The 288358-nt window shown below is 42.4% G+C and overlaps 2 protein-coding genes and 1 long non-coding RNA gene across 10 annotated transcripts; 1 reads left to right on the top strand and 2 right to left on the bottom strand.

Moving 5' to 3' along the window:
- Nucleotides 1–11652: 11652 nt before the first annotated feature.
- Nucleotides 11653–28946, bottom strand: POLR2M (RNA polymerase II subunit M). 2 transcript variants are annotated; one of them, XM_056572417.1, is made up of 5 exons: nucleotides 28623–28946; nucleotides 23363–23905; nucleotides 20752–20962; nucleotides 16276–16420; nucleotides 11653–12015 (listed from the first exon to the last, which is right to left on the bottom strand). In XM_056572417.1, the coding sequence occupies exons 1-4, from the start codon at nucleotides 28733–28735 to the stop codon at nucleotides 16283–16285; spliced, it is 1005 nt and encodes a 334-aa protein (XP_056428392.1). In that variant the 5' UTR covers nucleotides 28736–28946; the 3' UTR covers nucleotides 11653–12015; nucleotides 16276–16282. The 2 variants fall into 2 exon arrangements, with proteins under 2 accessions (XP_056428392.1, XP_056428391.1); XM_056572416.1 differs by lacking the exon at nucleotides 11653–12015 and having other exon boundaries at nucleotides 15910–16420.
- A 25265-nt stretch (nucleotides 28947–54211) lies between these two features.
- On the top strand, nucleotides 54212–232796 carry LOC130368573 (uncharacterized). 4 transcript variants are annotated; one of them, XR_008892507.1, is made up of 6 exons: nucleotides 107280–107388; nucleotides 112994–113079; nucleotides 150338–150438; nucleotides 156508–156686; nucleotides 215437–215471; nucleotides 232250–232796. It is a non-coding gene; the product is annotated as an uncharacterized LOC130368573 (long non-coding RNA). The 4 variants fall into 4 exon arrangements; XR_008892509.1 differs by lacking the exon at nucleotides 150338–150438; XR_008892508.1 differs by lacking the exons at nucleotides 150338–150438; nucleotides 156508–156686; nucleotides 215437–215471; nucleotides 232250–232796 and adding exons at nucleotides 54212–54325; nucleotides 122193–122394 and having other exon boundaries at nucleotides 107291–107388.
- On the bottom strand, nucleotides 107379–254442 carry MYZAP (myocardial zonula adherens protein). 4 transcript variants are annotated; one of them, XM_056572413.1, is made up of 17 exons: nucleotides 254366–254442; nucleotides 252732–252876; nucleotides 215413–215502; nucleotides 150273–150356; nucleotides 141870–142031; nucleotides 140916–141008; nucleotides 138544–138657; nucleotides 134107–134259; nucleotides 130146–130271; nucleotides 125374–125502; nucleotides 125140–125234; nucleotides 123960–124065; nucleotides 122413–122496; nucleotides 113009–113109; nucleotides 110647–110736; nucleotides 110030–110068; nucleotides 107379–107581 (listed from the first exon to the last, which is right to left on the bottom strand). In XM_056572413.1, the coding sequence occupies exons 2-17, from the start codon at nucleotides 252789–252791 to the stop codon at nucleotides 107476–107478; spliced, it is 1632 nt and encodes a 543-aa protein (XP_056428388.1). In that variant the 5' UTR covers nucleotides 252792–252876; nucleotides 254366–254442; the 3' UTR covers nucleotides 107379–107475. The 4 variants fall into 4 exon arrangements, with proteins under 4 accessions (XP_056428388.1, XP_056428387.1, XP_056428389.1 ...); XM_056572412.1 differs by lacking the exon at nucleotides 254366–254442 and having other exon boundaries at nucleotides 252732–253640; XM_056572414.1 differs by lacking the exons at nucleotides 110647–110736; nucleotides 254366–254442 and having other exon boundaries at nucleotides 252732–253642.
- Between the last annotated feature and the right edge of the window lie 33916 nt (nucleotides 254443–288358).

Here is a 288358-nt window from a genome sequence, read left to right as displayed (position 1 = left end):
GACTAATGTCACTACAAAGTAGAATTGGTGGCGCAAAAAATAAGCCATCATATGGAATTTTATGTGCAAAATTTAAAGCGTTATGATTTTTAGAAGGTGATGAAGAAAACATGAAAATGCAAAAACGGAAAAACGCTGAGTCCTTAACCTGTTCAGGACCAAAGACGTATGCATACATCTTGGGAACCTGGTACTTAAGGACCCAGGAAGTATGCATACGTCCTGAGTCATTCCGGTCTCCGCCACTCGCCGGGCAGAGATCGGAACCGGATGCCTACTGAAATCGTTCTGCAGGCATCCAGGGCAAACGCAGAGGGGGGCCATGTAGGCCCCCATGTCGGCAATCGCCGCAAATCGCTGCTGGAATCACAACAGCGATCTGCGCCGATACCGGGCTGATCGGGTCTCTGGGACCCGACCGCCCAGGAATTTTGCATGATCCCAGTTGTCACAGACAGCCAGGACCATGCTGAAGTATAGGGGCGAGGTGGCAAGCCTGCCACCTCCTCCTATCCCCTACGATTCTTCGTTTAGCTAACCGACCAATCGCAGGGGGGGGGGGGCGGTTACTTCCTCCCGCCCTGCCCTGCCCGGCCCCTGAAAGTCCGGGGAGAACGGGAGGATGCAGCGGGGGACAGGGGAGTGCTGGGTACTTACCTCGTGCTGGGTACTTAACTCGTCCCGGTACTTACCTCGTCCCTGAAGACCCAGATCCCGGCGGCGGAGACGGCGGCGGTGGCGACAGGTGAGTTGATCTTCGGCGGCGTCGCGGGACCTTTGCAGCAGTCCAGACCAACGTAAAGCGATCTGGACTGCTCCATCTGGTCCCCTTACACTACAACTCCCAGCATGCCCAGACAGTCCTTGGCATCTAGGCATGCTGGGAGTTGCAGTTTTGCAACATCTGGAGGTCCACAGTTTGGAGACCACTGTGCCCTTCCAGATGTTGCAAAACTACACATCCTCAGCATGCCCTTACAGTCCAGGCATGCTGGGAGTTGTAGTTCTGTAACATATGGCCCTTCAGATGTTGCAGAACTACAACTCCCAGCATGCCTGGACAGTTTTGGCATACTGGGAGTTGTAGTTTTGCAACATCTGGAAGGGCACAGATTGGGAACCACTGTATTAGTGGTCTGCAAACTGTAGTCCTCCAGATGTTGCAAAACTACAACTCCAAGCATGCTGGGAGTTGTAGTTCGGCAACATCTGGCTCTAAAGATGTTGCCGAACTACTACTTCCAGCATACCTGAGAATGTTTGGGAGTAGTGGTTTTGCAACAAGTGGAGGCACACTGGTTGGGAAACATTGTCTGTTTCCTAACTCAGTGTTTCCCAACCCGTGTGCCTCCAGCTGTTGCAAAACTATAACTACCAGGATGCACTTATAGACTGTGCATGCTGGGAGTTGTAGTTTTGCAACAGCTGGAGGTTCCCTCCCCCTGTGAATGTACAGGGTACATTCACATGGGCAGGGGGGTTACAGTGAGTATCAGGCTGCAAGTTTGCGATGCAGCAAATTTTGCGCGGCAGCTCAAACTCGCAGCGGGAAACTCGCTGTAATCCCCCACCCATGTGACTGTACCCTAGAAACACTGCACTACACTAACACAAAATAAAAAGTAAAAAACACTACATATACACATACCCCTACACAGCCCCCCTCCCCTTCCCCAAACTGCCAGCGTGAAACTACTGTGAACCCCCGCCCGTGTGACTGTACCCTAAAAACACTACACTGCACTAACACACAATAAAATAAAAAGTAAAAATCACTACATATACACATACCCCTACACAGCCCCCCTCCCCAATAAAAATGAAAAACGTCTGGTACGCCACTGTTTCCAAAAAGGAGCCTCCAGCTGTTGCAAAACAACTACTCCCAGTATTGCCAGATAGCCACTGACTGTCCAGGCATGCTGGGAGTTTTACAACAGCTGGAGGCACCCTGTTTGGGAATCACTGGCGTAGAATACCCCTATGTCCACCCCTATGCAAATCCCTAATTCAGGCCTCATATGCACATGGTGCTCTCACTTCGGAAGCCCTGTCCTATTTCAAGGCAACAGTTTAGGGCCACATATGGGGTATCGCCGTACTCGGGAGAAATTGCCTAACAAATTTTGAGGGGCTTTTTCTCCTTTCACCCCTTATGAAAAGGTGAAGTTGGGGTCTACACCAGCATGTTCGTGTAAAAAAAATTTTTTTTTACACTAACATGCTGGTGTTGCCCTATACTTTTCATTTTGACAAGAGGTAAAAGGGAAAAAAGCCCCCCAAAATTTGTAATGCAGTTTCTCCTGACTACGGAGATACCCCATATGTGGGCGCAAACTGCTCTGGTGGCGCAAAACAAGGCCCAGAATGCACCATGTACATTTGAGGTGATTTGCACAGGGGTGGCTGATTGTTACAGCGGTTTTGACAAACGCAAAAAAAAAAAAAATCCCCACATGTGACCCCATTTCGGAAACTACACCCCTCACGGAATGTAATGAGGGTGCAGTGAGAATTTACACCCCACTGGTGTCTGACAGATCTTAGAAAAAGTGGGCTGTGCAAATTAAAAATTTTGTACAGCCCACTGTTCCAAAGATCTGACAGACACCAGTGGGGGGTAAATGCTCACTGTACCCCTTGTTACGTTCCTCAAGGGGTCTAATTTCCAAAATGGTATGCCATATGGGGGTTATTTTGCTGTCCTGGCACCATAGGGGCTTCCTAAATGTGACATGCCACCCGAGCAAAATTTGCTCTCAAAAAGCCAAATATGACTCCTTCTCTTCTGAGCATTGTAGTTCGCCCGTAGTGCACTTCAGGTCAACTTATGGGGTACCTCCATACTCAGAAGAGATGGGGTTACAAATTTTGGGGGTATTGTCTGCTATTAACACTTGCATAAATGTGAAATTTTGGGGGGGAAACACACATTTTAGTGACATTTTTTTTTTTTACACAAGCAAAAGTCGTGAAACCCCTGTGGTGTATTAAGGCTCACTTAATTCCTTGTTACGTTCCTCAAGGGGTCTAGTTTCCAAAATGGTATGGCATGTTGTTTTTTTTTTGCTGTTCTGGCACCATAGGGGCTTCCTAAATGCAACATGCCCCCCAAAAACCATTTCAGAAAAACGTACTCTCCAAAATCCCTTGTCGCTCCTTCGCTTCTGAGCCCTCTACTGCGCCCGCCGAACAATTTACATAGACATATGAGGTATGTGCTTACTCGAGAGAAATTGGGCTACAAATATAAGTATACATTTTCTCCTTTTACCCCTTGTAAAAATTCAAAAATTGGGTCTACAAGAAAATGCTAGTGTAAAAAATGAAGATTGTGAATTTTCTCCTTCACTTTGCTGCTATTCCTGTGAAACACCTAAAGGGTTAGAATGCTGACTGAATGTCATTTTGAATACTTTGGGGGTGCAATTTTTATAATGGGGTCATTTGTGGGGTATTTCTAAGATGAAGACCCTTCAAATCCACTTCAAACCTGAACTGGTCCCTGAAAAATAGTGAGTTTGAAAATTTTGTGAAAAATTGGAAAATTGCTACTGAACTTTGAAGCCCTCTGGTGTCTTCCAAAAGTAAAAACGTCAACTTTATGATGCAAACATAAAGTAGACATATTGTATATGTGAATAAAAAAATTTTTTTTATTTGGAATATCCATTTTCCTTACAAGCAGAGAGCTTCAAAGTTAGAAAAATGCAAAATTTTCAAATTTTTCATAAAATTTTGGGATTTTTCACCAAGAAAGGATGCAAGTTACCACAAAAATTTACCACTATGTTAAAGTAGAATATGTCACACAAAAAACTCTCTCGGAATCAGAATGATAACTAAAAGCAGAGTTATTAATGTTTAAAGTGACAGTGGTCAGATGTTCAAAAAACGCTCTGGTCCTAAGGTGTAAAATGGCCTGGTCCTTAAGGGGTTAAGGCCCAAATGGGCTGAGTCCTTAAGGGGTTAAGCATGCATTGGATAGGCATAAGGCTATTCTTCATATAAGATCGGGCCAGGGACCATTCATAGTATTCAAAATATTGGGCAGACTAGATGGGCTGAATGGTTCTTATCTGCCGACACATTCTATGGTTTTTTTCATAACTGAAAACTCTAATTTGGGTGAAATAGCCCATGAGATCTTAGACAATGCAAACCTTAGATCAATACAGTAATTTAACGAGTCAATTTTTCTCATAATATGTTAACTACTTTAACATGTTTAAGAACAATTTGATAAGTAATCTCGTAAAATCATTCACTATCCAGGTAGAACAGTTTAGAATGACTTTTTAAAGAAATGAAAAAGAATGAAGTCTCTTATCTACATTTACATCCAACATTTGATAGCAAACACGTTGTTGCAGTTAAGCAATTGACGGCAACTTTATTATTATATGTCAACTAAACAACTGAAAAGGTATCTCAAGGGACACAAAAGGAATTTCTGCTGTAGCTTTTGGGGTTTTTCAAGTGACACTGCAATCTGAAAGGTATTTTCTCATTAGAATATTGTTAAAAAGGAAATATGAAGATTGACAGTTAAACAATATAATCTAACCAAGTATGTTTAATACATTTTATATAATTTCTAAGGTTACAACTCAGTTCTATATATTCTATCTAAAGAATATTGGATGAGACAATAGCCCTCATTTACAATTGCAAACCCGACATGTTTTGTCGGGTTGTGCGCCAGAAATTCTGTCTGCGCCAGAATTTACACCAGAGAGAATTGAAAAAAAAAAAAATCGACTCTCGATTTTACTTAGAAAACCTGGAAAGGGGTGTGGCTGTTGAGGGAAAGGGGCGTGGTCACCGAAAAGGGGCGTGTTACCGACATTTTCACAAAAAAACAACATATTTACTAAGGTTTCCACAGAAAATGTGGTGGATTTCAGCTGAGGAAAACCCGACAGATCAGAGCATGTGTAAAAAAGGCAAAATGTAGGGACAGTGGAAAATGTAGGGAAACCTTAGTAAATATTAAAAAACACAAAGAAACCTACACACCACTTTTAGTAAATCAGGGCCAATTTCTTGTCAAAATCTTACTGGTACAGGCACAACAGATGCAGCAGTATACTTTATAGATTATCGTTTAATGGGGCACCTAGATAAAATTACAGAGTGAAGGAACTCCCTTATAAACCCAGTCAACACCCCAGGAACAAGACTGCAGGGTGCCAGTGGTTGGATGGAGTTGGAGAGCCTTAAGGCCATGTGCACATAGGCATAATCTGTACCCATAAGCAGTACTGCGCTGTGACTTTCTGAGGGGCAGTCCTGAAGCTCCTATTGATGTAAATAGGAGAAGAGTTTTCAAAGCAAACACCACATGGTTTTTGACATAGAAATCTACAGGGATTATGCTTGTATGAAGATGCCGTAAGGCTACCAGACCTGCCATGTCCATTAGCCATATAGGGCCTGATAGGCTGACCACTTACTAAGATCCATCCCCACCTGAGTCAGAAAATACTCTTTGCCGCTGGAAGTAGCAGCAAGTTTTTCTCTGCCACTGCCAGGCCTTCACTGTAACTAAGAGGTGTGGTTGTGGTGAGCAATTATTCATGCTATATTTGCACCAGCAGGATGGGACAGAACTATGGTCAGTGATTGGATGAGCAGGCAGGTCCTGCAGAAAAAGGCAGGAGACAGGAGCATTAGATGACCAGAAGCAGACAAAATGGGAGCTGTGGCGAAAGACTGCTATAGTTTTCCGCTGCCTTAGTACTATATGAAATATTTTCAATGGTCGAAATTCCTCTTTAAAGTTTGTGCTAACCCGTAAAAATTCACAAAGCTTGGCAAATTGTCTGATTAAGTTTGCAGAAAATGAGCCACATGCACTCATTAACAACAAAAAATGCACACAGATAGTAATGTCAGATTGTGCCAAAACTCGGTATGCCGTTGTCAGGCAAATGTGTCAGGCAAATGTGTAAATTATTACAGGTGTGGTCTGATTAGACACTGGGTCTTGGTACAAGAGGGCGCAAAAGTGCTTCCCATAGTTCCATATATTCCCTGGATGGCCTAGAAAGACCAATAGTAGAGATGATCATTTGATCCACTGACAAACATGGGCAGCTCCCACAGTTTCCTTGTCCACCATCCAGACACAGGTGGAACCTTCATTACACCGCTTTCATTGCTATGTCTCTGCCCACACTATTTACAGACACCGAAGAAAATTTGGGGTCACGTGCCCACTACACTTCCTGCCACTGACAGCCAGCCACTGTTGCCTTAGCTTGCGGTGTTGTTGTGAATGAGAAACCTTTTATACTACCGACTGGAACCATTTTATCTTTAGTAATAAATCCAGGATCTGTTTGAGATCCAACACCCATTAATCCAGCCTTTGTTGTCAAGGGACACACTGCCCCAAATGCAAATATACAGATCTGGGCAGCTACCTAGTCATAGAGGGACACAAACAGCTCAGTGATATATGCAGGAGATAGTCACGTGTTGCCTTTCATGGTTCTTGGTGCATTACTATTATTTTTTGTATACCAATTCACACCATATTGACAGAAGGTTATGAAGTGGCTATCCAGTCCACTTTGCAGTTCTGTCCCACATTACGGTACTTTTTGGAATCCAATTTTTAACTATGACTTTTTTATTTCTCAGTATACCGAGCTGTATAAGAGAGCATTATTTATCTGTAGTCTTTATCGGTACCACTTTCGTATTAACCAGACTTTTTGCTCAGTTTTTATTCAATCCTGTTCCATCCCAGCCGTCGATTGGCTAAGCAGATAATCACTCCCACTCGTCTATGAGGATGGGGGCTGCTGCTCTGCAAGGACAGGTGAGTTGCTGGGCCTTGTACAGGAGATCATTGACAAGGGATAAGTTGACTTGTCTAAAGTACCCCTTTAGGAATGAATAATAATTAATAAAATGAGCCCTGACATAGCTCCACAGACCAAAACATTTTGTTACTAGAATAGACAATAATTTGTAATACCTCCTATTCTCTTAGTTGTTTCCTTCTACCATTTTTGCCTCCGGGCCCCGAGCATCCTCTGTTGCTGCTTTTCTGATGGATGCTTGTTTATTTACATAATGAACTTCCTGTTGAAGTCATATCTGGGTCGCAGAGATCGGCAGTGCTGACATCAGTCACCTTTACAAGCCTCCTGCTCGACAGCCTCCTTTCTAAATTTATCTCCACCTACTCTACCCTTAGACTGGGAAACATAGGACCCTTGTGTAACTACAAACGTAGATCTGTAGGGCAGCACAGTGGCTCATCATTAGCACTGTTCCTTTGCTGTGTTGGGGTTTAAATCTCACACAGTTATAAATAGTATGAAATACCTTGCAGACCATAGCTGCTAAAGAACTGGTAAGTTTCTGGGGCAGACTTTTATAGAATTAAAGGCAGGAGGGTATACTGGAGCCCTTCATTTCCCTTTCTGACCAGCTAAGATTTTTAGTGTGGCCATAAACCAGCACTGGTAGTGAATATTAGGTAATGATCAGGATTATACAGTTAGGGGGATGTGTACTAGGCATATACACCCCTCTATGTAAAACATTCATACCCCCTGAAGGTATAATCCCACTCATGACCTGCAATTCACTCCCATTATTAAAAGATCACACCCATCTGACTAATTTCTCAGAAATGGAAGAGCGTATCAAGAAACTGTAAAAAGGTGTTTGATCAGGGAACATAGATTGCCATAGGTTCTTTTCAAAGCAAGGTGAGACTAAGTCTGCAGGCTAGGACTGAACCTCTGATAGGAGTTGGAGTCTACAGCCTCAAAGGGGACATTTGACTTGTGCAAGTAGCACATTTGAGGACTACTTTGTTGGGAGGTTGGAAGTATGCCACCTGTAAAGATAGGGTAGAAAAGCATTGTTTAAACTTTACTTCCTTGTCACTTTCCCTGACTACTGTTTACAAGGTGTTTGTACAAATATTGACAAAATTGGTGGTACTCTTCAATTAACAGAATAACCCACGATGCTCTCTGAAATGACTTGAAATTGACAAAATCTATAATTAAAAAAGGAGTAATCCAATTGAAAAAAAATTATTTTAAAATCTACTGGTGCCAGAAAGTTAGATTTGTAAATTACTTCTATCTAAAAATCCTTCCAGTACTTAGCTGCTGTATGCTCCACAGAAAGATCTTTTCTTTTTTAATTACCTTTCTGTCTGAAAAATCAGAAGAAAATCCCCATAGAAAACCTCTCCTGCTCTTGTCAGTTCCTGACATGTACAGAGGTGTCACCAGAGAGCACTGTGGCCAGACAGAAAAGAACTTCCTGTGGAGTATACAGAGGCTGATAAATACTGGAAGCATTAAGATTTTTAAATAGAAGTAATTTAGAAATCTGTTTAAACTTTCTGCCACCAGTTGATTTAAAAAAAAGAAATGTTTTCCAGAGTACCCTTATATGAGATTGATTATATACACACACACACACACACACACACACACACACACATGCGCACACTGCTCAGAAAAATAAAAAGGAACACTAAGATAACACGTCCTAGATCTGAATGAATAAACTAAATAATCGTATGAAATACTTTTGTCTTTACATAGTTGAATGTGCTGACAACAAAATGACACAAAAATTATCAATGGAAATAAAATTTATCAACCCATGGAGGTCTGGATATGGAGTCACACTCAATATCAAAGTGGAAAACTACACTACAGGCTGATCCAATTTTGATGTAATGTCCTTAAAACAAGTCAAAATAAGGCTTAGTAGTGTGTGTGGCCTCCACGTGCCTGTATGACCTCCCTACAACGCCTGGGAATGCTCCTGATGAGGTGGAGGGTGGTCTCCTGAGGGATGTCCTCCCAGACCTGGACTAAAGCATCAGCCAACTCCTGGACAGTCTGTGGTGCAACGCGGCATTGGTGGATGGAGCGAGACATTGTGTCCCAGATGTGCTCAAATCGGATTCAGGTCTGGGGAATGGGTGGGCCAGTCCATAGCATCAATGCCTTCCTCTTGCAGGGACTGCTGACAAACTCCAGCCACATGAGGTCTAGCATTGTCTTGCATTAGGAGGAACCCAGGGCCAACCGCACCAGCATATGGTTGCACAAGGCGTCTGAGGATCTCATCTCTTTACCAAATGAGGCTACCTCTGGCAAGCACATGGAGGGCTGTGTGGCCCCCTAAAGAAATGCAACCCCACACCACTACTGACCCACCACCAAACCGGTCATGCTGGAGGATGTTGCAGGCAGCAGAAGGTTCTCCATGGCGTCTCCAGACTCTGTCACGCCTGTCACATGTGCTCAGTGTGAACCTGCTTTCATCTTTGAAGAGCACAGGACGCCAGTGGTGAATTTGCCAATCTTGGTGTTCTCTGGCAAATGGGTTTGTAAGCACAACCCCCACCTGTGGACGTCGGGGCCTCATACAGCCTGTTTCTGACTGTTTGAGTGGACACAAGCACATTCATAGCCTGCTGGAGGTCATTTTGCAGGGCTCTGGCAGTGCTCCTGCTCCTCCTCGCACAAAGGCGGAGGTAGCAGTCCTGCTGCTGGATTGTTGCCTTCCTACGGCCTCCTCCACGTCTCCTGATGTACTGGCCTGTCTCCTGGTAGCGCCTCCATGCTCTGGACACTACACTGAAAGACACAGCAAACCTACTTGCCACAGCTCGCATTGATGTGCTATGCTGGATGAGCTGAACTGCCTGAGCAACTTGTGTGGGTTGTAGACTCAGACTCATGCTACCACTAGAGTGAAAGCACTGCCAGCATTCAGAAGTGACCAAAACATCAGCCAGGAAGCATAGGAAATGAGAAGTAGTCTGTGGTCACCACCTGCAGAACCACTCCTTTATGTGTGAGGGGGCGTGTCTTGCTAATTGCCTATAATTTCCACCTGCTGTCTGTTCCATTTGCACAACAGCATGTGAAATTGATTGTAAATCAGTGTTGCTTCCTGAGTGGACAGTGTGATTTCACAGAAGTGTGATTGACCAGGAGTTACATTGTGTTGTTTAAGTGTTCTTTCTTTTTTTGAGCAGTGTATATTTAACTTTACTGGAAATTTTACATCAGACATTGCTTTTGCATTGTGGCTCAACGGAATTAATTTTAAACAATATAATGAAATTGACCTGGACAAAAATGACAGCACCCGGTACAGAATACTGTGTTGTACAATCTTTTAAGGCAGGCACAGCAATCCAGCGATTTCTTTAACTCTCAATGAGATTTATGTACTTGTCTTTAGGTATCTTGGCCCACTCCTCATGATATACTGCTCCAGCTGTCTGAAGTTTTAAGTGTTCCTTCTCCAGACTGCAGGTTTCAGCTCCACAGATGTTCAATGGGATTCAGATCAAGGCTCATAAAGTACCACTTCAGAAAAGTCCAATGTTTGGCTCTGAGCCATTCTTGGGTGTTTTTAGTTATGTGTTTTGGGTCATTATCCATACAATTCGCTCCAGAATGCCTTGGTAGTCTTTAAGGGGTTAATAATAAGTGTGTGTATGGGTATTTAAGAGCAAAGGTCTTACCGGGCACTTCAGTTTCCTGCCATGATTTTAATCACTTTAACAGTTTGAGGTAATAACCATGATTAAGATTGCAGGATAGCAATCAAAACGAGTGGTCTAGTGTGCAAGTATTAAAAGCGCTTTGTTAGTATGGAATTGTTGTATGTTGTGAGCTTAACAGTGTTGGAAGCCTTCTACCTCACTGGATCTAAGTTTTTATTTCTGTTGTATTAAGCAGGTTTCATCCGGGCTGTGTCCCCGTGCTGCAGGTGAAGGTAATGGATTCACTGGTAACTGGATTTGGCATGCGATGGTAACTGGATGACCGACAGAACTCTCCTGGCCACCTCGCCCGGCAATCCAGCATGCCAGAACTAGAAGCCATTTTTATAGCAGCAAAAACAGTTTACACATTTCATAGAAAAATATTTTTATTGACATATACAGCCTGTAAATATTATTTTCCAGAAGTCATATAACCCTTATTTAAAATTAGAAAAAACAACAAATACTAGAGATATTTAAAGAGAACATTTTCAAGCATGTTGCAAGAATTTCTGTTATATATCATTTTTAATAAATAGAAAAAAAAATGTAAAAACGCAGATAATTAAATTGTCAGTCATTCAGTAAACAACAAGAATTGCTTGGGAACCCTTGTGTTATTTGTGACACTATACATAGTGTTTTTTTTTCCAAATGAACAGAGCAATAACTGCTAAGGCTTAGCAAATATGGACAATTTACCCCAAGATGAAAAAAAACGCTATAAGTGTTATACGAAACATATGTTATAGAGGCAGTAAATGTATTACTGAAATGTCCCTTTATACTAGAGTTTAAAAATTATAGAATAAGCTTGTGTATTTTTCTCAAGGATCAATTACTGAGCCATATTTGTCACATACAAGACAATAAAGTCTAAAATATGGACCTGTCTTCCAGAATTTCTGCCTCCATTCTCTTATAGGTGGTAAATAGAGATGATTGAAGTTACAGTGATTCGATTCATCACGAACTTCTCGGCTCGGCAGTTGGTGACTTTAACCTGCATAAATGAGTTCAGCTTTCAGGTGCTCCGGTGGGCTGGAGACTCTCTCCTAGGACTGTATCCACCTTTTCCAGCCCACCGGAGCACCTGAAAGCTGAACTCATTTATGCAGGATAAAGTCATCAACTGCTGAGCCGAGAAGTTTGTGACGAATCGAATCACTAACTTCGCTCAGCTCTATTGGTAAATATAGCTCTGTAATTGTTTGTGTAAAATGCAGACAAGGTAAATATTTAATGATTCACTCTGTCTGGAAATCTTGCCTTTAATACAAAGTTGAGGACTTTTAGGAAGCTTACCTTGTCCAAACTTTTCTCTTCTACCTATATGTTTCACTAGAAAGTCCTCTAATGTACACCTGTGCCTTCCTTAGCTTTTTCCACCAGGATTCCCCACCATTCTAATGGTCACTGTAAACTGGTGGCTGTATCTTTATCCAGTGCTCGGGAGACGCCTGAAACCATGAAAGGGGTCATCCATGACTTAGGTTTTTTTTTATTTTTTATTTTAAGTGTCTCAAATGCTTTCAAATTTATAGGCAATTATTCAAATTTCCGATCGTGCCCTGATCCCCCTACAGTCTCCTGTCAGCACCATGTTCATCCTTTTAGAGCAGTTGTCACATGATCGCAGCCAATCAAAAACCTTGGCGGACAAAAGCTGTAGTGTAGGCATCACAGCTCAGTTATAGGAGCCATGATGCCCGAAGTATGGTCTTTGAACACAAAGGCCCCTATCTGGCTGCGGCTGTCAAATGACGGCTGCTCTAAAAGTGATCAGAAAGGGGAGTAACTGCCGATTATTTTAAAGCATTTGTGGTGCTTTTAAATATTAAAAACACAAAGTCTGTACAAGAGGTAGAATCCCACAGGACTTCTAGAATTAAGCCAAATACTGTTGTGCTACAAAAAATGTATTCACATACTTATACTTTTTCAAATATACTTCTCTAGTATAACAGTCCAGCAAAATATACTGAATAAGTTAAATAAAATGCTAACAATTAAACGTAAAATTAAAGTTTCACTCCACCAAAAACCTCTAATACCAAGCGTGACTATAGTACAGTAATGCCAAACTTGACATTTACAGGGATTTAGGAAGCAACAAGGTGTTGTATGGTTGTATCATCTCACTACAGTGTTATTTTACCTCTCCCAGCCTGTGAAATGGAGAGAGTCCTGGGGTAACAAGGGATTTTGTTTCATTGGCTGACATACTTGTAATACGTCTGGATAAAACAACAAATATATTGTTATGGCTATGTCCACACCACCCCCATAGATTTCCCTGGAAGGATCAGGACAATAAAAAAAGGATATGCTGTATCTGCTGCATGCTGGGCACCAATGGCACCTGTTGGACTTTGAGGCTATGTTCACACATCAGAATTTCTGCATGGAATTCCGCATGAATTTATAGCTAATACACTTCAATGGGATTCCACAGTCCCATTGACACAGCCGTATTTCTGCTGCAGGAATTCCATTGAAGTAAATAGAAATTATTGCACTATTTTCATACAGAATTCTGAGAAGAATTTCTGCCGTGTGAACATAGCCTAATGGATTCCATAAAGTTTCCATTAAGTGGTCTGGGGTTTTATAGACAAAAGTAGCACACATTTTTTTATATTTCTGACAGTAGCTCCTAATAGAACAGCCAGAGATAAGGCAGCACCACGTGATACGTCCTCTTTATTATACCATTGTCTATGCATATACCTCTGATGCATGTGTGAATCTAGCCTAACTCTTGTAGAGCTGGACAAGTTTTAAATCAACTGGTGCCAGAAAGTTAAACAGATTTGTAAATTACTTCTATTAAAAAATCTTAATCCTTCCTGTACTTATTAGCTGCTGAATACTACAGCGGAAATTCTTTTCCGTTTGAAACACAGAGCTGTCTGCTGACATCATGAGCTCAGTGCTCTCTGCTGACATCTCTGTCCATTTTAGGAACTGTCCAGAACAGCATATGTTTGCTATGGGGATTTCCTTTTACTCTGGACAGTTCCTAAAATGGACAGAGATGTCAGCAGAGAGCACTGTGCTCATGATGTCAGCAGACAGCTCTGTGCTTCAAACGGAAAAGAATTTCCTCTGTAGTATTCGGCAGCTAATAAGTACAGGATTAAGATTTTTTAATAGAAGTAATTTACAAATCTGTTTAACTTTCTGGCACCAGTTGTTTTAAAAAAAAAAAAAAAAAAAAAAAAAAAAAAAGAAGTTTTTCACCGGAGTACCCCTTTAAGTTTTTTCTTGAGCACTGGCAAGCCGAGAGATGGATAAACTGGCTTAGGGCCAGTTCACACTACGTTTGTAGTGTACGGGTACCGGATCCGGTTGGGAGGAGCAAAACCGGCTGCTCCCGTACCCCAGCCAGATCCGGCTGGAACCCTATTCATTTCAATGAGCAGACCGGAGTCAAACGATGACTCCGGTCGGCTCATTTTTGCCCCATATACGGTTCTCTTACCGGACATAAAACAGTGGTATACAACGATTTTAGGATAGGTGGAAAAAACCGTATACCGGACAAAAATAGTTTGACTCTGGTCTGCTCATTGAAATGAATGGGGTTCCAGATAGATTCGGCTGAGGTACGAGGTAGTGTGAACCCAGTTTTACCAGCATGAACAGATCCCTATATCTCAGTGCCATGCACCACATGACTGTAAAATGACTTAGATTGACAACAAATACTTAAAATATTTAGTTTTCAATTTTTTAAACTTTTATGCAATAATGTCAACAGTAGCAAGGTTATCCTGGAAATGACAGATACTTTCATGGCCATAAATGTTGGCACTCCTGAAATTTTTCTAGAAAATGAAGTATTTCTCACAGAAAAGGATTGCAGTTACACATGTTTTGCTATACACATGTTTATTCCCTTTGTGTGTATTGAAACTAAACCAAAAAAAAGGGAGGAAAAAATAAGCAAATTGAACATAATGTCACACCAAACTCCAAAAATGGTCTGGACAAAATTATTGGCACCCTTTCAAAATTATGGGAAAAAAAGAAGATTGTTTTAAGCATGGGATGCTCCTTTAAACTCCCCTGGGACAAGTAACAGGTGTGGGCAATATAAAAATCACACCTGAAAGGAAATAAAAAGGAGAGAAGTTCACTTAGTCTTTGCATTGTGTGTCTGTGTGTGCCACACTAAGCATGGACAACAGAAAGAGGAGAAGAGAACTGTCTGAGGACTTGAGAACCAGAATTGTGGAAAAATATAAACAATCTCAAGGTTACAAGTCCACCTCCAGAGATCTAGATTTGCCTTTGTCCACAGTGCGCAACATTATCAAGAAGTTTGCAGCCCATGGCACTGTAGTTAATCTCCGTGGGCGTGGATGGAAGAAAAAAAAAATTTGATGAAATGTGTCAACGCAGGATAGTCAGGATGGTGGATAAGCAGCCCCAAACACGTTTCAAAGATATTCAAGCTGTTCTGTAGGCTCAGGGAGCATCAGTGTCAGCATGAACTATCCGGCGACATTTAAATGAAATAAAACGCTATGGCAGGAGACCCAGGAGGACCCCACTACTGACATAGAAATAAAAGAGCAAGACTAAATTTTGCCAAAATGAAATTGAGCAAGCCAAAATCCTTCTGGGAAAACATCTTATGGACAGAAGAGACCAAGATAGAGCTTTTTGGTAAAGTACATCATTCTACTGTTTATCGAAAACGGAATGAGGCCTACAAAGAAAAGAACACAGTACCTACAGTGAAATATGGTGGAGGTTCAATGATGTTTTGGGGTTGTTTTGCTACCTCTGGCACTGGGTGCCTTGAATGTGTGCAAGGCATCATGAATCTGAGGATTACCAACGGATTTAGGGTCGCATTGTACAGCCCAGTGTCAGAAAGCTGGGTTTGCATCCGAGATCTTGGGTCTTCCAGCAGGACAATGACCCCAAACATGTGTCAATAGCACCCAGAAATGGATGGCAACAAAGCGCTGGAGAGTTCTGAAGTGGCCAGCAATGAGTCCAGATCTAAATGCCATTGAACAAATGTGGAGAGCTCTTAAAATTGCTATTGGGAAAAGGCCTGGAGCAGTTTGCAAAGGAAGAGTGGTCCAACATTCCGGCTGAGAGGTGTAAGAAGCTTATTGATGGTTATAGAAAGCGACTGATTTCAGTTATTTGTTCCAAAGGGTGTGCAACCAAATATTAAGTTAAGGGTGCCAATAATGTTGTCCAGCCCATTTTTTGGAATTTGGTGTGACATTATGTCCAATTTGCTTTTTTTCCTCCCTTTTTTGGTTTAGTTCCAATACACACAAAAGGGAATAAACATGTGTATAACAAAACATGTGATGCCGCATTCCTTTTCTGTAAGAAATACTTAATTTTCTTGAAAAAGTTCAGGGGTGCCAACATTTACGGCTATTACTGTATGTTTAGATACCTTAAAGTAATAACTCTAGCCAAAAGGGCAATGTTTCACTAAATTGCATGTATAATAGTGGTGCCTCCATGAATGTGCTTATTAAGGAACTAGGTTGCACCCAAAGTAAACATATTTGTAAGCATAAAATGCACAGTGAACTTCCATTTGCCTAGTCATACTGCATACAGTACAGTTTATACATTTCCCATAGCAACAATGTGTCATCTTCATGTATATAAGGCCGGGGTGATACATTGATAGGTAGACAGTCCAAGTCTTCATGGTGGTTTTCACACCACAAATCTACCTGCAGTTTATTCTCCAGCTCCAAACTGGTCATCATCTCTGTGATCTCGGTATTTCATGTATGAATCCCCTTCAGGATTAAAAGGCCCTATTTTTACATTCAGCTTCTCAAAAAGTTTCTGTGCTGCATGCTTAGCTTGTTTTTCCTATGGATTGAACAGCGAAAAGTGTTAGTAGAATAAACAGCAAATTGCAAATTTGCAATATTTGTAACAAGTGTGTGTCTAGCTCTGTGCTTCCCAACCAGGGTGCCTCCAGCTGTTGCAAAACTACAACTCCCAGCGTGCCCGGACAGCCAACGGCTGTCCGGGCATGCCGGGAGTTGTAGTTTTGCAACAGCTGGAGGCACCCTGGTTGGGAAGCACTGGTCTAGCTACTAGTGATGTTGTTTCTTGTAATAACATTCTATATGATGATTATTATGTAGGAATATCACTCATATAATCAGTTGACTTCTTTCAATTTTACACCTGGCCTGCAGCATTCACAGACATGTGTCATGCGTACAACAGAATATTTTCTGAAACCGGTGGGCCAGCTGACAAGTGCTCAGAGATCTCATACAGGATAGAATGTCTTGTGGCATACAAGGATGCGACATTCCATTCCACTTCTTATGCTAAATGCTGGTCGATAAGTTGATTACTAGGTACTTGCAAAGTATACAGACGATAATACATACTGGAAGGATTAAGATTTTTTTTTAATAGAAGTAATTTACAAAATCTGTTTAACTTTCTGGCACCAGTTGATATAAAAAAAAAAAAAATAAATAAATTCCACCCGAGTACCCCTTTAAATGGACATCAGTTGCACCCAGTGGACTCCATTCCTTCTAACAAATAAGTTTGCTAGGGTATGCACCCACTGCTGAGACCATCACAGACCCTGAGAATAAAGGGGACAAAGATCCACTGAAACTGTCTAATTCTTAGCCCACGTTCACATGACAGAATATCCAAGCTGAATCCAGCAGTAAAATGCACCGTGCACAAAGCGGAATTTCTGCGGCGGAAATTCCAATTGCGGCCTTCGTCAAAAGTACCAACATGTCAATTCCTTTGATGGAATCCTCTCGGAAATGCATTGCAGCCTATGGAGATGGCACATTAGTTTGTCTTAGTACTGGCATGTTCTGCTGACACCTGCTAGTTGCAGAATGTCTGCCCGGACGGTCTGTAAATATTCCACCGTGTGAACATAGCCTAAAGGTATGTTCCAAATGTGGAAATTTCCTCACAGATAATCATCTTTCTGCTCAATGGCAAAATAAAAACAGAAATGAGGCGGAACTGTAGCTAATTTGGCATGAAGTCCCATTTCCTTCATGGGATTTAACTCATAGATGACTGACATGGGGGGGGGGGGGGGGGCATCAGTAGAACTGCTGGAGAGGAAGAGGAGTCTGGCTGTGACATTTGGGATGAACTGAAGAGGGGTGAGTTTAAAGAAGGGAAGGCCTATTAGTAAAGAGTTACAACAGTCAAGTAGGGCAAAAACCACTATTAATCGGTTGTCAACTATTTTCATAATGGATTAATCGGTTGGTCGATTATTAGTTGGTCAGCCAATTTGTAAAGTTCACATACACACAGCGATTTTCACTATGTATATATGCAACTGTGGTCCTCGGCAGCCCTTGCAAGGAAAAAAAAAATATTCTATTGAGAAGAATTATATGTATTTTAAATACAATCATGGCTGTAAATGTTGGCACCCCTGAAATTTTTCAAGAAAAATAAGTACTTCTCACAGAAAAGGATTGCAGTAACACACGTTTTGCTATACACATGTTTATTCCCTTTGTGTGTATTGGGATTAAACCAAAAAAGGGAGGAAAAAAAAAAAAGAAAATTGGACATAATGTCACACCAAACTCCAAAAATGGTCTGGACAAAATTATTGGCACCCTTTCAAAATTGTGGAAAAATAAGATTGTTTCAAGCATGTGATGCTCTATTAAACTAACCTGGGGCAAGTAACAGGTGTGGGCAATATAAAAATCACACCTGAAAGCAGATAAAGAGGAGAGAAGTTCACTTAGTCTTTGCATTGTGTGTCCGTGTGTGCCGCACTAAACATGGACAACAGAAAGAGGACAGAAGAGAACTGAGTCTGAGGACTTGAGAACCAAAATTGGGGAAAAATATCAACAATCTCAAGGTTACAAGTGCATCTCCAGAGATCTATATTTGCTTTTGTCCACAGTGCGCAACATTATCAAGACGTTTGCAACCCATGGCACTGTAGCTAATCTCCCTGGGCATGGACGGAAGAGAAAAATTGATGAAAGGTGTCAACGCAGGATAGTCCGGATGGTGGATAAGCAGCCCCAAACAAGTTCCAAAAGATATTCAAGCTGTCCTGCAGGCTCAGGGAGCATCAGTGTCAGCGCAAACTATCCGTCGACATTTAAGTGAAATGAAACACTATGGCCGGAGACCCAGGAGGACCCCACTACTGACACAGAGACATAAAAAAGCAAGACTACATTTTGCCTAAATGAACCTGAGTAAGCCAAAATCCTTCTGGGGAAACGTCTTGTGGACAGAGGAGACCAAGATAGAGCTTTTTGGTAAAGCACATCATTCTACTATTTACCTAAAGCGGAATGAGGCCTAAAAAGAAAAGAACACAGTACCTACAGTAAAATATGGTGGAGGTTCAATGATGTTTTGGGGTTGTTTTGCCGCCTCTGGCACTGGGTGCCTTGAATGTGTGCACAAGGCATCATGAAATCTGAGGATTACCAACGGATTTTGGGTCGCACTGTACAGCCCAGTGTTAGAAAGCTGGGTTTGCGTCTGAGATCTTGGGTCTTCCAGCAAGACAATGACCCCAAACATATGTCAAAAAGCAGCCAGAAATGGATAGCAACAAAGTGCTGGAGAGTTCTGAAGTGGCCAGCAATGAGTCCAGATCTTAATCCCATTGAACACCTGTGTAGAGATCTTAAAATTGTTTTTGGGAAAAGGCGCCCTTCCAATAAAGAGACCTGGAGCAGTTTGCAAAGGAAGAGTGGTCCAACATTTAGGCTGAGAGGTGTAAGAAGCTTATTGATTGTTATAGGAAGTGACTGATTTCAGTTATTTTTTCCAAAGGGTGTGCAACCAAATATTAAGTTAAGGGTTCCAATAATTTTGTCCAGTGGATTTTTGGAGTTTGGTGTGACATTATGTTCAATTAGCTTTTTTTCCCTTCCTTTTTTTGGTTTAGTTCCAATACACATAAAAGGAATTAACATGTGTATAGCAAAACATGTGTTACTGAAATCCTTTTCTGTGTGAAAGATTTCAGAGGTGCCAACATTTGCAGCCATGACTGTATAATAATAAATACTTCTCTCAGCCTCCACAAAGCTCAGCATCTATCCAACCCCACAAATTCACTCTTTCCTAAAACACACAGAAGACCTTCAGTCCGATCCCTTTCCCTCATGAACTCCCTCCCTAATCTAACTCACAAATTTTCTTCTCCACTCCGGTAATTTTTATCCGATTAGTCGATCAATCAAAAGAATAAATCAGCCACCTAATCGATTATAAAAAATAATAGTCTCAGCCCTATAGTCAAGGAAATAATAAATCAGAACAATCAATGTTTTAGCAGTTTCAGATATAGGGAGGACATGATGTTTGGAGACAGCAGAAAGACAGTTACAGGTATTGGGTAGGAGTGCAGGGGTGATATCACAGGAAGAGGTATAGAGATGTGTGTCATCAGTGTAGAGATGGTACAGGAAACCAAATCTATGGAAACCAGACTGTAAAGGGTCAAGGAGGGAGTTCTCAGAGAGATAGTGGATTAGGCCGCAATAGACCAAGTGTTCAAGTAGTTTGGAGATAAAGGGGAGATTATAGACGGGTCGATAGTTAGCTGCGTAGGAGCGGTCCAGAGATGTGGTTTTTTTCTCCATTAATAGGGTTATGACAGAATGCTTAGAGGAAAAGGAGGGAGGGAAAGATACTAGAGGAGAGGTCATAACATTTTAGTCAAGTGACTGGTGACAGCAGGGGATAGAGACTGGACGAGGTGTGAGGGGATAGGGTCACTAGTGCAGGTAGTGGAGCGAGAAGAAGAAGAGGAAAAAAATAAAATAAAAAGAGCCTGGAGATTTCATCCTCCAGCTTAATCCATCTTAATTGATTACTTAAGAATTAGACCAGAAGTAATTAACCCAGTCACATACTAAACAGGGGGAAACAGATTTCTGACTATAGTTAAAGTCAGAAACAGCAAGTAACAACCCAAGTTGTTAGTAGTGATGTGTATTTATAGTTTGCCACAATTATAAATAAGTTTTATTCAATGACAATACACCTACTATTCTAACAAGCTCATTTATGAAGAGTACAATTTCAAGGGTATTACCATAGCGATTGGGTTACTGTAGGGGATAGTACATTGGAAAATGTCAGCCAGATACAATGATCATCACCTCTACTTATGATCATCATAAAAAGAAAACAACCATTACCTCATAAGTTTTCTTCTGCACTATCTGAAGTGTTAGAGATTCATCCAGAGGTAGTAACTGGGCTGGAGAGTAATGAAGTGGTGGAAGTCTAGCAGCAGTGATGTCATCCAGATGTTTTCTGTCATATAATTTTCTCTGTTCCGGAGACATTCTAAGAGCTTTATCTCCTGGTGACTGATTCGGAGTTGAGCTGTTTGAGTCTGATGGCAATCTTAAAAATAAATAAATCAAATGAACAGCTTTCTTATCAAAGGAGCATGCACACACAACTAGAATCCGCAAAGATTTAGATGCAGAATATACGCATGTGAATCTGCACATTTCCACAAGGAAATCAAGCTCCCACTGACCTAAATAGAAAATGGATTTCATTGCCCAAATGCCACTGGAAAATACATACTTTTTGCTCTCAAAAAACCACACACATTTCTTCTGTTGTGAATCCACATAAATATCTATGTCAAAAACCATACTGATACCAGACCTGGATTCCACATGGATTTGAGCAGAGCGCTTCCTAGTCTGCGAAGGCCCCTTTCACACTAATGTTGTGCCCTGCACTTTTTTTGTGCCTTAGTGGACGTTCTTTTTGGACGAGCTCAACGGGTCCCGACAGATCCCATTTACTATTATGGGGTCCGTTGAGCGCTGTTTTTTTTCTGACAGGAGTAGCGGGAGGAAAAAATGTTGCATGATGTATTTTTCCTCCCGCTATTCTCCCTGGGCTCCCCGACGGACGTCACATTGTCACAGCGGCAGTGCCAAAGAAACTTTACAGCTGTCAGGTGGTCCGGAAGCCAGAAACGCCCATTGATTTAATGCAAATTGCCTAAAACAGCCGGGTTGGCTTCTTTCAGCTTCTTGACTTACTCCAAGAGCCACAAGCAGACCACGGGCCAAAAAGTCTTCTAAGGGAGATGGAAATATCCCTTTAAATTTGCTGTGGGGTGGGAAGCTCTAACGGTTTAAAAAGGTATACCAAACACTGCTTTATATGTACAATAAAATCCTTTAATTTAACATTTTAGGATTTAGAAATTAAAATCTGGCAGCTGTCAAGACAGTCCCAGTACAGTGTTTCATTATTTCATCAGTTCTACTTACATAGAGTACCCATGCTCAAGTAATAATTTAAACAAGGGACATGGGACCCCCTTATTGAGAGGTGTGGGTTCAAGGAGTGGGACCCAAAGCAATCAGACACTGATCAGCTATCCTGTGCATAGGTAGTAAGTGTGGACTGTGGCAGGACCTCTTCAACCCTTTCAAGACCAAGGGCTAATGGTGTTCACAGAAAAAAATATAATCTAAGACCACATGCAAATGCAAAAATAAAATAAAATGGCAATAAGCATATTCTGTTTCCCACTGACTTTGATTATAAGGAAATATGGACCATAACATATTTTTTTTTGGGCAAACTCCAAAGCGTTATTGACCACTTTTTTTTTGCATACAGCAAAACCAGATGAACTGTAATGGAAACAGTGAAACAGAGACAAAAACGCAGTGGGAACCCACCCTCACTTACCCCCATCTAAAATGCAAGGGTATCTGCGTGGAAATGCATCAATAAGAAGCACAGCACTTCTTTTTCCCCTGCATGTAGATATTCCTTTTAGAAGGCTGAGCTAACAAAATATCTGCCTGCTACCTCTGGACAAAGCCACCGGCTGTGGTGAAACATGTCGAGGGGTGCAGAGATCTAAGTTTTTAAAACAATGTATATGCTCTTTGGGATTCAGGATTAAACTACAGTTAAAAGGGTACTCCGCTGCTCAGCGTTTGGAACAAACTGTTCCGAATGCTGGAGCTCGTGACGTCATAGCCTCGCCCCCTCAATGCAAGTCTATGGGAGGGAGGGGGCGTGACATCCAACACGCCCCCTCCCATTAACTTGCATTGAGGGGGCGTGGCTATGAAGTCACAAGCTCCCGACTCCAGCGTTCGGAACAGTTTGTACTCCTTTAATCCTCACAACTGTTATGTGCAAGCTTGGCTAGTTGGAATATATACAGTGAGCAGATAATGAACCAGAGGGTATATACATAATTTTAATTCTGTGTGTTTAAGTTCATTATTTTCACTCAATTAAGCTTGTGGGAATTTCATATCTCAATAGTGAATGGCAAGAAGGGGCATTAATAACTGGCTATGGTAGTGAATAGAGATGAGCGAACTTACAGTAAATTCGATTCGTCACGAACTTCTCGGCTCGGCAATTGATGTCTTTTCTTGCATAAATTAGTTCACCTTTCAGGTGCTCCCGTGGGCTGGAAAAGGTGGATACAGTCCTAGGAGACTCTTTCCTAGGACTGTATCCACCTTTTCCAGCCCACAGGAGCACCTGAAAGCTGAACTCATTTACGCAGGATAAGTCATCAACTGCCGAGCCAAGAAGTTCGTGACCAATTGAATTTACTGTAAGTTCGCTCATCTCTAGTAGTGAATAGTAACAATTGTGCATGAAGTAAACTTTTGAAGTGTCAGAAATTTGACACGTCAGAAGTTTTTATAAATGACACTTTGGTGGCCCCAAGCAACCAGAATATGATGGTAACGCCAAATTGTGATAATGTCGGACAATACTACATTTCCCTATTACTTATACCTGTTAGTTCGGAATTTTTCCTTCCTTTGGACTGGGCTCAGTGACCTTCTTTCTATAACTTCAATAGAATGAGATTTCTTTGCTCCTCCACTACCAGGCCAGGTGTCCGTCTTTTCATATACAGAAGTCTCTGAGGAGTCTTTGTTGGTGTTGTCGCCACTTTCTTTAATACTAATCATCTTTAGGTTCTTTGCTAGATCATCTACCAAGTTCTCATCTGTGTGAGAGTCATTACTGCAAGTCTCTTCATTGATTTTCACAGAGGCAGGAGAGTTCAGGTCATCTGTGATCTTTGTGTCCATGGCATTAGTATGACTGGATGAGCTCTTATTACCTTGTGCCACAGTTGGGGACACGTCCCTTTCTTCTGAGGATTCGGCATTCTCTCTTAAATTACATTGCTGTTCCTGAAATTGTAACCTGAATGATGAAAGAAGATCCGTTGCCTCTTTCTGTCTATTATGTTTGGCAATAGCTGCTCGTATTTTTTCAGAGTAATCCAAAATCTTTTTGCCTCGGTCTGGAAGCTTAGCAATAAAATTTCTGCCAAAAAAAAAAAATTAAATAAAATCCAAACAAATGTTACAATAGTTAAAAGCAGCATCATTGAATTTTTACAGTAAACACAGATTTCTATGAAAGTCCCAAAAATTGGGGGTGTTTAAGCAATTCTATAGCATTAAGGCTATTTAATAAAAAAAAAATAAAAAAAATGTAATGGAGCCATCATATACAGTGGTCCCTCAAGTTACAATATTAATCGGTTCCAGGACGATCATTGTATGTTGAAACCATTGTATGTTGAGACCATAACTCTATGGAAACCTTGTGATTGGTTCTGAAGCCCCCAAAATGTCATCCAAAAAATAGGAAAAAGTGAGGATTAAAGAAAAATAAGCAGATAACTAATATAGATAAAGCAAATCCTAACATATAAAAGTAAGAAAGATCTGCTGGGAGCTGTAAATCACTGTCTATGTCAGTGTTTCCCAACCAGGGAGCCTCCAGCTGTTGCAAAACTACAACTTCCAGCATGCCCGGACAGCCGTTGGCTGTCCGGGCATGCTGGGAGTTGTAGTTTTGCAAAAAATGGAAGCACCCTGGTTGAGAAACAATGGTTTATGTAGAGGACAGGAGCTTCTTCAGGGTCCTATACAGTACACACAGTGTCCCAAATGGAGCCGCCCTTACTTGGTGTCCAAAAGAGCAGCAAACCCTGGCACAGGTAAGGAGTAGTACAGAACTTGTAGTTCCTCCATGTACTGTAGGGGGCGCTACCAGACAGCCAGTCAGTGCAGGCACTTCAGTAATAGAGGTGATTTACCGGTAAAATGCCCATTCTGATTGGTCAGTTCCTCCAGTTGTGACAGGTTTCACAGATCTGGACTGTCCGTACATTGTATGTTGAGTCTGGTTTCAAGTTACGACGGTCCAGAAAAAAACATTGTATGTTGAAACTATTGTATGTTGAGGCCAGTGTAAGTTGAGGGATCACTGTATATCTCTTGGCTTGATACTGATCAGGGGAACACTGCGGGATACAGCGCTGGTGTAGTTTTGCAACCCCTTCTAAACTCTTTCAATATAGCTTTGCAGGAAACTGTAACTAGCCCCATTCATAGGAGGTCAGAGAGCCTTCCTATCGTAAAGAGATAAATAGCAATGCCATCACTGTATGGAATGTTGTGAATAGACAGTGCACTTTACTGTAAAAACGGTGTAAGAGTACATTCACATGGCAGATTTTCCACAATGTAAAATTCCACTGCAGACCCCATTGAAGTCAATAGGGTCTGCAGTGGATTTTCCACAGCAGGAATTCCACTGCCAAAAATCTGCTGCAAACAGCCTGATCCCATTGAAACTCTCAGCAGGAAACAGTGAGAGCAATTAAATCTACCCATGCTTAAAATTGTCCTCTTCTGACCCCTATAAGTTTTTTAGCTCTCTGTATACAGGGATGTATGAGGATTAATATTTTTGCACCATGATCTATATTTTTTCAATGGTAACATTTTTGTATTGATGGGAAAAAAAAAATTCTGGACTTAAAAAAAAAATAAAAATAAAAAATAAAATAGGGCTGCACAATTTGGGAAATCTGCGATTTCGATTATGGAGGTAAATATTGTAATTTCAATATTCAAATGCGATAAGATATAGCCAACCCCCTCCCAATTTCATGTTCAGTGACTGAACATAAAATTGAGGGGATTGGAAATGAAATGGGGAGAAATGAGCTTAAATGGGCACTCTCAAAACACATTTTGCTATTGCTACTCCTTATGGTAAATAAAAAAATCTTTCTAATGTACTTTGTTTAAAAAAAAATTTCTGTTTTATTTGTATTTAAAAAATCTACCACTAGGTGTCTCCCTACTTGTCCAGAGCACATTTGCCCCTATCTCTTGCACAGACTTTGGACTCCTGTTGGTCTGGCATAAGTCCAAAATCAGGAAATGCAGTCTGAAGTGATGTGGGGGTCGTGTGCAGCCTTAGCCAATCATAGCTCATCTCACACTGAACTGCTCTGGGCTGTGTGTAGCAGAGTGAGGGAGGAAGTTCTCCCCTGTATGGCTTCAGATGATGTCACATCTGCTGAGTAATGCCCCTTCCCATTCTGTGAATCTGACTGAGCAGAAAATACAGAGCAATATCAAGGTAGAAAACTAAAAAAATAAAAATGAAGGCAGGGGGTGGTTTATCATGATGGGGGTAGTGAACTGGGAGGATTATAAAATTTAACAAGGTCATGATAGGTATTCTTTAATTAAATATGCCTGACCTGGTATAGTATAGTCCACACACTCTCAGGCATTGTTGTATTGCTCTATGGTGCAGCGCAGCCCAATGGGAGGGAGCAAAAGGAGTAAGTCATTTCTCTTTAGGACCAGAAAAGGGGGGGGGGGGGGGGGTGTTCATCTTTTCCTCCTCACCTTCTTATAGCCATAACTCTTAATTTTTCACCTACAGGCCCATATGAGGCTTGCTTTATGCACCAGCAATTGTACTTTGTAGGGACATCATTCATTTTACCACAGAGTCTATAGCAAAACATAAAAATATATATTTCAGGGGAGAAATAAAAAAATAAAACAATTTATCAACTTTTGGGGGGGGGGGGGGGGTGTTTAATTTCCATGAAGTGCACTTTTCGGTAACAATGACACATTATTTTTATTCTGTAGTTCCATAAGATTACAATGATACCCAATTGCGGGGCCGCCGAGTATAGAGTGGGCTCGAGTCAGGAGCCCAATCCATACACCCTGAGCACCAATGTGAGGTGCAGACTTGCGTCCGCTCCTGCACCTCACACCGTCATTATAAAAATAAAAAAAAAGGGGGGGGGGGAAGTCTGTCTGGCCCTGCTTGCCCAATACTGGGCTAAATCTATGAAAAATTCACCTGCCCCGTGCCCGGAACTACATGTCCTGGGCGTCGGGCGATAGGATTTCCACATCCCTGTGATCCAACTCTTATGCCATAGTCCAGTGTTTCCCAACTAGTGTTTCTCCAGTGGCTGTCCTGGCATGCTGGGAGCTGTAGTTTTGCTACAGCTGGAGGCACACTGGTTGAGGAACCCTGCTATAGACTAACGGCAGTGAAGGAGTCAGATTTGACTGACAGCCAGGGAGAGAAAGGTGCGCTGCCATGCCTTTAGGACTGATATGTCAAAAGTTTATATTATTGAAACTAACACTAACACCAGGAAAAAAAAAGGAGCTACTCAGATTAAAGTGCAAAAATGACGGAAACCTTTATTGTATACAAATCACAAGATAAAATCGTGCATGATTAAAATTGGGAGGAAAATGACACAGAAGGCGGCAAACCTAGGACATATTGTGTCAGAGAATAAGTGGCGAACATTAAAGTGCTGGTATGCGAATAGATGGTGATGATAACTGCTGGAATCACTCAATAGTAGTAAACACCATTAAAATATGAGGCTGAGAAGCACAATAAAGTGCAAGTGTGGAACATACCCCGGACGAAGGTCAGCGGACCGAAACACGTGGGGGGGGGCATCCTGGGACCTGTAGCAGCTATTATATCCTTGTGGTATGTATTAAGCGGTGTGCCTTGTCTATCACTGCATTTGCACACCTACCGTATACACTCGAGTATAAGCAGAGGTTTTTCAGCACGATTTTTCGTGCTGAAAACACCCCCCAAGGCTTATACTCGAGTGAACTCTCCGCCCTCAGTGGTCTTCAACCTGCGGACCTCCAGATGTTTCAAAACTACAACTCCCATCAAGCCCAGACAGCCATCGGCTGTCCGGGCATGCTGGAAGTTGTAGTTTTGAAACATCTGGAGGTCCGCAGGTTGAAGACCACTGCGGCCTTCGTCATCATCCAGACCACCCACCAATTGGGAATATTATTTGAGTTAGATTAGAAAATGTGGTTTGATGAGATATACTCTTTAGCAAAAAAATAAAAAAATAAGTTTTGACAGGTCATACTGACAGTGCTGAGACCTCCACCCACCGAGCAGGGAGAAGCATGCAGCGATCTCCATATAAGTCTATGGGGCCATCCAGAGAAGCTGGATGGAGATCGCTGCGATCCATGAAATGAAAGTGACGGCCCTGTTGGACTAGTGATGGCGAGTGGGTATAATAGGAGCAAAAAATAAAAACTAAGACCTGGCATGCTTCTCTAACACTGTGAAACGCAGCCCATACTTTTTCCCCACCGTGAACCTGAAATCCACGTGGCGGATTACAAGAGACACGTTCAGTATGAACATCTTTTTTCAAGAAGAAAATAAATAAACCAGGATGCTTAACCCTTGCGATCGGAGCAAATACACATCCAAAGAGAATGATACATCAGACCTCTGGGGTTTGTGCTGCACATTACTCTGATGATGTGTGAACATGGCCCGAAACGTAACAAGCATGGCTGCACTTTTTCTTTGGTCACCTCCCTGTGTAGCACCAGAGATAACAGAGCTGAGAAAGGCTGTGTCAGGGCTGTGCTTCCAAATAGTAGCAAAAAATAAATAATATAAAAAAATTGTCTCCGTGACTACAGAGCCTATGTACCTTCTGGCAATGTTTTCCAAACAGCGTGTCTCCAGCTGTTGCAAAACTACAACTCCCATCATGCCCGGACAGCCTTTGGCTGTCCGGGCATGCTGGGAGTTGTAGTTTTGCAACAGCTGGAGAAACACTGTCTTCTAGTAGCCTTCCCTACTATCTTATGTCTCAGTAAATACATGAAGCCCTGACAACACGTGATCTCCATACCTATTACTCAGCAGCTTCTCCTGACGCTCCAACATCTCCGTGAGCTCCTCCAGCCTCTTCCCGTGAAGGTCCCCAGCACGGTCCAGCTTCCCTCTGTCCACCGGGGCAGACATGCCGTCCGCCGGGAGCACGGATGTGTAATTGTCACCGCTTCTAGATACTTCCCATCCGGTAGTAGGACCTTGATGACATCACGGTCACATGACTCTGTAATGTGTCATGTGACATGTGGTTTGAGAGACTTCCCGCCCTGGTAGAGGAGACTGATTGAGGTAGAAGCGCTGAGGAAGAATGGCGGGAGACTCACAGCTCGTGTCTGCGTCACCTTGTCGCTTCTACGTGCGTCTGTGTTATTGAGTTTTCTTAGAGGTATACAATAAGGACGAGTTCGCCACCCACTGGCATGCAGCCAAGAACGGGATGCTGACGTATTCCATGGTGGACAGCAGCAGGCGCCATTCATTTTAATTGGGCTTCAGTATGATGTCTGCTGCGGTATTGTGGCAGTTAACCTCTTAAATGGGTGGAAAACTTTTTTTTTAATCAACTGGTGTCAGAGAGTTAAACATATTTGTAAATGACTTCTATTAAAAAATCTTAATACTTCTAGTACTTATTAGCTGCTGAATACTACAGAGGAAATTATTTTCTTTTTGGAACACAGATCTCTCTGCTGACATCATGACCACACTGCTCTCTGCTGACATCTCTGTTCATTTTAGGAACTGTCCAGAACAGCATATGTTTTCTATGGGGATTTTCTCCTACTCTGGACAGTTCTTAAATGGGCACGGTCATGAAATAAAAAAAATTGACATGTTGTAGTACTTAAGTACTACAACATATCTCTAATATACTTTAAAGGGGTATTCCAGGCAAACACTTTTTTATATATATCAACTGGCTCCGGAAAGTTAAACAGATTTGTGAATTACTTCTATTAAAAAATCTTAATCCTTCCAATAGTTATTAGCTTCTGAAGTTTTCTGTCTAACTGCTCAATGATGTTGTCAGGTCCTGGGAGCTGTGCATGATGGGAGAATATCCCCATAGGAGCTGCACAGCTCCCGGGATGTGAGTTATCAGAGAGCAGTTAGACAGAAAACAGCAACTCCACTTCAGAAGCTAATAACTATTGGAAGGATTAAGATTTTTTAATAGAAGTAATTTACAAATCTGTTTAACTTTCCGGAGCCAGTTGATATATAAAAAAAAAGTTTTTGCCTGGAATACCCCTTTAAGTAAAAAAAAGTGATTTTAAAACAGTTTAAAATCACTTTTAAATTCGGCCACTAGGGGGTCGCCCTCCTAGTGGCCGAATGCATTGGGCAGTGACGTCACTAATGAATTTCGACTTGTTGAAGCCTGGCAATGAGTCGGAATTCATTCATTGCGGTGCTCGCTCCTGCCTGTCAATCAGACAGGCGGGAGCGAGAGCTTTGAATGAAGAGGATGCGCGCAGGCTCCCTGGCAGGCCCCGGCAACAGGTAAGATTATCTAGTGGGTTGTGCGGGGCCAGGGGGGTTGCGGGCTGCCCGGCGAGATGAGCCATCACGGTGTGCATCCAGTTGTTTCCCCACTACGACTCCCAGCATGCCCTGACAGCCAATAGATGTCAGGGCTAGCTGGGAGTTGTAGTGGGGAAACAGCTGGAGGGACACTGAGTAGGTGAACTAAGGGGGTGGGGGGTGGGAGTTGAGTGGCGCGACGGGGCCGGGGGGGGGGTTGCGGGCTGCGCGGCGGGGAGCGGGATGTGCGGCCATTGCGGTGTGCCTCCAGTTGTTTCCCCACTACAACTCCCAGCATGCCCTGACAGCCAATAGATGTGAGGGCAAGCTGGGAGTTGTAGTGGGGAAACAGCTGGAGGGACACTGAATAGGTGAACTAAGGGGGGGTGGGGAGGGAGTTGAGCGACGGGGCCAGGGGGGGGTTGCGGGCCGCGCGGCGGGGAGCGGGATGTGCGGCCATCACGGTGTGCCTCCAGTTGTTTCCCCACTACAACTCCCAGCATGCCCTGACAGCCAGTAGATGTCAGGGCATGCTGGGAGTTGTAGTGGTGAAACAGCTGGAGGCACCCTGTTAGGAAAACTAAGGGCGGAGGTTGTCCCCCAGCAGGCATCAGTGACGTGGTGCCTGCTGGGGAAGTCTGCCTGGTAGTGAGCTCACTACCAGGCAGACTAAATGCCATTTTTAAAATAGTAAAAAAAAAAAAAAAAATAAAGGCAGGGAGGGTGTTAGGGATAGAAGGGCAATAGGCAGGGACAGAAAAAAAAAACATGATGGTGGGAGCTACCCTTTAAAATAGACAGAGATGTCAGCAGAGAGCACTGTGCTCATGATGTCAGCAGAGAGCTCTGTGTTCCAAAAAGAAAATAATTTCCTCTGTAGTATTAATATTAATAACTCTGAGATACTTGTTCTTATGAATTTGATTCAGATTTTTTTTGTGACATTCTGCTTTATGTTAGTGGTAAATTTTCATCAATATGTGCCATCATTTCTTGGGGAAAAATTCCAAAATTTCATGAAAAATTTGAAAATGTTGCATTTTTATAGCTTTGAAGCTCTCTGCTTATAAGGAAAATAGACATTCCAAATAAATGATATTTTGATTCACATATACAATATGTCTACTTTATATTTTCATCATAAAGTTTACATATTTTTACTTTAAGAAAACATCAGAGAGCTTCAAAGTATAGCAGCAATTTTTCAAGTAAATTTCAAAATCTGAATTTTTTAGGGGCCAGTTCAGTTTTGAAGTGAATTTGAGGGTCTTTATGTTAGAAATGCCCCATATTGGAAACTGCACCCCTCAATGTATTCAAAATGACATTCAGAAAGTTTTTTTTAACCCTTTAGGTGTTTCAGAGGTATAGCAGCAAAGTGGAGGCGAAAATCCTAAATCTTAATTTTTTTACACTACAATGTTCTTGTAGGCCCATATTTTTTATTTTTACAAGGGGTAAAAGGAGAACCCCCCCCCCCCCAAATATGTAACCCAATTTCTCTTGAGTAAGGAAATACCTCATATGTGTATGTGAAGTGTTCTGTGGGCGCACTAGAGGGCTCAGAAGGGAAGGAGCTAATTTTGCTGAAATGGTTTTTGGGGGGCCCCTATGGTGCCAGAACAGCGAAAAACACCTGACATGGTATGCTATTTGGGAAACTACACCCCTCAAGGAACATAACAAGGGGTATAGTGAGCCTTAACACCCCACAGTTGTTTGACAAATTTTCAATAAAGTTGGACGTGAAAATGAAAAATGTAATTTTTTTCACTAACATGCTGATTTTACCCCAAATTTTTCATTTTCACAAGGGGTAATAGGTGAAAATGTCCCCCAAAATTTGAAAAACCATTTCTATCGAGTAAGAAAATACCTCATATGTGGATGAAAAGTGCTCTGTGTGTGCACTAGAGGGCTCAGAAGGGATGGAGGGACATTGGGCTTTTGGAAAGCGAATTTAGCTGAAATGATTTTTGCAGGGCATGTCGCATTTAGGAACAGCCAAAAACACCCCACATGGTTTATTATTTGGGAAACTCCACACCTCAAGGAACGTAACAAGGGGTACAGTGAGCCTTAACACCTGACAGGTGTTTGACGACTTTGTGTTGAAGTTGGATGTGAAAGTGAAAATGAAAATTTTTCTTTTACTAAAATGCTGATGTTACCAAAATTTTTCATTTTCACAAAGAGTAATAGGTGAAAATGTCCCCCAAAATTTTGAAACCCCATTTCTCTCGAGTAAGGAAATACCTCATATGAGGATGTAAAGTGCTCTGCGGGTGCATTAGAGGGCTCAGAAGAGAAGGAGCGACATTGGGCTTTTGGAAAGCGAATTTTGGTGAAATGGTTTTTGGGGGGCATGTCACATTTAGGAAGCCCCTATGGTGCCAGAACAGTGAAAAACACCCCACATGGCATACTATTTGGGAAACTACACCCCTCAAGGAAAGTAACAAGCAGTGCAGTGAGCATTTACACCCCACTGGCGTTTGACAGATCTTTGTAACAGTGGGCTGTACAAATGAAAAATTAGATTCTTCATTTTCACGGACCACTTTCAAAAATCTGTCAATCACCTGTGGGGTGGTAAGGCTCACTATACCCCTTGTTACGTTCCGTGAAGGGTGTTGTTTCCAAAATGTGGTCACATGTGGCTGTTTATTTTTTTTGCGTTTATGTCAGAACCGCTGTAACCAGCAGCCACCCCTGCGCAAATCACCAGTTTAGGCCGCAAATGTACATGGCACTCTCTTACTCATGAGCCTTGTTGTGCGCCCGCAGAGCATTTTACGTCCACATACAGGGTATTTCCGTACTTGGGAGAAATTGTGTTACAAATTTTGGGGGTCTTTATTTCCTTTCACCTCTTATGAAAATGAAAAGAATGGGGCAACACCAGCATGTTAGAGTAAAAAAAATTTTTTTTTTTACACTAACATGCTGGTGTAGACCCCAACTTTACCTTTTCATAAGGGGTAAAAGGAGAAAAAGCCCCCCAAAATTTGTAGCGTGATTTCTCCCGGGTACGGAAATAACCCAACACCCTAAACTGTTGCCTTGAAACACGACAGGGCTCCGACGTGAGAGAGCGCCAAGCGCATTTGAGGCCTAAATTAGAGATTTTCATCGGGGTGTACCCGGATGCAAGCTTTACACTTGCCTCCTCCACAAAAAATAGTGTACGCCAGTGTTCCCCAAACAGGGTGCCTCCAGCTGTTGCAAAACTCCCAACATGCCTGGACAGTCAATAGTTGTCCCGCAATACTGGGAGTTAGCTTGCAACAGCTGGAGCCTTCGTTTTGGAAAAACTGACGTACAAGACGTTTTTTATATTTATTGGGGAGGGGGGGGGGGCAACAGTGTAAGGGTGTAGTGTGTATGCAGTGTTTTACTCTTTATTTAGGGTTAGTATAGTGTAGTATTTTTAGGGTACATTCACACGGGCGGAGATTAACAGTGAGTTTCATGCTGCAGCGGAAAATTTGCCACATCTCAAACTTGAAGCAGGAAACTTGCTGTAAACCCCCGCCCGTGTGAATGTACCCTGTACATTTACGTGGGGGAGGGGGTGGGCAAAACTACAAATCCCAGCATGCCCAGACAGCCGAAATGCATGTTGGGAGTTGTAGTTATGCAACAACTGGAGGAGAACAGTTTGGAGACCACTGTGTAGTGGTCTCGAAACTGTAGCCCTCCAGATGTTGCAAGACTTCAACTCCAAGCATACCCAAACTGGCCAGGCATGCTGGGATTTGTAGTTCGGCAACATATGAATGCCCCCCGCACATCGCCGCCATCTTCCCCCACTTGACATCCAGGAGCGGGCATAGTATTTTCTGGGCTATCAGGTCATCAGAGACCCGATCAGCCCGGAATAGCCACAAGTCAACGATCTGGATTGATCGGCGATTTGCGGCGATCGCCGACATGGGGGGGGGGGGGGGGGTTATTTGCATGGGATGCCTGCTGAATGATTTCAGCAGGCATCCCGTTCCGATCCCCGTCCGGCTAGCGGCTGGAATCGTACAGGTACGCCCTTGGTCCTTAAGTACCAGGACGCAAGGGCGTATCCATACGCCTGTGGTCCTCAACAGGTTAAGGACCAAGCCCATTTTGACCTTAAAGGGGTACTCCACCCCTAGACCACTTATCACCTATCCAAAGGATAGGGGATAAGATGTCTGATCTTGGGGGTCTCCAGTGACAGGGATCTCCCTGCAGCACCCGACATTCCGCACCCCCTCAATGCAAGTCTATGTCAGTCATGCCCTCTCCCCGTGCACAGCATGTCTGGGGTGCTGCAACCGAGATTGAGGGGTCACGCCTTTGGATAGTGGATAAGATGTCTAGGGGCAGAGTACCCCTTTAACCCCTTAAGGACGCAGGACGTAAATGTACGTCCTGGTGAGGTGGTACTTAACGCACCAGGACGTACATTTACGTCCTAAGCATAACCGCGGGCATCGGAGCGATGCCCGTGTCATGCGCGGCTGATCCCGGCTGCTGATCGCAGCCAGGGACCCGCCGGCAATGGCCGACGCCCGCGATCTCGCGGGCGTCCGCCATTAACCCATCAGGTGCCGGGATCAATACAGATCCCGGCATCTGCGGCAGTTCGCCATTTAAATGAACGATCGGATCGCCCACAGCGCTGCTGCGGGGATCCGATCATTCATAACGCCGCACGGAGGTCCCCTCACCTTCCTCCGTGCGGCTCCCGGCGTCTCCTGCTCTGGTCTGTGATCGAGCAGACCAGAGCAGGAGATGACCGATAATACTGATCTGTTCTATGTCCTATACATAGAACAGATCAGTATTAGCAATCATGGTATTGCTATGAATAGTCCCCTATGGGGACTATTCAAGTGTAAAAAAAAATGTAAAAGTAAAAAAAAAGTGAAAAATCCCCTCCCCCAATAAAAAAGTAAAACGTCCGTTTTTTCCTATTTTACCCCCAAAAAGCGTAAAAAACATTTTTTATAGACATATTTGGTATCGCCGCGTGCGTAAATGTCCGAACTATTAAAATGAAATGTTAATGATCCCGTACGGTGAACGGCGTGAACGAAAAAAAATTTAAAAAGTCCAAAATTCCTACTTTTTTAATACATTTTATTTAAAAAAAAATTATAAAAAATGTATTAAAAGTTTTTTATATGCAAATGTGGTATCAAAAAAAAGTACAGATCATGGCGCAAAAAATGAGCCCCCATACCGCCACTTATACGGAAAAATAAAAAAGTTAGAGGTCATCAAAATAAAGGGATTATAAACGTACTAATTTGGTTAAAAAGTTTGTGATTTTTTTTAAGCGCAACAATAATATAAAAGTATATAATAATGGGTATCATTTTAATCGTATTGACCCTCAGAATAAAGAACACATGTCATTTTTACCATAAATTGTACGGCGTGAAAACAAAACCTTCCAAAATTAGCAAAATTGCGTTTTTCGTTTTAATTTCCCCACAAAAATAGTGTTTTTTGGTTGCGCCATACATTTTATGATATAATGAGTGATGTCAATACAAAGGACAACTGGTCGCGCAAAAAACAAGCCCTCATACTAGTCTGTGGATGAAAATATAAAAGAGTTATGATTTTTAGAAGGCGAGGAGGAAAAAATGAAAACGTAAAAATTAAATTGTCTGAGTCCTTAAGGCCAAAATGGGCTGAGTCCTTAAGGGGTTAAGGACCAGAGCATTTTTTGCAAATCTGACCGCTATCACTTAAAGCGTACTCTTCAGATCCAACAAAGAAACATTTTTTTTTACTATATCACTCAGTATCTAATCCTGACCATGTACATCTAATTTTTATGTGTCTAGCACCTTTATTTATTTATTTATTACACTTTTAATTCAGCTCACTAGTCTGAATTCCTCTCAAAGGGAGGGGGCGTGGCCTCACTGTGCAGGTCTCCACCCCCTCCCTCAGTATGCTGTCTGCTCACATCCCCCCTAGCATTAGCAAAACTACAACTTCCAGCTTGTCCTCACTGACAATAGCGGAACACAAGCTGACAGTGGGAGGATTTTTCCTCCAGCTATGAGCCCTGTGCTCACAGCTGTCAATCAAGGAAGTGTGTCCATGACATAGGTGATGATGCATGGATACAGCAGGACTAGTATGTGTACAAGCAGGCAGGGGGGGGGGCAGTTGTTTGACTGGCTTTTTCAGTCTGAAATACAGAAAATTTTCTAATGAAAGCAAATGCAAAATCTATTGTTTTTGCATGCTTTACAACATATCAAAAGTTTTTGTATCTGACAGTGCCCAGTTAAGCATTAAAGGAAAACTGTCAGCCAGGTTCACCCACACTAAACCCAATACACTGGGATATAGTGTGGGTGAACAGGATTCTAACAAGGGGTTACTTAATTATTTTGGTCCACTGGCTGCTGAGATATTTTCCTGTAAATTTCCAGTATTTCATCCATGGCTAGTGCTTTGAAGGCGTTGCCCCCGCCAGCTGGCTGCCTCTGCCTCCTGCAGTGAAGGTCCTAAGCCCACCTAGCCATTATCTTCAACTCCACGTTCTAGTGACGTGGAGTCACAGGTCATGTGAGCACAGCGCTCTGTCTGCTGAGCGCATGCGCCGGAATATTTCAGACAGCAGAGCGCTCTACTTATGCAGAGCTGTCACGTCATCGGGACGTGAGAGCTGTTTGAAATCTTCTGCAGACAGAGTGCTGCGCTCATGTGACCTGTGACTCCACATCACTAGAACCTGGAGTTGAAGATAATGGATGGGTGGGCTTAAGACCTTCACTGCGGGAGGAAGAGGCGGCAAGCTGGTTGGGGCAATGCCTTCAAAGCGCTAGCCATGGAAGAAATACCAGAACTTTACAGGAAAATATCTCAGCAGCCAGTGGACCAAAATAAGTTAGTGACCCCCCCCCTGTTAGAATCCTGTTCTCACACACTATAACCCAGTGTATTGGTTTTAGTGTGGGTGAACCTGGCTGAGAGTTTTCCTTTAAAAACTCTGGGATGCTTTTATTTATAAAAATGCAGGATTGGGAGCTCTACATAAAGCAGAAAACCCAGGCCGAGGATACTGCATTGCACCCACCCAATGTGCCAAAAATGCTAAAAATACATATATAAATGGAGCAGTCCTGCCAGGCTAGGGGTATAGGATGAAAGATGAAGAATAGAAAATTAAAGAGATAGTAGATGAAGAGTTGTGTTAAATATTAAACATTTATTAGATTACATTAATTACAATAGTTTCATAGTGAGGACCTCGGCAGGGCCCTTGCTTCGGACGACACACAAATAATGTTAACCATATATAAAAAAATGAGTAAAATACAATTGGGGCTAATATTGCACTAGAGGGATATATGGGACAGAAGGTGTCAAGCAATAGTCCAGGGGATGACGGTGACCTATCTCTGTGGATGATAGGTAATGAAAGTAATAGTCTTGTAATAGTCACATAGCATACATAGCGCTGATAGGGTTAATCCACAGTAGTTTTGGTGCTCGGCTGCGCTGTAGGCTTTCAGAAATTAGACCACTTTCCCTGTCTGCGCAGGGTTTGCTTTAAATAGATGCGCGTAATAGCGCTGCAGGCGTATCAGGTTATATACAGTTGTGCAAGATGCGCTCTTCTATACCCCGGCGGCACAGGGACAAAATACAAGAAGAGGTCAATGAAGAACGGGCACTATGTGCCTCTTACCTGCTCCTCTGAATTTGAATGCGTGTGTCAGCGCTGAAGGTCCTCCAATGCCTGCCCTCTGTGACCAGGAAGCATGGGGAAACAGGAGCAGGAGGGTGATGGAGGTCCGGTGTGAGATGCCATTGCTGGCTGTAGCACTGGGAGCCGGTGCTGTCTGCGGCTGACCAGCGGTGACTGTTCCGGACTCTGCTGTGGTAATAGAATGCTCTGATGTGTCCTGGTCTCTGTGCAAGTAAGCAGTTGGCACCAGACTCGTTTCAGGGAGCCACTCTCCCCTTTTTCAATGGTAGGGATAAAAGACTGAATGCCTATAGTTAAAAAAACAGCCTTATATAACCGGTTTTAAAAAAGTCATGCAGGTAATATTCAGAACCGGAGTTTACATATTACCTGCATGATTTAAAAAAAAAAAACGGTTATATAAGGCCGTTTTTTTAACTATAGGCATTCAGTCTTTTATCCCTTCCATTGAAAAAGGGGACGTGGCTCCCCGAAACGCATCTGGTGCAGACTGCTTACTTGCACAGAGACCGGGACACATCAGAGCATTCTATTACCACAGCAGAGTCCGGAACAGTCACCGCTGGTCAGCCGCAGACAGCACCGGCTCCCAATGCTACAGCCAGCAATGGCATCTCACATCGGACCTCCATCACCCTCCTGCTCCTGTTTCCCCATGCTTCCTGGTCACAGAGGGCAGGCATTGGAGGACCTTCAGCGCTGACACGCGCATTCAAATTCAGAGGAGCAGGTAAGAGGCACATAGTGCCCGTTCTTCATTGACCTCTTCTTGTATTTTGTCCCCGTGCCGCCGGGGTATAGAAGAGCGCATCTTGCACAACTGTATATAACCTGATACGCCTGCAGCGCTATTACGCGCATCTATTTAAAGCAAACCCTGTGCAGACAGGGAGAGTGGTCTAATTTCTGAAAGCCTACAGCGCCGCCGAGCACCAAAACTACTGTGGATTAACCCCATCAGCGCTATGTATGCTATGTGACTATTACAAGACTATTACTTTCATGACCTATCATCCACAGAGATAGGTCACCGTCATCCCCTGGACTATTGCTTGACACCTTCTGTCCCATATATCCCTCTAGTGCAATATTAGCCCCAATTGTATTTTACTCATTTTTTTAATATATGGTTAACATTATTTGTGTGTTGTCCGAAGCAAGGGCCCTGCCGAGGTCCTCACTATGAAACTATTGTAATTAATGTAATCTAATAAATGTTTAATATTTGACACAACTCTCCATCTACTATCTCTTTAATTTTCTATTCTTCATCTTTCATCCTATACCCCTAGCCTGGCAGGACTGCTCCATTTATATATGTATTTTTATGCTTTTTACTTATGAATTAGATTCCGAGATAGTTTTTTCTGACATTCAAATTTATTTTAGTGGTAAATTTTCGTCGATGCATCATTTGTTGGTAAAAAATTCCAAACTTTCATGAAAAATGTAAAAATTTAGCATTTTTCTAACTTTGAAGCTTGTAAGGAAAATGGACATACCATATAAATTATATATTGATTCACATATACAATATCGGGTGTGGAAATTTAAAATAAAACTACTTGTTCAAGGGACTAAAACAGAACACAATCTACTTTTCCCTCATGACGATCCACTTGTCCTGGTACACAAAATAATTTAAACCAAAACAGAACGTAAATAAGGTCTTTATTAGTTGATTTAGTTTTTGTGCTTTAGTTTTTTCCTCCTCGCCCTATAATAGCCAGAACTCTTATTTTTCCATCTACAGACCCATATGAGGTGTTTTTTGAGGCACTGATTGCACTTTGTAATGACACCTTTCATTTTTCCATAACATATACTCCAAAACAAAAAATTTTTTTGTGATGTGAAATAATTTTGCTATTTAAAAAAAAAAATTTTTTTTTTATCGCCATTCACCTTGTTGCCAAACTTGCATGTTTTTTGATACTTTAGGTCGGCCTGATGACAGCAATACAAGATTTGTTTGGTTTCCATCATGGTTTACTAATTAAAAAAAAATTCTAAACTTTTTAGAATTTTTATTTACATTACCATTTTCTGATGCCTATAGCAGTTAAATTATTCTGTATACTGGGTCGTATGAAGGCTCTTTTTTTGTGACGTAATCTGCTGTTTGTATCGGTACGATTGGTATTGATGGAACTTTTTGATCACCTTTTTTTTCTGTTATGAAAAAAGGAAATTCTAAGTTTGGTATTTTTGGTATTTTTGCGTTAACGCCATTGACTATATGGTATATTTAATGTTATATTTTAATAGTTCGGACAACTACGCACGCTTCAATACCAAATATGTTTATTTTTATCGTGTTTACATGTTTTTTATATGAAAAATAGGGAAAAGGGAGGGTGATGTGATTTTTTATTATGGAAGGGGTTAATGTGTGTGTGTGTGTGTGTGTGTGTGTTTAAACTTTTTTTTCATTTATTTATTTCTATGTAAGGGGTTACTCTATGTGTGTTTAAACTTTTATTTAATTAAATTTTTTTTTTACACTTTATTGGTCCCTTAGGGGACTTTAAGAAAGCATCATTAGATTCCTCATGCAGATCAATGGAGGTCCATAGAACTTAATTGATCTGTGTGATCTGTGCTCATTTGGTTGAGCCTGCTCAATACAGATCCACGGAGCCATAGGATGAGAGATAAGCCCTCTGGCTACCTCCAAAGTGGATCGTCCCCCTGCGTTTGCTCTGCGGGGAAGGGGGGGGGGCATCCAACCCACTAGACCACCAGGGATTGTGATGAGATCCCTTTAGATTGCCGCTGACAGCGGCGATCTAAAGGGTTAATAGCCAGCCGCGGCGATAGCCAGCAGCAGCCTGGCTATTAGCGGCACCCCCAATTACAGCAATCAGCTGAGGGCCCCGGTTATGGAGTGGGCACGAGTTAGGAGCCCACTCCATACAACATGAGCATCGCGGTCTTAAAATTAGAGGTCCGGTGTGAGGTGCAAACCACGTCCATTCTACACCTCACCGGCCCTGCCAGCAGCAGCCTGGCTATTAGCGGCACCCCCAATTACAGCAATCAGCTGAGGGCCCCGGTTATGGAGTGGGCACGAGTTAGGAGCCCACTCCATACAACATGAGCATCGCGGTCTTAAAATTAGAGGTCCGGTGTGAGGTGCAAACCACGTCCATTCTACACCTCACCGGCCCTGCTTGCCCTGCATGTCCCGGGCATCGGGCTATAGGATTTCCACATCCTTGAATATGTCTACTTTATGTTGGCATCATAAAGTTGACATGTTTTAACTTTTTAAAGACATTAGAGGGCTTTAAAGTTTAGCAGAAATTTTAAACATTTTCACGAAAATTTCAAAATCAGAATTTTTCAGGCACTATTTCAGTTCTGAAGTGAATTTTGAGGGTATTTATGTTAGAAATACCCCATAATGGACATAGTGTAAAACATGAAGATTTTGAATTAACATGTTCTTGTTTCATTTTTACAAGGGGTAAAAGGAGAAAAAGCCCACCAAAATTTGTAACCCAATTTCTCTCTAGTAAGGAAATACCATATGTGGATGTAAAATGCTCTGTGGGTGCACTAGAGGGCTCAGAAGGGAGGAAGTGACAATGGGATTTTGGAGAGCGAATTTTGCTGAAATGGTTTTTGGGGGGCATGTCGCATTTAGAAAGCCAGCCAGAACAGCAAAAAAAAAACAAAAAACACATGGCACACTATTTGGGAAACTACACCCCTCAAGGAACGTAACAAGGGGTACAGTAAACCTTTTCACCCCACAGGTGATTTTTTTTTCACTAAAATGCTGGTGTTACCCCAATTTTCACAATGGGTAATAGAAGAAAAAGCCCCCCAAAATTTGTATCCCCATTTCTTCTGAGTATGGAAAAACCCCATGTGTGGATGTAAAGTGCTCTGCGGGCGAACTACAATGCGCCATCAAGCTTTTGAAGAGACAATTTGGTTGGAATAGAAGTCGGGGGTCATGTGCGTTTACAAAGCCCCCATGGTGCCAGAACAGTGGACCCCCCCCCCCCACATGTGACCCCATTTCGGAAACTACACCGCTCACGGATGTAATAAAGGGTGCAGTGAGCATTTACACCCCACTGGTTTTTGACAGATCTTTGGAACAGTGGGCTGTGCTAATAAGAAATACAATTTTTCATTTGCTCAGCCCACTGTTCAAAGATCGGTCAAACGCCAGTGGGGGGGTAAATGCTCACTGCACCCCTTATTACATTCTGTTAGGGATGTAGTTTCCGAAAAGGGGTCACATGTGGGGGGGGGTCCACTGTTCTGGCACCATGGGGACTTTGTAAACGCACATGGCCCCCGACTTCTATTCCAACCAAATTCTCTCTCCAAAAGCCTTCTTCTCTTCGGAGCCCTGTAGTGCGCCCGCAGAGCACTTTACATCCACAAATGGGATATTTCCTTACTCAGAAGAAATGGTGTTACACATTTTGGGGGCTTTTTCATCTATTACCCCTTTTGAAAATGAAAAGTTTGGGGTAACACCAGCATTTTAGTGGAAAAAAAAAACAAATTTTTCATTTTTACGTCCAACTTGTTGGTGTTAGAGCTCACTGTAGCCCTTATTATGTTCCTTGAGGGGTGTATTTTCCAAAATGGGGTCACATGTGGGTGTTTGTGTTTTTTTGATCATGTCAGAACCGCTGCAACCATCAGCTACCCCTGTGGAAATCCCCAATTTAGACCTCAAATGTACATAATGCGCTCTCACTTCTGAGCCCTGTTGTGCGCCTGCAGAGCACTCTACATCCACATATTGGGTATTTCCTAATCAGGAGAGATTGCTTTCACATTTTGTCTTTTTCTCCTTTCACCTCTTGTGAAAATGAAAAGTATGGGGCAACACCAGCATGTTAGTGTAAAAATATATATATTTTTTTTACACTAACACAAATTTTGGGGGTCTTATTTTACTTTTACTCCTTATGAAAAGGAGTAAAAGGAAAATAAGACCCCCAAATTTTGTAATGCAATTTCTCCTGAGTACGGAACTTTCCTATATGTGGCAGTTGCAAACATCCAGCTGTTGCAAAACTACAACTCCCAGCATGCACGGTCTGTGAATACATGCTGGGAGTAGTAGTTTTGGAGTAGCTGGAGGCACATGGGTTGGTAAACACTGAGTTAGGTAACAGACCCTAATTCAGTGTTTCCCCACCAGTGTGCTTCCAGCTGTGGCAAAACTACAACTCCCAGCATGCCCAGACAGTCGAATGGCATGCTGGGAGTTGTAGTTATACAAAAGCTGGAGGGGCACAGTTTGGAGACCACTGTGTAGTGGTCTCCAAACTGTGGCCCTCCAGATGTTTCAAAACTACAAATCCCAGCATGTCCAGACATGCTGCGAGTTGTAGTTTGGCAACATCTGAAGGGCCAGATGTTGCAGAACTACAATACCCAGCATGCCTGACTGTCTGGGCATGCTGTGAAGTGTAGTATTGTAGCATCTGGAGGGCCACAGTTTGGAGACCATTGTATAGTGGTATCCAAACTGTGTCCTTTCAGATGTTGCAAAACTATAACTCCCAGCATGCCCAGACTGTATGGGCATGCTGAGAGTTGTAGTTTTGCAACATCTGTAGGCTCACAGTTTGCAGACCACTGCGCAGTAGTCTCCAAACTCTGGCCCTCCAGATGTTGCTAAATTGCAACTCCCAGCATGCTAGCTGTCTGGGTATGCTCGGAGTTGTAGTTTTGCAACTTTTAGGAAGCTACAGTTAAAGATAACTCACCAACTGTGACCCGGGCATAGGAGGAGGTGGCAGCATTGCCACCTCACTCTTATCCGTCATGGTGGCCAGAGTGACTTTTTAATTGCAGCCTTACCAGCTAGCTCCCTGTTATCAATAACTACTTTAGCCCTATGAGTGGCCATCAAGTGCACATCTTTTATGAATTACTAATACTCTCAGGGTAGTAATACTGAGCTAGATTAGAGTTGTAATTTTAACATTGGTGTGGTATTGACACCTAGTGGTGTTATTTTGTATTACAATTTATTTGATTTTCCATATTTTTAAAGTATATAATAAAAGTTACATTTAGAGGGTTGTTAGTTTAGGGTACCTTTGTGGGGTCTCCCCTAAAGTTTTTTTTTAACTTTTATTGTTACCCTGGCACCCTCTGTGGTTTTGTTGTATAGTGATTAGCATTGATCATGACATCTAAAGCGTTAAATGCTAGACAGTGGCAGAATCATTAGCAGTAAGTGTCTGGCTACTGATAGCTCCTGCGCTCACTTCAAAGCCGATTAAAGGGGTTATCCAGGAATAGAAAAACAGCTGCTTTCTTTCAAAATCCGCTCCCCCTCTCTCCAGGTTGGGTGTGGTTCTGGAGCTCAGTTCCATTGAATTGAATTGAGCCAAGTTTTAAAACCACACCCAACCTGGAGACAGATCTGGAGCTGTTTTGGAAAGAAATTAGCTGTGTTTTTCTATTCCTGGATAACCCCTTTAAAGGGGTACTCCCGCCCTGAGACATCTTTGGATAGGGGATAAGATGTCTCACCGCGGGGGTCCAGTCGCTGGGGACCCTGGCAATCTTGTATTCACCACCCACCTGTTTGAGCTGCACGCCGCGGTGCCAGCTCGCAAACAGCCAGGTGGCGGCCACGGGACCGGAGTATCGTGACCCTCCTTTGGATAGGGGATAAGATGTCTCAGGGCCAGAGTACCCCTTTAAGGCATCAAGGGCAAACAGTTACACCCTTGGTCCTTAAAGGGGTACTTTTTTTTTTTTTTTTTTTTAAATCAACTGGTGCCAGAAAGTTAAACAGATTTGTAAATTAATTCTATGAAAAAATCTTAATCCTTCCAATACATTTTATGGACTGTATACTACAGAGGAAATGATTTTCTTTTTGGATTTCTCTGATGTCATGACCACAGTGCTCTCTGCTGACCTCTGCTGTCCATTTTAGGAACTGTCCAGAGCAGCATATGTTTGCTATGGGGATTTTCTCCTTCTCTGGACAGTTCTAAAAATGGACAGCAGAGGTCAGCAGAGAGCACTGTGGGGTACGCAAGGGGTAATAGGAGAAAATGGACCCCAAAATTTAAAGCCCAATTTCTCGCAATTAAGAACATGCCCCATATGTGGACGTTAAGTGCTCTGCTGGCGCACTACAGGTCTCAGAACATAAGGGGCGCCATTGGACTTTTGGAAAGAGAATTTTGCAGAAATTGAAGTCGGGGGCTATGTGCATTTACAAACCTCCCATGTTGCCAGAACAGCAGAAACCCCCCACACGTGACAACATTTTGGAAATTAGACCCTCCAGGAACGTAACGGGGTTACAGTGAGTACTCACAGATTTTTTGAACAGTGGGCCGTAAAAGTGAAAAATTTGATTTTTTTGCACTATATTGATAGTGTTACCCCAAATGTTTCATTTCCACATGGGGTAATAGGGCAAAAGGCCCCCAAAATTTGTAGTGCAATTTCTCCTGAGAAAGAAGATACCCCATATGTGGATGTGAAGTGCTCTGCGGGTGCACTGCAATGCTCAGAATAGAAGGAGCGCCATTGGGCTTTTGGAGTGAAAAGTTTGTTGGAATTAAAGTCGGGGACCATGTGCGTTTACAAAGCCACCATTGTGCAAGAACAGCAGTAACTCCACACATGTGACACATTTTTGGAAACTACACCCCTCAAGGAACGTAACAAGGGTTATAGTGAGTACTTACACCTCACATGTTTTTTAAACAGTGGGCCGTAAAAGAAAGAATTGATTTTTAAGACTGAATTGTTGGTATTAACCAACATTTTTTTAGTTTTACATGTAGTAAGATGAAAAAAATCTCCACAAAATTTGTAGCCCAATTTCTCCAGAATAAGAAAAAAAAACATATAAGCTGGAAAAGCACTCTGCGGGTGCAAAACAGGGCTTAGGAGTAAGACAGCACCAATGAGATTTGAGGCCTAAAGTGGTGATTTGCCCTTCAATGGTTGAGGTTCTGACATAAAATCTAAAAAAAAAAAAAACGGGAAGTGACCACATTTTTGAAACTACACTTCTCAAGCAAGTTAACAAGGGTTACAGTGAGTACTTACACCTCACAGGTTTTTTAAACAGTGGGACGTAAATTTAAAAATTTAATTATTTTTACACTAAAATGCTGGGGTTACCCAATTTTTAACATTTTCATAAGGGGTAAAGGGAGGAATTGGGTTACAAATTTTGGAGGGGTATTTCTCCAGACTATGGAAATACATCCACTTATGGGGCGCACAACAAGGCTCAGAAGTCATAGAGGTTTGTTTGCATTTGAGGCCTATGGCATATCAGTAGCTGACGGTTACATACATTCAGAGGAAAATCAAAAAATGAAACACCCACATGTGACACCATTACAGAAAGTACCCACCCTGCGGAATGGGTATCGGGGTAAAGAGGACATTTGAATGCACGGATGTTTCCTAAATTTATTTTCCAGGAATGGATGAAGGGTATATTTTGAAAATTGCAATTTTCAACCTATGCTCTGCTTCATCTTTCTGGGAACAACTAATATGTGACTCCGAATTGTCGCCTGGAAATACGACAGAGCTCATGAGCGAGAACTCTTCGCATTTGAGGCCGATGTTTCTTACGGACCTAACAGTTACGTACATTCAGAGGAAAATACAAGAAAGGAATACCCACATGTGAGCCTATTACAAACAGTACACCCCCTAGGGAAGGTGTATAGAGGTGAAGTGGAGATTTGGAACAGACGGGTGTTCCCTAAATTTATTTTCCAGGAATGGATAAAGTGTACTATTGGGGAATGAAAATTGCAATTTTAGTACTGATATGCCAATTCTCAGAATTATTACCCAGAGTATAGCCGAAAGTAAAAATGATGCCTGCCCCAAACCCTATGCTCTGAATCATCATTCTGGGAATGTGATGTATGTCGCTGTCCCTATTCTGTTACCTCAAATGTTCACCCCGCTCAGGTGGGGAGAGAGCGACGCGCATTTGAGGCAACTGCAGACCCCCAGTGCTGTTGACTTTCTGTCCTGTGACCCATTTTTTTTTTGGGGGGGGGGGAATTATAAGGGGAATTAGAAAATAGTGTTTTTGTATTTTTTTTTTGGGGGGGGGGTTGTTTGGCTTTAAATGGACTGGTACATTGGAGTCAAATTCTGGGGAATTAAAATCAGGGAAAAGGATTAAAATTTAGTGCTCTGTGGAAGTGTGATACTCCCTAAAGCAATCCTTAATGCAGAGGCCCAGATGATCGGGGCAAGTGTCGCATTGAGTGGGGGTGTCCTTCCGAATCCCCCTCTTGCGACACACTCTGCATTTTTTCTGGGGTCGCCCTTTCTTTCCAATGTGGGGGACGACCCGGGACACTGAAGTTCCAGAGGTGCTCTGACCCGCTCCTTGGCGGTCTTCAAAGATGAGAGCCTTTAGAACTACCTCTTGGAACTCCAGGAATGTCTCCTTGTTGCCAGCTTACTGGGACAGTACAAAAGAGTTGTACATGGCAACCTGTACCATGTAGACTGCAACCTTTTTGTACCATGCCCGTGTTTTCCACATGGCATTATATGGCTTGAGGACTTGCTCAGAAAGATCAACTCCCGCCATATACCGATTGTAGTCCAGAAAACAATCGGGCTTGAGGACCGGTCACGCGGTACCTCACACAGAGACAGGGGTGCTGCCATTCCCATTAGTTGTGGACAGCATAAGGACATCCCTCTTATACCTGACCCGCAACAGGTTTTCATGGGAAAAGGCACGGGACTCACCCCAGGGGATAGGAATTTGAAGGGGATAGGAAGGAAGGCCTCTTTGATTCTTCCGTAATGTCCCACAAGCGACCTTGGATCTGTCGGCGAGAGATGTGAAGAGAGGGATACTAGTATAAAAGTTATCCACGTAAAGGTGGTAACCTTTATCTAGCAATAGGTGTAAAAGGCCCCAAACAATTTTCCCGCTAACACCCAGAGTGGGGGGACATTCTGGGGGTTCAATACGGGAATCTCCTCCCTCATACACCATAAACTTGCAAGTGTACCCTGAGGTACTTTCGCAAAGTTTATACATCTTCACATCATACCATGCTCACTTGGTAGGGATGTATTGCCGGAAGCTGAGTCTCCCCTTAACCTCTTGAGGACCAAGGACGTACACGTACGTCCTAGCTCCCTGGTACTTAAGGACCAAGGACGTACGCGTACGTCTGTGGGAATTTTGGTCCGGGGTGACTGCTGATATCGAACAGCAGGCACCCCGTGCAAATGCCCAGGGGGGTCATCAGCCCCCCCCCCCCCCCCCCCATGTCGGCAAATTGCAGGTGAATTTACACTTGCGATTTGCGCCGAATCCGGGTCATACGGGTCTATTGTGACCCGGAACATAAGGGGGTTCGCGGTTGTCTAAAACACCCACGATCCCCCTGAAGGGAAGGGATAGGAGTGAGATGGCAGGGGTGCCACCCCTCCTATGCCTGCTATTGGTCGTCAAGACGCGACGACCAATAGCAGATTGGGGGCGGGGGGGTTAACTTTCGCTTGCCCCGTCCTGCCCATCCACAATAGGCGGGGCAGAACGGGGAAACCGAAGGGGACCGGGGACTAAGTCCACGTACCCATCGGCGATGGCAGCAGGCGGCAGAAGGGACGGCTATGCAGCTTCCTGGATCCTACGGAAGCTGGTGAGTTGCCTAGCAACATCTGGAGGGCTACAGTCTGAGACCACTATACAGTGGTCTCTATACTGTAGCCCTCCAGATGTTGCAAAACTACAACTCCCAGCATGCCCAGACAGCTGTTTGGGCATGCTGGGAGTTGTAGTTTTACAACAGTTGGAGGGCTACAGTTTGGAGATCACTTTGCACTTTGCAAAACTACAACTCCTAGCATGCCCACACAGCTGTTTGCTGTCTGTGCATGCTGGGATTTGTAGTTTTACAACATCTGGAGGGCCACAGTTTGGAGATCATTGTGCAGTGGTCTCTATACTATAGCCCTCCGGATGTTGCAAAACTGCAAATCCCAGCATGCCTACACAGCAAACAGCTGTCTCGGCATGCTGGGAGCTGTAGTTGCGTACCTCCAGCTGTTCCATAACTACATCTCCCAGCATGCCCTTCGGCGATCAGTACATGCTGGGAGTTGTAGTTTTGCAACAGTTGGAGACACACGGGTTGGAAAATACTGAGTTAGGTAACAGAACCTAACTGAAGGTTTTCCAACCAGTGTGCCTCCAGCTGTTGCAATAGTACAACTCCCAGCCTGCATGGTCTGTCAGTACATGCTGGGAGTTGTAGTTTTTAGACAGCTGGAGGTTTACCCCCCCCCCCCCCATGTTAATGTACAGGGTACATTCACACGGGTGGGTTTACAGTATGTTTCCTGCTTCAGGTTTGGGCAAGTTTTTTGCCGCAGCGCAAACTCCTAGCGGGATACTCACCGTAACCTGCCAGTGCAAATGTACCCTAAAAACACTACACTACACTAACACAAAATAAAGGGTAAAACACAACATATACACCCCTTACACTGTCCCCCCCCCCCCCCCAATAAAAATGAAAAACGTATTGTACAGCAGTGTTTCCAAAACGGAGCCTCCAGCTGTTGCAAAACAACAACTCCCAGCATTTCCGGACAGCCACTGACTGTCCAGGCATGCTGGGAGTTCAGCAACAGCTGGAGGCACCCTGTTTGGGAATCACTGGTGTAGAATACCCCTATGTCCACCCCTATGCAATCCCTAATTTAGTCCTCAAATGCGCCTGGCGCTCTCTCAGTTCATAGCCCTGTCGCATTTCAAGGAAACAGTTTAGGGCCACATATGGGGTATTTCCGTACTCGGGAGAAATTGCACTACAAATGTTGAGGGGCTCTTTCTCCTTTTACCCCTTATGAAAAGGAAATGTTGGGGTCTACACCAGCCTGTTAGTGTAAAAAAATTTACATTTTTACAATAACATGCTGATGTTGCCCCATACTTTTTATTTTCACAAGCAGTAAAATCAAAAAAGACCCCCAAAATTTGTAACGCAGTTTCTGCTGAGTACGGAAATACCCCATATGTGGGCGTAAAATGCTCTGCGGACGCACAACAAGGCTCAGGAGTGAGAGCGCACTATGTACATTTGAGGCCTAAATAGGTGATTTGCACAGGGGTGGCTGATTTTACAGCGGTTCTGACAAACGCAAAAAAAAAAATACCCACATGTGACCCCATTTTGTAAACTACACCCCTCACGGAACGTAACAAGGGGTATAGTGAGCCTTCACACCCCACAGGTGTTTGAAGAATTTTCATTAAAGTTGGATGGGAAAATGAGAAAAAAAAACGTTTTCACTAAAATGCTGTTGTTACCCTAAATTTTTCATTTTCACAAGGGAAAATAGTAAAAAAGCCCTCCAAAATTTCTAACCCCATTTCTTCTGAGTAAGAAAATACCCCATATGTGGATGTAAAGTGCTCTGCGGGCAAACTACAATGCTCAGAAGAGAGGGAGCGCCATTGGGATTTTGGAGAGAATGTGTCTGAAATTGAATGCCATGTGTGTATACAAAGCCCCTATAGTGCCAGAACAATGGACCCCCCACAAGCGACCCCATTTTGGAAACTGCACCCCTCACGGAATGTAATAAGGGGTACAGTGGGCATTTACGCCCCACAGGTGTCTGACAGATTTTTGGAACAGTCGTCCGTGAAAATGAAAAATTTTATTTTTCATTTGCACAGCCCACTATTTCAAAGATCTGTCAAACGCCAGTGGGGTGTAAATACTCACTGCACCCCTTATTAAATTCTGTGAGGGGTGTTGTTTCCAAAATGGGGTCACATGTGGGGGGGGTCCACTGTTCTGGCACCACGGGGGGATTTGTAGATGCACATGGCCCCTGACTTCCATTCGAAACAAATTCACTCTCCTAAAACTCAATGGCGCTCCTTCTCTACTGAGCATTGTAGTGCGCCAGCAGAGCACTTGATGTCCGCACATGGGGTATTTCCATACTCAGAAGAAATGGGGTTACAAATTTTGGGGGTCATTTTCTCCTATTACCCCTTTTAAAAATCGAAACTTTGGGGGAAAAGCAGCATTTTAGTGAAATGTTTTTTTATTTACACATCCTACTTTAACGAAAAGTCATCAAACATCTGTGGGGTGTCAATGCTCACTGTACCCCTTGTTACGTTTCTTGAGGGGTGTAGTTTCCAAAATAGTATGCCATGTGGGTTATTTTTTTTTTTGCTTTGCTGGCACCATAGGGGCTTCCTAAATGGGACATGCCCCCCAAAAACCATTTCAGCAAAATTTTCTTTCCAAAAGCCAAATGTGACTCCTTCTCTTCTGAGCATTGTAGTGCGCCTGCAGTGCACTTGACGTCCACACATGGGGTATTTCCATACTCAGAAGAGATGATTACACATTTTGGGGGTCATTTTCTACTATTACCCCTTTTAAAAATGTAAAATTTGGGGGAAAAGCAGCATTTTTGTGAATTTTTTAATTTTTTATTTACACATCCAACTTTAACGAAAAATCATCAAACACCTGTGGGGTCTTAAGGCTCACTGTACCCCTTGTTACGTTCCTTGAGGGGTGTCGTTTCCAAAATAGTAGCCATGTGTGTGGGGGGCGGTTCTCTCCTGGCACCATAGGGGCTTCCTAAATGTGACATGCCCCCCAAAAACCATTTCAGAAAAACAAATTCTCCAAAATCCCAGTGTCGCTCCTTCCCTTCTGAGCCCTCTAATGCATCCGCCGAACACTTTACATACACATATGAGGTATTCCTTACTCGAGAGAAATTGGGTTACAAATTTTTGGAAGATTTCTCTCCTTTTACCCCTTGTAAAAATTCAAAAACTGGGTTTACAAGAACAAGCGAGTGTAAAAAAATGAAGATTTTGAATTTTCTCCTTCACTTGCTGCTATTCCTGTGAAACACCTAAAGGGTTAACACACTTACTGAATGTCATTTTGAATACTTTGAGGGGTGCAGTTTTTATAATGGGGTAATTTATGTGGTATTTCTAATATGAAGCCCTTCAAATCCACTTCAAAACTGAACTGGTCCCTGAAAAATTCTGATTTTGAAAATTTTGTGAAAAATTGGAAAATTACTGCTATACTTTGAAGCCCTCTGATGTCTTCCAAAAGTAAAAACATGTCAACTTTATGATGTAATCATAAAGTAGACATATTGTATATGTGAATCAATATATAATTTATTTGGAATGTCTATTTTCCTGATAAGCAGAGAGCTTCAAAGTTATAAAAATGCAAAATTTTCAATTTTTTTCATAAAATTTTGGAATTTTTCACCAAGAAATGATTCAAGTATCGATGAAATTTTACCACTAACATAAAGTAGAATTTGTCACGAAAAAACTTTCTCGGTATCAGAATGAAAGGTAAAAGCATCCCATAGTTATTAATGCTTTAAATGACAATGGTCAGATGTGCAGAAAACGCTCTGTTCCTTAAGGTCAAAATGGGCCTGGTCCTTAAGGGGTTAAAGCTGATGAGACACTCATCAATAGCGACCTCCCTTTCAGGCACATAGGCCTCCCAAAATTTGGCCCTGAAGTGATTGATGACCGGCCTGATTTTATACAGGCGGTCATATGCGGGATCATTTCGGGGGGGCATGCATTATCAGCAAACATTTCCAAATGACCTCGAACCGGGGAAGGGTCATGGCCATACTGTAGAGCGGGGTCTGGTAGAGGATGTCCCCACTTCAGTATTACCTGACCTTTGGCTTTTCAACTAGGCCCATATGCAGCACGAGGCCCCAAAAGGTCCTCATTTCGGCTGCACTGACTGGGAACCAGCTACCGGGCCTAGCTAAAAAGGAGCCCAGATTTGCGGTGACAAACTGTTGGGCGTACAGATTCGTCTGGTCAACCTTTAGATTGACAAAGTAGTCACTGAAAAAAAACCTGAAATAGTCCATTTCAGTGAACCCGGCGATGTCAATCTTGATTCCTGAGTCGCCAACAAACTCAGAAATCACGGGCTCGTGGTCCAGACAAGTTTGTCGGTACCGGGAACCAGTAAACTTGGCTGGGGGGGGCTTGACTAGTATGAGCGCCAGGGGGACTCATACTAGCATGAGGCACAGAGTCAGGAGCAGAGGAGGTTTGCGGCCTCGCTTGGCGGCATTTCTGCCGCCTTGGTGGCTCATCATCAGAACTAGATGAGGAGGAGGACGAGGAAATTAGGAAGGTGGGGTCTTCATCGTTCTCTCGGGCGCTTTCAGTTTCGGAGGCAAGTATGGCATATGCCTCCTCCGCTGAAAACGCCCTGCGGGCGATTTCCCTACTCTAATGGTGTGCACACTGATTATCGCAGCAGGGAGGGAGCGCAGAAGTCAGTGTGGGTTCCGGCCACTCAGCCCAGAACAGTGGCTGGTGGCACGTACAGACCCTCACACAAAATACCCGAAAAAAAAAAAAAATGCTTAACCCCGAAAAAATGCACCCGCCTGAACCCAAAAAAAATGCTGATCAGTGATAAGTCACTGACAGCGGTGGGGCAGGCCGCACATAGAGGTACAGTCCGTCCGCACAGTACACAGTACAGGCCTGCTACTGGTGGCACGGACTGCCTATTGGTGCAAAAAAATAAAATAAAAAAAGGCGCTATAACCCAGAAAAAGCCTTCACCACAAAAAGAAAACGCTGATCAGCGGTGGGTGGGCTTTAGCTAACGGTGGCGGACCGCTCTTTTAATGCTAAGAGGGCCCGGCCACATGTTTAGCAAAAAAAAAAAGGTCTCCGCCCCCCCCCCCCCCCCAAAAAAAAAAGAAAACACTGCCGCAGACCGCAGTGACCCTGTAGGGCCCGGGTCACGCAGCTGAAGGTGCTGCGGACCCGTGGACACCTACAGATGTGCACTGAAAAAAAAAATCTTTTTTTTACCTCCCAAACTTTCCCTGCCTAATCTAAAACTGTCCCTAAACACTGCTGTGCCAATGGGGCACAGAACAATGCCAGATGGCACTTTTTGGACTGTGAGGGGTAGGGATCGACCGATTATCGGATTGGCCGATATTCACGATTTTGAAAGTTATTGGTATCGGCATCTAACCTGCCGATAATGCGTCCAGCGCTGCTCCGCACGGCAAAACAAGCTGTGCGCACTAGGCGCATGAATCACGGGACTCCGGTCCCGGCCCTGAGTCCTTAAGGATTTGGGGACGGGGACGTACGCCCTGTGTCCCCAAGGTGTTCATTTATTGATTCAAATTTTTTTGTGTTGTTTGTTCACAAGGATTTTTCCAGGTGTAATATGTCACTGAGGGCAGGGAAACATGTGTGAACATGGTGGACTTTTTTTCATTGGGATGATTGATGCAAAACATAATAAATAAAAAACATTTTGTCATTACAGAAGGGTGTTACTGCTGTTGCTGCTTAGAGGTGCTTTGGCATACTGTGGCATTTTATGTGTGGAGTGGAAAGAGAAGTTCTTATACCCTGTATAAGCTCAGGTGCCCAAGTAAGTGCCTTGACAAGTCACTTGGCAATTTTCATTATACAGTAGACAATAAGGACACATTGGCTCTGATTTACTAAGAATGGAGTGTCGTATTCTTTGTGGGGTTTTTTCCTGACAAGTATTTTTCCATGGTATTTACAAATTTTTCCCTACAATTTTTTTCCCTACGTTTTGCTGGTTGGCAACCACCAACGTACCATGTGTCCTGGTTTTTACCAGCATCAGGGGACATCCTCTGTGCCAGGTATCTGTCAGACTTCCTGGTCTTGCTGCTCTGGTGTGTTTCCTGTATAGTTCCTGATCTTTCCCCTAGGGTCCGTGCGTGAGCACTGGCTAAAACTTATATGCTCTCACTATTGGATCCTACTTCAGTCCACCAAACACCTTCTGTTCTCGGCCTCTGCAAGGTTGCATTTTGGATTGCATCCTGCACCGCTCAGGTCTCTGTTACCTGACCTGAAGCCTATTTGCTGATCCTGTGTTCCTGATCCCTGTCTGTATACTGGACTTTGCCTTATCCCTTGGAATCCGACCTGTCTGTCCTGTTAATGAACTTGGACTGTCTGTTCCAACCAGCCTGCACCTGTAGCCTTCTTGGCTAGCTGTTCCCACATCTTCTGCTATAAATACCTGATCAGCTCTTCTGTGAGGCTATTTATAGTGTCAGTTTGCTCCACTCAGCCTTCCTGGCCGGCTGCTACTTGTGGCATAGTGGGTCCACGCTTGTGGGGTGTTACAATATGTCTGGATTTTTTGAAAAGGTGAGGGACAAGCCCCTTTTTGGGTTTTCTGAGTGAAATGGAGAGTTGGTGGGGTTGTTTGGATTTGTTGGTTGCAAATTCTGGCCCACAAAGCAAGCGGTACAATTTGGACACAATACCTGAGAAAAAACTGTCGAGATCACTTTAGTAAATGACCCCCATTAAGTCAGATTTGCCATTTGTTACTTTTTTTTCCATTATGTCATTAATAAATGTAAATTTTCAGAAATTTTGCAACGATTGGTAACTGAGGTGACTTTTTTTTGCCTATTGGCCAATAGGGTTATAAGCATTACACACGACTGTCCAATAGTTAGCATTAGGTCTCTCATGTTGATTTTGATTATTGTCACTTCTTTTCTCAGCACTGATAAAATATGATGGTGCTTGAAAGTTTGTGAACCCTTTTGAATTTTTTTTATATTTCTGCATACATTTGATCTAAAACTACATCAGATTGTCAGTCCTAAAAGAAAACCATTTCAAACAAATAAGGAAAATGATCCAATATCACATATCTATGAGAGGTAAAAGTATGTGAACTTCTGGGATTAGCAGATAATTTGAAGATGAAAGTGTCAGGTGTGAGTTTGTGACTGATCTTCACAACACATGTTTGTGTAATGGCATGAACAAATGAGATTCCAAGGACCTCAGAAGTTGTTGATTCTCAGTAGAACGGTAAAGATTACAAAACCATTTCTAAAGAGTTTGGACTCCACCAATCATCTGTCATACAGATGGACAGACAGATGCACAAATGGAGAAATTCAAGCACATTATTTCCCTCCCAGGAGTGGCCATCGAACAAAGAATATTGCATGGCCTAATACATAATAGTCCAAGAGGTCACAAAAGAACCATTGGTAACCTCTAAGCAACTAAAGGCCTTTCTTATATTGGCTAAATAGTTCATAAACAACAATAATTTGGGCACTGAACAACAATAAATTGCAAGAAAAGTTTTATTAATTTTCCAATACAAATAACATACAAGTAGGAATGAAAACCGCACAAGTGCATACCCAAGGATACAATCATAGGTGTCAACAAAATTAGCCAGATACCCAAAAGGGCATAGATCATCTGAACGCAAGAGAGAGTATATCTCCCCTGGTAGCGGGACTTAATATGGCATAGCAATGCAAACAGAAAGAGCTGGATCAGACTAGATACAATCAGAGATTAACCCCTTAAAGACCCAGCCCTTTTTCACGTTAAGGACCCAGCCATTTTTTTGGCACATCTCACCACTGTCATTTTAAGCATTAACAACTCTTAGATGCTTTTACTTTTCATTCTGATTCCGAGATTGTTTTTTCGTGACCTATTCTACTTTATGTTAGCGGTAAAAGTTTGGCGATACTTGCATCATTTCCTGGTGAAAAGTTCCAAAATTTGATGAAAATTTTTTTTACTTTGAAACTCTTTGCTTATAAGGAAAATGGGCATATCAAATATACTACATATTGATTCACATATACATGATGTCTACTTTATGTATGCATCATAAAGTTGACATGTTTTTACTTTTGGAAGACATAAGAGAGCTTCAAAGTTCAGCAGCAATTTTCCAATTTTTCACAAAAGTGGATTTGAGGGGCCTTCATATTGGAAATACCCCCTAAATGACCACATTATCAAAACTGCACCCCTCAAAGTATTCAAAATGACATTCAGTAAGTGTGTTAACCCTTCAAGTGTTTCACAGGAATAGCAGCAAAGTGAAGGAAAAAATTCTAAATCTTCATGTTCTTGTAGACCCAGTTTTTGAATTTTTACAAGGGGTAAAAGGAGAGAAATCACCCTAAAATTTGTAACTCAATTTCTCTCGAGTAAGGAAATATCTCATGTGTATGTCAAGTGCTCTGTGGGTGCACTAGAGGGCTCAGAAGGGAAGGAGCGACAATGGGATTTTGAAGAGTGAGTTTTTCTGAAATGGTTTTTGGGGGGCATGTCACATTTAGGAAGCCCACATGGCATACTATTTTGGAAACTACACCCCTCAAAGAACGTAACAAGGCGTACAGTGAGCCTTAACACCCCACAGGTGTTTGACGACTTTTCGTTAAAGATGGATGTGTAAATTATTTTTCTCTATCGGCTCCATTGGGAGACACAGACCGTGGGTGTATCTTGCTGTCTCTAGGAGGTGTGACACTATGGTAATAAAAAAAGTCAGCTCCTCCCAGCAGGATATACCCGCCTTGTGGAAATTTATAAAAAACTACTTGTCCACGGGACTAAAATGGAGCAAAATCTACTTGTCCCTCATGACGATCCACTTGTCCGGGCCAATTTTCGCTTTTACGCTCTCGTTTTTTTCCTCCTCGCCCTATAATAGCATAACTACCTACTATAATGATACCTTTTAATTTTTCAAGAACATATTCTCCGAACCAAATATATATATATATATATATATATATATATATTTGGGGAAGTGAAATTGAAATAGTAAAAGATAATTTAGCAGATTTGGTGGTTTTCTTTTCTACGCCATTTACCTTGTGGTTGAGGTAACATGTTAGTTTTATACTTTAGGCCGCCTGATTACAGAGATACCAGATTTGTATTGTTTACGTCATGTTTTACTAATTCTGGACTTTTTAAAAAAAATTTAATTGCCATTTTTTAACCCCCTGTAGCTTTATTTTTTTTCCCGCATACCAGGCTGTATGAGGGCTAATTTTTTGCGCCATAATCAGTTTTTTGTATCGGTACCATCTTGGTATTGATCTGACTTTTTAATCGCTTTTTAACTTTTTTTTCTGGGATATTATAAAAATTGCAAATCTGTGGTTTGGTATTTTTTTTACATTTACCGTAAGGGATACATAATGTTATATTTTAATAGGTTGTACAATTACGCACGAAGCGATACCAAATATGTTTATTTTTATTATGTTTACATGTTTTTATATAGGAAAAGGGGGTGATTTGAACTTTTAACATGGAAGGGGTTAATGCAGCGGTCTTCAAACTGTGGCCCTCCAGATGTTGCAAAACTACAACTCCCAGCATGCCCGGACAGCCAACGGCTGTCCTGGCATGCTGGGAATTGTAGTTTTGTAACATCTGGAGGGGCACAGTTTGAAGACCACTAGGTTAATGTGTGTCTTTCAAATTTTTATTAAAACTTTATTTTATTTATTTTTTTTTTTTTACATTTTATTACACTTATAGGAGGAATCATTAGATTCCTCATATAGATTAATAGAGTTCTATTGAACTCTATAAATCTGTGTGCTCTGTGATCCATTGATAGAGCCTGGTCCAGCCAGGATCTATCAATGACAGAGCCGGGACAGGAGGAAGCAGAGGTAAGTCCTCCGTCTACCCCCACAGTGGATCGCCCCCCCTGCGATCGCGCTGCGGGGGGGCGATCCACCCCACTAGCCCACCAGGGAGCATTCTCATCTCCCTTTAGATGGCGCTGTCAGCTTTGACAGCGGCGATCTAAAGGGTTAATAGCCAGCCGCGGCGATCGCCGCATGCTGGCTATTAGCGGCGGCCCCCGGCTACTGAGAACAGCCGGGGGCTGCAGAGTATGGAGCGGGCAGGAGTCCGGAGCCCGCTCCATACATACTGCAGAGCACCGCATACAGTCTCCCCGTGCAGATGCGTCTCCTCCCCTCAGCTCTCCGAAGCTACAGCTGGGGGAGTGAAGGCAGAGGACGCAGGTCTGCACGGGGAGCAAGAAGCCACGCCCCCTCACCTCCCCCCCGCACGTCTGCAGAGCAGGGGAGAGAAGACCAATACACAGCTTCTCATCTCCCCTGCTCTGCTTCCGAGGACATAGGCTGCAGAGTATGGAGCGGGCAGGAGTCGGCAGCCCGCTCCATACAGACTGCAGATCGCCGCACTTGTCAGGTCCGGCCCTGCTTGCCCGAAGCCGGGCTAAGGGCCGCACAATTTCACCTGCCCGGCGCCCAAAACTGCTAGTCCCGGGCGTCGGGCGATAGAAATTCCACATCCCTGACATGGGCTGGATTCTCCAGTCCAGGTCTTCTGTTTTTTATTTTCCTAGTATAGGGATGTGTTAGTTTATTATTCCCTTTCCTTTCCTTTTTCAGGTGGGGACTCAGGAACTGCAGTTCACTGTTTCCCCATTGCGAGTAAGGGGGCACAGACATTGCGTATATGCGCTGTTAAGCCCCCCCCCCCCTCGCCAACGGTCAGCGCCTGGGTGGTACCTCATGGGTCCGGGTCCCCCTATGTCTCTAGCATAGCAGCTAGGCGTGATGCAGGGACCATAAGCTGGCTGAAGACTTCACTGAAGACTCCATTAGGTAAGTTCTTCTGACTGAGGTAAGTACTTTCCCCCCTTTTTTCTCCATAGGTACGGACTCGCAACCTCTGGAGACCACCTGTTTTTGGCCCATCTTCAGTTTTATGGGTCCGTCTCGGACGGTCTTAGCTCCACCCCCAGGGCTGGGAGCTTCCAGGGGCGCGAAGCAGCCTCCAATCAGCGCCGTGGGCGCGATTTTCACAATGTTGGGGCCTGTTACTGGGTGCCTTACTTCGGGCACGCCCCTCCTTTTCTATTGGCTGGTCTTTTTTAGTCTCCTTAGCTGCACGGAGTGGGTTCTCCTCACTGCAGCTGACAGGGAACACAGACCAGGGGGAGAAGGCTAGTCTCTCTCTATCTCTTTTTTCACCATTATGTCCGTTCCCAGAGCTGTTCCTCCCTCTAGTCAGAAACCTGGAACTTCAGTGACTTATTATTTTTGTACGCACTGTAATACCAAGATGTCTTGCTCTGCTGAGCCCACTTGCCCTGCCTGCTCCACTTCTCCCCCAGACACCCTGGTACCCCCTGATGCCCTTTCGGTTCCGGTTGGTTCAGCCGCTCCACGACCCTGGGTTTCTCCCTGACCCAGTATATGGCTGACTTGACCCAAGTCTCCCGTTCGGTGGTAGTGGTGTCCGCCCTGAAGGGGTCTCCCCTGCGCAGGACCTCTGAGAGGGCCCGCTCCTCATCTCCTCATGCTTCATGCTCTCACAAGCGTACTAGGGGTGCCTCGTCTGACTCTTCCATTTGAGTCTTCAGATAGATGTGGGCGTTCCCCTCGTGGGTCCCGCCCCCCTGTCATCTGGGCACGAACGTCGCTCCTCCAGAGGACGTTCTCGGAATTGCCGCTCTGCCATGCCAGAGCTGTGTACCCGGTCAGGGTCGCCCCCCTCCAGGACTGCCTCTACTCATTCACTTCCCCTGGTGGACGAGGCTTCCGAGCCGGCATCTGACTCAGAGGACCGCTCGGACTCAATTGCAATGGTGAACTCATTGGTGACAGCCATAAGAGACACCTTTCACCTAGAGGACCCAGGATCTTCGGATGTCTATCCAGAAGTATCCTTTCATCGTGCTAAGCCAGCACCTCAAATGTTCAGCTCTCACGCTGACTTTGACGACATTCTGGAATCTGCATGGAAACATCCAGACAAGAGGTTCCTGGGAATCAAGACAATCCAAGAACGTTATCCATTTGTCAAGGACTTTGTCGCTAAGGTGGTTTCCCCTCCCTCAGTGGATCCACCAATCTCCCGGATCTCTAGGGCGACTACACTGCCTCTGGCAGTTGCCGCTGCCTTCAAGGATCCCACGGACGAGAAGGTAGAATCCTTAGCGAAGTTTGCTTCTGAATCTGCTGGCTCTTCTCTTCTTCCCATCTTCGCCTTGACATGGGTGTCCAAGGCCCTTTCAGAGTGGTGCCAAAAGCTCCATCAGGATATCTTAGCAGGATCCCTCTCCCCCCCCCCCCCCCCCCCCCCCCAGAGGATCTATCTGCTCTGGCTCTCCAATGCTCTAAAGCTGGGGACTTTCTGTGCACAGCTTCCACATAGTCAGCCCATTGTTCTGCCTTTGCGGTGGGTCACCTAGAGGCTCTCCTCCGCTTAATGTGGCTTAAAGCTTGGAATGCGGATGCCGCTTCCAAAAGGTCTCTCACTGAGCTTCCCTTTACGGGTGGCCGTCCTTTTGCCGAACGCCTCGATGAGATTATCTCCGCGGCAACGGGAGGTAAGAGTTCCTTCTTACCTCAAAATACCTTTTTCCCAATGGAAGTCCTTTTTCCTTTCGGTCATTTCGGACCTCTGGTTCCAGCTAAGGGTCTGGGCAAGCGCCCTCGCGGGACAAGAAGGCTCCCTCGTCCCGGGCACGCCCGGCTTGGAAGTCGGACTCAAACCGGTCCGGCCGTTTTGGGCCCAAATCGGGCAACCGCAAGCCCACTTCTGCATGAAGTGAGGCCGCCACCCGCGGTTTCTTTCGGGTGGGAGGTCGTCTCCTGTTTTCCGAGACATCTGGACTTCACACATTCAGGACTCTGGGGGTCAGAGATGTGGTGTCCAACGGTTTCTGGATCGAATTCGCCTCCCTTCCGAGTGATCGCGTTTTTCGATCGCGGGCCCCCCGCTCTCCTCCTCTGGCGAAGCAATTTCGAGCGGCTCTCCAGTCTCTGCTTCTCCAGAGGGTTATCGTCCCCGTTCCTCCAGGGGAACGTTTTTTGGGGTTTCTATTCAAATTTTTTTGTGGTCCCCAAGATGGACGGTTCTGTGCGACCAATCCAACCGTCACCTTCTCATCCACTACTTCAGAATGGAATCGCTTCGTTCGATGGTGGCGTCCCTGGAACAAGGGGAGTTCCCTTCATCGGTGGACATCAAGGATGCCTACCTCCATGTGCCAATATTTCTGGGCCATCATCGGTACCTACGCTTGCGGTTCCGGAGGGGCACTTTTAATTTGTAGCCCTCCCCTTTGGTTTGGTCACGACTCCTCGGGTCCTCACAAAGATCCTTGCGCCAGTTTTGGGCCTGTTTGGTCGAGGGGAATCTCGCTGATATCCTATCTGGACGACCCTCTCATCAAGGCTCCGACCAGAGCCCAGATTCTGGAGAATCTGGACGTCACTCTCCACTCTCTGACTCGCTTCGGGTGGATTGTCAACCGGGACAAGTCAGTTTTCTGTCCTACCCAGTCTCTATCCTTCCTGGGACTTCAATTTGACGGCCTCTGCCGCATTTGTCTTCCGCCTGACAAACGTCTGGCGCTCGGGTCGGGGGTCCGCTCCCTTCGGACCCATGTATCAGTCTCCATCTGCACAGTATGGACGTCCTGGGTCGGGTGGTGGCAACTATGGAGGCCGTACCCTTTGTCCAGTTTCATTACCGCCCCCTTCAACTGGCGATTCTCTCTCGATGGAACAGGTCTCCTCTGTCCCTCGATCGTCAGATTGTTCTCCCTCGCAGGGTCCGTCAGTCTCTGCTCTGGTGGCTCCTGGCTCCGCTCCCCCCTTCTTCTCCAAGGGCGGTCATTTCTTCCCATTCTCTGTCAGGTTGTTACAACGGTTGCCAGCCTGTCGGGCTGGGGTGGCGTGTTCAGGAATTGGACGGTCCAGGGACTCTGGTCTCCCCTGGAGACCCCTTTTCCGATAAACATATTGGAATTACGGGCGATTCTTCCTCGTCTTCTTCATTGGGAGTCCCGTCTTCAGTCTCGTCCTGTCTGCGTTCAGTCGGACAACGCCACGGCCGTGTCGTACATAATCTACAGGGCGGCAGCCATGGCCGAGGTGACCAAGATTCGCACCTGGGCGGAGAGTAAGGTTCCGGCCATTTCAGCGTTTCACATTCCGGGAGTGTTCAACTGGGAAGCGGACTTCCTCAGTCGGTCCTCACCCGACCCCGGCAAGTGGTCTCCTCATCCGGAGGTCTCTGGGGCTTCTGGACGTGGACCTCTTCGCGTTCCGGCACAATCAGAAGATCCTTTTGTTTGTGTCCAAGTTCCGGGACCCTGAGGAAGCTCAAGGCAGAGGACGTCCTCGCCTTTCTGGTAGCTCCAGGTTGGCCCCGAAGGTTGTGGTACGCCGACGTAGTCAGGCTCCTGGACGACTCTCCTCTGCGCCTTCCGCTCCGCCCGGTCCTACTCTCTCGGGGTCCTCTTGCCACCCCAATTTACAGTCGCTGCATTTGTTGTCGTGGCGGTTGAGACCGTGGTTTTGAGGGCCCGCAGGTTCTCTTTCCAAGTCATTCACACCATGCTCTAGGCTCGTAAGCCCTCCTCCGCACGAATTTACCACCGTACTTGGCGGTTTTATTTTCGTTGGTGTGAAGCTCAGGACTTCTCCCCGGTGACCTTCTCGGTTCCCTGTCTTCTCTCCTTTTTTTGCAGTCGGGGTTGGATCTGGGGTTGTCTCTCAGTTCCCTTAAAGGTCAGGTTTCGGCCCCTGGTTTCTATTTCTCATGTCCGGACCTTCATGCAAGGAGTGGCGCACGCTGTTCCTCCCTATCAGTCACCTTCTCCCCCTTGGGACTTGAACTTGGTTCTGAGTGCCCTCCAGGGTGAACCCATTGAGCCCCTTAGAGAGGTGTCTCTCCGCCTCCTTTCTTGGAAAGTGGCGTTTTTTATTGCTATCACCTCCATCCGGAGGGTGTCTGAACTGGCAGTTCTTTCCTGCCGTTCTCAGTTTCTGGTGATCCACCGGGACAGATCGTTTTCCGGCCACTTCCTTCCTTTTTGCCTAAGGTGGTCTCGCCCTTTCATCTCAATGAGGACATTGTCCTCCCGTCCTTTTGTCCGGCTCCTTCTCATCCTAAGGAGCGCTTACTACACAATCTGGATGTAGTTTTGGGCTTTTCGGTGTTATCTCTCCATCACTTCTTCGTTTCGTGTGATCTCTCCATCACTTCTTCGTGTGATTCCTTTGTCATCCTTACGGAAGGTCTTCGCAAAGGACAACCTGCTTCCAAGGCCACCGTTTCTCGGTGGATTCGGTCCGCCATTGCGGAAGCCTATCGCTGTAAGGGGAAGATTCCTCCTTTCAGGGTTGTGGCTCATTCCACACATTCTGTTGGGCTTCCTGGGCTCTCCTGAATAGAGCCTCGGCCTCGCAGATTGCAAGGCGGCTACCTGGTCGTCTTTGCACACTCTCTCGAGGTTTTCCGAGTTCATACTTTCGCATCGGCTGATGCTAGTCTGGGTCGTAAAGTGTTGCATGCGGCAGTGGATCGGCCGTCTACCTGATTATTTATCTGCCCACCCAAGGGACGGCTTTGGTACGTCCCACGGTCTGTGTCCCCCAATGGAGCCGATAGAGAAAAGGAGATTTTTTAACACTTACCGTAAAATCTCTTTCTCGAAGGATCCATTGGGGGACACAGCTCCCTCCTTTTTTGGGTTTTTTCCTTTGGTTCTCTGTCCGAGGGTATGTTCTGTTGTGTTTTTTCTTCTGGTTCTCGGACAGTTTTGGGTTTTTCTTTGCCCTTTTGGTCTCCTCCTATTGCTCTGGAACTTAAACTGACTAGCTCAGAGCCTGGAGGCGGGTATATCCTGCTGGGAGGAGCTGACTTTTTTTATTACCATAGTGTCACACCTCCTAGAGACAGCAAGATACACCCACGGTCTGTGTCCCCCAATGGATCCTTCGAGAAAGAGATTTTACGGTAAGTGTTAAAAAATCTCCTTTTTTTCCCCCACTAAAATGCATTTTTCCCCCCAAAGTGTACATTTTTAAAAGGGGTAATAGGAGAAAATGCCCCCCAAAATGTATAACCCCATCTCTTCTGAGTATGGAAGTACCCCATGTGTAGACGTCAAGTGCTCTGCTGGGACACTACAATGCTCAGAAGAGAAGGAGCGTTATTGAGCTTTTGGAGAGAGAATTTGGTTGGAATAGAATTTGGGGGTCTTGTGCGTTTACAAAGCCCCCGTGGTGCCAGAACAGTGGACCCCCCCCACATGTGACCCCATTTTGGAAACTACACACCTCACAGAATGTAATAAGGGGCGCAGTGAGCATTTACACCCCACTGGCATTTGACAGGTCTTTGGAACAGTGGGCTGAGCAAATGAGAAATTGTATTTTTCATTTTCACGGACCGCTGTTCCAAAAATCTGTCAGACACCCGTGGGGCATAAATGCTCACTGTACCCCTTATAACATTCCATGAGGGGTGTAGTTTCCAAAATGGGGTCACATGTGGGGGAGGTAGTGCTGGGCAGTATGACCTAATATGTATATCACGGTATTTTTTCAAGTTATGGCGGTATTACCGTGATACCATGGAGGAAACAGTGTATAAGTGCAGCGGCTGACAGTTAACCCCTTCCCCGCCATGGGGACCGTGCACACGGCCCCCATGGCAGGGAAGGGGTTAACTGTCAGCCGCAGCGCTATCATGATTTCCCCCATGGGCGCACTAACGGCTATTCACTTACATTTTCGCCGCTGCACAGTTTATAATCCCGGTCCCCAGCTGCGGCCGCTGCAGAGCTTTCTCCCCCTGCAAGCGCTGAATGTGCAGACTCAGCGCTTCTGATCTTCGTCCCCGCTCCGTTCTCTGATCCCCGAGCAGGGACGGAAATGTAAGAATCAGCAGAGCCTTCTCCCCCTGCAAATGCTGAATGTACGGGCGCGGCAGAGCTTCTGATCCCCGTCCCTGCTCGGGGCTCAGAGAACAGAGCGGGGATGAAGATAAGATGTCCTGTGCCTGCCTGTCACATTTAGTGCTTGCAGGGGGAAGGAGGTCCTGCAGAACCCGCGCCTGGGGACTGGTATGATAAACAAATAGCCTTCAGGAAGGGGAGAGGGGGGCTGAGCAGGGAGCAGGCTCGGGGCTGAGGGAAACATCAGAGCCAGGGGATGAAGTTTCTGTGCTTTCCCCTGCCTCTGATCACTGAGAACAAGCAGCAGCTGCAGGGGGAGCGGGGATGTGCACCCCACGTGAGCTCAGCGGCTCCCGCTTCTGCACATCCCGCGGCTCCGTCACAAGTAATTCATTTGGGGGTGGGGCCCGACCGATATGCCAGTATGGGCAAAAATTGATATCGTGTGAGGGGGAAAAAAACGGTATCCGGTATGAACTGGTATACTGCCCAGCCCTAGGGGGAGGTTCATTGTTCTGGCACTATAGGGGCTTTGTAAACACACGTGGCCTTCAATTCCGGAAACATTTTCTCGCCAAAAGCCCAATGGCGCTCCCTCTCTTCTGAGCATTGTAGTTAGCCCGCAGAGCACTTTTCATCCACATATGGGGTTTGTTCTTAATGGGGTTACAAATTTTGGGGGGCTTTTTTCCCAGCATTTTAGTCAAAAATTTTTTTTTTATTATTTTCGTTTTCCCATCCAACTTTAAAGGGGTAGTCCAGTGGTGAAAAACTTATCCCCTATCCTAAGGATAGGGGATAACTTTGAGATCGCGGGGGGTCCGACTGCTGGGGCCCCCTGCGATCTCTCTGTACGGGGGCCAGGCTCTCCGGCCAGATAGCGGGTGTCGACCTCCGCACGAAGCGGCGGCCGACACGCCCCCTCAATACATCTTTATGGCAGAGCCGGAGATTGCCGAAGGCAGCGCTTCGGCTCTGCCATAGAGTTGTATTGAGGGGGCGTGTCGGACGCCGCTTCGTGCGTGGGTCGACACGCCCCCTTCTCGCGGGCTGTCGGGGCTCCGTACAGGAGATCGCAGGGGGCCCCAGCGGTCGGACCCCCCGTGATCTCAAACTTATCCCCTATCCTTAGGATAGGGGATAAGTTGTTCACCACTGGGTTCACCACTGGACTACTCCTTTAAGGAAAATTCGTCAAACACCATAGTGTTAATGCTCACTATACCCCTTATTACGTTCCAAGAGGGTGTAGTTTCCAAAATGAGGTCACATGTGGATATTCATTTTTTTGCGTTTCTGTCAGACCCCTGTGCAAATCACCAATTAAGGCCTCAAATGTACATAGTGCGCTCTCACTCCTGAGCCTTGTTGTGTGCCCAGCACAACAACCAGTGTACCTCCAGCTGTTGCAAAAGTACAACTCCCAGCATGTATGGTCTGTAAGTGCATGTTGGGAGTTGTAGTTTTGCAACAACTGGAGGTTTGCCTCCCCTCTCCCCCAATGTGAATGTACAGGGTACATTCACATGGGCGGGTTTACAGTGAGGTTCCTGCTTCAAGTTTGAGCTGCCGCAAATTTTCTGCGGGAAACTCACCATAAACCACCGCCCGTGTGAATGTACCCTAAAAACACTACAATACACTACACGAACATATAATAAAGGGTAAAATACTACATATACACCCCGTTACACTGTGTCCCCCCCCCCCCCCCCCAATAAAAATGAAAAACGTATCGTACGGCAGGGTTTCCAAAACGGATCCTCCAGCTGTTGCAAAAGAACAACTCCTAGCATTTCCAGCCACTGACTGTCCAGGCATGCTGGGAGTTTAGCAACAGCTGGAGGCACCCTGTATGGGAATCACTGGTGTAGAATACCCTTATGTCCACCCCTAAGCAATCCCTAATTTAGTCCTCAAATGTGCATGGTGCTCTCTCACTTTGGAGCCCTGTCGATTTTCCAGGAAACAGTTTACGCCCACATATGGGGTATTTCCGTACTCGGAAGGAATTGCACTTCAAATTTTGGGGGTCTTTTTTCCTTCTACTTCTTGTGAAAATAAAAAGTATGGGATAACATCAGCATGTTAGTGTACATTTTGTTTGCACTAACAGGCTGGTGTAGACCCCAACTTTTCCTTTTCATAAGGGGTAAAAGGAGAAAAAGACCCCCAAAATTTGTAGTGCAATTTCTCCCGAGTACGGAAATACCCTATATGTGGCCCTAAACTGTTTCCTTGAAATACAACAGGGCTCTGAAGTGCGAGAGCGCCAGGCGCATTTGAGGAATAAATTAGGGTTTGCATAGGGGTGGACATAGGGGTATTCTACACCAGTGATTCCCATACAGGGTGCCTTCAGCTGTTGCTAAACTCCCAGCATGCCTGGACAGTCAGTAGCTGTCTGGAAATGCTGGGAGTTGGTCTTTTGCAACAGCTGGAGACTGCCGTACCATACGTCTTTCATTTTTATTGGGGGGGGGGGGGCAATGTAAGGGGGTTTATATGTAGTGTTTTACCCTTTATTATGTGTTCGTGTATTGTTTTTAGGGTACATTCACACGGGCGGTGGTTTATGGTGAGTTTCCCGCTAGGAGTTTGCGCTGCGGCAGAAAATTTGCTGCAGCTCAAACTTGAAGCAGGAACCTCACTGTACCCTGTACATTCACATTGGGGGGGGGGGGGGGCTCCAGTTGTTGCAAAACTACAACTCCCAACATGCACTGACAGATCATACATGCTGGGAGTTGTACTTTTGCAACAGCTGGAGGCACACTGGTTAAGTTAAGTTCTGTTATCTGACTCCGTATTTTCTAACCAGTGTGCCTCCAGCTGTTGCAAAACTACAACTCCCAGCATGTACTGATTGCTTAACCCCTTAACGACGCAGGACGTATATTTACGTCCTACGCCGGCTCCCACGATATGAAGCGGGGTCGCAGCGCGACCCCGCATCACATCGCGTCGGTCCCGGCGCTCATCAACGGCGGGGACCCGCGGCTAATACCACACATCGCCGATCGCGGCAATGTGCGGTATTAACCCTTTAGAAGCGGCGGTCAAAGCCGCCGCTTCAAAAGTGAAAGTGAAACTATCCTGGCTAGTCAGTCGGGCTGTTCGGGACCGCCGTGGTGAAATCGCAGCATCCCGAACAGCTTACAGGACACCGGGAGGGCCCTTACCTGCCTCCTAGGTGTCCGATCGACGAATGACTGCTCCGTTCCTGAGATCCAGGCAGGAGCAGTCAAATGCCGATAACACTGATCACAGGCGTGTTAATACACGCCAGTGATCAGCATGAGAGATCAGTGTGTGCAGTGTTATAGGTCCCTATGGGACCTATCACACTGCAAAAAAAAAAGTGTTAATAAAGGTCATTTAACCCCTTCCCTAATAAAAGTTTGAATCACCCCCCTTTTCCCATAAAAAAATAAAACAGTGTAAATAAAATAAAAAAAACATATGTGCTATCGCCGCGTGCGTAAATGTCCGAACTATAAAAATATATCATTAATTAAACCGCACGATCAATGGCGTACGTGAAAAAAAATCCAAAGTCCAAAAAAGCGTATTTTTGGTCACTTTTTATACCATTAAAAAATGAATAAAAAGTGATCAAAAAGTCTGATCAAAACAAAAATAGATCACGGCGCAAAAAATGAGTCGTCATACCGCCCTGTACGTGGAAAAATAAAAAAGTTTTAGGGGTCAGAAGATGACATTTTTAAACGTATAAATTTTCCTGCATGTAGTTATGATTTTTTCCAGAAGTACGACAAAATCAAACCTATATAAGTAGGGTATCATTTTAACCGTATGGACCTACAGAATAATGATAATGTGTAATTTTTACCGAAATATGCACTGTGTAGAAACGGAAGCCACCAAAAGTTACAAAATGGCGTTTTTTCTTCGATTTTGGCGCACAATGATTTTTTTTTCCGTTTCGCCGTGAATTTTTGGGTAAAATGACTGTCACTGCAAAGTAGAATTGGTGACGCAAAAAATAATCCATAATATGGATTTTAGGTGGAAAATTGAAAGGGTTATGATTTTTAAAAGGTAAGGAGGAAAAAATGAAAGTGCAAAAACTGAAAAACCCTGAGTCCTTAAGGGGTTAAGGGCATGCTGGGAGATGTAGTTATTCAACAGTTGCAGGTACGCAACTACAACTCCAAGCATGGTGATACAGCTGTTTGGGCATGCTGGGAGTTGTAGTTTTGCAAGATTTAGAGACACAGTGATCTCCAAACTGTGACCCTCCAGATGTTGCAAAACTACAAATCCCAGCATGCCCAAACAGCAGTCTGGGCATGCTGAGAGTTGTAATTTTGCAACAGCTGGAGGGCTACGGTGTAGAGACCACTCTAGAGTGGTCTCCAAACTGTAGCCCTCCAGATGTTGCTAGGCAACTCACAGGCTGCCGATCGTCTCCTCCGATGGTAAGAGGACCTCTGGTGCCGGTCACAGGACAGTTGCCCCGTTCTGCCCGCAATACTGTGGGTGGGCAGAACGAGGGAGCCGAATTCTAACATCCCCCCCGCCCCCGATCTGCTATTGGTCGGTCGCTTCTGACCGACCAATAGCAGGGATAGGAGGGGTGGCACCCCTGCCACCTCACTCCTATGCCTTCAGGGGGATCGTGGGTGTTTTGCACACTCCCCATCCCCCTTATTTTCCGGGTCACAGGAGACTCGTATGACCCGGAATCGCTGCAGATCGCCGGTCTGAATTGACTGGCGATTTGCGGTGATCGCTGACATGGGGGGTCTCAGGACCCCCCTGGGGATTTGCACGGGATGCCTGCTGATAGATATCAGCAGTCATCCCGGTCCGGTCCCCGCGCGGTTTGGACCGAAATTCCCACGGGCTTACAGGTACGCTCTGGGTCCTTAAAGGGGTTATCCGGGAAAAAACTTTTTTATACATATCAACTGGCTCCAGAAAGTTAAAGGGGTTCTCCGGTGCTTACACATCTTTTCCCCTATCCAAAGGATAGGGGATAAGATGCCTGATCGCGGGAGTCCCGCCGCTGGGGACCACCGGGATCATGCACGCGGCACCCCGTTTGTATTCAGTCCCCGGAGCGTGTTCGCTCCGGGACTGATTACAGGTGACCACCGGGCCGGCGCCGTGTGATGTCACGCCTCCGCCCCCGTGTGACATCACGCTCCGCCCCTCAATGCAAGCCTATGGGAGGGGGCGTGATAGCTGTCACGCCCCCTCCCCGTATGCTTGCATTGAGGGGCGGAGCGTGACATCACAAGGGGGGCGGAGGCGTGACGTCACACGCAGCCGGCCCGGTGGTCGCCTGTAATCGGTCCCGGAGCGAACACGCTCCGGACTGATTACAAACGGGGTGCCGCGTGCATGATCCCGGTGGTCCCCAGCGGCGGGACTCCCGCGATCAGGCATCTTATCCCCTATCCTTTGGATAGGGGAAAAGATGTGTAAGCACCAGAGAACCCCTTTAAACAGATTTGTAAATTACTTCTATTAAAAAATCTTAATCCTTTCAGTACTTATGAGCTTCTGAAGTTAAGGTTGTTCTTTTCTGTCTAAGCCCTCTCTGATGACACCTGTCTCGGGAAACGCCCAGTTTAGAAGCAAATCCCCATAGCAAACCTCTTCTAAACTTGGCGTTTTCCGAGACAGGTGTCATCAGATAGCACTTTGACAGAAAAGTACAGCCTTAACTTCAGAAGCTCATAAGTACTGAAAGGATTAAGATTTTTTAATAGAAGTAATTTACAAATCCGTCTCACAGGGCCCCTGTGTAGGTGCAGCACCAACTATTAAGAACTATAGCATATGTATAGTACAGTATAAAAATATACTTGTAAAAAATTATAAAAGATATAAAATAAGAATATAGAGACCACCATAAACATATATACAGAGAGGGATCTGGGTGGGAGAGTCTCAGTCCATCCTCTATGGTAAATAATCTCCTCTCATAAAAAAAAAAGTCCTGCTCATATAGACCGATTCTGGTATTGTGGTAACCAATGGCAACCATAAGGTTAGTAACCCGTAGCAACCGTTCAGATGAGTCCGGCTATTTAAGCACTTCAACGTTTAAGTAGAAGATAAACTTGCTATTTGTAGACAATATTCAACATGAACAGCTAGTGTGCAGTCACTGTTAATATGCATGCATATTTGTATGATACTTTGTATCTCACCGCTCCCGGACACTGATGCGCTGAACTTCACGGGGATGCTGCGATCTCCTCCTGATGCGCTGTGTAATCCCGCAGTGTGTTAGCACTGAGTAGCTGTCTTGGTAAGCGGCAGCATCACCGGAGACTCGGCAGTCTCCCACAGTGGTGATGTTGGTAGATGGTGGGTTGCGGGTGGTGTTGTCGCAGCGGTTCTGCGGATGCGCACGTACATGTGCCGGTGGCGTCCTCGTGGCAGCGAGGTGCGGATGTCTCCTTCAACGGGTGTTGGGTGATTGACAGTTTATTGTCCGGTATCGGACTGCTATTGACTTAAGCAGGGCAAATATACTGGTGGTCTCAATAGGTATTGAGGGGACGCTGGACGCATTTCAGGACTGTCTCAGTCCTTTCTTCAGCAGCAAAGAATGAAGCTTTCAGATACTGACAGGTACCAGCAATGTAACTGCTCTGGAGTTCGGTACCAATGAGAAAGGATCTTATCTTGTGTCTTGTGATCTGATAGCTATGACAGACTTATGGGAGAGAAGGAAACATTTCTGCTACTGAGACTGAGTAAACTGAGCGTGAAGCTCCGCATCCCAAGCGGTGCAGAACGAGGGTAAGGAAGAATTGTAGCGAGAAAGCCATAGTCTATACAGAAAGCCAAAAGTATGAAAAGGCAAAGGAGGGGTAAGACAGAGTTGTTCAAAAGGAGTCAACTCTCGGTGTAAACGGCTCGAGTGAGCCACAGAGGAATAGAAATGCCCCAACTGAATGTATTCAAAGGGACCATGAGGACGGGGGTTACTATCAGGGCAGATGTCAGAGAGTGGGAGCAGGCCTTCGGCCGAAATCACATGGAAAAAAACAGCGTGGATTAGACTCATTCTACAATTTTCTAAGGATCAACTAGACAAGCCAGAAGGCTATTTGATCATCCAAAACATAGGTAGTATGTGGTGTTATCCACCATAAGGTGATTTTAGTACATACCTGGCAGGCAGTAATGGACATGCTTAGAAAGAATCTGCGCTTGTCTTGGGGCTAAATGGCTATGTTGTGAGATTACCATAACACTGAGGCCAAAATCTTTTTGTGAACTGGTATTTCTTGTTGAAGTTTGTTTCCTTAAACTACAAATTCCAGTCTGAGGTCACTTTTCTCCCTCCCACACACCAGACACCCCACCTATTGAAACACACCTGTGATCCCTTCTATGCATTAGACCACTGTTTTCTATCCAGGGTGCCTCCAGCTGTTGCAAAAACTGAAAAATCTTTCTCCCACCCAGTAGTCACTTCCCCCTATTGAAGCAAAGACAGAGGCTCCCTCTGATCATCTGACAAGTGATGTAATTTCTAAAGCCACTCTGCAACCTGGGACAACCTTCATTTTGTATGCTGTTAAAATTAAACCCTGGGGCAAAAATCACAGAAGAATTGTGACACCACCATGAAACATAGGTACAGACATCATATTATGAACTGCACTAACTATGAAGCCCCTGTAGCATAGTTAAATAAAGAAAAATCCTGGAATACTCCTTTATCATCTAAGCCTTCTTGGCTGGTTAGGTATCCATAAGAAAATATTCAGCAACTCTAGTACACTTTTTAACCAATTAAATCCTTGTTTGTATTGTGCCGTTTAACCTGTTCAGGACCCAGGGCGTAAACTTACGCCCTGACATTTTCCGGTCCCTGCCACGCGCCGGGCAGAGATCGGAAGCGGATGCCAGCTGAAATGCTTCAGCAGGCATCCAGGGCAAACGCCGAGGGGGGCCATTCGCCGCAAATCGCGAGGGAAATCGCCCCTGCGATCTGCGGCGATACCGGGTTGATCGGGTCTCTGGGACCCGACCGCCCGGTAATTTTGCATGATCCCGGTTGTCACAGACAGCCAGGACCATGCTGAAGTATAGGAGCAAGGTGGCAAGCCTGCCACCTCCTCCTATCCCCTGCGATCCGTCGGTTAGCTAACCGACCAATCGCAGGGGGGGGGGGGTTACTTCCTCCCGCCCTGCCCGGCCCCTGGATGTCCGGAGAGGATGGGAGGAAGACCAGAGGACGCGGCGGGTGATGGGGGAGTGCTGGGGCCCGGCCCCGGTACTTACCTTGTCCCTGAAGACCCGGATCCCGGCGATGAAGGCGGCGACAGGTGAGTTCCTCTTCAGCCGCGGTCGGGCCCTTTACAGCAATGCACGTCGTCGTAAAGCGACATGCATTGCTGTAATGGGACCCTGTATACTACAACTCCCAGCATGCCCAGACAGCCCTTGGCGTCTGGGCATGCAGGGAGTTGCAGTTTTTCAACATCTGGAGGTCCACAGTTTGGAGACCACTGTGCCCTTCCAGATGTTGCAAAACTACACATCCTCAGCATGCCCTTACTGTCCAGGCATGCTGGGAGTTGTAGTTCTGTAACATCTAGCCCTTAAGATGTTGCAGAACTACAACTCCCAGCATGCCTGGACAGTTTTGGCATACAGGGAGTTGTAGTTTTGCAACATCTGGAAGGGCACAGGTTGGGAACCACTGTATTAGTGGTCTGCAAACTGTAGTCCTCCAGATGTTGCAAACTACAACTCCAAGCATGCTGGGAGTTGTAGTTCGGCAACATCTGGCTCTAAAGATGTTGCCGAACTACTACTTCCAGCATGCCTGAGAATGTTTGGGAGTAGTGGTTTTGCAACAACTGGAGGCACACTGGTTGGGAAACATTGTTTGTTTCCTAACTCAGTGTTTCCAAACCCATGTGCCTCCAGCTGTTCCAAAACTATAACTACCAGCATGACTGTACATGCTGGGAGTTGTAGTTTTGCAACAGCTGGAGGTTACCCCCCCCCCCCCCCTGTACAGGGTACATTCACATGGGCAGGGGGCTTACAGTGAGTATCAGGCTGCAGGTTTGCGATGCAGCAAATTTTGCGCGGCAGCTCAAACTCGCAGCGGGAAACTCACTGTAATCCCCCGCCCGTGTGACTGTACCCTAAAAACACTACATTACACTACACTAACACACAATAAAATAAAAAGTAAAAAACACTACATATACACATACCCCTACACAGCCCCCCTCCCCTCTCCAATAAAAATGAAAATCGTCTGGTACGCCACTGTTTCCAAAATGGAGCCTCCAGCTGTTGCAAAACAACAACTCCCAGTATTGCCGGACAGCCGTTGACTGTCCAAGCATGCTGGGAGTTTTGCAACAGCTGGAGGCACCCTGTTTGGGAATCACTGGTGTAGAATACCCCAATGTCCACCCCTATGCAAATCCCTAATTCAGGCCTCAAATGCACATAGCGCTCTCACTTCGGAGCCTTTCGTATTTAAAGGCAACAGTTTAGGGCCACATATGGGGTATCGCCGTACTCGGGAGAAATTGCCTAACAAATTTTGGGGGGCTTTTTCTCCTTTCACCCCTTATGAAAAGGTGAAGTTGGGGTCTACACCAGCATGTTAGTGTAAAAAAATAAATTTTTTACACTAACATGCTGGTGTTGCCCTATACTTTTCATTTTGACAAAAGGTAAAAAGGAAAAAAAGCCCCCCAAAATTTGTAATGCAATTTCTCCCGACTACGGAGATACCCCATATGTGGGCGCTAAGTGCTCTGGGGGCGCACGACAAGGCCCAGAAGGGAGAGTGCATCATGTACATTTGAGGTGATTTGCACAGGGGTGGCTGATTGTTACAGCGGTTTTGACAAAAGCAAAAAAAAAAAAAAAAAACACGTGACCCCATTTCGGAAACTACACCCCTCACGGAATGTAATGAGGGGTGCAGTGAGAATTTACACCCCACTGGTGTTTGACAGAGCTTTGGAACAGTGGGCTGTGCACATTAAAAATGTTGTACAGCCCACTGTTCCAAAGATCTGACAGACACCAGGGGGGGGGGGGGTAAATGCTCACTGTACCCCTTGTTACGTTCCTCCAGGGGTCTAGTTTCCAAAATGGTATGCCATGTTGGGGTTATTTTGCGGTCCTGGCACCATAGGGGCTTCCTAAATGCGAGCAAAATTTGCTCTCAAAAAGCCACATATGACTCCTTCTCTTCTGAGCATTGTAGTTCGCCCGTAGTGCACTTCAGGTCAACTTATGGGGTACCTCCATACTCAGAAGAGATGGGGTTTCAAATTTTGGGGGGTATTTTCTGCTATTAACCTTTGCAAAAATGTGAAATTTGAGGGGAAACACACATTTTAGTGACATTTTTATTTTATTTAGTGAAACACCTGTGGGGTATTAAGGCTCACTTTATTCCTTTTTACGTTCCTCAAGGGGTCTAGTTTCCAAAATGGTATACCATGTGTTTTTTTTTTTTTGCTGTTCTGGCACCATAGGGGCTTCCTAAATGCAACATGCCCCCCAAAAACCATTTCAGAAAAACGTACCCTCCAAAATTCCCTTGTCGCTCCTTCGCTTCTGAGCCCTCTACTGCGCCCGCTGAACACTTTACATAGACATATGAGGTATGTGCTTACTCGAGAGAAATTGGGCTACAAATATAACTATACATTTTCTCCTTTTACCCCTTGTAAAAATTCAAAAATTTGGTCTAAAAGAACATGAGAGTGTAAAAAATGAAGATTGTGAATTTTCTTCTTCACTTTGCTGCTATTCCTGAGAAACACCTAAAGGGTTAAAATGCTGACTGAATGTAATTTTGAATACTTTGGGGGGGGGGGTGCAGTTTTTATAATGGGGTCATTTGTGGGGGTTTTCTAAGATGAAGACCCTTCAAATCCACTTCAAACCTGAACTGGTCCCTGAAAAATTGTGATTTTGGAAATTTTGTGAAAAAATTGAAAATTGCTGCTGAAATTTGAAGCCCTCTTGTGTCTTCCAAAAGTAAAAACACGTCAATTTTATGATGCAAACATAAAGTAGACATATTGTATATGTGAATAAATTTTTTTGGGGGGGGAATATCCATTTTCCTTACAAGCAGAGAGCTTCAAAGTTAGAAAAATGCTAAATTTACAAATTTTTCATAAAATTTTGGGATTTTTCACCAAGAAAGGATGCAAGTTACCACAAAATTTTACCACTATGTTAAAGTACAATATGTCACGAAAAAACTATCTCGGAATCTGAATGATAACTAAAAGCATTCCAGAGTTATTAATGTTTAAAGTGACAGTGGTCAGATGTGCAAAAAATGGCCGGGTCCTAAGGTGTAAAATGGCTGGGTTCTTAAGGGGTTAAAATTACATATGGTTTGACATATTACAGCTTTGCTGGCTCAAAAGAAAAGCATAAAAGATTCAAGACAGGGTTCATACCAGTAACTAAAAGCAAAGGATCACTGGTGTGATATCGGATTATTTTTTTCAAAAAAAAATTCAAGGACCAAGCCCATTTTCACCTTAATGACCAGAGCATTTTTTGCACATCTGACCACTGTCACTTTAAGCATTAATAACTCTGGGATGCTTTTACTTATGAATTTGATTCCGAGATAGTTTTTTCGTGACATATTCTACTTTAATATAGTGGTATGTTTTTGTCGATACTTATATAATTTCTTCGTGAAAAATTCCAAAATTTGAAAATTTAGCATTTTATTTTACTTTGAATCTCTCTGCTTGTTAGGAAAATAGACATACCATATAATACCAAATAAATTATATATTGATTCACATATACAATATGTCTACTTTATATTTTCATCATAAAGTTGACATATTTTTTACTTTTGGAAGACATCAGAGGGCTTGAAAGTTCAGCAGTAATTTTCCATTTTTTCACGAAAATTTTGAAAATCAGAATTTTTCAAGGACCAGTTCAGTTTTGAAGTGGATTTGAAGGGCCTTCATATTAGAAATATCCCCTAAATGATAATTTTGTTGGGGGGAAAAATAGTTTTTTGGGCAATTTAGTGGTTTATCGTGTTAAAATTTGGAATGTGCTCTGGACTTGGTACATTGGGGTCATATTATGGGAAATCAAAATGAAAAGGGAAAATGTAGTAATCCGTTGAAGTGTGATACTCCCTGAAGCAGTTTATAATGCTAGTCCCCGGATGATCATGGTGGTGTCCTTCCGTATCTCCCCCTTGTGACACACTCTGCATTTTTTCTGGGATCGTCCCTTTCCAGTGTGGGGGACTTTACCTGGAAAGTGTTGGCCTGGGACGATCCTGGCACCTATATCTTCAGTTCCTTGAGAACTCCGGCCTGCTCTTTCCCGGTCGCCAAAGATCAGGACCTTTAGGACTTCTTCTGGGAACTGGAGGAATGTCCCTGTGTTGCCAGAGTTGTACAGAGTTGTACATGGCAATCTGTACCAAGTAGACCGCAACTTTTTTGTACCCTACCTGTGTTTTCCGCATGGCCATGTATGGCTTGAGGACTGGATCAGACAGATCAACTCCCCCCATATACCGATTGTAGTCCGAATACAATCAGGCTTTAGGACCGTTGTTGTGGTACCTTGCACAGGGGACAGGTGATCTGCTGTTACCATGAATTGTGGACAGCATATGGACATTCCTCTTATACCTGACCAGCAACAGGTTTTCATGGGTAAGGGCACGGGACTCACCCTTGGGCATAGGTGTCTGATAAAAATTTAGAGGGAGGCTTCTCTGGTTCTTCTGCACGTCCCACAAGTGGACGTGGATCTGGCGGCAAGGGATGTGAACAGAGGGATGCTGGTATAAAAGTTGTCCACATACATGTGGTAACCCTTATCCAGCAATGGGTGCACAAGGTCCCAAATGAGTTTCCTGCTAACACACAGAGTGGGGGGACAAGCTGGGGTTCAATACGAGAATCCCGTCCCTCATATACTCTAAACTTGCAGGTATACCCGGAGGTACTCTCACAAAGTTTGCAGTTTCATGCCATACTGTGTCCGCTTCGAGGGAATATACTGGCGGAAGATGAGTCTCCCCTTAAAACTGATAATACACTCATCTAGCGAGAGCTCCCTTTGGGGTACCTAGGCCTCCCAAAATTTGGCCCCAAAGTAATCTATAACCAGCCTCACTTTGTAAAGCCAGTAATAGGCAGGATCACTTCGGGGGGAGGGGGGCACATGCCACATTCTTAGTGTAATGCAGGCATTTCCGAATGGCCTCGGACTGCCTCCGTGTCATGACCATACCGTAGAGTGGGGTCTGGTAGTCGATGTCCCCGCTCCAGTACTGCCTGACACTTGTTTATTTTTATTTTTTGCAAGACCCATATGCAGCGCGAGGCCCCAAAATGTCCTTATTTCGGCTGCATTGATGGCTAAAGCACGAATAGTCTTCCATTTTCTGCAAAAGTGGCAGTTTATATATTGTCCACTAGATGTCAGACTGATGACCTATTTCAGCATTTATGACTCCTTTTAGTGATCACATAGATTAGGGTTGTAAGGGATACAGAGAATTATGCAGTTGTGATTATACAGCTGCTCATGTCTCTATAAAGTGCAGATTGCTGGAATCATACCAGGAACAGAGACAAAATAAGCACAACATCCCACATCTCCACATCTGTGGCAGGATCACGTATTGTATGTTGCCTATACTGTCAGCCTTATACTTTTCAGGTAGCTCTGTAGGTTCTTAGTCTATAGAAGGACAACATTTATGTTGTCTATATTATTGAGGCCTGCTATATACAGTCCATTTTGTTGGCCAAGCTCATATTCAGCTGTTAGAAATCTTCCCAGGCTGCCACCAACACATGTTCGCTTTGCTGACATACATATTTATATCAAGTTGGAGAGGAGAATAAGCTGCTGTTGAAAACCTCTGGCAATATCTGATGCCATAGGAGAGAGGATCTCCTATAAAAAAGCATCAGTCAGCTTGTATCTTGTGTACTGTTACAATGAGTAGACAGTATGTATTATAAAACTAATTCACAAGCTGTTGCTTCATAATTTAATACAAACTGCATGTAGGGTCCAAGTATGTATTTTAAGTATGTGTGTATTTATATAACTATATAAAACACATCAATGGAAATTTTTCATTGACTTATTTGTAAATAATATTTCTATAAACATTGCATTCTCATGTCAGGCCTTGACAATGATACAAAGATATGTGGCACTTCACAGGCATTTCTTATCTCTTCCTGCAGAAGCAAGGAAGTTTCTCCTGCTGCTCCAGCAATTTACTGACATGTAGTGCCCCCCTCTTTAGGTAGAGGGTTTTCAGCAGCTCCAAAATGTTTATAAAATACAGTGCCCTATCTGCTACAAAACATAAAATTATAGCTGGTGCAGATCTTCATTATGAAAAGGATAAGGGTGTTTTACATCAAGCTGATATCAGAAATGGATACTGTTTTAGTATTTTAACCTTAAAAATTGCTTCTTTACTAGGCTTTATGATGAAATCTAAAAAGGAAAATTAAAACACAAATATTGCTTAGCTTTAGAAAAAGTAATAATCGAGGTACTGTTCTATGTCTATAGGGAATGTCCACACTGCAGATTTAGAAGTCGAATCCACTATCTCATCTACTGTGTCACAGGGGTTAATCTCCAATAGAAACCAGAACAGGCACTATTAAATGCTCCGATTCTACAGGTGCCCATTTTTTTGGGGCCGGCAACTTGGCAATTTCTAGGAGCTGGAAGTCTCAATCTATACTTTTGGAACTAGTTACGAATGAAGTCAATTGGATAATAGGGTCAAATATACAAACATTTGAATTGAGCAGTCTCCTTAACCCCTTAAGGACACAGGGCGTATCCATACGCCCCCGTTTCCAAGTCCTTAAGGACACAGGGCATATGGATACGCCCTGCGCATTTCCGGCCCCAGCCGCTAACCGGAGGGGAGCCGGAGCCGGGATGCCTGCTGAAATCGTTCAGCAGGCATCCCGGCATATCGCCCAGGGGGGTCATTATGACAATTCAGTCCAGCGATCTGCGGCGGATACCAGGTCAATCGGGTCTCCAGTGACCCGGAATTACAGGCATTGCCAGCAGGGGTGAGGTGGCACTGGTGCCACCTCACGATCGCCCTGATTCGTCGGTCGGTTTCCCGTCCGACCAATCAGGGCGCCTGCTGCGGGTGTCACTCCCGCAACCCGTTCCGCCCCTCTTCCGGAGGACGTGAGCGGGTGCGGGAAGAAGACCCCGGGTGCTGGGGACCCCGATCCCCGGCGTACCTGTAGTATTCGGGGGCCCCAGGAGCAACGGCGGCGGCGAGGGACTGACCTGCGCGGCGGCGTGGAGCAGCAGCAGTAGGAGGTGAGTGACAGCCTCCTGCTGTTGCTTAGCAACAGCTCCCAGCATGCAAAAAGGGCATGCTGGGGGCTGTAGTTATGCAACAGCAGGAGGCAGACCATCACAACTCCCAGCATTCCCTTATGGGCATGCTGGGACTTATAGTTTTGCAACAGCTGGAGGCACATTTTTTCTATGGAAAAGTGTACCTTCAGCTGTTGTATAACTACAACTCCCAGCTTGCACAAACAGCTAAAGTGCATGCTGGGAGTTGTAGTGGTGCATCTGCTGGTTGTATAACTACAACTCCCAGCATGCCCGTTGGCTGTCGGTGACTGCTGAGAGTTGTAGTTTTGCAACAGCTGAAGGCACACTGAGTTAAGTAGCAAACCAGTGTGTCTCCAGCTGTTGCATAACTACAATCCCCAGCATCCCCAGCCAAAGTAGTATGCCTCCAGCTGTTGCATAACTACAAGACCCAGCATGCCCTTCCGCTGTCCGTACATGCTAAGGGTTGTAGCTTTTGCAACAGCTGAAGGCACACTGGTTGCAAAACACTGAGTTTGTTACCAAACTCGGTGTTTCACAACCAGTGTGCCTCCAGCTGTTGCAAAACTACAACTCCCAGCATGCACTGATAGACCGTACATGCTGGGAGTTGTAGTTTTGCAACAGCTGGATTTCCCCCCCGCCTCAATGTGAATGTACAGGGTACACTCACATGGGCGGAGGTTTACAGTAAGTATCCGGCTGCAAGTTTGAGCTGCGGCAAATTTTCTGCCGCAGCTCAAACTGCCAGCGAGAAACTGCTGTGAACCCCCGCCCGTGCGACTTCCTAAAAACACTACACTAACACAAAATAAAATAAAAAGTAAAAAACACTACATATACACATACCCCTACACAGCCCCCTCCCCAATAAAAATGAAAAACGCCTGGTACGCCACTGTTTCCAAAACAGAGCCTCCAGCGGTTGCAAAACTACAAGTCCCAGTATGCACTGATAGACCGTACATGCTGGGAGGTGTAGTTTTGCAACAGCTGGATGTTTCTCCCCCCCCCCCCCCAATGTGAATGTACAGGGTACACTCACATGGGCGGAGGATTACAGTAAGTATCCGGCTGCAATTTTGAGCTGCGGCAAATTTTCTGCTGCAGCTCAAACTGTCAGCGAGAAACTACTGTGAACCCCCGCCAGTGTGACTGTACCCTAAAAACACTACACTACACTAACACAAAATAAAAAGTAAAAAAACACTACATATACACAGCTCCCCTCCCCAATAAAAATGAAAAACGTCTGGTACGCCACTGTTTCCAAAACGGAGCCTCCAGCGGTTGCAAAACAACTACTCCCAGTATTGCCAGATAGCCACTGACTGTCTAGGCATACTTGGAGTTTTACAACAGCTGGAGGCACCCTGTTTGGGAATCACTGGCGTAGAATACCCCTATGTCCACCCCTATGCAAGTCCCTAATTTATGCCTCAAATGCGCATGGCGCTCTCACTTTGGAGCCCTGTCGTATTTCAAGGCAACAGTTTAGGGTCACATATGGGGTATCGCCGTACTCGGGAGAAATTGTGTTACAAATTTTGGGGGGTATTTTCTGCTATTACCCCTTTTTAAAAATGTAAAATTTTTGGGAAAACAAGCATTTTAGGTAAATAATAAAAACATTTTTTTACATATACAAAAGTCGTGAAACACCTGTGGTGTATAAAGGTTCACATTACCCCTTGTTACGTTCCCCGAGGGGTCTAGTTTCCAAAATGGTATGCCATGTGTTATTTTTTTTTTGCTGTCCTGGCACCATAGGGGCTTCCTAAATGCGGCATGCCCGCAGAGCAAAATTTACTTTCAAAAAGCCAAATGTGACTCCTTCTCTTCTGAGACCTGTAGTGCGCTAGCAGAGCACTTTTCACACCCATATGGGGTGTTTTCTGAATCGGGAGGAATTGGGCTTCAAATTTTGGGGGGTATTTTCTGCTATTACCCTTCTTTTAAATGTAAAAATTTTGGGAAACCAAGCATTTTAGGTAAAAAATTATTTTTTTTTTTTACATGTGCAAAAGTCGTGAATCACCTGTGGGGTATTAAGGTTCACTTTACCCCTTGTTACGTTCCCCGAGGGGTCTAGTTTCCAAAATGGTATGCCATGTGTTTTTTTTTTTTTTTTGCTGTCCTGGCACCATAGGGGCTTCCTAAAGGGGAACTGCCCCCCAAAAACCATTTGTTGCTCCTTCCCTTCTGAGCCCTCTACTGCGCCCGCCGAACATTTAACATAGACATATGAGGTATGTGCTTACTCGAGAGAAATTGGGTTTCAAATACAAGTAAAAATTTTCTCCTTTTTAACCCTTGCAACTATTCAAAAATTGGGTCTACAAGAACATGCGAGTGTAAAAAATGAAGATTTTCAATTTTCTCCTTCACTTTGCTGCTATTCCTGTGAAACACCTAAAGGGTTAATACACTTACTTAATGTCATTTTGAATACTTTGGGGGGTTTTGTTTTTATAATGGGGTCTTTTATGGGGTATTTCTAATATGAAGACCCTTCAAATCCACTTCAAAACTGAACTGGTCCCTGAAAAATAGTGAGTTTGAAATGTTTTTGAAAAATTTCTAAATTGCTGCTGAACTTTGAAGCCCTCTGATGTCTTCCAAAAGTAAAAACTAAAAAATGTTATGATGCAAACATAAAGTAGACATATTGTATATGTGAATAAAAAATTATTTGGAATATCCATTTTCCTTACAAGCAGAGAGCTTCAATGTTAGAAAAATGCAAAATTTTCATTTTTTTCATAAAATTTGGGGATTTTTCACCAAGAAAGGATGCAAGTTACCATAAAATTTTACCTCTAAGTTAAAGTAGAATATGTCATGAAAAAACAATCTCGGAATCAGAATGATAACTAAAAGCATTCCAGAGTTATTAATGTTTAAAGTGACAGTGGTCAGATTTGCAAAAAACGCTCTGGTCCTTAAGGTGTAAAATGGCCTGGTCCTTAAGGGGTTAAAGGGGTTGAAAAAGGTCCTAGATCTCCTCGGTTCTCCACTTTTGCTCCCTGATTGTCTCAGAAGTATACTGTTAATAAAATTAAAAGTTTTGTTTTATTTATAATCAATGCAAAATACCAGTTTTTCCAAAAATAAGTACACACATTCTTAACATGCCCAAATAGAAATGTCAGATTTCTGTAAAACCTGACATGCAGGCAGATAAGTAAATAGTGCATTTATTCGGCAGCTTATGAGTGTGCAGGACCTACAGGCTCAACTGCACTATTTGTGGGGAAATGTGCTGCAGGTTTCTTGTATGTAGTATAAGCCCAACAGGATGCTAAAGTGTGCTTTCAATTGTACAGTTTCCTCAATAAGCTTATCCTTAACTTTAATATTTCAGTTGCTTACATGGGCTGGACTTAAGAAAATCAGTCATCAGTGTCACCTGCACTGCCTGCACCAACAGGTTTAGAGTGGTGACACTGATGACTGATTTTCTTAAGTCCAGCCCACCATACACCATGACAACCATACTTACATGTCCCCGATCCTTGGTCCTGTTTTCCTGTTATCTTCCTCCGTTTCTTCCATTCAGACGGCAGGCTTGGGGCAGGGGTAAAGCTTCCTGATGTCATCGCTACTGCTTCTCTGCTGGGCCCCATTGCGAGCAGGCTTGATGAAATGGCAGCGGTGACATCAGGAAGCCCGTGCCCCAAGCCTGCTGCCCGAAAGGAAGAAGAGAACAGGATTATGGATCGGGAACAGATAAGTATGGTTATCATCAGTGTCACCCGAACTATCAGCCTGTACTAACAGGTTAGTGCGGTGACACGGATGACCATTTTCCTTTAACTGGGCTCTTGTTGTGCTGGAGACTACCCGCCGGGCACCTGACCCTTATTTGCACATTAACTGAAAGGAATATATCACAGCATTGGAGAAGCATATTGAAATAGAGAAGGATGACTAGCCCTATCTAATCATCGGCATATTTATATTTATATTTTCCTGCTTTAGTTTTTCTACTGAGGTGCCTACCTATAGTAAACTATTCTAAGGATAGCCTATAAATATTGTCATTGTGATCTATAGGTTATTAAGTTGGAAAGTTCACATACTTTTCCACCTGCACTGTGGATGGTGACACAATGTGCTCAGGATACATGAACAGTACAATTGTGTGTTATTAGGTTGTAATTGTCTATAATTGTGACTAGAATGGCAATGAGATAATATTTTTTAGAAAATATGGGTACATTTATCATTGTTATCTTTGGTAAGCAAGTTCTGAAGTCATTTTTTTTTTTTTTTTTGCTTTGGTTTTGCTTGTGTGCTACATATTTATCATACTATCACAGGGGGTTGATAAATTTGGAGCACATAAGCAAAACAAAATAGTCTCAGCCAAGACTTTTTGTGAGCCTTTTTTGTGACTTCTTAAATTTGCTAACGTATGGGAGTTTTGTACTCCAGGTCGGACCTGGAGCAGACTTGCAACTTTTTGTAAGGGTTTTGCGACCTTCTCTTTTTTTTTTTTTTTTTGCTTACGTGCAACTTTCGCACAAACTGAAATTTGCTTAGGTAAGGCTGTTTGTAACTTTTAGCTTACTCACAAAAGTTGCACAAAAAAGTGCTTAGGCGCACGTGTGATGAGAAAAGTCATAATTTCTAAAAGAGTGGGGAAATTTGATCAGGGCTTTTTATTTTTTTAAGTATTTTATGATGAGATCATAACTGATGGATGTTTCATATGGTTGTGTGAATAAGGCTAAAAATCAGACTGACCGATAGCTAATCTACCATATTTCTTTATCTGGTAGGCTGACTTAATAGCTGTCTGCTCATGTAAAACTCTGCCTACTACATATTTTGTTTTAACCCCTTAAGGACTCAGGGCATTCGATAATGCGGGGCCACAGCGTGTCGGGCCGTGGCTAATAGCGCGCAGCACTGATCGCGGTGCCGCGTGCTATTAACCCTTTAGACGCGGCATTCAAAGTTGAATGCCGCATCTAAAGTGAAAGTAAAACATTGCCGGTTAGCTCAGGGGGCTGTTAGGGATCACCGCGGCTAAATCGTGGCATCCCAAACAGCTGTAGGACAGCAGGAGGGTCCCTTACCTTGCCTCCTGGTGTCCGATCGCCGAATGACTGCTCAGTACCTGAGATCCCGGCATGAGCAGTCAAGCGGCAGAATCATTGAGCAATGGTTTCCTATGAGAAACCATTGATCAATGTAAAAGATCAGTGTGTGCAGTGTTATAGTCCCCTATGGGAGCTATAACACTGCAAAAAAAAAAGTGAATAAAGATCATTTAATCCCTTCCCTAATAAAAGTTTGAATCACCCCCTTTTCCAAAAGTACACATTTTACAAAGTAAATTCCAAAGTACAAAGTAGCGTATTTTTGGTCACTGTTTATATAATGAAAAAATTAACAAAAAGCGATCAATAAGTCCGATCAATACAAAAATGGCACCACTAAAAACTTGAGATCACGGCGCAAAAAATGCGCCTTCATACCGCCACATGTGCGGAAAAATAAAAAAGTTATAGGGGTCAGAAGTTGACCATTTTTTAATTCAAAAAATAGTTTTATTATAAGAAAACAGGGAAAACAAACAAAGTTGGACCACATTGTCTCCAACGCAATGGAGCGGTAATTGACTAGAAGTAGTACGATACATTAAATGTAATACCCAAAAGGAGAGAGGCATGGTAACAAAGGAACAATGACGGTAGCATCGACGTGGTGTCGTTAAGTCCCACTGGGCAGGGCATCACAACATATCTGTACTTGTGGAGATCCAGTGGACCAGAGAGAGAGAGAAAACGAGGAAAACAGGGAATGGATCATAGGGGTAGAGGCAGAAGGGGTAAGGAGAGGGAAGGGGAAAAAAGGGGGGAGGGTGGAGAAGCGAGGGACTCAGGGAGGGGGGATGCGGGGTGGCGGAAAGAGCAAAAAAGGGGGGGGGGATCAAGGAGGTATAAGGGGCCCAACGTGGGCAGGGGGAAAAGAGGGGATGAGTGGGGGAAGATAACAAAGAGGGAACAACATAAACCACAAACCTGAACACCATCTGTCCGCTCGCCCCGCGCTATGGCCCCCGTACAGCTACATAGGAGTGAAGTCCGCAAGGTAAGAGAAGAGGTCCAATATATATGAGTATGCCTAATTAGAATGACAGAGACGAGTTTCGGTAAAAGCGAACCATGGTCGCCATACCGCGATGTGCCTGGCAGAGGCACCAGAGGAATTAGCCATGAGCTTCTCCATGCGACTAATGAAGTGGATCTCCTTATACCATTCGGAAAGTGAGGGAGGGCAGGTCTCTTCCCAATGTCTGGGTATCACCGTCCTTTCAGAAGTAGGACAAAATGAAACCTACATAAGTAGGGTATCATTTTAATCGTATGGACCTACAGAATAAAGATAAGGTGTAATTTTTACCGAAAAATTTACTGTGTAGAAACGGAAGCCCCCCAAATGTTGCAAAATGGCGTTTTTTCTTCAATTTTGTCACACAGTGATTTTTTTTTCCGTTTCGCCATAGATTTTTGGGTAAAATGTCTGATGCCATTACAAATTAGAGTTGGTTGCGCAAAAAATAAGCCATCATATAGATTTTTAGGTGCAAAATTTAAATAATTATGATTTTTTAAAGGTAAGGAGGAAAAAACTAAAGTGCAAAAATGGAAAAACCCTGAGTCCTTAAAGGGATTCTCCGGTGCTTAAACATCTTATCCCCTATCCAAAGGATAGGGGATAAGATGCCTGATCGCGGGAGTCCCGCCGCTGGGGACCCCCGGGATCATGCACGCGGCACCCCGTTTGTAATCCGTCCCCGGAGCCTCCCGCGATCAGGCATCTTATCAGGCATCTTATCCCCTATCCTTTGGATAGGGGATAAGATGTTTAAGCACCGGAGAACCCCTTTAAGTGGTTAATGTTGTGTTTACTTTTAGTCAGTATTACTGCATCATTGTTAAACATTAGACTAGTGTAGGGTCGATCCTAGGTGGGTGGACAGGGTGCTAAAGAAGAAGAAAGGGGCACCAAATGGGGATAAAATATCAGTGCATCTTGTAATGTGAAGGTACATTTAAAACAATATTTTTTCTCTTTCCATTTATGTGGCAAGGGGCTGTTTCTGTGCCGTTCTTGGAAAATCTTCCTAGACAGTTCATCTGTATTTTCCTCTCCTGTCCCTATAATTCAGCTGCCGTGCTCTGCTTTCTGTCAGCAGCATGGTGGCTAAGGAAGGGGGATTGCTTTGTGTTCTGAGGGGGGTCACTCTGCTATGCATGGGGTCTGGTCTCTGTCAGTCTCAATCCTTGGCCTGCTTGTCTAAGTAACAATAGAATGCAGCCATTATTGTCATAATTTCTTCAGCCACAGATAACTCCACAAGTGTGTCAGCAGCATATACCCCTTTATTGGTGGGTTGGCCATAGATCCCCCTGTTGTAGTGTGTTAACTGCACATGTCCCCATAACAGTGTGCCACTCACTAAGCTACTTTATAACGGTGTGTCATCCACAGATCTCCCTTAAGGGTATGTTCACATGATGGAATTTCCATGTGGAATTCCACATTAGAATTCTGCACAGAGATTCTGCAGCAATAGAGTCCCATTGATGTCAATATGATTCTGCTGCACTGTTCAAACAGCAGAATTTCCTCGCCAGATCTTTCTGCCAAGGAAATTCAAAGACATGTCTAATCTTTCTACAGAGTCTGCACGGAAATGCACTGCCGTCTATGCGACGACATATTTCTGAGCAGTCCTAGCCCCGGCATTTCCCACTGGCGCTACGCTGTCGGGGAATGCCTGCACAGCCTCACAGTGTCGTCCACAGATCCCCATAACAGTGCGTCATCCACAGATTACCTATAATAGTGCGTCATCTATATATAAACAGTATGTCACTCACAGATCAGCTCATAACAGGGTCACCTTTGTAGGCATATTCCATCTAAACAGAGGTAAATTAAATGAAAATATATTCAAATTCTTGTTGCCATGCCAAGGGGGGGTTCAAAGAAGACCCTCGCATTTTACTTGTTATGCTGTCTGTTATTTTATTGGGTTGTAACAATTCATTTTGATATTTATATATGCATATATAGTCATGGCCGCAAATGTTGGCACCCCTGAAAATTTTCTAGAAAAAGAAGTATTTCTCACAGAAAAGGATTGAAGTAACACATGTTTCGCTATACACATGTTTATTCCCTTTGTGTGTATTGGAACTACACCAAAAAAGGGAGGAAAAAAAGCAAATTGGACATACTGTCACACCAAACTCAAAAAATGGTCTGGACAAAATTATTGGCACCCTTTCAAAATTGTGGAAAAATAAGATTGTTTCAAGCATGTGATGCTCCTTTAAACTTACCTGGGGCAAGTAACACATGTGGGCAATATAAAAAATCACACTGAAAGCAGATAAAAAGGAGAGAAGTTCACTTAGTGTTTGCATTGCATGTCTGTGTGAGCCACACTAAGCATGGACAACAGAAAGAGGAGAAGAGAACTGTCTGAGGACTTGATGATCAAAATTGTGATATCAACAATCTCAAGGTTACAAGTCCATCTCCAGAGATCTAGATTTGCCTTTGTTCACAGTGCACAACATTATCAAGAAGTTTGGCACTTTAGCTAATCCTCCCTGGGCGTGGACGGAAGAGAAAAATTGAAGAAAGGTGTCAATGCAGGATAGTCCGGATGGTGGATAAGCAGCCCCAAACAAGTTCCAAAGATATTCAAGCTGTCCTGCAGGCCCAGGGAGCATCAGTGTCAGCGCAAAATATCTGTCGACATTTAAATGAAATGAAACGCTATGGCAGGAGACCCAGGAGGACCCCACTGCTGACACAGATATAAAAAAAGCAAGTCAACATTTTGCCAAAATTAACTTGAGTAAGCCAAAATCCTTCTGGGAAAATGTCTTGTGGACAGTTGAGACCAAGATAGATCTTTTTGGTAAAGCACATCATTATACTGTTTACCGAAAATGGAAGGAGGCCTACAAAGAAAAGAACACAGTACCTACAGTGAAATATGGTGGAGGTTTAATGATGTTTTTGGGGTTTGGGTGCCTTGAATGTGTGCAAGACATCATGAAATCTGAGAATTTCCAACGGATTTTAGGTCGCACTGTAGAGCCCAGTGTCAGAAAGCTGGGTTTGCGTCTGAGATCTAGGGTCTTCCAGCAAGACAATGGCCCCAAACATACGTCAAAAAGCACCCAGAAATGGATGGCAACAAAGTGCTGGAGAGTTCTGAAGTGGCCAGCAATGAGTCCAAATCGAAATCCCATTGTGGAGAGATCTTAAAATTGCTGTTGGGAAAAGGCACCCTTCCAATAAGAGAGGCCTGGAGCAGTTTGCAAAGGAAGAGTGGTTCAACATTCCGGCTGAGAGGTGTAAGAAGCTTATTGATGGTTATAGGAAGCGACTGATGTCAGTTATTCTTTCCAAAGGGTGTGCAACCAAATATTGAGTTAAAGGGGTTCGCTCTGCACGTAATGACGGGCAGTACAAGGGCCGGAGCATCGTTATGTCACGGCTCCCCCCCCCCCCCCGTGACATCACGGCCCGCCCCCCTCAATACGAGTCTATGGGAGGGGGTGTGGCATTGTCACGCCCCTGCCATAGACTTGTATTAAGGGGGCGGGCCATGATGTCGCGAGGGGAGGAGCCATGACGTCACGCTGCTCCGTCCCCTGTATCGCCCGTCATTACGCACAGAGCGAACCCGCTCTGTGCAGTAATGATAACGGGGTGCCGCAGCGGCAATCCCGGGGGTCCCCAGCAGCGGGACCCCAGCGATCTGACATCTTATCCCCTATCCTTTGGATAGGGGATAAGATGTCTAGGGGCGGAGTACCCCTTTAAGGCTGCTAATAATTTTGTCTAGACCATTTTTGGAGTTTGGTGTGACATTATGTTCAATTTGCTTTGTTTCCTCCCTTGTATAGCAAAACACGTGTTACTGCAATCCTTTTCTGTGAGAAATACTTCATTTTCTAGAAAAATGTCAGGGGTGCCAACATTTACGGCCATGACTGTAGGAGTTAGTAAAGATATAAAACATATATAAAGTAGTTAATAAGATAGCCACACCCACTGGGGAAATCATCTTGCACCAGGCAATTGTCTTCCCAGAATTGTCCCTGGGCTGGTGTCATTTACAGTGAAAATGCACAAAAAGACAAGATACTACTGTGTAGTTTCATTTTGGTAGTTTTTATTCTCTTTATTTTCACACAAAGTTGCTTTGTACACATTTATGTTATTAATATTCAATGCAAGGATTATCAAGCTAATGCTGTACAGTTTATTCTTCAGATGCTGACAGAAGTATAAGCTGGTTATACTTTGTTAGCACTCATTCAAGTGAATGGCAGCTAATGCTAGGTCACTGTAGTATTCACAGTATTGGCACTTGGGGAGTCACTTAATCTGGCCTCAGCGTCAAGTGCTGTGAAGCAGTTTCCCATTTTCATAGATACAATAAAACTTAATTCTCCGTCTTGGGGAATGCTGTGAACACCACTAGTAAGAATACCCCTGAGGGCTTCTTGCATGGTAGACAAGCTTCATAGAATATTCAATGGACCCTTAAAGATGTTTATCTCCCTAGTGGCTCAACACACTTTGTCAGTAACTAAGCCTTAGGGACAGATTGTTGCACAGAGATGTACTGCTTCTAATATCTAGATTTGTACATTTATAGAGTTTGGATGTTTCAAAGATTCTTACTCTTGAAAAGAAGCCAGGTGTTTTGCACTTAATTTATTTTTTTATGACATATGGGACTTTTCTATGCCACAACAGAGGTATAGAAGTTTAATAAATCCCACCCACCCTATCAGACATGAGATCAAGTGGTCCTACTGAAAATAAGACAAAAAAGGACCTTGTGACCTGACAAACTATGTTACTTTACTATGATTGCAGTTGTGTATTTTGAAAACTTTTATTGAAAAATAGCTCCTGGAGCTTTCTTAATATAATCGGTATTTGACAAAATTTTATATAAATGCATATGGTTTGTCAGGTCACAAGGTCCTTTTTTGTCTTATTTGTCTTAAAGACCATCATGTGTCTGTTTTCTGCAGTGTTGATCCAGAGGTAGATAGAAATCTCCATGAGGTAAAAGCCAGTTTTTTTTTATATCCGAGGGAAAAAGTTCCTTCCCAACTCCAGAATTAATCCCTGGATCAACAACCCATATCCAGAAATCTAGTAGCCATAGCTTGTTATATTATACATAGGAAAGGCATCCAGACCCCTTGTGAACTCTCGTGACTTTACCATAACAAATTTATCTGGCAGAGATTTCCATAGTCTTACTTACAGTAAAAAAAAAAATAAGCCCTTCCTTTGTTAGTTTCGAAACCCTTTTTCCTCTTGATGTACAGGATGCATCCTTGTTATAGTTAGTTACAGTACGGGGTACTAATGGATTGTGGGAGAGATCTCTGTATTGACCTTTTATATAACCCATTAGTTTCTTTTATGCAAACTCAAGCAAATGTAAGTCGTTTTTCACAATTATTTTATGCAGTTTTTAAGGCAGACTTGACTTAAACAAATTGTATTACTGCTAAAGCCCTAGTCTACATTCCTTTGTGTGATGGTGCCTACAACTGTACACATTATTTTATATGCTTTGACAGCAGCTTCCTGACACTACAGATTAGTACGCGGTATGCAACCCATGATTTTCCATCATGTACATTTCATGCGACCATAGAGTGCAGGCTCAGCGGAGTAGATACAGTGACAAGTACATACTACTCCATAGGCAACCATGTGTGGACTATTAGCCATCTGGCTGCATACAGGAATGGGGGACTAACAGGGGAAAGAGCTGCCTCTCTAAAAAGAATGGGGCCGCAGGAAAATCTGAGTATAAGAAGAAGTATATGAAGTATACTATACTCAGGAGGATAATTTATCAAAAATCTGTAGAAAGGTGGCCAACCCATAATATATTCACTTGATCTGCCGGACACTGCACGATTTCTCCCTCATTACTTTTAAAAGGGAAACTGACAGACTGTTCACCTGCACTAAACTGTTACCAAATACACTGGATTATAGTGTGAGTCAACATCATTAAAACGAGGGTTCTCTTACTTAAATCGGTCCAGTGGATTAAAAGCTCCGCCTCCCGTTATCTGCATTGCTACATCGCTTCTATGTGCAATGGAGGTGGGTAGCTCCGACTGCCTCCTCTATATGCAGCACTATGCATTTCTTCATGCTCATGTCCGAATGACGCGAGAGCCTAAATGGGAGCAGAGCTTGTGATCTGCTACAAGAAAGAGCAGCTGCCGCTCCCTGCCTCCATTGCGCACAGCAGCGCTAAAGCAAGGCAGGACTTTTAATCCGCTGGAGCAGGGGTTCTCAACCAGGGGTACGCCAAGGGTTATGCGGGGGTACGGCAGTGGCCAGTATTTGTCAGCGCAGAGTGGGCATTTGATGCCGCAGACGCCGTGGCAGCTCACTATATTGTACCGCGGCTGGAGATGAGGCCACCTGCAGCGGCTGCTGGGCCTCACGTGTGACGTCCCTGATGTTGTGTGGAGGTGCCGATACAGCACAAAAGGACGTCACCCATCAGTGCACCCCCCCCTCCCCTCCGACTCCCATGGTGAACTAGGTGTAACACTGCAGTATGGGAGGGTGTAATTGTATGTACAGTCATGGCCGTAAATGTTTGCACCCCTGAAATTTTTCACGAAAATGAAGTATTTCTCACAGAAAAGGATTGCAGTAACACATGTTTTGCTATACTTATGTTTATTCCGTTTGGGTGTATTAGTACTAAACCAAAAAAGGGAGGAAACAAAACAAATTGGACATAATGTCACACCAAACTCCAAAAATGGGCTGGACAAAATTATTGACACCCATAACTCAATATTTGGTTGCACACCCTTTGGAAAAAATAACTGAAATCAGTCGTCGCTTCCTATAAACATCAATAAGCTTCTTACACCTCTCAGCCGGAATGTTGGACCGCTCCTCCTTTGCAAACTGCTCCAGGTCTCTCTTATTGGAAGGCGCCTTTTCCCAACAGCAATTTTAAGTTCTCTCCACAGGAATTCAATGGGATTTAGATCTGGACTCATTGCTGGCCACTTCATAACTCTCCAGTGCTTTGTTGCCATCCATTTCTGGGTGCTTTTTGACGTATGTTTGGGGTCATTGTCCTGCTGGAAGACCCAAGATCTCAGACGCAAACCCAGCTTTCTGACACTGGGCTGTACAGTGCAACTCAAAATCCGTTGGTAATCCTCAGATTTCATGATGCCTTGTACACATTCACGGCACCCAGTGCCAGAGGCAGCAAAACAACCGCAAAACATCATTGAACCTCCACCATATTTCACTGCAGGTACTGTGTTCTTTTCTTTGTAGGCCTCATTCCATTTTCAGTAGAATAATGTGCTACCAAAAAGCTCTATCTTGGTCTCATCTGTCCACAAGACGTTTTCCCCAGAAGGGTTTTGGCTTACTCAAGTTCATTTTGGCAAAATGTAGTCTTGCTTTTTTATGTCTCTGTGTCAGCAGTGGGGTCCTCCTGGGTCTCCTGCCATAGTGTTTCATTTCATTTAAATGTCGACGGATAGTTTGCGCTGACACTGATGCTCCCTGAGCCTGCAGGACAGCTTGAATATCTTTGGAACTTGTTTGGGGCTGCTTATCCACCATCCGGACTATCATGCATTGACACCTTTCATCAATTTTTCTCTTCTGTCCATGCCCAGGGAGATTAGCTACAGTGCCATGGGTTGCAAACTTCTTCATAATGTTGCGCACTGTGGACAAAGGCAAATCTAGATCTCTGGAGATGGACTTGAAATTGGACCTTGAAATTGTTGACATTTTTCTACAACTTTGTTTCCCAAGTCATCAGACTCAGTTCTCTTCTCCTCTTTCTGTTGTCCATGCTTAGTGTGGCACACACAGACACACATTGCAAACACTAAGTGAACTTCTCTCCTTTTTATCTGCTTTCAGGTGTGATTTTTATATTGCCCACTCCTTTTACTTGCCCCATCTGAGTTTAAATGAGCATCACATGCTTGAACCAATCTTATTTTTCCACAATTTTGAAAGGGTGTCCAATTAGCTTCTTTTTTTCCTCCCTTTTTAGGTTTAGTTCCAGTACACACAAAGGGAATAAATATGTGTATAACAAAACATGTGTTACTCCAATCCTTTTCTGTGAGAAATTCTTCGTTTTCTTGAAAAATTTAAGGGGTGCCAACAATTACGGCTATGACTGTATCTCATATATTGGCCCAGGGGGATCGGATGGGGGAATAATGGCACAAGGGGATTAAGATGGAAGGGGGGGTGGGATAATGGCAAAAGGGGATCAGATGGAGGGGGAATAATGGCACAAGGGTATTAAGTATTGCACTAATATCGCATTAGAAAGGTAAGCACACACCATTATGAAATGTATTACTTTTGACTTATTTTGTCCATGGGTACCCCTCGCGAGAGTGGTACCTGTGGACATACTTTCACCCTTTGGGGGTAAAGTCACAAAAAAGGACCACTGCGCTGGAGTGATTTATGTGAAACATCGTTTTATTGCTGTTTAGCCAAACTATAACCCAATCTTTTGGGTTTAGTGCAGGTAACCAGGCTGTCAGTTTCCCTTTGAAGAGCAAGTACCTTCTGTTTTAAAATTGCATAGAAGAGATAAGCGGGGAGGCACTCACCAGGCTTCAATAAAATATAAACTTCTCACCAGGCTTCAAGAAAATATGAAATTCTTCAAAGGTGCAAAATGTAACAGCATGGTGAATGTGTGCATTGCAGAGCTAAAGCTATAAGAAGATTGATAGACATGCATAGGGAATGTGACTTCTGGTCCACAGCAGTAGTTGTGGGATGCAGGTAGTCATGTGGGACTAGTCCAGCATCGTATTGTGGAAATATTGGTTTTCTCTTATGTATTGTATTGGCACGTATTGTTATTTATTAAAAAATCCCCATTTACTTGTACACATTATTTGAATATTTCCTTCAATAGGTTTGTAATCCAAATTAAAATAAGCATGAATTTTAACAAATAAATGTTACAACTAAGGTTACATTTATGGTATAGAATATGTATAATCCAATATAACACTGCAAGATATCAATTTATATAATTAGACTTACATAAAAACATCAACATTTTTAATAAAGTTACAGTTAAAGGATAACTCCGGGATGTACAGCTAATCCCTTATCCTAAGGAGCCCTGGCTCCCTGTAAATTGAAACAATCTTATTTTTCCACAGTTTTGAAAGGGTGCCAATCATTTTGTCCAGTTCATTTTTGGAGTTTGGTGTGATATTATGTCCAATTAGCTTTTTTTTCCTCCCTTTTTTGGTTTAGTTCCAATACACGCAAAGGGAATAAACATGTGTATAACAAAACATGTGTTACTGCAATCCTTTTCTGTGAGAAATACTTCATTTTCTTGAAAAATTTCTGGGGAGCGTTTTGGACCACAGCACAAAGCTGCAGCCGACACGCTTCCTCCATGCAGTTCTATGGCAGAGCCGGAGATTACGGAAAGCAGCACTCCAGCTGTGCCATAGAACTGTATGGAGGAGGCGTGTTGCCCGCCGCTTCCAGCGGTAGTCGAAAATGCTCGTTCCATGCAGAAGGTGGGGCTCCGTTCTGGAGATCGCGGGAGGCACCAGAGGTTGGACCTCTTTCCTTAGGATAGGGGATAAGTTGTACATACCGGAGGTATCCTTTAAGGCACACAAGGCAGTAGTTACATGTAGGTGATCTATTTCTAACAGGAGACACACTTTTTTTTATATGATTATGAAACATTTTGTACACAGAGGGCCGGCCTTATTAAAGGGGTTATCCAGGATTTGAAATAACATAGCTTCTTTTTTTTTTTTTTAGAAACAGTGCCACTCTTGTCCTAACTTTATGGGTGTGGGATTGCAGCTCAGTTCCATTAAAGTAAATAAAGTCGAGTTGCACTACCACATTCAACCTGAGGATTACTGTGGTGCTGTTTTGGGAAAAAAGCAGCTATGTTTAAGTAATCCAGAATAACTCTTTAAATCCAATATAGTGAGTGTTGTATTTATTATCTGCAAAAGAGGCTTTCTTAAAGGGTTTTCAAGTGAAAACATATGGACATCCTGTTGTCAGGATAGGCCATCAATATCTGGCCAGTGTGATGCTGATACCCAACACCTCAGCTGTTTTTTAATTGAATGGGAGCTGTGCTGCAGTAAGCAGGCATGGCGACCACAAATAAATGGGGCTTTCTGCTTTCAGTTCTGTTCACTACAGTATGTAGTGTGGGTGGTGTGGTCTATCCTATATGTTTTTACAAGAAAACTCCTTAACCCCTTAAGGACTCAGGGTTTTTCCGTTTTTGCACTTTCGTTTTTTCCTCCTTACCTTTTAAAAATCATAACCCTTTCAATTTTCCACCTAAAAATCCATATTATGGCTTATTTTTTGCGTCGCCAATTCTACTTTACAGTGACATCAGTCATTTTGCCCAAAAATTCACGACGAAACGGAAAAAAAAATCATTGTGCGACAAAATCGAAAAAAAAACGCCATTTTGTAACTTTTGGGGGCTTTCGTTTCTACGCAGTGCATATTTCGGTAAAAATTACACCTTATCATTATTCTGTAGGTCCATACGGTTAAAATGATACCCTACTTATATAGGTTTGATTTTGTCGCACTTCTGGAAAAAATCATAACTACATGAAGGAAAATTTATACGTTTAAAAATGTCATCTTCTGACCCCTATAACTTTTTTATTTTTCCATGTATGGGGTGGTATGAGGACTCATTTTTTGCGCCGTGATCTGAAGTTTTTATCGGTATGATTTTTGTTTTGATCGGACTTTTTGATCACTTTTTATTCATTTTTTAATGATATAAAAAGTGACCAAAATACGCTTTTTTGGACTTTGGAATTTTTTTGCGCGTACGCCATTGACCGTACGGCTTAATTAATGATATATTTTTATAGTTCGGACATTTACGCACGCGGCGATACCACATATGTTTATTTTTTATTTTTTTTACACTGTTTTATTTTTTTTATGGGAAAAGGGGGGTGATTCAAACTTTTATTAGGGAAGGGGTTAAATGACCTTTATTAACACTTTTTTTTTACATTTTTTTTGCAGTGTTATAGGTCCCATAGGGACCTATAACACTGCACACACTGATCTCTAATGCTGATCACTGGCGTGCATTAACACGCCTGTGATCAGCATTATCGGCGCTTGACTGCTCCTGCCTGGATCTCAGGCACGGAGCAGTCATTCGTCGATCGGACACCGGGGAGGCAGGTAAGAGCCCTCCCGGTGTCCGATCAGCTGTTCGGGACGCCTCGATTTCACCGCGGCGGTCCCGAACAGCCCGACTGAGCAGCCGGGTCACTTTCACTTTCACTTTAGAAGCGGCGGTCAGCTTTGACCGCCGCTTCTAAAGGGTTAATACCGCACATCTCCGCGATCGGCGATGTGTGGTATTAGCCGCGGGTCCCGGCCGTTGATTAGCGCCGGGACCCACGCGATATGATGCGGGATCGCGGCGCGATCCCGCTTCATATCGCGGGAGCCGGCGCAGGATGTAAATATACGTCCTGCGTCGTTAAGGGGTTAAAGGGCTACTCCGGTGGAAAACTTTTTCTTTTAAATCAACAGATGCCAGAAAGTTAAACAGATTTGCAAATTACTTCTATAAAAAAAATCTTAAAGGGGTATTCCAGGAAAAAACTTTTTTATATATATCAACTGGCTCCAGAAAGTTAAACAGATTCAACTGGCTCCAGAAAGTTAAACAGATTTGTAAATTACTTCTATTAAAAAATCTTAATCCTTTCAGTACTTATGAGCTTCTGAAGTTAAGGTTGTTCTTTTCTGCTAAGTGCTCTCTGATGACACCTGTCTCGGGAAACGCCCAGTTTACAAGAGGTTTGCTATGGGGATTTGCTTCTAAACTGCGTGTTTCCCGAGACAGGTGTCATCAGAGAGCACTTAGACAGAAAAGAACAACATTAACTTTAGAAGCTCATAAGTACTGAAAGGATTACGATTTTTTAATAGAAGTAATTTACAAATCTGTTTAACTTTCTGGAGCCAGTTGATGTTTAAAAAAAAAAGTTTTTTCCTGGATAACCCTTTTAACCCCTTAAGGACGGAGCTCATTTTCACCTCTAGGACTAAGCCCTTTTTTGCAAATCTGACCACTGTCACTTTAAACATTAATAACTCTGGAATGTTTTTACTTATCATTCTGATTTTGAGATTGTTTGTTCGTGACATATTCTACTTTAACATAGTGGTAAATTTTTGTGGTAACTTGCATCCTTTCTTGGTGAAAAAATCCCCAAATTTGATGAAAAAATTAAAAATGTTATATTTTTCTAACTTTTAAACTCTCTGCTTGTAAGGAAAATGGATATTCCAAAATTTTTTTTTTGATTCACATATACAATATGTCTACTTTATGATTGCATCATAAAATTGACGAGTTTTTACTTTTGGAAGACACCAGAGGGCTTCAAATTTCAGCAGCAATTTTTCAATTTTTCACAAAGTTTTCAAACTCACAATTTTTCAGGGACCAATTCAGGTTTGAAGTGGATTTGAAGGGTCTTCATATTAGAAATACCCCATGAATGACCCCATTATAAAAACTGCACCCCCCAAAGTATTCAAAATGACATTCAGTTAGTGTTTTAACCCTTTAGGTGTTTCACAGGAAAAGCAGCAAAGTGAAGGAGAAAATTCAAAATCTTCATTTTTTTACACTCGCGTGTTCATGTAGACCCAATTTTTGAATTTTTACAAGGTGTAAAAGGAGAAAATGTATGCTTATATTTGTAGCCCAATTTCTCTCGAGTAAGCACATACCTCATATGTCTATGTAAAGTGTTGGGCGGGCGCAGTAGAGGGCTCAGAAGCGAAGGAGCGACAAGGGGATTTTAGAGAGTACGTTTTTCTGAAATGGTTTTTGGGGGGCATGTCGCATTTAGGAAGCCCCTATGGTGCCAGAACAGCAAAAATAAAACACATGGCATACCATTTTGGAAACTAAATTCACTAAAATGTTGGTTTGCCCCCAAATTTTACATTTTTTAAAGGGTTAATAGCAGAAAAGACCCCCCAAAATTTGTAAACCCATCTCTTCTGAGTATGGGGGTACCCCATAAGTGGACCTGAAGTGCACTACGGGCAAACTACAATGCTCAGAAGAGAAGGAGTCATATTTGGCTTTTTGAGAGCAAATTTTGCTCGGGGGGCATGCTGCATTTAGGAAGCCCCTATGGTGCCAGGACAGCAAAAAAAAAAACACATGGCATACCATTTTGGAAACTAGACCCCTTGAGGAACATAACAAGGGATAAAGTGAGCCTTAATACCCCACAGGTGTTTCACGACTTTTGCATATGTAAAAATTTTTTTATTTTTTTCACTAAAATGTGGGTTTCCCCCCCAAATTTCAAATTTTTGCAAGGGTTAATAACAGAAAAGACTCCCCCAAAATTTGTAACCCCATCTCTTCTGAGTATGGAGGTACCCAATAAGTGGACCTGAAGTGCACTGCGGGCGAACTACAATGCTCAGAAGAGAAGGCGTCATATTTGGCTTTTTGAGAGCAAATTTTGCTCGGGGGGCATGTCGCATTTAAAAAAAAAAAAAACACATGGCATACTATTTTGGAAACTAGACTCCTCACAGAATGTAATGAGAGTACAGTGAGCATTTACCCCCCACTGGTGTCTGACAGATCTTTGGAACAGTGGGCTGTGCAAAATTTTTCATTTTCACAGACCACTGTTCCAAAGATCCGTCAGACACCTGTGGGGTGTAAATACTCACTGCACCCCTATTACATTCCGTGAGGGGTATAGTTTCCAAAATGGGGTCACATGTGGGTGTGTTTTTTTTTTTTTTTTGCGTTTGTCAGAACCGCTGTAACAATCAGCCACCCCTGTGCAAATCACCTCAAATGTACATGGCGCACTCTCCCTTCTGGGCCTTGTTGTGCGCCCCCAGAGGACTTTGTGCCCACATATGGGGTATCTCCGTACTCGGGAGAAATTGCGTTACAAATTTTGGGGGGCGTTTTTCCCTTTTACCTCTTGTGAAAATGAAAAGTATAAGGCAACACCAGCATGTTAGTGTAAAAATGTTTATTTTTTTACACTAACATGCTGGTGTAGACCCCAACTGTTCCTTTTCATAAGGGGTAAAAGGAGAAAAAGCCCCCCAAAATTTGTTAGGCAATTTCTCCCGAGTATGGCGATACCCCATATGTGACCCTATTCTGTTGCCTTGAAATACGACAGGGCTCCAAAGTAAGAGCGCCATGCGCATTTGAGGCCTGAATTAGGGACTTGCATAGGGGTGGACATAGGGGTATTCTATGCCAGTGATCCCCAAACAGGGTGCCTCCAGCTGTTGTAAAACTCCCAGCATGCTTGGACAGTCAATTGCTGTCCAGAAATGCTGGGAGTTTTTGTTTTGCAACAGCTGGATGCTCCATCTTAGAAACACTGCCGTACAATACGCTTTTCATTTTTATTGGGGAAGGTGGGTGGCAGGGGGGGCAGTGTACGAGTGTATATGTAGTGTTTTACTCTTTATTTTATGGTAGTGTAGTCTAGTGTTTTTATGCTACATTCACACTGGAGGCAGATTACACAGAGTCTCCCGCTAGGAGTTTGAGCTGCGGCGGAAAATTTGCCGCAGCTCAAGCTTGAAGCGGGGAACTCACTGTAATCTGCCGCCAGTGTGAATGTAGCCTGTACATTCACATGGGAGGGGGGTCAAAACTACAACTCCCAGCATGCACTGACAGACCATGCATGCTGGGAGTTGTAGTTTTGCAACAGCTGGAGGCACACTGGTTGGAAAACCTTGAGTTAGGTTCTATGACCTAACTCAGTATTTTCCAACTAGGGCATGCAGGGAGATGTAGTTATGCAACGGCTGGAGGCACGCAAGTACAACTCCCAGCATGCCAAAACAGCCTTATGCTGTTCCTGAATGCTGGGAGTTGTAGTTTTGCAAGATTTAGAGGGGTTCAGGTTGTAAATCACTGTCCAGTGGTCTCAAAACTGTGGCCCTCCAGATGTTGCAAAACTACAACTCGCAGCATGCCCAGACAGCAAACTGCTGTCTGGGCATGCTGAGAGTTGTAGTTTTGCAATATCTGGAGGGCCACGGGTTAGAGACCACTGTAAACTGTGGCCCTCCGGATGTTGCTAGGCAACAACTCACCTAGCGGGGCCCGGATGTATTGCTGCCGCCGCACGTGGGGGATCCCCGCATGGAGCATCGCGCTTCGGGATCCAAGTAAGGGACCTTCGGCGCCGACCTTACCTGGACAGTTCCCCCATTTTGCCCGGACACTGATAGGTGGGCAAAGCGAGGGAACCGAACTTTAACCCCCCCTCCCCCGGTCTGCTATCGGTCGGTTGCTCGGCCGACCAATAGCAGGGATAGGAGGGGTGGCACCCATACTGCCCCCATACTCCTATCCCTTCAGGGGGATCGAGGGTGTCTCGGACACCCCCGATCCCTCTTATTTTCCGGGTCACCAGTGACCCGTATGACCCAGAATTGCGCAGATCGCAGGTCTGAATTGACCTGCGATTTGCGCCCATCGTGGTCATGGGGGGGTCTCAGGACCCCCCTCGGCGATGTGTCGGGATGCCTGCTGTTAGATAACAGCAGTCATCCCGTCCCGATCACCGCTACCGGTGACGTGGTGCTCCCGGAAACCCGCGACGTACATGTACGTCGCCGCGTGCAAAGTGTACGCCGCTCGTCGTGAAGGGGTTAATCCTTCCAGTACCATTTAGCGGCTGTATACTACAGAGAATATTCTTTTCTTTTTGGATTTCTTTTCTGTCACGACCACAGTGCTCTCTGCTGACACCTCTGTCCATGTCAAGAACTGTCCAGAGCAGGAGAAAATCCCCATCACAAACACATGCTGCTCTGGACTGTTCCTAAAATGGACAGAGGTGTCAGCAGAGAACACTGTGGTCGTGATAGAAAAGAAATCCCAAAAGAATTTCCTCTGTAGCATACAACGGCTAATAAGTACTGGAAGGATTGAGAATTATTAATAGAAGAAATAATTTACAAATTGGTTTAACTTTCTGGTACCAGTTGTTTAAAAAAAAAGTTTTCCACTGGAGTAATCCTTTAGAGCAGTGTTCTCAAGCGCGGTCCTCAAGTCACCCCCCAACAGGTCATGTTTTCTGGATTTTCTTAGTCTTTCACAGGTGATATAACTGGTGATGTCTGATTCACTGACCATAATTATATCCCCTGTGAAATCACCAGGAAATCCAGAAAACATGACCTGTTGGTGGTACTTGAGGACCTGCTTTAGAGGACCTGTCAGCACTTTTATTTCGTCCGCTCTATTAGATACAAGTACAGTCTATAAAGTAACAATTGTGTAGCATCTTTTCTCAGAGCTCTGCATTGTTCCATTTTTCTGTTGTTGCTCCTGAATATTTATGAATAAATTTTGTTCACATGAGCGTTGGGCAAATCTGTTCTGAAATATCAGTTATTGTCACATAACAAAGGTCATACCAAAATGAGTAAAGGAAATGAAAAACGTTGATGTGAACTTAGCCTTACACAGTCTGACGCTATCTAATCATTGCTGACAGTGCCTTAGTATGTAGAGACACACACCCACACCTACAAGATCCAGTTGTCTGTTCTTTCATTCATTTTCAGTAGAAACAGAAGAAAAACGCAATGAAGAGTTCTAAGCAAAGACGCTCCAAAATTTTGACTACACAAAGAATTCAAGTATTTACTAGGGCTAATACTTAATTTATTACAGCCAAAAGTCTTTTTTTTCAATAAGGAAAACAAAAATCACATACAGAACCATAATACAGGTCCTCACTGCTCTGTCTTTTACCTTACATATCATAGAGGTATTCTCACACTATACTTTTAGGGTAGAAGAATCTGAAATACAGCATCATACAATGGACTAGATGGCACCATACAATGGCCTATGAATCCGCAGTACAGTACAGAGCCATACAATGAACAATGGCTTTTAGGTTAATTTATACTTTATTAAGTGTTCATGGACCCACCTGTTAACACTATTTTTTTTTTTTAGGCCAAAAATTCTGTTCTAAATAATTTCTTATTATATATTTATAGTGGATGAAGCAGCTTTTTCTAAAGTTTAAAGGGCAGCATATATAAAAAAAAATATGTCCTGTCATATTAAAGGGGTTATCCAGGAAAAAAATATTTTCCTTTCAGTACTTATGAGCTTCTGAAGTTAAGGTTGTTCTTTTCTGACTAAATGCTCTCTGATGACATGTGTCTCGGGAACCGCCCAGTTTGCTATGGGGATTTGCTTCTAAACTGGGTGGTTCCCGTGACACGTGTCATCAGAGAGGACTTAGACAGAAAAGAACAACCTTAAGTTCAGGAGCTCATAAGTACTGAAAGGATTACTTTCTGGAGCCAGTTGATATATAAAAGAAACTTTTTTTTTCCTGGATAACCCCTTTAAGATAATCAACTCAAAATATTGTTTAATAACACATTACGCTGAATACAGCTATAAGTCTGCTGTATTTATGATTCTGTATTCCATCTCTGAACATCTGCTGTTTTGGGTAAAGATACATATAAACATATTTAAGGTGAGCTGTGATGCCGAGGATAGAAGTCTATTGTGGCTTATACTGCAGATCTGTCACAAAATGTAAAATCCACCTTAGCATGCATTCAGATTTGTTGTGGAAAAGCCGCCACATTTTGAAAAGCCTATTCACATGTATTATACTATAATTTGATTTAGATTTTTAGTGCACAACAAATCCGCCACCTCAGAATATGGCCTTAAAGGTGTACCCTGCTGCTCAGCGTTTGGAACAAACTGTAACGAACGCTGGAGTCGGTGCCAGGAGCTTGTGATGTCATAGCCCCCTCAATGCAAGTCTATGGGAGGGGGCGTGGCAGCTGTCACACCCCCTCCCATAGACTTGCATTGAGGGGCGGGCTATGATGTCACGAGCTCCCAGCGCCGGTTCCGGCCTTCGGAACAGTTTGTTCCAAACGCTGATCAGCGGAGTACCCCTTTATGTCCTCACTCAGCTCCTTTTTAAATGATCAATGCCACAAAGATTAAAAGTAATAATAGCTATAATACAAAGTGACCTTATTGTAGGCAGCATATTGGCAAACAGTTCTAACCGCCTTAATAAACTATGGTAAATCTTTATGTGCTTCGAATACATTAAACATGTTTAAATGATTAAACTCACCTGCGTAAAAAGCATCCCTCATTGATCTAGTGCAGGTCACTGAATGAATGGCTCCATAATGCAAATATTTGCTCAGTATACCAGTCATCCATGACCGACAAGACTATTAATGATTTTGTTTGCATCTGATATTATGACAGAATGCAGCCTATCCAATTCCTCTCCCAACCTCTGGCAAACATAACTAGATGCTAATGCATGTAAATGCCCTGAAACTTTTCTAATAAGTTTTACCAACAATGGAGTTATTATATTGAAGCTGCCACCAGTGTTATCGAGCTACCTGCTTATGTTTAAGCTCTTACATCATATATTTGTAGACACTTAATATTATACAAGGGTCTTGTCCTGCTACTTAATATCACTGTCAACTATCTGGAGTGTAATGTCTATTCAACAATAAATAGCAATCTCTAGCTTGTAGCTTTTGTTCCCTAAATTATTCCGGTATACAAATAGACCTGTAGGAACACAGAACACTGAATATCAATTAAAGGGGTATTCCGGGCGAAAACATTTTATCCCCATTTTATGCGTCTCCAGTTTCGGAAACCTCCGGGTTTCTGGGACTGGGGGCGTGGCGGCCATCACTTCCCCTCCCATAGACATGAATGGATAGGGGGGGGCGTGGCATGACGTCACGTCCCCAGTCCCGGAAACCCGGAGGTTTCCGAAACTGGAGACGCAGCTCCCGCATAGAATGCAGGTGCTGCAGGGAGATCGTGGGGGGTCCCAGCAGCGGGACTCCCGCGATCAGACATCTTATCCCCTATCCTTTGGATAGGGGATAAATGTTTTTGCCCGGAATACCCCTTTAAGTTACTATCATCGTCCATATGTCTATAATACCATAATAAATGGCAGTCAATAACTCTTAAGACAGGGGTGTGTAGAGAACACCGATAAAAAGCGATGGCTACTGTACATTTTATAGTACTTGACCGAGATTCTCTTACAGTTGTTCATTAACAAATACATCATACAGCGTAAATTCTTAATTTCATTTATATTATTACAATGCTGCTGATTATTACTCATTACTATACAACATATTTCACAATGTCTTTACAAAGAATACACTGACATTTGTCCCTGTCTCAGAGGAGCTCACAATCTAACCAACTTTACTCTCTGCCAAACCGACATAATAAGGACATACAAATACCATTCAAATAGAAAAAAGAATACCACCATTCCACATTATCTTGACATCAATCCTATAATATTATATAATGTTAATTGAGAATGTTATGTGCTGTGAGATAAGGGAGTGGATTATTTTCTCACTTTTAGTGTTTTAAGGCATATCTTTTCCTATACAGCTGTGTTTTGCTGGTTTATTTAATTTCAGGCAGTAAGTCATAAAATACATATCTCAGATAAGTAAAACAGTTGACCTAAAGTTTAAAGAATCACTTTAGCTGCATAGTCTACCGCACTGTAATGTTACACAACTAAAATACAGTGCTAATAAGGCACATCAGTTCCATGAAAATACAGTGTTCACTTATGTTCTATAAGAAATTGTTCTGGGAATATAGGTGTTGTTATTCTTCTAGGAGCCAGAGGACAACCACTAAATATCAGTGGATGACCTGGAATTTTAATGGTGCCATATACTACTGGATTCAATGACTGCAGTGGTTTCTGCAGCTGGACCCATGGCAATCTGCTCTTTCACAGGTCAGCTCCACTTATAAAAGGGATTGTGTTCACACAACAACACCTTAACTGTATTTGTACCTTCTTAAATTATTGAGATTCAGCCATGCCCCCTGCATTGTTTCTACTGCTTACATTGCACGGAAAGGAAGGCTGAGAGCTCACTATTGCTTTAAAGATTGAGCTATGGTAAGTCATTCTTGATCGTACATTGTAAAGCTTGAATAACATACAGTATGTGTGGTATAAGCGCATTCAGTGCAAAAATAGATAGTGTACAGTATACATGAATGTCATCTTACAGTGAAGTGCATTTTATTTACATATAAGATAAATATAATGGTGATAGCGGTATCATTTAGACCCTAAGTGGAGTGCAACAAGAGCCTGAAATGCCAGACAGCTTTCTTATACCATGATGATGTTTTTTTTTTTTTTTCAGATCATTTTGACACCTGATGCAAAATCTTACAGCTATCGATGCTGTATATCTGTCTTGCTGCAAAAGTCTTCATGTGCCATAGTGCTGCGTTGTTTGTGGTAAAACAACACTTAAGTCTGTATGTAGAAGTGAAAAGATTTTCTGTGGAATGTTTCTTCTGTTAAGTGATCCTGGACTAAGGAGACTTAATTTTTCGTACTTAACTCTAGGACTCTCATGTATGGGGTGTAGGATCTTTGAGGACGTCCTCTAGAGTCAGGTTCTACGGCAGGTGCTTGACAGCCATCAGTCCTATTAAAAGAGGGGAATAACTGTTGTTATATAATAATAGCTACAAAATAAAAATATTTCCCACTACACTGGGAAACTCTGTAAGGGTCTATTCCCACGTAGATCAATCTGCAACATCAATTTTGCGCAGGATACTGTATGTGTGAATACACCCTTAAAGAATGACCGAGCTCTGATTGTGATCAGTAATATAAATTAATAATTTGCATCATACTGATGAATGTAAACATCATAAATACAGTGGGGGAGATTTATCAAAACCAGTGCAGAGGCAAAGTTGCGCATAGCAACCAATCAGATTGCCTCTTTCATTTTTCATTGGCCTTGTTAAGAATGTGAGAAGCGATCTGATTGGTTGCTATAGGCAACTGGACAACTTTGCCTCTCCACAGGTTTTGATAAATCTCCCCCATTGTTCAGTCATCATATTAAGCAAAGTTTTGACTTTAGGGATCTTAAAGGGAATCTGTAAACTACATTTAGACTGCTGACACTGTTAGGGTGCATTCATACCACGTTTTTGCAATACAGTTCCCCTGTACGTTTTCAATGTGAAAACCGTAGGGAATCGTATTATAAACCGTATCCGCACGTTTTGATACAGTTTAGTCCGGTTTTGAGGAATCCGTTTTTAATCAAAAACCAGATACGGGAACTGTATTGCAAAAACGTGGTGTGAATGAAGCCTTAGATAGCAGTTAGGACAAGGAGACACATGGTACCTTTCATATATCTGTCGATACTTCCATTATGTAGAAAATGCTCTTATTCTCTGGTACCAAATGTCAAAGAGGCTTTCCCAAAACCCTGTGGTGCTGATGGTTGTTCCAAATCACATCTAACAGTTTGGAACATAAGTTGCAGGTAACAGATTTCCTTCAAGCCATGTAAACTTAGTCCTATTAGGACTGCCACAGAGTCCCATTGGTTTTAATGGCATTCTGTTGCACTGTTCATATGGCAGAATTTCTGATTCCCCCATCCGCAGAAAGAACGGTCAAGTCTGTTCCTTCTGCTGTGTTCGCCGGGAAATGCATTGCCGCCTATGAGACAGCGCATTTCCGAGTGTCCTAGTGCCCGCCAGTTAGTCAAATGTGCGGAATGTTTTCCGTGCGGACATTGGACCCTTTTTATGACTGGAATGGCTTTCAAGGAATGGCTTTCACTCTGCTGGGCCTGTAGTTCCACACATTACATGGATAGCCATTAATGTAAAGTTGGATTAGCACTGATCAGCTGAACAATGACTGCTTAGTTTTTCCTGCCACAACATTTTCCAAACAAACGTGGCAACTACATAAGAATTCATACTTATTTCTCCACAACTAGGCCTGACACTTGTCACCCATGAAGTTGTGTATTAATAAGCTGAACGAAAGAAGCCTTCAAGCCACATATGACTCAAGTCACATTTTGCCACAGAGGTCATAGACAATAGAAAATGCATAGATACTGAACCATTTTGAATTACTTTGAATTTGTAACCTCAATAGTAAAATGAGCCCCCTGGATTAATCTTAGAGTACCTGTGATCTTGATACATTTTTTTTATCCGCCCAGTTTACTCCCCCCATCGTAATAACCTCAATCTACCTTTATTTATATAATTTTTTAGTTTTCCTCCCTGATATTGTGCTGTATATTCAGCTCAGTCTAAATCATCTCCATGGACTAGGAAGGGGCGTTACCCAGTAGGCATGATGTCATCTGAAGCCCAGTAGGGGAGAACTTCTGCCCTATCTCTACTACACACAGGCTTAAGCAGTTCATTGTGTGATGTGCTGTGATTGGCTGAGACTGCACCCCCTCCTCAGCTCTGAACTCTGCAGTGCTCAGCTCTGACCAGTAGCTGCAAAAGTGAGCAGAAATATCCAGCACAATGTTTTGCACAATATTTAGCACCATGCACTGAAGTCATTATGGCTCTACATCAGTGTTTCCCAAACTTAGTGCCTCCAGCTGTTGCAAAACTACAACTCCCAGCCTTTGGCTGTCCAGGCTTGCTGGGAGTTGCAGTTTTTCAACAGAACAGCTGGAGGCACCCTGTTTGGGAAACCCTGCTTTACAGTCTAGCTCAGATCAAAGGGAAAGGGAGCTGTAATATTCAGCTCTATACACTGTGCTAAGATGAGGTCCTACCTGCATTTCCTGACTTTTGTCTCTGTCAGGCTGCTGCAGGAGACAATCTGCTAGCAAGAATGCAGACAGGACCAGAAAGAGGACCCCTAGTGGCCAAACTTTTAGGGGTTAGTTAAACACCTAAAGTTACAAAATTGTATTAAGGATTATATTAGAAAAGTAATTCAAATAGGCCAATCTATAATATATAAAATTTAATTGATGGAGACAGGTACCATTTAATGCTGAATTATGTTTATAATATTGCATTTCAGCCCTGCGTCCTGTGGTACAATTTTCTACTAATCTTTATTATACCTTAAAACTTACTCAGTAGTGTTATTACTTGCAGGTGAATCCGATGGAAAACTGTGAAAAGAAAATACACAATACTAAAATGAATCTGATTTTCCCACACATTAACTGTTTTTCCATTACCACACATGGGAACAACGGACTCAGACAATCTGAGTAAAGAAACACATGTAAAGCAGTTTTGGGTGGAACCATGTTAAGTTTTGTTAATGTTGCTTACTACAGGGAAGAGAACAGGATGTTGTTCTTACTATACAATACCCAGGGGTCCTTAAAACAAAAGGTTACCAAATGCATGGTTTAAACATAATCACACAAAGGCAGCACAAAATACCAGTGTTACGGACATGTGGAATTATACTATGGCATCTGACTTTAACTAAAACAGTACTGCTATTTACAGAAAAGATGGTGTACATGGTGATAAAGAACCCTAAAGGTTACAGAGCATTATTGCCCTTTAATACGTACAAAAAAAGCATTTTAGTTCTGTACTAATACTGAACAGGTCTTGAGTTAAAACAACATAGTAAATACATAACCTTACCGATTTGTAGATCAGATGACACCATACGTTCACTTAGTGTTACCTATGCAGCTAGTATACTATTCTTTAGGTTAGCAGTCCTTACCTGCCTACCTCTGGATTGTAGTTATATAGTTTCTTACTGGACTGAGTAATTGCCAGTACTATCCGTGGTTGTTGGGGCTGCACTGTTTCCCTGAGTAACAAGGGGAAAGAGGGTCAAATGAACAGCAATAAGGTTACATCTGGTAAAGGGGACAGGTTAAGTGGTAGAGAAGTAAATGTATTGAGATTGTGCAGAATGCCTGTAGGAAGAGTTATTTATTACCAAGTAGATTAGTAGCAGTACTGTTTCAGTTAGTGTATATAGCCAAAGTATATAGTAGGGAAGTTTCTGTTAATAATTTCTGATTTGTTATTGCTTAATACAAGTCAAGCTTTCCGTTTGTTAAAGGAAACCTGTCAGCATTTTCTACCCCTTGTTACCACTAGCAACCCATTGTACAGCCCAAGATTATACAACCCATTGTACAGCCCAAGATTATACAACCCATTGTACAGCCCAAGATTATACAACCCATTGTACAGCCCAAGATTATACAACCCATTGTACAGCCCAAGATTATACAACCCATTGTACAGCCCAAGATTATACAACCCATTGTACAGCCCAAGATCATACAACCCATTGTACAGCCCATGATTATACAATCCATTGTACAGCCCAAGATCATACAACCCATTGTACAGCCCAAGATTATACAACCCATTGTACAGCCCAAGATCATACAACCCATTGTACAGCCCAAGATTATACAACCCATTGTACAGCCCAAGATTATACAACCCATTGTACAGCCCAAGATTATACAACCCATTGTACAGCCCAAGATTATACAACCCATTGTACAGCCCAAGATTAGTTTCCCCATCATATCTTCATGTGCTGGCCTGATTATGGCAGAGTTGATAAAATATGTTTTATAAATCTCTTGCACTGTATGAAAATTATGAGCAAGTAGTCCCCTGGTGGTGCAGCATTCATAACTAGTCCCTTTGCCCCAGGCTGTACTCATGCCTCTTAAGTTTATGTGTTATTGATAGCCCGGGCAAGGGTGCATAGTGTCCCTTGGCGATCTGTGATGTCCGACGTCACTTCCAAGACTTCAAGAGAAGATAAGAAGTTGCCTGGGCTGTCTCTCACACATAATCACGGATATTCAGTAGGTGTAATAAAAAAACGAAAAGGCATAAGTACAGCCTGGCGCTGCACCACCCAGGGGACTACTTGCTAGTCATTTCCATACAGCACGAGAGATTTATAAAACAAATTTTCTCAAGTTTGCCAGCATCAAGGCCACACATGAAGGTAGGAAAGGGAAGTTAATCTTGGGCTGTACAGCTGGTTGTCAGCAGTTATAAGGGGTAAAAAATGCTTACAGGTTCCCTTTAAACCTAGAATTTAGTTATGCATGCCTTTCCAATTTTGTTCTGTTCACCAAACTGCGATAAAATAAATATATACTGCAACGTGGAGTGGCATGTAGAATTGTTTACACGCATAATATTGATTGTAATAAGCAAGACAAAAGTTTAAGGAAAGGAATGCAATAAAAAAAGAATAGAATAAACATTTCACAGCTCTATGAAAAGACAGTACATCAGGTTTATGATCTTGCTTTTCTTATTCTTCTTGTAATATGACACATCATGTTGTGAGCAAAAATGTTATTTACTCAAATACAACAACAAAAAAATGCATGTCTAAAGGTAAATGTTATGATCCGGCACTGGGATTTATGAAGTTCTACAAACCATGAGTATTGTCCTATCACTGGATTGATAACTACAAGCTCTCCAGCATACAGAGGTGTTGGGCAGTATAATTTCACAGTAGCTTTAAAGGTGTGTTAATATCCTTTGCTTTGAGTGAATGTCACTACCCAGTAGTCCCTATTTGTTATTGTTTTGGAAAGGCTTTAAAACATAAATGGGGTCAATTGTGGTTCTAAGTGAGAGCAATTCATCTGCCCGATTTATTAAAAAAAAAAAAAAAAAAAAACACATGTAGACATGTAGAATGACATAGTGTTGCTGTAATTAAAAACAACTTTTCATATGCTGCTCTGACGTGTTAAAAGTTGTAGAACCCATTGGGTCTCACTCCTGAGACCAGCTGCGAATATGAGATATAAGCCTGGAAAGTCGCCAGCCATGTTCTCCAAACTCCAGCTGGCCGATCCCACCTTTTCTATACAGAGATAACAATCATAAAGCTGAAGACAGGAAACGAAATATCACAAAATTTACAAAATATGATGAAGACTGCTTGGCTTTTCCTCTTTCATCCCCCTCCCAGCCCAATAACTGCTGCGCATGTCACACAGCATTCTCACAACAGTCTCCTATAAAAAAAAAATCATAATTTTCTGACTGAGGTTTCTTATTTCCAGAAGCATGTTACTCACATTTGTGGAGGCTCACAGGAAGTTGAAGCATCTTTGGTTTCCGGGGTTTCCTTTGGTTGATTTGCCATCAGGTATTCCATTTTGTCTTGTAATTCATTATTCTAAAATAGAATACAAATTATTTAGAATGATATCCTTATACTACATCTCATGAATCATTTTATTGAAATGTTTAGTGAAATGAGTGCAAAATGGTCTTATCAGTAGAAGCATTTCCAGATGATTGTGTAAACAACTAAATATAACTATTAAATAGAACCGAGAAGTCATCAAATTAAAGGGGTACTCCGGTAGAACACACATTTTTTCAAATCAACTGGTGCAAGAAAGTTAAACAGATTTGTAAATTAAGGCAAAGTATAGTGAGAAAGAGACTGGCACTGCTGATAGTCCGGAAAGGTGCAATCACTTGACAGGTAAATAAATTTGACTTGAAGTGGAGCTCAATCTTAAGAGTGAATAGACAATCCAAATGTTCAATGAAGAAATAATCAGATGACACTCGCTACGGTCATAACTTCTTATCCTTTATTCAGACAGAGGGAGTACAAAGGTGCGGTGTCAGACAGGTATTCTGGCAAGGACGCCGGGAGCCTCCGTGTGGAGGCTCCCGGCGTCCTTGCCAGAATACCTGTCTGACACCGCACCTTTGTTCTCACGCTGTCTGAATAAAGGATAAGAAGTTATGACCGTGGTGAGTGCCATCTGATTATTTCTTCATTGAAGATTTGTAAATTACTTCTATTTAAAAATCTTAATCCTTCAAGTACTTATCAGCTACTGTATACTACAGAGAAAGTTGTGTAGTTCTTTCCAGTCTGACCACAGTGCTCTGAGCTGACACCTCTGTTCATGTCAGGAACTGTCCAGAGTACAAGCAAATCCCCATAGCAAACCTCTCCTGCTCTGGACAGTTCCTGACACAGACAGAGTGGTCAGCAGAGAGCACTGTGTTCAGACTGAAAATAACTATACAACTTCCTCTGTGCAAAAAACCTGAGACACAAGAGACCACCCAGACGGTTCTTGTGATTGCAGTGCGAGGAGAATTAAAACTTCTTTTCTCAGTCATTTAGGTAGCATGACCATCTACCAAGGTGTGCACAAACTGCTCTATCCTTCACCTATCTAGTAGTACTGTGACAATTTCAAAAAGTAAGAGAATATTTAGTAATACATTGGACTTATTATTATAAATATGGCAGATTGTTGGCACAGTTTGCACCAAAAAACTGTCCTATGGGACTTGCACCATACTCACTATAAGTTTTAGACAATCCTTTTCTGTCATACCCAATGGAAGCATGGCTTTCATTAACCATTTAAGGATGCAGGGCATACAGATACATCCTCGTCCACTGGTACTTAAGGACACAGGGTGTACCTGTACGCCCCGATGCCTTAAGCGGCTTTAAAGCGAGCGCAGGAGCAGCGCTTGCTTCAGAGCAGTGTCGGCTACCATCAGTAGCCAGATACTCACTGCTTATGTAGGGCGATCGTGGGGGTTGGGTGAGCTAAAATGGTGGAAGAGGGTTTCCTTACCGGCCTCCTACCACCGATCTCCAACTCACTGATGTAGCCAAGCATAGCCAGAATAGATCAGTGGATAGCCGATCACACTGTGTAATGCTATGCCATAGACATAGCATTATACAGTGAATGCAATCTAATGATTGCATATAAAAGTCCTCTATGGGGACTTAAAAAGTGTAAAAGAAAAAAGGAAAAAAAAAAAGCTCTAGAATTATATAAAAGCAGACAGAAAAAGGCGGCACTTGGGTCCCTCGGTGGTGCACGTGGAATAGTATAGCAATGTGAGAAAGAAATCCCGGCACTCACTTCGTCTTCTGCTAAGTATTATGTGTTTATTGAAACACAGTGCAAGTACAAGTTGATGCGTTTCGGCCAAAGCCTTTATCAGACTGACATACAAACTCTGAGTATAGTCACAGTACATATATATACATGTGGAAGCCCCTCCCACTTCCGGCAATTAGGAGTCGGCATGGCTACCAAATGTTTACAAACAACTCATGTCACATGAAATCTATAGTGCCAAACAGAGAATATAAATGAATGAATATAAATGAATAAATGTACTGATCTCATAAGTCCTGCATGTTTCTGATACAGTTCATCCCCTCACTGTCGAATCTAAGATAGAACAAGAAAAATACAAAACGTTAAAAACATATTGTAATTTACCATAAAACCTACCAAATATCACAAAAAGGAGGACAACTCATAATCCCTATTCAAACCTATAGGTTCTAAGGTAGACAGGCGGTGGATCCAATATGCCTCTTTGTTCTTCAATAAGGTTTTAATATTACCTCCCCTCCTTGGGCATTGCACATGGTCAATGGCCTGATATCGCAGTTGTGATACACTATGACCCATTTTCTCAAAATGTGATGGTATGGGGTATAGCAAATTCTTGCATCTAATAGACGACTTGTGTCTATTAATGCGGTCCCCTACACGTAGTAACGTAATTAAGAGTGATAGTCTGTTACATCCCCACTCTGGAAAGTGTATTAAACTTAAACACTTCAGTACATGCGACTCAAGGAATGTCATTTATACCATCAAGTGTCCATGCGGTCTCCTATACGTTGGGGAAACCTCCCAGCGTGTAGGGGACCGCATTAATAGACACAAGTCGTCTATTGGATGCAAGAATTTGCTATACCCCATACCATCACATTTTGAGAAAATGGGTCATAGTGTATCACAACTGCGATATCAGGTCATTGACCATGTGCAATGCCCAAGGAGGGGAGGTAATATTAAAACCTTATTGAAGAACAAAGAGGCATATTGGATCCACCGCCTGTCTACCTTAGAACCTAGAGGTTTGGATAGGGATTATGAGTTGTCCTCCTTTTTGTGATATTTGGTAGGTTTTATGGTAAATTACAATATGTTTTTAACTTTTTGTATTTTTCTTGTTATATCTTAGATTCGACAGTGAGGGGATGAATTGTATCAGAAACATGCAGGACTTATGAGATCAGTACATTTATTCATTTATATTCATTCATTTATATTCTCTGTTTGGCACTATAGATTTCATGTGACATGAGTTGTTTGTAAACATTTGGTAGCCATGCCGACTCCTAATTGCCGGAAGTGGGAGGGGCTTCTACATGTGTATATATATGTACTGTGACTATACTCAGAGTTTGTATGTCAGTCTGATAAAGGCTTTGGCCGAAACGCGCCAACTTGTACTTGCACTGTGTTTCAATAAACACATAAAACTGACGAAGTGAGTGGCTGGATTTCTTTCTCACACTAGAATTATATAAAACCCCCTTCCCTAATAAAATAAATTTTCCCTATTTTCGGTAAACGTAAAAAATACTAAACATCAAAGATACAGATTTTTTTTCGCATCATATATCAGAAAAAAATTAAATAACAAGCGATCAAAAAGTCACATCAAAGCAAAAATAGTACTGATACAAACTACAGATCATGGTGCAAAAAATGAGCCCTCATATATCCCTGTATACAGAAAAATAAAAAAAAAGTTATAGGGGTCAGAAAAGGACAAGTTTATGGATACCAATTTTTTTTTAAGTTTGCAATTTTTTAGTAATACAATAATCCAAAAACTATAAATTGGATATCATTTTAATCGCATTGGTCTACAGAATAAAGGTAATGTATTATTGTTACCATAAAGTGCACTGTGTAAAAACCAAACCCCTCAAAAGTCGCAAATTTGCAGTTTTCTCAGACATTTCTGTCCACAAATAATAATTTGCTATACATTTTATGGTAAAATGAAAGGTGTCATTACAAAGTAAAATTGGTCACACAAAAAAAGAAAAATCCTCATATGGATCTGTAGTGGGAAATGGATTTTAAAAGGAGAGGAGGAAAAAACAAAAACGCAAAAATGAAAATTTCCTTAAAGGGGAACTCCAAAGGATAGGGGATAAGATGTCTGATCGCCCGGGTCCCACCACCGGGAACCCCCACGATCTCTGCTGCGACACAGCAGTCATTAGTTAAACGGAGCAAACTTTGCTCTGTGCCCAATGACTGGCGATGCGGTGCTGACGTCATAGATGCCACGCCCCCTTCCATAGAATTGCATTGAGGGGGCGTGGCCGTGATGTCACGAGCCTCCGGTGCCGCAGCCGGTGTTCTAAAGGAATGCCCAGTGCTGCAGGGGGATCTCGGGGGTCCTTTGAATAGGGGATAATTACCCCTTTAAGGCCAAATTAGTCTAAGTCCTTAAGGGTATAAAAGGAATGTGGCTTTGATAAAAGGGGAATCGTTTAAGAAGTGACCCTATGCTCCAAAAGAATGTTCCAAAATCCTAAGCCACTGTCATAGATCTGTCTAGTCTACGTTTACTTTAAGAATTAGACAGTATTAGTAAATCTGGGCTATTCATTTGTTGAGTTGTGGTTGTCCTAACCCTCTGATACAACTGGAAAGTTTTAGTCAGTAGGCATGACAAGTTTTTAGTGAACATCTGAAAATATGCAGCTGAAAAACTTTGGCTACTCTGTTTGAAGCCATATTTACTATCACAAGAAAAAGTTAAACATTCATGTGGCAACTCATGAGCCATAGTCATTCTAAAAGTATCCTCTCTTTAGAATTACAAACACAACAAACACAGAAGTCTGTTAGGGTTACTGAATTACCTAACCTGTCAAATGTAATTGTTTGACATTGTAGCCTATATTGTAACTCTATCCAGTATGCAGTCACATAAAGAGCAACTATTGCTGGTTCTCATTTGTATTTTATCTCATGCAAAGTGCTAAGATTCAGTGCATTAGACACTGTGCTACCAAACTACATGTCATTTACAAGCAATGTTTTAATGTTTTAGTAGTTGAACCTACGTTCTGAAAGATAAAAATCACCTGCATTGCAGTGTTGCATAAAACTTTACATGTGAGTTAATATAACTTTATCTGGAGAGAAATTGCTGTTGAGCTCATTTTAGAATGATCCTTTTGTGACAGCAACACTGCATGCAACCAAATGTCTGCAGATGAGCTGTGAGATGCACATAGGATTTTAGAATAGTTCAAGAACATTGGGTAAAACTCTATGAATTCACTATTAAAAACATTCAGAAGCCCCCAAAAAATATTTGCAAGATTATCTTAAGCGTCTGAATCTAACTGAAGACAGAACAAAATCAAGGTATTGAATATTACATAACTCTTCAGAGTCATTTAATATCCTGCTGTGCAAACCCTAATCAAGGTTAATGAATTCTAGAAAAGTTTCACAAAAACTCAATTATTGCAGCATATGCTTGTTTACAGCGCAGGCACATCTACATTAACTATGTAAATCAGGTGAACAGCCAGAAGACAGAAAGCATGTTAGTGAAATAGAAGAGAAGAACAACCATTGTGCTCTGTATTAGGGATCGACCGATATCGATTTTTTAGGGCCGATACCGATAATCTGTCACCTTTCCTGCCGATTAACTTATACCAATATTCCGGTATAACTTATCGGCTATTTCAAACCCCCCCGGTGGGGCAGAAGCCGTCGCAGATCAGTGATTTAAAGTGGGCGCTTTAAATCAATGAACTGCAGCAGCTTTTGCTGGGCCAGAGACCGCCGCCGCCACGCGCTTCTCTCCCCCTGCCTGTCCTGGGGTCCTGAGTCTAACCACCACAGTTGCCCCATCGCCTCCCCCCCCCATCCTCTGCCCACATACCGCCCCCCCCCCCCATGTTCTGCCCACAAACCGCCGCCGCCCCCCCCATCTTCTGCCCACATACCGCCGCCGCCCCCCCCCATCTTCTGCCCACATACCGCCGCCGCCCCCCCATCTTCTGCCCACACACCGCCGCTGCTGCCCCATTGCCTCCCCCCATCCTCTGGCCAGATGCCGCTGCCCCATCGCCTCCCCCCCATCCTCTGCCCACATACCACCGCCACCCCATTGCCTCCCCCCCATCCTCTGCCCACATACCGCCGCCGCCCCATCACCTCCCCCCCCATCCCCGGTGTTATAATTACCTGTTCCTGGGGTCCGCGATCCTTCTAGCTCCGTCGGTGTCCTGCACTTTCACTGTGCGCACTGACGGTGACGTCGCGTTGGGGACATCACTCGTCATTACGCAGCGCACAGCAACAGCGCAGGAGCCAGAAGGATCGCGGACCCCGGGAACAGGTAATTATAACACCGGGGATGGGGGGAGGCGATTGGGCGGCGGCGGTATGTGGGCAGAGGATGGGGGGGAGGCGATAGGGCAGCGGCATGTGACCAGAGGATGGGGGAGGCAATGGGGCAGCGGCGGCGGTATGTGGGCAGAAGATGGGGGGAGGCAATGGGGCAGCGGCGGCGACAGTCATCTCTGGCCGTGGGGCGGGACATTATCAGCAAATCGGCAAGGTAATTGCCGATACCGATAATGTCCAAAATCGTGATTATCGGACGGTAATATCCGCCAAACCGATAATTGGTCGATCCCTACTCTGTATCAACTACAAGATTTGATCAAAAAATTGTGCATGTAAAATAAAGAAGTTTATTAACTGTTAAGGTTTATGGCCGTCACCTGAGGGACTTAGAGTGCCTCTCATTAACTTGATACATTTTATAATCCTCAAAGTTCACTGCCCCCATCATGATTAACCACCCCCTGCCTTTATTTTTATTATTTGTTGGTTTTCTACCTTGATATTGCTCTGTATTTTCTGCTTAGCCTCAAGTTCAGGTTCACAGACTGGGAGCATTACCCAGCAGGTGTGACATCATCTGAAGCCATACAGGGGAGAACTTCCTCCCTTACTCTTCAACCAACAGCAAACGGCAGTTAAGTGTGAGAAGAGCTATGATTGGATAATGATGGACACACCCCTCCCTCAGCACTCCAGACTGCATTTTTTGTGTTTGGACTTCTGCCAGGCCAGCAAGAGTCCAAAGTCTGTGCAGGAGATGGGGAGAAATGTGCTCTGGACAAGTAGGGAGACACCTAGTGGCAGCTTTTTTAAATACAAATATAACATAGAAAACTATTTTTTTTAAACAAATAACATTAGGGTGTGTCCCTTTGTTATGTGAACTAGTGAAAGAGGAATGTACAGTGAGAGCTTTGCACATCTAGCTGCATCAGAAATTAAGAGAACATAAAATATCCAAATACTAAATTAGAAAAGCAGTAATTTCATATATATATTACAATACAATGCCTTTTCTTGCTAACATAGTTATTTGTTGTAGCCAGCCTAGCATAACTACAGTCCTCAGATCATATTTGTAGGACACTGCCACAGATAACTTGTCCATTAATTCAGTTTTACAACAGCATTATAGTTCAGAATATTTTTACATGTAGATGGAACAATGACAACATTCAGAAACCTTCCCCAAAATAGGAAAATAATAAACGTAAAATAATAATATATTTCTTTTACTCTCACCACATTCTAGTGTTTACATGCTGACACAATGACAGGCTTTTATAAAATAGTACAATGCCTTCCATATAAGATTACTGTATGTCACAATATTACGCCATGTCATAATGACACAGATGGATATAAACTTCATAGCTGGGGGACCAATAGAGACTGGCAGTGGGGATAAAGAGCAGAATTTGTGGACTTTACATATTATTTAGAAAACCCCTTTTAGGAATAAGGATAAAAATCTTATCTGAAAAAATTACTAAATGTTTATCAATATCTTTATAAGCAAGCAGTGGCGTAGCTATAGAGGTCGCAAGGGTCACCCGGCCCTATACTATGCTGCAGCCAGGGCCGGGCTGGATATCGGGCACACCGGGTAGTATACTACGGTTTAAGGTCCGGTCACAAAACCGCATACGGGTCAAAACTGAGACGACCGGAGTCACCGTTTGACTCCGGTAGGCTCATTAAAGTAAATGGAGTCACGGGCTGATCCGGCTGGGGTACGGGAGCGCCCCCCTCCCCCCGCCGGATCCGGCACCTGTATGAACAAAACGTGGTGTGAATGCAGCCTTATATTTAAGAGGTACAGTGTGTGGCAGTATTATATTCAGGGTGAACAGTAGGTGACAGTATTATATTCAGGGGGTACAGTGGGTGGCAGTATTATATGCAGGAGGTACAGTGGATGGTAGTTTTATATTCAGGTGGTACAGTAGGTGGCAGTATTATATTCAAGGAGTACAGTGGATGGTAGTTTTATATTCAGTGATACAGTAGGCGGCAGTATTATATTCAAGGAGTACAGTGGATGGTAGTTTTATATTCAGGGGATTAAGTAGGTGGCAGTATTATATTCAAGGAGTAGAGTGGGTGGTAGTTTTATATTCAGGGGGTACAGTAGGTGGCAATATTATATTCAGGGAGTACAGTGGGTGGCAGTATTATATGCAAGAGGTACAGTGGATGGTAGTTTTATATTGAGGGGGTGCAGTATTTAGCAGAATGATAATGATTATTGTCTTCATATAGAGGATGAGAATCTACTGACAAAGTGGAACCTATGAGGTCCGGGTGTCAAACTCTGTTGAGAAGATGGAGCTGGAAGACGTCCTGACGTCTGGACCAGATGAAGAAGAAAAGAAAAGACAACAGAGAAGATGTCACTCAGGTCACTGATATCATTGTGTTTTCTCCTGACTGTCCCATCATAGCTGGAGTCACTTGTAAATTCTGCAGTGATGATGGGTGATGTTGTACCCTAATCTGTGGCTCTCCAGCTATTGAAAAACTACAACTCCTATAATGCCTGAGGCTCTCCAGACATGATGGGAGTTATAGCTTTACAACAGATGGTGATTGGTGGGGTCCCAGCAGTTGGACCCCCTCCAGAAAAATAGGCTGCTTATCCTTAAATGCCTGTTTTGTCTGTCTGGCCCTGCCTGTTAGTCACTTATATTGTTGTGTATTCCCCTGACTGTGTCCCATCAGTGCTGCAGTCACTGATATCTTTGTGCAGCCAAGTAAGGGATCGTCCGGGATTGGGGAAGAGGGTCAATAGGTGGTATGGGGCCCAGGGCAATTTTTTGCACCGGGGCCCCGTGGTTTCTAGCTACTCTCCTGTAAGCAAGGTATATTACAGTAGTTAGTAGAATAAACATACAATACATATTTAGTTTGTAATGCTGAATATGCTTGAAATGTGATAATCTCTTTTCTGAGCCAGGCATGTGCTCATAGCAATAGTCATTTCCTTTCACCTCACCTCTCTTGGCAGGTCATTCAATGAGAATTACTGAACAGGTGGAGACAGTGAATACAGGAAAAAGCATGATTTATGATACCATATATTTTTGATTCTGTGATCCTTCCTGAAACATGAGTGGAGTTCAGAATAAACTAAATAGTTTAATGTCACAAATAAATGTGTTTGGACCAGGTCTTTATACAGCCAGTTAATGTGTCATGCAATGTATAAATAACAGCTCTCTTCTTACCTCTCCTTCCAATATGGCTATTCTTTCTAGAAGCTGTTGAATAAGTAAATCCTTGTAGTGGACCTTTTTCCTTAAGAGTTCAATCTAATATATATGAAAAGAAAAAAAGAGAGAAAACATTTTGTAAACATCTGGTAGTTAACATTTAACTCCTTATTGATAGACAAATCATTGGTTTCTGAAAAATGGACTACTGTTTATAAGTGGCCCATGTTTTGGAGATGCTTAGATGTTGTTAAGTCTGCACAATTTGGCCATTGTCAAGAGTTACCCAGATTCTTATTCCTGGTTCTAATACATTAAAGGGGTATTCTGGGCAAAAACATTTTATCCCCTATCCAAAGGATAGGGGAAAAGATGTCTGATCGCGGGGGGCCCGCTGCTGAGACCCTCCACGATCTCTCTGCAGCACCCGCATTCTATGCGGGAGCTGCGTCTCCAGTTTTGGAAACCTTCGGGTTTCCAGGACTGGGGACGTGATGTCACGACAAGCACCCTCCGTTCATGTCTATGGAAAGGGGGCGAGACGGCCATCACGCCCAATCCCATAGACATGAATGGAGGGGGCTTAGCGTGACATCACATCCCCAGTCCTGGAAACCCAGAGGTTTCCGAAACTGGAGATGCAGCTCCCACATAGAATGCGGGTGCTACAGGGATATCGTGGGGGGGGGGGGGGGGGGGGGGGTCCAGCGGTGTTTTTGCCCAGAATACCCCTTTAACTTCATGAACTGACTGTTCATTTGCTGCATAATATATTCCACTACTTAGCAGGTACCAATGTCACCTAATAATCAATCTTATTAACTAAACATGTAAGTGGTTCAGTGTTATGGCTTTTCCCTGTATGTATCTTTTTTTGGGAAGAATATGGGTGATAAAATGAATGGTACATGGCTGGCTGGGAATCAGACTTCTGGTGCTTGTTCTACAAAGTTCCACTGGATTCAAGCAAAGTGGAAATGAAAAAAACTAAAATAAGATGATGCCTATGTTATTTATATAGTGGAGTTGTGCAATGTGTCACAGTTCTGTGATACTCTGTGGATCAGAGTATCGCAGCATAAAACTGATGACAGGTTCACTTTAAGATTCAAGAGAACATCAGCTGTATAAATATGCAGCTGATGTTCTCTTAAATCCTAAAGGGAACCTGTCATCAGTTTTTATGCTGCCCAAACTGCAGCAAAGCGTAATTCATAGTGTGCTGGTATCGTTATGCCTGCACCATTTTTTTTTTTTTTTTACTGCACGCAGTTTGGGCAGCATAAAACTGATGACAGGTTTCCTTTAAACCCTGGAAAAACTTTATTAGTCTCTACTTCCTTTGCCAGGTCAATAGTTTTTTCTAGGTCATGATAGTTGAGCAAAATATGTCGGAAAAAGTAGAAAATACAGACTTTACTGTATTTTGTTTAGAAATTTAAAGGTTCACCTTTTAGTTGATATCAGTGCACTTATGCCAACTGGAAACCACAAATATATGTCATAGCTGCAAAATATTTTCTCATAAAAGTGCTAAGCCACATTTATACGTCACCCCTCACCTCTTCAATCATATGCTTTACTTTCTTCTGTTGGCAGTGAACCATGTCATCTAGGTGCTTAATTCGCTCCCGTAAACTGGTTGCAGCTTCTTCTAAATTTTGTGTCCTGAAGAAACAAAATTATTTAATAAATGGCCTTTAAATAAAATAAAGAACAATGGGCACTGGTTTGATAATACAAGAATATTGTTACTATGAAAAAAGTTACTTGTATAATCCTGGCCATGTGCAGAAATGCAGTATTAAGGAAGACAATGAGCTGTTATAGAAAACAATTTATACCTCACCAAGTAGGCTTTCCAACCCAAATTTTGTACTGTGAAATAAAGGGATTCCCATGTTCATTGCACAAAGAGACTGTTGATAAGATGTCCCACTGGCTAACTTACACTAAATATGACAGCCCTAAGAGATATGCAGATCATATTGAATATGTTATCACTAAAAGGACATTATTGCTTCAAAGAGTTATGTATACTTTGAGGACACAATGAAAAGAGCAGTGTTGCAGCATTCTGTCTGGCTATAGCCTATGACCTGTATCCTTTATTTTTGAGCATTTTACTCCTGTGCATATTCTGTCCTCTAAATGTCATTTTCCTCTAAGCATTGCTTCTGGGGAATGGGGACTAGCTATTATGATGTCTCACATACACAACTAACAGAGAGAAGAGGACATCCTTCTCCAATGTCTCTATCTTTAACACACACAAGCTGCAGCATGGAGGACAATATACAGAAATAATTAGCAGTGTAAGCTATACATTCAGCACTGGAGGGAAGCAGTTAATACACTAGATTCCCATATATCTTCAGCAGCTGTAAATCAATGCTCAGTGATCTAGTAATCGATTTTGTTTCTGCCTCTCTGAATTATACAAGTGAACTTGGTGTGAGTGATCAGTACAAGAGGTACGGGGAAGGAGGAGTGGAGTCTAATATGAGGAGGAAGATTCATCTGTATTGATATATAGGTCAAAGGTTCTTCTATCTCTCCATCTCTCTATATAATTTGGGGTTTTATTACTTTTTCTCTTCTACTAACAGGGGGCATGTGCTACTATTTTTGCACAGGGCTGATAACTAGGCATACAGTATTTCTCAGAATGAAACAGGCTAAATATAGGCATTTTACAATTTTTATGCCAATGCAAAATAATCCAGAATGACAAGTACTTACCTTGCCCGTTCTGACTCTGTTATCTCCATCTTTTGATCAAGTCTTTGAATTCGTTCCTCATGTCCTGTTAGCTGTACCTGAAGTTGTTCTCGTTCCTACAAAAAACACTTTTTGTTTATGAACCTACAGGCAATATAGACATTGGCATGGTATTTTACAATAACAAACAATACAGTCATGTATGAGACTGTAGGTTTTATGAGATAATAGGTTTAAGAATATCAATGCTGGTACCTGATGCATTCTTTGAACTAGTTTATCAAGTTCTACAATTTTTGCATCTCGTTCTTCAATTTTTGCTTCTGCAATTCTAACTTTCTCACTGGCATCTTCAATGGCTTTGAAGTACTGTTGTGTTTGAAGCTGAAAAAAAAAAAGTATATGAAAAATATTTTAGTGGACAACTAGCTGAGCAGGGGATAGCTGAATGTTTATCAGCAATTGATTAACATTTGTTTCAGAGGTTCCTTTAGGAGCTTCAGTCGCAGATTCTGCTAAAGATGGCAGGCAAAATAGCGCAGTTCGATGTGGTTTTTTTTTGTGTGGTAAAATGTCAGGCATCATAATGGAAACCCTCTGGCTCTGGACCCCATTAAAGTCAGTGGGATCCATGAGATGTTATTGGTATCTGGCACATCCATCTTTGTGTTGTTCTGCTATATGACAGAGCGGTACAATGGAAAAAAAATAATAGATATGAATGTAGCCTGACTCTTGCACTTTTACTCAGATACAGGCTAAGCCTATGAACACTTTTGGAAAAGTTGTTTTTATTCTTGCTTTGTACCTTATAGGATGCCAAATAAAAATATTTCCTCTATAGGTCTTCATTAAAATGTTTCTCTTTGGCTTCTATAGCACCTGCAGTTTGCAGAGCTCTAATTTATCTTTCATGTACACAGCCTCTCTGCAGACTGTTTTGTATCCGGTCTTCTACCTTTCTCTAGCCTGTGTGAGCTGTCCTTGAAGATTTCTCTCCCCATCCACTCTGAGCTGGTAAGTAAATCCCTCCCCCTTCCTGCTGTTATCTCTAACATTGCGAGAACAGAAAGTCTATCTGACAGGCTAATCTGAGTAGCTAAATGGTAGGTAAATTCTGAAGACTATTTAGAAAGTTCCTTCATTTTGCATTCAGAAAACAAACAGTTAAAATAAAAATCCTTGCAAAAGGGCCAATATAACCTTTAAGTCTCTATATGGTGTTATTTAAAGTGTACCTGTCATCAACAAAAACTTTTTATATAATGTAGATAATACCATTATACACTGCTCAAAAAATAAAAGGAACACTTAAACAACACAATGTAACTGCAAGTCAATCACACTTTTGTGAAATCACACTGTCCTCTCAGGAAGCAACACTGATTGATAATCAATTTCACATGCTGTTGTACAAATGGAACAGACAACAGGTGGAAATTATATGCAATTAACAAGACACCCCCAATAAAGGAGTGGTTCTGCAGGTGGTGACCACATACCACTTCTCAGTTCCTATGCTTCCTAACTGATGTTTTGGTCACTTTTGAATGATGGCAGTGCTTTCACTCTAGTGGTAGCTTGAGACAGAGTCTACACCCCACACAAGTGGCTCAGGTAGTGCAGCTCATCCAGGATGGCACATCAATGATAGCTGTGGCAAGAAGGTTTGCTGTGTCTGTCAATATAGTGTCCAGAGCATGGAGGCACTACCAGGAGACAGGCCAGTACATCAGGAGACGTGGAGGAGGTCGTAGGAGGGCAACAACCCAGCAGCAAGACTGCTACCTCCGCCTTTGTGCAAGGAGGAGCACTGCCAGAGCCCTGCAAAAGGACCTCCAGCAGGCCACAAATGTGCATGTGTCCACTCAAACGGTCAGAAACAGACTCTATGAGGGTGGTATGAGGGCCCGACGCCCAACACCGTGCTTGATGTTTGGCATTTGCCAGAGAACACCAAGATTGACAAATTCACCACTGGCCCCCTGTGCTCTTCACAGATGAAAGCAGGTTCACACTGAGCACATGTGACAGACGTGACAGAGTCTGGAGATGATGTGGAGAACATTCTGCTGCCTGCAACAGCCTCCAGCATGACCGGTTTGGCAGTGGGTCAGTAATGGTGTGGGATGGCATTTCTTTGGGGGGCCGCACATGTGCTTGACAGAGGTAACCGAGATGAGATCCTCAGACCCCTTGTGAGACCATATGCTGGTGCGGTTGGCCCTGGGTTCTTCCTAATGCAAGACAATGCTAGACCTCATGTGGCCGGAGTGTGTCAGCAGTTTCTGCAAGAGGAAGGCATTGATGCTATGGACTGGCCCGCCCGTTCCCAAGACCTGAATTCAATTGAGCACATCTGGAACATCATGTCTCGCTCCATCCACCAACACCACTTTCCACCACAGACTGTCCAGGAGTTGGTGGATGCTTTAGTCTAGGTCTGGGAGGACATCCCTCAGGAGACTATCAAGAGCATGCCCAGGCATTGTACGGAGGTCATACGGGTATGTAGAGGCCACACACACTACTGAGCCTCATTTTGACTTGTTTTAAGGACATTACATCTAAGTTGGATCAGCCTGTAGTGTGGTTTTCCACTTTGAGTTTGAGTGTGACTCCATATCGAGACCTCCATGAATTGATAAATTTGATTTCCATTGGTAATTTTTGTGCGATTTTGTTGTCAGCACATTCAACTATGTAAAGACAAATGTATTTCATACGATTAGTTCATTCATTCAGATCTAGGATGTGTTATCTTAGTGTTTTGATTTTTTTTTTTTTCTGAGCAGTGTATGTATATTTGTAAAATACATTGGTTAAAATTGTGTATATTTTTGGGTGAAAAAATGCTGTCCCTGCAGCTATTGCCTGTGTATCTCTATGAGGAGTCCAAATACAGGAAGTTAGGGTAGGAAAAGCAGGGCTCTGTGCAGGCTCCTGGCTTGTCAATCATCCTGATGTATGAGCCAGGAGCATGTTATAGAGCCTCAGTGCACACTGTCCTGCTTTTTCTTGGTGCCCAGAGCCCTGCTTGTCCTCAGTGTACAGAGCCCTGCTTGTCCTCACGGCACAGAGCCCTGCTTGTTCACCCTCACTTCCTGTATTTGGACTCCTCATAGAGACACACATGCAATAGCTGCAGGGACAAAAATATGCACATTTTTTAACCAATGTATATTACAAATATACATATAATGGTATTATCTACATTATATAAAAAGTTTTTGTTGATGACAGGTACACTTTAAATATAAAAGTCCTCTTTTCATTAAGCCTATTTTCATCAGTATTACATCAGTTTTCAGTTGTTACATCAGGTGCTATATATGAAACTAAGGTAAGCTAATGGGGCTATGAGGATATACATTTGGGCATGGAAAATATACACATATTTAAAAAAATACTGCAGGTGATGCCTTTATTTTATCAATTTTGCTAAAGAAAAACACTCAGTCTATGGAGAGTAGTCAAAATATGGATCTATATAGTATATCATGTCATATGTTTTGTATATGCACTTCAAAGGGGATATCTTAGAATTTATTATTTCCCTAGAAGACAACCCATTTTAAAACATTATGTTGCAAACCAAGGACACTAAGCACACTGAGTTTTAAAAAAAATGTACGTGTTTTCGTGAATGCATAGATTTTTTTTGACCTGCTCTTTCTACCTTTCATAGTTAGTTATTTTGGAAGGCATAAAAACCTGTCTTTGGTCATGTTTACAGAAGATTCATAGAAGTATGCAAACACAGGCACACCCCATTGCTATCTCTTTCCTGCTCCACCCTTCCATGCATGTCATACATAGTTTACCTATGTAGTCTTGCTGAAATATTTTATATCCCTGCTTAACGTTATGTACAAGAAAGCAAGGAGGGCTACATTGAGTTATGATATGATGCTTGGGAACTAGGGTTTCCAGTTGTTTACAGGGGTTTTGGCCAACACAACTTATCAACTATCTGTAGGAATACAAGAACGGAAAATGCCTGTTTAAATTGAGCAGTGGTCGAGTATGTGCTCTTCTACTCCACTCATGTACAATGTGATTGGTCTCATGATTACGAGGAGCCCAGTGGTCAGACCACAATGCTCAGTAATTGATCACTTAAGCTCCGGAAAGGTAATAAGTTATCATCTAGGAAAGACCCCTTGAATGGAACAGAGTGGCCTGATGAACCTTGTTGAGCAACTTCACTAATAGTATTTGTGCAATAAATGTATCATTATTAGAACAACAAAATCACAAAATTGAGAATACATCCATAATTACACAAATATTGCAATGGCTAAAACTTTCATTTTTTAGTCACATAAGGTAAACTAACTTTGGTTGGTAGATTGATGCCAAGACATTGACTACTGTTTACATTTTTTTGTAGTTGTTGTAAGGTTGCTCGCAACTCTTTTTTCATCCTGGGAAACACTGCACATTTTTGCAATGGTAAAATTAAGAATTTTCTGTCCTTTTCTCTGGCCACTTGCTGCCTCTATTTAGATGTAGGTTCTCTGAACCTACAATGCATCCTGGCGTAAGAGGCACACCCCTGAGAGCAATGGGGGATTTACCATGACTGGTAGTAAATTCGGTGCAAGGGTTCGGCATACCCGCTCCTCATGAAACCATGCCCCCACTGCACTAAGCCCCACCCAGTTGGCGAGCACACCACAAACCAGAGATTTGCCCAAAAATGTGCAGTTTTCTTCCAGAAACAACACCATCTGTCCACATGTTATGTATAGTATTTTAATTTAACTTCATTCAATCCAATGGTGCTGAGCTACAATACCTAAAACAACCCATCCACAGCCATAGTGAAGTTTTTTTTAAAGGAAGCTTGTTTTTCTAATTCTGTACAAACCAATAAGAAAGCATTTTTGAGCATTATTCTTAATTTTCTATAACTGACTAAAACCAGGCTATGGCGTCTCCTATAACCTGCAAGAAAATCCATTCTAAATTCTTCTTACACAAAAAAAATGTGAATACAAGAAATTAATAATTTAAACACGTACAATCATGGTTTCTTTTTCTGTGATATATATCTTCTCATCCTCCAGTAGTTTTTGCTCATACTGGCTGTATAGCTTTCGTGTCATCTCTCTGATGACATTAGCATTAGCTTCCTGAGAGGATTCTATCTGTTTTAAAAAGAAAGTAAGAAAGGGTTAAAAAAAAAAAACATACCTGAGTCACCTTAGTAAATATTTAAGGTAAGAACAAGAACCATTGATCTCATGTCTTTAAAAGACAAACATATATATTTTTTTAAAGATTAATTCTAGTATTTTCTCTTTGTACAATATGTTGCAATGTGCTCATTGTGAATAGGCAAAATGCTGAATAATATATATGGAAAGAGTACCTTGGAGAGGGAGGCAGAAGTTGTGAAAGGAGTATAAGACAGAGATAATTGAAGGTAATATTACACTAAGAAACTCCGGTTGTGTGGACATCATAATAAAAGCTTTTGTTGTGCTTTTTTTCATCAGTTGAAGGGTCAGATAAAAAAAAAAAATCTGAAATTATTATCTTTAGGCATTTTTTCATGGCAGCATTGTATTTTGTGGGTTTGTATAATGTGACACCAGTAAATGTTCATGTTTAGGGATGGGATCGGATAGTTACTGCTTTGTAAAACCTGTGCAAAATGGGATTGGAAGCTTATGATAGATATAAATGGATTGTTGTCAGTTACCTTACATTAAAGGAGTTATCCAGCTAAATATTTTATTTCTCCTATATGCCTTGCTGCCGGAATAAAAATAATGAACTTTGACTTATCTTCTGCCACTTTTCTGGTGCCCCTGGAATCGGTCTCCCATCTTCGTGCGGCATGAGTACTGACAGGCTGATTCCCACCTCTTCAACCTCTGAAGCAATGCTGTCAGCACTCATACATCTATTTTCCAAAGACAACCTCTGGATATGACACTAAGCATGTGCACTCACCTTCTTTGGTTGACCATGGCAAGGCCTGTTCTGAGTGGAACCTGTCCTATGAAACCATTGTATGGTCTTGCCCATCATGCTGCAGCTCAGTATTAGTAATCTTTTTATAGCCTAGGTCATCTTCATGTAGAGCAAAACTATTATTTTTTCAGATCCTCAGAGAGTACTTTGCCATAAGGTGCCATCTAAAACTTTTAGTGGCCAGTATCACATGACATTGGGGAGGTAAAATGGTTAAATGGGCCAAATTTTGACATTTCCACTTTAGATGCCAAGGTTTAGGTTTAACCCCTTAAGGACTCAGCCCATTTTGGCCTTAAGGACTCAGACAATTTAATTTTTAAGTTTTCATTTTTTCCTCCTCGCCTTCTAAAAATCATAACTCTTTTATATTTTCATCCACAGACTAGTATGAGGGCTTGTTTTTTGCGTGACCAGTTGTCCTTTGTAATGACATAACTCATTATATCATAAAATGTATGGCGCAACCAAAAAACACTATTTTTGTGGGGAAATTAAAACGAAAAACGCAATTTTGCTGATTTTGGAAGGTTTCGTTTTCACGCCGTACAATTTATGGTAAAAATGATGTGTGTTCTTTATTCTGAGGGTCAATACGATTAAAATGATACCCATTATTACGTACTTTTATATTATTGTTGCGCTTAAAAAAAATCACAAACTTTTTAACCAAATTAGTACGTTTATAATCCCTTTATTTTGATGACCTATAACTTTTTTATTTTTCCGTATAAGCGGCGGTATGGGGGCTCATTTTTTGCGCCATGATCTGTACTTTTTTTTGATACCACATTTGCATATAAAAAACTTTTAATACATTTTTTATAATTTTTTTAAAATAAAATGTATTCAAAAAGTAGGAATTTTGGACTTTTTTTTTTTCGTTCACGCCGTTAACCGTACGGGATCATTAACATTTTATTTTAATAGTTCGGACATTTACGCACGCGGCGATACCAAATATGTCTATAAAAAAAAATGTTTACGCTTTTTGGGGGTAAAATAGGAAAAAACGGACGTTTTACTTTTTTATTGGGAGAGGGGATTTTTCACTTTTTTTTTACTTTTACATTTTTTTACATTTTTTTTTACACTTCAATAGTCCCCATAGGGGACTATTCATAGCAATACCATGATTGCTAATACTGATCTGTTCTATGTATAGGACATAGAACAGATCAGTGTTATCGGCGATCTTCTGTTCTGGTCTGCTCGATCACAGACCAGAGCAGGAGACGCCGGGAGCCACACGGAGGAAGGAGAGGGGACCTCCGTGCGGCGTCATGAATGACCGGATCCCCGCTGCAGCGATGCGGGCGATCCGATCATTCATTCAAATCGTGCACTGCCGCAGATGCCGGGATCTGTATTGATCCCGGCACCTGAGGGGTTAATGGCGGACGCCCGCGAGATCGCGGGCGTCGGCCATTGCCGGCGGGTCCCTGGCTGCGATCAGCAGCCGGGATCAGCCGCGCATGACACGGGCATCGCTCCGATGCCCGCGGTTATGCTTAGGACATAAATGTACGTCCTGGTGCGTTAAGTACCACCGCACCAGGACGTACATTTACCTCCTGCGTCCTTAAGGGGTTAAAGGAATAACGTTCACTTGTTCACCCACACTATAACCTGATACACCGGGTTATAGTGCGGGTGAACAGGAGACCGATGCGGGGTCTTGGACTGCTATACCTACCTGCAATCCGGAACCCCAATCCTCCGAAGGTCCCCCTCTTTCAGCGCTGACTTGCGCTCTGGAGGTGGGCCTGCCTGCTGGATTTAAACATTCATAAGCATTGGTCACGTGAGTGCTCAGTAGGCACGACTGGAGGTAAGTATAGCAGTCCGAGACCCCACATCGGTCTCCTGTTCATCCGCACTATAACCCGGTGTATCGGGTTATAGTGCGGGTGAACGGGTGACTCTTTTTCCTTTAATGGCTTTGTGTCTAGTTTTTTTGAGGGGACTCAACATTCAACACTGTTATACAGTCTGTGCACTCACTAGTTTATATGGTAGCATTTCTTCAGTGTTGCCACATGAAAAAATATCAAAAAATATTTACAAAAATGAGAGAGAGATACTCATGTGAGAAACTGTAGCAGTCAGCTGAACAACTATTTCTCATCCTCTATAACTATAGCTTGGCCTAGCATTATTTTATTTTTTTTTTAAATAGGGAGATGTTCCAAAGGAAAGAAAGTTTTAGGTATATTAAAATCCAATATCTTGACCCATCCTCCCCACCCGAAATTTTCCACTGAGGAACAATCCAAAGTCAGCCTTACACTTTAGATCAACAGCTGATGCTACCAAAGTCAGCTAGTTCAGACAACTTTTATGTTATATATATATGGGCACTAAAATATTTTGGGGAAAAAACACATGTACCCTGAGTGTACTGACAAGGTCTTTAAGATCCAAATAAAATCTTCAAATATTTTAGTCATACCCTCAAAAACTGCTTCTACACAAGCCCAAAAACAGTGTGCTTATTAGGTCAGCCTTTTAACATTGCCCATAATGACAACCACATTGTATCCACTAAAAGTCATGACGTACTTTAGTTATCCATAGTGCTGTGCTCATAACATAGCACAACAAACCCTTCCACGCTCTCAGTAGTAAGATAGTGTAAGCCACTGTTACATGTAACTTCCTCTTTCAGTAGACACTGGCACAGGAGGACTTAATTATTGACTGAATCAACACAGGGCTTTGAGCAGGAGCTGATGATATCTGATTGACTAAATGCTACCCACTTGCAGTCAGTGAATGGCACCATCTAAAGTGATTACATCATAGACTGTTTAAACCTGACCCAAAAGTTACTAGGATGTATCAAGCTAAAGTACATAAAACTACATATGCAGAGAACTCCAGTCAGCAAACTAACTGGAAAATATTACAGGAATTCAGACTATGTTATGTTTAGCACTTCTAAACCCTGAATCAAACTTAGCAGCTATGCGCATCATGACATTGTTTAGAGAATGTATTTACCTTAACTTTTAACAACTGGTTTTCAGCTTGTGCCGATTCCAACAAACGCTGCTTCTCTTTCAATTTTTCTATGGACTCGTTGTATGAGTGTTTCAGATTCTTCACTTCATCTTTAATGTTGCAGTTTTCCAGAGTCATGTCTACTAGTGTTTTCTGAAACAAAGAGGAATATGAGCAGCTGGAAGGGTAATTTAGTAAAAAAAAAAAGAAAAATATTAAAACCTTACAAGCCAGTATTTTTAACTAAAACCAGAAGTTGAACTAACACAGAGAAAAACTATAAAATTCACACCCTTTTTTGGGTTTTATCTAAATGTACTGACCGAAATACTGCATGAAAACCCAGTCTTTGGGTACGTTCACACGCGCAGATTTTCGCAGCGTATTTAGCTGCGGATCCGCTGGTGAAGGCTCCGCCGTATGCTGGCTTTATATGTGCCTGCTGGTAGCGGCAATACACCGCTACGAGCAGACACAGTGCAGCGATGTGCGCGGCTTACTCGCACATCGCGGCCGCTCTCCCTGCTCTGAACTAGGCAGAGAGCTCCCGCGATGTGCGAGTATACTGCGACTCGCACATTGCAGTGTGTCTGCTGGTAGCGGAGTTTTGCCGCTACGAGCAGGCACATGTAAAGCCAGCATAGAGCGGGCCTTCACCAGTGGATCTGCAGCGTAAAATACGCTGTAAATCCGTGCATGTGAATGTACCCTTTGGTTCTATTCACATCTGCATTGACGATTTAGGTTCATCTGTAGAACCCTTAGGCTATGTTCACATTATGGAATGTCCACATGGAAAATCTCTGTGCGGAAATTCTGGAGACTGTGGGATCCAGCATAATATGCCGGTGCTAGGACTGCATGGGAATGCGCTGGCTATGCATTCCGAGTGGAGTCCGCAGAAGAATAGAAAGTTTTTAATACATAAAGGGAATCAACACGGTAAAGAAGGTGAGTGTATTTAAAAGAAGAAAAACTACCACAAGAGGACATACTTTTAAACATTTGTCCCTCTTATTTAAAGCTAATATCAGGAAGTATTTTTTTACTGAGAGAGTAGTGGATGCATGGAATAGCCTTCCTGCAGAAGTGGTCGCTGCAAATACAGTGAAGGAGTTTAAACATGCATGGGATAAGCATAAGGCTATCCTTCATATAAGTTAGGGCCAGGGACTATTGATGGGGTCCAGATTATTGGGCAGATCAGATGGGCCGAATGGTTCTTATCTGCCGACAGATTCCATGTTTCTATGACACGGAATTTGGAATTTCCGTGCTTGAAATATTCGGCACGGAGATTCCACCGTCTGCAAAGCGCAGCAGAATCCCATTGAATTCAACAAAACTCTGTTGCTCCAAAATTTCCATGCAGAATTCCAATGCGGAATTCCATTCGGAAATTCCGAGGTGTGAACATAGCCTAACAGTTACATAGTGGGCTAAAAAAAATACTTGTCAGTCAATTATAACTTTTTAAACTCATCCAGGGTAATAACCGCCCAGCATAGACCAATATGTCATAAGATTATTTCTAAGAATCTAAACTAATTCTAGTAACTGTATATTGTGTTTTCCAATTTGATGCCTAAGACTTACTGAATCGGTCCACACTTGTTGTCTGTGCGGCTTGCAAAAAGGATAAGTTATTGCATTAATTTTGCCATTAATATTTTATACAAAATATCATGTTGCCATTCACCTATCTTTTCTGCAGGACACATACATTTGACAGCCTGTTTTGTAACTTAATATTTAGAATAACCTTTATTAATGTAGTTGCCTGTTTTTAAGCTTTCTTCAGCTCACTCATGTTTAAATCACACAAGAAGAAAGAATGTAACGGAGCACTCATTGTATACAGTTTTTTTTTTTGCTTCTCACTTCTTTATTCACAGCCGTGCAGATTGAACATGGTGTGGAATGATGTTACATGCAGGGGTATTCAGACAGTGTGCAACGGTCCGTATCGCGCGTGATGCGCTTCGTCAGTCCCCTGAACCAGTGAGTGCTCCGTTACATTCTTTCTTCTTGTGTGTTTTATATTTATGTGCATATACACATAACCGCTATCTCAGCCTACACAGCTGTTCTTATTGCCTGTCAGCCCGCATGAAGGATTGTCTGAACTAAGCAGACCATATAGAGGGAGTATATCAGTGCCGAGTAATTTTGAGTGAGAGTGTCACTTTTATGTTTGTCATGCACTGTTGCACAGACATAAATTTTAAATATTTACTGCATACATATTAAATAAAAGGGTGATACAGTAAAAGACTTAATGTATTTGCACCCTCCTTATAGCGGACACTCCCAACATCGAACATGGACACACCTGTGCGGATGCGCTAACTTCCCAATAGCGGACAATCAGGCTTATCTGCCGGCCTACACTAAGATGGACTGGCCCGCATGTGGAAATGGACTACCTTGAGAGGAGAGCGGATGCAGTAAGCATGGCATGATAGGAAAGAGGGAAGATGGGGGGAAAGCAAAGGGATGTGTGCGTGCCAACGCTGTGCTTTGTTTGCAGTAGTATCCATGCCAACAATCGGGTTAGGGAGAGAAACAAAGGTTAACCATGCCCCATATCCATAAGCCCAACACTCCCCCTGCCCCCGCTGTTTTATAAGTAATTACACTCTGGAGTGAGTACAGTATTCAGTTATTTAGAAAGATTTTTGACCCTTCTTCTTCCCCAATAGCGGACACTTTTTTTTCCCTCTAAGTGTCTGCTATTGGGAGATTCTACTGTTTAATACTTTCTTCTTATAAGGTTCGTTCTGGGTATAAGTTGCATGCTTTTTTTTCTCCAAATCACATCACATGCTGCTCATAAAGACAATGTTATCTGCCCCTTTAACCCCTTCCAGACTCATGACATACATGTACCTCATGGGTCGGGTGGGCAGACATGACTAGGGTCTGCGGGTCGGGTCCGCGTCATGACCGGGATATGTCTCCCGATGTCCGTCATTTAACATTAAATGCCACTATTCCCTCGTGTCTGGCGGTCCCATGGGTTGCTAATGAAGCCCGAGGCCTTACCGTGTCCTCAGCATCTTCCCTGGATCTGTGATTGCTTTGGCAGCCCTAAGCAATCTAGCACAGATTTAATGGATCAATGTAATTGAGCCGCTCTGCCGGTGGGTCGTTCCCCCCTGTGGGCATTGGTGTCGCGGCGGTGGTGGTCGTCGCCCGGTGCTGCGCCATTTTATGCTAGGGACCCACTCTGGATAGGTGGCCTTGACGTGGCGAGTGGGCTTGTACTTTTTGATCAAAAATGTATACTAACAACCTGTTAGTTTTTGATATTATGCTGAGAAGCAATCAGATCATTATACAAGATTGTAGATGTGCACCATGTCTGTTTTTCTACCCGAATTCACACTGTGATTTCTATCCCCTCCTTTTTTCTTTTTTTTTTTGTTGTTTTAACATGTGCTGCACTCTTCCCCACCCCCTCAGCCCAACCTTATATAAGTAGTAATTAGCTGCACATGGGCCATTTCTTTCCTAGCAGCCTCCCAGTCTGACTGGGAGAGCATGGTAAGTGAGCCATTACACCTTGTTCACACTGGTGTGGCGCCGTGCGGCGTCCGTTGCTGCCGTGGCGCCGTCTCTGCGGGGGGTGCGGCCCATAGACTGGTTCGAGTGGCATTGGGGCCGCTCTGCCGGTGGGTCGTTCCCCCCTGTGGGCATTGGTGTCGCGGCGGTGGTGGTCGCCGCCCGGTGCTGCGCCATTTTATGCTAGGGACGTTAGGGACCCACTCTGGATAGGTGGCCTTGACGTGGCGAGTGGGCTTGTACTTTTTGATCAAAAATGTATACTAACAACCTGTTAGTTTTTGATATTATGCTGAGAAGCAATCAGATCATTATACAAGATTGTAGATGTGCACCATGTCTGTTTTTCTACCCAAATTCACATTGATCTGAGTAAGCCATCTGATGATCTTTTTAAAATATAAATAAAATCCCTCCCCTAATAAAGATTCAAATCACCCCCCTTTTCCCATTTTTTAAATAAAACCAAAATAAAAAAAATACACATATTTTGTATCACCGCGTATGTAATTGTCCGAACTATTACATTGTTATGTTTCTGATCCTGCACATAATATATATATATATATATATATATATATATATATATATATATATATATATATATATACCTTTCATTTTATACACCACTTTCATGTACAATGTATCTACCCATCAAGATTGTATGCATGATTATGACATTTTTAGGTTATAAAAAAATTTAGGACTAGTTTATATTACCAACTGTAAATATAATAGTTGGCTCAATTCTCCACTGAATGGTTTTAGTATATCGACATGTGGGAGTATAATAATTCACCAAAATTAATTCATAATGCCTCTTGTCAACTATGCTAGGACAGTTCATTCCATCTGTTTTAATCAGTAAAATACCTGTATTTCTATTGATGAATCATTTAGAGAACTATTGATATCTCCAAGACTGTCAATAGCAGAAGCTTGTGCCTGGGAGTGGTTCTCCAAAACTTCTTGTTGTGCTGATGAAACCTAAAACAAATAAATACACTATAAATAGGTATGTTATCTACACCTCTCATAACTGTGAATATTTATTTAACCTACAGGCATACATGATGCTCATGTAGAATTCATTGGCCCCCATAGCAAAATTCAGGATCAGGCCACCTATCTTTATTTTGTTATAGGGGCCACACTATTCTGTCATCCACCCAGCCCTCACGGTGGTGGTTGCAATCAGCAGTGCAGGGGCCCTTAGCGGCAAGACCACACATCCACAGTCAGGCCCCCTCACCCCTTCTCCCATGATCCCCATAGCAGTTGTATGGTCTGCTTATATGAGTGTTACACCACTGGGTTAATGTACATCAAACCTTTAAAGATGGCCATAGGCTTTAAAGTCTGTCGGCTGTACGAATGTTATCTCTCCCAACCTTCCCATACTCATGAACGTATGGCATTGCAAAGCCGTTCAAATGTCAAAAATCCAACACACCTAACCCTTCAGGGACATAATGTGTCTCTTGAAACCAAATCGTAACCTACAAACCATTATTAGAAGCTTAAAATTAAATTAAAAGGAGAACTGCAGGCAGAAGTATAGACTTCTAGGCCCATATATCATACATTTTAGCAGTAGATAGTTTGTTAGGGAAACTATTTTATAGTTATCCCCAGTTCTATTTACTCTTGCAGTGTATATTAGGAGGATCTAGTGGCCTCCAATTTTTTTTGTGTCCTTATAACAGTTGTATTACGCTGGTTCACATATATCTGGTGTATTAGGATCAGCTGTTTATTCAAAAACTGACCTCAACTGATACAAAAAGGCAGTTTTAAAATATCCTTTTGACCATTTTTGTAATAAAAACATATAGAAACGCACTGCAAGGCACATTCTTCTATCTGGCATCTGAGCCAGTTCACCATTACAACTGACACAGTGAATGCCAAGAATGCCACATTAACAATGATAGAATCAGTTCTGGCATCAGTATCCCTTTTTTACCATGCTGGGGGAAAACCTCACCAGATATATGTAGAATTCATGAGAGGAGCTCCGCCCCTAGACATCTTATCCCCCCAAAGGATAGGGGATAAGATGTCAGATCGCCGGGGTCCCGCTGCTGGGGACCCCCGGGATCTCAGCTGCAGCACCCCACTATCATTACAGCACAGAGCAGACTCGCTCCGTGCGTAATGACTGGCAATACAGGGGCCGGAGCATCGTTACGTCACAGCTCTGCCCCCTCTTGATGTAACAGCCCGCTCCTAAATACAAGTCTATGGGAGGGAGCGTGGTGGCCATCACGCCCCCTCCCATAGACTTGCATTAAGGGGGCGGTCCGTGATGTCACGAGGGGCGGAGCCGTGACGTCACGATGCTCCGGCCCCTGTATCGCTGGTCATTACGCACGGAGCGAATCTGCTCTGCACTGTAATGATAGCGAGGTGCTGCAGGGGAGATCCCGGGGGTCCCCAGCAGCGGGACCCCGGCGATCTGACATCATATCCCCTATCCTTAGGATAGGGGATAAGATGTCTAGGGGCAGAGTATCCCTTTAAGATATATTATAGTTAGATTCTCTTTGTTTCCCATAGCAACCAATCAGAGTTCAGCTTTCATTTTACTGGAGCAATATGAGACAGCTTGGTAAATTATGTTCTGTGCCCATGATAAATTAAAAGCCTGCAAAAAAGGGTGAGTTTTTTCATACCGTGGTTCTGCAGTGGCTTGAATCAATGAAACACATGGGCCCTAATTTATCAAAATGTGTAGGAGAAAAACTGGAGAGATTTTTTCTATAACAAACAATCACAGCTCAGCCTTTACTTCACCAGAGCTCGTTTGCATAGTAAAGCAGAGCTATAATTGGCTGTTATGGGAAAAATCTCTTTACTTTTTCTCTCGCGTAGTTCAGTAAATCAGGGCCATAGTTGTGATGTATTTATCTCGTGCAAGCCATTTAAACAAACTGATACTTGTAACATTCAAAAATAAATCATCAATTGGTGTTGCTTTAATACATTTCTATATGTAAATTGATCCCCTAAGAATAACAAGTATGGATGATTTAGATAAAAACATTTACCTAAAAAAATATTTGGATCTAGAAAGGGAATGGAAAATGGACATTTTGTTTTTTTACTTGTATAAAGTAGCACAGGAATTACAATGCAAATATAGTAAAGGTAGAATACATCTTATGTCAGTAATAGAATCTTCTAGAATACTTTATTGACAGGAAGAAAAGAAAAAAACTTAAATGTGGAGTTTTAGTATTTACCTTCATTTCCTGAGTAAGATGTTTAATTTTCTCTTTCATATCATCATATTCTCCAAACATTCTCTCTCTTATCTTTTCCAAGGTCACTCTTACCTGCGGTGCAATGAGAATTATAAATGCATTAGGTCAAAAAAAAGCAAATTGGTTTTATGCACTTCCAAGGTCCAGTTCATCTCAAGAACAAAGACTGCTTAGTATCGCTTACTCATCCCATAATTATTAAAACACTAGTCTCCAACCTGTAGCTCATCAGCTGTTGTATAACTATAACTCTTAGCATGCCCTAACAGCTGCAGGGTATGCTGGGAATTTAACTTCCTCAACAGCTGGAAAGGCACAGTTTAGAGACCTTGAAAGGGTTCTATTGGCAGCATTTTTATTTTGTTTATATTATGCCTAGCGAGTTGACAAAAAGAAGCCCCATACACTTACCTTCACCACTTCCCTGCCACCATTTTGTCATGGAGCTCCATGACATCATATGTTCAGTCAGCCAATCAGTAGGTGTAGAGTTGTCCTGCCTCAGCCACTGACTAGCTGAGTAGGCTATGACGTCACATTCCCAAACCCAGAAGCGATGCACAGCAAGGACTAAAACTCCATGACAGTGGCAGGGGAGCAAGAACAGTAAATATATATTTTTTTTATTTTTGCCTCCATGAGTATTATTACACAAAATTGCTGCATAGATAACCCCTTCAATTATATAAATTAGAAAATCAATTCCAGTATATTTTCTTAGGCATGAAGTACTTTTCCTACTTATTGATCCACTTCTGGCTTTGGCTGAAATAACTGCAATTGTTCATCACATATGGGCAATACCATGCCTGCATGCAGTGGCCAATGTTGTGGCAACTTTATGCCGATCCTTTAGCCACCACGATCAAAGTTGATTGCAGTGTCTAAAATGCCAAAAATCACATACCCGTAACTCAGCTATGTTATACTTACATCTTTAATGTAATTCATTTCTTCTTTCAATTGATGGGAAGACCATTCATAGACAACAACCTCATTTTGATGGTTGTTTTCAGTCCTCTGCACAACTCCATAAACTACTCCATGAGAACTTGTTCCAGATGGGGGATTGCCTTTGGGTACAGAATAGAGGTGCTGTAAAAGCAATTGTGAGAAATAATTAGACTGATAAAAGGCAGCCATACTTTAGAGCTCATTGTAGTCTTCCCAGATGTAACATTTTTTCTGTATGTTAACTGTACATGATTTATCATATTTAAATATTACTCCAAAAATCTATAAAATCAACCTATGGACATTCTGTAATAGAATATAAAAAAACTAGGATATAACACAGCTTTAGCACCTCTTTGATTGTGACAAAGATACCTATGACTAAATCTTGGGTCATGTATTGACAGTAATGTTGAATTGTGTTTGTATAGATGACAAACTATACAGAACATGAGTATGTTTTATCATACATTGAGTGGGTAGGCCCCAACAAAGGATTGGTGAAAAACTATGTACTCATATGTATATTCTTTACTAAATAATTTATCATAAAACCTGTTTTTCTATACACATTTGTGTATTACACAAGTAAATATCATCCAACGGGTGCTATGACTGCTTAACCCCTTAAGGACTCAGACCATTAAATTTTTACGTTTTCGTTTTTTCCTCCTCGCCTTCTAAAAATCATAACTCTTTTATATTTTCATCGCCAGACTAGTATGAGGGCTTATTTTTTGCATGACCAGTTCTCCTTTGTAATGACATCACTCATTATATCATAAAATGTATGGCGCAACCAAAAAACACTATTTTTCTTGGGAAATTAAAAAGAAAAACACAATTTTGCAATTTTGTAAGGTTTCGTTTTCACGCCGTACAATTTACGGTAAAAATGACGTGTGTTCTTTATTCTGAGGGTCAATGCGATTAAAATGATACCCATTATTACATACTTTTATATTATTGTTGTGCTTAAAAAAAATCACAAACTTTTTAACCAAATTTGTACGTGTTACGCCGAGCTCTCCGGGCCCCTGCTCCTCCCCGGAGCGCTCGCGGCGTTCCTCTCTCTGCAGCGCCCCGGTCAGACCCGCTGACAGGGAGCGCTGCACTGACACTGCCGGCGGGGATGCGATTCGCATAGCGGGACGCGCCCGCTCGTGAATCGCATCCCAAGTCTCTCACCTGTCCCGGTTCCCGGCTGTCTCGTCCTGGCGCGCGGCTCTGCTCCTTAGGGCGCGCGCGCCAGCTCTCTAAGATTTAAAGGGCCAGTGCACCAATGATTGGTGCCTGGCCCAATCTGTCTATTAGCCTCCACCTGCTCCCTGTCTATTTTACCTCACTTCCCCTTCACTTCCTTGCCGGATCTTGTTGCCTTTGTGCCAGAGAAAGCGTTACAGTGTTTGCCTTACCAGTGTACCTGACCTCTTGCTATTGCTATTGACTACGAACCTTGCCCCGACCTTCTGCTACGTCTGACCTTGCCTCTGCCTAGTCCTTCTGTCCCACGCCTTCTCAGCAGTCAGCGAGGTTGAGCCATTGCCGGTGGATACGACCTGTTTGCTACCGCCGCAGCAAGACCATCCCGCTTTGCGGCGGGCTCTGGTGAATACCAGTAGCAACCTAGAACCGGTCCACCGACACGGTCCACGCCAATCCCTCGCTGACACAGAGGATCCACATCCAGCTAGCCGAATCATAACAGTACGTTTATAATCCTTTTATTTTGATGACTTATAACTTTTTAATTTTTCCGGATAAGCGGCGTTATGAGGGCTCATTTTTTGCGCCATGATCTTTACTTTTTTTTGATACCACATTTGCATATAAAAAACTTTTAATACATTTTTTATAATTTTTTTAAAAATAAAATGTATTAAAAAGTAGCAATTTTGGACTTTTTTTTTTTTACGTTAACGCCGTTCACCGTACGGGACCATTAACATTTTATTTTAATAGTTCGGACATTTACGCATGCGGCAATACCAAATATGTCTATTAAATTTATTTTTTACGCTTTTCGAGGGTAAAATAGGAAAAAACGGACGTTTTACTTTTTTATTGGGGGAGGGGATTTTTCCCTTTTTTTACTTTTCATTTTACATTTTTTTAAATTTTTTTTTACACTTCAATAGTCCCCATGATTGCTAATACTGATCTGTTCTATGTATAGGACATAGAACAGATCAGTGTTATCGGTCATCTTCTGCTCTGGTCTGCTCGATCTCAGACCAGAGCAGAAGACGTCGGGAGCCGGACAGAGGCAGGTGAGGGGACCTCCGTGCGGCGTTCTGAATGATCGGATCCCCGCAGCAGCGCTGCAGGCGATCAGATCATTCATTGAAATCGCGTACTGCCGCAGATGCCGGGATCTGTATAGATCCCAGCATCTGAGGGGTTAATGGCGGACGCCCGCGAGATCGTGGGCGTCGGCCATTGCCGGCGGGTCCTTGGCTGCGATCAGCAGCCGGGATCAGCCGCGCCTGACACGGGCATCGCTCCAATGCCCGCGGTTATGTACAGGACGTAAATGTACGTCCTGGTGCGTTAAGTACCACCGCACCAGGACGTACATTTACGTCCTGCGTCCTTAAGGGGTTAAAGCTGTACTCCCGCGGAAAACTTTTTTTTTTAAATCAACTGGTGCCAGAAAGTTAAACAGATTTGTAAATCACTTCTGTTAAAAAATCTTAGTCCTTCCAGTACTTTTTAGGGTCTGTATACTAAAGAGAAATCCAAAAAAGAAATGCATTTCCTCTGATGTCATGACCACAGTGCTCTCTGCTGACCTCTGCTGCCCATTTTAGAAAATGTCCAGAGAAAATCACCATAGCAAACATATGCTGCTATGGACAGCAGAGGTTAGTAGAGAGCACTGTGGTCATGACATCAGAGGAAATGCATTTCTTTTTTAGATTTCTCTTTAGTATACAGCCCCTAAAAAGTACTGGAAGGATTAAGATTTTTTAATAGAAGCGATTTACAAATCTGTTTAACTTTCTGGCACCAGTTGATTTAAAAAAAAAAAAAAAAAAGTTTTCCACGGGAGTACCCCTTTAATGTCTTCAGAACTTCCTCACTGATTGTAAGTACCCTTTACCATCTACATAATCTAATTTACAAGCTGCGTATGTAATTTTATATTTTGAAGATTGCTATATAAAGTAAGATTGTTGAGATTTCTATCTATTTCTATATTTCCCAATCATATATTCAAAGTTCATAGGTGAGGGAACTATGCTGATACTTCTACTGGACCTGTAGGTATCTAAATATTTGCCCTTTAATACATTTTTGTGTATGTTTAACCCCTTAAGGACCCGGGGGTTTTCCATTTTTGCACTTTCATTTTTTCCTCCTTACCTTTAAAAAATCATAATTCTTTCAAAAATCTATGGCGAAATGGAACAAAAAAATCAATGTGCGACAAAATTGAAGAAAAAAAAGCCATTTTGTAACTTTTGGGGGCTTCTGTTTCTACGCAGTACATTTTTCAGTAAAAATGACACCTTCTCTTTATTCTGTAGGTCCATATGATTAAAATGATACCCTACTTATATACAGTCATGGCCGTAAATGTTGGCACCCCAAGAAAATGAAGTATTTCTCACAGAAAAGGATTGCAGTAACACATGTTTTGCTATACACATGTTTATTCCCTTTTTGTGTATTGGAACTAAACCAAAAAAGGAGGAAAAAAAGCTAATTGGACATAATGTCATACCAAACTCCAAAAATGGGCTGGACAAAATGATTGGCACCCTTTCAAACTTGTGGAAAAATCTGATTGTTTCAAGCATGTGATGCTCCGTTAACCCCTTAATGACAATTGACGTAAATTTATGTCATGGTGCCGTGGTACTTAACGCACAATGACGTACATTTACACTCCACCATGACCGCGAGCACCGGACCGGTGCTCACGTCATGTGCAGCAGGTCCCAGCTGCTGTTAGCAGCCAGGGACCCTCCGGTAATGGCGGACATCCGCGATCACGCGGATGTCTGCAATTAACCCCTCAGATGCCGTGATCAATACAGATCACGGCATCTGCACCAGTGCGGTACTTTAAATGGATGATTGGATCGCTCACATCGCTGCTGCGGGCATCCGATCATCCATAATGACGGACGGAGGTCCCCTCACCTGCCTCCGTCCGTCTCCATGGGTCTTCTGCTCTGGTCTGAGATCGAGCAGACCAGAGCAGAAGATGACCGATAACATTGATCATTGCTATGCTCTATGCATACCACCGAACTGTATTAGCAATCAAATGATTGCTATAAATAGTCCCCTATACACTCTTAAAGTGTAAAAAAAAAAAAGGTCAAGCATTTGAAATATCCCCTCCCCCAATAAAAATGTAAATCATCGGTTTTTCCAATTTTACCGCCCAAAAAGTTTGAACTATCAAAATATACTGTTAATTATCCCGTACGGTGAACGGCATAAACGTAAAGTCCAAAATTTCAGCTTTTTTTTCACATTTTATAAAAATAATAATAATAATAAAAAATTTATAAAAAGTAAAACTTAAGCAAATTTGGTACCGATAAAAACTACAGATCACGGCGCAAAAAATTAGCCCTCATACCTTCCCGTATATGGAAAAATTAGAAAGTTATAGGTGCGCAAATTAGGGCAATTTCAAACACACTAATTTTGTTAAAATAGTTTGAGATTTTTTTAAGGCGGTACAATTATAGAAAAGCATATAATTTTTATCTTAAAGGGGTTCTTCACTGCCCTGTCTTTCGGAGCTCTGCTCGCAGCGTCCGGAAGTTTATTACTCCGGACGCTGTGTGCGGGCTTCCGTGTTCGAGGCTGCCCCCTCGTGACTTCACACCTGCCCCCTCATGATGAGGGGGGCGGCCTCGAACACGGAAGCCCACACTCAGCGTCCGGAGTAATAAACTTCCGGACGCTGCGAGCGGAGCTCCGGAAGACGGCAGTGGAGAACCCCTTTAATGACCCATAGAATAAAGAAAACATGTAATTTTTACCGTAAAGTGTATAGCGTGAAATCAAAACCTTCTTTTCAATTTTCCCACACAAATATTTTTTTTGTAGCGCCATACATTTTATGGTAAAATAAGTGATGTCATTACAAAGTAAAATTGGTGACGCAAAAAACAAGCCCTCATATGGGTCTGGGGATGGAAATATAAAAGAGTTATGATTTTTAGAAGGGGAGGAGGAAAAAACAAAAATACTTGGCCTGGTCCTTAAGGGGTAAAACTCACCTGGGGCAAGTAACAGGTGTAGGCAATATAAAAAATCACAACTGAAAGCAGATAAAAAGGAGAGACATTCACTTAGTCTTTACATTGTGTGTCTCTGTGTGCCACACTAAGCATGGGCAACAGAAAGAGGAGAAGAGAACTGTCTGAGGACTTGAGAACCAAAATTGGGGAAAAATATCAACAATCTCAAGGTTACAAGTCCATCTCCAGAGATCTAGATTTGCCTTTGTCCACAGTGCACAACATTATCAGGAAGTGTGCAACCCATGGCACTGTAGCTAATCTCCCTGGCCGTGGACAGAAGAGAAAAATTTGAAAGGTGTCAACGCAGGATAGGCCGGATGGTGGATAAGCAGCCCCAAACAAGTTCCAAAGATATACAAGCTGTCCTGCAGGCTCAGGGACCATCAGTGTCAGCGCAAACTATCTGTCGACATTTAAATAAAATTAAACGTTGTGACAGGAGACCCAGGAGGACCCCACTGCTGACACAGAGACATAAAAAAGCAAGACTACATTTTGCCAAAATGAACTTGAGTAAGCCAAAATCCTGGACAGATGAGACCAAGATAGAGCTTTTTGGTAAAGCACATCATTCTACTGTTTACCGAAAACTGAATGAGGCCTGCAAAGAAAAGAACACAGTACCTACAGTGAAATATGGTGGAGGTTCAATGATTTTTGGGGTTGCTTTGCAGCCTCTGGCACTGGGTGCCTTGAATGTGTGCATGGCATCATGAAACCTGAGGATTACCAATGGATTTTGGGTGGCACTGTACTGCCTAGTGTCAGAAAGCTGGGTTTGCGTCCGAGATATTGGGTCTTCCAGCAGGACAATGACTCCAAGCATACGTCAAAAAGCACCAAGAAATGGATGGCAACAAAGCGCTGGAATTGAATACCTTTGGAGAGATCTTAAAATTGCTGTTGGGAAAAGGCGCCCTTCCAATAAAAGAGACCTGGAGCAGTTTGCAAACGAAAAGTGGTCCAACACTCCGGCTGAGAGTTGTAAGAAGCTTATTGATGGTTATAGGAAGTGTCTGATTTCAGTAATTTTTTCGTTATTTTTTTAAATAGGAAAAGGGTGGTGATTCAAAGGGAGGGGTCATAGGGAGCTATAACACTGCACACACTGATCTTTTACATTGATCCTTGTTATCCCATAGGATGTTTCTCAGGAACTGAGCAGTCATTCAGCGATCAGACACACAGGAGGAAGGTAGGCACCCTCCTTGTGTCCTCCAGCTGTTCAGGACGCTGAGATTTTGCTGCAGCGGTCCCGAACAACCCACTGATCTAGCCTGGGGTAGTTTACTTTCACTTCAGACACAGCAATCAACTTTAAATGCCGTGTGTAAAGGGTTAATAGCACGCAGCACCGCGATCAGTGCCACGCGCTATTAGCCACGGGTCCCGGCCATTGTTAGAGGCCAGGCCCGACCCGCTATGACGCGAGGCCACGCCGTGGCCCCCCGTTATAGAAAGGGAGCGGACTCAGGGCGTACAGGTACACCCTGGGTCCTTAAGAGGTTAAATTTTAAAGGGCAACTGACAACAGGGTCATCTGCACTAATCTGAATATACAGGTAGATAGTGCTGGTGCTTCTTACCAGGTGAAAATCTGTGCAGTCATTCAAATATTTTTCTGGTTGCTAATATGGCATTTTTTTCTTATGTGCACTGGAGGCAGACTGCTGCCAATGTACAGTGCTTTCTCCCCTCCTCTCAGACAAAACCCTTCCCCCTACAGACAATGACTCCGCTCCTTCATACATATTCATCCCCTACGCAGAAGGGGCGGGGACAGAAGAAAGTATTGCACATACAGCAGCAGCCTGCCTCCATTGTACATTAGAAAAAATTACCGTATTAGCAACAAGATGGATATCTCTGGAACAGCTGAACCAATTTTTATCTGGTAAGAAATATGCCTTAGGACCATGGTCACCCGCATGATCTACCTGTATATTCAGGTTAGTGCAGGTGACCCTGCTTTCATTTTTCCTTAAAGTCTGTTAAGGAAACCTTTGGAACAGATGGGGCCATGGATCAAGTCATGATCATAAACCAAAGAGAAGGGAACATGCTAAAAGTTGAAGACTGGCATTAAAAACTCATTCCCACAATTAAGTAAAAATAGAAACTTATTTTTACCTGTCCATTCTGTACTTTGACTAGTCATAGATAGTTGAAGACCACAGGCAGCAGATTACAGTAGTGAAAGGACAGTCTATAGGCTATTTGCTTTCTAATGTTCTCTCCTGTTGCTTTAAGCATTTTACAAGTAAACATGAGCCATGACCTTCATGAGTTAATTTCTTTACAGTCCCTTATATGCAAAGTAATAGGCTTAGAAATTGTCTATCTAGGTGAGAGTGGCCCTCATAATGTCTGAGCCCTCATGCAACTTCACATGTTGCACATATTCCATGTCTGCCCCAGCAGGTTGTATTATTAATCCATTCAAAGGACTAAAAATCCTGAACAAGCAAAGGTAAGCAGCTGTCACACACCAATGCCCTAAGTAAATCATTAACATATCATCTCTCTCATAGACCTGCTCTCTATTTTCTTTAGACAGCTGCTGTCCTAGACTTTTGATACCTTCTTGTGTTGGTTAAAATATTAAGTAAAACCGTAAGAACTTAAGTTAATTGAACTAGAATTCTTGGTTACTATCGTGCTGTGTCATAGAATACAGTGTTGTAACAGCCTTCTGATGTAACTGTATACTTCATCTCTCGCTGTCTGTTACATCCCTATGTTACCTTACTGCTAGCTAACAGATTTTGAAAATGTAACATTGCAGAGATTTGCTAGTAGACATTTAATGGATGTTTATACAAGTTTTTGGCAAATAAAGCTAATTTGTTGTGTAATATAAAGTTAGGTTACTTTCTACTATACTATATATTAAGCTATCCTCACTTTTCTTAAGATCTCATCATGCTGTCAGTGCGTACTTTTTTTTTTAACCATTGATAACCCAGAAAAAAAATTATTTCCATTGTTTTCACATGTTAAACAAGAACAAAGGAGCTTTTATACAGAAACTTCGGATGTTATGTAAAGCAATTTACACCGTAGCTTTACATATGTTGCAGTGCTAGACAATAGAGAAATTAGAATATCTTACAAGAGTTGGCGGCTCTGATGCATTGCTCTCAGAAATAAAGCCATTCTTTTTTCTTCCTCTCACAGCTGTTTGTCTGGAGTCCACCTTAACAGAGAAAAAAAGAGAAGTGTTCTTAATGTCACAGCAGAAATTATTCCTTTTTGGAAAGGCCGTCAATATCAGTTCGGTACAGTTTTGAGAATGGTTTGAGTTAGACTAACCAAGTAATGGTGCTTGTTCTCATGAATATAATAGCTATTATAATACATAGTTACATAGTTAGTAATGGTCTTTTAGTTCCTGAAAAATAATTATCAATTTTAGATCAGAGGCAACTAATGAGATTACAGCTTTTGATTTTTTATAGTGCTTGCGAAACGAGAACAGCTATGGGCAACTTTATTACTTATCACTTTATCACTCATTTTGATAAATCTTCCTAGCTGTGTTTCATAGTTTTGGCCATGTTTTTATATTTTAAAACCTGATTAACCTGCATTGTACTGTACTTTTTAGCAATTTTTTTAAAAGTAAAATCAAACAAGAAACAGCTATGCTCCAGATTAACATGGCCTAACGTTTTAAAGGAATCTGTCAGCTGTATCTACTGCTAGGAGTAGCAAACCATGTTGAATAGCTGTTGCAAAAGCAAACTGTACCTTTTCTGGAGGTGCTGATGGTAGTTGCAAAATTTATAAAATTACCTTTTTATTTCAAATTTCAAGGAGGTGGAGCCAAGCTGCTCAGGTGCCACAGCCTGGCAGGCCTCATCACTCGCCTCCTCACCTCCCAGCCTTTCCTTGACTGACCTACAGAGTTGTTTACATCCTTGACATTTGGCTGATAAATAAAAATGCATTTATATATGTTTGGCAACCACCATTAGGATGGGTTTGCTCTAATATCCTAACTGCTATTCATTGGTGTCTGCAGCCCTTAGAAGCAAATACAGCTGTTTCTTGCCAACTGTACAGTATACAATTTTTGCAATTACAGTATTTCCAATGAATTAAGAAATGAGACTTTGTAAAGAAGAAATGGGTATAAGCAAATTTCTAAAATATGACATACATGCAGACTTTCATATACAGTGGGGCAAAAACTTATTTAGTCAGCCACCAATTGTGCAAGTTCTCCCACTTATAAAGATGAGCGAGGCCTGTCATTTTCAGCTTTGTAAGAAGAAATCAACTGTGGGAGCAATTATTAGAAAATGGAAGACATGCAAGACCACTGATAATCTCCCTCGATCTGGTGTTCCATGCAAGATCTCACCCCGTGGTGTCAAAATGATCACAAGAACGGTGAGTAAAAATCCCAGAACCACACGGGGGGGGGGGGGGGGGAGACCCAGTGAATGACCTGCAGAGAGCTGGGACCAAAGTAACAAAGGCTACCATCAGTAACATACTACGCAGCCAGGGACTCAAATCATGCAGTGCCAGATGTGTCCCCCTGCTTAAGCCAGTACATGTCCGGGCCCATCTGATAGAGCATTTGGATGATCCAGAAGAGTATTGGGAGAATGTCATATGGTCAGATGAAACCAAAGTAGAAATTTTTGGTAAAAACTCAACTCGAGAAAGAATTCTGAGTTGCATCCAAAGAACACCATACCTACTTTGAAGCATGGGGGTGGAAACATCATGCTTCGGGCTGTTTTTCTGCCAAGGGACCAGGACGACTGATCCGTGTAAAGGAAAGAATGAATGGGGCCATGTATTGTGATATTTTGAGTGAAAACCTCCTTCCATCAGCAAGGGCATTGAAGAGGAAACCTGGCTGGATCTTTCAGCATGACAATGATCCCAAACACACTGCCCGGGCAACTAAGGAGTGGCTTTGTAAGAAGCATTTCAAGGTTCTGGAGTGGCCTAAGCTAGTCTCCAGATCTCAACCCCATAGAAAACCTTTGGAGGGAGTTGAAAGTCCATGTTGCCCAGCGACAGCCCCAAAACATCACTGCTCTAGAGGAGATCTACATGGAGGAATGGGCCAAAATACCAGCAACAGTGTGTGAAAACCTTGTGAAGACTTAGAGAAAACGTTTGACCTCTGTCATTGCCTACAAAGGGTATATAACAAAGTATTAAGATGAACTTTTGTTATTGATCAAATACTTAGTTTTTCACAATAATTTGCTAATAAATTCTTAAAAAATCAGACAATAAGATTTTATGTATTTTTTTTTCTCTCATAGTTGAGGTATACCTATGAGGAAAATTACCAGTCTCTCTCATCTTTTTAAGTGGGAGAACTTGCACAATTGGTGGCTAACTAAATACTTTTTTGCCCCACTGTAGTTGTATAACACTCAAGTGATATATCTTGATGATGTATAGATGCAATTTGATCAAGCTTTCCACAACATGTATCATATTGATCATTACACAATACACCCATGAGCTGGATCCTAATGCCCACATATGCTTTAGTTTTAATGAAGAATCTACATTGTTTGCAATGTTAGTAATGAAAATAATGACTTAAAATCATAGACAGAGAATACTGACTAAAATAAAGCTGAAACACTCTCAAGTTGACATAATGTAAGCTGAACAGATAACAAAGAGCTATATTAATATAAAGGATAGGCTTGATGCCACGTGAAAGGTACAATAAATTGATGTGAAATTTAAGGAGTGCCATTCATTTATCTTTAACATTTACTAAAACAGTGAATTGTATAAAAAGGTAATGCAATGGCTCTTTATTGTATAGAAGCATTGTAGTATTTTGAAAAAATACTGTCCTTAAAGTGCATGTGTCATGAAAAAAAACTTTTGATTGGTTGGGTTCTGAGTGTTTAATTCCAAGGAGATCACAAAAGCAAGTCAGGAGACATGCTCACTTAGCACATCGGTATCTTAGGCTCTGGGTCACATGCCTAGGATGGACTCACAATGTAAGTCTATGGGACCATCCTGGTCTGGCTTTTGCTGGTGATTTGCCAAGGTAATTGTCCGTCGTCCAGCGAGTCCTATTAATTAGAAACAGGTTTGTGCACAAAACTTAGTGGGCGTTGTATGGTGGCCTCAGCAACTGGGCTGCCCAGCATGAAATGTGTATCCTTACACCTGATCTTCAGATTTAAATGTGTCCCAGAGCAGGATCACCTTGTGCTTTGCAAACTCTGGTCAGGTAACTGTTGCCTCTATTGTGCCTGGCACTGAATGTGGTGCTTAGTTCTAAAATGTGTTGTCATGATGTCTTCTATATCTGTCTACATCAACTGCACTGTATGCTGTATTCTGGGCCTGCAACTACAGTAAAGTTTAAAGCTGTTATCCAACATCCAGGCTTTTGATAGGGGGCTTTTATACGGGTAGTTGCTTCCTTTGGAGCAGTGGTTAGTTAAACTGTCAAGACACTACAACCACCATCATCACATTGAGGGGAATTTATCAAACAATTTAGACAGCTTTTTTCATCTAAATTTGTTGCAGGAAAAGTTGCAGGCATGTCCTGTGCGACTTTTCCTGTGACATTTAATTTAGACTGTTTAAAGGGGTTATTCAGGAAAAAAACTTTTTTTTATATATCAACTGGCTTCAGAAAGTTAAACAGATTTGTAAATGACTTCTATTAAAAAATCTTAATCCTTTCAGTATACCCCATTAATTTTTATGACCAAGAAGTGATCTGATTTAGACCACTTTTTATGACCACAAAGTTATCTGATTTAGATCACTCTGTGCAGTGGTCATTAATTTATTACGTGCGACTTTTCTATGAAATGTTGCAGAAAAGTTGCACAGGACAGATTTAGAACATATATATCACAGGGTAATTTAACCCTGCCCTAAATGTCTCTATGCGACAATTGTATTACAGTGCGTGCGACTTTTAATACAGTTGTCACATGGCCTGTCTGAGACATTTATTCAGAGCAGTTCAGTGGGCATTCATCAAAGTCTGCTCGCCAAATGATAAATTTGGCGCACAGCGCCACTTTCCCTGCAGCTTTTTTCTTCTAAACTGAACAAAAAGCAAGTTCAGTTTCTGATAAATGCCCCTCATTATACCTTAACTACTACTATGCTCCTAGCGTCACCAACTGACACCCAACAAAGAGAAGAAGTCTCCAATCCTCTGCCTACCACATAAACTTTAGAGTTATGCTTAAAGTTAATGTATGAAAATGTCATGTGTCAAGTGTTGCTTATAGAAATAAAAATATTAAAATCATGCATTTGCCCCTGTACTTGCCATAAGCAAATGATTAAATACTTGTGCAAGTGCTGATTCTTTACTAAAGCAAGACACAAGTGTCAAAAATGCAATAGTTCAGATACAATAGTTTTCTATACCGTATATACTCGAGTATAAGCCGAGTTTTTCAGCACGAAAAATCACCCCCCTCGGCTTATAATCGAGTGAACTCCCCCACCCGCAGTGGTCTTCAACCTGCGGACCTCCAGAGGTTTCAAAACTACAACTCCCAGCAAGCCCGGGCAGCCATCGGCTGTCCGGGCTTGCTGGGAGTTGTAGTTTTGAAACCTCCGGAGGTCCGCAGGTTGAAGACCACTGCGGCCTTCGACATCATCCAGCCCCCTCTCACCCCCTTTAGTTCTGTACAGTACTCACCTCCGCTCGGCGCTGGTTCGGTGCTGCAGGACTGTCCGGAGAGGAGGTGGTCCGGTGGGATAGTGGTTCCGGCTGCTATCTTCACCGGGGAGGCCTCTTCTAAGCGCTTCGGGCCCGGCCCCAGAATAGTCACGTTGCCTTGACAACGACGCAGAGGTACGTTCATTGCCAACGTACTTCTGCGTCATTGTCAAGGCAACGCCTCTATTCCGCGCGGAGAAGAGGCGCCCCCGGTGAAGATAGCAGCCCGGAACCACTATCCCACCGGACCACCTCCTCACCGGACAGTCCTGCAGGACCGGACCAGCGCCGAGCGGAGGTGAGTACTCAGAACTAAAGGGGGGTGAGAGGGGGCTGGATGATGTTGAAGGCCGCAGTGGTCTTCAACCTGTGGACCTCCGGAGGTTTCAAAACTACAACTCCCAGCAATCCCGGACAGCCGATGGCTGCCCGGGCTTGCTGGGAGTTGTAGTTTTGAAACCTCTGGAGTTCCGCAGGTTGAAGACGACTGAGGGCGGATGATGAGAAGAGGATGATGAAGGGGGGGTGTGGGATGATGACAAGAGGATGATGAAGGGGGGGCGGTGGGATGATGAAGGGGGGTGGGGATGATGACAAGGGGATGATGAAGGGGGGTGTGTGGGATGATTACAAGGGGATGATGAAGGGGGGTGGGGATGATGACAAGGGGATGATGAAGGGGGGTGGGGATGATGACAAGGGGATGATGAAGGGGGGTGGGGATGATGACAAGGGGATGATGAAGGGGGGATGTGTGGGATGATGACAAGGGGATGATGACAGGTGATGATGATGAGGGTCTGGATGATGACAGGCGGTGATGATGATGAGGATGTTAATGACGGGTCTGGATGATGACAGGGGGGATGATGTATTTCCCACCCTAGGCTTATACTCGAGTCAATAACTTTTCCTGGGATTTTGGGTTGAAATTAGGGGTCTCGGCTTATACTCGGGTCGGCTTATACTCCAGTATATACGGTAACTTTCCCTAGCAAGGGAATTATAAATGCTCCAATGATTGTTGAATAAAAATTTATAAAAATGTTCATTATCAATCATTGCCCATTTTACATGTTTAGCAATCAGACAACAAACATAACAAATGTTCATATAATCATTGGGTAGTCATCTCCCTGTGTGTGTATTCATCAAACATGAATATTGAAATGCTACTCTGAAAATCAAAGTGAATGTGAAATAAATAACTTCCTATATTGTCAATTTGACAGAACTGTACACAAAAAACAAGCCTATGCATTATTTCTTAGTGTATATATATATATATATATATATATATATATACACAAGAATTGGCGTGAGACAGCACCGGGGACCAACCTCCGTGCATGTGAAACACCCAGGCAGCCAGCCTGGTGTTAATGTATACAAAGTCCAGGAATCACAGCACCAATAGGTCAAGGATCTTCATAAGCTGGTTTCTTTATTCACCCCAAAAGTTTCAACGTTTCGGCAACAATATGCTTGATAAAGGCTATTGTTGCCGAAACATTGTAACTTTTGGGGTGAATAAAGAAACCAGCTTATGAAGATCCTTGACCTATTGGTGCTGTGATTCCTGGACTTTGTATATATAATATATATATAAAATCAAATCTGAATTAATCTTAAACATGTATTTTCATAGCTACCTTACTGCTGCCTCCCAATCTGCAACGACAAAATAGACAAGGCAGTCCAAGAGGCTCTTGGAGAAGGAGCCTGTACCAAGAGATCTGTGGTGTTGATATGAACCTGACACCAGAAACAAGCAGAAGTGGAAGTCTTTCAAGTTGGCCCTTTGTGCAATGGTAGAACTCTAAAGAAGTAAGTATATATGGATAAGTATTTATGTGTTTATAAATCAGTCCGTAAGGAAAAGAAGATATCGGCACTCACCAATTCAGCTTGCAAGTCTTCTTTATTGAAGCATACTTACATAAAGGGTACAGAAGAAAAGGGTAGTGGGGGGATAGTGAATGGCGACCGAGCTCCTGTTTCGCACGCTTGGCGTGCTTCGGCTGGCTCGGTCGCCATTCACTATCCCCCCACTACCCTTCTCTTCTGTACCCTTTATGTAAGTATGCTTCAATAAAGAAGACTTGCAAGCTGAATTGGTGAGTGCCGATATCTTCTTTTCCTTACGGACTGATATATATACTGCTTGCCTTATCTGAGCACCACCTCCAGCAATACAGCTATACTAGCATCCATCCTTCGTCTCAAAGCCCAGGACACCACTAGCAGTGCCGCACCACTTCTACTGTGAACTATTTATGTGTTTATGTTTCTCATTCTCTAAAAATCAACATCCACTGCCTTACATTGTATTCTAAACACTAAATGTATTAAATGGGTACTCCGGTGGAATTTTTTTTTATTTTTTTAATGAACCGGTGCCAGAAAGTTAAACAGATTTTTTAATTACTTCTATTTAAAAATCTTAATCCTTTCAGTACTTATTAGCAGCTGTATGTTACAGAGGAAAATCTTTTCTTTTTTGTCTTGTCCACAGTGCTCTCTGCTGACACCTCTGTCCGTATCACGAACTGTCCAGAGCAGCATAGGTTTGCTATGGGGATTTTCTCCTGCTCTGGACAGTTTCTAATACGGGCATCAGGTGTCAGGTGGGACTTGTAGTGGGCTGAAGTGGGATCCCTGGCTCTGCTGCTGGGCCCTTTACCTCCCTCTGTTCTGGACTGTATTCCTGCTCTGCTTGTATTTTGCCACCCCTTGGGTGTCCCCATACTGCTGCTACCCTCTGTGCTGGGGGACTTTCTGCTATCTTAAAGGGAGAATTGTGCTGTCGGGGCCACAGGCTGGACTTCTCACGTTTGGTCCCCTACTTTGCTCATACTCATCTGGTGAGTGTCTGTGTCTCACCATGGGAGGCTCCCGGGGGAAAACCAAGCGCAACAAGTCAGGAGTTGGAGTGTTTCTTCCTGCTATGGACGAGGATGCTTGTTCTGTTGGAGACCACTCTGAGGCTAGTGGCTACTCCCTGGCCGCCCCTAATATGCATAATTACTTTATAGCCTTGCAGCTGGTGTACACGGCCTGGAGGATCGACTTGGACCTTTCCAATGCCGTCACGGCTCTGACTGGGGCACCACTGGGCTCTTATGAGACGCTGACTAATACATTAGTTCCCTCTCTATCCCTTCCGGACCCTATCAAGACGGTGGCTGCGGTCTTGTCGGTGGTTGCCGGACACTTCCCTCAGCCGGTTGTTTCTCCGAGAGCACCCCTGTGGGGTAACCCACATTTGGAGCACCTACGGGAGTTGGAGGCAGCCGGATATTGGAGCTCCCAGGGAATCAAATTTGCCATGCACCTGTTTGGAGGGGACTGTGTCTTTCCTTCATTTGCAGAGGTTAGAGAACGTTTTAATGTCCCTCAGAATGCCCATTTTCAGTATCTTCAGTTGCGGCATGCGGTCTCTGCGCAGTTTGGTTCACTGGAGGTTACCCCTGTCTTTAACCCCTTGGGAAAGGAGCCCATTATGACACTAAGGACGGGAGCATTTTTTGCAAATCTGACCACTGTCACGTTAAGCATTAATAACTCTGGGATGCTTTTACTTATAAATTTGATTCCGAGATTGTTTTTCGTGACATGTTCTACTTTATGGTAGTGGTAAATTTTAGTCGATACTTGCATCATTTCCCGGTGAAAAATTCTAAAAATGTTATGAAAAATGTGAACATTTAGCATTTTTCTAACTTTGAAGCTCTCTGCTTGTAAGGAAAATAGACATTCCAAATAAATTATATATTGATTCACATATACAATATGTCTACTTTATGTTTCCATCATAAAGTTGACATGTTTTTACTTTTGGAAGACATCAGAGGCCTTCAAATTTCAGCAGCAATTTTCCAATTTTTCACAAAGTTTTGAAAATCAGAATTTTTCAGGGACCAGTTCTGTTTTGAAGTGGCCTTCAAATTAGAAATACCCCACAAATGACCCAATTATAAAAACTGCACCCCTCAAAGTATCCAAAATGACATTCAGTAAGTTTGTTAACCCTTTAGGTGTTTCACAGGAATAGCAGCAAAGTGAAGGAGAAAATTCAAAATCTTAATTTTTTACACTCGTATGTTCTTGTAGACCCAGTTTTTGAATTTTTGCAAGTGGTAATACGAGAAAAAGCCTCCCAAAATTTGTAACCCAATTTCTCTCGATTAAGGAAATACCTCATATATGCATGTCAAGTGTTCGGCGGGCGCAGTAGAGGGTTCAGAAGGGAAGGAGCAACAATGGGATTTTGGAAAGTGAATTTTGCAGAAATAGTTTTTGGGGGGCATGTCACATTTAGAAAGCCCCAATGGTGCCAGAACAGCAGAAAACCCCACATGGCATACTATTTTGGAAACTACACCCCTCAAGGTATGTAACAAGGGGTCCAGTGAGCCTTAACACCTCATAGGTGTTTGACGACTTTTCGTTAAAATCGGATGTGTAAATGTTTTCACTAAAGTGCAGTTTTTTCCCCAAATTTACAATTTTTACAAAAGGTAATGGGAGAAAATGCCCCCCAAAATTTTTCATTTTCACGGACCACTGTTCCAAAAATCTGTCAGACACCTGTGGGGCGTAAATGCTCACTGTACCCCTTAATACATTACATGAGGGGTGTAGTTTCCAAAATGGGGTCACATGTGGGGGGTCCATTGTTCTGGCACTATGGGGGCTTAGTAAACACATGTGGCCTTCAATTCCGGACACATTTTCTCTTCAAAATCCCAATGGCGCTCCTTCTCTTCTGAGCATTGTAGTGCACCAGCAAAGCACTTTACATCCACATATGGGGCTACACATTTTGGGGGGCTTTTTTCCTATTTTCCCTTGTGAAAATAAAAAATTTAGGGTAACACCAGCATTTTAGTGCAAACTTTTTTTTTTTTACATTTTCCCATTCAAATTTAATGAAAATTCGTCAAACACCTGTGGGGTGTTAAGGCTCATTATACCCCTTGTCACGTTCCGTGAGGGGTGTAGTTTCCAAAATGGGGTCACATGTGGGTATTTATGTTTTTGCGTTTATGTCAGAACCGCTGTAAAATCAGCCAACCCTGTGCAAATCACCAATTTAGGCCTCAAATGTACATGGTGCGCTCTCACTCCTGAGCCTTGTTGTGCGCCTGCAGAGCATTTTACGCCCACATATGGGGTATTTCCATACTCAGGAGAAATTGCGTTAAAAACTTTGGGGGTCTTTTTTCCTTTTACTGCTTGTGAAAATAAAAAGTATGGGGCAACACCAGCATGTTAGTGTAAAAATGTTTATTTTTTTTACACTAACAGGCTGGTGTAACCCCCAACTTTTCCTTTTCATAAGGGGTAAAAGGAGAAAAAGCCCCCCAAAATTTGTAGTGCAATTTCTCCCGAGTATGGAAATAACCCATATGTGGCCCTAAACTGTTTCCTTGAAATATGACATGGCTCTGAAGTGAGAGAGCGCCATGCGCATTTGAGGACTAAATTACGGATTGCATAGGGGTGGACATAGGGATATTCTACGCCAGTGATTCCCAAACAAGGTGCCTCCAGTCAGTGGCTGTCCAGAAATGCTGGGTTGTTGTTTTGCAATAGCTGGAGGCTCCGTATTGGAAACACTGCCGTACAATACGTTTTTCATTTTTATTGGGGGGGACAGTATAAGGGGGTGTATATGTAGTGTTTTACCCTTTATTATGTGTTAGTGTAGGGTTTTTAGGGTACATTCGCACTGGCGTGTTACGGTGAGTTTCCAGCTAGGAGTTTGCGCTGCGGTGAAAAATTTGCCGCAGCCCAAACTTGAAGCAGGAAACTTACTGTAAACCTGCCCGTGTGAATGTACCCTGTACATTCACATGGGGGAGCAAACCTCCAGCTGTTTCAAAACTACAACTCCCAGCATGTACTGACTGAGGAGTTGTACTTTTGCAACAGCTGGAGGCACACTGGTTGGAAAACCTTCAGTTAGGTTCTGTTACCTAACTCAGTATTTTCCTACCAGTGTGCCTCCAGCTGTTGCAAAACTACAACTCCCAGCATGTACTGACAGACCGTGCATGCTTGGAGTTGTACTTTTGCAACAGCTGGAGGCACACTGGTTGGAAAACCTTCAGTTAGGTTCTGTTACCTAACTCAGTATTTTCCAACCAGTGTGCCTCTAGCTGTTGCAAAACTACAACTCCCAGCATGTACTGATCGCCGAAGGGCATACTGGGAGATGTAGTTATGCAACAGCTGGAGTTACGCAACTACAACTCCCAGCATGCCGAGACAGCTGTTTGCTGTTTGGGCATGCTGGGATTTGCAGTTTTGCAACATCTGGAGGGCTACAGTTTATAGACCACTGGACAGTGATCTCCAAACTTTGACCCTCCAGATGTTGCAAAACTAGAAATCCCAGCATGCCCAGACAGCAAAGAGCTGTTTGGGCATGCTAGGAGTTGTAGTTTTGCAAGATCTGGAGGGATACAGTTTAGAGACCACTTTCACTTCCCTACCTGCACCGTGATCTCCGCAGTCTCCAGCGGCGATCTGCGGTCCCCACGCATCTTCTCCTCCAGGTACCAGCCTCCATCTTCTCCCCCCGTTCTGACCGACATCTAGGGGTGGGCAGAACGGGGGGTTTCCATGGCAACCCAGTATCCTGCGCTGCCATTGGTCAGAATTAATTTCTGACCAATGGCAGGGGATAGGAGGAGATCGCAGCACTGCGACCTCGCTCCTATCCCTCAGGATGATCGGGGCTGTCACTGACAGCTCCGATCATCCCTATTTTCTGGGTGATCGGGTCACCAGAGACCCGATCAGCACGGAATAGCAGAAAATCGCATGTCTGAATTGACATGCGATTTTCTGCGATCGCCGACATGGGGGGGTCTCAGGACCCCCCTCGACGATGTGCCAGGATGACTGCTGAATGATTCCAGCAGGCACCCCGGTCCCCAACCGGCTAGTGTCGGGGACCGGAATTCCCATGGGCGTATGCATACGCCCTACGTCCTTAAGGACTCAGGATGCAGGGCGTATGCATTCGCCCCACTTCCTGAACAGATTAATTAAAAAAATAAACAATACTAAACAGCTTTAACATACTCAGCATATTTTTACGGGGTAAAGATGTGCATTCTTATGCAACAATGACACATGAATTTTCTGAGCAGAGAATGTATTTTTTTCTACTAGTATTGTGTACCTCATTTTTAAATGGATTGTATTTCATTGGCTTATTTTTCCCACAAATTGCGCCATAGGGTTTGACATTGCAGCTGAATCTAATTCTTTCATAGTTTTGTGACTTTTTATTTTTAAATCCTCCTGCATGTGGATTTTTTGCCCTCTAGGCATGCTATTTAATTTGTTACTGTCATTGAAAACTATTTTTTGACATGTTGCTCTGACATGTCAAGAATTGTTGCTCGCACTGGGTCTCACTCCTGAGGACTGACTCTCTGAAATCCTGACATATAAGCTGGGAAGTTGGCGGGAGTGTGCTCCACTCCCTCATCATCCAGCCGATCTGACCTCTTCACTAAATAGAACTCTAGACTGAAAATTCTGAGAAGTCAGGTTGCCCAGACAGGGAGTCGCTTCCCAGGCTGATGCGTCAGGACTACAGCCGGTCTCAGGAGTGAGACCCTGTGCAATTAACAATTCTTGACATGTCTGAGCAACAAAAATGCAAACAAACACCAATGAGACCACACCACTGTAGCCAGGGCCGGACTAGGACCAAAATTAGGCCTAGGCATTTTAGACTAAGCAGACCATTTTAATCATGGGTGTGGCTATGTGAAGGTGGAGCCACAAAAGGGCAGGACCAAATGTCAATCATAGTTGGGTATAATAGAGCACATAATGAAAAAAAAAATTATATATATCTTTATACTGAGACCAATATTACCAATAATACCAGTATACAAGGAGGAATATTGAGGGGAATTCATCAAGCTATTTAGAACCTTTTTTTAAGTTTAAAATTGTCGCACAAAAAGTCTCAGTCACTTCCCATGCGACTTTTGTGAGACTTTTGATCATATTTGAAAGTGTACCACCATTTGCAGTGCTTTAGACTAGTTTCATGCAGTGGGCACTGATTCACTATCTGCGAAAGTCGCAAAAAAAGGCGCAGAAACCTACACTCATTTACTTTAGCTCTGTAAAGCAGTCTAAATTTGTACCATGGGCGTAGGAGCCGGTAAATTCATCAAGTGGCGTGCTACTTTTGATGAATTGGGCGCGGGAAGGTAACATCAAATGCAACTTTTCTGCTCTAAAATAGTACATATACTAGACAACAATTAATGAATTCCCCTCATTATCACCATACATATTACCATCATACTGTTATTGACCAAATCCTTTATACTGAGACCAATATTACCAATAATTAGACATGTGCAATTAGTTTCGGCACGAATGCTAATTTATACGAATTTTACCTTTTCGGGCGTTTGGATTGATCCGAACGCACGAAAACATATTTGGAACATTTACGAATAACCATGATAATATGAACATCAGATTAAAGAAAACATTCGTAAAATAACGAATTGCATTCGTAAGATAACGAATGCATTCGTTAACCGTAAAACGAAAGTAAATAATTCGATTTTTTTCAATTGGTCCTTAGGTCACATGATCGGAGTTCATTGTTACCTGATATCTTTTAGCCAATTAGCTTATTCCAGTCGATCCCTACTGTATCACAGACATTGAGGCTGTTTAATTAGTTGTGAGGTAATACTGTGAGAGTTTGCCTGGTGTTACTGGAGTGTGGAGTCACTGGATTTGCAGAAATGGACAGTTTACCTGAGGAAAACTTTGCTTCTGGCACAGAGACAACTGCAAAACAAGTTAAGGTAACACCTGCTATTTTTTACAAGAGAGGATCAGCAAGGCCTCCATTAGCAATAAGTGTTAGAAATAAGCATTAAAACGAATAACGAAATCGTCCAAAACGAAAGTGAAACGAAGGATATATATAACGAATAGATCCGAAATAACGAATGCATCCGTCTCATGAGTGCCCGTCTGCCTCTTTACAACGCTACTGAGGTAGCGAAACATGTTGAGGGGGGCCATTTAAGTTTTAACACATACGCCCTGTCCTGAGCTCTTCATTTAGTGCAGGTATTACTGCAGGCACCTTGCATGATTTCATGAACTCATCACTCGAGACCGGATGGTCAAATCATTGTAATCAGATCAGGATGGAGTGCATGAATTTTTTTACTAAGTATATTGTGCGAAAATATCAATAAAGATTGCACTTTTAACTAGGGTGTATGGGAAAGAAAGGGTTCTTTTGGGTTACCTAAGGGCAACCTTTCAGTAAATTGCAGAATATGATGAACACACCTTTTTGGCTCCTTTCTCCAGCACCATTCCCACCATCAGTATATGCAAAAGATTGCATGTTATAGCCCCCAGAGGGGGCAAAAAAAAGTGTTGAAAAAAAGTTAATAAAAGTGAATTAACCCCTTCCTAATAAAAGTTTGAATCCCCCCTTTTCCCATTTTTTAAATAAAATAATGTAATTTAAATAATAAAAATGTGGTACTGCAGAGTGCGTAAATGTCCGAACTATATAAGGTTAGCTAAACCACATAGTCGATGGCGTACCAAAGTCCAAAATTGTGCATTTTTGGTCACTTAATATACTATAAAAAAAATTATAAAAAGCAGTCAAAAAGTCCTATCAAAATAAAAACTGTACCAATAAAAACTACAGACGATGGCACAAAAATGAGCCCACATATAGCCCTGTATGCGGAAAAATAAAAAAGTTATAGGGGTGAGAAAATGTCAATTTTAAACATACTTATTTTTGTGCATATAGTTATAATTTTTTTTTTTAAGTAGTAAAATAAAATAAAACCTATATAAATTAGGTATATTTGAGACCATATGGATGTAAAGAAAAAATTAACATTTTTGCACAAGCCTTTTTTTTTTTTTTAAACACATGGGACTTTTCCAGTGTTTCATGCAAAATTTGCAACTTTTTACGCCTAGTTTTTTTTATGTCATGCAGTATTAAATTTCACAGACTATGTCATACAAAAGGAATTCTGCAAGGTGTACTAAAAGCAGACATAATTTAATAATAGTAATTGTACAGTACAAATGACAATGATAATTATAGTATCACATTTGCTGTCTACAACACACACATCATTATGCTCTTGACTCATGATATATAAATACCAGCAACTGTATGTAGTAAGCAAATTGTCCATCCCACACAAAATCACCCTAATTCTAATGTAAAATATTATGTAATACAAAATTACAGTAATTTATTCACTATTTATAGCCATATTCCAGATTTCCCACTCAATGTAACGAAACTTAAAAAAACAAGCTGAGCGTGTGCCCTGAATACATTGCCATAAATCGGAAGGGACGAAGTGTACTGGATCAGAATATTATTCTTATGTAATCCCTTTACCTTTTGTTGTGCAGTTTTAGCCATTATTACTCAAAGAGTTTCAGACAGCAATCAGGATTATGACACACCCCACATTGTATCTAATTTAGATGAACAATACCTACTTGACTATACTTGCAGTTGTGCTTTTCTTTACCCTTTTTGTTCTCTTTCGTAGTGAATTTATATTCATTTTACCCTCATATACATGAATGTGTCTATAAATGTTGTGAAACTTTGGTAGTTTTCATTTATTTAACCTCTCTGTTAAAAGTGAAAAATCGGGCAGAAACAACACCAAAAGCAGGTTTAATTCATAAATCACTCGGCTTGTGGGAAAAAAAATTTAAACCATGCCTGCTTTCCAGAAAATTAGCAGAAACAGGGAAAAAGTCAAATGCATTTCTCTGTCCTATTTTCACCTACGTTTACACAGAACTCCAATGGAACATGAGGCCCTAAGACTGCTGCTTTATGAATAATGTTGTCTGGTTTCCATAGGTTAAACCATCACACCAATCGCAGACAATTGTCACATCAGTTAATGGTTTGTTCTGTGACCTAGGTTTCTATACAGTCATGGCGGTAAATGTTGGCACCCCTGAAATTTTTCAAGAAAATTAAGTATTTCTCACAGAAAAGGATTGTAGTAACACATGTTTTGCAATACACATGTTTATTACCTTTGTGTGTATTGGAACTAAACCAAAAAAGGGAAACTCCAAAAATGGGCTGGACAAAATTATTGGCACCCTTTCAAAATTGTGGAAAAATAAGATCGTTTCAAGCATGTGATGCTCCTTTAAACTCACCTGAGGCAAGTAACAGGTGTGGGCAATATAAAAATCACACCTGAAAGTAGATAAAAAAGAGAGAAGTTCACTTAGTCTTTGCATTGTGTGTCTCTGTGTGCCACACTAAGCATGGACAACAGAAAGAGAAGAAGAGAACTGTCTGAGGGCTTGATAACCAAAATTGTGGAAAAATATCAACAATCTCAAGGTTACAAGTCCATCTCCAGAGATCTAGATTTGCCTTTGTCCATAGTGCGCAACATTATCAAGCACTGTAGCTAATCTCCCTGGGCGTGGATAGAAGAGAAAAATTGATGAAAGGTGTCAACGCAGGATAGTCCGGATGGGGTATAAGCAGCCCCAAACAAGTTCCAAAGATATTCAAGCTGTCCTGCAGGCTCAAGGAGCATCAGTGTCAGCCCGAATCTGTCGACATTTAAATTAAATTAAACGTTATGGCAGGAGACCCAGGAGGACCCCACTGCTGACACAGAGACATAAAAAATCAAGACTACATTTTGCCAAAATGAACTTGAGTAAGCCAAAATTCTTCTTGCAAAACGTCTTGTAGACAGATGAGACCAAGATAGAACTTTTTGGTAAAGCACATAATTCTACTATTTAAAGAAAACAGAATAAAGCCTACAAAGAAAATAACACAGTACCTACAGTGAAATAGGGTGGAGGTTCAATTATGTTTTGAGTTGTTTTGCTGCCTCTGGCACTGGATGCCTTGAATGTGTGCAAGGCATCATGAAATCTGAGGATTACCAATGGATTTTGGGTTGCACTGTACAGCCCAGTGTCAGAAAGCTAGGTTTGCGTCCGAGATCTTGGGTCTTCCAGCAGGACAATGACCCCATACATACATAAAAAAAAAGCCCCCAGAAATGGATGGCAACAAAGCGCTGGAGAGTTCTGAAGTGGCCAGCAATGAGTCCAGATCTAAATCCCATTGAACACCTTTGGAGAGATCTTAAAATTGCTGTTGGGAAAAGGCCCTTCCAATAAGAGAGACATGGAGCAGTTTGCAAAGTAAGAGTGGTCCAACATTTCGGCTGAGAGGTGTAAGAAGCTTATTGATGGTTACAGGAAGCGACTGATTTCAGTTATTTGTTCCAAAGGGTGTGCAACCAAATATTATCCCCTTAACGACCATGGACGTAAATGTACGTCCTGGTTTGGCAGCACTTCGTGCACCAGGACGTACATTTTCGACCTGTGTATGACCGCGAGCATCGGAGCGGTGCTCGCGTCATACACAGCAGGTTCCGGCTGCTATGAGCAGCCGGGGACCCGCCTGTAACGGCCGCCATCCGCAATTACGTGGATACTTCATTTTCTAGAAAAATTTCAGGGGTGCCAACATTTACGACCATGACTGTATATGGAGTCATAACACCACCAGCTGGTACGTGGTGCACATCTGTTCTTTGGTGTGAACAACTTACTAATCACTACAAGTAGTTCATTGAATAGTAGACCTCAGTCCGTTTAAACACGTAATGTATGATGTAACCAGCTCAGTTTTTTATAAGTCTAATCTAAACCTATGAAAGATAACCTAGATTATGTATGGGTTCATGGTAAATATAACATATTTACCTTGTTTGTAGTTGTCTTTATTGTGTACTTATCATTATAACATTATATTTTATTTTATATACATTCAGATTAAAGTTTACAAAGTATTAATTCTCTCCTCTTCTTATATTCAAAGTTTCTTTGATAGACGTTTGAACTCCAAAGTAAAAATTAAGTCTTCTAATCTGCGCACTCTTGAACCACCACATGAGGTAGTGTTAGTCCTTGTAACTTATAGATTGTCACAACCCAAGCTAGGTTAAGCGGAAACAGGGTCCGGAATTTCTTCAGATCATCTTGCTGTGCATTTTGGGATTGCGTTTTTGTTTGAGGCCTTGTTCCCCTCACTAACTCCCAACTGTCTCTCAGCTAACTGTGGAACAAACCACAGTTACTACCTACAATAAATGACTGATCCAATTAACTGTCCCAACTGTGGACCGAACCAATGTACTACCAATGTCATTACCTACAATAATAGATCCATCCGACTAGGCAGCACAGTACTATCTAGAGAAGGGGTCTCAAACTGGTGGCTTTCCAGATGTTGCAAAACTTCAACTCCCAGCATGTCCAGATAGCCGTTGACTGCAGAAAACTGCTGTTAGCTGCAGCCAACTGCTGTACGGGCATATCTAGGCATGCTGGGAGTTAAAGTTTTGCCACCAGACCCCATATCTAGGAGCATACCAATGAGGTAGTCACCCCTTTCGGCTTTCAGACAAATTTTATAGGATTGTGTACCCACCTCTAATATTTTATTAAGTTAAATTTAAGACAAACTCTTCAAGGCGTTTTTAAATATCATAGAACATACTCACAGACAAAATCTATCCAATTCAAATAGTAGACCTCACTTTGTTCGGTCAACAGCAACTGCACCCTATAGGAACTAAAAAGTTTTACAAAAACAATTTAACATTTCTTTAGTACACATCTGCAATCCTTTTTCATATCATTAGAAAGTGCAAAGGTTAGTTCCCTAATCAGGCAGTTTTAAACCCTTAGGTTCTGGCAAGCTTAGCCTTCATTCCTCTAGAATATCTTTGGATTAAAGGAGTTGTAGGGTGGAAATTTTTATTCAACTTATGTGCCCAGCCTGCCTAAAAAAAGCTTTAATGTACCTCGCTCCTTCCAGTATCTGGTAGTGTCTACAGCCAAGGTAATTGACAGAGCCACTTCACCAACTGCTGGCTGAAGCCGGACACCACTGCAGCCAGTGAGTGGTGCCAGGAAAACCACGTTCAGCGGAGATTGACCACAGATAGGGTACGCTGATACAGGAGGCTACAAGGGAACGAGGAATATAAGTTGAAGCCTTTATTGATCTATTAGGCAGTCTGGACACACTAGTTAAAAAAAATGTTTACCAGACAACCCCTTTAAGTCTACCTGACAGTTTACATGCTCCTAAAATCATGTAAATATGATTATCATATGATAAGCCTCTGATATTGCCATCACATTAATTGTCTTTCATGTTTGCTTATATTGATGTATTTGGCTTCTTCAACACTGCCGTTAGCATACAGCAGTGTGCCGGCCATCGGGGGAGCCCTGAGAAATAGCGGGAGAAAAATTACTGCTTGCGCCATCTTTTTCTCCCACTATACCCGTAAAAAATAATGGTGCCCCGCGGCACCATAAAAGTAAATGGGAGCCGACGGGACCCATTTGGCCCGTTGCTCCCTGTCACGAGAACGGCTATTAAAGTCACAAAGAAAAAAAAAAAGAGAGACTTTACCGACCGTTCTCGATGGGGAGCAACGGCAGTGTGTAAGGGGCCTTACAGAAATTATTTTGGTCATAATCAGGCCATCTGTATGGAGAGCCTACTTGTTCTTTACGGATTTTTGTCAGTTGACAAAATAATGATCTGCTGATGTGATGTATTTTTGGTTCTATTGGATTTACGAGTGATGTCAGTCAACACATACCCCATGTACCTTTAATTTTATCACTTGTTATAAAGTGCTGTCACACCCTTTTGCACCTAGTTTTATTCTTTCTTAATTTCTATGTTTTGTGTTGTCTTTTTCTACTCTCCTCAACATTACAATTGCAACACCATAAAGGAAAAGTTGTGTAATTGTGGAAATTACAGGATCATTAGACATGTTAATGATATAAAAATAATTTTCTAAAATGAAAGCACTGAAAATATTTAACATTTATTGATTAATTGAGCATTGATTATGACCACACACTCATTTGGCGTGCTATCAGTAAGGTTGTCTGCAGAATGTACTGTCATCCTCAATGCTCGTGAGCACGTAAATCATCAAGATCTGCTGCTGACAGTTCCCTTTGCAAATGTGGACCAATGGCATCCCAGATGTGCTTGATTGGAAACATTGCAGGTCATGGTAGCAGGTTTAACCCACTCAGGCTGCCCACGGTAGCACTAGCAACATGGGGCTTGGCTTTGTCGTGTAGTTGCCAAAAATTGTCTTTTGGGACTTTTCAGATAAATGGATTTACCACTTGTTTCAAGACTAAATCAATGTTACCGTAAGCTGTTAGTGTTCTTGAAATGAAAAATAGAGGAATCTAGCTACCACACCACTCCAGTCCATAATCCTCAAAGTAGAACTAGTGTGACGGACTCATGAAGGCCTCTTAATGGCGTTGCCCATGTCATCTCCAGGCCAGTCTCTGGCTATTATTACATTCAAGACAAAAGCAGGTTGCATCGTTGAAGGGGATAGAAATCCATTCCAGCACTTATTGCTGTCATGACGTCAATTGAACAACAGTAGCTGGATGTCTGGCTTGTAACTCAATGTTGCGCAAGAGCTTTCAGGTGGTTTCTGTAGACACTGTTTGCATCCTGGGCTTGGTATATGGCATCCAATTACACCCACAGTACAAAATGGATAACTGCGCACCATTCTTCATATCTGACAATTTGTTTTTGCAGAGGATCGCCTCAGTGCTTACTGTCATTCCAGTTTGTTAGTCTCCCAACCACTGACACACGTAACTTTGAACAGTGCTGACTTCTCAGCCTAGCGATCTGCCAGAATGATAGACCAAGGTTTCTTAGTTCAGGGATTCTGTACTTCTCAGTGGTGACAAGTAGAGATAACTGTCTATGAAGGTTTCATGTGGCAAAAATATTTTTTTTCTTTTGATCTAGCTTTCATACTATTGAACCCCTCCCACGTGCCACAGATTGGAGCTTGGTGCTCAAAATGTGATCATTTGCAGATCTTGGCGACACCTGCTACTTCCTCGATTTGCATAACCTTATGGCTTGCCCCCTGGGAATTTAAAGGGGTACTCTGGTGCTTAGACATCTTATCGCCTATCCAAAGGATAGGGGATAAGATGCCTGATTGCAGGGGTCCCGTCGCTGGGGACCTCCATGATCTGGCACGCAGCACACTGTTAAAATCAGTCCACGGAGCAAGTTTGCTTCGGGGCCTGATTACTGACGATCACGGGGGCCCGAGCATTGTGACGTCACGGCTCCGCCCCTGTGTGATGTCTTGCTCCTCCCCCTCAATGCAAGCCTATGGGAGGGGGCATGACAACTGTCTGGCCCCCGTGATCACCAGTAATCAGACCCGGAGCGAACATACTCCAGGGACTGACTTTAAAGGGGTGCTGCATGCAAGATCACGGGGGTCCCCAGCGGCGGGACCCCCGCGATTAGGCATCTTATCCCCTATCCTTAAGGCTAATTTGTATATCAATTCAAGGCTTTATATATCGGTGCTTTAGGGGTCAATTATCAAAACAAAGGGAATGCTCAAATTCAGGGTTGAAGGCCCTAGACAACTATGACCTTAGTTTATACACCAAAAGTTTGCTAACAGCTCCGCTTTAAATAAAATAGATGTTGGATGGTTATGCTAGTTTGCTACTTTTACCATTTGAAAACCCATAAATATAATGTTATGTCATTTCATTTTCTTTCTTTGAGCAGTTTCTAAAACACTAAAAATAAAACGTAAGGGATATTCTGATGTATTAAAAATAAAAGTAAAAAAAAAATTGCAGACTGTGCATGGGAAATAACAAAGTATACTGTACTCACCCAGACCTGCCAAGCACTGGCGCTCCAGTTCACCTCTGTTACGTCGAGCGCTCCGGGTCCCTGCTCCTCCCCGGAGCGCTCGCGGCGTTCACCTTCGTGCAGCGCCCCGGTCAGACACGCTGACCGGGAACGCTGCACTAGTGTCACCGGCGGGGATGCGACCCGCGTAGCGGGATGCGCCCGCCCGCTGCTCGCATCCCAATCTCCTCACCTGCCCTGTCCTCCCGTCTGTTCAGTCCCAGCGCGCGCGGCCCCGCTCCCTAGGACGCGCGCCGGCTCTCTAAGATTTAAAGGGCCAGTGCGCCAATCAATGGCGCACTGGCCCAATCAGTACCTGCACCTGTGCCCTCCTTATAAAAACCCACTTCCCCTTCCTGTCATCGCCGGATCTTGTTGCCTAGTGCCCAGTGAAAGCGTTTTCTGTGTTCTCAAGCCTGTGTTCCAGACCTTCTGCTGTTGCCCCTGACTACGACCCTTGCTGCCTGCCCTGACCTTCTGCTACGTCCGACCTTGCTCTTGCCCTGTCCTTCTGTACTGCGCCTGTCTCTGCTGTCAGCTGGGGTTGAGTCGCTATCGGGTGGAACGACCTGGGGGTTACCTGCCGCTGCAAGTCCATCCCGCTTTGCGGCGGGCTCTGGTGAAAACCAGTAACCCCTTAGACTCCGTTCCCCTGGTACGGCCCACGTCATCACTCCACTGACACAGAGGATCCACCACCAGTGTCCTCGCTGCATACCTATCCGGATCCTGACAGTAGATCCGGCCATGGATCCCGCTGAGGTCCCGCTGCCTAGTGTCGCTGACCTTACCACGGTGGTCGCCCAGCAATCCCAACAGATCACGCAACAAGGACAGCAGCTGACCCAACTGACCGTCATGCTGCAACAACTTCTGCCACAGCTTCAGCAATCATCTCCTCCGCCAGCTCCTGCATCTCCTCCGCAGCGAGTGGCCACTCCCAGCCTCCGCCTTTCTCTACCGGACAAGTTTGATGGGGACTCTAAACAGTGCCGTGGTTTCCTATCCCAGTGTTCCCTACACTTAGAGATGATGTCAGACCAATTCCACACTGAACGGTCTAAGGTGGCTTTCGTGGTCAGTCTCCTGTCTGGAAAGGCCTTGTCATGGGCCACACCGCTCTGGGACTGCAATGATCCTGCCACTGCTACTATCCAGTCCTTCTTCGCTGAAGTTCGTAGTGTCTTTGAGGAGCCAGCCCGGGCCTCCTCTGCCGAGACTGCTTTGCTGAACCTAGTCCGAGGGAGTTCTTCCGTAGGCGAATACGCCATCCAGTTTCGTACCCTCGCCTCAGAACTATCCTGGAACAATGAGGCCCTCTGGACGACCTTCAAGAAAGGCTTATCCAGCAACATCAAAGATGTACTGGCCGCACGAGAAATTCCTGCTAACCTGTCTGAACCGCGTTTCTCTGAAAGACGCCAGGAGCTCCAACAGGAAAAGGATCGCGCCAGGCGATTTCTCTCCCCGACTCCTCTCTTCCCAAGTCCACTGCAATCTGTTGATGTGCCTTCTGCCGAGGAGGCTATGCAAGTGGTTCGGTCCCGCCTGACCCTACAAGAGAGGACTCCCCGCCGTAACGAGAATCTATGCCTGTACTGTGCTAGTACCGAACACTTCCTAAAAGACTGTCCTATACGTCCTCCGCGTCAGGAGAGACGCACTCCGTTACCTCACAAAGGTGAGACGACTCTAGGTGTGAATTCTGCTTCTCCACGTCTCACTGTGCCTGTGTGGATTTCTCCTTCCGCCAACTCCTCCTTCTCTGCTGTGGCCTTCTTGGACTCCGGTTCTGCAGGAAATTTTATTTTGGCCTCTTTTGTTAATAAGTTCAGCATCCCAGTGACCAGTCTCGTCAAGCCGCTCTACATTTCTTCTGTCAACTGAGAAAAATTGGACTGCACTGTGCGTTACCGCACAGAACCCCTGCTTATGAGCATTGGACTGCATCACGAAAAAATTGAATTTCTTGTCCTGCCCAACTGCACCTCTGAAATCCTCCTCGGTCTGCCATGGCTCCAACGTCATTCTCCTACCCTTGACTGGACCAACGGGGAGATCAAAAGTTGGGGTCCAGCTTGCCTCAAACGATGCCTCACGTCTGCTTCCACTTGGCAAACCCCTGTGGCTCCACCCATACCGATTCTTCCCAAGGCCTACCAGGACTTTGCTGATGTTTTCTGCAAAAAACAAGCAGAGATCTTACCACCACATAGGCCTTATGACTGCCCCATTGACCTCCGTCCTTGTACCACTCCACCCCGGTGCAGGATCTACCCTCTGTCTGCCCCAGAGACTCAAGCCATGTCTGACTATATCCAGGAGAACCTAAAGAGAGGTTTTATTTGGAAGTCCTCATCCCCTGCTGGAGCGGGGTTCTTCTTTGTCTCTAAAAAAGATGGATCTTTACGACCATGCATTGATTACCGCGGTTTAAATAAAATCACCATCAAAAACCGCTATCCCCTGCCTTTGATCTCTGAACTCTTTGACCGCCTTTGTGGCGCCAATATTTTCACTAAATTGGACAAGAGGTGCATATAATCTTATTCGCATCAGGAAAGGTGATGAGTGGAAGACCACATTCAATACCAGAGATGGACATTTCGAATATCTAGTTATGCCCTTTGGGCTCTGCAACGCCCCTGCAGTCTTCCAGGACTTCGTTAATGAGATATTTCGGGACTTATTATATACCTGTGTTGTGGTTTACCTGGACGACATCTTGATTTTCTCCTGTAACCAGCAGGAACACCGTCGTCATGTCCGTCTTGTGCTCTAGAGACTTCGTGAAAATCACCTGTATGCCAAAATGGAAAAATGTCTCTTTGAATGCAATTCTCTTCCTTTCCTAGGTTACCTAGTCTCTTGCCAAGGGCTTCAAATGGACCCAGATAAACTCTCAGCGGTTTTAGATTGGCCACGCCCTTCTGGACTCCGTGCTATCCAACGCTTTCTGAGATTTGCCAACTACTACCGACAGTTTATCCCCCATTTCTCCACCATAGTGGCCCCTATTGTGGCCCTGACCAGGAAGAATGCCAACCCCAAGTCATGGCCTCCTCAAGCTGATGAGGCCTTCAATCGTCTCAAAACTGCCTTCGCTTCTGCTCCAGTGCTGTCCAGACCTGATCCATTGAAACCTTTCTTTCTGTAAGTGGACGCCACCTCAGTCGGAGCCGGAGCCGTACTTCTCCAAAAAAAACTCTACCGAACGTAACATTACTTGTGGTTTCTTCTCTAAAACTTTCTCTCCGGCAGAAAAAAATTATTCCATTGGAGATCGTGAACTTCTGGCCATCAAGTTAGCACTCGAAGAATGGAGGCATCTATTGGAAGGTTCCAGACACCCCATTGTTATTTACACTGACCACAAGAATCTCTCGTACCTCCAGTCTGCTCAGTGTCTGAATCCTCGCCAGGTTAGATGGTCGTTGTTTTTTGCCCGCGTTAACTTCGAGATACACTTCCGTCCCGCTGACAAAAATGTCAGGGCTGACGCCCTTTCACGTTCCTCTGATGCCACCGAATCTGAAGTCCCTCTGCAGCATATCGTACCTCCTGAGTGCCTGGTCTCCTCTGCTCCAGCTTCACTGGGACAAACTCCTCCTGGAAAGACCTTTGTCCCTCCACGCCAGCGCCTCAAGATCCTCAAATGGGGACATTCCTCTCACCTTGCTGGCCATGCTGGCATTAAAAAGTGCATCCAGCTCATTTCTCGTTTGTATTGGTGGCTTACGCTACAGGGTGACGTCACTGATTTCATTCGGGCCTGTACTGTTTGCGCCCGGGATAAAACCCCTCGCCAGAAGCCTGCTGGACTCCTCCTTCCTTTACCTGTTCCCAAGCAGCCATGGTCCCAAATTGCCATGGATTTTATTACGGATCTGCCTGTATCCCATGGCAACACCGTCATCTGGGTGGTCGTTGATCGTTTCTCGAAAATGGCACACTTCATTCCACTTCCTGGTCTTCCTTCTGCGCCACAATTGTCGAAGCAATTTTTTCTGCATATTTTTCGCCTTCACGGGCTACCCACTCATATCGTCTTGGATAGAGGCGTTTAATTTGGAGAGATCTCTGTAACCAATTAAAAATCAAATTAAATTTCTCGTCCTCCTATCACCCCCAATCCAATGGACAAGTAGAGAGAGTAAACCAGATTCTTGGTGACTATTTGCGACATTTTGTCTCCTCCCGCCAAGACGATTGGGTCGACCTTCTACCCTGGGCTGAATTCTCGTACAATTTAAAAAATTCGGAATCCTCTGCCAAATCCCCTTTCTTTGTGGTGTACGGCCGTCACCCTCTTCCCCCCTCCCAATTCCCACTTCTTCTGGACTGCCTACTGTAGGTGAAGTTACCCGGGACTTCTCTGTTATCTGGAAGGAGACTCAAAAGTCGTTCCTACTGGCCTCGTCTCGTATGAAGAGACATGCTGATAAGAAGAGAAGAACTCCTCCTGTCTTCGCTCCTGGGGACAAAGTATGGCTCTCTGCCAAGTATATCCGCTTTCGCGTTCCCAGCTGCAAGCTGGGCCCACGTTACCTTGGACCATTTAAATTCAAGAGTCAAATCAATCCTGTCTCCTACAAACTTCTTCTTCCTCCTTCTCTTCGTATTCCTAACTCCTTTCATGTTTCACTTCTCAAACCTCTCGTTCTTAACCGCTTTTCCCCCAAGGTCACCGCTCCTGCTCCTGTCTCTGGCTCCTCTGATTGTCTTCACTGTAAAGGAAATCCTCGCCTCCAAGGTAGTCAGAGGTAAAAAAAAAAAAAATTCTCATAGACTGGGAGAATTGTGGCCCCAAAGAGAGGTCTTGGGAACCCGAGGATAATATCCTCGACAAGGAGCTCATCCACAGGTTCCTAGGCTCCAAAAAGAGGGGGAGACCTAAGGGGGGGGGGTACTGTCACGCCGAGCGCTCCGGGTCCCTGCTTCTCCCCGGAGCGCTCGCGGTGTTCACCTCCGTGCAGCGCCCCGGTCAGACACGCTGACCGGGAGCGCTGCACTAGTGTCACCGGCGGGGATGCGACCCGCGTAGCGGGACGCGCCCACCCACGGCTCGCATCCCAATCTCCTCACCTGCCCCGTCCTCCGTCTGTTCAGTCCCGGCGCACGCGGCCCCGCTCCCTAGGGCGCGCGCACGCCGACTCTCTGAGATTTAAAGGGCCAGTGCGCCAATCAATGGCGCACTGGCCCAATCAGTACCTGCACCTGTGCCCTACTTATAAAAACCCACTTCCCCTTCCTGTCATCGCCGGATCTTGTTGCCTAGTGCCCAGTGAAAGCGTTTTCTGTGTTCCCAAGCCTGTGTTCCAGACCTTCTGCTGTTGCCCCTGACTACGACCCTTGCTGCCTGCCCTGACCTTCTGCTACGTCTGACCTTGCTCTTGCCCTGTCCTTCTGTACTGCGCCTGTCTCAGCTGTCAGCTGGGGTTGAGTTGCTATCGGGTGGAACGACCTGGGGGTTACCTGCCGCTGCAAGTCCATCCCGCTTTGCGGCGGGCTCTGGTGAAAGCCAGTAACCCCTTAGACTCCGTTCCCCTGGTACGGCCCACGTCATCACCCAACTGACAAAGAGGATCCACCACCAGTGTCCTCGCTGCATACCTATCCGGATCCTGACAACCTCATTGTCTCTGTTTTCTTCCCTTGATGATGCTTTCTTTCTGCTCTACTGATGTCGTAAACCCACTACAACTAATTAATGAGGCTGCAGTATGCTTAGAGCATCAGAGGAACATGAGTGCATCATGAGGGGGAAGTACACAAAGGCAGCAGGGCAGAACCGTGGACCAGGCAGTGTGAGTATGATGTAGTTTCTTATTTTAAATGCACAGCAGCCTGTACTTTTGTTCCTTTAAATCCCCTCTAACAGAATTGTAAAATTACAGTAACTTTAAACATGACCAACATCTGGGCAATTTCTATTCCCTTACTGCATTGTTGTATAACAGGGAACTTATTTTGTTTGCATATTGATAAGATATGAAATGGCATACCAGCCACAGGTAAACAGAATATAACACTGGCAATTATGAGCAATGACCCTATTATGAGTTGTTTACGCTTGAGCTATTTTACTCTGGTCTGGTATACTAGATTCTATACATCCCTGAAGTATCTATTTCATAGAGTAAACACACAATACTTCTATAAAGCTGATATAGGCAGATTGTAGAAGGTCTCAGGCATCAATCCAAAACCCACAATTTTCAAATAGTCCATTTTATTGTGTACTAAAGGATACGGACTGCTCATTCTACTGTGTACTAAAGGATATGGTCAAACAAGTCCCGTTTCTATGTAACAAAAAAAACATTAGTATTTGTTTCTGGTCATAATGATTATCCCAAAGTCTATACGCAAAAATTATCAAAGACTACTGACTGACTACTTTATCGATACATATCATAAGCGATATTGGTAAAAGTTGCTCAGACATTTTCAATACAGAGTGTATGCTACTACCATCTAAAATTGAGGTATCTGAACAATGATTGTACGGATTGAAATGTCCATCAAATATTCAGTCTAAAAACTTCTATATACAAATACAGCTTTACAAAATACAATTCAAAGACATTTACCATTAAAAAAAACGAACTTCTGCTATGGCAATAGAATGAACTATACTGTACTCACCTTACCTGGTCCAGCACCAGTGCTCCAGTCCACCCTGGTCCCTCTGTGTAGTTCACTGGTGTCTTGGCTCTTCTGATGACATTCTGAACCTACTACAGTCTGTCACTGAGGCTGCAGCATGTTAATCATGTCATCAAGAGAGGTGGAACAGAACATCATAGGGGTAAGTATACAGGAGCACTGGGGCGGACTGGGCGGGGTGAGTAAAGTGTAGTTTACTATTTTATAGCCCTAGCAGGCAGCAGTTAGTTTTTAATCAAATCTGAGCACTCCTTTAATGGCTTGTATAATCTGTTTAGAAAGCTGAATTGTTATTATTGCATTAAATTGAAAAAAAAAAAAGGAAATTGAGATTGCACAAGCAAATGTGTGTGCTGCTACAACAGCATTATGGGATCTCATGCAGCAAATCTACTCGACATATTTACTATTACTGGTAAAAATCAAGCCAAGTGCCAGAATGGATGTAGAGAAAGCTTCACATACACCTTAAACAGCTGTCAGCTGGACACTCCCTCCTGACCTCCTTCCTATGGACGTCAGACACACTTGATCACAGGCTAACACCTCTGTTTCCCCTCAGAACAAATGAATTTGGCATATTATAGCTAAGCAAAATCTATGCCCGTTGCGGTGTCCCACCTCAGCTAGTGATTGGCTAAGCAGCAATGTGACGCAAAGCCCTGACACCAGGAAGGAGACCGGGTCACATTGATTCATCACATTGCGGCTCATCCAATTTCTGCCATTTCTATTCCTTTACCTGTTAAATATGTTTTTTTTATTTTTTTTTATTAAAGTAGCATGATTGTAAACCCTTTAAGATATTCCTAACAAGTGATAATGATCGATCTACCTGGGGTAAGATGCACTTTCATAGTTAAACATCTGACAGTTTTCCTTTAATTAAACAGCTGCCCGCCATCAATTCTACTGCAACCATTGTGCAATGAAAAAAGGCATTGCTTATGCTTAGCCTTAATAATTTCAGCTACTAGAAGTAATGATCTGATTTTCCAGCAATACAGTAAACAAATGGCAGCTATCATTCTTATGTTACTGCTATTTTTAATGCTTGCAGGTCTCCACATTGATTCTTATTGCACATAGAGATATAATGTGGTTGTACATCACTCTGGATCCATCTAAGAGCTAGAACACAGCCCATCTGTACCAGCAGCTCCCATTCTGGCGGATTAGAATCTACCTTCTGATTGCCTGCTATATAATACTATATTACCCCTAACTATTTGGCCATGGCTTCCCCCAGCAATCTCAATTTCTTTAGGCAGTCCCATAAAGTTTGAATGGAGCGGAATTCCACATACCAGAACGCTGCTCTATTCAAACAGAGGTCCTTGGGACCCCCATTCTCATGATTGGTGAGAGTCCCAGGTGTCAGACACCCACTGATCAGACACTTATCACCTATCCTGTGAATAGGTGATAGGTTGTCATTGTGATAAACTCCTTTAAGTGATACGTGCCTACAAGTTATTTAACTGCAACTATAGAGTCCTTATCATTTTAGAGCAAGCTGTGGTTCAGTCCTTAGAAAAAATCTCTAAGACTACATGTCACTTCGAAGAAAGATTCTTTGCCTGGCATCAGCATCACTAAACATTCCACTCATGTTTAACTTTTAACCTCCTTAACTAGAAACAAGTTGAACATTGTAATACCATTGCATGGAAAATATGTGGTTACTATGTAATTAATTCAAGTGGTTCTCTTGGATATTCAGTCCTTTTAGTGTACCTACACATGCTGATAGTGTTCTGAGGGGCCAGTAGTTGAGCCACTACTTCACAGAAAAGCTGCTATAATAAATGCATAAACTGTACATCTCACTGCCTTTTTAAATAATCTGTTAAATGGGTACTGTCACAACTTATGTACTACAACATATCTCTAATGTACTTTTATTATTATTTTTTCCCTCCTAGTGGCCGGCTGCAGCCTGGCGTGACGTCACGCTTGAATTCGGACCGATGCCGGCTGGGTATCGGTCCGAATTCAGTCAGGCTGTGCTCGCTCCCTGCCTGTCAATCAGGAAGAAGATGCACGCAGGCTCCCTGGCCTCGCATGCCGGCCCCGGCTCCCGGGGACAGGTAAAATATTATGCCGGGGGGGGGGTTGCGTGTTCACCTATACAGTATGCCTCCAGTTTCGCCACTACAACTCCCAGCATTCCCTGACAGCCAATAGATGTCAGGGCAAGCTGGGAGTTGTAGTGGGTAAACAGCTGGAGGGACACTGAATAGGTGAACTAAGGGGGGGGGGGGAGGGGATTGAGCAGAGCGGAGTGGCGCGACGGTGCCGGGGGGGTGCGGGCTGCGTTGCGGGGAGGGGGTACACTGAATGGGTGAACTAAGGGGGAGGGGGTTGCGGGCTGCGTGGCGGGGACCGGAATGTGCGGCCATCACAGATATGGTGTTCACCTATACAGTATGCCTCCAGTCAATAGATGTCAGGGCAAGTTGGGAGTAGCAGTGGGGAAACAGCTTGAGGTACACTGAAGAGGTGAACTAAGGGTGGAAGTGTTCCCCTCCAGCAGGCATCAGTGACGTTGTGCCTGCTGGGGAAGTCTGCCTGGTAGTGAGCACACTGCCAGGCAGACAAAATGCATTTTTAATATGTAGAAAAAAAATTAAAGGCAGGGAGGGGGTTAGGGATAGAAGGGCAATAGGCAGGGACAGAAAAAAAAGGATGGTGGGAGCTACCCTTTAAAGGAAATTGCCACTTGAACTGCTCATGTGAAAAACTACATTGTGAATTTGCTGTTCTGTATTTATTGTGTCAATGAGTTCTTATAAAATCCCCTTAGTACAAAATTGAAATTGCATCCAAAACACCTTTAGATTTTAGTTTTCCTCTTGACACCTAGTTAAAGCAGACCTGTCTGCTGGTTTTTATTGTAAACAAGGGGTATGGCTCTAGAGCATTCCCCTTGGCCGCACTAGAGCCCGCATAATTCAGCTGTTCATCAAATAGGCATATCTATGTAAACTCTTATATCTCTGTGCTGAAGGGGTCACTTAACTAATGAGAGGTAAGTACGGATTCAGGATTAAAAGGCCTTTAAACCCACTCCATTATTTTATGCCCTAAAAACCTACAACAGGTCCACTTAAAATAATATGCAGAAATTATCGCCTTATTCTGTCATAAAAAAAAACTGTACTCACCTACCACTAATCTTCTGCCAATGCTGTTCCAATAGTGCCAATTCCTGCTCCAAGCGCTTCCTTTTCTCTGTACCAAAACGCAGGAAATATCTGCACAGCCAGTCAATGCTCAAGAAGGGTCACTGGTTAGACCAGTACTATAGGAATGGCATTGGCACAAGATCAGGGACAAGTATGTCCAGGGTTTTTATGTTATACTGCCATCCCCGAGTACTTTGAAATGTTAAAGGGATATTCCAGTGCCCAACCAAATTTTGTAGATTGCTGAGATTGTAGAAAAAAGTTAATTTTTACTTAACACTCAGTCCCCCACAGGTTCTTCCAGAGCTCCCATTCAGCTCTTTCCAGTCCCCTGATGCTCATCTCTCATCTGCTTACTTCTAAAACAAAAGGCCAGAGCAGGACCAATGCAATCAAGGACAGCAACAGTGTTGAGACCTTGTATCTTGGAGGCATGCAGAAAAGATAAGCATCGGGGACTAGAATGAATCAAAAGGGAGCTGCAAAGGGACCTGTAGGGGGTATAGGGGTAGGTAACTAGCTTTTTCTCAACAGCCCCAGCAATATATACATTTTTGTGGGACGCTGGAATATTCCTTTAAAAGGAATCTGTCAGCTCTGTATTATACTCAGAGCTTTAGGTAGATAGCTAAGAAAAGACAAATGATACCTGTTTCTCAACGTATGGCTGTTTGCAAAGTTACAGAATTTAGTTTTTCTTTTTAGCTCAGGAGTCATAGAGGCTGGGTTGAGCTGCAGCATGCATGCTTTCTCCCTCCTCCACTCCTCACTGCCTTAAAGAAAACATGATTCCATAACTTTGCAAACAGCCATCATAAAAGAGACAGATATAATTTGTTTTATTTCAAGGCCATATATTCCATAAAAAATATAGTCCAGTATCAAAAAATGTATCCCCTATCCGCAGGATCATCCCGCGTCCCCACCTTTCGGCATCAATGCAGTGCATCGACCACAGCACGAAGCTGTGGCCGACACGCCCCCTCCATGCATCTCTATGGGAGAGCCGAAGATACCAGAACACTGTATCTCCAGCTCTTCCAAAGAGATGCATGAAGGGCCGTGTCAGTCACCGTTTCATACGTTGGTCGACGCGTCTCCATTAATGAGGAGAGTGGGGTGCCGTACAGGAGATCGCGGGGGTCCCAGAATCTGCCTAGAATTCTATGGAAACTGCACTTATTTTCCTTTGCACTACTTAAAGTAAAATTCCCTAAAGGTGTGAAAACATTTTATACCATTTCAATAAACAACCCTCTATACACCATTATGTATAGAACATATTGGTAGACAGCAATCTGCCAAGAAAATGTACCGGTATTTATAAAACTGGATGTATTTACTAGATACACAATATACCTTATATAATAATGCTAAAGATACTCTGTTTTATATACTACTATCTGTTCATCTCTAATAAAGCACAGAATTGTTGTTGTTGTTTGTTTGTTTTTTTTTTTTGTTTTTTTTTACATATTATAGACAATTGTAAATAACCTGAAGCATTTTTGAAGTATAGTACTACGGTATTTGTGTATATAGATGTAATTCTCATTACAGGTTAAGGAAGTGGCATCTGCAGAAGTCATAACATAAGTAGTTTATATGTTTTCCTTTCACACCAACCCAAGGTATGAATTACGTTCTCACACTGGAAAGATCTGGATCTGTAACTTTCTGATAAACAGTTGATAAATTATCCGTACACAGCATTTAGCCTTCATTTAGCAGTCACAGGCAGCTACACTGATAAGACCTTACTGGTGACGTGTTTGCATGCTTCCCCTGGGAAAATGTAGACAAAACAAGTAAGAAAATGTAATCTGGCTGCATCAATAGTGTGGTACTATGTCAAAGACAAAGTACTGTAAAATGGGTACTTTCGTATATACTGATACTCATTCTTGTATGGATTCAGATCCTAGCATTGCAGATCCTTGGATAAAGCATAATTTCTTGTGTCATGCTTTCTCATATTCTGTATTCCTCGCTCACATATTCTAACATGGCTGTAGTATTCTTGACGTTGATTTATCAATCTAAGGCAGTGTTTACCAACCTGGGTGCCTTCAGCTGTAGCAAAACTACAACTCACAGCATTCTGGGAGTTGTAGTTTTGCAACAGCTGGAGGCACCTTGGATGGGAAACACTGATCTTAAGATAAAGGTTGCAATGTGTATTTCAATAGAGTGTGCAATAAGGGTCTGGTAGTGGCTTACTTCTTGAACAAAGGATTGGATATGTTAAAATGCAACACGCCTGACTCATTTCACCAAACATTAGGGTGCACCTAAAAATATTATATTATTGTTTGCATCTTATTCCTACAAAGAATCCACCAGGACACCATTATATCCTAAAGATAAAAACTTAAAAGAAGAAAAAACAAAGTACAATCAAGCAGAGACATTGATAAAGCTCTATGGTTTGTATGAGTAAACAGAAAGGCGGTACAAATTATGTGCAACAAGATACGTTAATGCTTCAGATCACAGTATAAGTAAACTTCAATAGATAAAAATTTATATATAGATATATAGCAGAGCTTAAACCTATACATAAGTAATAGCGTCACATAAGGAGTCAGGGAAAAGTAAAATAAAGAGCACCCCTGGAAGAAGCTATAGTTGCAATTTGCTATTTATTTTTCATAACATTTTTGGGACTTAATATTTGACGCTATTACGTATGTAAACACATTTATATCTACGGATAGTTGCTTGTACTAGGAGCTGTAGAATTCCTACATCTATTGCACATTGTAATCTGTACCCCGTTTCTGTTCCCCCATACAGCCCCTAGAGCTTTATCCATCTGTCTGCATGAGTGTACCATTGGTTCTTTCTTTTTTAATGTTTTTATTATTTATAAATTGTAACTAATAAAGGTTGTGCTATATGATATAATGATTTGCTGGTGAATCCTTATGTAGGAGTTCATTTTGTGACCGGTAAAATCCTTAAATGTGCACTGTCAGATTCAAAAACTTTTTATATGTTGTACATCTTGGCAAAACATAAACTTTTCTAATATACTTAATAAGAAAACTTTATTTCCTTTTTGTAGAAATCATGGCTTATAAAATAATGGCTTTGTCCAAGCTGAGGCATAGGCATGGACAAAGTCCAGTAAGTGAGGGTTGTTAAGCACTCCTCTGTTATTTCTCCTGTCTGATAGGACTCCTCTGTACTCTCTACTGTCTGATAGGACTCCTCTGTACTCTCTACTGTCTGATAGGACTCCTCTGTGCTCTCTCCTGTCTGATAGGACTCCTATGTGCTCTCTCCTGTCTGATAGGACTCCTCTGAGCTCTCTCCTGTCTGATAACACTCCTCTGTGCTCTCCTGTCTGATAGGACTCATCTGTGCTCTCTCCTGTCTGATAGCACTCCTCTGTGCTCTATCCTGTCTAATAGCACTCCTCTGTGCTCTCTCCTGTCTGATAGCACTCCTCTGTGCTCTCTCCTGTCTGATAGGAGTCATCTGTGCTCTCTCCTGTCTGATAGCACTCCTCTGTGCTCTCTCCTGTCTGATAGCACTCCTCTGTGCTCTCTCCTGTCTGATAGCACTCCTCTGTGCTCTCTCCTGTCTGATAAAACTCCTCTGTGCTATGTCCTGTCTGATAGGACTCCTCTGTGCTCTCTCCTGTCTGATAGGACTCCTCTGTGCTCTCTCCTGTCTGATAATACTCCTCTGCTCTCTCCTGTCTGATAGGACTCCTCTGTGCTCTCTCCTGTCTGATAGGACTCCTCTGTGCTTTTTCCTGTACTATCAGACAGAAGGGGGCACAGAGGAGTGCTCGCCCACCCTCACTTACTGGACTTTGTCCATGCCTGTGCTTCAGCTTGGACAAAGCCATGATTTTTTAATCCATGACTTCTATAAAAAGGAAATAACATTTTCTTATGAAGTTAGAAAGGTTATTTTTTGTTTTGCCAAGAAGTACAACATACAAGAAGTTTTTGAATCTGACAGTGCCCATTTAATTTTAGTTTATTGGGCCCAGTACGTGTTAATAATTGTTGGGATCTACCAACATTGGTCTAATATGTTTGTGTAGTCTTAAGTAAGTCAATGGCCATCTTTAATCATTATGTAGGCCCAGAATTATTTCCTTCCTTAGTTTAATTGATGGAAAAAAGACCCTGATGGGAAAAAGATACTGCAGAGCATGTATAGTCTACCAGTAGACGGCACTTGCACCACTCAATTCTGTGGGAGTGCCGATAATGCCCAGGGGCTGTACTCGGGTCTCTTCAGTGCTACCATCTGCAGCACGTGCTCCTCACTGACGGCTGGGTCCTGTTCTGGACCCTAGCAGTCGGACCCCCGTGATCAGCTACTTATCACCTAGCCTGTTGAAAAGGGATAAGTAAATTTTGGCTGAAGCTCTCCTTTAAATATTTAACTAGCACAGTATTGTGAACCACTTTAAAATTATATTTAAGTATGTATGGACATTAACTTCAATCTCCGAAAGGGAGAGTCCTCTTTCCCTAAGTTGATGTTCATTAGATTTTATTATAGTATGATGCATAACAGTGTTAGGAAATTTGAGAGGTAGTAGCATGCAATAACAGATTACAATGATATATACATATTCAAAATATAATTTCTATGCCAAGCCGAGTATCATATAAAAATACATCTGTACTCTGTGTAAAGTCTACTTCTTGTTTATTTATTTTTTTCAAACAAGTTTGTATTAGTTTTTAAATAAAAGTCTACTTCTTATTTAGCAATGTTTTTTAATCCTTTTGTCTATGTAGTAATGTGTTGCACATAATAAATGCCAAAATAGCAAACAGAATGACAAGGACACATAAATATTATACAGGAAGAAAACTGTGCAGAAAAGCAAACAGTAGCAAATTGCCAATAGTTCAACAATGAGCTACTTGTATTTGTCTTGGTATATATAACAAAGGTCTAGGTTACACAATGCCATTGCTGATAATCCACATACCATGTATTATTGTATACAGGAGTTTCCTAAAAATTCTACTCATTGGTTATATTGTTAAAATAAGTGATAATAATTGATAGTAAAAGTAATAATAATTAATATACAAATAGACATAAATAAACACTGATAGCTTTGCCCTTAACTCAAAGCAATAAGCGATCTATTGATCGAAATTCAGTATTGTTAGTTTATTAGGCATGTTATATATCCCTATTGCGTTTACCTTGTGCTCTCAATGTTGTGAGATTACCATAACACTGTGGCTAGCTTTTTGTGAACTGGTTTTTCCTCTTTCAGTTTTTTCTTTTTTTTTGCCTACAAATCCCATAATTCCATTTTCCTCCTTCCCACACATCAGCCACCCCACCCATTGAAACATAAATGAGCTACATCCATTCAAAAGACCTGTGATTTTCAATCAGGGTGCCTACAGCTGTTCATTAGTTGCAGATTGATCTCTCTCCCACCAAGCAATCCCTCCACCCATTGAAGCAGACAGGCTTCCTGTCATCAGCTGACTAGTGAGTCAGGTCTCAGCCGCATTGCAACCTGGGAAATATGTGAGACAACAGTCATTTTGTATGCTGTTAAAAATAAATATTGGGGTGAAAATCACAGAAGAATTGTGAGAAAACAGTCACACACAGGTACAGACACTATATTATGAAATACACTGACTGTACAGCCCCTGTAGCATAGTCAATTAAAAAACATTCCTGGAATACCCCTTTAATATTCCTATGTTATGTGATAAGTGCTCATGGAACAGCTCACGAGGGGCCTAAAAGTTTCCAATCAAACATTTTGCACACCATTACACTAACTAGCGACACTGTTGGCAAATGTTTTTCTTTTCTGTGTAATATGCTCTGTAAACTCTAAAACCTATCGTGTATCAAAATCTAAGGAGACCAGCAGTTATTTAAATAATCAAGGCAACTTGTCTTACATAAACAATTGTTCCTTGGTCACACAGATCACATTTCTTTTGGTGTTGAATAGATGATGTATGTACATTTTAATGAAAAGCGTTTCAATTTGATCATCTGTATTGACAATTTTGTTACAGAATCCTTTTCTCTTCCCCTAGTGGAGAGCAGTCCAACTTCATTTTCCCCTGAGGAGGCCCTGCTGGATATTAACCGCTAATTGATTGGGATCCACTTAGCATGGATCATCTTTGATCCCACTAAAATGGCACCTGTGTGTGTTTTGGGTACTAATTTTACAAATAAGTCCTGTCTGTATTTTTAGATATTTCTTAAGTGTGTGTAATCCAATATCATCTTTTATAGGTTAAGATTTGTTTGATGTTCAGGCCTCAAAATATATATCCTAAGGGTGCTCTTACACAAAGTGATTCTGTATGTGGCTACTGTATATGACTCTTAACTGCAGCCGACACCTGAACTTGTCATTTTAACCCCTTAACGACCAAGGACGTATATTTACGTCCTTTGCCGGCTGCCGGTGACCCCGCATCATATCGGGTCGGTCCCGGCATGTATCTGAAGCCGGGACCTGGGGCTAATAGCGCGCAGCAGCGATCACGGTGCCGTGCGCTATTAACCCTTTAGACGCGGCGTTCAAAGTTAAACTAAAAACGAAAGTGAAAGCTGCCCAGCTGCTCAGTGGGGCTGATCGGGACCACCGCAGTGAAAATGCGGTGTCCCGATCAGCTGGGACACGAGGGGAGGTCCTCTTACCTGCCTCCGGCGTGTCCTTTCGGTGATTGATTGCTCCAAGCCTGAGATGCAGGCTTGAGCAATCGACCGTCAATAACACTGATCACTGCAAAGCTATGCCTTTGCAGTGAACAGTGCTGGCAATCAGTGTGTGCCGTGCTATAGGTCCCTATGGGAGCTATAAGACTGCAAAAAAAAGTGTAAAAAATAAAAAAGTTAATAAATGTGATTTAACCCTTTCCTTAATAAAAGTTAAAATCCCCCCCCCTTTTCCTATAAAAAAACACACCATGTAAATAAAAATAAATATAAACATATGTGGTATTGCGTAAATGTCCGAACTATAACAATAGATCATTAATTAAACCGCACGGCCAATGGCGTACGCGCAAAAAAAGTCCAAAATAACGTATTTTTGGTTGCTTTTTATATCATGAAAAAATTAATAAAAAGCGATCAAAAAGTCCAATCAATACAAAAATGTTACCGCTAAAAACGTCAGATCACGGCACAAAAAATTTTCCCTCATCCCATCCCATACGCAGAAAAAAAAAGGTATTGGGGTCAGAAGATGACAATTTTAAACTTATACATTTCCGTGCATGTAGTTATGATTTTTTCCAGAAGTACAACAAAATCAAACCTATATAAGTAGGGTACCATTTTAATCGTATGGACCTACAGAATGAAGATCAGGTGTCATTTTTACTGAAAAATGTACTGCATAGAAACGGAAGCCCCCAAAAGTTACAAAATGGCGTTTTTTCTTCAATTTTGTCGCACGATTATTATTTTTTTCCATTTCGCTGTAGATCTTTGGGTAAAATGACTGATGTCACTGCAAAGTAGAATTTGTGGCACAAAAAATAAGCCATCATATGGATTTTTAGGTGCAAAATTGAAAGGGTTATGATTTTAAAAAGGTGAGGAGGAAAAAACGAAAGTGCAAAAACCGAAAAACCCTCAGTCCTTAAGGGGTTAAGCAGTGGCAAGTCAAGGTGCAGCTCACAATTATCAAGAAATGAGTGAAACACTAGTGGCCACAGCCAGTCTGTAATGATCCAGTTATCTTCATTGCGGCACACCAGAGGTCTGGATGCTGGTGAGTGTTAGCCTAAGTCTCCTATTGCCTGGAGGAATGCTGGACCAGTTAGGTCTGGAGCTGTTGTCCCCCTGGGTGGATTATTTAAACCTGGTTTTAAGGACTTTCTCGTGATTGTGGCTTCCATCCTCACAGATTCTGTCTTCTGTTTGCATCTTGTTATCCTGACTATTTTCCTGTTTGCTGATTCTGTGCCTTGTAGTCCTACTGGTTTGACCTCTGCTTGTCCTGTTGCTGATTGTTGATTCTGATTTTGTACTTTGCTGTTCTCCTGGTTTGATCTTTGGTTTGTACCTTGTCTCTCCTGTAGATTCTGACGTTGTTCCTGACGTGTCTGTCTGTTGCCAACCTGGTTTCTCTGACCTTGCTAACACACAGTACTTAGGGTGGGGGCTACCACCTTAGTTGGGGCCATCCTATTAAGGAGGTGAGCATCCCAAAAGGCAGGGACAGAGGTTTGGACAAGCTCAGGGCTACAATTATCTCTACCCAACATGACATAACCACTATCATTTGCAATTCTTTAATGATTACTGGCTGCACCTGGACTTGCCACTGCTTATAGTGGCACGTTCAGCTGTGGCCTGCAGTTATGGATCACAGTGGTAGCAGTGTTTAGTAGTGCCACGTAGTCAGATTAATGTCTTTAAGATGTATAGCAAAAGGTTTAACCTGTTGAGGACGAAGGGCGTACTTGTACGCCCTGCTCCTGCGATATAATGCAGGGTCACTGGCTGACCCTGCAACATATCGGGTCGGTTCAGGCATCTAGTAACAGCCGGGACCCATGGGCAATACCGGACATCACTGATCGAGGTGATGTCCTGTATTAACCCCTTAGATGCGGCAATCAACTTTGAAATCAACTAAAATGTAAAAAAAATACATCCCGGCAGCTAAGTCGGGCTGAGCGGGACCACCGTGGTGAAACCGCAGTGTCCCAATCAGCTGTATGGACGTGAGGAGGGTCCCTACCTTCATCCTTGGTGTCCGATTGTCGTTTGATTGCTCCATGCCTGAGATCCAGGCTGGAGCAATCAATCGCCAAAAACACTGATCAATGCAATGCTATGGCATAGCATTGATCAGTGTATGCAATCAATGTATTGCATTTCAAGTCCCCTATGGGGACTATAACAGTGTAAAAAAAAAAGTTAATAAATGTGATTTAACCCCTTCCCTAATAAAAGTTTGAATCACCCCCCTTTTCCCGTTTAAAGAAAAAAAATATATATATAAATAAAAATAAATATAAACATTTGTGGTATCGCCGCATGCGTAAATGTCCGAACTAAAAAATATAATTAATTAAACCACGTGGTCAATGGCATACACGTAAAAAAATTCCAAAGTCCAAAATGGCGTCTTTTTGGTCACTTTATATACCATAAAAAAGAATAGAAGGCGATCAAAAAGTCCCATCAAAACAAAAATGGTACCTATAAAAACCAGATCACGGCTCAAAAAATGAGCCCTCATACATCCCTGTATACCGAAAATAAAAAAAGTTATAAGTGTCAGAGGAGGACAATTTTAAATGTATTAATTTTCATGCATGTAGTTATGATTTGTTTTTCCTGAGGTAAAACAAAGTCAAACCTATATAAGTAGTGTATCATTTTAATTGTATGGACCTACAGAATAGAGATAAGGTGTCATTTTTACAGAGAAAGCACTGCGTGGAAACAGAAGCCTCCAAAAGTTACAAAATGGTGTTTTTGTTTTACCAAAAAATCTACAGCAAAACAAAGTACAATTGGTGGCGCAAAAAATAAGCCATCATATGGGTCTGTAGGTGCAAAATTGAAAGGGTTATAATTTAAGGAGGAAAAAAACGAAAGTGCAAAAACGGAAAAACTCTGTACTTAACCACTTAGGGACCAAGGGCGTACCTGTAAGCCAGTGGGAATTCCGGTCCCCGCTGCTCATCGGGCTGGGACCGGACCAGGATGCCTGCTGAAATCATTCAGCAGACACCCTGTTCAAACCCCTGGGGGCTCCTGAGATCCCCCATGTCGGTGATCGCCGCAAATCGACGGTCAATTCAGACCGGCGATCTGCGGCGATATCGGGTCATACGGGTCTCCGGTGACCCGAAAAATAAGGGGGATCAGGGCTGTCCAAGACACCAAAGATCCCCCTGAAGGGATAGGAGTGAGGTGGCAGGGGTGTCACCCCTCCTATCCCTGCTATTGGTCTGTCAGAAGCGTCCGACCAATAGCAGATCGGGGGCTGGGGGGAGGTTAAAGTTCGGTTCCCCCGCTCTGCCCACCCATGGTAGTCCGGGCAAAATGGGGGAACTGTGCTGTGACCGGCGGTCACTTACCAGTGGCAGCAGGCAGCGATGAGGTGCAGCTCCCTGGTGCAGATTACGGAAGCCGGTGAGTTGTTGCCTAGCAACATCTGGAGGGCTACAGTTTGGAGACCACTATACAGTAGTCTCTAAACTGTAGCATTCCAGATGTTGCAAAACTACAACTCCCAGCATGCCCAGACAGCTGTTTGCTGTTTGGGCATGCTGGGATTTTTAGCTTTGCTATATTTGGAGGGCTACAGTTTGGAGATCACTGTGCAGTGGCCTCTAAACTGTGGCCCTATAGATCTTGCAAAACTACAACTCCCAGCATGTCCACACAGCAATTTGCTGTCTGGGCATGCTGGGATGTATAGTTTTGCAACATCTGGAGGGCCACAGTTTGGAGATCACTGTGCGGTGGTTTCTAAACTGACTGTGGTCCTCTAAATCTTGCAAAACTACAACTCCCAGCATGCACGGAAAGCAAACGGCTGTCTCGCCATGCTGGGAGATGTAGTTGCGTGCCTCCAGTTGTTGCATAACTACATCTCCCAGCATGCCCTTCGGAGATCAGTTAGGTAATCAGTTAAGTAACCGGTGTGCCTCCAGCTGTTGTAAAAGTACAACTCTCTGCATGCATGGTCTGTCAGTGCATGCTGGGAGTTGTAGTTTTGCAACAGTTGGAGGTTTTTTATTCCCCCCCCCCCCCCCCCCCCCATGTGAATGTACAGGGTACATTCACACGGGCGGGTTTAAAGTGAGTTTCTTGCTCCAAGTTTGATCTGCGGCAAATTATCTGCCGCAGCGCAAGCTCCCTGTGGGAAACTCACCATAAACCCCCGCCTGTGTGACTGTACCCTAAAAACACTACATATACACCCCCTTACAATGCCCCCCCCCCCCAAATAACAATGAAAAACGTATCGTCGGCAGCAGGGCCGGTTTTAGGCTTAGCGTGGCCCTAGGCAAAATCTAAAGTGGGGCCCCAAAAGTCGTAATAGTGCACTAACCAGATTTGAACATTTTTGGTCACTTCAAATACTATAAAAAAAATATCTAAAAAGCATTTGAAAAGTCCCATCAAAACAAAAATGGTACCGATAAAAACTACAAATCACAGCGCAAAAAATGACCCTCACATCCCCATATACAGAAAGATAAAAGAGATATAGGGATCAGAATAGTACAGTATTTTTGTATAGTCCCCCCACATTAGGTAGGCAGTATGATCCCCCACATTAGGTAGACAGTATAGTACCCCCCACATTAGGTAAAGAGTATAGCTCCCCCACATTAGGTTGGCAGTATAGTTCCCCCACATTAGGTGCAGTATAGCTCCCAACATTAGATGCAGTATAGTTCCCCACATTAGGTGCAGTATAGTCCCCCACATTAGGTGCAGTATAGTTCCCCACATTAGGTGCAGTATACAATAGTCCCCCACATTAGGTGCAGTATACAGTAGTCCCCCACATTAGGTGCAGTATAGTTCCCCACATTAAGGGCAGTATAGTTCCCCCACATTAGGGGCAGTATAGTTCCCCCACATTAGGGGCAGTATACAGTAGTCCCCCCACATTAGGGGCAGTATACAGTAGTTCCCCCCACATTAGGGGCAGTATACAGTAGTTCCCCCCCCATTAGGGGCAGTATACAGTAGTTCCCCCCCCCCCATTAGGTGCAATATACAGTAGTTCCCCCCACATTAGGTGCAGTATACAGTAGTCCCCCCACATTAGGTGCAGTATACAGTAGTCCCCCCACATTAGGTACAGTATACAGTAATCCCCCCACGTTAGGTGCAGGATACAGTAGTTCCCCCCACATTAGGTGCAATATACAGTAGCCCCCCACATTAGGTGCAGTATACATACAGTAGTTCCCCACATTAGGTGCAGTATAAAATAGTTCCCCACATTAGGTGCAGCATAAAGTAGTTCCCCACATTAGGTGCAGTATAAAGTAGTTCCCCACATTAGGTACAGTATACAGTAGTCCCCCCACGTTAGGTGCAGGATACAGTAGTTCCCCCCACATTCGGTGCAGTATACAGTAGCCCCCCACATTAGGGGCAGTATACATACAGTAGTTCCCCACATTAGGTGCAGTATAAAATAGTTCCCCACATTAGGTGCAGTATAAAGTAGTTCCCCACATTAGGTGCAGTATACAGTAGTCCCCCACATTAGGTGCAGTATGTTCCCCCACAGACATACAGCCTTCAGCAATATACAGTGTATGGCTGGAGGCTGTATGCCTGTTTACTGCCCCACTTCAGTGTTCCGACCACCGCTCCAGAGTCACGATCTACTGCTAGAGCGGTGGTCAGAACACTGAAGATGACGGCTGGTCACTTACCATACCTGTGCGTCCTCCTCACTGCTCCACTCCGCTGTACTGTTGCTATGGCGGCACGCACGGGATGTCAGTGACGTCCCTGCGTGCGCTTCCTCCCATCGGCCTCTGCGTTTTTAAAGTTAACGTGGGGCCGCTATGAGGTAAACGGGGCATACTTGTGTCCTGATTTTTCGGGACACAGGGATGTCCCGAATGGGACGAGGGCCCCTGCGGGCACAGGGCCTGGAGCTGGTCACTGTTTTAAAGTGTCCGCGGCCGGGCTGCTAATCTTTAACAAGCAGCCAACGCTGCGGCCACTTTAAAACAGTTGCCCCCCCCCCCCTTACTAAGCAGCCGGCAGGGAGCCCCCTGGGGGATGGGGGCCCTCGGCAATTGCCTGGTTTGCCCCGCCCTAACGCCGACCCTGGTTGGCAGTGTTTCCAAAATGGAGCCTCCAACTGTTGCAAAACAACAACTCCCAGCATTTCCGGACAGCCACTGACTGTCCAGGCATGCTGGTAGTTTAGCAACAGCTAAGCACCCTGTTGGGAATCGCTGGCGTAGAATACCCCGATGTCCACCCCTATGCAATCCCTAATTTAGTCCTCAAGTGCGCATGGCGCTCTCTCACTTCGGAGCCCTGTCGTATTTCAAGAAAACAGTTTAGTGCCACATATGGGGTATTTCCATACTTGGGAGCACTTGCATAACAAATTTTGGGGAGCTTTTTCTCCTTTTACCCCTTAGGAAAAGTTGGGGTCTACACCAGCCTGTTAGTGTAAAAAAATAAAAAAAATATTACTCTAACACGCTGGTGTTTCCCCATACTTTTTATTTTGACAAGAAAGACCCCCAAAATTTGTAACGCAATTTCTCCTGAGTACGGAAATACCCCATCTGTGGGCTTAAAATGCTCTCCGGGCACACAATAGTGAGAGCGCACTATGTACATTTGAGGCCTCAATTGATGATTTGCACAGGGGTTCTGACATAAACGCAAAAAAAAACAATATCCACATGTGACCCCATTTTGGAAACGACACCCCTCACGGAACGTTACAAGGGGTATCATGAGCCTTAACACCCCACAGGTGTTTGCCGAATTTTCGTTAAAGTTGTATGGGAAAATGAAAAAAAAAATTTCACTAAAATTCTGGTGTTACCCTAAATTTTTCATTTCCACAAGGGAAAATAGGTAAAAAAAATCCCCCCGAAATTTGTAACCCCATTTCTTCTGAGTAAGAACATACCCCATATGTGGATGTAAAGTGCTCTGAGGGCAGACTACAATGCTCAGAAGAGAAGGAGCGCCATTGGGCTTTTGGAGAGAATAATTGTCCCATTTTGGAAACTACAAGTGCTCTGCTGGTGCACTACAATGCTCAGAAGAGAAGGAGTGCCATTGAGCTTTTGGAGAGGGAATTTGTTTGGAATGGAAGTCGGGGGCTATGTGCGTTTACATGTGACCCCATTTTGGAAATACACCCCTGACAGAAATAAAAAATGGGTGCAGCGAGCATTTACACCCCACAGGTGTCTGACAAATTTTTGGAGCAGTGGTCCGGGAAAATAATTTTTTATTTCTGTCAGGGGTTTAGTTTCCAAAATGGGGTCACATGTAAACGCACATAGCCTCCGACTTCCATTCCAAACAAATTCTCTCTCCAAAAGCTCAATGGCACTCCTTCTCTTCTGAGCATTGTAGTGCACCAGCAGAGCACTTGACATCCACGCATGGGGTATTTCCATACCAAATTTTGGGTGGCATTTTCTCCCATCTCCCTTTGTAAAAATGGTAAATTTGGGGAAAAACACTGCACTTAAACGAAAAGTCGTAAAACACCTGTGGGGTGTTAACCCCTTAAGAACACATGACGTTCTCATACGTCTCCATTTCCGAGTCCTTAAGGACACATTACGTATGAGAACGTCATGTGTTTTACCGGCCCCCCGCAACCATCTGGAGCGGAGCCGGTCCCCGATGCCTGCTGAAATCGTTCAGCAGGCATCGGGGCATAACGCCCAGGGGGGTCATTATGACCCCCCATGTCGGCGATGGCCGCAGATCGCTGGACAATTCAGTCCAGCGATCTGCGGCGGATTCCGGGTCAATCGGGTCTCCAGTGACCCGGTGACCCGGAATTATTGGCTGATCGGGGCCGTCAGAGACGGCCCCGAACAGCCAGAGCCAGCAGGGGTGAGGTGGCACTGGTGCCACCTCACGATCGCCCTGATTCGTCGGCCGGATTACCGGCCGACCAATCAGGGCGCCTGCTGCGGGTGTCACTCCCGCAACCCGCTCCGCCCCTCTTCCGGAGGACGTGAGCGGGTGCGGGACGTGCACCCCGGGTGCTGGGGACCCCGATCCCCGACGCCCCTGTTGGGATCGGGGCCCCAGGAGCAGCGGCGGCGGCGGAGACGACGAGGGACTGACCTTGTGCAGCGAGGATCGTTGGAGGTGAGTGACAGCCTCCTGCTGTTGCTTAGCAACAGCTCCCAGCATGCAAAAAGGGCATGCTGGGAGCTGTAGTTATGCAACAGCAGGAGGCAGACCACCACAACTCCCAGCATGCCCTTATGGGCATGCTGGGACTTGTAGTTTTGCAACAGCTGGAGGCACATTCTTTCTATGGAAAAGTGTACCTTCAGCTGTTGTGTAACTACAACTCCCAGCTTGCACAATCAGCTAAAGTGCATGCTGGGAGTTGTAGTGGTGCATCTGGTGGTTGCATAACTACAACTCCCAGCATGCCCGTTGGCTGTCGGTGACTGCTGAGAGTTGTAGTTTTGCAACAGCTGAAGGCACACTGAGTTAAGTAGCAAACCAGTGTGTCTCCAGCTGTTGCATAACTACAATCCCCAGCCAAAGTAGTATGCCTCCAGCTGTTGCATAACTACAACACCCAGCATGCCCTTCCGCTGTCCGTACATGCTGGGGGTTGTAGCTTTTGCAACAGCTGAAGGCACACTGGTTGCAAAACACTGAGTTTGTTACCAAACTCGGTGTTTCACAACCAGTGTGCCTCCAGCTGTTGCAAAACTACAACTCCCAGCATGCACTGATAGACCGTACATGCTGGGAGTTGTAGTTTTGCAACAGCTGGATGTTCCCCCCCCCCCCCAATGTGAACGTACAGGGTACACTCACATGGGCGGAGGATTACAGTAAGTATCCGGCTGCAAGTTTGAGGTGCGGCAAAATTTCTGCCGCAGCTCAAACTGCCAGCGAGAAACTACTGTGAACCCCCCGCCCGTGTGACTGTACCCTACAAACACTACACTACACTACCACAAAATAAAATAAAAGTAAAAAAACACTACATATACACATACCCCTACACAGCCCCCCTCCCCTCCCCAATAAAAATGAAAAACGACTGGTACGCCACTGTTTCCAAAACGGAGCCTCCAGCTGTTGCAAAACAACTATTCCCAGTATTGCCAGATAGCCGTTGACTGTCCAGGCATGCTGGGAGTTTTACAACAGCTGGAGGCACCCTGTTTGGGAATCACTGGCGTAGAATACCCCTATGTCCACCCCTATGCAAGTCCCTAATTTAGGCCTCAAATGCGCATGGCGCTCTCACTTTGGAGCCCTGTCGTATTTCAAGGCAACAGTTTAGGGTCACATATGGGGTATCGCCGTACTCGGGAGAAATTGGGCTTCAAATTTTGGGGGGTATTTTCTGCTATTACCCTTTTAAAAAATGTAAAATTTTTGGGAAAACAAGCATTTTAGGTAAAAAAAATATATATTTTTTTACATATGCAAAAGTCGTGAAACACCTGTAGGGTATTAAGGTTCAAATTACCCCTTGTTACGTTCCCCGAGGGGTCTAGTTTCCAAAATGGTATGCCATGTGTTTTTTTTTTGCTGTCCTGGCACCATAGGGGCTTCCTAAATGCGGCATGCCCCCAGAGCAAAATTCGCTTTCAAAAAGCCAAATGTGACTCCTTCTCTTCTGAGACCTGTAGTGCGCCAGTAGAGCACTTTTCACACCCATATGGGGTGTTTTCTGAATCGGGAGAAATTGGGCTTCAAATTTTGGGGGGTATTTTCTGCTATTACCCTTTTTAAAATTGTAAAAATTTTGGGAAACCAAGCATTTTAGGTAAAAAATATATATATTTTTTTACATATGCAAAAGTCGTGAAACACCTGTAGGGTATTAAGGTTCACATTACACCTTGTTACGTTCCCTGAGGGGTCTAGTTTCCAAAATGGTATGCCATGTGTTTTTTTTTTGCTGTTCTGGCACCATAGGGGCTTCCTAAATGCGGCATGCCCCAGAGCAAAATTTGCTTTCAAAAAGCCAAATGTTACTCCTTCTCTTCTGAGACCTGTAGTGCGCCAGCAGAGCACTTTTCACCCCCATATGGGGTGTTTTCTGAATCGGGAGAAATTGGGCTTCAAATTTTGGGGGGGTATTTTCCGCTATTACCCTTTTTAAAAATGTAAACATTTTGGGAAAACAAGCATTTTAGGTAAAATTTTTTTTTTTTTTTTTACATATGCAAAAGTCGTGAAACACCTGTAGGGCATTAAGGTTCACGTTACCCCTTGTTACGTTCCCCGAGGGGTCTAGTTTCCAAAATGGTATGCCATGTGGTTTTTTTTTTTGCTGTTCTGGCACCATAGGGGCTTCCTAAATGCGGCATGCCCCCAGAGCAAAATTTGCTTTCAAAAAGCCAAATGTGACTCCTTCTCTTCTGAGACCTGTAGTGCGCCAGCAGAGCACTTTTCACCCCCATGCGAGGTGTTTTCTGTATCGGGAGAAATTGGGCTTCAAATTTTGGGGGGTATTTTCTGCTATTACCCTTTTTAAAAATGTAAAATTTTTGGGAAACCAAGCATTTTAGGTAAAAAAAATATATATTTTTTTTACATATGCAAAAGTCGTGAATCACCTGTAGGGTATTAAGGTTCACTTTACCCCTTGTTACGTTCCCTGAGGGGTCTAGTTTCCAAAATGGTATGCCATGTGTTTTTTTTGCTGTCCTGACACCATAGGGGCTTCCTAAATGCGGCATGCCCCCCAAAAACCATTTGTCGCTCCTTCCCTTCTGAGCCCTCTACTGCGCCCGCCAAACAATTAACATAGACATATGAGGTATGTGCTTACTCGAGAGAAATTGGGTTTCAAATACAAGTAAAAATTTTCTCCTTTTTATCCCTTGCAAAAATTCAAAAATTGGGTCTACAAGAACATGAGAGTGTAAAAAATGAAGATTTTGAATTTTCTCCTTCACTTTGCTGCTATTCCTGTGAAACACCTAAAGGGTTAATACACTTACTGAATGTTTTTTTGAATACTTTAGGGGGTGTAGTTTTTATAATGGGGTCTTTTATGGGGTATTTCTAATATGAAGACCCTTCAAATCCACTTCAAAACTGAACTGGTCCCTGAAAAATAGTGAGTTTGAAAATTTTGTGAAAAATTTCAAAATTGCTACTGAACTTTGAAGCCCTCTGGTGTCTTCCAAAAGTAAAAACTCATAAATTTTATGATGCAAACATAAAGTAGACATATTGTATATGTGAACCCCAAAAAAATATAATTTGAATATCCATTTTCCTTACAAGCAGAGAGCTTCAAAGTTAGAAAAATGCAAAATTTTCATTTTTTTCATCAAATTTTGGGATTTTTCACCAAGAAAGGATGCAAGTTACCATAAAATTTTACCACTAAATTAAAGTAGAATATGTCACGAAAAAACAATCTCGGAATCAGAATGATAACTAAAAGCATTCCAGAGTTATTAATGTTTAAAGTGACAGTGGTCAGAATTGCAAAAAACGCTCCGGTCCTTAAGGTGTAAAATGGCCTGGTCCTTAAGGGGTTAAAGGGGTATTCCAGGATTTTTTTTTATTTGACTATGCTACAGGGGCTGTACAGTTAGTGTTGTTCATAATATAGTGTCTGTACCTGTGTGTGATGGTTTTCTCACAATTCTTCTGTGATTTTCACCCCAATATTTATTTTTAGCACCTTACAAAATGACTGTTGTCTCAGATTTTTCCCAGCTTGCAATGCGGCAGAGACCTGACTCACTAGTCAGCTGATGACAGGGAGCCTGTCTGCTTCAATGGGTGGAGGGATCAATCTGCAACTAATGCAACAGCTGTAGGCACCCTGATTGAAAACCTCAGGTCTGCAGCTCATTTATGTTTCAATGGGTGGGGTGGTTGATGTGTGGGAGGGAGGACAATAGAACTGTGGGATTTGTAGTTACAAAAAGAAAAGTCAAACAGAAAAAAACAGTTCACAAAAAGCTAGCCACAGTATTATGGTATGGTATCTCATGACATAGCCATTTAGCCCCAAGACATGCACAGATCCTTCCTAATCATGTCCATTACTGTCTGCCAGGTGCGTACTAAAATCACCTTATGGTGGACAACCCCTTTAAGGCTCACTGGACACCTTGTTACTTGCCTTGAGGGGTGTCATTTTCAAAATAGTATGCCATGTGTTTTTTTTTCCCCAGTTATGGCACCATAGGGGCTTCCTAAATGTGACATGCCCCCCAAAAACCATTTCAGCAAAATTCACTCTCCAAAATCCCATTGTCGCTCCTCCCCTTCTGAGCCCTCTAGTGCACCCACAGAGCACTTTACATCCACATATGAGGTATTTCCTTACTCAGGTGAAATTGGGTTACAAATTTGGGGGGTCTTTTTCTCCTTTTACCCCTTGTAAAAATTAATAAACTGGGTCTACAAGAACATGTAAGTGTAAAAAAATGAAGATTTTGAATTTACTCCTTCACTTTGCTGCTATTCCTGTGAAACGCCTAAAGGGTTAACAAACTATCTGAATGTAATTTTGAATACTTTGAGGGGTACAGTTTCTATAATGGGGTCATATATGGGGTATTTCTAATATGAAGGCCCTTCAAATCCACTTCAAAACTGAACTGGTCCCTGAAAAATTCAGATTTTGAAAATTTCGTGAAAAAATTTAAAATTGCTGCTGAACTTTGAAGCCCTCTGATGTCTTCCAAAAGTAAAAACATGTCAACTCTATGATGCAAACATAAAGTAGACAAATTGTCTATGTGAATCAATATATAATTTATTTGAAATGTCTATTTTCCTTACAAGCAGAGACCTTCAAAGTTAGAAAAATGCTAAATTTTCTCATTTTTCACCAAGAAATGATGCAAGTATCGAAGAAAATTTACCACTATGTTAAAGTAGAATATGTCACGAAAAAACAGTCTCGGAACCAAAGTCATAAGTAAAAGCATCCGAGAGTTATTAATGCTTAAAGTGACAGTGGTCAGATGTGCAAAAAATGCTCTGGTCCTTAAGGTGAAAATGGGCTTGGTCCTTAAGGGGTTAATGGGTAAGCTGGTATATCTACATGCACAGACTGCATGAATTATAGACCTCTTTGTCTCAAAAGTCTGGGTGCCACACTTTCTTAAACTGTTGGATAATGTTTATCAATTTTCACTTACTGTATACGCGGTGCTTTAGAAAGGCAGCCAAAATATATGGAATGAGAACATAAAAGCCTAGGTGTATACCTAAGATAGATGGATACAGGGGGATTAAAGATCTCCTACATAGCATGTCATGACATTAAGTGGGAGTGGTTTAATCCTAGAGAACTTGGTATGATATCATTGAGTATTACTTCAAAAATGGGGGAGGTTTGAGCTATGCATCTTTCTACTGACCACTTGCCCAGTGTAATAAACATGTACCAGCAGAGTGCTGATAGTGTAACCTTTGATATGTTACCTGCATTGGCTGTTACTTTCCAAATACTTAAGCTGTTTGGAAGATACTTAGAATGGAAGAAGACAGCTTGTCATGTAACACATGAGAATTAAAGGAAAACGGTCACCCGTACTATAACCCGATTCACCGGTGTAATGTCCATTTGTTTTTGCATTTTTCTGTTTTAGGCCCTGTTCAGACCTTGTTTTTCATGCATTATCTGTTTTCTGTGCTTTTCTTCCAGGCATGGAAGAGTTAAGCCTTTCACCCATGTGCTAGGCGGGTGTGGCTATATAACTCCAGCTCAGTCTGTATTCTAGTTGCTGGTTATTCAGTGCAATACTATGTCTGTTAGTTTAATGCCTTCATGTCTGTGTTTAATGCACTTCCATGTTTGCTTGAGCTTGCACCTTGTTTTTATCTTGTGATATCTGAGTTTTAGCCATGGTGATATAGCATGCTCCTTGTTTTTTAGTCTGTGTTATATTAGTCGGTTTTAGTATTGTGTGTTCAGCTTTGTCGGTGTTCACACTATGTCTTGCTTGTTACCTGTGCTCTGTATTCCATATTCCTGTTTGGTATCCTGGTTCTGTGTCCCAGTGTGAACAGTGTCTTATATTTATATCCTGTTTGGTTCATCTGATCCTTTGTACTTGTACCTGCTTGTGATAGTTCTTAGTAACTTACCTGTTGAGTTTAGTGTCTTGGCTCTCAGTTCTTCCGCTAACCCCCTTCATCTCCTGGATTCTGCTGTATAACCCTATCATGCCTAGTGACCGGCGAATATTTAAATCTAGCCGGCGGGCCCGCCTCAAATCGCAAGTCAGCGCTGGAAGAGACGGACCTTCAGAGGATCGGGGCTCCGGTCTGCAGGTAGGTATAGTAGTCCCAGACCCTGCATCAGTCCCCTGCTTACCCGCACTATAACCTGGTTTATCAGGTTTTTCCTTTAAAGCTTCTGGGTTTCACATCTACCATGTGCTAATTATAATATTGGTATCTTCTTGTATAACAGTGGGGCCCTTAGAGTGTGTGTGTTTTTACATTTTTTGAACCACTTGTTTTCCCCCTAAATGTTTTTTTTTTTTTTTTTTTTTTTTTTTTTTTTTTTGCTTCTCATTTCAGATCCATGTATCCTGTGGATTACTTTACATTCAGAGGAGTATGGTGACCAGCGTTTTTTTTTTTTTTTTTTTTGTTCAATGTCAATAAAATGGTTAAAGAGGGCTTTTGGGGGAGTTTTTTTTGGAATACATTTTTTTTAAGTGTTTTTTTATTTACTTGACAGGCTTAGTAGTGGAAGCTGTCTTATAGACGGAATACATTACTAAGCCGGGCTTAGCATTAACCACAAAAACAGCTAGTGCTAACCCTCAGTGATTACCCTGGTACCCACCGCCACAGGGGTGCTGGAAGGAGCCAGTACCAACAGGCCTGGAGCGTCAAAAATGGCACGCCTAGGTGGTAACAGGCTGACATTACTTAGGCTGGGGAAGGCCAGTAACAATGATCATCGCTGCTAATGTCAGGCTGTTGCTGCTTGGTATTTGGCTGAGAATAAAAATAGGGGGAATCCTATGCTTTTTTTTTTTTTTTGCATAAAAAAATTAAATATAAAAAAACGCATAGGGTTCCCCCTATTTTTATTTTCAGCCAAATACCAACCAAGCAGCAACAGCCTGATGCTACCAGGGGGGCAAGGACCATTGTAACTGGCCCTCCCCAGCCTAAATAATGCCAGCCTGTTACCGCCTAGGCCCAGGAGCGCCATTTTTGTTGCTCTGAGCCTGTTGGTACCGGCTCCTTCCGGCACCCCTGTGGCAGTGGATACCGTGGTAATGATTGGGGGTTAGCACTAGCTGTTTTTCTTAATGCTAAGCCCCGGCTTAGTAATGGATTCCGTCTATTAGACAGCTTCCAATACTAAGCCTGTCAAGTAATTTAAAAAAAATCATGTTTAAAAAAAAAATGTATTTAAAAAAACACTCCCCCCCCCCCCCAAAAAGCCCTCATTAACCATTTTATTAACATTAACAGAAAGAAAAAAACGCTGGTCATCGACGCAGTCCACTGAATCCGAAGTAGTCCACAGGATACACGGATCTGAAATGAGAATTTTTTTTTTAGAAAAATAGGTTAATACATTTATTTTCACCCACTCGCGCATCTTCCGTGCAGCACGACTACAACTCCCAGCATGCCCTTACAGTAAGGAAATGCTGGGAGTTGTAGTTGTGCAGCAGGTGATAAGCTTGTCACCGACCCCGCCGCACAACTACAACTCCCAGCATGCCCTTACTGTAAGGGCATGCTGGGAGTTGTAGTTCAGCAAACCAGGGAAGCGGGTGGAAATGCGCTCCACTCCCTGGTCCGCAGTGATCAGAAAATCATTGTTAATTTCATATTTCCCGCTGGGCCCCGTGACACGGTGGGAAATTTCAAATTACAGTCAACTTTGTGACACCGTAGAAAGGGGAGCCCGGGCTGGCATAACCGGCAGCCGGGCCGGGAGATGTGCAGGAGCCATCTCTGCCATCCCTCAGCATGTACCATAGTAATGGCAGGGACGGCTCCTGCACATCTCCCAGCCCGTCTGCAGGAGTCCCGGGCGGCTGCAGAGTGATGCCAGCCTGGACTCCCGCAGACGGAGCCGCGGAGTTTCTATATCTACTGTAATATCAAATTTCCCGCTGGGTCCCGTGGTTGGCTGTTCAGTTCCAGACAATCACGGGACCCAGCGGGAAATGTGAAATTACATATGGATAGAAATACTTGCCGGTGCCGTGTTGGAGCCCGGGCTGGCATCACTCTGCAGCCGCAGAGGCTCCATCTGATGCTATTCCCCCCCTACTCTATCTAACTTAATGAGGGGACAGGGACACTGCTTTACATCCCCCCCCCTTGTCTCCCATCCACCTGTGCTGCATATCTCCCGCTCACTACAAGACTACAACTCCCAGCATGCCCTTACAGTGAGAGCATGCTGGGAGTTGAAGTCTTGCAACATATAGCAGACAGATGGGAGATGTGCAGCATGGGCGGGTGGGAGACAAGCAGGGGGATGTAAATCAGTGTCCCCGTTATTATGTTAGGGTAGCGGGAAGAAAATATGTCTGAGCCCAAGCGGCTGCAGAGTGAGGCTAGCCTGGGCTCCTGTGTACAGTTGTTATATCATAATTCCCGCTTGAGCTGTGATCAGTCATTTAGTATGCTGTTAAAAATAAATATTGGGGTGAAAATCGCAGAAGAATTGTGAGAAAACTGTCACACACAGGTACAGACACTATATTATGAACTACACTAACTTTACAGCCCCTGTAGCATAGTCAAATAATAAAAAAAAATCCTGGAATACCCTTTTATAATGTTGTTGTGGGTGACTTCACTCTTTGTGCTGATTTGTATGCAGAGTTTACAGCAAAGTTTGGTGCCCGGTTTGGTCCTATTGTGTGTGTTGTTTCTGTGGGTGATTTTATGTTAACCAGCTTTTGTTTTAAATTAGTCTGTTGTCTGAAGGCCAAGATGGGAGGTTCAGGAGGAATGTAATTTACTACCTCATCTTCTGCTAATATCGGGCTGCAGGTCCTTGATGATTTTGCGTATTTCTTTAAGAACAGGATTGTATGTGGCTGCCAGTGGTATGCGTGATGATGTTTGTCATTGTTTTGTAGCAGGTGTTCACATGGTGTTTGAAGAAGGGGAGTGTATTTTCTTTAATAGACCTTGGTTTGTATCCTTTTTTTGGAATTTCTCAAATAGTGTTTGTAGATGCATGTGCGATGGTACCTTGTATCCTGGCTTTATATGATGCCGTTCTTAGTGTGTGAAGGATGAAAACTTGATTTGTGTAGATAGTTATCAGTCTGTGGGTTTTCTGTAGTGTAGGGTGTCCATGTTTATTGTTACAGTAGTGTCCAGGAAGTTCACACTTCCTGTACAGAAGTCCATTTTTGGGCTTAAATCAACTGGTGCCAAAAAGTTAAACAGATTAGTAAATTCCTAAAAAATCTTTATCCTTACTGTACTTGGCAGCTGCTGTATGCTCCACAGGAAGTTGTGTAGTTGTTTCCAGTCTGACCACAGTGCTCTCTTCTGACACCTCTGTCCATGTCAGGAACTGTCCAGAGCAGGATAGGTTTGCTATGGGAACTTGCTCCTACTCTGGACATTTCCTGACACTGAAAGAGGTGTCAGCAGAGAGCACTTAGTCAGGCTGGAAAGAACTACACAACTTTCTCTGTAGTATACAGCAGCTGATAAGTACTGGAAGGATTAAGATTTTTACATTTCTATATAAATTTACTGGCACCAGCTGATTTGAGATCATGTGTTTTTCAAAGGCGTATCCCTTTAATAGATAGATTAACTAAATTTGTTAAATACATCATAAAAGTTTTTCTTTTCCTTCTGTCCAAGTAATGAAAATATCTTCAATGTAGCAGTTGTATCTGTAGGGTTTGTAAAGTTGTGTCTAGAAATTGTTGTTCTAGGTCAATCATGAATAGATTGATTTATTGTGGTGCCATCCTTGTCCCCATTGCAGTGCCTGCCATTTGCAGATATCTTGTATGTCATTGGTGAAGTAGTTGTGTGTAAGGATAAATTCTATGAGTTTAGTAATAATTTGAGGGCTGTATTTATGGTTGTGGGTTTGGGATGAGAGGAACAGGGAGCATGTGTCTATTCTCTCTTTGTGTGGGATGTTAATTCACAGGGATTCTACATCCATTGTTACCAGTATGGAGGTGACAGGCAAGTTTCTAGTCTGGCTGAGTTTGTAGGTAAAATCAGTTGCGTCCTGTATGAAACTGCTGTTCTACAAAGCCAGAAATCTGTTCAGTCAATGTATCCATACCTGTTATTACTGGCATGCCTGGGTTCACAGATTTTTGAATTAGAGGAAGTATGTATTTTGGGAAGTATGTAGAATGCACCTGTTTTGATCCTTTTTGTGAGTCATCTGGTAGCCACATATAATCTTGCCCACAAAATTATCAAGAACCTGCATCTAATATTAGCAGAAGATGAGGTAGTAAAAGAATTTTCCCTGAACCTCCCATCTTGGCCTTCAGACAACCATCTAATTTAAAACAAAAGCTGGTTAACAGAATATTACCCACAGAAAAGCAACACATAGATAATGAGACCAAACCATGCTCTAGATCTCATTGTAAACTTCTCCAACACATTTGTACAAAGAATAAAGCCATTACAACAACAGGACGTTAAGGGACTATACTCCTTCACATCTCATACATGATACAATTCATGAGGTGTGAAATAGGGTGTTATATTGGTGAAACCAGTATGAAACTCAATAAATGGATAAATCTACAAAGCTTTTTCATCTATCACCAGTTGGACACCCTTTTACCCAAACAGGTCACTCCATTCTTGACCTTAAAACAAAGATACTGAATGGAAACTTTAGAAAGAGACAAGCAAGTGACATTAGAAGTCAAAATGATTCTTATTTATATTTTATTATATTTTTTATGATTGCAAGAACAGAGGACATGTGTATTTGAGTTGCTTAGCGTATTATCATTATAGCCTGTGCTGGATCATCTTCTGAGATGTAACCTGTGTTTTCTGCTTATGAACTTAGAAATCCTTTTGACAAAAGCATGTCTCTACAAAATACTGTTAGTCCAATCAGGGGAGGATCCAGAGTCTAGTCTCAGGAGTATCGTGCAGTGGTCGACATGCCCTTTCCCTTGGACTTGCATTGAGGGGGTGTGGTGTGACGTCACAATCCCTGAAGCCCGCACCGAGGGTTTGGAACAAAATGTTCCGAACGCTGGGGCAGTGGAGTACCCCTTTAAGTATGTAGCATAGTTCCCCCACAATAGGTAGGCAGCATAGTTCCCCCACACTAGGTAGGCAGCATAGATTCCAACACTAGGTTCTCAGCATAGTTCCCTCCACATTAGGTTGACAGAATAGTTCCCCCACATTAGGTTGGCAGCATAGTTCCCCCACATTAGATTGGCAGTATAGTTATGTTGGCAGTATAGTTCCCCCCACATTAGGTTGGCAGTATAGTTCCACAACATTAGGTTGGCAGTATAGTTCCCCAACATTAGGTAGGCAGTGGCCCCCACAGACACACAGCTTTTAGCCATATATAGTGTATGGCTGGAGGCTGTATGTCTGTGTACTGCCCCACTTCAGTGCTCCAACCACCACTCCTCCAGTCAGGGGTCATGATCTACTTCTATGGCCTATAGGCCATAACAGTAGGTCTCGGGACTGTAAGAGCAGAGGTCTGAGCACTGAAGTTGACGTGCCGCTGCATCCTCCTCCTCGATTCTCCGCTCCTCTCTGCTCCTGTGGGCACACGCACGGGACATCAGTGACATCCCTGCGTGCGCTACCTCCCAGCGGCCCCTGCGTTTTTAAAGGCCCCGCAGAAAGAGAGTTATTGAAGTGGGAGTCTGTTTTATTCTTCACTAAAACTAAAGATATGTAACATGTCATTAGAGTTGATGAGGGACAATGGAGGCATGAGGCAAGCTGAGATAAAACTTATGTTTCCCCCTACTTTGCAAAGGGTGGCTGGTAGACTAAGGACCCTTTTAGATTGATGGGCCAAACTATTCCCCAGTATTAGCACAGATCTCATAGATCGGTGCTAGTATAAGAAGTCTTTACATGGCTCAATTAGTATTCAGGCAGGCCTTCATGAATAATCACTAAATTGTTTTTGTGGTCCTTAAAGGGGTTCTCCAGTGCTTACACATCTTATCCCCTATCCAAAGGATAGGGGATAAGATGACTGATCGCGGGAGTCCCACTGCTGGGGATGCCCGTGATCATGCACGCTGCACCCCGTTTGTAATCAGTCCCCGAGGCGTGTTCGCTCTGGGTCTGATTACGGGCGACCACTGGGCCGGCGGCGTGTGACGTCACGCCTCCGCCCCCGTGTGATGTCACGCTCCGCCCCTCGATGCAAGCCTACGGGAGGGGGCGTGATAGCTATGTTGTGAACTAGTCCTCGAAAGCACAGGGGAGAAAAGAAAGACTAGTGAAGATAGGATCCAATAGATGGTCTTTATTATATAAAAATGGGTATATATAACCAATCACCTAGCAGGGCCCTTGCTAAAGGTGAATGGCATATACTAGGTATAAAATGGGTAAAATAAATGATTAAATAACACAATAAAATTAAGATAAATATGATGGATAAGTAGCACCAAAAAATTGAAAATGAATCAGTATCTGCTGGATATATCAAGAAAAAACGTTCTCGGTCCATATAGTTCATAGGAATAATTCAACAGAAAATCCACAAAGAATGTCCAGAATAGAAAAGTCCCAATTAGTTCAGGTATATCCAGAGTAGCGGATATATAGTAGCAAATGTAGCTACAGTGGCTACAATAAAGGGTTCATAGACAAATCTTCAGTAATAGCGGTGATGTGCCTGTCAAAGTTATACCTTTGTTGCGACTAAGTTAATAATGCAGACAATGTAGCAAACACTGTCAGCGGTGGAAGTGTTAAGTCTCGGTGCACAGCACCACTCACCCTCCTTCTGAATCCTCAGGTCCGGGCTGGCACGGCTGAGTCTGGCACTTCGGATATCGGTGCCCGCCTGAGTGGTATGCTGGGTGAGTGGCTGGGGGTCCGAGTGTCCTGGGCTGGCACGGGAGGCATCCGGCCTTGGGAAAGATGATGTCCAGGAGTAACTCTGCCGACCGGGGCTGTGAGTAGATGCAGGGAACAGGTGGTGCAGGTTGCATGTGTGAATAAGGCGCTAACAGCGCGCATGCAGCAGTGGTCCCAGAATCGCGGGCATCCAGCTGTTGCAAATGGAATATGGCAGATACGGTCTGTTTAAAGTTATATACACTTATGGATAAGGTGCAGATATTGGGCTAGACGCGTTTCAAGGCCGCAGGCCTTTTCTTCAGTAGCTATGGGTATGGATAAAGGGTGGAAAGGCTACTTTTATATAGTCTCCATACAGTGATGTAATACTAATTGGAAAAGAAGAAAATGTGGAGACTGGAAGTTTTAAGTGTGTTGTAAAATCAGTGATGGATCCAGATAGAGGATGGGAATAGAAAAAAAGAAAACAAAAGGTTAGAGATGAAGAATTAGATATATAAGTGTGAGTGTCAGATGAGATGTGTAGAATGATGAAAAAGAAAAAATAATGGTGATTGGGTATGTATAAAAATACACTATGGATAAAGATGTGAGTTAAAATGAACCATAGTGGGAAACATGAGAAAAAATATGGATAATAAAATTCCTAAAGTTGTGTAAAAAATGTTGATAAAAAAGTGAACAACTGCAATACAAAATATGATAATGTATTAATGATGATGTAAATGATACATGAACATATAATTTATAATATGTATTGTAGAAGAATAAGTGTGTATAAAATTAAGCCGCAGTGGGAAAATTAATTAATAAAAAATATGGTTATTCATAGGAATGGGAATGGATAAAAAATTAGATGAATATGATATAAAAATATATAGTAAAGCAGGGAGGGGGCACTCAAAGGAGAGGTCCATAGACATGTTCTGTAGATAGTCTTGGGGAGGCTCACCCCCAAGGGCCGTCACTGGGTCGATAAACGGCCAGCCAGTGATGGGTCGTGAGGGAGAGCCACGCCGCAAGATAAGATCAAAGGAACCCAAAGACTTCAAGTTCTGCGTTCAATCCTCTTGGAATAATGGTATCGAAATCAAAAATCTTTCTTGATTCCGCTTTGGACATCTTTATAATGTAGTCCCCACCACGCCAACATCTTCTTACATTTTGGATGGCTAGGAAAAAGAGGTCTGATGGATTTTGACTGTGATGTTCAATGAAATGGAGGGATAGTGGATGTGTTTTTAACCCTTTTTTTATATTATAGATGTGCTCTGAAATGCGTGTTTTTAATTGTCTCTTCGTGCGGCCTATGTATTGTTTTCAGCATGTGCACTGGATTAGGTAGACTACTCCCTTGCTGTGGCAGGTAAGACATTCGGATATTTTGTGTGTATAGTTGTTAGATGTAGAAGTTATTTCAGTGATTTTTTTGGGGATTGGGGAAGTTGGTAATTTTACAGACTAAGCAAGTTCCACATCTGTGGAATCCTTTAGTTTGTAGCCATGTGGATGATGTTTTGGGATTAGTTGGTTGTCTGACAGTAGGGGTGACTTGGATGCCCAGATTTGGGGCTTTAGTGTAAACTATGGGTGGGTGTAAGGGGATATTTTGTCCGATGATTTTATCCTTCATTAAAAAATGCCAGTTTTTGATGATCCGTTAAATTTTTTTGTAATCTTTGTTAAACGGTAAAATTATTTTTGGATCGTCAATTTGTGATAATGGATAATGTGATAATGTAACCTGCAGTACGTACCATAAGCCTGTAGCCAAAAATAGCTTTATCCTTTTCAACAGTTGCCACCTACCCAGATGGCTTTCAAACGTTCCAATGGGCCAGTACCACAGGCTTAAAAGAAACTGTACTTCACAGACTAAATTTGAAGAAGCACAAACTCTTACTGATAAATTCTTGGAGAAAAACTATCCAAAAAACATTTTAGATAAATCTTTTAACCAAATTCGTATTTTAGATAGATCATCAATTTTTATTCCTAAAGAAAGAGATCAATTATCACAAATTGACGATCCAAAAAGAATTTTACCGTTTAACAAAGATTACAAAAAAATTTAAAGGATCATCAAAAACAACTGACATTTTTTAATGAAGGATAAAATCATCGGACAAAATATCCCCTTACACCCACCCATAGTTTACACTAAAGCCCCAAATCTGGGCATCCAAGTCGCCCCTACTGTCAGACAACCAACTAAACCCAAAACATCCACATGGCTACAAACTAAAGGATTCCACAGATGTGGAACTTGCTCAGCCTGTAAAATTACCAACTTCCCCCCAAAAAATCACTGAAATAACTTCTACATCTAACAACTATACACACAAAATATCCGAATGTCTTACCTGCCACAGCAAGGGAGTAATCTACCTAATCCAGTGCACATGCTGAAAACAATACATAGGCCGCACGAAGAGACAATTAAAATCACGCATTTCAGAGCACATAATATAAAAAAAGGGTTAAAAACACATCCACTATCCCTCCATTTCATTGAACATCACAATCAAAATCCATCAGACCTCTTTTTCCTAGCCATCCAAATGTAAGAAGATGTTGGCGAGGTGGGGACTACATTATGAAGATGTCCAAAGCGGAATCAAGAAAGATTTTTGATTTCGATACCATTATTGCAAGAGGATTGAACGCAGAACTTGAAGTCTTTGGGTTCCCTTGATCTTATCTTGCGGCGTGGCTCTCCCTCACGACCCATCACTGGCTGGCCGTTTATCGACACCAATGACGGCCCTTGGGGGTGAGCCTCCCCAAGACTATCTACAGAAGATGTCTATGGACCTCTCCTTTGAGTGCCCCCTCCCTGCTTTAATATCATATTCATCTAATTTTTTATCCATTCCCATTCCTATGAATAACCATATTTTTTATTAATTTTCCCACTGCGGATTAATTTTATACACACTTATTCTTCTACAATACATATTATAAATTATATGTTCATGTATCATTTACATCATCATTAATACATTATCAGATTTTAATTGCAGTTGTTCAATTTTTTATCAACATTTTTTACAAAACTTTTTAGGAATTTTATTCATATTTTTTCTCATGTTTTCCACTATGGTTCATTTTAACTCACATCTTTATCCATAGTGTATTTTTATACATACCCAATCACCATTATTTTTTCTTTTTCATCATTCTACACATCTCATCTGACACTCACACTTATATATCTAATTCTTCATCTCTAACCTTTTGTTTTCTTTTTTTCTATTCCCATCCTCTATCTGGATCCATCACTGATTTTACAACACACTTAAAACTTCCAGTCTCCACATTTTCTTCTTTTCCAATTAGTATTACATCACTGTATGGAGACTATATAAAAGTAGCCTTTCCACCCTTTATCCATACCCATAGCTACTGAAGAAAAGGCCTGCGGCCTTGAAACGCGTCTAGCCCAATATCTGCACCTTATCCATAAGTGTATATAACTTTAAACAGACCGTATCTGCCATATTCCATTTGCAACAGCTGGATGCCTGCGATTCTGGGACCACTGCTGCACGCGTGCTGTTAGGGCCTTATTCACACATGCAACCTGCACCACCTGTTCCCTGCATCTACTCACAGCCCCGGTCGGCAGAGTTACTCCTGGACATCATCTTTCCCAAGGCCGGACGCCTCCCGTGCCAACCCAGGACACTCGGACCCCCGGAGACCCAGCCACTCACCCAGCATACCACTCAGGCGGGCACCGATATCCAAAGTGCCGGACTCAGCCGTGCCAGCCCGGACCTGAGGATTCAGAAGGAGGGTGAGTGGTGCTGTGCACCGAGACTTAACACTTCCACCGCTGACAGTGTTTGCTACATTGTCTGCATTATTAACTTAGTCGCAACAAAGGTATAACTTTGACAGGCACATCACCGCTATTACTGAAGATTTGTCTATGAACCCTTTATTGTAGCCACTGTCGCTACCTTTGCTACTATATATCCGCTACTCTGGATATACCTGAACTAATTGAGACTTTTCTATTCTGGACATTCTTTGTGGATTTTCTGTTGAATTATTCCTATGAACTATATGGACCGAGAACGTTTTTTCTTGATATATCCAGCAGATACTGATTAATTTTCAATTTTTTGGTGCTACTTATCCATCATATTTATCTTAATTTTATTGTGTTATTTAATCATTTATTTTACCCATTTTATACCTAGTATATGCCATTCACCTTTAGCAAGGGCCCTGCTAGGTGATTGGTTATATATACCCATTTTTATATAATAAAGACCATCTATTGGATCCTATCTTCACTAGTCTTTTTTTTTCTCCCCTGTGCTTTCGAGGACTGGTTCACATAAATATTTTATATTTATAATTTCTACATATTACATTAGGCCTTTTGGGTGAACACCTTTAACCTCAAGCACATTATTCCTTTTATCCTAAGTAAGCTACACATATTTTACATTTTCTAAGTATTATTAGTAGTGTCCTATTACTGGATCTTTACTCATATGTAGCAATGACGATTACTATGGTTTACCTTGTTCTTCAATGAATATTATGTATGAATCATTAAACTTCTGTGTCCATCCCACTTATAGAGCAGTTAACACATCCGAGGAATGTGTTCTAGACTCGTAAACATTTTATTTACTTGGCTTACATACATATTTGACGCCTTGCTGGTCAGCTTAGCATGTCAGTGTTTTAAGACAATTCTTTGTCATGGAGTTTTTACCTTTTAAATATCAATTAACAATGCCAGAGGAGGAATTCCACTGGAAAATTGTAGTATACGGTGCATCCTTTATGATGTCCCATATGTTTTATTGTTATCTCAATACAGACAGTATAAAAATAAAGTTACTTGACACTAATCCTCTTCTCAGATGAATCCTAAACTGGAAACATCATGCACAGATTTCTTCAGCCGAGGCCTTCTCTTCTGATATTATGGATCTTAATTGTGAACTCAATCTAGGGAACCATCTTCAGACACTGAATTAAACAGTTGATGCCAGTAATTTAAAATGGAGTCTTGGATTCTCCTGGATTTGAATGTTTTTGCAGTATTATATTGTAAACTACTCCAGTTTTGACATTCGTTTTTTTGTGATTCGTGTTTTTTTTTTCTCCTTAAAGGGAACCAGTCTACAGAAAAAGTGCTGTCAAATCTGTAGGCATCATGTTATACAGCAGGGGGGCAGATCAGATTGATATTTGATGTTGTGGGAAGAGATTCAGGATATCTTAACCTATAGATTTAAATCCCTGCTCATTCTGTGCATAGGCATCCAATGGGTAGTCTCTTTAATGTATAAGCATGCATACAGAGATTGCTACCAATTTCTACTTAGGACAAACCATTGGACTTCTAAGCGCAGAATGAGCTGGAATTTCAGTCAGTTATACAACTTCTTGCTGTTGAATTAGACTGTGTGTACAACATTGCATAGTCCAGATCCAAAGAGAGGTAGGGGGAGGGGAGGGGGGAGGAGAACGGGGAAGCTCCAGCTCCACTTGGAAGTGAAAAAATTCCTTTATTGATTAGCCATAAAATAAGAAAAAGGTAAAAAAGTGCAAAACAAAATCAAACGTGCATGGTGAGTTAAAATCTCATGTCCACCGACGCGTTTCGGGCTGTCAAAAGCCTTTAATCTTGGTGCATGATCTACATGCTTCGAGCTGCTTATATACACTGGCAACCTTATCAAAGGTCACATGATCAGAGGCCACATGACCCTACACATCTGATGCTTAATTCACCTTAACTCACTATACACCACATATCACGGCCAAAAGGTAAACTTGTATATTGACCCTAAAAATAAATAGGCAACATGAGTATCAATAGATATATGCCAGATCATTTCTATAATTCATCCCTGCTGGAAATCTAGTTTCCAGCATAAGAATCCAATATGCCTCACGTTTAAGCAATAGGCGGGTCCTTTTAAATAACATGAATTCTGGCAACAGTTAAAACAAAAGATATGTTAAACTTGAAATTAATTTACATACATTATATGGGCTGTCACACTCTTCTGCCAGTGGCAATAACAGGTTATAGTTAACAAGTTACTACCAATTTACTTACATGCAATTGATTTTCTTTCTTCAGATCTTTCTGTTCTGTTTTTGAGGCCCCATCGACAGGTAATGTTAGACGTAGCCGACAAATGTTCCCCTATAGACCACAAAATGATGGCACACATTATATATTGTTAAAAATAATATTTTGTCATGCTATATGTACATGTATAAGCACTGAAATGAGAATGTTAAATGGTTAGGTCTACCAATTGAAATACAAAAAAATAGACCAGTAGGGAACCTCTAAACGTAGCTTTTAATGCATAGGATAAAAATATATCACACACAATGAAAAAGGTGAAAAATATATTTAAAGAATATGTATATTTTTCATAGGGCCACCATACAATCCAAAAAATATGTATGATCCACACATACCTAGTCAGTGAACTTCATAAAAAAAATATCAATTCAGAAAGTTGCCAGGCTTCATGAAGACATATATGTAGTACACATCTAGGTTGCAGTTCACACTGAGTACATATAGCCGTACTTCTCTAAATCCTTAAATCCACAGAACATTGACCAATGTTCTCTGTTCACACTGTGGAATTTTTGGGCAGAATTTCTGCTGGAGATGAAGCCGGCGGCACTAGGACCGTGCGTACTACATTGCCGTCCCCATAGATGGCAATGCATTTCTTAAAAGATCTCCCAAAAGATCCACCCAGAAGTGCATTGCAGTCTATGGGGGCAGCAATGCAGTCTGCTCGGTCCTAGTGCCGCCGGCTCGATCGCTGGCAGAAATTCTGCCCAGAAATTCTGCAGTGTGAACCTAGCCTTATAGTCATCTCGTTGTTCTACACAATATTGAACACTCTATCTTTCATCCATTAAAATGAATGTGTATAAGCGGCTATAGGTAGAACCGCAATACATAGGTCTGTTACTGAGAAAAACGCAGCTGTATAGACAATTGGTTCCACATGTCCATTCAGCACAGTATATATTGTACACCTTATGCATTAATTCATTCCTGGATATACACCAAACATAAACATGAACCCGAGTTGCCTGTTATTAACAGCCGCACTTTAGCTGTCTATATAATCTACAGGTCGCAATGTCTCTATTTGCTATGTAATTCGGAAAACCGCACACATTTATTCCGACTTCATAACAACTGTGTTGTGCTCGTAGACCACCATACACATCATGCAGTAATTATAAGAACCACAATATATTGAGCCGTTCCACACAGTAAATAGATTATTGCTCAGTCCGTTCATCACAACAGTAATATATGTATTGGACAAAATGTCATCAGCATCTTAATTCTTGTAGTATTCAGAAGCGACATTTATACAGTACAGGCAATAATAATTGGCGCTCCAGCTTTTTTTGTGTTGTGATTATAAATGAATAGTTCACATAGTGCATTAGTAGTAGATACACGTCCTTCAATTTCTTAGTCCATAGCAGAACTAGTCAAATCTGTTTGAATATTTGCTGTGTTCCACATATAGTGTATAGTTTCTTTTACATGACTTATCATTTTTTGTCAGTCAAGTTCAGATATATTTATGTGGATATAATAGACATTGGGGTTTATTTACTAAAGTCATCCCGACTCTTTTTTGTCGGGTTTTGTGCCCAAATTGTGCCGCACGTCCCTTGCGACACAATTTGCGACCAAAAAACCAAAACCCTCCATTTTACAAGAAAAAAAAAGTGTGGGCGTGGTCCCAACAAAAAGGGCGTGGCTCAGACAGTTTTGACAAATCCCAACATGTATACTAAGGTTTCCACAGAAAATGTATTGCATTTGAGATGAGGAAAACACAACAGATCAGAACAGTTGTAACAAAAAGCAAAATGTAGGGAAAAGTGCAAAATGTAGGGAAACCTTAGTAAATACCTTGGGAAAATACCTGTCGGAAATTAAAACCCACAAAGAAACCTACACTCCACTCTTAGTAAATAAACCTCATTTAGTTATGAATCTTCAACGGATAGTTCTAACTGTGTCCACAGTACGTTGAGAACCACCGTTATTAAACTTTAGTTCTTATAAGTGTAGTATGCATACTAGTTGTACTTTAGATGTCTGCACATAATCAATCCGCAAATGTTGTATTGTGTTGTGGTCACACTTATCTGTTTTTTCCATGCAGTTATCTCCTGTCTGTATTGTCAGCACTTCATACTTGTCAGCTGTAGATGTCCAGCTTTAAGTTAGTTCTGCGCCATCAGCAGTGATGATTCAGTCTTACAGGGGATATAGTATGATGACTCTGTCTTGTAAGGGGCCCATAGATTGACTCCATCTTAACAGGGGGTCCCTATTTACTGTGTGGAACACCTCAATATATTGTGATTCTTATATTTACTGCATGATGTTTATGGTGGTCTACGAGCACAACACAGTTGTTATGAAGTCGGAATAAATGTGTGCGGTTTTCCGAAGTACACAGCAAATAGAGACATTGCGACCTGTAGATTATATAGACAGCGGAGGTGCGGCTGTTAATAACAGGCAACTCTGGTTCATGTTTATGTTTGGTGTATATCCAGGAATGAATTAATGCATAAGGTGTACAATATATACTGTGCTGACTGGACATGTGGAACCAATTGTCTATCCAGCTGCGTTTTTTTCAGTAACAGACCTATGTATTGCGGTTCCACCTATAGCCGCTTATACACATTTATTTTAATGGATGAAAGATACAGTGTTCAATATTGTGTAGAATAACGAGATGACTATAACAGAGAACATTGGTCAATGTGCTGTGGATTTAAGGATTTAGAGAAGTACGGCTATATGTACTCAGTGTGAACTGCAACCTAGATGTGTACTACATATGTCTTCATGAAGCCCGGCAACTTTCTGAATTGATATTTTTTTATGAAGTTCAGTGACTACGTATGTGCGGATCATACATATTTTTGGGATTGTATGGTGGCCTTATAAAAAATATACATATTTTTAAATATATTTTTCACCTTTTTCATTGTGTGTGATATATTTTTTCTATGCATTAAAAGCTATGTTTTAGAGGTTCCCCACTTTTTTTTTTTTTTTTTATATGTACATAAATGCCAGGTTAATACTAAAAAAAAGGACACATCAAAACAACTAAATGATTAATATGATGGTTACTTAGTGATTATTTTGTCATCTCCTGTTGAAAATAAAATGTGCTAGTAGGTCATGCTCTCCTATAATGTTATGATACATTTCTTACTGTTCTGACCATCTCAATTTTATATGATTTTTATGATGATTAAACATATGTCAGCGCTTTCTGCATGTCTGTAGCCAACTGGAATTCCCTGTAAAATTTTATTAGAGATTCCTTTAGGCAAAGGGGCAGTATTTTTAAAGACAGTAATTGCTGTACTGTCCAGTCAATGTTTAACTTGCTCCCTAGCAACAAGCAACACAGCCAAAAAGTGAATACAGTGGATCGCCATGTTCCTATACAGACCAATGTAGTTAAACCCTCCAGCGTGTAGTTATTGCTACCATCTATAGTTCTGATAATGTAAGCAAGTCTGTTAATACTTGAGAAAGAGTTTGGTTCAAACTTGAGTGCTATGTAAAGTAACTTTATGAACTTTTATGAATAAAATCCATCATAATTTTTCTATGTCACCCGTTTTATAACCTTTTATATGGTCCTTCATGTAAGGACTTTACAGTGAGGACACTATACTAGGAACATAACTTTTTGCCATCTTCACTGTATGCTGTTCTTACTGTATATACTCTACTCCTTTATTCCAGTACTTCAGAAAGTATGCGACATGCCTGACTGGCAAGGTACAAGTCCCTGACTTGTGCAGGGGACCGACAGAAATAAATCAAGCAGTACAATACGGATTGGGTTTCTTCACTAATCTGGGTAAACTGCAGTCCCCAATTGGTCCAGCCCATAAGCCATAGGTTTGAATGTTATGAACCCAATGATGTCCTAAACTCTTTCTACCTGTCCTGGGTCCTGGTAGACTCAGAAGTCACAGATTCCAGTCCCAGTAGGATTTACCACACCATGGTAAAGGCGTCTCTAGTGCTCCAGTAAGCCATTTAGATATGTGAGATACACTGAATGCCAAAATGAGTTCTAAATCAGTGATGAGTTAATCATTGGTGACAAGACAGGAGGAGAAATATGTAATCTAATGTGATCCTAAGACTAAGTCCTGCTTCTGCAATAGACTAAGCAACTAAGGCTCTGCCTTTATAGACCCATCACAGATTCTGTCAGGTTTGCAAGAATAAAAGGGCAATTCGAAGAGATACAAAAATTATGGAGAAACAAATTAATTGCCATTGTGGCCCTACTAACGCAGTCATTTTGTACTGGCTTCGTACAAACTTTACCTTATATTCTTAATGGGTCAGCAGAACTCCGCAAATATGTCATTTAAAGAAATATCTGATTGGGAATCACATTCCTATACTAATTGTAAAATCGGGGAACCCCAGATCATATGTAAGTCAAGATACCTCTTTTCTATCTCCCCAATAATTTGCACATTACCTTTAAGGATAACAATACTTCATGAACCCTTGCTGTGAAATCTTCCCCCCTTCTTCCCTCTTAACTTCGCCCAGCCCTTTTCCCCTGAATCTTCCTCCCCTTTATATAGTCTTTTAAAGGTTCCATATTATTGAAGGTTAAAGCGTACCCCTCAGATCCAACAAAAAAACATGTTTTTAATATGTCACTGCGTTCCTAATCCTGACCATGCACATCTAATTTTTGTGTCTAGCACCTATAGTTATTTTTTAATACACTTTTAATTTAGCTCACTGGTCTGAATTCCTCTCAATGGGATGGGGCGTGGCCTCACTGTGCAGATCTCCGCCCCCCTCCCTCAGTATGCTGTCTGCTCACATCTCCCCTAGCACTAGCAAAACTACAACTTCCAGCTTGTCCTCACTGACAGTAGCGGAACACAAGCTGACAGTGGTAGGATTTTTCCTCCAGTTATGAGCCCTGCGCTCAGCGGTCAATCAAGGAAGTGTGTCCATGACATAGGTGATGATGCATGTACACAGCAGGACTAGTATGTGTCCAAGAAGGCAGTGGGTGCAGATCTTTGACTGGCTTTTTCAGTATGAAATACTGAAAAATTTCTAATGAAAGCAATTGCAAAACCTATTGGTTATACATGCTTTACAACATATCAAACGTTTTTGTATCTGACGGTGCCCATTTAATATCTTTGATTTATACCGTATAACCATTAGATAATCTATGTATTGACTTTGATTTATTCTACATTTGTACCATTTCTGTGATTTATTCCCAAACGAATCCTCTGTAGTCCTTTAACAGAGACTCCACATGGAGAAGATTTGGTATTGAGGAACATTCATGTGATATTTTGAGGGACCACCTTCTTTCTCAAGCAGAAAAATTTGAGAAGAATGCAAAAAAAAATGTGGTCAGTATTTTTACCAAAACTAGGAGTGGCTTTAAAACACAGAAAAAATTTGGCAAAGATACCACTATAATTTTTCTTTGTGTCAGTTACTGGCTTTAGTAAAGCTACTGACGAAAAAAAGGATCTAAAAAGGCTTAAAGGGGTACTCCGTAGAGAAAAAAATGAAATCAATTGATGCCAGAAGGTTAAACAGATTTGTAAATTACTTCTGTTTAAAAATCTTAATCCATCCATTACTTATCAGCTGCTATATGCTCCACAGAAAGTTATTTTCTTTTTGAATTTCTTTTCTGTCTGACCACAGTGCTCTCTGCTGACACCTCTGTCCATATGGAACTGTCCAGAGCAGGAGCAAATCCCCATAGCAAACCTTTCCTACTCTGGACAGTTCCTGACACAGACAGAGGTGTCAGCAGAGAGCACTAAGGTCACACAGAAAACAAATTTGGAAAAGACCTTCTTCTGAAGTATAGAGTAGCTGATAAGTACTGGAAGGATTAAGTATTTTTAAATAGAAGTTATTTACAAATCTGTTTAACTTTCAGTTGATTAAAAAAAAAATATTAATTCACCGGAGTACCCCTTTAATTTACTTAGTAAATCCAGCCTTGAACAGAAGTTAAATGGCATTTTCTGTATTCAGTGGTGCTAGTTTGCATTTTCTGTTATTTTTGTTAAGTCTGGCATTGCCCAGATGTTTATTGTGGTACTGTTGCAGAGGTATTTTATGATGCAGTATTGGTGCCAATGGGGGTATTTTACACTGAACTGTATTTGTTTGGCACTGCTTGGTGGTTATTTGTGCTACACTGATATTTGTTTGTTTACTACTGGTTCTTTTTACACTACTCTTTGGTATTTGGTGCTATTAAAGGGGTAGTCCGCTGAAAACATATTTTCCCCCATCCAAAGGATAGGGGATAAGATGTCTTATTGTGGGGGTCCAGCCATAGGGGACCCCTGCAATCTATGGGCCAGCAGTGGTGGGGTCCGGAACATGGAAGCATGGAGCTTCCATGTTTGGGACATTACGCCCCCTCCATTCATGTCTATGGGAGGGGGTGAGACGGCTAATATGCGGCCGTCACGTCTCCTCCCATAAACATGAATGGAGGGGGAGTGGCAGCTGTGTTTGCTAGTCATCTGGAGCAGAGTTGGCTCCGTGCACCGAATGACAGGGGTGCCGCAGCAGAGATCGTGGGGGTCTCCAGCGTGGGGGTCTCTTTGTATCGGGGACAAGATGTTTTCAGAGGAGTACCCCTTTAAAGAGGTAGGTTGTGCTGCACTGCAGTATATAGAGCTGCTAGTCGGTATTATGTGCCCTATGTGGGTGTAGTTGATTGTTGCTGCTGGAATTAGGAGAGCTCTGCACAGTAGTATTTGTTCACTCGTAAGGACACAGGATTGATATGAATTTGCTGGTGAGACCGGAAAAGAAAAAGTCTGTCAACTCCTGCCATAAACTATACTCACTGTGAGGACTTCAAAGTAAGGACGTTATAGAGGTTACATAGTTAGTATGGTTGAAAAAAGACATACGTCCATCAAGTCCAACCAGGTAGTGCAGTATCTATTGTGAAGATTGGAATGTAGTACATACGATGAAGATATCGTCACTTTGCTGAGGTGAACATCTTTAATAACTATATACTCCTGGCCTGTTGGTCTTTAAGCTCTTGACATGACAGGAGCTTAGCATAAGTCTGCGTTCAGCCTACAGTTGCCAGATCCAGCTGGGGGAGGGGAAAACCGTGCGCTCCCATACCCCAGCCGGACCGGCGCTGAAATCCATTTACTTTAATGAGCCGACCAGAGTCAAACGGTGACACCGGTCGGCTAATTTTTGACCTGTATTCTGGTTTTGTGACTTGACCTAAAACTGTAGTATGCTATGGTTTTAGGTCCTGTCAGGAAACCGCATACGGGTCAAAAATTAGTCGAAGAGAGTTACTGTTTGACTCCGGTCGGCTCATTAAAGTAAATGGATTTTCATCGCCGGTCCGGCTGAGGTACAGGAGCGCCCGGTTTTCCTCTCCCCCAGCCGGATACGGCAACCGTAGGCTGAAAACGAGGTGTGAAGTCAGTTTTTGTGCTACAGTGTTTCTCTTTTGACCTGTGTCCTGCCAATGGCACATATGCCCCCAGTGTGGCAGTTTGCATCAAAGATGAGGGCAGACTTTACCAGGATTTTCCTTTAAGAATTATTTGCCAGAATGCACATGAAAATTTGTATAATTTCCAGAACATGTGGGATAGTTGGCAGTTATGCAGATATTATTTTGACTGATATGATCTTTAATGCAGTTCCTGTATTATATTGTTTAATCCTTATTGTTACAGTAATGTAAATTCAGCAATGGCCAGCAATGCTAAAATGACACACAGTTGTGATTTAGTGGAGATAATTCAACATTTGGTCATCCATGACTAGATTATGCTTTGAGGAGGATTTCAGTGGCAGATGTTATGTTTGCCTTAAAACGTACCTGTCAGATCCCCCAAAAAAATTAATTTCTATGTGTCTATCACCTTTATTTTTTAATACACTTTTAACTCAGCTCACTAGTCTGAATTCCCCCCAAATGGAGGGGGCGTGGCCTCACTGTGCAGGTCTCCGCCCCCTCCCTCAATATGCTGTCTGCTCACATCTTCCCTAGCATTAGCAAAACTACAACTCCCAGCTTGTCCTTACTGACAGTAGCGGAACACAAGCTGACAGTGGGAGGATTTTTCCTCCAGCTGTGAGCCTTGCACTCATAGCTGTCAATCAAGGAAGTGTGTCCATGACATAGGTGATGATGCATGGACACAGCAGGACTAGTATGTGTACAAGCAGACAGGGGGCAGTTGTTTGACTGGCTTTTTCAGTATGAAATACTGAAAATATTCTAATGAAAGCAATTGTAAAACCTATTGGTTTTGTATGCTTTACAACATATCAAAGTTTTTTTTTATCTGACAGTGCCCATTTAAGAGACAACAAATTATTAGGCCATGAGTTCTACCTATATACAGAAATAAATCATTTACATAGTATACAGTGGTTGTAGCTGTTTACAAACAAATCATTGGGCACAATGTATTACCACAACTCCTACAACAAACATAATTTCAAAGAATATAATCCTCTTGTCCAGCTTACTGCAGGTGACCTACATTGAACCCTGTGTCAACAGCATATAGTTTGGAGAAAAAAAAACAAAGCAGTTATAAGGCTGAGATTTATCAAAAGAATGAAGGTAGAATCTACCACAAATACAATTATATAACAGGGACATTCCAGGGTGTGCACTGAGACTAGAGAGCCACATGCCAAGGATGATTAATATAGCACACAACAGGTTTGGCAAGGTATGTTTAATAGAAAAAATGCATAGTGGAATGTGAGATTATCAGTGCTACAACAAGCTGGCCTATTGGCTATTTAAATGCATTAATATTGCAAGGGTTTTGTTATCATATTAACCTTTTTGTAACCTTTTTTGTAACCGTTCTGAGTTACAACTTACGGTTCAGAGCAACATTCACAATTCTGCTTCAGAGCTGCAGCATTTTTTACTGTTGTAAACGTAGTACCTCAAATTACTTATTCTTCCCTATCAGTTAAAATGGACTTACTTGCCTTCTAACCTAGAACACAGCTTTTTGGTTTAAATGTTCATTTCCTTATTCTTATAACTGTTTAATAGATGAAAATTTTTTATAATGCAGTACTGTGCAAATTGGTATTTTTTCCAAGTTGCTTTCATTTTCTTTTAGGCTTGTAAAGAGATGTATGCATCTCCAAGCAGCTAATAACGATGCATAAGGAGATGGAACGTCTTGCTGTGCTGTGTCAACATAGCACCCATAACCAGTATAAGACCTAATAACAAAGAATCACTCAGGCTAGTGCTGGCTATGAGTGCTGTGGAAACAGAGAAAGACAACAGGTCTCAATGTAAAATGAAATGTGATATGTGATCCTTTAATGTAATTTGTAACCTAACCCAAGTATATCATGGCTCTAGTGGTTGGATCACTAGTCAAAGGAGGTTGGGAAAGCACAACTGTAAACCTGTACACATCTATAATACAGGCTGTATTTAGGAGTGGTACAATAACGTCCAATGCATTTACTCAACTTTACATATAGTTTAATTCTGTGTATAAGCTGTAAAATCGTGTTTAAAGGTGACTTTCTGTAAGCATATTTGTTCTCATGTAGTTTTGACTTTTTTTCTTGATCCTTTTATTACTAAAATATAAATATCCATTAAGAACAAAGGCAGCATACAAAATGAGTGTTGTTTCAGACTTTTCCCACGTTGCAGTGTGGACTGAGACATTACATTACTTGTCAGGTGTTGAAAGGGAGCTTGTCTGTGCTTCATTGGAGCGACCGCTGGTTGGGAGGGAGATCATTCTCCACAAGGCTGCATGAAATTGTGGTTCCAAGCACAGAACGCATGGAAGGGAGCTCATCTGTGCTGCAATGGGTGGGATGGCTGATGTGTGGGAGGGAGAAATGTTACCTCACACTTACAAACAAGGGATTCGGGGACTTGTAGTTGGAGGGAGGGATCTCCAACTGGAAATAGCCATTTCACAAAAAAGAAAGCATCAGTGTTATGGTGAGCAACACAGTCATTTAGCCCCAAGACAAGATTCTTCCCAAGCATGTCCATTACTGTCTGCAGGTTAGTACTAAAGTCATCTTATGTTTGATAACCCCTTTAATTGCAAAGAAAATGAAATGTATCTGACCCTGAAAATGCACTTGAATAATATTATTGGCAGGCTTTTTTTCACAAACTATAAAAAAAAATTCCTGTCTTTTCTGTCATTTATAGCGGTTGTATATATTGGTTCACCAGTCACTCTAATGAGAGGTAAGACAATCAATAGAATCAATAAGTGTCTATCTCCATCAGTAAAATAGGGGCTGTGCAAATCAATTATACCACTGATAATAAATAGGTAAACTGTTGATGAATAATATATACTATAAATTAAGTTAAAAGGAGCACACAGTTATGGGAAAATGCAAACATATTGGCCCTCATTTACTAAAGTCCAACCGACTCTTTTTCTCGGTTATTGCGCCTAAATTTTAGTCGCAACGTCTGTGCGACTAATTATGCGACCAAATTTTAGTCGCACAACCGACATTTTAGAAAACACTCAGTGTTTTTTTTCTCACTCTGAAATGGGCGTGTTTTATCCAAAAATTGGCGTTTTACCCACAAAAAACAAAAAATACTCGGAGTACTTCCAAATTCACTCGAGAAAAAGTGTAAGTTTGCCTCACACAATAACAGACAGCCAAGACGCCGAGTGAAATTCCAAAAATGGAGTGATTTCTAACAAGGGACCGTTTACCATTGTGTTTTTTGTGAAAGTAACTTGGTTTATAACCGGAAAACATTTTGTACAGTTAAACACTTTTATGAATAAAGTATTTAATGTTTGGGTGATTATTAATTTTTTTACATTATATCACCTGAATAATTTTTATTAATGAAACTGTTTATAAACAAACTAGTCCAAAACCTTTTGACTCACACAAATACATTTTTATTTATAAATGGTCTTTAAGGTCCAAAAAAGTTTATGTTACGTGTTTGGAGTTTGTGCGACACAATTGACTAGTAAGACACAAAAAACACGTGCGACAGAAAAATAACCGACATGTGCGACAGATTAGTAAATAAGCCTGGAAAAAAATAAACACTCCACTTTTAGTAAATGAGGGCCATTATGTAGGCACAGATACTACTCAGAGAATGTTTTTACAGATCCTCACATTTGACTTGCTCTTATATAGAGTGGGTGGACTTTTCTGGTACAAAGGTTGATAATATTATTAACTGAGCTCAAATGATCTGTCTGGCATAAAAATAGCAGTTAATTATATAATGGAAACTACCTATAAAGCCACGCACACCTGAAAAGAACACACAAAATCCATTCAGATGTTAATCTAAACTTTTCAATAACTGCATCAGACAACAACTGAAAAAACCAACACAACAGAAACTTTTTTTTAACAAGTATGCGCACTTGCTAAGAATTTGTTATTTTCGGTTGTGTTATGAAAGGGTGCTGACAAGTCAGCAGAAAATGGTCCAACATAGGCCATTAAAAATCTCTGGCATCTTGCCAGCTTTACTCTGTAACTCAAGCTGCTCAAGTTTCTCTTCCACCAGGCAACCCTGAACATTTTGGTGCACTCTACACACTACTGCTCAAAATGTTATGAATGCTTGAGATGTTGCCAGGCTCTCTTTGTTAAGGACATACATTATATTTTTGTTCTAAATATGGTCACTGTAACAGTTGCAATTACAGTATACAGTCATGGCCGTAAATGTTGGCACCCCTGAAATTTTTCAAGAAAATTAGGTATTTCTCTCAGAAAAGGATTTTTCGCTATACACATGTCTATTCCCTTTGTGTGTATTGGAACTAAACCTATAAAGGGAGCGAAAAAAAAGAAAATTATACATAATGTCACACCAAACTTCAAAAATGTGCTGGACAAAATTATTGGCACCCTTAACTTAATATTTGGCTGCACACCCTTTGGAAAAAATAACAAATCAGTCGCTTCCTATAACCATCAATAAGCTTCTTACACCTCTAAGCAGGAATGTTGGACCACTCTTCCTTTGCAAACTGCTCCATGTCTCTCTTATTGGAAGGGCACCTTTTCCCAACAGCAATTTTAAGATCTCTCCACAGGTGTTCAATGGGATTTAGATCTGGACCCATTGCTGGCCACTTCAGAACTCTCCAGCGCTTTGTTGCCATTTCTGGGTGCTTTTTGATGTATGTTATGGGTCATTTTCCTGCTGGAAGACCCAAGATCTTGGACACAAACACAGCTTTCTGACACTGGAAAAGAGGGGGGGTATCAAGCTCCCGAAGGAAAAAATGGTTAAAACCTAACATTTAATAGAACATCTTAAAAACTAGAAGCCACGTGAGTGGCAAGTGACATGTCACTAAAAACAAGTGGAACGCCGACGCATTTCGAGCTTGCGCTCTTAGTCATGGCACTGACACCATGCCCAGCGGCGGTTTAAATAGACACTACACAAATTAGAAGCCCACCGCAAACCAGACAGTCCCCACCTTCCTAACCATGAAATTACGAGTGTTGAACAGGGCGTATGATACTGGCAGACCCAACAGGTGCAGGGTGATGGTAAGTCAATTAACCCTATATCTGCCGTATGCAGCCCAAAACTATTTTGAAACATTCAAAACAAAAGATCATAAAAGATGCACAAGTATAAAGATATAAACTGGCTGTAATTCAAGAATGCACCATATGTTGTTTAATTTGTTTAGTAAACCATCATATCAAAAAAGTATAAAGCTCCTAGAAGATTATCAAACCGCATAATAAGAAAAAATCGCAACATGTGAATATGGTTCAATGGTAAAATGCTATAACAAATCAAGGTATGCTAGTTACATATACATGAAGTGGTTATCAGACATTAATAAAAAAAAATTATGGTAAGTATTATATATGCTTGAAGGTGCAAATCGGTTTTGATCTCAAGTTACACCACATATCTGGACGGAACAACAATCATACCGAATGGGTGTTAACCTAACTTACGACCGAAAGAATGCATACAATAATCGCATCATGTGAATATGCTCCACATAAAAAAACTAACACAATGCGATCAGGTGAACAAACCTTGCCAGGTGTAAATATTGACCATAGATTCAATGCACTTATTAATAGCAAAAAAATGAATTAAGTATACCATTTCATATGGATTCAAATAGAAGTTACAAAATGCATAGTCAGATGTAGTAAAACCTTTAAAGGCCAAGAACAAAAACTAAATCGAAGTCAAAATATAGGGAATGAGAACATGGTGACCCAAACAGATGTAATGTATGGTTGAGGGTATATAGAAACAAAAGTGATAGTATGTGGAAATAGGTTGCAGTTGTTACAAAAAATGAATGTAACCAAACATCAGTTGGAATCTGGAGATCATAATGATACCATAAACAGAAACATAAATTGAATTAAATTTAAATTGAAATAAGAAGAACAAAAAATATATCAGAGAGGATCGTCATTTCCTGGTTAGGAAGGCGGGACTGTCTGGTTTGCGGTGGGCTTTTAATTTGTGTGGTGCCTATTTAAACCCCCGCTGGACATGGTGTCAGTGCCATGACTAAGAGCGCAAGCTCGAAACGCATCGGTGTTCCACTTCTTTTTAGTGACATGTCACTTGCCACTCACGTGGCTTCTAGTTTTTAAGATGTTCTATTAAACGTTAAGTTCTATCCATTTTTTCCTTTGGGAGCTGGATCCCCCCCCCCCTCCCCCTCTTTTTCTGTTTCTACTACTACGAGGAGAAGCGGCTCCTTCATTCCTTGCTTCTGGACCTATGGAGTGGTGTCCTTCATAAGAACATTGTGGTGAGCTGATCCGCATTTTTCCTTGTACTTTCTGACACTGGGCTGTACAGTGTGACCCAAAATCCAGTGGTAATTCTCAGATTTCATGATGCTTGGCACCCATTCAAGGCAGCCAATGCGAGAGGCAACAATACAACTCCAAAAACATAATTGAACCTCCACCATATTTCACTGTAGGTACTGTGTTCTTTTCTTTGTAGGCCTCATTCTGTTTTTGGTAAACAGTAGAATGATGTGCTTTAACAAAAAGCTCTATCTTGGTCTCATCTGTCCACAAGACTTTTTCCCAGAAGGATTTTGGCTTACTCAAGTTAATTTTGGCAAAATGTAGTATTGCTTTTTTATGTCTGTGTCAGCAGTGGGGACCTCCTGGGTCTCCTACCATAGTGTTTCATTTCCTTTAAATGTTGGATAATTTGCGCTGACACTGATGCTCCCTGAGCCTACAGGACAGCTTGAATATCTTTGGAACTTGTTTGGGGCTGCTTATCCACCATCCGGACTATCCTGAGTTGACAAATTTCATCAATTTTTCTCTTCCGTCCACGCCCAGGGAGATTAGCTGCAGTGCCATGGGTTGCAAACTTCTTGATAATGTCGCGCACTGTGGACAAAGGCAAATCTAGATCTCTGGAGATGGACTTGCAACCTTGAGATTATTGATATTTTTCCACAATTTTGATTCTCAAGTCCTCAGACAGTTCTCTTCTCCTCCTTCTGTTGTCCATGCTTAGTGTGGCACACACAGATGCACAATGCAAAGACTAAGTGAACTTGTCTCCTTTTTATCTGCTTTCAGGCGTGATTTTTATATTGCCCACACCTGTTACTTGCCTCAGGTGAGTTTAAAGGAGCATCACATGCTTGAAACAATCTTATTTTGCCACAATTTTGAAAGGGTGGCAATCATTTTGTCCAGACCATTTTTGGAGTTTGGTGTGACATTATGTCCAATTAGCTTTTTTCCTCCCTTTTTTTGGTTTAGTTCCAATACACACACAAGGGAGTAAACATGTGTATAGCAAAACATGTGTTACTGCAATCCTTTTCTGTGAGAAATACTTAATTTTCTTGAAAAATTTCAGGGATGCCAACATTTAAGGCCATAAATGCATATTCCATAAAAGGTCCAAAAGCTACTGTTTATCAAATGCATTGACACGCAATAGATTACTTACAATATCTTACATAATGACTGTGTGTTGAGTTATTTTGAGGGGACACAACATTCAACACTGCTATACAGGCTGTGCACCCACTACTTTACATTGTAGCAGAGCGTCATTTCTTCATGGCTGTCACAAGAAAAAAAAATATTTACAAAAATGTGAGGGGTGGACTCGCTCATGTAAGATACTGTAGGTTATATTTCCAAGGACGTTTGAATGTATAATTTTGATAAGTGTAAATTGATCCTGGTGTGTCAATAGAAAGGGCAACCTATTAAAAAGTACTTTCTATTAAGTACTTAATTTAGACCTTCACTATGGTAATTCTACTAAAAAAAAAAACTCAGTCAATTAAATTGATATGTTTAACCCCACCCCAGCTTACTACTGAACCAATAATAACACAACACAGCTGGTTGAAAAATATTACCCTCATGGAAACCTTTACTCCACATGCCTGCTAACTTATTTATAGTAGTCACCATATTCATATTGTCTGTATTTTGGCAGAAGTAAGGAGAGAGTGAAAAATATTGGAGAACCTAACAGCTTTTGCTAATTCAATATTTTTTATTGTGTCCAATAACATTGCATTGCAGCATCGGAACACCAACTCTTGAGTGATATTTTTTGACTATTCCTGTCGAATAGTGGATAATGTGCTGATTGTTGAGGTATGACCTATGGGACCCGCATGATCCCAAGAACAGGGACAAATCTGTCCCCAGAAAGAATGGTGCTCATGGTAATGTTCACCGGCTCCATAGGGAATGAATCGAGTGCTGGCTGAGCATGTGTGATGCACACCATTCATTGCAAAGACAATTGTGTTGCCATTCTTGGGATTGGTGGGGGCCCCGGCTGTTGAATCCCTGCCAATCCTGTACATAGGGGACAATGTCGTCAGATAGGAATACCCCTTTAAGAACCCAGTACTTCTGTTTTAAGTGACAACATTATTCCACTTCTCTATTCCTTATCTGAAACTGAAATCTTCAGCTGTAGTTGTAAATGAAAGGTTTATTATATGACAACTGACAATGACCAAGTACTTGGTTGTATTTGGTTGACTGGATATGTTGTATTTTGCTAGTGAATTGAATCATGACAGGATACTCTTCTTATTCACATCTCACACCAGGGTTTTAATAAAACAGTATACTTTGTTTTCAAGCAGAAAAGTGACATTAGTGGACCACATGTCTGGCCTGAACACAAGGCATATTCACAGGAAAACAAGCTGCTTAGTTTTGCATTCCAGTAACTGTATTGCTTAGACTCAGGAACAAATGGATATACTGTATAACAGTTAAAAGCAGGATAGAGTATGCATGTGTGTATATATATATATATATATATATATATATATATATATATATATATATACATACATACAGGAGAAAATACTAATTTCTCAGACGCTTTATTGCATGGAGCAGCAGGTAACAAGCAGTTGCGTCACAGAAAGTAAGTGACAATTGTTTCGCACTATGCGCGTTTCTTCTCGGCTCACTAAACATCACGTCACTATCCTGCATCTAAATACAAACACCAGTGCGTGGCTCAGTGCGTGTTTACATAATTCCATCACCTGTTTCCTAGGCGATGAGGAAACAGGCAACGCACGACGGAATGATGTAAACGCACTGAGCCACGCATTGGTGTTTGTATGTAGACGCAGGATAGTGACGTGATGTTTAGTGAGTCGAGAAGAAGCGCGCATAGCACAAAACTGCTTGTTACCTGCTGCTCCATGCAATAAAGCGCCTTTGGATTTGCAATAGTGAGTGCCGCCCGTTCTTTTCTACATGATAATTATTTGTGTACCATTGTCTACAGGACAGAGCACCACTTGCCAGGTACGCTGGGAGCAACAGTTACTGTGTCGTTTATGAAGGAACCTGAGGGCATACTTTGACTGTGGGACTTTAAATAGAACAGCAGTGCCAGCTCTATCATCTTTTATGTTAGAAAATACGGTTTACTGTACTCTAATAGGTCATGATAGGAATAATGTCTACCTTATAAACTATAATAACTAAAATACTGTAAAAGCATTGAGATAAGAACAGGACCTCTGTCACATGGGAATGTTAAAGTATGGCTATAAATATGGATCTTTTTATTGTATTCATATTGTGTCTTTTTAATTGTTAGCGTTTTTCAGTCCTATTTTTCCTATATTCTCCTCCATAACCCAGATGCAACTGAGGATCAAATACTGACAAATATGGAATAAAACAGGAGACTGCATGTTTAATCGAGCTATGTTTTGACATATATAACGAGGGTAAGCCATATCATAATTTTTGGGAATATAATCTATGGGACCCCTCTGATCCAGAGAACTTCCAGAGAAGGAATTGAGGTCCTTCAAGCCTGCACAGCTGAGACAGGGAATACTGATATTGTTGTTTAGAGAAAATACTGCAAAGATATAGCTAAGTATATGGAAATAACTTTTAGTGCCCCTGTAATAAAAAAAATAAAATAAAAAATAAAACCAAAGAGGTCAAAATGCCCTGTTATCCAGTTGCTTTTGGCTGTAAGGCCTGCGGCCGGGTAGCTCTGTGTGGCGGATTTCTACAGCGGGAAATCTGCCACTATGTGTGGACACACAGAGCTGTACGGGTACAGCCGATAGCTCGCTCTACAGTCTCTCTGTGACTGCCATTGGCACATCCTCAGCGTAAAATATGCTACTGGTGCTCCCAGTGGGACCCTGCCCTAATAGATAATATGCTCTTTAACAAATACGTCCTTTCAAGTTGCATTTTTCAAGTTGCATTTTTACTTCATGTGGGCAAAGTTCAAATGACTATGTCAGGAGTGTAGACTAAACTTCATCCTGCAAATTTCAGCAGATCCAGAAGTGCTCTTTCAGATTGAGATCTAGTGATTGTGCTAGCCATAGGGATATACAATTTTATTTTGTCGATAAAGAAATGCAAATTTAAACATACGAGATTTGCTGCAGATTTGATGCTATATTCAATCATTTAGTTATTTTTTTAAACTTCTCTTTTATTATTTTTCATAAACATAACATATATACATACAACAAATACATAAAGACTACATAGAACATATACCTACACCAAATACATAAACACTACATAACAAAAAGAAAAGGGGGGGGGGTGAAGAGGGGCAAAGAAGTAATACATACATACACCAGAGGATATTACATAATTAGTCTATTTCTATCTCTATCCACTCCAATTGAACCTGCCTTTTCATTTGAACCTGTACTACCTGGGGTAGTGTCTATTCCTTCCTCATAAGCTTTTCCCAAAGCCTCCATCTTTGTTCATATAAGTTAGTGGCTAACAATTTTTGTACATCTAACCCTTCCATCTTATAATTCATATGTAAGATGGTTATTAACTCAAGGATGGTAGGTATTACATCTGATTTCCATCTCTTTGCTATCTGTAATCTGGCCACAAACAAGATGTGTGTTATTACTGTAAGCTCAGAATCGGGTAAAGTATTGGTTGTTAGGGATAATAATGCCACCTCAGGGCTCCTGTCTATATAGCGTCCCACAATAGTGCCAAGTAAAATAAATATCTGTTTCTATTATTTTTCAATCTCTCAACACTCCCACCAAATATGAAAAAAAGAGCCGACTTCTACCTTACATCTCCAACAAAACTTCAAAAGGTCAGGTGAAATTTGGTTAAGTCGGTATGGTACCCAATGCCATCTATACATTATCTTCCTGGAGATATCCAAATGGTTGGAGCATCGGGAGATTCCAGATGGTAGACTAAAAATAAAGTACCATTCTTCCGCTGAGAAACTACGGCCTAAATCCCTTTCCCAAGCTTTTTGAAATGGGAAAGGATCCGATTTTCTGATTGAAACCAGATGAATATATGCCAGAGATATTCCCTTTTCCGTGTTATCCCCTTTCAGAAAAAAATTCTCATATGAGGAGCTATTCGCTGACACCGTTTAAGGGTGGTCAAAAGATGTCTTAATTGCAGATACTTAAATAAAACATTTTTTGAAATCCTAAATTTACAACAGCGGTCCGAGAAGAGCATCAATCTCCCTGCTATAATTATATCTGATAACTTTTGAATACCTAATTTACTCCATTGAGTAAAATCTGTTTGTGGTAGCAGGAGTTGTAGAACTCTAAAAGGTATTACTGAGTATTTTATAGGATTCAAAATATTTTTAGATAATATTTCTTTCCATATCTTAATACATGCCTTTACCATTGGTGTATTTATAGTAATTTTATATATATTCCTGTAGACCACAGGGCTAGATCTGCATCTGGGAGTTCCATCATGGTTGTCTCTTTTGAGACCCAGGCTTTGTCATAGTGATTATGCTACCATGATTTTTGTTAAGTATTGCAGCCCTGTGGTATACAGCAAGATCCGGGTAACCCATCCCTCCCAATACAATTGGTGTGTGTAGTATATTAGCAGCTATTCTAGCTGTCCGTCCTTTCCATATATAATTCCATATAATAGATTGTAATTGCCTCATAGATCTTGCTGGGTATATGATGGGTAGCTTCTGAAATATATATAAGATTTTAGGCAAGAAAAACATTTTCACCACAGAGATTCGGCCTATAAATGACATTGGAGTTTGGAAAATAAATCAGCGTTTTCCTTAATGAGAGAAATGAGGGGATTTATATTTAACAAAGGCAGATTAACAAAATCACAGCCTTGTCTGGTTCTGTTATAGATTTTTAATGGTTTAGAAAGGGTCCCCCCACTAAAAACTTTTGCAGATGGTTCTGAATACATTGCAATGGCAGCCTTCGTAAATTCTGGGTGGAGATGATATTTACGCAGAACTGCTTCTAAATATCCACTGCGCACTCGGTCGAATGCCTTCTCCACATCCAAAGAGAGGAGCAGAGAAGGCATTCAACCGTGCTTCGTCCTTACAATAATATCCATAAACCGCCAAAATCATTTAATTATTGATATCTACAGCTTCAAATCTATAGCAGATCCTGTGTATGCACCCTAAAATATTTACATTTTTAATTCCACAAAAATGTATTATTGCTGTTTGAAAAAGTTCTTTAAATATTTTTCTTTATAACCACACAGCTAAGACAATTTGTTCAAAGGCAGCCACTCTAAAGATACACATTAGAAACTAATCTAAGAGAGATTCTATTGATAGCTTGTACTAAAAAAAAAAAAAAAAAAAAAAAAAAAAAAGGGAAATAACATACTTTTATTTATTATTTTTTTTTATACTCTCCCTTGCCCATACCTATCATTGTCACATTAAGGCATGTTCAGTAGAACACTGTTTCTGTATTTGTACTGTTCAAAGAACAAATACGGTAGATTCCAGCCTAGCACTTTGACTTGCAAATCTCCTAGGGATGACACATACTGTAATTCTATATTTACATACATTTTACCCTTAGAAACAGACTCTTATAGTGAGTTAGTTAGTTAATTAATTAGTTAGTTACATAATGAGAAAGATGTTCTGCTTTTTTTCTTCTTGACTGGAAATGGTAAAATCATGTGTTGACTAAAAAATATATACATTAGCTAAAACGGAACATGTAAATTGTAAAGTTTACATCTTGTGTTTAAATGTAATAACAGGTTTGTTAATTTATCTACATACACATTCACATTGTAGCTTCTATGGACCTGCAGGGGTGTTTTTGTAAACTACAACCAACACCAATCTCCCAAAACTCAGTTAAAGTTTTCTAACTCTACAACTAATCATTGTAGGGACTGGCTCCTGAATAATGCATAAATAATATGTTCAGCTGTACTCTATACATAGAGAAGACATACAGAGGTTCAAGTGGGACAACTCTTGGGGGTGGGGAGAGTTCAGGAGGGATTTGATAGATGCCGATATAACCCTATAATTCACAGGAAATCCTTCCGAAAGAAGAGGCAGATTTCCTGTACACACAGGAACATGCACTGGACTGGAGGTCAGAATAGGGGTCACATGACCCAGCTGACACAGAAGGTCCAAAACATGGATGCAACATAAATGGGAAGAAACTGATTACATGGCTTGAATATAGCTGGTGAGATACAATTATGAGATTCAAATGTATTTGTCAATGTTGTTTCTTTAGACTACATAACACAGATATAGCTCACTTACTGATATATATTACAAGAAGAATAAACACAGATTTATCATAGCAGAACAGTTGCACTTTGCATCATACTGAACAACACATGCTTTGATCGTCATTGTTTATGTACGGGAAATCCTTGTGCCCACTTCCCTTATATAATTACACTGGAGTTCCAACAACAGAAATGCTGTTGAATGTTGCCAGTCTAGGATAGTTCTAACTTGGTCCTTGTTCTATGTAGATATGCAACTTAAGACTTCACTATTTTTTACATACTATACAACATTGTAGCACAAATACTATTTAAAGCAACATTAAACCTAGAAATTATTGATACAAATAAACAGTAGATTAATTTACCCACTGTTTAACAGTCTTACAGACATCCTGGATATTCTGAAACAGTTTTGTATAGAACACAGGGGTTAATCTCTGGCTGATCTATCCCACTTATAGTGAATGGCTGAGGGGGTTCTTAGTTGAGGGGGCAGGACAGGAGAAGTTTTCTTTGTAGAGAGAGCAGAGAGGGAGGCTCCTGTTAGAGCTAGCTCTTATACAGCCATACACAGGATAGTGATGAGGAGGAGTGGGGACAGGGGCTGACTAATTGTAGCCTAGGGGCAAATACACATCAATGGCCCACCTTTTTGACCTGCAGATAAACCTTCAGGAATACGTTCACGGTACCTTGGTATGCATACTTGAACATATCTGATGTGAATGTAGACAGAAGCAGCAACTCTCTGATGCACCAGCTTAATGTCCAAACCACAAAAAGCAACTGAATGAGGATCTCACGTTAGTTGACCATGGTGAAATGTAGAAATGCAGACCAAAGACTTTCCACCACTTATTTTTGTGGCAAACTGTGACACTACACTTTGCAAAGTGTATCCAAAGGAAGACTGACCTGGAAAACAGGCTGGCGCTGTTCTGACCCAAGGCCAATCATAAGATCCGGTGAAAAGATGACAAAGCCGTTACCACTTATCCTTGCTAAACGTCTTTGAAGAAAATGCTGAAGAGCAGATGTATCCTTGCAGCAGGACTTGGGCTAGGCTCAATTATAACCTGACTGTAGACGGGACTAGTGACAATGTACTCCATTCAAGGAGATATGCCTAACATTAGCAGTACCTAGGCTCACCAGACCCAGGTCTTCTCATGAGAACTTAGAAGTAAGACGTGCACCTGGCCAGACCAAGCTCTGTCCAACACTTGGGATGGGTTGACTTGGGGAAGACTCTCATACTCACCGGCTAGAGGACCAACATGTGACCATACTCTGGCTTAGCTGTACAACAAATGCAGTGCAAAGTGCAAATAAATTAACCCTGCACATGCTTCAGAACTCAGTGCATGCTTTGACATCTAGTGCAATCCACAAATTACATATAAATTGCATAAAATACACTTTGCTTGACCGTGCAATGTTTAAGACACGTACTGTATTGTGCAGCAAAATATAAAGCAGCAAAAGCTTTTCCATGGCATCTGCTGATATTTTCTCCTTTGGAACGAGTAATCACATATACTTAATTGATTTTATGTTTTACATCTTTTGGATGATATTCATAGCACACTGACCCAAATTTTACATTTAGGAAGACATGAAAAACATGTTGATTATTGTAACTTGTGACAAACCTCACATTGCTTCAGAAACAAGTAAAATACTTATTAGGACATTCACTAAGCCTCTGTCCTCCCAAGACATTGAGCTTATACATACTACACAGCAGATGATCACAGCAGCTGACTTACAATCATTTGATTTCCAATCACAAGTCTTTTATCTGTTTTCCAAGTTATGGTTGCTTGTTTTGCAAAGTGAAAAATGTTTAAAGTAAAATTTTCAAAGCTTTGTACGTAATTGAGGAAATAAATCCAAAATAATTGGTTGATTGGTAAGTTGCATCTTTTCAATTATGATTACAATTGAAAGATGTGGCTTGTAAGATTAGTTATGGCAAAGTCCTGAGAACGTTCTGCCATCAAATGCTTTGAAGAATGTTGTTTTCAACAATAATGTAACCTATTTTATTCTTACTAATACCAGTGCTCCATATCTGGATCCCTTCTAAGGCCTTGCAAGTTGTACATTTTGAAATTAATTTTTTAACAGTGCTACTGTAAAGTCATATGTAATTTGTTGCAGGTTATGCTGACATTGGGCTGCCAAATTAATTTTGAATTAATTACACTGTGTGCCTCCTCATTGAATACTCGATGGGCCTGGTGCAGGACACCTAGTTTAGCATGTTTAAGGAGCTAAATGGTGATGCTATGCATTGCTACTTACCTCATTGTAAGGACAGTAAGCAGTGATGATAAGTGACCCCTCTGCTTGTGGCTGAGTACTACTCACCCACTGTCTGTGGCAAAGCCCAGATTAATCAATAGAGCACCACAGAGAAAAATTTCAGTCTGGGCCCAGTCACAGACAGGAGCAGGTGAGTATTACATCACAACTAGACACACAGCTTATGGCAGACGGCTCAGAAAGTACACTCACAACTAGACATACAGCTTATGCAGGGCCGGACTGGCTTGGCGGGATACCAGGAAAATTCCTGTTGGGCCGCTCACCCTGGGGCCGGCAATGGCTGGCCAATTGCTCAGGCACCATCAGGCTGACCCGTGGCCCGCCCATGCACTCTACACTACACTAGCATGAGTGTCACTCACCCTCCTCGTTGTCGTCGTCATGACGTCAGCTGCTCAGAGGAGGTCGCGCGGCGCAGGACGTCATCACGCTGCCCGTGCTGGGAATGCAGACATCACCGGGCAGGCGCAGGCTCGGAAAGAACGGGCGTCGGGCGTGTGCTGATTAAGGTAAGTTACTGGCCCCTTTTTTTTATTTTACACATACTCTGCCTGTGGACCTATCTGCGGCTGCTTATTGTAGGGGGGAAATATCTGCCTAAGCCTGTCACTGTGGAATCTGGACCTATCTCTATCTGCCTAATGTGGGGCGGGTATCTGCCTCTGGACCACCTACGTGCCCAATGTGGGAAGGGGGGGGTAGAGTGTATCTGCCTAAGGGGAGAGGGGGGGGGGGGGGTGTAGAGTGCCACAGTGCCGCAATGCTGTGGGGCTGGTATGAAATTACTTCCAGGGCTGCTTTTTATCCCCAGTCAGGCCCTGAGCTTATGCCAGGCTGCTCAGAAAGTACAGGAGCAGGCACTCCTGTCATGTGACAGGAGTGCCTGTTACTGTATTATGATTGCTGAAGAAACTTACATAAACATTTCTAATTTGATCTAATTCTAATTTTTATAAAATTCTTTTTATAAACTTTTTTTTATAAACTGTCTTTACTGGGGTAAAGGGGTATTCTAGTATAAAAAATAAGGTCCCATTGCGGCTACTTTCAGTCTCTGTTCTTCTCGCTTAGCTAGTCACTGGCTACAGCAGTCTCCTGTCTCGGCTAGCAATTGGCTAAGCGGCCAGATCCTGCTTTGACATCTCTAAGAAGAGCAGCAGGGGAACCAGAATGAGCCGCAATGCAGCTGCAGCAGTCTGGGGTAGGTAAGTATTACTTTTGTTTCATTGTTGTATACCCTAGGCCCAGCAACATACATATATAGATAGATAGATACAAATTTGAAGGAGAGCAGCATACCAGAGTAGAGAAATAGTAGTGGGTGCAGGTCAGTCGCAGGGGCCCTGGTCCTGGTTCCGACGCGGTAGATAGAAAAAAGAAAGTTGACTGTAGCACACCAGCGTATCCAGTTAAAAAGTTGTAGCTTTATTCCATAGATACATGGACTACGTTTCTGTGGTCTCACACCACCATTGTCATGACTTGATAATAGGGATTGACCGATATTGATTTTTTTAGAGCTGATACCCATAACCTGTGAACTTTCAGGCTGATAGCCGATAACTTATACCGATATTCCGTGCATTTTAATATATGGGCATTTTAAAGCAGGGCCATGTACACTAAGGACAAGCAGGGCTCTGTACACCTAGGACAAGCAGGGCTCTGTACACCGAGGACAAGCAGGGCTCTGTACACTGAGGACAAGCAGGGCCCTGTACACTGAGGACAAGCAGGGCCCTGTACACTGAGGACAAGCAGGACTCTGTACATTGAGGACATGCAGGGCTCTGTACACTGAAGACAAGCAGGGCTCTGTACACTGAGGACAAGCAGGGCTCTGTACCTGAGGACAAGCAGGGCCCTGTATGAGAGATAGAGAGAGCAGGGCAGTGGGCGCACGTGGCACTGCTGTGCTTAGACGTGAGGTCACGTCACCCCCATGGTGACGTGACCTCACGTCTAAGCGCAGCAGCGCCACGCCAGGGTTCAAAGCACCTCTCCCAGGCAGCCACTGCGGTTCTCTTACAGGGCTGCCATGGCTGTGTGGGAGATGCAAAAAAGCAGCCAGCAGCACCGTTCTATGGGCCCGGGTTTCGCAGGCAAGACGCATTATCGTCAAGGTTAGATGCCGATACCGATAACTAGCAAAATCGTGAATATCGGCCGATAATATCGACCAATCCGATAATCGGTCGATCCTTACTTGACAATGGTGGTGTGAGACCACAAAAACGTAGTCCTTGTATCTATGCAATAAAGCTACAACTTTTTAACTGGATATGCTGGTGTGCTGCAGTCAACTTCCTTTTATTATATAGATAGATAGATATTTTATATTATTATTATTATTTATACACAAATACCTATTTAGAGGGGTTTTACAGGACTTAAACATTAATCTATTTTTAGAATTAACCATCAATGTTTGATCAGTGAGGGCCAGACACCTAAAATTCCTGCCGTTGTAGCTCCTATTTATGTATCTATTTATCCAGACACAATGGCTCTCCAGCACATGTAGCTATACCAGCTCTTGGAAAACTACTTGTATATCAAGCCTAAGGGTAGTCAACATAATTATATCAACAAAAACAAAAATGTAGGTTAATAGTTTTCTGTAGCTAGGGAATGGTTTACCTAGGAATGAGATTCCTAGAAAAAGGTTTTCTCCCTAGAAAAGTTTAACAAACAATATTTTTATTTTAGCTAAGCTAAAAAACAAGAGAAGACCAATTATAGAAAGATTTGTACTTAGTTCTATATTTTTAACCCACCCCTGTTATTGGCTAACCAAAATACTAATTACTATGTACTGCATTTTGGTGCAATGCACATCAGTAAAACTCTGCCCATTTAAGTTATCTGGATAAGAGGCACACGCTTCTTAGTAAATCCAGCGGGTTTGTGTTTCTTTCCTTGTGCTTGGTGTAGATTTTAGCTGTCCGAAGTCATTTGTGAAGTAAAAAATTGGGGGGGCACAGCCCTGGAATACCCCCTTTATGCGAGGCCAAAACCCCTTACAGCCGCCTCTCTGCCTCCTCCCCCTCTTGAGCAATGTACATGCTCAAAGTGTTGCAGAAATGACCATTTTAATCAAGATTGTGCAACATTTTAAGCATGTGCACTGCTGGCGCCATTTAGTAAATGCCCCTCTTAAGTGTGAACGTAGAGTAATACTGTAAAAATACTGGTGAAATGAATTGCTATGTGGGTAACTCTATATTTATATATCACCTACATGGAACAATGTACAAGCTAGTGAGTCTGTACTTTTGGAAAGCTTCAAGTCAATATTTATTCTTCTGCTGACTTTGAACTATACTCAAACTTGTTAGCCGGGGGCCCACAATTACACTATGTGCTTATGATTATTTGTCATTGTTCATTTGGAGTTTTTTTAAGGGGTTGTCAAAAAACAACTCCTTGTTTTATGTATAAAATAAGATAATAAACATCAGTGTGCACGTGGCCTATTCTACATTTAATGGGGTAATCCGGTGGGAAAAAATAAATGCATTCAAATCACCTGGTGCCAGAAAGTTAAACAGATTTGTAAATTACTTCTATAAAAAAAAAAAAAAAAAACGTAATCCTTCCATTACTTATGGGCTGCTGTATACCACAGAGGAAGTTGAGTTGTTCTTTTCTGTCTGACCACAGTGTTCTCTGCTGACACCTCTGTCTGGTCAGGAATTGTCCAGGGTAGGATCAAATCCCCATAGCAAACCTCTCCGGCTCCAGACAGTTCCTGACATGGACAAAGGTGCCATCAGAGAGCATTGTGGTCAGACAGAAAAGAACAACTCAACTTCCTCTGTAGTATGCAGCAGCTGATAACTACTGGAAGGATTACAATTTTTCAATAGAAGTAATTTACAAATCTTTTTAACTTTCTGGCACCAGTTGATTAATGAAAAAACTCGCTCTTTGCCTAATGATGGGCGATACAGGGGATGGAACAGGGGACGGAACATCGGGGATAAGATGTCTAGGGGCGGAGTACACCTTTAACCCCTTAACGACCACGGACGTATATTTACGTCTGTAGCCGGCTCCCGTTATGTGAAGCTCAGGGCTCAGGAGCTCGAATACCGGGCATCGACGATCGGGCTGATGTCTGGTATTAACCCTTCAGACACCACGATCAAAGTTGATTGCAGCATCAAAACCGGGCAAAATCTCTGTCAGTTAGCTCAGCTGAGCTGTTCGGGACCGCCGTGGTGAAATCGTGGCATCCTGAACAGCTGAGAGGACAGCGGGAGCCGCCTTACCTCGCTCCTCGCTGTCCGATCTGCGTTTGATTGCGAGCAGTCGAGCACAGGTAACACTGATCAATGTTATGCTATGGCATAGCATTGTTCAGCGTATGCAATCAAAGGATTGCATGTAATAGTCCCCTATGGGGGCTAAAAAAAAGTGAATAAATGTGATTTAACCCTTTCCTGAATAAAAGTTTGAATCACCCCCCTTTTCCCCATTTAAAAAATTTTTTTAATAAAAATAAACATATGTGTTATTGCCACGTGCGAAAATGTCCGAACTATAAAAATATAATGTTAATTAAATCGCACGTTCAAAAAACATTCCAAAGTCCAAAATTGCGTATTTTTGTTCACTTTGTATACCCTAAATAAATGTAAAAAAAGCAATCAAAACATCCCATTAAAACATGGTACCGATAAAAACTACTGATCACGGCGCAGAAAATGAGCCCCCATATAGCCCGGTATACGGAAAAATAAAAAAGTTATAGGGGTCAGAAGATGACAATTTTTAACATACTAATTTTGGTGCATGTAGTTGTCAAGTAGTAAAATAAAAAACCTATATAAATTGGGTATCATTATAACCTTATGGACCGGCAGAATAAATAAATGGTTTCATTTTTACTGAAAAGTCCACTGTGTAGAATCGGAAGCCCCCTAAAATTACAAAATAGCGTTTTTTTTTCAATTTTGCCCCACAAAATGTTTTTTCTGGTTTCGCCATAAATTTTTGGGTGAAATGATTGATGTCATTACAAAGTAAAATTGGTGGGGCAAACAACAAGCCCTCATATGGGTCTGCAGGTGCAAAATTGAAAGCATTATGATTTTTAGAAGGTGAGGTGTAAAATGCAAAAGTGCAAAAACGAAAAAAAAAATTGTGGTCCTTAAAGGAGTTATCCAGGAAAAATCTTTTTTATATATATCAACTGGCTCCAGAAAGTTAAACAGATTTGTAAATCACTTCTATTAAAAAATCTTAATCCTTTCAGTACTTATGAGCTTCTGAAGTTAAGGTTGTTCTTTTCTGTCTAAGTGCTCTCTGATGAGATGTGTCTCGGGAACCGCCCAGTTTAGACCCATTCTCATGGCTACAACTCTAGAAAGATAGTTTAAATGGTGGGGTTTACTGGGGTACCGACATCTAAATTCCTCCCATAGTATATGTTTCTGTGGAACTCAAAGAATACCTATTGTTACACATACTATTGTAATTACTCCTTAGGCAACTGTAGATATGTATAAGGTTCAGAACAGCAGAAAATCTCCATAATATCTGCACATATTTTCTACAACTGTGCTGAGTAAACAGATGTTTCGTGGAGCTGCAGAGCTGTGCTGAGTGCTGCTGCCTTCCCTCTAGCCTTTCACAGCATGTCTTATACATAGGCTCAGACAGAGACTACATTATCAACATCCTCCGAACCATCCCCTCTTCCTCTCCTCTGTGTTTTCTGTTCCTGTGTAACTAAGGCCATACTTTATAGAGAGTATGGAAAAAGCTGAAAATTATTAAACAACATATGGCCCGCTATAGAATACATCACAATGTGGCATGTACTCACAAGTGCTGCTGAATTATACAGAAAAGATATATCCACCATGCCTAAAGCATTTTGTAATGAAAAAACAACTTATGACATGTTGCTCAGACATGTCAAAAGTTGTTGATCACACGGGGTATCACCCCTCAGAACAGCTGTGATCGTGAGTTATTAGCCAGGGAAGCTGGCAACATTGCGCTCCACTCCCTTGCCCAGCCAATCCCACCTTTTCTCTGCAAAGAAGTCTATGCAGAGAAAAGTCAGCTGGTGGCCAACCAGGGAGCAAAATGCAATTGCTGCCCGCTTCCCTAGCCCTTGCACCATGTGATAAACAACTTTAAGATGTCTCAACATGTCAAAGTTTGTTTATCTTTAATAAAAGGTATTAATAAAAATATTAAATTAAAGGGGTATTTCAAGTTATAAGTACTTATCCACTATCGATAGGGAAGAGATATCAGATCATGATGTACAGAAAGGGGAATGGAGTAGTGAGTCGTCTGTGCCACCACTCCATTCATGGTCTATAGAATTGTCAAAGAGTGTTGAGTACAGTGCTTCACTCTCAAACAAAAAGAATGGAGTGGCAGCACACATGCATGACTCCCAATCCATTCATAACAAAGACTTGGGTCCCCAAAAAGTGGGGCGTCTCAGCAGTCAGACTCCCAGCTATGATTTGACACTTATCCTGTAGATAGAGAATAAATCATTTTAACCCCTTTTTTTATTTTTGCACTTTTGTTATTTCCTCCTCACCTTCTAAAAATCATAACGCTTTAAGTTTTCCACCTACAGACCTATATGAGGGCTTGTTTTTTGCGCTACCAAGTTTATGTTGTAATGACATCAATCATTTCACCACAAAATGTACAGCAAAACAAAAAAAAATTAATTGTTGGACAAAAAAAAACAAAAAAACACCATTTTGTAACTGTTTGCGACTTCCGTTTCTACACAGTAAAGTTTTCGGTAAAAATGACACCTTATCTGATATCTGTAGGTCCATACAATTAAAATGATGCCCAAATGATTTACTTTTGCAAAGCATAGTGGCTGAATGCATGCTCTATATAACTGTAATGCAGTCATGCATGCCCTATATAACTAATGCAGCCATGTGAAACTATGGTGCAAGGACAGAAGAATAACCTGCCAAAAAACTAAGATTTTCACAGCTTTGTACCTGAAGTGCATGCTTTTGATATCCCTAAAGCAGCCATGTGGAACCTATATAGTGCACATACACAAGAAATAAGTTCATAAAATGACCAAAGATATAAATAATAGTTTAGTACCTTGTAAAGGACCAAAAAGGCTGAATTTTTTGGGTTGGTTTGCAGAAGAGACCCTTTTTTAAACCTGTTTTTCTCATCTTTAGCAATCACATTTTTTAATGAAGTATATTAGGAAAATGTTTATAAGGAAGTATTAAATGGAAGAAAAGTTGTTTCTAATGAAAGTAACGCTTATTATAATTTTATAGTTTGGACATTTATGCACGCGGCAATTACGCATATAATTATGTTTATTTTTGTTTACATATACAAAAAAAATGTAACCCCTTCCCGCTACAGGACATATGCATATCGTGTCGGTCCCGGCATCCATCAATGGCGGGGACCTGAGGCTAATATTGGACATCACCGATCGCGGTGATGCCCGGTATTAACCCTTCAGATGCTGCAATCATAGAAATGTCCGAACTATAAAAATATATAATTAATTAAACCGCACGGTCAATGGCGCAAAAGTAAAAAAAAATCCAAAATTCCTGCATGTAGTTATGATTTTTTTCAGAAGTGTGACAAAATCAAACCTATATAAGTAGGGTATCATTTTAACCGTATGGACCTACAGAATAAAGATAAGGTGTCATTTTTACCAAAAACTGCACTGCGTAGAGACGGAAGCCCCCAAAATGTATCAAATGGCATTTTTTCTTCAATTTTGTCGCTTAATGATTTTTTTCTCCATTTTGCCATGGATTTTTGGGTAAAATGACTAATGTCACTGCAAAGTAGAATTGGTGGCGCAAAAAATAAGCCATAATGTGGATTTTTAGGTGGAGAATTGAAAGGGTTATGATTTTTTTTTTAAACGCTATATCCTTAAGGGGTTGATGGAAAAGGGGAGTGATTCAAACTTTTATCAGGGAAGGGGTTAATTCACATTTATTAACTTTTTACACAATTTTTTAGTCCTTGGATTGCATACACTGTTTAATTCTGGGCCATAGTATAGCATTGATCAGTGTTATTGGTGATTGATTGCTCCAGGCTGCTGAGGCTTCCTGGAGCATCGAGCCACCGATTGGACAGTGAGGAGGTAGGTTAAGGGCCCTCCTGCCATCCTCTCAGCTTATTGGGACACTGCGGTTTTAACACAGTGGTCCTGATCAGCTCCGCTGAGCTGCCGGGACTGTTTTTTCTTATTTTAGATGCCGCAATCAACTTTGATCACAGCGACTAAGGAGTTAATGTCGAGCATCACTGTGATCTGTGGTGTGTGGCATTAGACACGGGACCACCCCGCTATGACGCAAGCTCAGGTCCTGAGCCTGCGCCATAGAAGGGGAGTGGGCGGAGGGCGTACAGGTACCCCTTCATCCTTAAGGAGTTAAGTCATAATAGCCTTTTAATTCTTGTTTTTATATGTATCCTAAGTGAGGTCAATGGGTAACAGATAGGAATAATGCACAAGATTACATAACTTTTTCTAATTGAATTTTTTAGAATTATTTTTCTTTTACCACTGGTTAAGATGGATATAACAAAAGTTTAGTCTCCTTTATCCCCTTAACGCGAAACTCCGGTACGTACATTCTTTTTCCCTATCCTCAGGAGTTTGCTGGGAGTCCCAGTGGTTGGACCCTCCAGTGATCAGACACTTATCTCCTATCCTGTGGATAGGGGATAAGAACATATGTACCAGAGTTTGCATTTAATTAAGCCGCCTATTTTGGCCTTAAGGACCAAGGCTCTTTGTTTTTTTAAATATGACCTTTCTCACTTTAAGTGCTAATAACTTTGGGATGCTCTCATGTGTCCAAGTGATCCTGAGATTGATTTTCGTAACACGTTGTACTTTTGGTACTGATACATTTTGGTCAATACCTTCAGTTATAATTTGTGAAAAACTTCAACATTTTGAAAAAAATTTGGAGAAATTAGCATTTTTCTAAATGTAATATTCTCTGATTTAAGTAAAAGTGGAGGGGAAATTTAAGAATGTAATTTTTCTAGCAAATTTTTTATTTAATAAAAAAAAAATTCTACAACACAGCAGGTATTAACAGAAAAATTCTACTGAATATTTATTACTCTGAGTTTGTGGTTTTTAGAAATATCCCATGTGTGGCCTAATGCACTGCATGCCTTGCACACAGGCCTCAGAAATAAAGGAGTGACACGTAGATTTGGGGGCTTTCTTTTTACTAGGGTGTTTATCAAGCCCCATATTCAGTTGACAGAGCTGTGTGTTTGGTCTTTGTTTTTTTTGCAAAATGAGTACATATGACTTTTTTTTATAGATTGTTTGTGGAGGCAAGATAAAGAAAATAATAGTTCTGTTATTGTTTTAAATATTTTTCCAATGGTGTTCACTGTGTTCCTTTTTATGTGTTACATATTGCTGCAGTCATAACATTAAAAATTTTTGGCTGACAGAGTTGTGTGATTGCTTATTTTTTTGCTTGACAAGTTGTACTTTTTATTTCTACCATATTTGCGATACATGCTACCTTTTAACCATTTTTATTCAACTTTTTTGAGACAAGGTAACCAAAATTAAAGGGGTACTCCGGTGGAAAACTTTTTTATTTTTTTTAAATCAACTGGTGCCAGAAAGTTAAACAGATTTGTAAATTACTTCTATTAAAAAATCTTAATCCTTCCAGTGCTTATTAGTATCTGCAGACACAGCACCAGAACGTCCTCACTGCCTGCTGCAGCCTCATGACTGCCGGCACCCAGCATCCCTTTGCAATGGATCGGCCGATTATCCGATAACGGTATTCGTCGTCAACGAATCCCGTTCTCGAATTTTATCCATAACATCGATTAATTGTTGCAGCCCTAATTATTAGTTATTAAAATTATGGCCCAGATTTATCAATCTGTGTGAGACAAAAACTGGCATGATTTGCCCATTGCAACCAATCACAGCTTAGGTTTAATTTTACCTACCTACTTTTAGTAATGGTCCACTTAACTGGGAATAATAGTAGTCTAGATGTCTTCTTGTTTAGTTTCATAAACTTTGTCTAACTATCTACACCCAGATTAATTATTGTTTGTTAGTGAGAAAATTGGTATATCTTTATTATTATAAAAAACACACATACCTCACACACATTAGTAACCTCAATATAACTCACAATAGTGGCACTGATGGGAGGCACAATAAATTAGTAATGTGAGATACACTGACATACCGAGTTGGTAGCTATTTAAAGTCCTTTTTTATGGATCAATCTTGTCATCTAGCGATGATCGCACAGGAAAGTACATTGGAAAGTAGGAACAAGACCCTTTCTCTGACAAACATGTACATGCAGGAAGTGGTATCCATTCCAGCACATGGCAGAGACCGAGATGAGCACAGACAATTATTGCCTGATTCAGTGATGCATTACCACCATGCTTTGAGAGCAATAAAAACTGACTTATTCGGTTGTAGTAGTTGGTCACATAGCAGGGCAGCTTCTGCAACAGTACCTACTGTAAAGGCCCTATTACATGGGGCGATTATCATCTCAAGAGGCCAACATTGTCCTGAGAAATAGGCCCAGCAATCAACCCACAAATGATCAAACACTCATTCATTGGCTGATCATGTCTTTTATGCAGGTTGGTTGACCATACATCTCACAACAATAATAATGTTAAGTGCCACACAAATAATCCAGAGATTGTTGGTGTAGCCCTGTCTGTCCAATACATAAGCCATGTAGAAGGCTCCATAAATCATTCCTGATCTACTTCATCTGCACTTCCATTGTGCACAGGTCTTCCTGTGTAATACTATGCACTGAAGCAAAGAAGTTCAAGCAGCAGGGTCCAGGACACCTGGTATATTAGTTGGGTACCCCTGACCTAAAAATATGTACAAATAGAAATATGGGCCACCATGTCTTGTAGTCTGGAATAATGTGACTTGTAATATTAGGGCATTGTAGTAGCTATTATGAGTTGGATGGATTTGTGTGGCTTGGTAACTAGTACTATAGCTGCAGTATGGATAGCTGTAGCATTGTGCCGTCTGTGGAGGCTGTGCTATGCCCCTGGAGGGAAGAATGTGGAACAGTGGACAGAGATGGCTCTCAGTCCGCCTACTCCATTCCAGCTTGAAGCTGATTATGCTCAGTAGGTAACCACCCGTGGATAGGACTGCAATTAGAAATTTCGGGACCCCATACAGCCGAGTCACTTGGACCCACAGACGATGCAGGAGAAGATCGACAGAGCCAGCAGTAGGGCTCCTTTTTATGTTTATTGTGGCCTGGGCCCCTGACAGTAGTACTGCCCTGATGGCAACCTTGTTCATGTGGATGCTCTATTAGAGAGTTCAGAGCTTCCCAGGTAATGGAGAGACAGCCTGGAGAGAGGCAGTGCCAAATCTCTAGGAGCCAGGAAGAGAGGCACATCTGGTAAGACCTATGGTGGTTATGGCGCTGAGCGCTAGGCCAAAGTATTAGTTAGGGACACTGTCCTGTTACAGCTCAGTCAAGCAGGTTTTATTTTGGCTAAATTTGTTTTTGTGACTGAATATTAAAAGGGGCCAGTTTAAAACAAATCTCAAACCTTGTGATGTTGGACTGAAATTTCTAGTGTCCCTGGAGTCCATGGAGATGGCAATCCCTGTGAGCGAATAACTAGTGATGAGCGTGAATATTCGAAATGCTAATTTTTACGGCAAATATTTAGAATATAGGGATATATATTCGTAACTACGAATATTTTTTTGTGCGAATATCGGCACTTCCAGTCAGATCTTTTAGGTGAAAGATATAATAATATAATGTGAATTTCGTAACAAATTTTCGCATGGGAAAAAAAAAAAGAGGACGAACATAGCTAATGTGAAATTCGTGAACATAGGACGAATATTTGACTATATATTTGCGAAATATTGCGAATTCGAATCACTATGAGTAACCCCTAAGTTGTCACTATATAAATATATATAGATTTATTTTATACATTTGCATAAACAATATTATTTGTAACACACATAACATAATAACGTTTGAATAATAAAGCAATAGGAGGAAATATTTGAGTCATTAGTGTGATTGTACACAGAGAAATGCAGCAATGCTGCATTCCAAATTAGTAAATGTATGTTTGACAGGTATTTGTCAAGTGCTAGGACACTTTAGAAGTGGAGAGAAAAAGATGTCACAGACAGGCTTTATCAAGATCTCTTGGAGCTATTTCAAGAAAGCTGAACTTAGAAGCACTTAACATTGGGGCATAATCCTGAAGAGCGATGCAGTTCTTTCAGTTGAATAGCAGAAGCATGTCTGTCATAGTTATCATGAATAGTTTGTGCATGTTGTCCTCTACATAATCTAAATTATCAATTGTATGCAACAGCAGAAAGTCCTATATGACTTAAAAAAAACTGGTGTAATTGCATGAATAAATCTTACTGCATTTTGTGTAATAAATAATAATCCTTATAGACGCCCTCTTTTATGCTTTATTGTAAGGCTACCTTTATTGAGAAAAATGTGCAGCAGCAATTGAGCAGCAAAATTTGGCATGTGTGACCCTACCCTAAGGGATGGGTCACATATGCCATATTTTGCTGAGTATTTGCTGCTGTGTATATTGCTGCTTTCTTGCTGCTGTGTATTTGCTGCAGCTGATTTTGCTACCCATTGACTTAAATGGGTAGGAAAATACGCAGCATCAAATATACAGCAGCAAATACGGAATGTGTGACCATACCCTAAAAGTAATTTATGCAAAGAGCATAGTTAAAGGGGCTGCAGAGGTAGCAGCCGCTGTGGTGTCTGAGGGGGCCCAAACACCCTATGCTAGAAGACACCAACTGTATACCCAGCATATGGGCTCTGTTATACATTTAGGACTCAGGATCTTTAAATGAAGCTTTAAGCAATGAATTGTTATTGTAATGATTTTTTAAAATAATATTTATAGCATTATCCATATCGCAGGTTCTCTGGATAATGACACTGACCGCAATGACTTCAGCCTTTCCAACACCCAGTAATAGCTGTATTCACCAGGGTAAGCTCAGTGCAGCTTCTGCAGGGGAGATGTAGTATTACATGGCATTCATTGACATGAATTGGTAACCATTTAATACATAGTGGCATTGGATTCCCCAAAGTTGGAGCCACTCTTTGCAGAAGCTCTCTGCTTTGGCTCACAGAGCGGTTCCCTCTGGTAGAAATAAAGCTAAGTGAACCCCATAACTTGCTTATAATTTGTAATATATATCTTCTGCAACAGCAAGATTTTTTAAGAGCAGATTTTATGGACCAGGAATATGGGGACTGTGCCGTATGTCTACATTTAATCTGTCCATGACTGGGTTGTACATTTATTTATACAACTCTATGGGGCAGCATGGGTGCTCAGTGGTTAATACATTTGCCTTGAAGTGCTGGGACACTGGATTCTAATCCAATGAACATATTTGAAGGTTAACATCTGTATGAGGCTTCTATGCTTTCCTTGTGTTTTTGTAGGCTTCCTGTGGGTTTTACCGTTTCCTCCAACACTTGGCCTTGGTGTTTGTGTCTAAGATAGGGAATCAGATTGGGAACACCGTTGGGGACAGGGACAATATAACTATGATATCTGTACATTGCTGTTGAAGATATTGTTGCTAAATAAGCAAATCTAAATAGATATATTAACTTTTTGTACGTATTCATTGTATTGGATTAACTGCTGAAAAATGTTTTACAATATACGGACATGTCTTTTAAACAGAACTATAGGATCCTTTTTATGGCGTTGAACAAAGAGATAAATGGCATAAGATTCAGGAACATAACAAATATGTATCACAATAAAAGTAATCCATGTATACTCACTGATTTCTGGGTAGTCTCTGAGGTTGTTGTGACAGTGGAAGCTGTTTTATATCGCATCATCTTGTTTAGATCCAGATAGTCCAAAAGTAACCCAAATGTCTGATTCTGATTTTGTCACCGCTGCTTGTTCAACCACAATTCACATCTGTAAACATGTCCAAGAGTTTCAGAGACTGTCTGAGAAAGGATTTTCGCAGTGATCAGTGGAAGTCCTGTTAATTCCTCTCCACCCCTTTCCTGCTGCTTTAGATGTGCTCAAGCACTAATCCTCAGCACACAAGTGTCTGCCCTTTACCCAGCATAGTAGACAACTTCTCAGTCTGCTTTAGTGCCCTGATCTTTGAACACCCTCACTGACCACTGACAAGTTGCCAAGAGACACTCTTGCATTGTTTTCTCTCCAGATCATCTCACGTGTTGTTTCCTACTCGACTTGTCAGGTAGCATTCATATTAGATCTTTTAGCTGCTTACCTGGACATACGCATGTAGCCGTCGGAGACAACTCCCTCCCAGGGTGGGGCCTTGTCGTGTCAATCGTTCATAATTATTAACATGTTCAATGCCAAATACTGTCTGAGAGTTTCACCCAGGTTTTGAATAATTATGGCTTTTTAGCTACTTCTAGTGGTAATAAAAGAATCAGAATAACAAAAGCTGACTACATATAGAGTGATTATTTTAAGAATATTGCAAGCAGCCAAAATAAAAGGTATTCCTTGGAGATATTTTTTGAGGAGGGGGGGGGGTGATTTTTTTTGCATGTGTGTGAACAAAATATTAATATTTTCCTGTTTTGCTGTTTTGACTATTATTCTTAGAATGTTCATCGAATAAATTCAGAGGCTGAGACATTATATCAAGTTTCCTTCTACACTACTGGCACACCCTTACAGAAGTTGACGAGGGATGCTGAGCATGCAGGCAGCACTAAAGCTCACACCACACAGTGCCAGCTGATAGTACAGGCAGCTCCTGTTACCAGACCTTCCTCTCACACACAGGGAGGTGGAGTAATTGTCACAGCTGACACAGGCAACCTCAACCCTTTGTGTGCCAGAAGTCAATGCAATGTGTTGTAATGGTTAAAAGCATCCCATAATATAAGACGTTCTTGAGATGAGAACAGAGAGTGCACTGTAAGTCATTACACAACTCTCTGACAGTGACAACAAGTGATAGAGTACAGTGTGCACTGACATGTGGCTCATTGAGAGGGTGTGGTGTGGACACATCTAAAAATACATATCTTTTATTCATATTAGAAATAATCTGCTACATGAATGGACTATTTTGTTAGCTTTGTTCTATAGTGGTAGAACTGTGGTCTGGTTATGCCCTTCATTAAATCATTTCACATGTGATCACTGCCATTGCTATAATAACACGCTATGGAGAATGAGATGAAAAACCACATTATTATTTACAGGAACTTATTTTGCTACATTGTAAACCTTTGTTTTTGTTCCCATGCTAGATTGATGTCCCAAAACCTAAAGTAGTCATGTCTTCTGTGCGACATCATATGAAGGCATTATAGGATAGAGGAGAAGCTACCGTAGTATATGGTTTTCTATGATTTCATTCAAAATTTCCATATAAAAAAGTGTATAGGCTGCTACAGCCGGTACCCACCTAAATGGAGTTTATATCTTTTGCTCTACATATGCAATGGGCTTGCTGGACTATCAGATGGTGGCCCAGGGGGGTTGGAGGTCAGTCTCAAGGACTATGGAACTGGTACACACACTATATCTCTCCATACAAGGACAAATGTGTCTCTTTAATGTAACTGGCATCAATTTACATGTTCAGTATACCTCCCAGAATACATAGCAGATAGATAGCATCCACAGAGGTTAGGTAATAGATCTTCTTCCTCTCTTACGATCACATCACAGACCAGAGATCTAACCACCAATGACAGCTCTAACTGCCATTTAGATGCTGCAGTCAACCACGCGCCTGACCACCGATCTGTCTTTTCTGTGCAGGACAATCTTCCTTTTCAATGTAGCAGTGTTCCCAAAAAAGCAGTAGTCACAGAGTGCCCCAATAATCATGCCTGCAGACTTAATATTCCATTAACAATGGCAGCAGGTCCATTATCCTCATACAAGTGATAGATGAAATGTATTAAATTCTTACTAGAGGGCGATGACGTTCAAAAGTATGTCCTGGTAGTTTTTATGATGCTCAACAACTGCTTTATCCTGTCAGAGAGGGGTGGTGGTAGAATGCTAAAAGGCAATTTTTTCTTCTAAGCTATAACAGCTCAGAGGTAGAAACGTGTCAAGGGGATTTAAAAAAAAAAAAAAGTGCAATGCCAGTGCTCAAGAAAATAGTGATTTTCACACTGTGTGGCTTAAAACATTGCACGCCCAAGTACCCTAAAGGTTCTGGGCTGTCCATTGTGAAAATACTTGTATTCTTCTATGTACACAGTGCTGCCTCATGAATGTATTTTGTCTCCCCTCAGCTTATCTTCATCATTATCAGCATATCACTGCTTAGACCAGGGCTACATTTGTGATGTAACACCTTCTTTGGTGTGATCCTCTTGCTGCTTTCCTTTCTGGACATATAGCATTTTGCAAAGCTAGTGTATCAATAACATCTTCCAACATTATTCCATCTATAGTACTGTACTGTAAATCATCCCCCAAGCACAGTACCGGGCTGTTCATTATTTGTCATCGCTTAACAGAGAGAAAGGCGCTGTTCTGTGATTGACCAGAGATGTAAGGGAAAGGAAGTCTGGATGTGAGAACTGCTGGTAAAAGCCCAGCTCTGGGCCCCACCCATGAAATAGAGAATGAGAATTAGCTGTGCACTATAGAGTTTTTTTTTAGGGCTCAATAACAGCAGAAAGAGCCTTGTTACTATGCTGAATGGTTACTGTAACAAAACCATACTGGTTAAAGCTATACTGAGCAATTTGCTGCTTCCCTTTGAAGTTGGTTGACAAAGATTGCCCCACAATACCGCTTATGCCTGCAGTTCATAAAAGATCTGATTCGCCTCATTATGTTTCTTTAGCTATAAGTTAATGTGCTTGCTTTACTAAATTTATGCATAGAGATTAAATCTTCATCATTTGAGGTTTCCTTACCGCTGGAGATAGGTTCACGTTCGTCTTGGTTCGGTGAAGCGTGCGTATGTTTGTAAATTCATTTACTTGGTGTAACTATTCAAACACATATCTATTTTTATATTGGGTTTCAGTCTGTCTTGCATTAATTATGGTCTGGTGCAATGTACACCATATGCATTTCCAATGAAGATCTTCACATAATAGTGACTCACTCAATTATTCATTGTGATGCCAAGATCAATGTGAGATCAAGTACAACTTAAAAGAAATGACAACTAAGATAATAAAGCTGTGGCAAGTGGCTAAAGCAGTAACCTAATGTTAACCAGAGTTTAACTTTTTTTTTTTTTTTGCACATTTTAACAAAAAAAAAGTGATTAGAACCGGTATTGGCAATTTACTTCATAGAGACCTTGCACCATGATACCACTGCTGGTTGTCCCAGCAGTTGCCTGTTATCTGATGGCATGTACCACCAAAAATCTATTGTACCCAAAACACATGATTAAATATAGCATGACAGCTAAAAGCAGACGCAGACAATAGAAAAAAAATAAAATGTTCCCTTGCTGTGTATCCCTTAGTTCCCGTTTCTGTTAATAATTCAATATGATGAAGCATAAACATGGTGCTATATAGATACTTAAAGGGGTACTCTGTTGGAAAACAAATGTTTTTCAAATCAACTAGTGCCAAAAAGTTAAACAGATTTGAAAATGACTTCTATTTAAAAACCTTACTCCTCCCAGTACTTATCAGTTGCTGTATGCTCCAGAGGAAGACATGTAGTTTTTTTTCTGTCTGACCACAGTGCTCTCTGCTAACACCTCTGTCCATGTCAGGAACTGTCCAGATTTGGAGCAAATCCCCATAGCAAACCTATCCTGCTCTGGACAGTTCCTGACATGGACAGAGGTGTCAGCAGAGAGCACTGTGGTCACACTGGAAAGAACTACACGACTTCCTCTGTAGTGTACAGTAGCTGATAAGTACTGGAATTATTACAATTGTTAAATAAAAGTAGGTTACTAATCTGCTTAACTTTCTGACACCAGTTAATTTAAAAAATAATAATAATTAATTCCACCGGGCTACCCTAACAGACTGATGGCAGGGGATGTTAAATCAGTACACTGATTGAAAAGTTTATTATTTAGTATACACCTTTTATTATAAATCCTGTAATATTATTGTATAGCATATCTGATATTTTGACCCATTGGTAAAATACTGTTTGAAATGCACTATATGATCGTATCATATGCTTCATTTGCTAATGCTAATTTTTACCATAGTTATCGATGTGCTTCAGGATTCTGCATTCAGTTTCAGTTCTTGCAGAATAGGAGGGTTTACCTCTACATGTCACACTACACACAGGCCACAGGGTAACCTTGTGTGATCACAGAACAATTTCTAGTAGACATTGCTGAACACTCAAGAACTCTGCAGGCTATATATGGAAATGCATACTCAATGTGATATGTTTAGAGCATTTATACTATATGCCCAAGGACTGCAAGGAGGAAGTGTTAAGGCCCCACACAACTGGCACCACCCCAACTCTAAATGCCTGGTGTAGAAATAGAAAACTATTAAAACACATAGCTTATTGCAGACTGTATAACCTTACTCAGCTAGTTTAGTCTGCTATTTAGTGAATCATTCTGAGATTTGGGCTACTGGCACACAGGGGAGGCATGTGTTACGCCGAGCGCTCCGGGTCCCCGCTCCTCCCCGGAGCGCTCGCTTCACTCCCCCCGCTGCAGCGCTCCGGTCACGTCCTCTGACCCGGGGCGCTGCGATTCCGCTGCCAGCCGGGATGCGATTCGCGATGCGGGTAGCGCCCGCTCGCGATGCGCACCCCGGCTCTCCTACCTGACTCGCTCTCCGTCTGTTCTGTCCCGGCGCGCGCGGCCCCGCTCCCTAGGGCGCGCGCGCGCCGGGTCTCTGCGATTTAAAGGGCCACTGCGCCGCTGATTGGCGCAGTGGTTCCAATTAGTGTGTTCACCTGTGCACTTCCCTATATCACCTCACTTCCCCTGCACTCCCTTGCCGGATCTTGTTGCCATTGTGCCAGTGAAAGCGTTCCTTGTGTGTTCCTAGCCTGTGTTCCAGACCTTCTGCCGTTGCCCCTGACTACGATCCTTGCTGCCTGCCCCGACCTTCTGCTACGTCCGACCTTGCTTCTGCCTACTCCCTTGTACCGCGCCTATCTTCAGCAGCCAGAGAGGTGAGCCGTTGCTAGTGGATACGACCTGGTCACTACCGCCGCAGCAAGACCATCCCGCTTTGCGGCGGGCTCTGGTGAAAACCAGTAGTGGCTTAGAACCGATCCACTAGCACGGTCCACGCCAATCCCTCTCTGGCACAGAGGATCCACTACCTGCCAGCCGGCATCGTGACAGCATGCTATGAATTGCCTGTAGCAGTGATATGAATAAGATTTTTAAATATCTGCATAGAATCCGGATTTTAAATCCTCAGCATGCTAACTTATGATGTGGACATACTGTGGATTTATTGCAAATTTAACCCATTTATAATTGCGGAGTCAAAATTTGCAATAAATCTGCCGTGTTACAGATTTTGTAGCAGAAATGCTGTTTGTTTTCGTTTTGTTTTTTTACATTTAAATTTCAAATCCACAACAAATCCTTAACAAAATCTACAGGATAAGGTACAAATTTGGTACTGCAGAATTACATACAGAAAATCTTTTAACAAACATGTCACAGTTACCCTGGTGGTTCAGTTGTTTACTGGGCTCCACAATTCTATGTCCCTCCAGTTGCACCATGGTTCATACTACCTCCCACACTATTCAGGTCTCAGTGGGAGCCTTCCATAACCTGCTCCAGCCTCTCCCATTCTGGTTCACTGTTCCTGCCCATAGTGCCTGAAACCTTCAGCAACTGGCACACCTTGCAGTGGTGATGTTTCAGAACAACAATACAGCAGCACTCCACACCCTCTGTGTTGTCTTACATTAGCACAGCTCATGTCTGTCAGGCTTAATCTCCAAGTGCTTTTCACACTTTTCCTGTAATTATACACTTTGATTCAGAATAGATCCACTTATATTGGTTTCAACTCCTTCCCTGCACTGGGCCCACCTTATACTTCTGCACTGTTTGAGAATGTAAAGGTCAAAGTTTTAGTGGACTGGTGGACCACTGGACATATCTCCGCTGCCATTGTAGGTGACAGCATAAGTGCAGGCCCAGAAAAAGTCTGACCCTGACATAAATGTGACTGCCTTGACAAATTGTGCCACTACACTGGTAGAAGGAGACAGCAGAAGGGATTTAATAGCAAAGTTTGTTAGTTGGAAAGAGTATGCAGTGGAAATGCATGAGGAGCCTAAAAGGCCTGTTGTTGGCCTTCAGGAGAATTTAGACCTGAGATTGCAGTGGTGGAACCAATAGCTGGTCTGAAAGCAGAGCTAGGTGATGGCGTGCCTGAGTATAGGATGCACAGTGGGTCATCAAAAGCTGTGACAAAGACCGTTGAAACCGTCACGGGTTTCAAAGCTAGCCTAACAGCCCCTAAAAGGATAGCAGTCCAAGCTAGAACAGTAACCTGTGCAGTAAGGGAGGCTGGTCTTATAGAAGCAAAGTTTAAAGGAGTATGCCCATGGAAAACATTCTTTTAAATCAACTGGTGCCAGAAACTTAAACAGATTTGTAAATTACTTCTTTAAAAATGTTAATCCTGCCAGTACTTATCAGCTGCTATATGTTCCACAGGAAGTCCTTCTCTTTTTGAATTTCCTTTCTGTCTGACCACAGTGCTCTCTGCTGACACCTCTGTCCATGTCAGGAACTGTCCAGAGCAGGAAAGGTTTACCATGGTGATTTGTTCCTGCTCCTGACAGTTCCTGACATGGACAGAGGTGTCAGCAGAGAGCACTGTGGTCAGACAGAAAGGAAATTCATAAGGAAAAGAACTTCCTGTGGAACATACAGAAGCTGATAAATACTGGAAGTAAGAAGATTATTAAATAGAAGTAATTTACAAATCTGATTAAGTTTCTGGCACCAGATTTCCAGTGGAGTACCCCTTTAAGCAATTTACTTACTTCTAGTAACAAAGCACGTTAGAGAACGAAAGTACCACTGGAAAATTGGGACATCGATCAGGCACAGACTTCTTAAATGTATGTTGGTAAAATGAAATTTATTCCAAGAAAATGCAACGCAACAATAACAAGCGTTTCAAGCCCGGACCGGGCTCTTTGTCAGGCATATGTATAATGCGGGTTGTAGATAGTATTAACCCTTTAAGGACCCAGCCATTTTGCACCTTAGGACCCGGCCATTTTTTGAACATCTGACCACTGTCTTTTTAAACATTCATAACTCTGGAATGCTTTTAGTTATCATTCTGATTCCGAGTTTGTTTTTTCGTGACATATTCTACTGTAACATAGTGGTAAAATTTTGTGGTAACTTGCATCCTTTCTTGGTGAAAGATTCCAAAATTTGATGAAAAATTTGAAAATTTAGCATTTTTCTAACTTTGAAGCTCTCTGCTTGTAAGGAAAATGGATATTCCAAATAATTTTTTTTAATTTACATTTCCAATATGTCTACTTTATGTTGACATCATAAAATTGATGTGTTTTTACTTTTGAAAGACACCAGAGGGCTTCAAAGTTCAGCAGCAATTTTCCAATTTTTCACAAAATTTGCAAACTCACAATTTTTCAGGGACCAGTTCAGGTTTGAAGTGGATTTGAAGGGTCTTCATATTAGAAATATCCCACAAATGACCCCATTATAAAAACTGCACCCCTCAAAGTATTCAAAATGACATTCAATCAGCATTTTAACCCTTTAGGTGTTTCACAGGAATAGCAGCAAAGTGAAGGAGAAAATTCACAATCTTCATTTTTTACACTCGCATGTTCTTGTAGACCCAATTTTTGAATTTTTACAAGGGGTAAAAGGAGAAAATTTATACTTATATTTGTAGCCCAATTTTTCTCGAGTAAGCACATACCTCATATGTCTATGTAACGTGTTCAGCGAGAGCAGTAGAGGGCTCAGAAGCGAAGGAGCGACAAGGGGATTTTGGAGAGTATGTTTTTCTGAAATGGTTTTTGGGGGGCATGTTGCATTTAGGAAGCCCCTATGGTGCCAGAACAGCAAAAAAAACACATGGCATATCATTTTGGAAACTAGACCCCTTGAGGAACGTAACAAGAAATAAAGTGAGCCTTAATACCCCACAGGTGTTTCACGACTTTTGCATATGTAAAAAAAAAATTTTTTTCACTAAAATGTGTGTTTCCCCACAAATTTCACATTTTTGCAATGGTTAATAGCAGAAAAGACCCCCCAAAATTTGTAACCCCATCTCTTCTGAGTATGGAGGTACCTCATAAGTTGACCTGAAGCGCACTGCGGGCAAACTACAATGCTCAGAAGAGAAGGAGTCATATTTGGCTTTTTGAGAGCAAATTTTGCTCGGGGGGCATGTCGCATTTAGGAAGCCCCTATGATGCCAGGACAGCAAAAAAAACACATGGCATACCATTTTGGAAACTAGACCCCTTGAGAAACGTAACAAGGAATAAAGTGAGCCTTAATTCCCCACAGGGGTTTCACGACTTTCGCATATGTAAAAAAAAAAAAAAAATTCACTAAAATGTGTTTCCCCCCCAAATTTCACATTTTTGCAAGGGTTAATAGCAAAAAAGACCCCCCAAAATTTGTAACCCCATCTCTTCTGAGTATGGAGGTACCCCATAAGTGGACGTCAAGTGTATTGCAGGGGCGCCACAATGCTCAGAAGAGAAGGAGTCACATTTGCAAACTTTGCTGAAATGGGTGGGACATGTCGCATTTAGGAAGCCCCTATGGTGCCAGGACAGGAAAAAAAAAAAACAACATGGCATACCATTTTGAAAACTAGACCCCTTGAAGAACGTAACAAGGGGTAAAGTAAGCCTTAATACCCCACAGGGGTTTCACGACTTTTGCATATGTAAAAAAAAAAATTTTTTTATTCACTAAAATGTGTGTTTCCCCCCAAATTTTACATTTTTACAAGGGTTAATAGCAGAAAAGACCCCCCACAATTTGTAAATACATTTCTTTGGACATACCTTATTTTTTGATGATTTTGGCTTGGCGGGTGCGCAGCAGGTCTTGCTTGAGTGGGAGCGCCATCAGGGACCTTGAGCTTGATATGGAGCCAGGATGTGGGACCCCCCCCCTCAAGGAGCGTTAATGGGGCAAGCACTGAGCCCTAAAATAGGGGAACACTATGGGGGACAACGGGCCGTAACTGGGGTAGACAGGTGGGGTACAGAGGCCATAATATGGGGTACAGTGGGCCAGAAAATTATAAAACATAATAAAATAGGATATGTTCCCAGAATGATGACCCAGAGCATAGCCAAAAAAAAATATATATATGCCCACCCCAAACCCTATGCTCTGAATCATCATTCTGGGAATGTGATGTGTGTGGCCGTCCCTAACCTGTTGCCTCAAATGCACACCCGCTCAGGTGGAGAGAGAGAGAGCTGCACATTTGAGGCAACATAAAAAAGTCCCCGATGATAGTGACTCAGTGACCTATGATTCTTTTTTTTTAAAACACCCCCAGAGGTCTTATCAGGTTTTTTTTTTTTTGGTTTTTTTAAAGGTTTTTTTGGGCAATTTAGTGATTTATGGGGGTTAAATTTTGGAATGTACTCTGGACTTGGCACATTGGTCAAATTATGGAAAATTTTACTGAAAAGGGAAAATATAGGGCTCCATGGAAGTGTGATACTCCCTAAAGCAGCCTATGCAGAGGCCCGGATTATCTGGGCAAGTGTCACATTGATATGTGGTGTCCTTCTGAATCCCCTTCCTGAAACACACTCTGCATCTTTTCTGGGATCGCCGCTTCTTTCCACTGTGGGGGACCACACCTGGAAAGTGTTGGCCTGGGACGATCCTGGCGCCTATAACTCCAGACCCTTGGGAAGTCCGGCCTGATCTTTCCCGGTCAGCAAAGATCAGGAACCTTAGGACTTCTTCTTGGTACTGGAGGAATGTCCCTGTGTTGTACAGGGCAACCTGTATCAAGTAGACCGCAACTTTTTTGTACCATGTCCGTGTTTTCCGCATGGCGTTATATGGCTTGAGGACTTGATCTGAGAGATCAACTCCCCCCATATACCGATTGTAGTCCAGAATACAATCAGGCTTGAGGACCGGTCCCACGGTACCTCGCACAGGGACAGGGGTGCTGCCGTTCTCATGAATAGTGGTGAGCATAAGGACATCCCTCTTATCCTTATACTTCACCAACAACAAGTTATCATGGGTGAGGGCACGGGACTCACCCTTGGGGATAGGCGTCTGGACCAAATTTAGAGGGAGGCCTCTCTGTTTTCTCCCCACGGTCCCACAAGCGGACGTGGATCTGGCGGAAAGGGATTTGAACAGAGGGATGCTGGTATAAAAGTTATCCACGTACACGTGGAAACTCTTATCCAGCAATGGGTGCACAAGGTCCCAAACGAGTTTTCCCTAACACCCAGAGTGGGGGGACATTCTGGGGGTTCAATACGGGAATCTTGTCCCTCATATACTCTAAACTTGTACGTGTACCCAGAGGTACTCTCACAAAGTTTGTAGAGTTTCACGCCATACCGCGCCCGCTTCGAGGGAATATACTGGCGGAAGATGAGTCTACCCTTAAAACTGATGAGAGACTCATCTACAGAGAGGTCCCTGAGCGGTACGTAGGCCTCCAAAAATTTGGCCCCAAAGTGATCAATGACCGGCCTCACTTTGTAAAGCCGGTCATGGGCGGGATCACCTCGGGGCGGACATGCCGCATTATCTACATAATGCAGGCATTTCCGAATCGCCTCGAACCGCTTCCGTGCCATCGCCATACTGTAAAGCGGGGTCTGGTAGAGGACGTCCCTGCTCCAGTAATGACGAGCACTTGTTTTTTTGACCAGGCCCATATGCAGCGAGAGGCCCCAAAATGTCCTCATTTCTGCTGCATCAATGGCTCGCCATTTATTGGGCCTGGCCAAAAAGGAATCTGGGTGGTGGGCAATGAACTGCTGGGCATACAAGTTCGTTTTCTCCACCATGTGATTGACCAGGCTGTCAGTGAAACATGTTTTTAAAAAAGTCCAGATCAGTGAATCCAGCATGGTCAATCCGGATTCCTGAGTCGCCAACAAACTCAGGAATCCGTGGCTGATAACCCTCTGGGGGGCTCCAGACAGGGTCATCGGAAGGGGGCTCCGGTGCACTTGTCTGGGGGGCCAGACTCCTATTACGGGCGGCATTGCCACTCGTACTAGTGTCGCCCACTTGGTCACTCTCATGGGGGGGTGCGTGGCCTCGCCTGGCGGCGTCTCTGCCGCCATGCAGGGGGCTCATCATCACTGCTAGATGATGAGGAGGGCGAGGAAGAACACAAAAAAGTAGGATCTTCCTCGTCCTCACTGGCAGATTCGGAGTCGAAAAAAGCGTAAGTCTCCTCTGCCGAAAATGCCCGGCGAGCCATCGCCTTTTTTCTATGGTGGCGGGGGGAGGGGCGATGGCGGGTGGGGGGGGGGCGGGGAAGTGTGTATGTGGTGCTTGGTGTATCACAGTATATAATGGTGTGTGATTATCAACCACACACCGTTATTATAAAAAAAAAAAAGCTGCGGCCAAAAAAAAAAAGGGGGTGGCAAACGCAGCTCCCTGAACCCCTAATAGGACCCAGGGTAAGGGATCAGACCCAAATAGGACCCTGGGGGACCTATTGGGGGTTCGGGGGGGGGATTTTTTAAAACTTTTTTTAACCCTTTTTATCAGGAAAAAAAAAAGCTGCGGCCAAAAGAAAGGATGGCGCACGCAGCTCCCTGAACCCCTAATAGGGCCCGGGGTCAGGGATCAAGCCCTAATAGGACCCTTCTTTTTACTTTTTTTTACTTTATTAATCTTTATTACACCTACCTGTCCCTGCAAGCCTCTGTCCCTGTTCTAACGGCTACTGAGGGGGCTACAGAGCTCAGAGGGGGGATCAACGGTCCTCTTCCTGCTGCTGCACCCGCTGACTGAACACAGAGAGCGGGTACTGCGGCGGGAAGGACCGTTAGCCCCTTCTCTGCCGCTCTGCTATTGGCTTGACGATCGCCAGCCAATAGCAGCGTTGCTGGGGCGGTGACAGTATTGTCACCACTCCCCAGCAATGGCAGGTGATTGGCGGTGTATTGTACACCGCTTATCACCTTGTATTTGCGGGTCATCGGGTCACAAGTGACCCGAATGACCCGAATCGCCGAAGATCTCTTGCGTGATCTCGCAAGTGATCTCCAGCGATCGCCGACATGCGGGGGTCCCAGGACCCCCCTCGACATTTGCACGGCATGCCTGCTGAAGGATTTCAGCAGGCATGCCGTTCCGATCTCCGCCCGGTGAGTGTCAGAGACCGGAAAACGCCATAACGTACTCATACGTCATGGGTCCTTAAAGCCCAGGGTGCGGAGACGTACGCATACGTCATGTGTCCTTAACCTGTTAAGGACCCAGGGCGCACCTGTATGCCCTGAGTCCGCTCCCGATCTATAACGCGTCATAGCAGGTCGGGCCCGGCCGGGACCCGTGGCTAATAGCGCGCAGCATTGATCGCGCTGCCGCGCGCTATTAACCCTTTAGACGCGGCGTTCAAAGTTGAACGCCACGTCTAAAATGAAAGTGAAACCATGCCGGTTAGCTCAGGGAGCTGTTCGGGATAGCCACGGTGGAATCGCGGCATCCCGAACAGCTTACATGACAGCTGGAGGGTCCCTACCTGCCTCCTCGCTGTCCGATCGCCGAATGACTGCTCAGTGCCTGAGATCCAGGCATGAGCAGTCAAGCGGCAGAATCATCGATCACTGGTTTCTTATGAGAAACCAGTGATCAATGTGAAAGATCAGTGTGTGCAGTGTTATAGGTCCCTATGGGAGCTATAACACTGCAAAAAAAAAGTGAATAAAGATCATTTAACCCCTCCCCTATTAAAAGTTTGAATCACCCCCCTTTTCCCATAAAAAAAAAACCAGTGTAAATAAAAATAAGCATATGTGGTATCGCCGCGTGCGGAAATGTCCGAATTATAAAAATATATCGTTAATTAAACCGCACGGTCAATGGCGTGCGCGCAAAAAAATTCCAAAATTGTGCCTTTTTGGTCACTTTTTTTATCATGAAAAAATGAATAAAAAGCGATCAATAAATCCTATCAATGCAATAATGGTACCATTAAAAACTTTTAAAAATGAGCCCTCATACCGCCCCATACGCGGAAAAATAAAAAAGTTATAGGGGTCAGAAGATGACAATTTTAAACGTATAAATTTTCCTGCATGCAGTTATGATTTTTTCCAGAAGTACGACAAAATCAAACCTACATAAGTAGGGTATCATTTTAACCGTATGGACCTACAGAATAAAAAGAAGGTGTCTTTTTTACCGAAAAATGTACTGTGCAGAAACGGAAGCCCCCAAAAGTTACAAAATGGCGTTTTATTTTTCAATTTTGTCTCACATTGATTTTTTTTCTGTTTCGCCGTAGATTTTTGGGTAAAATGACTGACGTCATTACAAAGTAGAATTGGTGGTGCAAAAAATAAGCCATCATATGGATTGTTAGGTGAAAGATTGAAAGAGTTATGATTTTTTAAATGTAAGGAGGAAAAAACGAAAATGCAAAAACGAAAAAACCCCGGGTCCTTAACCCCTTAAGGACCAGGCCATTTTACCCCTTAAGGACCAGAGCGTTTTTTGCAAATCTGACCACTGTCACTGACACTGTAACATTAATAACTCTGGAATGTTTTTAGTTATCATTCTGATTCCGAGATTGTTTTTTCGTGACATATTCTACTTTAACTAAGTGGTAACATTTTATGTTAACTTGCATCCTTTCTTGGTGAAAAATCCCCAAATTTGATGAAAAAAATGAAAATTTAGCATTTTTCTATCTTTGAAGCTCTCTGCTTGTAAGGAAAATGGATATTCAAAATATATTTTTTTGGGGTTCACATATACAATATGTCTACTTTATGTTTGCATCATAAAATGTATGAGTTTTTACTTTTGGAAGACACCAGAGGGCTTCAAAGTTCAGCAGCAATTTTGAAATTTTTCACAAAATTTTCAAACTCACTATTTTTCAGGGACCAATTCAGTTTTGATGTGGATTTGAAGGGTCTTCATATTAGAAATACCCCATAAAAGACCCCATTATAAAAACTACACCCCCCAAAGTATTCAAAATGACATTCAGTAAGTGTATTAACCCTTTAGGTGTTTCACAGGAATAGCAGCAAAGTGAAGGAGAAAATTAAAAATCTTCATTTTTTACACTTGCATGTTCTTGTAGACCCAATTTTTGAATTTTTGCAAGGGGTAAAAAGGAGAAAATTTTTACTTGTATTTAAAACCCAATTTCTCTCGAGTAAGCACATACCTCATATGTCTATGTAAAGTGTTCGGCGGGCGCAGTAGAGGGCTCAGAAGGGAAGGAGCGACAAATGATTTTTGGGGGGCATGTCACCTTTAGGAAGCCCCTATGGTGCCAGGACAGCAAAAAAAAACACATGGCATACCATTTTGGAAACTAGACCCCTCGGGGAACGTAACAAGGGGTAAAGTGAACCTTAATACCCTACAGGTGTTTCACGACTTTTGCATATGTAAAAAAAAATTTTTTTACCTAAAATGCTTGGTTTCCCAAAAGTTTTACATTTTTAAAAAGGGTAATAGCAGAAAATACCCCACAAAATTTGAAGCCCAATTTCTCCCGATACAAAAAACACCCCATATGGGGGTGAAAATTGCTCTGCTGGTGCACTACAGGTCTCAGAATAGAAGGAGTCACATTTGGCTTTTTGAAAGCAAATTTTGCTCTGGGGGCATGCCGCATTTAGGAAGCCCCTATGGTGCCAGAACAGCAAAAAAAAAAAAAACACATGGCATACCACTTTGGAAACTAGACCCCTCGGGGAACGTAACAAGGGGTAACTTGAACCTTAATACCCTACAGGTGTTTCATGACTTTTGCATATGTAAAAAAAAAAAATATTTTTTTTACCTAAAATGCTTGGTTTCCCAAAATGTTTAAATTTTTAAAAAGAGTAATAGCAGGAAAAAAAAACTAAATTTGAAGCCCAATTTCTCCCGATTCAGAAAACACCCCATATGGGGGTGAAAAGTGCTCTGCTGGCACACTACAGGTCTCAGAAGAGAAGGAGTCACATTTGGCTTTTTGAAAGCAAATTTTGCTCTGGGGGCATGCCGCATTTAGGAAGCCCCTATGGTGCCAGAACAGCAAAAAAAAACACATGGCATACCATTTTGGAAACTAGACCCCTCGGGGAACGTAACAAGGGGTAATGTGAACCTTAATACCCTACAGGTGTTTCACGACTTTTGTATATGTAAAAAAAATTTTTTATTTTTTACCTAAAATGCTTGTTTTCCCAAAAATTTTACATTTTTAAAAAGGGTAATAGCAGAAAATACCCCCCAAAATGTGTAACACAATTTCTCCCGAGTACAGCGATACCCCACATGTGACCCTAAACTGTTGCCTTGAAATACAACAGGGCTCCAAAGTGAGAGCGCCATGCGCATTTGAGGCCTAAATTAGGGACTTGCATAGGGGTGGACATAGGGGTATTCTACGCCAGTGATTCCCAAACAGGGTGTTTGTAAAACTCCCAGCTGTTGTAAAACTCCCAGCATGCCTAGACAGTCAGTGGCTATCTGGCAATACTGGGAGTAGTTGTTTTGCAACAGCTGGAGGCTCCGTTTTGGAAACAGTGGCGTACCAGACGTTTTTCATTTTTATTGGTGAGGGGGGCTGTATAGGGGTGTGTGTATATATGTAGTGTTTTTTACTTATTATTTTATTGTGTGTTAGTGTAGTGTAGTGTTTTTAGGGTACAGTCGCACGGGCGGGGGTTCACAGTAGTTTCTCGCTGGCAGTTTGAGCTGCGGCAGAAAATTTGCCGCAGCTCAAACTTGCAGCCGGATACTTACTGTAATCATGTGAGTGTACCCTGTATGTTCACATTGGGGGGGGGGGGAACATCCAGCTGTTGCAAAACTACAACTCCCAGCATGTACGGTCTATCAGTGCATGCTGGGAGTAGTAGTTTTGCAACCGCTGGAGGCTCCGTTTTGGAAACAGTGGCGTACCAGACGTTTTTCATTTTTATTGGGGAGGGGGGCTGTGTAGGGGTATGTGTATATGTAGTGTTTTTTACTTTTTATTTTATTTTGTGTTAGTGTAATGTAGTGTTTTTAGGGTACAGTGGCACGGGCGGGGGTTCGCAGTAGTTTCTCGCTGGCAGTTTGAGCTGCGACTGAAAATTTGCCGCAGCTCAAACTTACTGTAATCCTCCGCCCATGTGAGTGTACCTTGTACATTCACATTGGGGGGGGGGGGGGGGGGGGAGAAACATCCAGCTGTTGAAAAACTACAACTCCCAGCATGTACGGTCTACCAGTGCATGCTGGGAGTTGTAGTTTTGCAACAGCTGGAGGCACACTGGTTGTGAAACACCGAGTTTGGTAACAAACTCAGTGTTTTGCAACCAGTGTGCCTTCAGCTGTTGCAAAAGCTACAACCCCCAGCATGTACGGACAGCGGAAGGGCATGCTGGGTCTTGTAGTTATGCAACAGCTGGAGGCATACTACTTTGGCTGGGGATGCTGGGGATTGTAGTTATGCAACAGCTGGAGACACACTGGTTTGCTACTTAACTCAGTGTGCCTTCAGCTGTTGCAAAACTACAACTCTCAGCAGTCACCGATAGCCAACGGGCATGCTGGGAGTTGTAGTTATGCAACCAGCAGATGCACCACTACAACTTCCAGCATGCACTTTAGCTGATTGTGCAAGCTGGGAGTTGTAGTTATACAACAGCTGAAGGTACACTTTTCCATAGAAAAATGTGCCTCCAGATGTTGCAAAACTATAAGTCCCAGCATGCCCATAAGGGAATGCTGGGTGTTGTGGTGGTCTGCCTCCTGCTGTTGCATAACTACAGCTCCCAGCATGCCCTTTTTGCATGCTGGGAGCTGTTGCTAAGCAACAGCAGGAGGCTGTCACTCACCTCCTACTGCTGCTGCTGCTCCATGCCGCGCAGGTCAGTCCCTCGCCGTCGCCACCGCTCCTGGGGCCCCCGATCCCAACAGGGACGCCGGGGATCGGGGTCCCCAGCACCCGGGGTCTTCTTCCCGCACCCGCTCACGTCCTCCTGAAGAGAGGCGGAGCGGGTTGCGGGAGTGACACCCGCAGCAGGCGCCCTGATTGGTCGGCCGGGAAACTGGCCGACGAATCAGGGCGATCGTGAGGTGGCACCAGTGCCACCTCACCCCTGCTGGCTCTGGCTGTTCGGGGCCGTCTCTGATGGCCCCGATCAGCCAATAATTCCGGGTCACCGGAGACCCGATTGACCCGGAATCCGCCGCAGATCGCTGGACTGAATTGTCCAGCGATCTGCGGCCATCGCCGACATGGGGGGTCATCATGACCCCCATGGACGATATGCCCCGATGCCTGCTGAACGATTTCAGCAGGCATCGGGCATCGGCTCCGCTCCAGATGGTTGCGGGGGGCCGGTAAAACACATGACGTTCTCATACGTCATGTGTCCTTAAGGACTCGGAAATGGAGATGTATGAGAACGTCATGTGTCCTTAAGGGGTTAAAGGGGTACCCCGGTGAAAAACTTTTTTTTTTAAATCAACTGGTGCCAGAAAGATAAACAGATTTGTAAATTACTTCTATTAAAAATCTTAATCCTTCCTGTACTTATTAGCTGCTGAATACTACAGCGGAAATTCTTTTCTTTTTGAAACACAGAACTGTCTGCTGACATCACAAGCACAGTGCTCTCTGCTGACATCTCTGTCCATTTTATGAACTGTCCAGAACAGCATATGTTTGCTATGGGGATTTCCTTTTATCCTGGACAGTTCCTAAAAATGGACAGAGATGTCAGCAGAGAGCACTGTGCTCGTGATTCAGCAGACAGCTCTGTGTTTCAAAAGGAAAATAATTTCCACTGTAGTATTTAGCAGCTAATAAGTACAGGAAGGATTAAGATTTTTTTAATAGAAGTAATTTACAAATCTGTTTAACTTTCTGGCACCAGTTGATTTAAAAAAAAAAAGTTTTTCACCGAGTACCCCTTTAACGACGCAGGACGTATATTTACGTCCTGCGCCGGCTCCCGCGATATGAAGCGGGGTCGCAAAAAATTAGCCCTCATACCGCCCTGTACGTGGAAAAATAAAAAAGTTATAGGGGTCAGAAGAGGACATTTTTAAACGTATACATTTTCCTGCATGTAGTTATGATTTTTTCCAGAAGTACGACAAAATCAAACCTATATAAGTAGGGTATCATTTTAACCGTATGGACCTACAGAATAATGATAAGGTGTCATTTTACCGAAATATGCACTGCGTAGAAACGGAAGCCCCCAAAAGTTACAAAATGGTGTTTTTTTCTTCGATTTTGTCGCACAATGATTTTTTTTTCGGCGTGAATTTTTGAGTAAAATGACTGATGTCACTGCAAAGTAGAATTGGTGATGCAAAAAATAAGCCATAATATGGATTTTTAGGTGGAAAATTGAAAGGGTTATGATTTTTAAAAGGTAAGGAGGAAAAAACGAAAGTGCAAAAACGGAAAAAACCTGAGTCCTTAAGGGGTTAAAGCACATTCAAAATTGCTTCCGGGTGTCTGGGAAATTGGACGAACCGGAACCAGTAAAAATTATATACATATAAGGAAAAAATCTTAAAAACACACAAAATGAATAAAACATGATAAAAACAATCATCATTCTACATAAAAGAATATAAATTAGATTGTCATAAATATATGAGAACTTGTACATATGTGAAAGTTATGTTAAGGTACCTGGCTTGTAAGGCGGAGCACATGATGGGACCTCTCAGAATGGGGTGGTTGCAGAATGATGCATAACGGAAGGGACAGTGATGCGCTTATGTGTTGAACAACCTACGCAGTGGAGATGATGTAATGCGGTCCATAGACTGACAGAATTGAACAGGCTATCAGAGTTCTGAGATGCAGGAAGCAAATGAAAGACTGCTAACTGCGGAGTGAAAAGAAAGTGATCACATATCCAGGTATGTAAAATAGTTGCTATTGACGGAAAACAGTAATCCATTCGTATAGTCATGTTCATGAGATGATTTCCCACATCTCGTTAAGACATTGAGGGGATAATGTCTACATCTTGTACATCCAAAACATTTCACGTCTCTTCAGTTGTTCAAATCTGTTATTGATTGTAATCGGTACATGGTCGATGGGTGTGATAGTAATAGACTTTTGACTATTTAAATGAGATAAAAAAAAACTCCATGGAGTAAGAACCTCTTTTTAATATTTTGGTGATGCTGGTTTATTCTGAGATGGAGAGGACGGGTGGTACGTCCAATGTGCTGTAATGGACAGTCGGGACACTGAATCATATAGATTACATAGTTGGATAGACAAGTAAGGTGGAATTTGATTCCAAAAATTCTCGCCAGTTACTGAAGGAGTGAAATTATCAACACCATTCGAAATCTGGTGACAGCACAGGCATCGGGCCCTCTTGCATTTGTAGCTTCCTTTTTTGATCGGTCTCCCTAGGAGATCAGTGTGAGTGTTATCTTTATTTTGCTGTCTCCGAATCTGCTGTCTTCTGTATGTAAACCGGGGTTGCTGTGGGATAATTTGAGAAAGGTGAGGATCTGTTTGTAATATGTGCCAGTGTTGCTTGACTATTTCTTTAATAAGGTGAGCATCCTTACTGTACGTTGTAATGAAGTTAGATGAAAATGAGCTGTTTTCTTTATGTTCATCCTTTTTTCTGGTCACCAAACAGTCTTTCTGTGTAAGTATTTTAGTACAGTTATATGCATCATTTAATACTTTAGCCTGATAATGTTTTTCTTTAAAACGTTCTTGCAAAATTAAGGACTGTTTTTTTACGAATCCTTTTATACTGACTAAACGGTATGTTTAGTAACCATTTCCTAAAATGCGAGCTGCAGAAATCCAAATGACTATTGGCATCCACCTTTTTCCAAAAGGTGGATGTAATGAATGATTGTTCATTATGTGAAATGCATATATCTAAGAACTTAATACTGTTTCTGTTTGATTCGATGGTGCATGTTAAACCCCAAGAATTTGTTTAATTCCAACAACAGTTAGTTTTTATACTTTTAAAAAGTTAAATTTTTTTGCATTTTCTTGGCATACATTTCATTTTACCAACATATGTTTAAAAGGATTATCCAGGAAAAAAACATTTTTATATATCAACTGGCTAAAGAAAGTTATACAGATTTGTAAATTACTTCTATAAAAAAAAATCTTCCTCTAAGTACTTATGAGCTGCTGAAGTTGAGTTGTTCTTTTCTGTCTAAGTGCTCTCTGATGACACGGGAACCGCCCAGTTTAGAAGCAAATCCCCATAGCAAACCTCTTCTACTCTGTGCAGTTCCCGAGACAAGCAGAGATGTCAGCAGAGAGCACTGTTGCCAGACGGAAAACAACAACTCAACTTCAGCAGCTGATAATTATTGAAAGGATTAAGATTTTTTAATAGAAGTAATTTACAAATCTGTTTAACTTTCTGCAGCCAGTTGATATAAAAAAAATAGTTTTTTTCTGGAATACCCCTTTAAGAAGTCTGCACCTGATCGATGTCCCAATTTTCCAAAGGTACTTTCTTCCTCTAACGTGCTTTACTTCTAGTAACAGCAACACAAAAGTACAGATTAAACAGTTCTTGTAACTTCACACAGGTTAATGTCAACAGGCCAACTTTAACTTGTTACAACCCTTTAACCTCTTGGGTTTATCCCACTGTACTTAACCAATTCTCCACAGAGCTTCTTAACAGGCCTTAACCCCTTAACGACCATGGACGTGTATACACGTCCAATGGCCGTTACCGAGGTATGACGCGGGCTCCCGACTCGAGCTCGCATCATACCGGCCGGCCCCCAGCTGATTCTTGCAGCTGGGGGCCGGCGTTAATAGCCGATATGTGGCAATCGCCGCGGCCGGCTATTAACCCTTTAGATCGCCGCTGTCAAAGCTGTCCCTGGTGGTCCAGTGGGGTGGATCGCTCCCCCGCAGCGCGATCGCGGGGGAGCGATCCATTACTGAGGTAGCCTGAGGGCTTACCTCTCCTCCTGTGTCGGCCCCGGCACTCTGAATGATACAGCCTGGCAGGACCAGGCTTTATCAATCGAGGGCAGAGCACACAGATGAATGGGATTGTATATAATCCCATTCATCTGTATGAGGATTCAAATGATTCCTCCTAAAAGTCCCCTAAGGGGACTAAAAGTGTAAAAGAAAAAAAGGTAAAAAAAAGTTTAACACACACACATTAACCCCTTCCTCATTAAAAGTTTAAATCACCCCCCTTTTCCCAAATTCCATATAAATAATATATAAACATAATAAAAATAAACATATGTGGTATCGCCACGTGCTTAAATGTCCGAACTATCAAAATATATCATTATTTAAACCGCACAGTCAATGGCACAGTCAAAGTCCAAAATAGCGTATTTTTGGTCACTTTTTATATCATGAAAAAGTGAATAAAAAGCGATCAAAATGTCTGATCAATACAAGAATGGTACTGATAAAAACTTCAGATCACGTCGCAAAAAATTATCCCTCATATCGCCCCATATGCAGAAAAATAAAAAAGTTATAGGGGTCAGAAAATGACAATTTTAAATGTATACATTTTCCTGCATGTACGGTAGTTATGATTTTGTTGTACTTCTGGAAAAAATCATAACTACATGCAGGAAAATGTATACGTTTAAAATTGTAGAAACGGAAGCCCCCAAAAGTTACAAAATGGCATTTTTTCTTCAATTTTGTCGCACAATGATTTTTTTTTCCGTTTTGCCATAGATTTTTGGGTAAAATGACTGATCTCACTGCAAAGTAGAATTGGTGGCGCAAAAAAAAGCCCACATAATGATTTTTAAGTGCAAAATTTAAAGGGTTATGATTTTTAAAAGGTGAGGAGGAAAAAATTAAAGTGCAAAACTGGAAAAATCCGTGGTCCTTAAGGGGTTAAATGGGTACCTTACCGGGGGGAAAAAATTATCAACTGGTTCCAGAAACGTAAACAGATTTGTAAATTACTTCTATTTAAAAAATCTTAACCCTTCCATCACTGCTGTATGTTCCACAGGGAGTTCTTTTCTTTTTGAATTTACTTTCTGTCTAACCATAGTGCTCTCTTCTGACACCTCTGTCCATGTCAGGAACTGTCCAGAGCAGGAGCAAATCCCCATAGCAAACCTATCCTTCTCTGGACAGTTCCTAAAATGGATATAGGTGTCAGCAGAGAGCACTGTGGTCAGAAGGAAAGGAAATTCAAAAAGAAAAGAACTTCCTGTCAAGCATAGAGCAGCTGATAAGTACTGGAAGGATTACAATTTTAAATAGAAGTAATTTACAAATCTGTTTAAGTTTCTGGCACCAGTTGATTTAAAAAATATGTTTTCCAGGGGAGTACCCCTTTAAGGAATGCACTACCCTTAATAAACAGGGACCTGGACTGAAAGGCCAAGTGGTGGTCAGAGATTTGGATAACAAGCACCTTTGTTAATGTCCAAACATTTCCAGATGCTGGAACAGAGGTTTGTCTGTCCACGTGATTGAGCCAGTGAAGCACCAACAGGGATTGTCAATGCTCAGGAGCTACTCCAAGTACAACGCCTATGCTACAGGTGGTGAGCTGATTGTCTGCACATGCTTTTGCTTAAATGTCCTTTTTTTCAAATTATAGAAAGTGGTTGCTATTATGATACTATGGTGGTTCACCCAATTATTGTAACATAGTCAATCTACTTCAGCCTCTTATCTTTCAGTGTTGATCCAAAGGCAGGCAAGACCCAGTAAGGTAGAAGCAAGGGAAAAAATTATTTCCTGACTCCAGTCCATCAGAATTAAGCCCAGGATGATCACAACCCAAATGATCATAACCCGTGGCAGTCTTGTGATAATATCTTTTGGTGCATGATATAGGTATGCCCTATCAAAGTCTTTTGCATGTTACCATACAGAGGTAATATAGCTATAGGAATGTAGCTATAAGGCATGTGTGAGGTGACCCAAAGACCCCTCTATTACTTAAAAAGTCACAATTCTCTAAACAGCACCAATAAATCCAAGTACAGCCTTTATTAAAATACAGGTGACAGGATACAGATCAAACTTGCTTACTTCCTTTAGGCCAAAGATTGGTGCTGCAGTCCTTAGACCTGCTGTTTATAGAATAGTTACCATTTTGAGGTGCAGCGTTCCAATATATATAGTGAGAGATTGGTCGACTGTACAGTACATGGGATATGGACAAGAACCAGTTGTATTTATGTTTATAAATACTACATGGTGTAGCACTCAAGTTTCAGAAGACAGGAACACCGGCGGACGTGGATTCGCAGGACCTGTGTGGCAGATGACTGCGAGGCACAGGAGGGTTAAGACAGCTCATAGTCAGGATAGCAGAAGGTCAGGGCAGGCGGCACAGTAGCGTAGGCAGGACATAGCAGGAGGTCAGGCGGCAGAGGAGCAAGGTCAGGACACAGAGCAAAGGATCAGATACACGGTAAGGCAACTCTCAGGTATGCTTTCTCTCAGGCACAAGGCAACAAAGATCCAGCAGGGAAGTGTGGGAGGAGGAGGAATTAATCAATGAGCCACAGGTGTAATACACTAATGGGCACACTGGCCCTTTAAATCTTAAAGTTCCAGCGCATGTGTGCCCTATCGGATGGGGACAGGCACGCTGGAGCAGAGAGGCAGAGATGGGGGCAGGAGAATCACCTGACTGACTGGGATTCGCATGCAGGCACGTCCCGCAATGCAAATCGCAGCCCTGCCGGCAGCAGCAGGTAACAGGACCATGCGCTCACAGCCAGCGTGTGCGGCCAGAGCGCATAACGTAACACATGGTATGTGAGGTAGGTAGGTACTTATCAAAACAGTCTCCCACAAAATCTGACCTTGTTGTCCTCAGCCTTGTTGCCTAGCAACATCTACAGGGCTACAGTCTGAGACCACTATAGTGGTCTCTAGACTGTAGCCCTCCAGATGTTAAAAAACTACAACTCCCAGCATGCCCAGAGAGCTGTTTGCTGTGTGGGCATGCTGAAATTTGTAGTTTTGCAACAGCTGGAGGTCTACAGTTTAGAGACCACTGCACAGTGATCTCTATACTGCCCTCTAGATCTTTCAAAACTACAACTCCTAGCATGCCCACACAACTGTTTGCTGTCTGGGCATGCTGGGAGTTGTAGTTTTGCAACATCTGGAGGTCCACAGTTTGGAGATCATTGTTCAGTGGTCTCTAAATTGTAGCACTCCAGATGTTGCAAAACTACAAATTCCAGCATGCCCACACAGAAAACAGCTGTCTCGGCATGCTGGGAGTTGTAGTTGCGTACCTCCAGCTGTTGCATAACTACATCTCCCAGCATGCCCTTCTGTGATCAGTACATGCTGGGAATTGTAGTTTTTCAACAGCTGGAGGCACACTGGTTGAAAAATACTGAGTTAGGTAACAGAACCTAACTGAAGTTTTTCCAACCAGTGTGCCTCCAGCTGTTGCAAAACTACAACTCCCAGCATGTACTGACAGACCATGCATGCTGGGAGTTGTAGTTTTGCAACAGCTGGAGGCACACTGGTTGGAAAATACTGAGTTAGGTAACAGAACCTAACTGAAGGTTTTCCAACCAGTGTGCCTCCAGCTGTTGCAAATCTACAACTCTCAGCATGCACGGCCTGTCAGTACATGCTGGGAGTTGTAGTTTTGAAACAGCTGGAGGTTTGCCCCCCCCCCCCCAATGTGAACGTACAGGGTACATTCACACGGGCGGGTTTACAGTAAGTTTCCTGCTTCAAGTATGAGCTGCGGCAAATTTTTCGCCGCAGTGCAGATTCCTAGCGGGAAACTCACCGTAACCCGCCAGTGTGAATGTACCCTAAAAACACTACACTACACTAACACCCAATAAAGAGTAAAACACTACATATACACCCCCTTACACTGTCCTTCCCCAATAAAAATGAAAAACGTATTGTACGGCAGTGTTTCCAAAACGGAGCCTCCAGCTGTTGCAAAACAACAACTCACAGCATTTACGGGCAGCCACTGACTGTCCAGGCATGCTGGGAGTTTAGCAACAGCTGGAGGCACCCTGTTTGGGAATCACTGGCGTAGAATACCCCTATGTCCAACCCTATGCAATCCCTAATTTAGTCCTCAAATGCGCCTGGCACTCTCTCACTTCGGAGCCCTGTCGTATTTCAAGGAAACAGTTTAGTGCCACACATGGGGTATTTCCGTACTCGAGAGAAATTGTACTACAAATTTTGGGGGGGCTTTTTCTCCTTTTACCCCTTATGAAAAGGAAAAGTTGGGGTCTACATCAGCCTGTTAGTGCACTATGTACATTTAAGGCCTAAATTGGTGATTTGCACAGGGGTGGCTGATTTTACAGCGGTTCTGACATAAACCCAAAAAAATAAACCCACATGTGACCCCATTTTGGAAACTACACCCCTCACGTAATGTAATAAGGGGTACAGTGAGCATTTACGCCCCACAAGTGTCTGACAGATTTTTGTAACAGTGGTCAGTGAAAATGAAAAATGAAATTTTTTTGTTTGCACAGCCCACTGTTCCAAAGATCTGTCAAACGCCAGTAGGGTGTAAATGCTCACTGTACCCCTAATTACATTCAGTGAGGGGTGTATTTTCCAAAATAGGGTTACATGTGGGGGGGTCCACTGTTCTGGCACCACGGGGGGGCTTTGTAAACGCACATGGCCCCCGACTTCCATTCCAAACAAATTATCTCTCTAAAAGCTCAATGGCGCTCCTTCTCTTCTGAGCATTGTAGTTTGTTCGCAGTGCACTTGATGTCCAAACATGGGGTATTTCCATACTCAGAAGAAATGGGGTTACAAATTTTGGGGGGCATTTTCTCCTATTACCCCTTGTAAAAAAGTAAAATTTGGGGAAAAACCAGCATTTTAGTGAAAAAAACATTTTTTTTTCATTTACACATCCAACTTTAACAAAAAGTTGTCAAACACCTGTGGGGTGTTAAGGCTCACCGTACTCCTTGTTACGTTCCTTGAGGGGTGTAGTTTCCATAATAGTGTGCGATGTGGGGGGGTTTTGCTGTCCTGGCACCATAGGGGCTTCCTAAATGGGACATGCCCCCCAAAAACCATTTCAGAAAAACTCACTCTCCTAAATCCATTGTTGCTCCTTCGCTTCTGAGCCCTGTAGTGCACCCGCCGAACACTTGACATACACATATGAGGTATTTTCTTATTCGAGAGAAATTGGGTTCCAAATTTTGAGAGGATTTTTTTTCCTTTTACCCCTTGTAAAAATTCAAAAACTGGGTCTACAAGAACATGCGGGTGTAAAAAATGAAGATTTTGAATTTTCTCCTTCACTTTGCTGCTATTCCTGTGAAACACCTAAAGGGTTAACACACTTACTGAATGTCATTTTGAATACTTTGAGGGGTGCAGTTTTTATAATGGGGTCATTTATGGGGTATTTCTAACCAGAAGACCCTTCAAATACACTTCAAACCTGAACTGGTCCCTGAAAAATTCAGATTTTGAAAATTTTGCGAAAAATTGGAAAATTGCTGCTGAACTTTGAAGCCCTCTGATGTCTTCCAAAAGTAAAAACATGTCAACTTTATGATGCAAACATAAATTAGACATATTGTATATGTGAATCAATATATAATTTATTTGGAATATCCATATTCCTTATAAGCAGAGAGCTTCAAAGTTAGAAAAATGTTAAATTTTCAAATTTTTCATGACATTTTTGAATTTTTCACCAAGAAATGATGCAAGTATCGACGAAAATTTACCACTAACATAAAGTAAAATATGTCACGAAAAAACTATTTCGGAATCAAATTTATAAGTAAAAGCATCCCAGAGTTATTAATGCTTAAAGTGACAGTGGTCAGATTTGCAAAAAAATGCTCCCGTCCTTAGGGTCATAATGGGCTCCGTCCCCAAGGGGTTAAAATACATGTTTGCTATAGGCTACAAGCCTATTATTTTCTATTTTCACATAATAGGCCAAAAACTTCCCATTCACATTTTCTACAACAAATTCTTTAGGCACATATTTGTTTAGTTTCAGTGTTTTCTACCGCCATGAACTTTATTACAAAGTACACCTGCTTTATTCCTAACCACTTCAGAATGTGTCTGTGTTCTTTCTACAAAGTGTTTTTTAAACACTCTAAATCTCTTAATCCACTAATGTTTCATATTCCACCACCTCTTTTTTCTCTAGAGGATAAGTACCCATAAAATTCTGCTACCAGTTTATTTTGCTACAAGGAGCAGCCACAATAAAGATAAAACAGAGCTTACATATCCACCCACAATGCAGGCGTATTGAATTGTTGTAGGTGCGAGGATTAGAAAAGTTATTGCAGAGACCTTTGTATCTAAATGTCTACAGTAGCTACATAGCACATGCAAGCGCCATAAACTGGTGGTATATGTATTTTTCACAATATATTGCTACCATGACTGCAAGGAACAGACTTCTCCTCCCTCTCAACTCTCTCAATAAAACAGGTACACATAGCTTTATATACACTGCTCAAAAAAATAAAGGGAACACTTAAACAACACAATGTACAGACATGGGCGTAAATGTTGGCACCCCTGAAATTTTTCAAGAAAATGAAATATTTCTCACAGAAAAGGATTGCAGTAACATGTTTTGCTATACACATGTTTACTCCCTTTGTGTGTATTGGAACTAAACCAAAAAAAAATTGGACATCATTTTGGGTCGCACTGTAATGTCACACCAAACTCCAAAAATGGTCCGGACAAAATTATTGGCACCCTTTCAAAATTGTGGAAAAATAAGATTGTTTCAAGCATGTGATGTTCCTTTTAAACTCACCTGGGGCAAGTAAAAGGTGTTGGGCAATTTAAAAAAATCACACCTGAAAACAGATAAAAAGGAGAGAAGTTCACTTAGTCTTTGCATTGTTTGTCTGTGTGTGCCACACTAAGAATGGACAACAGAAAGAGGAGAAGAGAACTGTCTGAGGACTTGAGAACCAAAATTGTGGAAAAATATCAGCAATCTCAAGATTACAAGTCCATCTCCAGAGATCTAGATTTGCCTTTGTCCACAGTGCGCAACATTATCAAGAAGTTTGCAACCCATGGCACTCTAGCTAATCTCCCTGGGCGTGGACAGAAGAGAAAAATTGATGAAAGGTGTCAACGCAGGATAGTCCGGATGGTGGATAAGCAGCCCCAAACAAGTTCCGAAGATATTCAAGCTGTCCTGCAGGCTCAAGGAGCATCAGTGTCAGCACAAACTATCTGTCGACATTTAAATAAAATGAAACGCTATGGCAGGAGACCCCAGAGGACCCCACTACTGACACAGACATAAAATAAAGCAGGACTACATTTTGCCAAAAGGAACTGGAGTAAACCAAAATTCTTCTGGGAAAATGTCTTGTGAACAGATGAGACCAAGATAGAGCTTTTTGGTAAAGCACATCATTCTGTTTACCAAAAACAGAATGAAGCCTACAAAGAAAAGAACACAGTACCTACAGTAAAATATGGTGGAGGTTCAATGATGTTTTGGGGTTGTTTTGCTGCCTCTGGCACTGGGTCCCTTGAATGTGTGGAAGGCATCATGAAATCTGAGGATAATCAATGGATTTTGGGTCGCACTGTATAGCCCAGTGTTAGAAAGCTGGGTTTGTGTCTGAGATCTTGGATCTTCCAGCAGGACAATGACCCCAAACATATCTCAAAATGCTCCCAGAAATGCATGGCAACAAAGCGCTGGAGAGTTCTGAAGTAGCCAGGAATGAGCCCAGATCTAAATCCCATGGAACAACTGTGGAGAGATCTTAAAATTGCTGTTGGGAAAAGGCGCCCTTCTAATAAGAGATACCTGGAGCAGTTTGCAAAGGAAGAGTGGTCATACATTCCAGCTGAGAGGTGCAAGAAGCTTATTGATGGTTATAGGAAGCAACGGATTTCAGTTATTTTTTCCAAAGGGTGTGCAACCAAATATTATGTTAAGGGTGCCAATAATTTTGTCCAGACCATTTTTGGAACTTGGTGTGACAATATGTCCAATTTTCTTTTTTTCCTCCCTTTTTTAGTTTAGTTCCAATACACACAAAGGGAATTAACATGTGTATACTGCAACCCTTTTCTGTGAGAAATACTTAATTTTCTTAAAAAATTTCAGGGGTGCCAACAATTACGGCGATGGAAATTATACGCAATTAGCAAGAAACCCCCAATAAAGTAGTGGTCCTGCAGGTGGTGACCAAAGACCACTTCTCAGTTACTACACTTCCTGGCTGATGTATTGGTCACTTTTGAATGCAGGCGGTGCTTTAAATCTAGTGATAGCATGAGACAGAGTCTACTACCCACACAAGTGGCTCGGGTAGTGCAGCTCATCCAGGAGGGCACATCAGTGCGAGCTGTAGCAAGAAGGTTTGCTGTGTCTGTGTGTCTAGAGCATGCAGGCACTACCAGGAGACAGGCCAGTACATCAGGTGATGTGGAGGAGGCAGTAGGAGGGCAACAACTTAGCAGCAGGACCGCTACCTCCGCCTTGTGCAAGGAGTAGCACTGCCAGAGCCCTACAAAATGACCTCCAGCAGGCTACAAGTGTGCATGTGTCCACTCAGAAATAAACTCCATGAGGGTAGTATGAGGGCCCGACATCCACAGGTGGGGGTTGTGCTTACAGCCCAACACCGTGCAGGACGTTTTGCATTTGCCAGAGAACACCAAGATTGGGAAATTCGCCAATGACGCACTGTGTTCTTCACAGATGAAAGCAGGTTCACACTGAGCACATGTGACAGATGTGACAGAATCTGGAGACACCGTGGAGAACGTTCTGCCTGCAAGATCCTTCAGCTTGACCGGTTTGGTGTTGGGTCAGTAATGGTGTGGGGTGGCATTTTTTAGGGGGCCGCACAGCCCTCCATGTTCTTGCCAGAGGTAGCCTGACTGCCATTTGGTACAAAGATGAGATCCTCAGACCCCTTGTGAGACCATATGCTGGTGCTGTTGGCCCTGGGTTCCTACTAATGCAAGACAATGCTCAACCTCATATAGCTGCAGTGTGTCAGCAGTTCCTGCAAGAGGAAGCCATTGATGCTATGGACTGGCCCACTCGTTCCCCAGACCTGAATCCGATTGAGCACATCTGGGACATCATGTCTCGCTCCATCCACCAACACCACGTTGCACCACAGACTGTCCAGGAGTTGGTGGATGCTTTAGTCCAGGTCTGGGAGGACATCCCTCAGGAGACCATGTCAGCCACCTCATCAGGAGCATGCCAGGGCGTTCTAGGGAGGTCATACAGGCAAGTGGATGCCACACAACCTACTGAGCCTCATTTTGACTTGTTTTAACTCCTTAACGATGCATGACATAAATGTATGTCCTGGTGAGGTGGTACTTTACGCAGCAAGGAAGTACATTTACTTCCTATAGATAACCGTGAGCATCGGAGCAATGCTCGGGTCATGCGCAGCAGGTCCCAGCTGCTGACAGCCGACATACGTGATCGCGCGGATGTCCGCCATTAACCCCTCAGATGCCCGTGATCAATACAGATCACGCCATCTGCAGCACTGCAGTTTCTAAAATGTATGATCAGATCGCCCGCAGCCCCCAACTGCCGCGGCGATCCGATCATGCAGAACGGCAAACAGGTCCCCTCACCTGCCTCCGCTTCCTTCCACGGCTGTTCTGCTCTGATCTGAGATCGAGCAGACCAGAGCAGAAGGTGACAGATAAAAATGATCAGTGCTATGTCCTACTTAAAAAGATGAGAGAGGCCTGTAATTTTCATCATATGTATACCTCAACTATGAGAGACATAATGAGAAAAAGAATCCATAAAATCACTTTTGTTGATTTTTAAAGAATTTATTTGCAAATTATGGTGGAAATAAGTATTTGGTCACCTACAAACAAACAATTTTTCTTGCTCTCACAGACCTGTAACTTCTTCTTTAAGAGTCTCCTCTATCCTCCACTCGTTACCTGTATTAATGGCACCTGTTTGAACTTGTTATCAGTATAAAAGACACCTGTCCACAACCTCAAACAGTCACATTCAAAACTCCACTATGGCTAAGAGCTGTCGAAGGACACCAGAAACAAAATTGTAGACCTGCACCAGGCTGGAAAGACTGAATATGCAATAGGCAAGCAGCATGGTGTGAAGAAATCAACTGTGGGGGCAAGTATTAGAAAATGGAAGACATACAAGACCACTGATAATCTCCCTCGATCTGGGGCCCCACACGAGATCTCACCCCGTGGTGTCAAAAGGATCACAAGAACGGTGAGCAAAAATCCCAGAACCACACAGGGGGACCTAGTGAATGACCTGCAGAGATCTGGGACCAAAGTAACAAAGACTACCATTAGTAACACAATATGCCGCCAGGAACTCAAATCATGCAGTGCCAGACATGTCCCCTTGCTTAAGCCAGTACATGTCTGGGCCCAATTGCTAGAGAGCATTTGGATGATCCAGAAGAGCCTTGGGAGAATGTCATGTTGTCAGATGAAACCAAACTCAACTCGTCTTGTTTGGAGGAGAAAGAATGCTGAGTTGCATCCAAAGAACACCATACCTACTGTGAAGCATGGTGGGTAGAAACATCATGCTTTGGGGCTGTTTTTCTGCTAAGGGACCAGGACAACTGATGCGAGTAAAGGAAAGAATGAATGGGGCCATGTATCATGAGATTTTGAGTGAAAAGCTCTTTCCATCAGCAAGGGCATTGAAGATGAAACATAGCTGGGTCTTTCAACATATCCCAAAAAAAACATCCAGGCAACAAAGGAGTGACTTTGTAAGAAGCATTTCAAGGTCCCGGAGTGGCCTAGCCAGTCTCCAGATCTCAAACCCATAGAAAACCTTTGGAGGGAGTTGAAAGTCTTTGTTGCCCAGCGACAGGCCCAAAACATCACTGCTCTAGAGGAGATCTGCATGGAGGAATGGGCCAAAATAACAGCAACAGTGTGTGAAAACCTTGTTAAGACTTACAGAAAACGTTTTACCTCTGTCATTGCCAACAAAAGTTAAATAACAAAGTATTGAGATGAACTTTTGTTATTGACCAAATACTTACTTTCCACCATAGTTTGCAAATAAATTCTTTAAAAATCAGACAATGTAATTTTATGGATTTTTTTTTCTCATTATGTCTCCCATAGTTGAGGTATACCTATGATGACAATTACAGGCGTCTCATCTTTTTAAGTGTGAGAACTTGCACAATAAGTGGCTGACTAAATACAATGATGGCTCCAACGGCAGGATATGTCTTTAAATTTTGCTGCAACTTCCAAGCCTATGACTTGCATGAGGCTTCAGTGATCACTGTATTGATTTGCTAGAAGTCCAATGTAAGTCTATAGGAACTAGCCCTTACAATTTGCCAAGTATTAACCTCTTCAGGACGCCGGGCATATGCATACGCCCTGCATCCCGAGTCCTTAAGGACGTGGGGCGTATGCATACGCCCGTGGGAATTCCGGTCCCCACCGCTAGCCGGTTAGGGACTGGACCAGGATGCCTGCTGAAATCATTCAGCAGGCATCCCGGCACATCGCCCAAGGGGGTCCTGAGACCCCCCCCCCCCCCCAATTCAGACATGCGATTTTCTGCTATTCCGGGCTGATCGGGTCTCTGGTGACCCGATCACCTGGAAAATAGGGATGATCGGAGCTGTCAGTGACAGCCCCGATCATCCTGAGGGCTAGGAGTGAGGTCTCAGTGATGCGATCTCCTCCTATCCCCTGCCATTGATCAGAACTGATTCTGACCAATGGCAGAGCAGGACAGTGGGTTGCCATGGCAACCCCCCGTTCTGCCCACCCCTGGATGTCGAGGGGAACATGGGGAGAAGATGGAGGCCGGTACCTGGAGGAGAAGATGCCTGGGAACTGCTGATCGTCGCTGGAGACTGAAAAGATCCTGGCTCAGGTAGGGAAACTACGGTGGGGGGGTGGGGGGTGGGGAAATGAAAGTGAAAGTAAAGTGATCTTTACTGTGGCAACCACTAGGAAGGCCAAACTGCAACTCCCAGCATGCCCAGACAGCCAAAGGCTGTCTGGGAATGCTGGGAGTTGTAGTTTTGCAACATCTGGAGGGTCACAGTTTGGAGACCACTGTTACAGTGGTGCCCAAACGGTAGCCCTCCAGATGTTGCCAAACTACAACTCTCAGCATGTCTAGACTGCCCAGGCATGCTGGGAGTTGTAGTTCTGTAACATCTGTCCCTTCAGATTTAGCAATTTTCATGAAATTTTTGAAAATTGCTGCTCTACTTTGAAGCCCTCAAATTTATTCAAAAAGCAAAAATATGTCCATTTTATGATGCAGACATAAAGTGGACGTATTGTATTTGTGAATAAAAATAAAATTTATTGGGAATATCTATTTTCCTTACAAGTAGAGAGCTTCAAAATTTTCTAAATTTTTCACCAAAAAAGGATGCAAGTAACGCCGAAAATTTACCAGCAAAATAAAGTAGAATATGTCACGAAAAAACAATCTCAGAATCAGAATATTCGGTAAAAGCGTTTACAAGTTATTGATTCGTAAAGCGACAGTGGTCAGAATTGCGAAAAAGGGCTCAGTCCTTAAGGTGAAAAAGGCCTTCGTCCTTAATGGGTTAAACAGCACATGGAGAGGATACACTGTTTGATTTTCTGACACATTTATTTGCTTAGTGACCATGAATAAGCTGATAAAACAAAACAATCACAAGGACTCGGCTACGTGTATATGATGCAGGAGAACCACAGAGCTGTGCTTTTACTTCCAGCAGATAATGTGTCAGGAAGTATAGTTCAAAATAACCAGGAAGAGCAACATACCAGAGACCTGTTATGGGAATAGACAGGAGGTTAAGTTCATCTACATTGTTCTTTTATACTTTGTGCAGAACTATACAGTAACACAAGATTCACGTATATTTTGCATATACCGTATTTTCCGGCGTATAAGACGAGTGAGCGTGTAAGAAGACCCCCAACTCTACAGTTAAAATATAGAGTTTGGGATATACTCGCCGTATAAGACTACCTCTCTACCACGATGTACGGTACCCTACCAGTGATTGGCTGGTTGTTGTATACAAAGCCTGCTTGGATTGGTCAGCTCTCCCTGTCTGCCCAGCCCTCCCTGTCTCCAAGACTATCAAAGCAGTACATGCCTCTTTCACCCGTCTGGCCCGCCCTTGTATCCCATTAACGTACCTCCTTCTCTGCCTCTCTGATCTCGCAAATGCACACCAGCCTGTCAGATTTTGCACATGCGCACCTGCACAGCTTCTCAGATATTGCACATTCACATCTGCGCCGCCTCAGATCTCGCGCATGCGCACCACTTCACTGCAGTCATCAGGAGCGAGATCTGAGAGGCAGAGAAAGAGGTATGGTATTAGGATACATACAAGGGCGGGCCGGACGGTTGAAAGATGCGTGTTTTTCTGGGCACAGCGCCGCTCTCTCTCTATCCATACCCCAGCCGACTGCAGCACCCGGCCTACAAGACGACATTTCTGTAGATAAATTTGTAGAACTGAATTGATATTCTGTTACTGCACATGTCTGAAAATAAAGAATGAATATGAATATAAATATAAGAAAAAGTAGTTCTTTAAATTTCCCACTGACTCCCATGTTAAGGAAAAAAAAAACATATACCTCGGTATCCTTCTTACATAGAATACTTAAAGGGGTTACCCAGGAAAAAACTTTTTTATATATAAATCAACTGTTTCCAGAAAGTTAAACAGATTTGTAAATTACTTCTATTAAAAAATATTAATCCTTTCAGTACTTATGAGCTTCTGAAGTTAAGGTTGTTCTTTTCTGTCTAAGTACTCTCTGATGACACGTGTCTCGGGAACCGCCCAGTTTAGAAGAGGTTTGCTATGGGGATTTGCTTCTAAACTGGGCGTTTCCCGAGACACGTCTCATCAGAGAGCACTTAGACAGAAAAGAAAAACCTTAAATTCAGAAGCTCATAAGTACTGAAAGAATTAAGATTTTTTAATAGAAGTAATATACAAATCTGTTTAACTTTCTGGAGCCAGTTGATATATAAAAAAAAGTTTTTTCCTGGAATACCCCTTTAAGCAAGGCAAGCAAAACATTGTCAAAAGTATGCACTTTAGCACTACTTTAGCAATACATTTCATAGCGCTTCTCATGTCTTTATGCCTACACTACTGGACACATGAAAAGCATGGTTAAAAAGCCTTTACTCTCATAAATAAAATAAAAAAAAGGAATTATATATATGAATATATTGTTAAGAAACCCCCAACTACCTCCCCACCACACACACT

The sequence above is a fragment of the Hyla sarda genome, chromosome 4, assembly GCF_029499605.1.
Source record: "Hyla sarda isolate aHylSar1 chromosome 4, aHylSar1.hap1, whole genome shotgun sequence".
Taxonomy (NCBI): domain Eukaryota; kingdom Metazoa; phylum Chordata; class Amphibia; order Anura; family Hylidae; genus Hyla; species Hyla sarda.
The sequence above is the reverse complement of the archived record's forward strand: the minus strand, read 5'-3'. Positions and strand labels throughout refer to the sequence as shown.

Coding starts and splice junctions, on each gene's coding strand:
- MYZAP (XM_056572413.1), bottom strand. CDS start 252,791: ATGATGCGATATAAAACAGCTTCCACTGTCACAACAACCTCAGAGACT. Junction 215,503..252,731: donor CAGAGACTACCCAGAAATCA/GTGAGTATACAT, acceptor TGTGGTCTATAG/GGGAACATTTGTCGGCTACG. Junction 125,503..130,145: donor CAGAAAAAGAAACCATGATT/GTACGTGTTTAA, acceptor TTTTTTTTTCAG/CTTCAAACACAACAGTACTT.
- POLR2M (XM_056572417.1), bottom strand. CDS start 28,735: ATGTCTGCCCCGGTGGACAGAGGGAAGCTGGACCGTGCTGGGGACCTT. Junction 23,906..28,622: donor GAGAAGCTGCTGAGTAATAG/GTATGGAGATCA, acceptor TTTTTTTGGCAG/AAATTTTATTGCTAAGCTTC. Junction 20,963..23,362: donor GAAAAATTCCGAACTAACAG/GTATAAGTAATA, acceptor TTTATTTTTAAG/ATTGCCATCAGACTCAAACA.